Source organism: Chroicocephalus ridibundus, chromosome Z (genome assembly GCF_963924245.1).
Source record: "Chroicocephalus ridibundus chromosome Z, bChrRid1.1, whole genome shotgun sequence".
NCBI lineage: Eukaryota > Metazoa > Chordata > Aves > Charadriiformes > Laridae > Chroicocephalus > Chroicocephalus ridibundus.
Genome location: NC_086316.1, coordinates 41,612,410 through 41,900,767, shown reverse-complemented (window position 1 = coordinate 41,900,767; position 288,358 = coordinate 41,612,410). Strand labels below are relative to the sequence as shown.

Here is a 288,358-nt window from a genome sequence, read left to right as displayed (position 1 = left end):
CTATTCCTTTACATCTCCGGGAAAACAGAGGTATCAGGTTAACTAATTTCAACAGAGAGTAAGTCAAATGATTTACCTTTCCTTTAGGACTCTTCTGATTAGCAGGATACATGAAGATCCCACCATACATCAATGTACGGTGAACATCAGCTACCATGGAGCCCACATACCTGGCACCATAGGGGGAACTGCCATCCTGAAAAACATAAAGCATTATATCTACCAGGCTAGACAGCTGGTAGCATGGTATAATGTTATTTTATTATAAAACAGGAATCAAAGCTGCTTAAATCAATGACTGCTTGTGTACACTGTAAACGCATAAACCAGCCTGAAGCTTAGCCTTTTGTAAGATGTAGTGATCGTCTATGGGGTTCTAAAATAAGCACTTCAAAGGGCGGCATTCACAGTTCGGAAACCAGGGTGCCTGCGATTTGAGTGCACTATTTGGTATCAACCCCCAGCCTGTGAAAAAGCAAACACTGCAAACAGTGAGTGAAAGCTTCTTCATATTATCAGAACAAGGTACCCATTTGATTGCTGGTCCTTAGCTGGTTTCTAAGCAGGCTATGAGAAGGGATGTCACTTTTCACTACACATCCAGACGGTTCCCAGAGGACCCCGTTTTTTTCCTTCTAGCTTATTTGTCAAGTTGTGAAGTTGGTCATACCATTCATTTAGCAGCTTAGTTTGAGAGATAGCAATTTATTAATGAATGTAGTTTTCCTTGCTCTTAACTTAGAAGTTAATGTTGTTGAAGGAGAGGTCATTTTAGTGAGAGAAATCAGGGAAGTATTCGTGTCAACCTCAGGTTTCCTGGTCGTAAGCAAGGTGTCTTGCACAAATAGAAGTTATATACACCAAATGAGCTTCACCTGAGAAAAGCTACGTGGCACCATATTTTTATGAAGGGCAGATACACAATACGAATGTAAACTGAAGGAAATCTTTTTGAAAGCTACTACACCAAGAAGTCTGTTGGTCTTTTGATATTTCTCACTCTGTCCTCAATGAAGCAGAGGCGGAATTTTTGCGTGCCCAGAAAATTACTAAAGACTGGGACTTCATGTACATTTAATACACGTATATATTTGTGTATTGTAATGCTAGAAGTTTTAAAAGACCTCTGCATGTTCTTTCTGTTTGGATCACTTTTCTAATAAAAGATCTTAGTGCTTCCTACAAAGCTTGCCTTCTGCTGATACTAGGTCCAGAGAAGTAGACAGAGAATTTGTTCAGCAATGCCAGCTCCCAGACTGTCAGACATCAGAAGGTAGTCACCCTTCCCAGCAAAATCATGAGGTTAGCTGGGAGAAAAAAATCCACAAGCGGGAAGGAAAAAAACACAGATAGAGAAAAACATCATTCAATTTTGAAATCACTTTTTCAAACTCTTCTATGCAGCTATAACGTTTGAGTATTTACTCTCTTTTAAAATGGAAATAGATTCTTATGAAATTACACCATATAATGCACCACAATACTAGGAAGTTGAGTCCTAAGCCAGTACATATAAGACGTGGATATTTGAGATAGCTGGTAGTAAAAATGGGAGAGAGAATGGTTCTAGCCTAAGTAATAACCCTTGTTCAGCTGTACTAGTGCTCTTTCCATGATTCTTTCTTCTTATACACATTAGGAGAACAATTGAAAATTCAGAGGAAAACAAGATGGAGTATGAAAGACATGATGGATGAGACACAGCCTGGAGCTTCTATATTTAGGTTTTTTTAAACATGGCCCTATTACTTCCAGGCACACGTGAACAATACTTTGATAGCTTCTCTGTCTCACATCTGTTTACACTTGTGACTTTGCAACTGCAAAAATCTGAGGTCAGAAAAAACACCTTAAGAGGTGTTAAAGGGAGACCAAAAGAAGTTTTCAGTTTAAGAAAAGACAATTTTCAGGGAAAGATGTGATTTCATTCTGAAATCTCCTTTAAAAATACAGTCAAAGGAAGAGCTCTCTTTTATGGCTTCAGAAGGTGATGAAGCCAGTCTTACGAAAAGTTTGTTACACATTAAGAAAAGGCATAGCATATCGATCGTAAGCAGGCCCTGAATCAGACTTCTGAGGTCTGCTTCTACGACATTATCAAATAAGGAGTCCGCAACTCACATGTATAAAATTTACCAATCATGAGCTGCACAGCTGAGCCACCTGTGTACAAATCATCAGATACGTTTGGGATCTGCTGGATTTCCTGTTTGTGTGCAGGTCATTTACACAATTTATGCGTACATGTGTACAGCTGATGAGATGCCACTGACAATTTTAGTTGCTTCTTACCCTGATAGAAATTCACCTGCCAGAAACCCGGCGCTGAGAAAATCACAGAATAGAAATTCCTCCATTCTGGTACAGTTATCACTTGAACCATGGACTGAAATAAAATTTTCACTTCCCTTAGCATCCAGCTATCTGCTTGTGAGGAATAAATAGTCATTTTAGTTTCTAGAAATGTTACTTCTTGTTTCTCTAGTTTGTTCACTTATGCATTTTCTTACAGATGAGAAAGTTAATGGGTGTTGCATGCGTGTTGGCAAATACCCAGGCTTTCTTCTCAAACAAAATAACAGAGCACTAATGTTAGGGAAATTCATCCCCAGTTTTGAGTAATGCCACACTGTGTGTTTGCCCAGTGAGCACTTTGCACTGGTTCAGCTGATGCTAATGAAAGAGTTGGAGAACATTGTTGTTCCCTTGGTCAGTGTCCATGGCATTTGACTGAACTTGTGATTGCTCTTAATTTCACCGCTTCCGCTGTTTTCTTTGCTTAACCCAGAAGAACAAAACGACCAGATAGGTCCTGTGATTTTTTTCGTCAGAGTGTGATGGAAGTCACTTTTTCATTTCTTTATTCTACTGATTTCTGACAGCTATCTTCCTCCACAGCAGAACAAGACCATATTTTTCTTGCATAACTGTGATGTCAAGGAGAGTGGGGAGAAAATAGTCTTTTCTACAGACTATAGTAATAACACCCTGCATGCCTCCCTCCACATACAGTTATGGTTACAAAAGCACAGTGTTTTTATTAGCTTCTTTATGTCACTCAGGCACAGTGGGGCTGACTGGCAGAAGAATGGTTTTGCTGTTGATGATAAGGTTTTGATGGCATTGCTCCTTAACCAAGGAGTCTCCATTGCATGGCTCTCAATCACCAAGCTGTGATGAAACTCAGCTTCTCTTGTGGCTGTAGGAAGCGAAGATAAAAATGCACGGAACAGCAAAGTACAATGATGCCCACAGCATGTTTTTGAGTTCTACCATCACTGAACCAGTGTCAGCTAGAGGCCAGGGTTCTGCAAACATTATTGGAGGAAGAACCCACTCTGGGAAGGAGTTAGAGTGAAATTTGTGCAGAAACAGTTCCTAGCCCAGCAGTGACCATTATACAGTGCAGACTGGAGTAAACGTCTTGTGTTACAGGCAATGTTTCAAATAGCTGCTTGCTCTTCAAGCTGGTTAAGCAGCAGGAGATTTTGTGATGCTTAAAAAATTAGGTTTAGTCTGGATTCTCCTTTGAGAAGCGATGTGTCTAGACAAGTATTTCCCACTAAGATCCTCATGACAATGGTAGGGGATTTACGGTTGACCTGGAGAACAGCAGCACTTTTCCATTGCTTTTAATTCAGAATTGATGCCCTTGGTGAATGGCAAAGAAACCTTGAGGGCCAACATGGCTTTGTAGTCCAAACTGTCTGATCTGGGATGCTGCTGTTAGACAGTAAAGGAAAATCTCTCCTCTCCACAAAAACGGTTTATTTGTAATGTTTGATTGCCAATGACAGCAATACAGAACAGGGGACATGTTGTGGACAATGTTCCACTTTGCTTGCCTGTTTTATTTTTAACTTTTCATTTTTCAGTGGCGATGTTACAGAGTCATCTGTACACCATATTGACCAAGAACCACAGGAAGGAGCAAACAGAGGTAGGATCAAAGGAAAAAAAAGGGATAACAAAGTGACAAGTAGCTCAAATTAATACCTAGTCTCTTGGCTTCCAGTGGCAACAAGGCCACAGGGCGATTGTGGTCTGTCTGAGTAAGAAGGGGTCTCCCATGCCCCATGTGGCAGTTCCTCCTCAATTTATAGGCAGGGGGTCTCCAGCAGATACCCCCCACTGCCCTTCTGTGTGCTGAAGAGACCAAAGCTGTGCAATGCTCCACCTGGGCACTGCAGGGAAATTAGGAGCAGCACCAATGTGGCTGTAGCTGGTAAGGCTTACAGTGGATGCCAGGAAGCAGGTTTCATACTATGGAAGAGTGGCAACACCTTCTCTCTCTTTTCCTTCTACAATACAAATATAATACCCTTTTTAAATCAAGGAACTCAGTTATGCTGTTTCCAAAACTCAGGTTTACAACAAGCTTTTAGATGGGCCAGGCACTTCCTTGTGCTTTGTGGGCATAACATTGGTGCCTTGGCCCTTCTCACACAGACAATGCTACGTCTCAGTGCAGCAAAGCAATGTGCTCGCTCAGCACCCTTGAGGAGGCTTCCACTGCCCCAAATAACCCATGCATGGCTGTGCTGCTTGCTTTAGTGACAAAAACACCTTTTGCCAACTTCTGCTGCTTTAGTGCAAGAACACTTTCAATAGATTTTCCTCAAATGAAGCACAGATTTGAGATAACATAGTGTTTGCAAATGAGGTTTTTCCTGTATGTCCTAACTGAAGGATTTAGTGAATCATATGACAGAGCTGTCCTCTCTGAGCCCGTGGTGAAGTATCCCTGTCTGGTCTGTCTACTGAGTTTGAAATCTCCTCAGTCTTTTCATAGTTGCCTGGGGTTGATTATTTGTTTAAGAGTTTTTCTTTAAAAAACACTTTGGTGTTTTTCAGAAGCACAAATTAACAAATCCAGTGCTAGTACTTTATACTGAATACACAGCTCAGCATAACATGAGCAGAATGAGAAGCACAGATCTCCTCTTTTCCAGCTAGATTAGGTTTCAGGAAGTATGAAAGTAGTGTCATGGGTTTCTGCTTCTCTCACAGCTGGACTGAAAGCAGACTTTGAAGTTTCAAAATAACCTTAAATATTCAAATGAATATATTTACAACGCTGTGATGTGGCACCCTCTGCAACGACAATCAGGGTAATATGGAAAAGAGGTTTTGATAAGAGGTCAGCGTTGCAGATATATCCAATGTAGTAACTTCAGATTTTCAGTTCAGAAGGCCTCTCTCACAGAACTATGGTTTAAAGGCTTACTTGTTACATTTCCCTTGTACAGCACCCTGAAGTGTTCAGCTGGATACATTGATTTTTACATGAGCCTTGTACAAGTATTGTCAACAACTAATAACTTAAAAAAGAATCCTATGGCTTTTTTTTGTTAACAGGAGGAACACTCAAAACAGTTTTCTGGCCAAATTCTGTCCTGAGCCATTACACGTCACCGTATTTCATTATGACATTCTGGTCATAGCTACACTGTCTAGAGAGTGTCCAGCTTTCCACACAGAGAGCTTGTGTTGTGTCCTCCTAGCACTGACTAGAGGTCATACAGAGCTGTATGTCCCCACAAGGAAGTTAATCAAACATAGGATAGTCTCAGCTTTTTCTCTCTAAGGAATACAGTATAATCCTCTTAAGAACAGAATATAGTGAAATTGTGCCTCACACCTTTTTTTTTTTTTTTTTTCCCAACCTGTGGCTTGGTTGGTGTTCCATATGATGCAGGTAGACAGTGCAAGAGTGATACTGCATCTCTCAGATGTAAGCATGTGCAGGAAGGAGAAGGTGATGCCACCCAGATCCCTGCAAGCACCTTCTGGGCAGTACGTGGAATCTAGCCCCAAATGCTCAGCTGCACATATGACTGAGCTGCATATTCAGATAAGCTAGAAAACAAGGGTACCCCTCCCATTTTGCCATCACAGTTTCAGAGCTTTGTCAAAAAAACCTTGTTGTTCATGTACAGCACATTTTCCTCCACACAGTGACAAGCAGGCTACGAATTTGCTTTCTGAACTCTAAGTTACAAAATATGTCAGGCCACCAGAAACCAACACATCAGATACATAACCAAAATGGGCCTGATGGCACGAAAGAGTTACATGGGGCTAAACTCAGCAAGGCCTTCAAACCCTTTCCCATCAGCCAGGACTTCACAGAAAGCAGTGCTTGCCGTGCTTGCCAGTGCACACAGTACATTGGGTACAGTGCTGATATTTTCTTACCTCAGGGAATTTCTTCTTTTGTAAATATTCTGTCATTGCAGGTTCAAAATACTTCGCATAACCTTCATTGAGACTGTATACCTTCCCTTTCTTCTTGATTTTAACATCTCTGTCCACCAAAATAAATTCACCGAGACCCTACAGAGGAACAGGGTAGACAGCTGTCAGCAAGCAGCAGAACTTTTTGTTGACTTTCTGTAACAGTTGTTACACTAGAGATGGCAGAAATGCTGGCACAGCTTGACCCTTTCAGCACCAGTCTTGTGTATAACTTCACAGTATTTCAAACAGAGCAGAAAGCACAGAATCTGCGTTAAGTGCATGAAAACTTGTCACATTGGTAGTATAAACAAAAAGCAACTTGACTGCAATAGTTAGCATATCAAATGAACACCAGTCAGCCCTAAAAGCAGACAGACCGTGAATCTCTGTCCACAAATCATAAGGTTACAAGTTAAGAAATTACACTGCCTTCTGATTTTTTAATTCTTCTTGCCTGTCTGGCCTAAATATCTTAAAGTGAACGTGGTCAGCTCTCCCCAGGTGTTGCTGTCTGCAGTTTGAGTCCACCTTTTCTTCCTCTGCCTTTAACCAGAGCAGTTCAGCTCCCAGTTCTTGCCACTTGCAATGAGCCTGTTTATAAATGTTAAAAGGAGTTTTGATAAAAATGCATCCTTTTATCAAAATTAACTCCTATGTTATTGCCCACATCTAATGCTGGTTTCTCAAATTAATTAACTTCTTCCTACATTCCTCCAGTAACACTTGTTGGGCTCCTGAGCTGGGCACCAAGGGGTGGCACACATCTGATTGATTGTATGTGTGTGGCTGTGCTTTTGCAAACTGTTGGGTGCACAGCTTAAAGGACTCAGCCTTAAAAATAAATTGCACCCAGGAAACCTTTGCATTAACTACATCAAGAAATGGTCCTTGCCCCAGGACTGAACGTGCTGAGGTTCTTCTACAGACAGAAAGAGCAAGAGCAAGAGAAAAGCAGTCCTTTAAGTGGAGGCAAAGACACTGTTCATAGTAAATTTTCTTAAGTGTTGCAAACCAGCAGTCTGGTTTGAATCAACACAATTTCAAATGCTTTTTAACTTAAACTCTCTTTCACTGAGTATTAGAAACAAACAGAGGTATTGCAACCAACATACTCATGTATTATTGAGTACTTGTAAACTGGAGGGGGGATGCTCCAGGATATGGGTGAAAAAAAATATTGCATAGATTGCCTAGATTACAGAGACAAAGAGTAAGAAAAATCAGTAAACCCAAGAATGGAAAGCTCTAAAAGATAGTGGCAAAGTGATTAACACCATGACTGTACCGGATCCAGCATGAAGCAGTCCACTCCTTGCCCTGTGGATAGGGCGACCAATGTAGCACTGCCGTACAAGGCATAGCCTGCAGCAACAATATTGCGTCCGGGCTGCAAAGCATCTTTTTCAGAGGGCTCATCATCTGTTTCCTGAGGAAAAATTACCATTGGACTGAAGGTTAAATTCTTACAAGAAACAATAAAAGCAACGCTTCAATGATAAAGTGGGGCAGATTTCCTTTTTGTGTCTATGCGGGCCTTTGAAACAACCAAAATAGAAGTTGTTCCCCCTAGTTCAGGACAAGTTTGGTACAAGTACGTGTGCACGCTGGGGCAGGACCTTGAGAGTTTGCTATTTTATACGTGTCATGCAATCAATATGATACTTGCAACAACGCTGATACCTCAGCATTACAGCCCAGTCTATTAATTCAAGATCGTCAGAAATCTGAGACAGAACAAAGGTACTAGTTTTCTGGAAATGTGAACATAAGCTATCATACTGACACCCCTCAGAAGGAATAACTGTGAGGTGAATGCAGTAATTGACATTACAGACAAATTGCTTCCAGTAATGCAGAATAAAAGGGTAGATGGTGCAACATGACGGAACTAAGATTGTGCATTGGTCTCTGCTGGTGGAGAGATGGGTAACAGGTGATAGAAATGTTGCTATAAAATAACAAAAGCATTTGTGTATGTAATATGTGTGTGTGTGCAGGTACGCATATGTAACTCTACATAGGACATTCACGTGGCACTTCAGGCTTTTAATCAATTTCTGACACTCGTATTTTGATTTAGTACTTTGGTTATCACTGAACCACAACATCCCAAGCAGACCTGGTGCAAATATTTCCATCCAGCTCTAGGTTGTGTGCCTCAGCCGCAGCTTACAAGAGTTTGACTGGTGGGGTGAGAAAGAACAGCCAAGAGTATTTGGGAGGGCTGGCTCCAGCCTTCACCTCCTGGAACTACAAAGCGGGTAGGGAATGCTTGATCTTACTGTTCCTTTAAAAGCTTGTCAATTGCATTGGATTTTCCATGGATGTTTTGATGGTGGTTTACACGGAATTAAAATGAGAAGCCCCTCAGATGTTTTCTTCAGGCCCTGGTTTAGCATTTTATTGATCCAAACTCAGACAATTTCTCAGTGATTGCATGGTCTGAGCCTGAGTAGCAGCTAAACAGAAATAGGAGGCCTAGCCTAAAATACCTGGTTAAAAAAATAAAAATCAGTGGACACTGTTTTGTGTAGGAATTAAAGTATTTGATGAATATTGAGCAAATTCTTTAAAAAATCAAGAATGTCTTTCACAGATATTTTCCAAAGGAAAACACCTCTCCTCCAAGAGAGAAATTCTCTGCTGCACCCCAGGGCAAGGAGCTCTCAGGGTGTCACGGTCTTAGCAAGGTGGAAGGCTAAGGGTAACCTGAGGATCCCGTTTGTTGTTGTATGCCAACATCTAGAGGAGAACTAGGTGTGGGACACTAAAACTACATCTTTCATGGCATATGAAGACAGTAATTCCACATCAAGGTGTTTTCATTTTCAGCTGAAAGATTTTGTTACTTTTGCTACTTTTACTTACAGAGGTTTTAGCTGTATTTTTCTCAAAAATAATAATAGTAATACTTAATTATTTTTTTTGCCAAGTTCTTCTGTGGGAAAAAATCCAGTTGCCAACAAGCTCTTCATGGGACCTGAAATATAGCTTATACAATATATCTGGTATGCAGTTCCTTGGAATTCCTCTATGTCAGGCTGCTTATTCAGAGATGTTATAATGCACATAATGAAGACTAGTTAAAACCCCTGCTTGTATATTCCAGAGCTTTGAATATTGACTATTAGTGGCTAATCTTTTGCTAAACAATCATCTTTTACAGAACCAACTATTATACCCTACATAGCATCTTCTCTTTCAAAAATATATGCCCATGGCACGTACATCTCAACATCAAAAGCAATGGTTGTGTATAGTAAACTAATTATTTGCAACATTAAATGCAGAATTAAATATACTTTTACACCACTAGTTGCAAACATATTATGATTCTCCTTGCTTTCTGTATACTTCCCTCATTAAATGAAAACTATTTTTTTATAAATATAGTAAAGATGTTTGTGTGGTAGGACATGGTGTATATACAGTCTAAGTAGCTGCTGGTTACATATGATATTGATTTAAAATATATTTTTCTGAGATGAGCTTTTCAGTCCTGTCTCTTAAATGCATTCTCTATGTACATATGGCTGAGAAACCACACGTGTTGACTATTCTGAAAAAGCAGAGGAACTCCTCCCTTGGGAGATGGACAGTTGGGCAGAATTCACTTGGTTTTCCATCCTTATTCACAACTGTGTTTCCAAGAGCCAGCTTCAAAAAAGGAAGGAAAAAAGCTCTGTCTCAAACATTCTGCAGAGCTTGTCAGAATGTAAAAAAGCTAGCGGATATTTCTCCGTTAAGACTGCAGGAGTTTTGTCCTGCCAAGTACCATGTACTGTGAAACAAACCAGGGAATTAAGCCAAATATTTTCACTTCTTTCTGGTGCACAGATGGATTTCCTATCTATTATATTTTGCCTACGAGATGGCGGTAGTGAAATCACTTTAGAGGTCTTTATGCAAAGCACTGAAGCAGACAGAGGGACTGCAGAGAAGCTCTGACAAGCGTTGACACAGTCACATCAGCTCATTGGTGCGAAGCAGATGAAACAAGGTCCGCAGAGTCTGGCTATAGGGGTACCCTTAGGTGATATCTGAGTTTGAAAATTTTTGCATGTATGATTTGCCAGCATCACATGAGGGAGTTCTCATCAGCACTGGGAGCAGCTCTGGAAGGACTTGGTTTTGAGGTCTCTGTATCATGTGTTTCATGAGTATCCTTCGCGTTTGCCCTGAATTCTTACTCCTTCCCTCTGAGGGACCACATGGAGGTGACAACATGGTCCTCATGACGGTGAAGGGAGGGGAAATAAAATACATCTGAGGAAATGGGCAACATTACAAATTAAAATCAGAATGAAACAAAGCAGCAGAGTTTCATAGCATGTGTGTGGAGCATGAACAGAGAGCTGCAGATTCAGTGCAGTGACATGAAAAATTGGGAAGAATCCAAGCAAAAAATACTTAGGGTCACCACATCCTGACACTCCACCAGCTGAGAGCCCCGCAGCAGCAGGGACTGTCAAGGTCCTATCCCTTGCTCTGGCTTCTGCTGATCCAGCAAGGCTTCTCCCTCAGACCCACTTTTCTGAGATTTCCAGTCTGTTTAAGAATACCACCCATGCTTCTGAAAGTAAAAGCCAGGTGTAAAAGTAATTAAACATACGATGGCATTTATTTCCCAGTGGTTTCCTCTAAGAAACTGATACAGTGCTCTGCTCTTCTGGTAGGAGGCAGTGGTACCACCATGGTGGTGGCTCTTGATTGGGAGCAGCCAGAGAACCATTTTCAGGTTTGAAATGTATTGGACAATTCTGGCCTTTGTAGATAAATGCTGATTATCTTTTTTTTTTTTTCCCTAAAATGAGGCAAATATTTCAGTTATGGAGGATGTGCCTTTGGAAATGAAGTTAAGGCACTTACATAGTAAGAAAATCAGTCATGCAATCATCTGAGAATTGGAAGGTACAAATTATCTTACAGGTGCTAAGCATCATCCTTTGAAATTACAATTGTTCTAGCTTTTCCAAAATTATGTTCATGAACCTAAATGGCTTAAAATGATGTTTTCTTTCTTAAGTGATCCTCCTTCACTGGGATAAACATCTCACTTTTATCCCTTTCACACTACCCTTCAGTAACTATCAATAAACCACTTGTTATTATTTCATTATTTCAAAGGGTTTGAAGTTAATTGTGTTGCTACAAAATTGTCTTGTCTGAGAGGAAGGCACATTAATTAACCTGTACTTTGGAATTAGCATTTTAGTGGCAAGAATTATGCAAGTGGAAGTCTGTAAATTCAGCATTGTTTCTAACTTTCCAGGGAAAATTGAGAAGTTGCTCTTGTAATTAACAAACGGTGCTTCATCCTAGCAGCAGGGTTTTCATTTGGATATGAAACATTTGTACAAAGCAATGTAATTTTCTTTTTATGTGCACTGAAGGATATCCACCCACATGAAAACCAGTAACTTTGAAACAGTATTTACAACGAATATGTTAATATATATTAGAACAACAACAACTATGGAAGGACCAGAAAATTAATTGAAAACTTGAGCTTTTGGGAACAGTGTGAGTTCTTTAGGAAATGTTTCAATCCTAAAGCAGAATCCTTGGGAAGACTGGGCAGTCCATAGTCTTTACACACCTTAACAGGTGAATTAAAGATGGTAGAGAAATCTAATCTGTATTTTAACCTGCTTCACTATATTAATCACACTGAGCACTTACTCTAATAGTTACGCAGAGTAACCTAACCCAACACTTCTAAAGAGAAAGGTGATGTTTAGTGTTTGTAAGATGGTGCTTACCACCTTTAAGAATAGTGGACCATGCAGTTGTTGCCTACTGTAAATGTCAGGAGGTGGTGTCGTCTTTTAGGCTTTCTTTAGAGAGATAAATGAAAAGATTGGGGACCCCTTTGCTTACCATAAGGGTGCATGCCATGGGTTGCATCCATACAGCTAAACTCTCTTCCCTGCAAAAAGCAAGGTGGTAGACGGCACTGGAGGTAGTCCCTGGGATGCTCTTTCCACAAGCCATAACCAGGTGTCATCTCAGTATTGTCTGGCCTGGACTGTGAAATTGTGATGGGGGTTTGCACTAACCATTAGCAGTGTGAACAGCCATATGCCAGCACTTGGCTTATGCCATGACCCTGTCGAGACTGTGCCGTAACTATATCTGGTTTACTAGTAGATGCGTATTATCAACAGTGAAGATTAGTGTATTGCCTACCAGAAATGTAAAAAACAAGGACTGGCCTGTTGAAAATTATGAGTTAAAAGATAAGAGTGGACTTAAAAAGCATATCTTCATATGTTTGAGGTTTAGCGTCTGACTCTGCAAAGACTTCTTCGCAGTCACAAGTACTGTAAAAGTTACTTCACGATAGTGATGGCTGAGGGTCTCCCATAGTCATATGACTGTGAGCTCAGGCTTTAGGAAAAACACCAACTGCTGGGAGATTAGCAGTGAAATCACAAGACTTGGCATGACTCTAACTATTAATGTTTGTTAATTGGCTGTGCAGTTCCCATTCTTTCCAGGCCCAAGGGAGCAGGCACGCTGGCATGGCCCCGCTGGCTGTAGGTGACTGCTTCCTTCAGCCTCAGGTGGCCTCCATCGTTAGCATGATTATAAACCCCCACCTGTAACAGGCACAGCAACTCACACTGGAAGGCCACCACACTGCTAACTGTGCCATGGTCCAGGCAGTGGCTGTCAGCCCTCCCCAGTCAGTATCCAGGAAGAAAAATACTCTGATTCATAGGCACCCCGACACCCCTCAGCTCTCCTGCAGTGAGTACAGGGTCACTTAAAGAGCTAGCTACCTGCCTGATGGTGAGGGGATTTTATTTAAGTGCCTGTGTGCCTGCAGGAGTGAAGTGGTGCCACTTAACAATTTCATCGTGCTGAGTGTCCCCTTCCTGGGAATTCAGGCAAAATTTTAGCATGCATGAATCTCAGGTGTTACCTGTTCTACACTTTCAGAGGCTCTGTTGATCCCAAAGACAATATAAGGACCTAGGAAAGAAACTAAGCAAATTGATGTACCCAAGACAATTTTCTTTCACCAAGTGAATTGTGCCATGTGTGCTTCTTTCATCATCTTACCTTTTTGTAGATAGCAAATATTGTTCCTATTGGTGCCAAGCAGTCTATATTGGATGAGCCATCAAGGGGGTCAAAGCACACCACATATTTACCCTGAAACACAAGTGGCAAGGGAAGCATTAAATGATACGTAGTCTTGCACTATTATTTCTTTTTACTTGACAAAACCTGTGTTTTTATGACTGCATTTAGCCGTCCAAGCAGCCAGACACAGCTTGCCAGAGAAGGCGACAGTGCTGACCCAGCTGGCCCTGCAGCACAACACCGGCTCCCTGCAGGGCCTGCCAGGGAAATGGGAGAGGGCGTGTTTCTGCTCAGACAGCACGAAATCTGATGATAGAAAGGAGCAGTCCTCTGCTGCCAAGCAGCGCAGGAAATTGCTTGAAAGCAAAAAGAGTGACTCATGCAGGAAGCAAGCATCTTCTTCGAGTAAATGTGCTTTGTTTGGTTACGTTTCATTCTGGACGAGGGGCTTTGCCTGTGATGTGAGGTTAGACGGTAAGAAGGCAGAAAGAAGGCATCTTGGGGAAAGGGCAGGTGACATCAGCCTGAGCAGCATCTCGCTGCAATAGGATCCCCTCCTGGGGGAAGCCTGATGAAGCCGTCAGGTGTTTCCTCTGGGCATGTAACGTAAAACCCAGTTCTGCCACTCTCTCATCTCATTTTATCTTGTCTAAATATTAAGGCAGTCCAAAACCATTACACTGGCGGTCGGGGAATGTAATAGTACACCTACACCTGGCATCTGGGGTGTATTAACAAGCTCCAAAATAATTATTCTCCCCCCCCGCCCCCCAAACTTTAATAATAATTTTACCCTCTACAGCTCCGTTAGCTGTTGAAACCGTGCCATCCACCACAGTTATTAATCAAAACAATGCAGTAATGCTGCAAATTTTCTGAATTCCCCCGGGAAGGGTTGGATTTGGGGCCAGGCCCAGGTTTCATACTTGAAACAAGAGTGCCACCTGCTGCTGCCTGAGCCGATAACCCCCTGAAGGCAGGAGCTGCACAGACCCGCTTGTCTTTCGGGGTGACGATGGCCTCCTTGTTCTCCTCTGTGACCAGGACGCAGGTGCTGTAGGAGGACTGGAGCATATTAATCACCAGGCTGTTGGATAATACATCCAGCTTCTTCACTTCGTCACCGGTCACGTTCACGGTGCCAGCTATGCCAAACCTACAGAAAAGTAAAAATATCAAGAAACCTGAGGGAGGCCAACGTTACAGGTTTTTAGGAAAAAAACAAGTCAGGGGAGCTTCTTCCTCTGATCCTACCACACCTCTAGCCTTTGGATTAAACTGCTAAGGTGCATTAGGAGATGGTTGCTGCTGCAAGAAATTAAAAGCGTGCATGAGAAAGAGAAAGGGCGATGGCATCATTCTGGGGCTTTACCTGCGTCCTTTTGCTTGGATGTTCTCCAGGCCAGGAGCAGAGCCCACAGACAGGTCAGTGGGCACCAGGCTTCCCTAGCAGCCCCATGAAGCAGCTGGCAGCAGCTTCGAGGAAGGCAGTTAGCATCTGCATTATTCTCTGCTGCTGGCTGCTTAGAGCTCCGTGATGGTCCTTTAACCCACATCCACTCAGTCCCCAGCCACCCCAAAATCAGAAATTTCAAAGACATCCCCAGGTAGTTCCCCATGCTGAACTGTATCTCAGGATCAAAGTCTGGTTTATTTGCTGATCCTCGGATGAGATAAGATGATGATTCCATTCCCTATCTTGATTTTAGCAATATAGTAATGATGTAGTATATAGTATTATATATATTTCTGAGATTTCCATTTGCAGAAGCACTGTTTAGACCTAATGTGTGTGGTCTGGGCATATTAGAAGTATAAGAAATGGTACAGGAAATAGATACAGCATTTTTATTGTTTATGGGAAAAAAAAAAGGAAGGGGAAAGGGGCAACTGATTAGTCCATAGGATGTTGGTCAGCAGCAGGCCTTAGTTAGGGGCAGGGTACTTTTGTCTTACCCAAAGCTCAAAGTTGCCTGAGCTTTTCAGAAGTATTGAGCATTCTGAACACTCTATTTTGGAGTGCCAGGTTTGAGATACTGGAAAGGACCAGGATTTTCAGAGCATTCTCCAGTTAGTGTGTTTTTAGGCACATTCCCAGCTCAAGTCTATTGCTTCAAAAAGTCCTGCTTTACTTTTTTGAATGGCAAATTTGTTAAAAGTTCGTGTTAAATTCTTTGACATTAAATAAGTCATTTCAAAGTAACCTATTCAGAAGGGCTAGAAAAATCCGAGCTCTCTGACTTCACAAATGCAGATGGATGCAAGCTAGTCACCATGGCTGAAAGTTTGGAATGTGAATTTCTGAAATTTCATGGTTAGTTGCAATAATTTGAATGGTGCAAGTTACTCATTTGTGGTTTTGGATACTTCAGATATTTCTGGTTCATCACCTGAAAATTTTGTTTATAGAAACACATTTGCTCCTTATCATAACGGATGTTTTCCTTCTAAAGGGAGGATTCATCCAGCACAGTAGCCATGTGTCCTGTAGGCTGGGTGGCTATTCCACTTCTAATCAATCAAATAGAGGTTCTCTCAACTTACTAAATGCTTCCGAGATTGCATATTGAAAGATAAAAATTAGATAAAAGCAATAAGCAACTGTTCCTCTAAGTCAGGGAGGCAAAACAGCTCAGCTTCACCCAGCAGGCCTAGAGACAAAGTACAGTTTAACATTTAGGGCACAGGAGCCTGACACTGCTTTTGAGTATGTCTCATGGTCCATGCCTGTAGAGTCAGGGTGATAGTACAGAGACATTGAATGCATGATTTGCAAAGATCATTGAGGACTTTGACCAAATAGTCAACCGAAATGCAAAAAAAACCAACAGAGAGTCATACATTTTGGTGTTTCCATGGGGAAAAAAAAGAGAACAAATTGCAAATGTTGTTTTTCTTAGTCTTTCTTAGAAAAATATATTTCCTGTCTTTTTTATGCATGTATGCATAGGCCTGTACAGAAATAAATTTTTCAAGACATAACAAAACCTGTATATTTAGAATATTTTAAATGCTTAATTTTATTAGGACATTCCAGCTCTCTGAACTGCTTCAGCTAGATCACCATCAAAAGAAGGACACCCCTGTCTATTTCACCTGGCTGGGTGAGGAACAGATTGGTTCATTCCAGGCTTTGCTAAGTCAATTCTTTATTCCATTTGCTAAACCACTAGAGGCCAAATCGTTGTTTGTTTTTCATATAGGGCCTTTTAAGACTGCCCACCTGTAACCCTGATACTATGTGAGGAAGGAAGGGGAAATGCACTCACGCGTGGCAGCATATGGCGTTTTTTGCAGGGCTGTTGCTTTAGAGCATTACTTATGCTGCAGTCAGGCAGAACATTGGCTTCCCGAGATAAACCAAGCCCTGATTTGCACAGCTCAGCACCCAACTTGGATGTTGGCAGAAAATATGACAGTGTGATATCCTGCATTAAAAATATCATGGTGTGATATTCTGCAAATTCACAGCAGATTTAAAAATATGTCAGTATCAACATGTACAAGGAATAAGGAGGTGAGCAGTGCCTTGAAGCTCTGACTTAAATTTTTAGAGTAAAGTATTACAGAACAGCAGGCAGTCTAAATGTCTACCTTGCACCCAATATTAAAATGCTCCTGAAAGAGAGATCTCCCACTTCCCACTCTTGATAATCCAGGCTCTGACCTCATGCCTACAGTCACTCAGCTTAAAAAAAGACATTTCCAACGTATTTATGAATCCCTGTCCTCTCCCCAGCCTTGCTGTGCAAGCAGCTGTCTCTCTACCTCCTCTTCCTCCCCATATCGCTAGGTAGGACTCACATGTGGGCAAGGCCTGCCTTTCTGACTGCAGAGGAAATGGCCTTTATGGCAGTCAGCATGGAGTTGAGCAGCTGTGTCAGCTCCCCTGTCGCTCCTTTAACGCGGCGTCCCTTCTCCATAACGAATCGTGTGAGCGTCAGCATATCCGTTTCGAAGGGGGTTTTGTCGGACATTTTTGCTGGGTACCAGAGTTCCAATCTTTTCGGCTGGACGAGACGCTTTCTTGCTGCGCGGATATCCTGGGTAGCTGTATTATTTTGAGGAGAAGCTGTTGGCTGCGTTGCTGGTCAGAGTTTATTAAGATGTTTCTGAGACCATGTGATTGAGTGCTCAGAATAACTGCACCCCAGGCTGGCTCCACGGCTCCTCTGGGATGCAGGAAAGGAGCCTGAGACGGGACTACAGCTGAGCAACCGCTGCTCAGCTGCCCTTCCCACACACTGAAATCAGTGATGTGCAGATCTAGTAACACGTTCTAATTGTGCGTTAGACTGCTTGTAATGCAAAACGCCAGCGGGATGCTTAGCTGGAAACTGCTTTCTGGTAGCTGCTGCTCAGCAACAAGCTCAGCAAAGCCAAGGCAAAGCACACAATGTGCAAGGCACCAGAAATGAAGGCACCATTGAGGGCATCGGTAACCACACGTGCCGTAGTGTCCCGCAGCAGAGCACCCACCGCGCTGTGACTCCGTACGGTGAAGTTCCCTTCATGCATTGCCTTCATCCCTGCTTGCTTACCCACTTTTGGCCTCCTCCACGGGGGAGGATTTGGAAGGTGTATGGTGCATCCCAGGGGAATCAACCAGAGATGCAGGGTGCATCTAGACATGCATTTATTAAGGATGTTTCACGTTGCTAGCTGGTATGCTGCAACCACGTTTTAATGACTTTGTTCCTAGTCTGGGCTGCTTGAATGTTATAGGGCTTGCATGAATGAGAAGTATTGGTGAGCTGTGGCTTGTTTGGTTACAAAGTAATTATTTCTTCAATAATATACAAATGAAGCTTATCTGATTTAAGCCCACCTGTGTCATAACTCATAAAATGAAATTTTACTTTGCCTTTGTTATTGTAGTGCACCATGTAAATACAGGTATGTCCAAGTTTGCAATTATACTGCCAGTAACTCCTTACAAGCAATACACTTGGATCACATGAAGCTAATGTGAAGGTAGACAGAAATGCCAGTGAACTACGTACATGCTACCTGGAACACTGGAATTACAGATATTAATTACAACACTACCTTCCCACTTGGATAACGCAACAATTCTATGTTGCAGCCTTCATTTTACTTATTAGCAGCACTCTTGTTTTTAAGCAGAAGATCTGGAAAGCCCACAAGCAAAACAAGAAAATCTGAAGTTAAAGAAGTTGCATTGAGTTTCATTGTTATCATCCATTTAACCCAAATTACTGCACTAAAACCATGTCAGGAAGACACAAACAAAATTAAGTAACAAAACATATACCTAGGTTCCTTTTTGTTAATAGGAACTGCAGCCGTACGCAAAGAGTTTGGATCTCCCTTTGCATTCCTTTTTTATTTGTTAGCATTTCTTTGGATTTTCCTAAAAGCATCTATTCACCTATGAATAACACATTACTTGGAGAGTTGTAAAGGGATTTGAACGCTAAGGTTTTCTACTTTGAAACCAGCCTCAAGCAAAGGTCTCAGAGGCTGACAGCGCTCAACACCACCTCAGTGCTGCTTGCATCCCGTGTGCAAGTCTCGTTCTAAGGAGGGGGAAGGACTGACAAGCAGAGCTCCTCACGTGGAGCAACAGGCAGGTTTTGCACTACATCTTCTAAGGCAATGGTAGAAGAAGAAAGTGATCTCAAAGATTTCTTTTTCTCTTTTCTACCACTGATCTACTTGAAAGTATAAGATACTATTCACATCATGGGACAGATATTCCAGAGCACTTTTTTGCCAGGTTAGGAGACTTTTCTTTCTTTGAACATACTTTGTACAAAACCAAAATATAATATATTTAGGGAGCTGTGGGATAGCACATGGTGCTATTAGTAAAAGAAGGGGATGAGTTTCACATTATACATGCAAACGGACCTGCTGTCCTAAAGTACAGTCATTACATTCTGCACATTATTTCGTCACCGTGGCAGATGTCAGCCTGACCAGTACTAAAATGCTTTTAATGCAAAATCTCTCTGCTGTGTAGCTAAAATACCATCGGGATACACAATCAATTTAGCAAATAAGAAATGGGGTGGGAGTTAGCCTGTGGCTTCTAACATCTGTCAAAACATCACGTGCAAGTCTTTACTGTTGATTCCAAGTGATCTTTTACACTGGTCAAAAAGGCAAAGTTCAGATCATCTTCTAACAGAAAGTTTGTTTTGGAGTTAGTGGTTCAAAGGCTGTTCTCAGAGCTATTAAGTCCATTATTTGCCTCTTTCTTTCTTTTCTTCTTTAACTGAAAAATCCCCAAATGCTTTTTACAGGTACTGGATACTTTTTAGTACATCTGAAGCACAATGCTTTGAGCTACTGCTCAAATAAGAACTTAACTTACACTAATATGTAAAGAACACAGACTCTACACGAAGCTTTCCGGAAATACTGCAGCCAACAGTGGAGCAAGAAGAGAAATAAAAGAATAAAACTTGGACAAAGGCACAAGACTGGGTTGCATGAAAACTTCACCCTGCTTTAATAAATACTGTGATCCCACTGAATGGAAAAAAACTGAATGATTAAGCTGAATAATATAAATATATAAATAATATATAAATAATTACCATTTAATGAGGGGCAGGGGAGTAGGGGGGAAAAATCAGATTGTTTCAAAAATGTGTGATGATTCTTTATAAGAATCATTCAGTAAGATGGGTTGGAACAGCATAGAAAGGATAAAAAAATAAACACCTGCATTTGACAGATCCGTGGGAGATTTGCTGTCTAATATAAAGATTAGACAAGAGCTCTCAGGGGTGAGTCACACTTCCACTGGCATATAGGCTAGCCCTGTGCCTTAAAGGTGACACCTCTTCTAACTGATTTGAAACATTAGTCGCTTGGATGGCACCGGTTGAAATTGGAGCCAGCGACCTTTCACCAAATGCCACAGTTCAGCCCATGAGCAGGGCAGGGGGTGGTTCTGCAAGGGGGGCTGACGGTGCACGCGGTGACAAACGACCCTCTTGCCCCGCATCGACACGCAGGGTGAGCTCTGGGAAGGGGGCTGGGGAAGGAGATTATTGAACCGTTCTCCCAGCTGGTGGCTGCATGGGGGTGCTGTTCAAATGTGGGCTTCCGTATTACAGACAGAAAGAAAAGCCCAGCTCACAATGTGAAAAATGCTAACTATAAAATGTCAGCCTACAGGCAAAACCAAAACAGTGGAAACCGAGCTAGCAGACATGGGCAGTATTGCCTTTCCATCTATAACCTTTACCTGCTGCCAGTATGGTGTCTTAAAAATAGATATATCCCCGCAACCCACGGATTCCTGAAGGGGTTGAGGGCAGAATAGAGCCGAGGAATTCCTGTAACTAGGCAAAAATGGCTGCTGTGGATGCTGCCTGTCAAGATGTGCCAACAGACTTGTGAGACACCGTAGTCCAAACTGATACATGGAAAGCCAGAAAAAAGCTGTAAGGGCTTCCAACTATCCTCTGCTTAGTCTATTAAATACAAAATTGTGTCCAGCTATGGTTCTGGGGACAGGTCAAATTAAAAACTTAGAGATCTAAAAAAGCTGTGTATGACAACAACAGCCAGGCACTTTCCTCTAGGAGCAGCATCCAGAACCTCAGAGAGGTTTAGCGTCCTTCTCAGCTTGCTGCCTGCTGTTGTTGATTTAGTGGGCTTGGAGCCTTTTGAAGTGCTATGGGGTATGTGCTAGTGCCTGTTAAGTAAGGGAATGCTCAGGAGAGGAATATGCAGCTCCTTCGGGAAGTGCAAGGTAGACATCTCCAGCCACTCCTAGGACCTTCACTCCTCGTCAAAACTGAGAGAGACTTGCTGTTTCTTTCGCAATCACAATGAAAAGACAAAACAGATGCAAGGACAGCTTTTTTTTTCCTTTTACAAAAGTGAGAGCATGGCCACAGCCCAGTGGTTGGCTGCTCATGTGAAGAGGCAGAGGACGCAGCATTGGCCCCAGCACAAGAAAGAGCAGCCTGTGAAGAAAAGCCCGGGCCACAGGAATCCCCCAGCACATGGCTGTCCCACTTGCTGACATGAAGTCCTCTCTCAGGTCATGGCACAGCACTCACAGATCAGGGTAGTAAACCCTCTCCTTCCAGGCTGGCCCCCAGACTGGCAACAAGGGCACCTCGCTTGGGTTTGAGCCTTCCTCCAGAGGGGAATTAATAAAAAATTAGACAGCATACCACATGGTTGCTTTCTGTGGGGTGCCCGATTTTGCAGATGCATATCAGGCAAAGTACGTAAGCCATAGTCTGCTTGTTTCCCAGAGCAGTTTGTCCTACAGAGGAGCCAGATCCTGTGCAGGGCCAGACTCAGACCCTCACAGCGTGAAAAGGTGTGAAAAACACAACCAGAATGAGAGCTCAGTATAGATTTCCAGGCCCATCCTAATCTTTTAAGAGCTCAGGTCCCTGCAAGCCCCATCTTCACTAGCTTCACTAAAGTCTCATCAGAAACAGCATTTTCAGCAGCAACTAGCCATTTGGCCCCTGCCAGAAACACCTTGTCCCCTATCAGTTTGGACAACAGATGGATATATACACCCATCTGACGGTTGCCAGTGTGCTTCCAAATGCTCCAAATGCAACCTGTGTCAGAACAAGGCCCCCTATGTTTTTTTGTCTGTGCCCTCACAGAGCATGCCTTCACAACATGGCCTCTAGGTTCCCCCCCGACTCTTTTCGTCTTGTTTTACAAGAAGAACCAAGCTCAGACAGGGTACCTGCACTGATGTATGCAAAATTCTCAGACAGGCAGTTTTATAGCTCACTGCACCCATAGACAGGGGCTCCCAGACCACAGCTTCAGTGAATGTTCACTGGCAGTCTACCCAACAGCAACATCCATGTGTCCCTTAGTTTGAGTTTGGTGAAGGCAAGTGGGCAGTGAGAAATGTCAAAGATTTGCAGATTTGGATCGAGTCAAAAAGCTTGTGAGCCACGGCCATAAACTGCACCCGGACAGGTGGAGAGCCCATCCAGCTCCCAAGCACTAATGTCCTGTTCCCAGCAGCATGCTCTGAATCAGCATTTTAAATGTCAGTGTGCTTTGTGGGGATCTTCACAACTTACTTCTGCTTGCACAGCAGAATCCTTTTCCGTGGTAATACACACTCCCAAAATAACACAAAGAACACCTGGGGAGCAGTTGCTAGCAACACATAGATTCATTTTGTCACCAAGCAAGCAGGTTAATTTCTGGCAAAAATAGCCAGCTCATCACAGCAGGATGGTATCAAGCCGTCTACACATGCTCATTATCCTGTTCAAAATCCACCTCCAAAATGTCATTTTCCATCCTTGTGTAACTGGATCTGATATGAGTGACAACTGGCAATATTAACAGTATGTGTCAGAATTAACATACACTAATGTACACATTTCACCAATGTTAATTCTCAGTTAGAATAATCCCAGACTGAAGTACAGTGAGTAACTTCTGGGGTCTAGAAACAACGTGTGAAAGTGTCCACATTAGCATTTATATTTCTTGCCAAAGAACTAGAGACTGGTCTAGGAAAGATCACTCACTGTAGGAGGCTGCTGAGTCTTCTTCCCAAGATTTTTAGAAGAGGACAGAGACAGATATTCGGGTGATAGTCTGTACCTTGTCTGATAAAGTTGAGTCTTCCCCTAGTTATTGAATTCAACACGGTATTTCCTTGTAGCACAGTGGCTTTTGTGTAATCACAAATGATAAATGAAAAAGCAAACATATTTTCCCTTTGATTTTACTTTTAATGCTTCCTTTAATGCACTCTTTTAATGCCTTTTGTTGCACAATGCAATTGCACAAGATTTGACTTTAAAAAAATCTTACGGAAATATGGCTTATTTGCTTTCTTGCGATAGAGGTCAGACAGTTCAATCTTGCAGTACTGAAGTGCGTTCTTTGGCTCAGCTGTAAGGCATTTATCCCCATCTGCACAGTGACTCGACTCCAGCAAGCTTTCTTTACTTGGCAGAATGCTTCTTGACTATCTCAAGGTACTCCTTCACATCATCAGGAGATCCCAAGACGACAGGCACTCTTTGGTGGATATCCTCAGGCACTATATCTAGTATTGCTTGATGCCCGGTTGTTGCTATTCCCCCAGCCTTCTCAATAACAAAAGCCATAGGATTGCATTCGTAGAGCAGTCTCAGCTAGAAGACAGAAATCAAACTGGCAAGGGTCAGCACAGGCAATGCTGAGAATCATGAAGTGTAAATATATTTGGCATTTGATTTTAAACCAATCAACACTCCAGGTACTTCATATTTTATATAAACTTGGACTCAAGAATGAAACTGTGTGTATTTTTCTTTTAAACAAAATACAGTGAATGCTGGATTTGCCCGATTGGAGTGCTTTCTCCATAGCTCATGTTTGCATTGGGCTCTTTACACAGAGATAAAGCTCATATGTAAGACACAGCCTTCAACAAGGCAGCAGACCACATAGGCCTGTGTGAAAAGAAAAGAAAACACTGACCCTGAGTGTGCCATTCGGTTTCTCTAATGAATAACTGCATCTTATCTGCAACCTGAAGCAATAATTTACGGACAATTACAAAACAGATGAAAGGTCTCTGCTGAATAAACAGTCCCCTTGTCATCCTGTAAGTGTGTAATCTTCCCTGACTGACCATTGTCCTGGCAGAGGCAGCCAGGCATAGTTCCTCCAGATCAGGCAGTGTTACCAAGTACAAGATGAAGATGGGTTTCTCTTTGGCAGAGCTTCTCGTAAGGGGGGCACTACATTTAGGCTTCTTATATACTAGCTTGTAACAGGAATCTCGAGGTAATGTGGGTTGTTCACTTTGCCTTGTAATGTTTCTTTTGGTAGGGGCCAGCATGGTTTGGGCTGAGATGTACAGAGAAGCCTGTTTGAACAGCACATCCCTTGGACATTCTGTATTCTGAACATGTTTGGGGACCAGTGCTGTTTAACATCTTTGTCGGTGACATGGGCAGTGGGATTGAGTGCACCCTCAGCAAGTTTGCTGACGACACCACGCTGTGTGGCACGATCGACACAGTGAAGGGAAGGGATGCCATCCAGAGGGACCTGGACAGGCTTGAGAGGTGGGCCTGTGCGAACCTCATGAAGTTCAACCAGGCCAAGTGCAAGGTCCTGCACATGGGTCATGGCAATCCCAGGCACAAATACAGACTGGGTGGAGAATGGCTTGAGAGCAGCCCTGAGGAGAAGGACTTGGGGGTTCTGCTGGGTGAGAAACTCAACATGAGCCGGCAATATGCGCTTGCAGCCCAGAAAGCCAACCATATCCTGGGCTGCATCAAAAGAAGCATGGCCAGCAGGTTGAGGGAGGTGATTCTGCCCCTCTACTCTGCTCTTGTCAGACCCCACCTGGAGTACTGCATCCAGCTCTGGAGTCAGCACAAGAAGGACATGGACCTGTTGGAACAGATCCAGCAGAGGGCCATGAATATGATCAGAGGGCTGGAGCACCTCTCCTATGAGGACAGGCTGAGACAGTTGGGGTTGTTCAGCCTGGAGAAGAGAAGGCTCCAAGGAGATCCAAGGCCTTCTAGTACCTAAGGGGGGCCTACAGGAGAGATGGGGAGGGGCTCTTTATCAAGGAGTGTAGCTACAGGACGAGGGGTAACAGTTTCAAACTGAAGGAGGGAAGATTTAGATTGGATATTAGGAAGAAATTATTTACGGTAAGGTTGGTGAGGCACTGGAACAGGTTGCCCAGAGAAGCTGTGGGTGCCCCATCCCTGGAAGTGTGCAAGGCCAGGCTGGATGGGGCTTTGAGCAGCCTGGTCTAGTGGGAGGTGTCCCTGCCCAGGGCAGGGGGGTACGAACTAGGTGATCTTTAAGGTCCCTTCCAACCCAAACCATTCTATGATTCTATAATACAGAGAAGTCAGTGCAGTTGAAACAGGTTACCAGCGTCCCTAAAATAGGTGTCTGACAACAGGCTGCTGTCACTCGTGACAGTGTGCAAGGCGTGACCATACCCACCCACCAGAGGTGCAAGCTGTAAAACACATGTTCTGCAATCGAAATACTGATCTGTGATACTGAAATATCTAGATAATGCAACATTTTCTACAATTGGGCTTGTTCAGGTTTACCTTTCCTTTGGGACTTTTGGAGTTAGCAGGATACAGAAAAATTCCTCCATATACCAGCGTGCGATGCACATCAGCCACCATAGATCCTATGTACCTCCCACCATAAGGCGAACTGCCATCCTACAGAAAGACATTTAAATAAATGCAACTTTTGAGCACACCGGGTTAATATTTTTTTTTCTTTTCCCTGTCTTAGTAGTCCTAACATCTCACTCCTCCATATTGTTTCATTGATAATATTCAAAGTAGTTTGGGAGAAAATTTCAGTTTCATCCTCATTTTCTAGGGAAATCCAAGGAAAAGAACTGACAGAAGACTTCAGGATAGGTAAGTGGTAGTGCCAATAACAAAAAATGCATCCCAGCTCTCCATCAGTGATCTAACCCTTGGAGAATACTGTATTTCCAGCAGCAAAAAGATCAAATGCTAGGAATTGATGTTGGGGTTTTTTCTTTTGTAGTAGCAAAAAGTATGAAGGAGCAAAACAAGTGATCTTTCTTACTTCTTCTACCCATTTTTGACAGCTTCTAAAACTTTTTGGTAAGAAAAAGTTAATATTTGACTACTGATATTACTTCCTTACTATACTCCAGAGAGTACATTTTAATATCTAAATAAACAATACCTTAAGTCTGGCAAGGTGCCGGAAGAAAACACCTCAAAGCAAGATCATGAAGTCAAGAAGGGATATGAACACCTAACAATAGTAGATGTTTACACTTTGTTGTCCATGTAATAACTCCAATGATGACAGGTGTAAGGCATGAGAACAGACATGATTTTTACGGGCACTCCTTAGAGCTTCAGGCCTCCTGACCCCAGGAAGCTGCACAACCACAAAGTGGACCGTGAAACTACAATAGCTTTTGAAGCGACAGGCCCCCTCAGGACCCAGCTTGTGTTAACCACTGAGCAATGACCCACTGCCGTCCCCGCTCAGCTCTCCACCTACTCAGACGCTGCAATGAGGAAGCAGCAATCTAACACATGTCCATCAAGTTTCTTCATCACCAGATGAGACCTCCTCTCTACTTGACTACCAAATGCCCAGTTTTGCCTCTAGTACCATTACTGAGGCCCCCTAGCCAAGAAGGAAGATTAAAAAAAAAAAAAATAGGAAAGGAAAAAAAATAAAAGAGGTGCAGTGCAGCACTGAAGGATGGTGAAATAACTGGTCACATCAACTGCTGTGGTAATTATCAGTCCTACATGAAGACATATTTTAAATAAACAGGAAAGGAAAACAAGCTCTAAACAGTGCATGAGACAATGACTGATCACAAAGTTGGAAATTATGATGTTGCTTGTCATCAGAAAGTTTCTCTGAAACGTGATCTTTTACCTCAGGGAATTTCTTCTTTTTGAGATACTCTGTGACTGCAGGATCGAAGTATTTAGCATAGCCTTCATTGAGACTGTAGATATTTCCCTTCTTTTTGATTTTCACATCCCTATCCACCAAAATGAATTCTCCAATTGCCTAACAATAAGAAATTAAAACAATTTGTTAACATTAATTGCTAATTTATTTACAAACTGAGGCAAAAACCAACCATACACACAATTTAGGAAAAATTTACTAGTGCTTTCTTTAATAACTTGGTACCTACAAAGAAGTGGTATTTGCAGTCTAGATGGAAAGTGTTTTGTTTATCCATAAAATACAGACAGAGCATGAATCCTGGTGCCATGCAAGCTTCTTCACACTACCATTCCCAGCTGTCTATCACTTTTCTATGCCAAAAAAGGCTGTTGCCTGTAAATTTATTTAGCTCTCCACTCTTTTGCCAGACTTACAATAAAGGCACAGCTCTGAGGAGTTTGGAAACTGAGAGTGACAGTTGAATCAATGCATAAACATCTTCAAATAACTGTAGATATTAATAAATTCCAGTTCATCTTAGCTTGGGCTGACTGGAAGCCTGGAGTCAAGAGAGCCAATCTCTGTAACCAAAGGCTGGTCTGTTTAGTTTTCACTAAAGTAAATTTCAAGGTTAGGGCTAAAAATAAACAACATGCATGCATCCTCGAAGCTAAATCTGCTGTCTGAATATAGACAAAAATACATGCAGCTACTTAAGCTGTCACTTAGCAGGGAGCACCAAATTATATTTCCTCATGCTTGACCACTGCAGGTTCTAAAAATTTAATACTGTCAGGTGGCAGAGCCTGATTACAGGTCACTAAGGCAAACTAATTTCTGCCAGGATCAATATGACTTTTATTTTAAAACTCATATAGTCAATGCATGCTAGAACGTCAAATGCACCCACACACACATCACTTACTCTTTTACACACCATGGTGGGATCTGAAAACACAGAAGGTGGTTAAATATTTCTGCTTCTCTGGTTTACTAATGTCCTAGCATTAAGGAAAAGACAAACAAGTCTTAAAGAGCATTCTGCATTGCAGAAAACAGCTCATTTTAAATATCACACCGTTTAGCAAAAGCTGTATATTTGCTTCACTGACGTGGCAGCTGTCTTCCTGTTGTTGAATCACACATAGCACTGCTGCAGCTGGCAGGCAAAACGCAAAAATCTCTTGACATTATTGCTGATGGGTTATTAAGTATACTTCATGTCTCCACGTTAGCTTGAAAATTGCTCCTTTGTTCGATTTTTTTGGAGACAAACAGTTCTTACAAACAGTACCTTGTTATCCCTAATAAAGAAACAAATAAACAGAAGACATTCTCACCGGATCCAGCATGAAACAGTTGACGCCTCCAGCAGAAGTGGCCAGTACCAGCATTGTGGCACTCCCATAGAGAGCATAACCAGCTGCCACAATATTACGCCCAGGTTGTAAAGCATCTTTCCCAGAAGGTTCGCCAGGGGACATCTAGGATAAGAAGGAGTATAGTCAATTTTACTTCATTTCTATAGTTTGTACATAACTGGACTCTTTGGGATAGGGACAGTCTTCTACTCCATATCCATGCATGAGGTGACACAAACGTTTCCATGATCCACAACTGAGATTCCTACTGGATGCACTAATACAAATTATACAGAGGAGACAAACACATTGATCTAGAATTACCTTGTATAAGCCTAGTTGGAATGCAGGAAGCAGGAAAGGATTAAAGAGATAATATAGAGCTGTGTACCTCCTTGTTAGGTGACGATGAACATAGCTCGGAGGAAAACTCCAGGGCACAGTTAAAAAGCAAGCAATGAAATATGACGCACAGAGTTCACAACTGATTGAGTACTTGGGATTTTTTGTTTTCTTTTGCTTCACACAAAAATGAAGTTGCTTTGAGATGTATGACAACATACAAAAGATGATTAAAATGGACAGTTGGGTGTGTTTTATCTGACTTACTTTTTCCCCCATCTTGTGACATGTAAATCCAGTATTTCAAGCTCCTTCAGACAAGGCTTCTGCCTTTCAGAGTGAATTAAGACACTTCAAATGCACATGCCATGTTTCAACTCTGGTTTGTGTTTGAAGCCTGTCCTCAGGCTAACAGGACTGTTTAGTACAGAGAACAAGAAAACCTGAAAGCACATTCCCCAAGTAGATGACAACCGTGTGGTATTTTGTCTCAACACAAATATTCGTGAAAACTTGAGACATGATTTGTTTGTAAGGGGTAACTCCTTTAGCTGGCTAATTAAGTATCAGCCAGCCTTCCATGTACATATAGGTGCCTCATCTTCTAAGAGACTAATGTAAATCCCTCACAAATGTCTGTGAAATAGCAGATTTAACTTAAAGCTGGTCCTGAAAGTTTCTTTCACAAACATGCTTAGTTAGGTTTTATTAAGTCCTCACATGCAATTTTATTTCATCAAAAGGTGCACAATAGTATTTTTCCCTGTCTTACATGAAAGCATTTTACCTTTCTATAGATGGCAAAGATGGTCCCAATGGAAACAAGACAGTCAATGTTCGATGAGCCATCTAGAGGGTCTATGCAGACTATGTATTTACCCTAGAAAATACAAAAGAGGGAACAACTAGGTTAATGACATTATTTGTCCACTCCCGCCAAATAAGAATGCTTTAGTAGGTAAATTTGCTCAGAGATTTTAAAAGCAATGTAAGATAAAAGGCTTTTATAGATTATGAAGGAACTGAATTCAATGTTAGAAATTTGTTGGCACAGATTTCATTCTTGATTACAACTGTGTGATTCACCACAGTAGTAGCTGGGAAATCTTTAAAGTAAATAATAGATGATGACATGGGAAATATGAAGTTTTCATACACAATTTTTAATATTAAAAAAAGACAACGCTTTTTAATTATTAGTTTAACTTCATTTATTTAATTAATGCTGATACATTTTGATAGATATCCTGTAACATCTACCATCTAGGCTACACTTTCTTGTCTCTAATAAAATGGTTTTCTGAGTTATAAGGAAAAAGGCAAATGAAGATGATCAGCCTTTTTCATGTACAGGTAAAATTAGAGACAATAAAAAGACCTTTCACACCTGATGTTCATAAGCTATACATTTCACTTTATCTGTGCTCTAAATGGACAGATGGTCAGAAATTACCTTAGCCAATCTGTGGTCTTATCCTGGATTTTGAGAGGTTTTCCTCCCCAAAAAAGAATGGTCCCCACCTATCGCTGTATTAAGGATTCCTGAAGGTACAGGAAATTGCCAGTACAGGAAAAACAGCTGAATTATCTGTACCTTTTAAATAGCTTGTTTTCCTCTTATTTTAGCCACAGTCATTTTAATAATCATGTGTACTAACAGTGGGTGTTTATTCGCTTTTCGTTTGATTTCACCCTGCATGCCAGAAACTTAAATTTAAGTCCTGCAATGCTCTACTCTGCAGGTAGGAATTCTGTGTAGAAATTCTGATAAAAACACCATATTAGCTCACATTGATTTTAGAAAAGCATTAACAGTGTGCCTTCCTCAGTGATCTTTGAGGAACTAAAACCATATTTGTTCAGATCTAAAGCAATCTTTGTTCACCCAATGCCTATAAAATCAACTGTGAAGATTTCTCAACAGGGAAAGAGAGAACTGCTTTGACAAAGCAAACATTATTATACTTTCTAAATTATGTTTTAGTTGTTTGCTTTCATTAAATTTTTACTCAGATTTTTACCTGATCACACCAAAATATTAGCTAGGAAAAAGGAACAATGAATAATAATTAAGTAATTTTTTGTTGTTGTTGCATTGTTGCTAAGTCTTTCACCGGCTTCAAGGAGAATTTGCATGAATTGAAGAACTCGAGATTTGACCCGCACAGAACAGCTCCTCAGTGTCCTTCTGACAAAGCTACTTTACAAAAGTGCTTGACTAACTCAGAGCATAGAACCAGAGATTTGATGGGACAAACAAGAAATAAGTTTCCTCCACAATTAGGAAATGGTGGGAAAAAAAGAAGGTGGGGAGGAACAACAGAGAAAAAACAAAACAAAACACAACATCAGTCTTGACAGCCAAAATACCAGAAAGGACAAATGTTGACTGGCAGTCTTTCCACCTGGCCCCCATCCCCCTTCTTTTGCCAGTATAGAAAAGTACATGTTTTCTGAAATTTGTAGCTCATTTTCAGTTTCTCAAATCTGAAGCAATACACCTGCAAAGGCTGATTTGAAATCAAGCAAGAAGAACCTTTACAGCTACTAACCTGCTTCTCCGTTTCCACTATCACAGCATCTTTGTTTTCTTCTGACACAATAACGCATGTACTGAAGGATGACTTGAGCATGTTAATCACCAGGTCATTGGAAAGGAGGTCCAACTTCTTTACTTGATCTCCTGTCACATTTGTAGACCCAGCAATTCCATAGCTAGAGCAATGGCAAGAGAGAGCATTTTGTGAGACTGGGGCACTACGTCTTCCAAAGTGCCATGTTCCTGGCAACTTCATGCTTGTAAAATGTCTTGTAAAACAAACGCTTTTCAATGATAACTCAGTTCTCTAAGCCTGTTTTTTATTTACTGACCAGTGGATTCTTGCTGAGATGTGCTGTGGTGGCAAATCTAGAAGACATGGAACGTGAGGAACGCAAAACAAGCAATCACCTTTCAATAGTCCATAAACTATAGGCAAACATAGCCAGAGCAGCTGTGAAAGCTGCGTTACAATAATTGTGTTATTTTATGAGCTCTTACCTTTAAGACCTAAATACTTCCCCTGAATCCTAGGCTCCAATATTAGAGCTGCATACCCTAAAACCTAAGACTTCATTAGAAAACTTACATTTAAAAAGTAACAATGAATATGACGACACTAGTTACGCTATAACTTCCTATGTAATTTGCTCCTGATGTACAAATTGCAGTAGAAACACTTTGCTCACAGATAAATCAATATTTTTATGGTTCAGTGTTTTCAGGTTTGATTTTAAGTAGTAAACATTTCCTTGGGAATAAAACTAAGAATTACAAATCGAAACATAAATAAAACCCTGCCATCTAATCAGAATCAAGTCATCTGGCATCCGGAAGTACCAGGAGACCTTGTGACAGGTGATTTCGAAAGCATGCAAAACAGAGAGGGGAAGTTTAGCTCTAGGAAGAGAAAAACAATAGCCAGCTCTGCACACTTTCAGAGGGCTCTTACGTACTTCAGCTACGATTCATTGATTAGGCTGAATACTGATATTTCAGGTTTTTGTAGTAACACTGAACCCACTACTTCGAATGTACTGCAATTCTTCAGTTTAATGCATGAGATTAAAAAAAAAGACCTGGCATAATTCTCTGTCTTTCTCTCTGATACAGAGGTTTGAACATTTTTCTGCAAGTGTGAAAGTGCTTTTAGGAAACAATATACTTTGAACACCATGCTTGAGAGCAGAGGCACAAGTCCTCATCCTCAGAGCAAAAACTGTTTGGCCAGCAGCTACAGCTCTCACACCTCGTCTCCTGGGAGGGGACTGCAGGGTGCCCTGCACAGAGCCTGCAGCTGGGAATGGGCTGTGGCTTATCCCGGTGTTCTGCACCCTGGCTGCTGAGCAGCACTGAGCATACAGCTGAGCCTGCGGATGATCCAAAGAAATGGGCCCTGGCAATCCCTACTTGTTCTCATTCCCTGATAGCCAAGCAAAATCCTACCACCGGTTATAAAATGCAGTCCCACAATGGGAGAGGTACTGCTCAAGGAGGCTCACAAATATGAAGTTGGCTAGCCAGCACCGGTGGAGAGTCAAATCCAGTGCAGGATCATAAGGCAAAACCATCAGCGCAGGTATGGAACCTGTGGGCAGCAGTCAACTGACGCATGGGTAGGACACATACGGAATGGGACCTTAAAGTGTTACAAATCAGGTCACAGGTGGGAAACCCTGTACTTTACTGAGAGACACAGGGGGCACATGAAAGGGCTAGCACATAGTGATTAAAAAAGTATCACAGACATACAAAGTCTGAAGTCAAAGCAATGAAAAATAATTCAAACCTACACAAAGTGGAGGATTTTTATTCTCTCTTGCCATTCCTTCTATTTTATTAACTTCAGTCACTAAATTTTTCAGCTCTCTGATACATTTTGTAATAAATATTACTCTGTATTGCCAGAGGCTTTTTACATATTATATATTCCACTACATGGTTTGTAGGGGCAAATTCATTTTCCCTCTACTACATTTTCCATTAAGTAATGTAGCAGCCCATGTCTAAAGCCCTGATCAGCACACAGTTTGGCTTATCAACAATATGTAAAATACTTAGAGGGATTAGTTACCTACAACCAGTTTCACTTATTTAATATTTCAAGAGCTCTAATTTCCTTCAGATGCATCTCCACAGAAACTCCCCTCTGACTGGCTGACTAGAGACACTACTGTTCCTAACCAGTGCTGTTTCTAAAAGCCTTAGACATTCAAAGCTTCATAGAGAAACTCAAGTTGGTATGATGCAATATGAAAAAAAAAGCCACTGAATTTGATTAAATGCCTCATCGCATAGAATGGTGCTTTGATATTAAACTCCTGACTACAAATGAGCCAAAATGCAGCCATATTTTAACATGCTTTGTCTTTCAGTCTGTTCTTCTTGGTCTTCTCGTTCAAAGCACCCAAACCCACCAAGGGTTTGCATGAAGGTCTATCAGCAGCAGACATCTGTCAAAGACGGCATGCTTTGCATTATCAAAAAGTCATAGGATCCACTTCACTTGAGAAACTCAAGAGTCCAAGACCTTAAAAGAGTTAGTTACAGTTCTGTGCAAGGGTATGGGTGGATGCAACACCACTCACACGCCTTTCGGGTGACACCCCCCATCCCCATCCCCAAGACCCTGGAGGCTGCAGCATCCCCTGGACCCGCGTGGACGCGTGAAGGTGCGGGATGCTCCCGGCGCTCATCCCGGGACTTACAGGTTGGCGATTCCCGCTTTACGGACGGCAGTGGAGATGGCTTTGATGGCCGTGCAGAGGGAGTTGAGGAGTTGCGTGAACTCCCCGGTGCCTTTCGCCCGCCTGCCTTCCTCCATCACGAAGCGGGTCATGGTGATGACATTGGTGTCGAAAGCGGAGCGGTCCGTCATGGTGGCAGCGCGGCGAGAGTGGAGCCGCCGCCGCCGTCGCCGCCGCCACTAGCCCCCGCGGGGCGTGGCCTGGGCGTGGCCGGGGGCGGGGGGAGGCGGTGAGAGCCCGCCCCGGGCTCTCGCCACCTCCCCCCGCCCCGCCAACCCCGCATCACTTTTGGTCGGGGATGGAGATGAGGATGAGGAGAGGGGAAAACCCTGCAAACATCCTTTTTTTCACCAAAGCGTCTGTCCCCTCCATTGCGGGGGTGGGGGGACGGGTGGGGGGACGGGCGACGACGGCACACCCAATGCGTGAGTCAACTTGTATGCGAATGGCACAGAAAGCGAACCGAGACACAGGTCCCGGTGGCTCTTAGTGTTGGCCACGCTCACATGTCAGCGCTCATGCTGCCAAAAGCACGCCCCCAAAATTCAGAAGGTCGCTCTGTTTCACCGCATGATTGTGAAACTCCGAGTCTGGCGCGTGGGTTATGGTGAACTGAGCACAGAACCCACATAGCAAGGTTAGTGTCTCCTGCTTCACGGGAGTGCTCTTATTCTGACCCAGCAGTACAGGAAAAACACACATTTAGTAACTGATTCTGTCAAGTATTAACTTCTGTTTAAAGAGATCATGCTAACCCCACACGCGCCATCACGCCTGACACCATAAAATGGCACAAAAGCTGCAGGGAAATGGCCACTTGCAACTGGACCCAACGAGATTTTTAAAACTAACTCTCCAAACCAATTCAATAGAAAGCTGTAGCTCAAGTCCCACTCCAAAAGCTAGAAATTAATGCAACTCATACAAATACTGCTGCAAAACACAGCTAGGAACCTAAACCCTCCTGAATCTCACTGCTTTTCAGTCCAGCCTTTCCAATTGCGCAGTAAAACAAAGCAGTATGCTTTGCTGCTAACGTTTCACCAGGCACTAGTAAGTGAAACCAAGTTTGTGCAACATCTGACTCTAGATACACCCTTTCACGCTTTGTAATTTGAAAAATACAAATGTTGATGTGGGTAATCCACTCATTACAGTGCAGATTTTTTGTATTACCTATCATTTTATGTGTGTATTATCTAAGGAGATCAATTAAGAAATTCTGGTTACTTTTCAGTAGAATACATCCATGAGTTGGATAAGCACAGTCTCAAATCCTAAAATTGAAACCACAGACTGAAATCATAGTAGGTGGTGTCAAATGCAGGGCAAAAATCTGTTAAAATATGCACTTCTTTGCATATATATGTTCTTTCTTCATGCAAAGTCCATTGCATATCTATGCATTACATACTTCAAAGGTATGTGTAAAGGCCTTCTCCTGCAAGAGCACACAACTTTGGCATAACTTAGCGATGCCCAGAATTACAGACAGTCCTGAAGATGTTAGATATAAGTAGCTGTAAAGCTGTTCCAAATGGGATATTTCAGGTTTTGGCAAGTGGTTACCAGCCCAGCATCATAAAAGTGTTCTTGGACTGGCAGGTGGATTTTTACAAATTTACAGAACATTGAAATTAGCTCTTTCTTTAAGGTTAAACAATGTTTTACAACAACTTATAGCACCTACTTCAGCCTGAATAGTTGAGAAGAACTAATAGCAAAGATCCCATAAAATTTTCAATGAGTGCACTTAAAATGGGTAGAAGTAAGTAGGCTAGAACAGCCTGGGAATACATGAGTTATGGTAAAAAACCCCAGAGCTGCTGATTTGGGAAAATTTACCTTGACTGTGAAGACCTTAACAAATACATCAGTAACCTGCAGGAAGAACCATACTTCAGTGTAAAATAGCCAAGATTGACACTGTCACAGGTTGCCCAGAGAAGCTGTTGATGCCCCATCCCTGGAGGTGTTCATGTCCAGGTTGGATGGGTCTTTGAGTAACCTGGTCTAGTGGGAGGTGTCCCTCACCATGGCAGGGGTCTTGGAACTAGGTGATCTTTAAGGTCCCTTCCAACCCAAACCGTTCTATGATCAGTTCAAAATGGTTGCAGCCTAAGGTTTTGATGTCCATGCCTAAGGAGAACTAAGCTCTTCCACTGTATTCACAGGGCAATGCATACCCTCCTCAAGTTCTAAGCTGAAACCTGTGCCCTTTTGGAGTTGGTGAGGTGAGTGGAACAAGAGTAAAACTCCTCCATTCCTAACGTGGAAGCCAGGTAGAAACAAGCAAGCTGTGAACTGAAATACCAATAATTTGAAAGGGTACTGGTTTCACACTGGTCTGTCCAGTTGTGCGTTTTCCACTGTGGGAAAGTAGTGTAATTGGTTTTAGGAGATACAGAATGTTCATAATCTTCTGCAGTCAAGGCAACTCAATATACTATAGATTAATCCATTTCTACATCCCTGGCCTTACAATATGTGCATACATTGATCGTTTCTGGGATTACACTCTAGTGTAGAAAGTTCACTTGACATTAAATAATTAATATCTAATGGTCAAGTGTAGACAAGTTGTGAGAACATAAAGCTTAGTGCCATAAATTGCCTGATACCCAACTTTTCAGGCAGAATCTGCTGCTTGCAGTGAATTTCCTGCTGGCACAACTGGCTATCTAGCCAATCTATCTAGCTAAGTTTGTCTGTACTAGTCAGAGACTGCAATATAGGTATATCCTGAGATTATTCTGATAAATTCTCAAACACGCATTTGTTAAGAGAAAAAGTCACTGGTTTAGCCAGCGTTGTACTATGGGCATAATTATTTTTCTTCTTTGTCAGTGTTTTCACGTGTCTTAGGACAATACAGAAAGATGTCAGAAGCATAATGAAAAAGGGGGTAACAACGTCAAAAGACTTTTGTAACACAGTCAAAAAAATTGAACCTCCTGAAACATATATGCAGCCTTACAACAACCATTCTGCGTGGTAACTATAAAATCAGTGTAAGATAAAAGCAGGTTCTACACATTGTGAACCTTTCCCTTTAGAAATCAGTAGTTAAACATTTATTGAAAACGAATTTGTGGCATTTGAGAAGAAAGGTCAGTGCTGGTTGATTAAACATTGCTGAAACAGCTTGCTTCTATATAGAAGAAAACACAGTCTTGTTTGCGAACAGATGACATCCAACTAGACACAGTTCACAGCTGTTTTAGAACCATAAGCATCTAAACCACGTAACTTCTATGAAACAAACTTTTCTCCCAGCACATAAAATCCCAAATGTGTAATTATTTTGGAAATAAGACACAGGCTGATGAGAAATCTCCGCGTATCTTATTATGGAGAATGCCTCTTGTAGGTTCAAATGACAGCCAAAAAGATGATGGGAGTGAAACGCCTCCACAAAGGCCATTTTTCCTGAAGTAAGAGTGCCCATGTTGGAAAGGCAGCTTTAGATCCCACTTTCACTGAGAAAAAAAATTTCTTTGCACAAAAGCTGCAGAATTTTTGTGCTGGCTGGGTGGACAGAGGGTAAGATCCAGCAAGTCACACTGAGATGATTTGCAAGGAGTGTCACTCCACCACTGCAGATTCTCTCTACTTTGCTATGCCGTGATATTTAGGGCTGGAGCAGTGTGAAGGGGGTGACTGGGGCTGGTCCTGGCTGCTGCAGGAGATGGATTCGGAGGAGCTGCAGTAGCATGTGCAGAGCTTCAGGCAGGGAGGAGTACCACATGGGCAATGACGAGGCTGATTTCTGGCTAGACAATCAGTCTTTTGTCTTCTTTGCTTCACAAAGTGCTTCATTTCACCTACATGAATTTCCCATGCTGGGACAGCATTCCAGAATATTTATTTATAACTGTGATAGAAAAGCACTTCACATCTCAGGACACAGGTGAAAGACACCAGAAGGCATAAACTTCAAAGGGATGTAATTATGAGCACAAAAAAATAATTTCTCAGTATAGTAGCTGTAAAATGAGATTCACTTGATATTATGCATCAAAATACTCTGACAATTTGTACGGATTTCCCTATGGTTAATAAGTAGAATTGAACCATAAGGTTGATACTAATTGAAATACAGTGTGAAGGGATTTTCCTGTACCGTGCTTGCCTGCTGCCCTCTTGTGGGAGTATGAGCATCGTCAGCATTTTGGTGTGAGGCTGGCTCCTGTGAGAGTACCGCTGCAGTTTTCTGCACGGTGAAAGAGCACTTAAAATGCAAATAGTAGATCCTGGAAAGGAAGGGCATGTGCCTCTGAAATACAAATACTGAACCGTAATTTTTAAATCTCTGTATTTGTTACTTATCTATATGATTCTACCTGGGAGGCAGAGGAAAGAATATGCTACCTGAATATTACATGTCGCTTCTCATCTTATAAAATGTGTAAACTAAAAGTCTTTTAAGTAAACATTCCAAGTCAGTGCCACAGAGTTTCAGCTGTGAAGGTGTAACTCAGGGATTTTTTCAGCTCTGGCAATTTTAACTTCATATGATTCAATTCAGAATTTCTAGATAATCTCAAATGTTTTTCAGCACAGTTAAAAGACTTTTCTTCCATAAAGGTACAGAAGAAAGAGTGGTTGGCTTTTCCGGCATTATTGGCAGTGTGAGGAAGGTCTGACCTGAAACACTTCTGTTAGTGAGATACATACTGTAGAGCATGATGCAGAAATGCAGCATAATATCCACAAAAGACTTCTTTTGTGTAAGTCTCTGAAAAAATACGGCCAAAAACAAGTCTGAGTGACTGTTTGTATAGTTATTCACTTTTGTTCTTTACTATATGTATTCTGTTCCATGCCAAAAGTATGGGCAATAAACCAATTTTAAATGACTGACAATTATTACATTTTTAAATTTAATTTTATCCATAGTTTGCATAGTTTGCCACAGCTTCTAAATTCTGAATAAGCACTAGCTAATCAATATAATTGCTTTGTGATGTAGGTAGGCAAATAAAGAAAATCAAAGAAAAACTTTATCCTGGACCACAAAGGAAATCTGTGCCAGAATGAAATGCCGGATGATTAAGTTGAGAATTTACACAGTTTGAGAGAGAGCGAAAGACAGTGGGAAAATGAAGCACGTAACTCAACAATACAAGAATTGCATTTCTGTTTATTTCCTTTTGCTCTACTAACTTGATATTTCTTTGGTGACACAACTGCAGACAGTACAGAAGAAAGCAGAGCAGGGACATGCCAAGCATATACTGGGTCAGTTGCGGATAACTAGCAAGGAAATTCAACCCATACAGCGAGGACACCACTGCAAGATGGTATGACTTTAAAAATGGGAGTGAGAGGTGGGCAGAAAGAAACCTATACTTTAGATTGCTAGAGAGTCCATTTGATTGTGATAGAATTAATGAGCAGTAGCTCAAAATCTTTTTCCATTAACAGGTTATTAGACAGCTATAAAATCCTGTTCTACAGTAAAATCCTGTGTTACAACTCCCCATCATTGCTGCAAGTAGGCTCACTTTATTGATGACAGTAGTAGCAAAAACATTTCCTTTGATAATAACAGTATGACACATGTATAACCATTTAGTGCTTTCTTTGTACAACCTCTAGCATGCGAGGGATCTAGTCTGCAACTGGACCTTGCAGGTGGTGGTGCCATACAGAAGAGGCACTGTCTTGCTTGATATGCACGCTAAGCAACTTTGTCTTGACCTTATTTGCTTTTGTTCTGATCAAACAATATATTGTAAAAGTAAATCCACCTGTGCATGAGTACACATGTAGGGTTATAAACAAAAGGATAGTTTTTAAGACTGCTTGAGAATTTAGTTTCATGACTCACACAAGTATGAATGGGTTGTGCAGGCTAAACCCTAGCTCTCGGTTTGCAAATGTGCTAGTACAGTTCTCAGTGCCCGTCCATCATACAACACAAGGCTGAGATCCGAAACACAATAAGTGTGTGAGAAACTGGTTTAGAAGGCAATGTCAGAATCAGGCTTTTGATCGCTGGGAAATTTATTTCAGTTTGCTCAACCTCCAGTATCCAGGTGTGCTGGTTCACAGTTGATTTCAGAACATAGGGAAGAGAGCCAAGAGGTGTATCTAGCCCAGGGTCCACCTCCTGCACTAGCAGCCAGAAGTGCTGTTTAGGAGAGCGTGTGAGCCTGGACATTCCTGCACTCCTTTCCCTTCCCACTCCCTCCATATGTAACTGAACTAGGGATGTGAGAAGGTGAACCCTGTCTGTTGCTTTAGTGTTCACTGTTCAGGTATTTTTCTGACAGGTAAACTAATAGGAAGCCATAATCCAAACCCTAGTGCAATGCAAGGCATGGCCCTGCCACCCTAGGAGCCTGGTAACAAAGGCAGGAGTTGCTGGTTGAACTAATTTCTGTGAGTTTGAGGAAAGTAGCATGATCACATGGAGAAGGCAAAAAGGATACCAAGGATCCAACTGGAGAAGCATTTTTTCACTGTGACTTGGAGGAAATTGTGACAGTGATTTTTATATGCTTGCTGGCTGAGAGAGATCTGAACAACAAGAAAATAAACTGTCCCACAGTCTCTTTCCTGTGCTTGAAGGAGACAGAATGTTACTGTGTGCTTTTTATAAGAAAACAGGATAGTAGTCAGTGCTTGAAGAAGAGGAAAAAACGCATGGATGCAGCTCAAGCTCAGCAGGAGCTGTAGGCCGCCACTTTTCTGAGTACATCAGAGGTGTCTTGACTGGCTCCCATGGCTCCCAGCGAGAGCCATAGAGAGAGCCAAGATCTAGCCTCCACATGAGGTACTGTCTCCAGCTGAGCTGGGAACTCAGCACTGGTGCTTAGCCAGGATCTCTTCCTTTCTACATAGGTGGTATCTTCCTGCTGTTAGTACCAGTGTTTCCCTGCTCCTTTTAAGCTCCAGACTTAGTGAGACATGTGAGTTACATGCCCTTATTCCCTGGGACAAGATGCTGATGATCAGGGGAGAGGCAGTGACCCACAAGACACACTGCCTCATGGTACAGCAGGTCCTTGGTGGCCATCATCACTGTCACAGGCTTATTTTCTAGATGAAAAGTGTTGGTATAAACATAACACCATGGCCTTGTAGGTATCACAGAAACACTTGGCTCCCCCCAGTTCTTCTACCCCTAGAAACAACTTACGAAAGTTAGCCAACTGTCCAAGCTAGCATCTGAACAATGGGGTGAAGCTTATCGAGTCCATAGCACTGGACTGAAATTTTGTGGTGGAAGAGGTTTCGAGACTGCTCAGTACTGCCCATGGGAGATTCAGCATTGACTGGAGAGAGCAAAAAGAGATGCCAGCCCATCACCTCGGAATATTGACATATCATAATTTTTCTAGTGTACACTAACTCCACCGGGGGTATTTGGCTGTTACATCATCCACATCAGCAAAACATATCACTTTTGATGACACATTTGCAATGGTTTCTCCAACCACTTTCTTAAAAGATGAAGTATGAATGACTAGAGGGAGAGACTAGGAAAGATCACAAGTGCTGTGGCACTGAAGGAAGCCTTCCACTAGGGCCACGTGCATGTGCGCACACACAGACACTTCCAGCAAGGCTGGTATGACTGGCAGCCTATTAATTTTTCTGGTTTGATGAGAACCAGACCTGTTGAGGCAGCAACATATGATGTTCACCCGACCAAAGAGCATCTGGAAGCTCATGAAAAGTATATTATATCACAAGAAAGGAAGTCTGATCTCTGATCTCAGTTGAGAGACAGAAGATGATGGAGCAGAAGGGGGCTTGGAAGGCCAAAGTCTGAGAAGGCGCTGCCAGACGATGGCAGCTGTCAGGTGGTCTGAGGGAAATCTGGAGAGGACTGTAGGTGGAAACAGCTAGCATGATGAACTACTTTCATGAACACTGAAAGAGAGAAAAGAAGTCCCTTCAGGGTAAAGACACCTTGACAGAGTGACATACAGGTAACAATATCAGTGTTCAGTATTGAGGCAGATGATTGCTGCCTTCATGCACCTGCCATGAAGAATATCCTTTTAATATGCGGGAAGAATTGAGACACTCAACACAGAACACTGTTTGGTCTGTTCATGCCCAAGATGATCACGATAGGGATGTAGTACAGCACCATGCCTACATATACAAACCAGCATAGAGATTTGGAACTGCTTTCATCATGGCAAGCTTACTTTAGTAATAACCTTTCATGTTAATCCCATCTGCTCTTCTTTACCGTGCAGAACACACGGCTGCTTAAGCCATTCTTGTAGACCTGACATTAACTCTTTCCCTGCAGAAAGTAATTATTTCTTGTCTTTATTTCATCCTGTTCAGCAGCTGGTTATCTCACACATATGAAGTGCCTGCAGCTAAGACTGTCCAAAGGTCTAGGGCACATCAAGATGCAGCAATTCGTAAACCATTGTTTATTCCTTTTTAGAATACCACTAGCTGAGAAAATTCACTGCAAACTGCTGTTTGGTGACCATTCCCTGGGCATGTTAGAGATGACACTGTTCTCTATTTTCACACAGGCTGAGACTAAAATCAGGGTGGGGAGAGAAAATGTCATGCTCACAGCTTTCAACAAGCGGGATAATGGTGCTGGTATGGATAATGATACCAGTGCAAGTGTGAACTCCTACTCTTGTGTGTCATTTGAGACTATGCTTCACTTACAGGCATTTTGCTAGTGACAGAAAGAGTAACAGCAATGACATTATTCAGTATGGTGGAAAAGATATATTCTCTATTTTTTTCTTTCTTTTGTAATACTGCTTGAGGTTTATCAACTATAAGGTGTAGTTTCCTTGACTGAAGCTTCTGTTGGAAGGGTACAAAATAATAAATGAAAATTAACTGTATTCTCAACAGAGAGTCTTTCTGCAGCATTGTTAGGAGAGCATAACAACAGATCAGTAGGGCTAAAAACTTGAAGCTCAAGTTCCTAATGCTTATGGAGACAAAGAAGGATATGGAAGTTCAAAACAATAAATGGCTCTGAAATGTCATTAATTTTAATGGCAGAGTTCTTTATTATTAATTAGGGCTAAGAATTTATTAGTGAAATTGCTCATAAATTCAGCTGATTCTCTGTTACGTGCCAATCTTCATGTGACGTGGTGCGCATGACCTCTGGAAAGAGGAAAGATCAATTTGCAGTGTACCTGCTGCAATAGGTATGTTACAGAGTGATGGTGGAGGAAAGCTTTGAGTTTTCAGTACAGGCCATAATGAAGAGAGAGATATATATTTTTTTTTTTTTGGTATGCAAAGCTGGCAAGGATGTACTGAAGCACAGTAGTCAAAGCTCTGTTTTGCCAGTAGGTGCTCGGTTTGTTTTCCCTGTCTTGTGTTATTTCAGTTGCGCCACTCGTTGCCCCTGACGATGATTGCAATCTGGTCTCTGTGAACCAGAAGCACCTCGGAAAACCTGGGGGAGGTGTCATGCATTTCACTAATGAAATGAGATAAATAGTGGGGAACAACTTAGAAAACTAAGCAAGAGAACAGCCATGATCTAGCAGAGCTGTTGTGCTTTAGAGAAAATACTTGTACACAATACTTAAAAGCAGGCTGGAGTAGGCTGAGGCAAAAGATTTGTTGAACAGATTTGGATCATATCTCCAATTAAGTCCCATGTTTGTACATATGAATGAGAACAGAAGACCTCTGTTTTTACGCTCTGGAAAGCCATTAGTACAGAATATGGTGAGCATGCTGAGTAAGACATGAGCAGATATCCAGCACTTATAGATAGCACTGTTCCTGTCTAAATGTAGTATCTTTTCACAAAGGTGAGATGGGACTTTCCAAGTGATGAATTAATCAACAGTGAGAGCTTTTACAGCAGTAAGTCCATGCATGAAAAAGCAGGGTTTACCAAGGGTCATGTTTTAAAGGGGTCAAGTGACTGAGGTATGTTCCAGTTTTCAAAGGACTGTGGGTTTTGCATATGTGTGTCTGCACCACCATAAAGAAATATATATGCATTGGCTTTAGGCTTGCTAGGTTAAATCCTGCAAGCAGCATGGAGCTCTGCATGAGCTAATTAACAGTGTTTTCCAGGCTCCTGGAGAAATAATCTCAATACCTCATTTCTTCCCGGGAGGAAACTGGTAAGGTACAAAGTTGTGAGTACCATCTTCCAAGTCAAGAAACTGAAAAGACACATATTAGAAAAAAGTTATTTGCCTGGTCTTTGCTGTTGCTTTCAGAGAGATGCAATACATCAGAGTTGCCTCACACATAGGATAGGCTATAAAGATAATCATACAGTGAAGCACTTTGATATCCTAGCACAGAATATGGTGTAGAATTGCAAGCTATTTATTTTCCTCTTCCTAAAATAAATTAGCAGTAATCAATCTTTTCCTTTTCTAGGTCTCAAATCCAATGCTATTTCAATCTGACTTTGTTCAGTAGTAGCACCAAGATCACCAGTATGGCTTGTTTGATGATAATTGATCCGTAAGTGGGAGCAGAGTTCTGAATGGAAGGGGAGATTTCCAATGCCAAGAGGTAAGCCTGGCTGTGTTGGAAAATAAGCTTTACAGTGGTGAGGCTGAGACAAAGTTATACAAACCACTGTCAGAAGTGCATAGTGGAGAATGAAACCACAACTCTTGACTCCTGAAATACGCTACTAAGGTCTTTATGAGTGTCTGTTAAAGCACGAGACAGGCTGACACCTGAAACAATAGCATGGCACTCAGTAAATGCCAACCATCCGAAATCACAGTACGTGGACTCAAAGAGCTTTCACTGCCTACCACCGTCTGCTTGTCTGGATGGCTGTGAGCGATACCACAGAAGGCCCAGAGAAGGAAAAAGCAAAAACAGAGCAAAAGTTTCCAACATCCTGTCTCTAAGGAAAAGCTACAAACACAGTGATCCGGGATGAAAAGGGGTTTTAATGTTGCAAACATTAAAGTGATATCTTTCCTGCTGCTTAAACCCTGCTTAGTTCAGGAAAACAGGATTTTCGTCATGAGAAAATCATCATAAAATGGTGTTGGAAAAAAAGAAATCTGGTGTTTAGTCATAGGCACTTCCTTTCAGAAAAAGCCGCTTGCTTCAACGTCAACGCTCCACTCGCAGGGGTCTGCTGTGCAGTACTAAGGCTCAGCCATCAGATGGCAATACTTATTTATGCCACGCTACGGCAAAACAGAGCCTGGCCGCTCTTCGGAGGCGCAGAGGCTGGTCTGGGTAGCCTCGTGTGTCTCTCCCTTCAACAGAGCTTGTGAAGCTTTTAGCACTCATGGTGACTAAGTAAACGGAGGGCAACAGAAAGGCTGTCTCTCTTCTATACCTATAGAGAAGAGATTGACACTGTGTTTCGAACATACTGTTAACATAAAATAATAATTTAAATCCTCGTGGAAGTTGAGCATTCGCTACCCTGAGCTCTTTGCTTCCATTTGCTGAATACTTCTTGTGGTCCCACAGCTGTGTCAGTCCTCCTGGTCTGGTTCCTTCCCGGCAGTTTCCAGTGGTGAGTGAAGCTGTTTTAGCAGTACAGGATTAGACCTTCTGCATTTCTGAATGATGATCTGAAAGGTCCCTTCCAACCTTGGCAATTCTATGATTCTATGATTTGAGATCCCTAAGTACTGCTGTCGGGATGGCTGTGATTATTATTTTTAGTACAGTTGTTGTTCATTATGAAGGGCATAATTTTGTAGCAATGGAAGTAATTATTGTCACTGTACAGACAGAGAACAAAACAGAGTCCTTGCCCTACGCAATCCGCAATCTGAGCATAAGAGAAAACAGACAAAACCAGGCATATGAGGATGTGCCTGGTTTTGCAGATGTGCTGCTGCAATGCTTGTATGGACAAAACTTCCACTGTCATTCAAAACTTCACTGTCAGTTATTCACCTTTTCCTCTTTGCATTCTGCAATCTACGTGTCATTCTGCAAATGACATTTTGCTACTGTGTGCTGAATATATCACCTTCAGAAGAAAAAAAGAAACAAAAAAATCTATGAGAATGTAAAAAAAAAAAGCAAAACACCAAAAAAAGCAACCTGTAAGAATAACATATATTGAGTTAGAAAAGATAATTTTTGATGCTCAAATTGGGTGAGGTTGCCAAGTAACACATCCCTAACTCTTACAGCTTACATAACGAAAAGACAGCAAACTGTCCTTGCACATTCAGTGCTTCCTTCCGTTTGTAAGGCCAGATCACAGGTCCAGCCATTTATTGACTGAATATCAAAAACAGTTAAATAGCCACCATGTGTATTTTGTGACATGAAATCCTTATGAGACAGCAGGAGTCAAAACATCCCGCCCTCCGCTTCCACTGTGTCTTAATTGCAAAGGATGAGCAAGCACTGCACAACAAGGCACAGCTGGAAGTTGATTTAGCCTATTTTTATAGGAAAGGAGATACTTGTTTTTATATGGTTGATAGGATTTCTCTTTCATGCCACAGATACAGGCCTAAGCAGAGGATTATACGTGTATTTTATTCATTATTGATATAATAGCTATATAGTGCTCAAAGTGAACTAGATGCTCAAGAGCAATGGTCCCCAAACTTTTTTTCATTGCGTACCCCTATGAGTAAAAAATGTTTGAGTATGCATTTCAACATATGTATATTTATTTATAAATTATATATATGTACTACTGTACTAATGTTATGTACACAATAAAAATATACATAAAATAGAAATTTTGAAAGGATGACACAAAGACAAAATAAACACTATTCTTAAATTTTATTTTATTTTTTAATGGTAAAAAAATACTTTCTTCCTGCACCCCAGTGGATTGTCTTGTGTATACCCTGAGGTGCAGGAAATCCAGTTTGGAGACCACTGTTCTACAGGCAAAAGCTCTGAGCTCTAATATCCATTGTCCCGTACCTGGTCAAAAGGATGCTTCTGTTCTGATTTACCCAGCATATGAGGTGTCTCTCCATTCCAAAGGACAGGAACCTGTGGCATCCTTTTAACCGACTTCACATATGTGGATGGCTGCAAGCAAAAGGTGTTCATAGCTGAGCAGGACTTAAAGAGCTATTGGAAGACTACCACCTAAGGATTAATAACCTCTTGGGATCTCACACAGCAAACAGTATAGGTTTTGAAGGTCAAAAAGATGTAGAGTGTGTGGCTGCTTGTTTATGAGGTATTTATATATTCCAACAGTTTTGTGGAAGTGTTTTTTAATGGCATTTTGGGGAATGCTTCAAACTGAAATTCAATGGGGAAGTGCTTTTAGAAACAAAAGAATGAAGTGAAACAAAATTAAAATAGTTATTCAGATTGGAAAAGAGAAAAGGGAAGGGATGAGGACAGGCAAACAGGAGAGGAGAGGATGAAAAGAGAAAAGGAAGAAAAATGTTATGCCAGCACTTTAGAACAGGAAGCAGTGCTGCTTTATGAAAGCAGATGTTCACAAAACGTGTGAAAATCTCATGGCAGAAATTTACAGTTAGTTTCTCCAATGCTAACACTGTCTTTTAAAATATTTTTTGCAACCCTGCATGAGAACCGTACTTTTCCTAATTTTTAAATAGCATTTTTACATAATACAATCTTCAGATCCAAAACTCAAAACCATTAATATTTAACCATAATTTATCTAATTATACTATATTATAGCCTTAGTAATACCAGGGTAATATCAAGGTATTACCAAGGTAATAATATAATATAATTGGAAGCAAAGATAAATTGCTGAGACATCTTACTGTTTGAATTCCTGAAAATCAGAAATGATGGATTAAGTTCATTTAAGAAGTCCCTGCTGCTCTTCCCATCTTTTGTCATGCAGAAAGAACTTCCCATACAAAATGTCTCCCTGGGGTCAAATTCTAATTGACCCACAAAAATCGTAGGCGGATTTTTTAGTCGGGGGTTTGAGCATTCAAGGTGAAAGACTAAGCGTTCCCAGCCCTACTTCAACCCAGTGTAATTCTCATGTTAACATTTACAAACTGACTCCTGCAAGCCCCACACCTAAAACTAGCTGTCAGGCACCTACTAGCATCTGCCATGGCACCGCAGGGGGAACCGTTTTGGCCCAGCCACACAAGCCTAGCTGAACAGTTAGAACTGGTATGAGACTCCCATTTCAGGTTTTAACAGTCGTAAAGCTTTTCAACTGCAAACCTAAGGCTACTCAAACAGCCCTTTGCTTCCTAGGAGTAACTCCAGTTCCTTCAGCATTTGTATGAAGCTTTTTAGATCCCAGTTCTGAAAGTAGCTTGAAGGCTGCAGTGAGTACCAAATCATAACCCAAATCTTAGCCCAGCCAATAGCTCCTGCATTGCCTAGATCATATCATAGTTGTTTGGCTCATTACCCAAATCTGACATTTATGCAGTGTTAAGTGATCTCTTTATACAGAGCATAAAGGATTGCCATCTGGGCCCTATTATCACCAGTCTTACTTTAGCCTTGGGACCTCCTTCCAGACCCAGCACTATTCATAGTTAATCATTCCCCTTGGGCCCCAAATTTAGATTAGAAGTTAAATTTAGCCAGCTCCTTCTGTACCCCAGTATCTGCTTCTGTCTCTGCCTAGTTTGTCAGCCTTCTTTATGACAAACCTTATTCTCAAACCTAATCTCAAGTTTAGTCATAGCCCAGTAATGACTTGAAGCCCTAGACTCACTAACCATGTGGACGGTCTTATCACAGAGTAATGTATGTCTCCATGTACACTCAGCCTTAAACTCAGCTTCTTGCAAGGTCAAATCTGAAACCAAATTATTAATCACAGTCTCAGGCATCCAATAGCTGCTCCAGGCAGAAATCCAAATTTAGTTACCCCTAAACCAGGATCAAGTGGTCCTTTGTTTATTAAGCTGTAATGGAGGTTTGTAGGTCACCTATTAGCCCAATTCCAAATCCCAGACTTTCCCTAGTGATCCCCCAAACTAATCTAAGCACTGCATCCCCTGCAAAGCTCAGAGCTAATCTTAGCTAACTGGACCATTCCTGTCCAATCCTAAATGAAGCCCACTTTCTAGCACTTTCTTGAAACTTGTGCTCCTGCCACAAGCGGTGCTGCCATGCCAGACTTGCAGTCTAGCCCAGCAGCCCCTAACACTGTCAGAAGTAATTACAGCCCTTTGGCCAATGATAGACATTGCGATACCCTAACCCCAACTGCAGTTCTAGCTTCACAGGCTGAGCACACCTGTTTCACAGCCTCTCCATCACAGGGGGAGGTAGCTTCAATGTTCATACATTGAGGTGTGGATCTGGGCTGTCGTTACACTCTTTGTGGCACAAGCCCTTAGGTCCGTTGACCAAACACGATGCTCCTCCCGAGCACTGCGCACACACTGCATGGGCCTGCGGTATGGCCTCAGCAGCTTTTCTCACTGCTTGAGTGGAACCAGAAGGGCTCTCACCCTTTTGCATGGCCCATGTATGTTTTTAAAACATGTGGCCACCTTATTCCAGATACTTTCTGAATTTGCAGCAGCTGTGCTGCAAAAAATCTGGACTATCAAAGGAATGAAAAAAAAGGTTATAAGAGTTGCAAAAAAAGTTTAAAAACATAATCTGAACATAAGGAGTCACTTCCCTGAAGTCTGCACAAAGCTGAAAAAAATGACAGTTTGAGGCTTGGAATAGGCTTAAAAAGGATTTTTAAATATTGGACTAACGAACCTGTGTTAGCTAAAGGAATGTAAACACCATTAGGGGATGCGTGTAAACTTGCTGTGGCAGTTCACAACGTCACTGGCCTTTGGCTCCACCTCACTTTGTCATCTTTCAAAGGCCTGAATTCAACTCCCTTGGCGGCCAGCAGCTCACATTAAACCCCAGGCTTTATGGAGGAAACAAGGCATAAACCTGAACAAAGAACCGTCCGCTACAGAAACTTCATAGGCAGGTCTTAATGCATTCATATAGTAGGTTAGTGGGAGTTTAGCAAAATTAAATTTAAGATCATATGGACTAACCCAGAGCAAAATTTTTGGTATGTGATTGGGTGAAGCACACTTGAAGCTAAAAAGAAAAACAGCATTAAGTGACAGATAAATTTCTTGACCTCCTGCATTCTTCTCAAGGGCAAAAGCTGCAAATGAGCTAGGGACTGCAGTGGCAGTGGAAAACTTCACTGAGTGCTTTCTTGGCAATTTGCCATTCTATGAATGTTTAATGATATATTTAAAGTTAAAAAAAACCTCTTCTCACGTTTAGCCCAATTTTTCTTTCACTAATTTAGCCTTTTCTTGTCTACAATCCAAAACAAGTAGTTTGTGAACTGGAAAAGGCCTGTGCTGTTCCACATCGCTTCTCACCAATAATCTCTTCCTTTTCAACTATTAATGCATTTAATTCACTTTTAAATATTAATATTAGTGCCAGAGAATGCAAGTTCAGTACACAAAGGCCTGCCTGAATAAGTACAAAAATTCTGAGTGGGTATGAGCTATGGTTATTTTGCTTCATATAATGAATTTTGCTGCAGGTATACCCTCTTGGTAGAGATTATATCCTCTACTGGAAGTTAAATCAGCTTGTCAGCAAATTTGGGTGTCCTGATTTTACATTAATTACACAAATATTTAGCAAGTGTATTCTTGCTTCCCACTGAACTCCTTTTGTTTGAATGCTTCTTCTAAAAGCTTTGCTATCTAAAATGGCTTGGGGAATGTATGGCGTTACGGGGCTCTTTTTAATGAAAAAGTAGATCAGGGAATCTAAAGGGAGAACTGAAACTCCAGTGTTTCAAATTCTAATGCCACCTTTGATGCCGGCCTCATGAAGGCAAACCAAAAACAGTCTTACAAAGTTGACTGGTGCTCCATGGACAAAACTGTGGCAGAAGAATGCAGGGTTTCTCCACACCACCATGCGCACTTCTTTAGCCCATGTTCTCTGAGCTACTGATCTTCAGACCCCAGTCACATCTGCCCTTTCGTTCTTGAAACCATGCTGGGAATGGTTCATAGAGGTAGACAGAATTTGAATAACAAAGTATTGACATGCTGGCACAGCATCACCACACGGAAAAGGGAAAGGGTTTGGTTGCCTGACGGGCTGAAGAAAAAAGAGTTCTGAAGAGAAGTGAAGCAAAAAAAAAGGATCTATGAATAGAAGAAAAATAACATGTTTCTCTGAAATAAGGACAGTGTCTGAAACCACAGCATACTTCAGTGGAATGTCAGGAATCTCGGTCTCACTGAATGTCAGACCACCTCTGTCCTAGAATGAACTTAAAAATCTGATTTTGGAAATTTGTTTTGGAAATGTAAATCTCTGTTTTCTAGATCTGATTTTTGACAGCAGGAAAACATGCACTGCAACTGTTGGGATGATTCCTACTAATTTTTTGAATGAGCTTCAGTGTATTGCCAGCAGAATAGCACTTGCATAACATATACTCTCTCCTCTTTCTTCTCTGCCAAGACAATCTGGTAGGCTACTGTCTTCTCCTTTGACACACTGTAATTTTTTATGGTCAGTGAAGAGCCTGCTGTTTAATTTGCCTCAGATGACAACTGTCTTAGAAACTGTCACTGCCATTCAGTTTTTACTCTGGGTTCTGTTTCAGATGTTTTTTGGTTTTTTACTTACATTGACAGCCCTGTAAGCTCAGTCTGTTGCCTAAGCTGGGTTCTTACTGGGTCTGCATCGCTACTAGTAAGGAAAACTCCACAGCTCAGACACCTCCGTAAACTAGGGAAACAAGATAGGATGCTTGGCCTTCCGCTTAGGTCTCAACCTGTTCTGAGAGTAAAAAGCTGGAAAGGTCATTTACCTAAAAAATTAAGCAGATGAGCTCTTATAGAAGAAAGGAGAGTAAAACCTTGGACAAATGAGTGGTTACTGGTTTCACATTTTCCTTTTTTTGGAACTTGTAATTCTGGTTTCAGTCTGTTAATTTCAGTCTGTGCCACAAAATGAAAGCAGAAGACTGCTGGAAACACTGCCTGCTCTGAAGAAACAGAGTAGAGTTACAGTCAAGACAGAAGTGCCTCACTGAGCAAGTGGAGTAAGGGCTATCTGGTGTCTACAATTAACACATGAATTAAGGTAAACAGTGGCACATTTTAAGTTCTACCACCCTGGTGGGAATTTCAGGATTTTTTATGTATGGACATGAAATAAAAAATAATAAGGTTTTATGTAAAGCCACAGGCTTTGAAATGAGGTATTATAATGTTTCATAAATGAGGGACTCATGGTTACCATGAACAGTAATGGTGTAAGAACCAGGATATTGGAATGAATTAGTGGCCAGGTACCCACAAATGTTATACTGTTTCTCTGTATTCAGTGAAAGTCAAACCAGTAAATTATCAGCAGAAAGCTTCACACTCTACAGTAACCGAAAGCCAAAGGCCGCTGCATGATTGACTGATAGGAATATCCCCTGAGCAGTCAGTTTCACATTTAATCTTTCATTGGAATCAAAAAAAATAATGGAAGTAATGCTTAGGCAAAACATGCTGATCTGCTATGGTACTACAATTTTTCTGTATTCTCACACAATTGTAACAGTCAAAAGGTCAGGCTACGAAATGCCAAGAACATCCCCATGGCTGATCTGTTAATCCTGGGAATGCATAACGAGGACTGCATGGGCAGTCATAAAACTTTAAAGAGCTACGGTAAATCTCTCTACAAATGTTGCCTTCATTTTTACAGTAAAGCCGTTAAGTGAAATAGAAACAGGTCACTCATCTCCAGTGAGTAACCCACTTGGGCCACAATAGTACACCTTATTTTAATCCCTCTCTCCCAATGCCTTTTGCCTTCCCAGTGGTATTTCTGAAAGAAAAAACCATGAGGGTTAAGAATTGATATTGTCAACAATTAACTTAGTTTTGTTCACATCAGCTTTGTCCATTGCAGGAGTAATTTAATTTTTTTCTTGTCAAAATGCTTATCTGCAGTTTTCTGGCACAGATGCTTAACATGCCAGTTTGACATTGTTCAGAGGCCTCTTGCTAAAACTCAGCTCTGTGTCTTCTGCAGTTGATCAAAACCAATACTTATGTGCTAAACAAGAAGGGTAGTTACTATATGGCATGAAACAGAGAAATGAAAACTAAGAGAAATAATTTAATTGTTTTCTCCCTGAATTATAACCAACAGAGATCCCATGTGCAAACTAAGAATTACAATTACAAGAATAGGCAAAGGATTGAGTGATGTCTGCCCGCTGCAAAAATGCTTTTAAGCTCCCCTTTCTTTTTGATTAAACTTTCCAGAGTGAAACTTCATGAATGAAATTCCACAAAATTGCTGTCTGCTTTTACTTTTTCTTTCCTATTAAAAAAATGCAGATGCATAAGAGAAGGTTTCTTCTTGGCCTTTCATTGACTTCTCAGGTTGCTCGGGAGTTCAATCACCCTCCACAACATTAGTATTATTTATTTATATATGTACATGACAGAAATGAGATAAAGTGGCTCCCTTTTCCTTAGCATTTACTACAGTCTGTGTCACTTGTTATGCAGTCAAATCCACAGGAACTGATTTTTGTACAGAAGTGTAATTCAAATTCTGTCAGCATGGCTGTGTGCTGATCTGAAAAAACAACCATTTCTGTACCAGATTGTGGGCCTTGGTGTGAATGAAAACCCAAGGTAAAGTAGTTCCCCAACATGCTGTCATTACACACATTCAGCGTGTGTAATGGCTCGCTACCAACAACAACGGCCACTCAGAGGGTTGCAGAAGAGGGAACGGCCTGTCGGAGTTCAGAGAAGACTTCATATACATCCCACCCTGGGTAGGCATCTACCATCCAACAGCAGGGAGAGGCTGACCCATACCTGCCTCCCTTTCACAGCATTGCTTCGCTCTGGAAAGGAGACACTGATGTGCAGACCCAGTGTGGGGATGTGACTGAGGTATCGCAAGAGTATTTGGAAAGGAAACTGTTTACTACCTGAGGAAACACGATAGTGTCACTCCATTTTGAAGCAGGCATTCAATTCCCCAGGCTTAGTGAAAAAATAGACTTCAGCTCATGAATCACAATAGAAATTTTACTGACTGAAGAACACGAACGTGAGAGCTGAGTGACTCCAAATAATTATCCTGTTCAGCCTCAGCTCGTTCTTTTGGATGGTCACTTAGTCCTCAGGAGACAAAGAGTACGGAGCATCCCTCTTCTCAGTCCAAGTCTAAAATGCACAGCTCTTTTGTCCAATGAGAGCAGAAAATTTGGCTAACGTTGCTGATATCTTCTTCCATCCCTAAGAGTAGCTTTCCAGTCAATAACTCCTGTCAGCCACTCTGTTCCTGTGCTGCTTGGAAAACATCAGCTCCATTCTTTACCTTCCTTCAAGTTCCTATTCCACTAAACCGAAGAGAAAGCTATGACAGGAAACACATCAGGAAAGCTCCTTTTACCTTTTCCAGTGACTTCTTCTTCTTTCCATACAGGAGAAAAGATCAGGCCTCCAAAAACATGCTTCCAAATTCAAAGTGTTGCCGAGTTCTAGAGGAGACAGATCCTTTCTCTGCTAGAGAAACATGGGGATGCTCATTAGGGAGATGTGAACTCAAACACAGAAGGAAATCCGTGAAATGCTGTAGGGGACCTGGTAAAACTCGGTTTCAAATTTTGTCTGCAGGCAGCAAGTTTTGAAATCTTTGGGTTTTTGTGAAGTCCTTTATTTAATTTGCAACCATTAATTAAAGAATTGTCCCACACACATCTGTGGTCCTTCTTTTATAAAAAAATCCAATGTACAGAGAAGATAAAGGGAAGGAGGAAATGAAGAGTTACCAAAGTGTCATTGTTTATGGATAGAGAACAGATTAAAAGGTGAATATATATTATGGGAATAAAGCACCAGCAAACACTTAAATTCTGAATTATTATGACAAGCATTTATTTTGTGGATATTTCTGTGTTATGGTGGACTTAGGGGATCCCATGCTGAACTAATGGTACAATGATAAGGTCTCAGGATGCAACGGTCATCATCTGCTAAGATAACGTAAGAGCAACAGAACAAATTCAGCACAGATGTAAGCAGACATTCAGAGCTGTAAATCTCAGTTTTCCAGAGCTGTGCCTTATTATATTAGGACTTAATTTTGATAGCAACCAAGTGATTATAACTCTTGGTGGAATAAATATGTAGAAACTTTGCAGAAGCTAAACCTGATTTTGAAGCTTTGCTCTCTTATCTTCTTATAGTACCTGCAGTACAATAATACTACTTTACTGCAAAATATATTTTATTTTAATGTATTTGTTTATATCTTTAGTCTTATAGCAATTAAAAATTAGTTCAATACTGGCATTCTAGTCACACAGCATTTGTGCATCTTCTGTCCCCTTGTAAAGTAAACATCTAGATATATCTGGAAAGGCAGTGTCTTTCCACTGTCTGAGTCTCTGTATGCACCTGCAATATAAACATTTAATAATAAATTAGAAGTTACAGAGTTGCCATGACAGCAACTGCCTGTTTGCAGCAACTAGCATGGGATCTGTAGCTATTCCTATGTACCCAGGACACAGTACTGCCTGTAGCTTTGTGCAGATTGTTATTCAAGTTAGCACTGAACAAAGTATTACAGGTTAAGGCAATTTGCTCTCTCAATGGTAGTCTTTTAGAGTATGCTTGTTAGCTCATGATTAGTTAGCATGACCTTTACTGCACAGTTCTAGTAGTTTAAGGCAATGTTGTAAGCCAGCTAGAGTTACTTTAAGGATTCGTAAGTTTTAAGATTTACTCGATTATATATACTATAAATATACATGTTATATATTTTAAAAAGCTATTAATTGCTTGTGTGTGTAATATAAACATGGTTCCTATAGATACGGGGTTAACTTCAAAATAGAGAAGGATGGGAAATTAATTTAGCAGAAATTATGATATAATAATGAGAGACACAGAGGCAATGCCAGTGAATTTATGATTAGTGAGTGAAAATTAAATCATGAGTGACATGCACAGTGGTCCTCAATAAATTAAATTATCAGCATTGCTTTGCTCCATTGCGTATTTTATCAAATAAAATCTTACCTTCTGTGCCTTTGCCTTTTTATTAGAATTTTCTTCCTAGACCCTGGGGCAGCTCAGTTTAATAAAATAAAAACTACTTGATTACTCTGCCAGCTTCAAGTCAAAATGCTAGTCTTTACTTTTATATCAGGGTAGATTTGCAAAGTGTTAACATTTGTTATGGTTAACTACAGAAGGAAAAAGTGCTATAAACTTTGAGGTCATGCAGCTGCACAAACCATTATACCAGTGTAAGCTTTTACGTGTGTGCTTTTGTGCTTAGTCCTGTATTTTATCCAGTGATTGTTTAACGTAAAACACAGAAACAACCTTGAATGGAGGAGAAGAGGGAACTAAGGGCTCCCTCTTACTAAGCAAATACCCAGCTTGTAAGCAGGCGAGCAGCTCAGGAGCTTTCAAGTAAGAGTGCAAGGGGCCCCTGGGATGTGAGCAGCACCTAAGCAAGAGTCTTCAGGTTCAATGTTTTGAATGTGCATACTGGAGCTCTGCTTGACTTCCCTTTTCAGCATGTTGACTCCGCATGATACTGTGCAAAGCTACTCAAGCTAGTGACACGTGACCTAATGTCTCTGCCTTTCTGTACAATCGCCAGTATATGGCAAGCTCAGCATCTCTAACGCTGTGCAGTGTATTGTGCTGTAAACACATAGTCTAAAATTTTTATTGAACTTAGCTTGCATTTCCTGAAAAGCGAAAATGCATCAACTTACCAAGTTTCATTTTCTCAAAGATTTAACATCCCCACAGATAATATATATGCAAAAATAGCCCTCTTCTTTCCCACTGAAGGTTGTTCACAAGTTGCTATTGATTATGGCTGCAAACCTGAACATATTCAACTGCATTTTTGGCTGTGATCTGGAAACATTGTCTGTGATGTCATTTCCCAGTGCCAAAGTTTAAAATCAACCCATCATTGCCACATAGTGAGCTAAGTCACCTCTTACCTTGAAAATCCTGATTCCAGCAGGATCCAATGGCAAAAACTGGCAGCAACAAATCACTACCCATAGAAGATGAGTCTGTCTTCCCAACAGCTCCTCATTCAAATTATCCCCACAAGCAGCAAGTTCTCTTATGAGCTCTGCCAGGTGAAACACCATGTCTGTTAAGCAGTGTGCCTATGAAAAATATGAAATTCTCAAGGATCATTATCACATGTATTCATATCATAAAAAACCTAAAAAAAACCCTCTTACACACAGCTGCATCTCCTGCATGCCATTCAAATATGACTACATCAATTTGCTTAAAGCAAGCGTAGGCGTTCCAGGGATTTCTCAAAGCATTGCACGTTCCCTACAAAATATGCTTGTGTAGCCTATTTCGTTGACTGAATCCTTAAAATGGAGCTTGTGGGAATGACAGCAAACTTCTCCCAAGCTAAAATTATATCACTGGGACTGCTAACCTATTCAAAAACCCAGGGGAACTGGGTCTTATCTGTCACCTACAAAGCCGATCCCCACCCTACATGACCAGTGAAGTCCAATGGGAAATATCTACTGTCCTTGAGAAGTGAGATAACCAGGTCCTCTATCAAAATGACAAATTGTCAAATATTGTTGAAAGAATATCACAGACTAAAAAAAGCCCGTGTGTCAAGCAGACTTACCGAATGACACCCACTTTCCAGTCTTCTTCCTTTTGGTAAGACTGCTGAAAGCTCAAACTCTTGCAATATCACCATAATCACGCATATCCCCCAGTCATGCTTTTCACACATGCATACACCAAAATAGTCTCAGGAATGTTACCAGGAAGCCCACAACTAAAGAACTTTTTTCTTATGATCCTTAGAAATAAACAGGTCTCTTTGGTGATACTTCTAGATATTTTTGCAACCATTATCGCATGGTACTGGTGGCAAACATATTTCACCTGGCGAGTAAATGAGATGACACACAGAATTCTTTCACTGTTAATGTGCAGGTTTCAGAGAGTCATTATGGTCACTTCTTTCCTGCCAAAATTTTCAGCTTCCACATTATCACCATCCTATACTTACATATGATTGACGGTCTCTTCTCAACTGTGAACACCAGAGAGGCTGTGAATTGCAAATTAGTTTTGGGACAGAGATCCAAGTGTTTTGTCTGCCTCATCAAATTTAGCCACAGAAACTTTGTATCAAAGAAGCACAAGGCTTGTAAACTAAGCAAAACGTGTGCCAGGCAGTGAGAATTCCAATTATACCTATTGTTCTCAAAGATAAAAAAAAACTCAAAACATGAAGAATCTGATAAATCATACAACAATTAATTAAATTTTATTAGCAAGGGTTGAACAACTTGAGTTATTGTTAACACTATTCTCAAAGCATGCTTATTAAGGATATTGTAATTTTCTTTCTTTCAAATATTCAGACACTTCATATTGTCAATGCAGATGGTGAATCAGGTTTAGAATTCAAACAGTTCCTCTTAACTAATGGTCTTCTTATAATTATAGTGTAATTCCAGAAAATCTCCCCAAACTTGCAACATCCGAAAGTTAAATGCTATATGTTTTACATATATTATATGCATGTTATAACATTATAAACAAATGTATTTGTTTTGTGTTTATTACTTCTTTGTAAATTATGAATACATCATAAGAGTCTAACTCATGAGAATAAAACCTATAATTCATTGATAAGTTGAGGAAAATCATCTTTTAACATTTGCAGCTGTTAGTAGTAAGAGTTAGAATCAGTTAGGTCATTTAAGACATGTAATGTGTATATTATGGAATTATGTGTTGAGCAGTATGTCCTCTTCTGGAAGTTGCAATGTACATTTTTTTTGGAAAAGGTATCATTTCACAACTCTTGTGAATTCATCGAATAGTATATAATCTGAACACATTTTAAAAAATTTGTTTTTCACATTATATTCTTCCACATTTCAAAACTTTTTGTTTTAAAATTCTTTGACCTGTGTCATGTAGAAAATTCAGGTTAAACTTTAATTAACCTTCCTTGCATTCAAGTCTATAATTTACTGGAGACATATTAAATTAGGGCAAAACTTACTCTTGAGTCGTATGAAAACAATGCTGAATTTTGGTCTTTAATCTAGGTGCTTTGGGGTTTTTTCCCTCCACACTGGTGCTGACGTGATGGACTGATTGCCCAGAACAGGCATCGGGTGTAATGGAGATGCCGTGCACACTCCATCAGCCTGCCCGAGACACACTCCTCCAAGTGCTAATGAAAGGATTTTCACAAACAGTTGATCCAAAATGCCACTTCGAGTTCAAAAAGGCAACAGCTTTATTTTGATGAAAAATATACATATATTTCCCTTATTAAAGCTGGCACAGTGTTTTTTATATGTCACTCATCACCCTAGTATCTCAACACCTCTAAAATATTTTGAAATATAAATTCTATCTCCACTACATCTACTCTTTTCCCTTCCAAAACATGGAGTAAGTAGCTTGACTGGTAAGAGTAAATAGCCTGACTGGTTCACAGCTCAGTTCCTAAGTGTGGGAAATGTGGTGAACATGCTGAAGAAAGCTGAGACAAAGAATTATGCTTGTTTTTTAAAACTAATTCTGAATGCAATCAACTTGATTTTGAAATAAAATTACCTTTTATGATATCCTCAGTCCAGTTCTGAGATCTTGGTCCCCAGATGCAGTAACTGGAGGGCAGTTAGGAATGGGGGAGACGACTTTGTCACACTTTTATGCCAAGTTACTTCAGGTTCAGTTTCAATCAGTGCCTACTCAGACAGGTGTGTATGTCACCTAAATACTGAGAGAGTGCTTACTGGCCTAAAAGACACAGAGGGTTATACATAAATCCTCCTGGCAGGTTCTCTCGCTTATGTCCTCACCATCCCTACAAAAGGTTTCTTGTGGATTTTGAATCTAGTAATGCAGGGAGATGAACCTCATGTGACTGCAGATGTGAGCCCTCCATCATATTTATTTTTGGTGTTGTCTGGAAAAATTGCACAGGCTGCAGCAAAAGATGTCAGTGTATTCCTGTGGCTTCTTGTGGATGTGACGGACACAGCTGGTGACGTGCAGGGGCGCAGCTGGCAGGAGGGTGAAGGCTGCCAGCAGAGCTGAAGGGCCAGCAGCCGCGTCTCAGGCACCCTCTGCGCCCAGGTAGCCCCAGGGGCTGACAGCTGGCAGCTGGCTCCGAAAACTGGACTTTGCAGGCTTTCCTCATCTTCTTGCTTAGAAAAGGGGAGATACACATGGCATGCTCAAGAGGTCTCCAGGTAATGAGTGAAACTCATTTTGATACTGAGCAACCCATATACTTCATGACTGCAATTGTGTTCCTTTCTGACATACATGGAGCTGGGGAAGTTACAGCATCACAGGCCATTCCCTGCAGCTGTTCTCCAGTTACATGTCAGAAGCTTTTCAGCCTCTCTGTCAGATTATAAAATATTCTCTAGACCCTCATTTGCTTATATTTAGTCCTATCCTGCAGCACTTCTTTGTGTTCCTGAACCTTTTCTTTCAGTTTGCTAGTGCCAAGCCACTTCATATTATTAACAGTCATAGGCCTGCAGGAAAATATTAAATTATGCATATGTTTACTTACGTTGTTTTTTCACATTACATTTGAAGATCACAGAGTGAATAGGAGTTTTTGGTGATGATTCACTCCATTCAGCTTCCCTTTTGTGTGCAAGCTGGAAGGGTTCACAATGAGCTGATCTCTCCACAGACCATAATGAAACCCACACTGTCAGGGGCAACAAATAATTTTCTTGTGTTGATTGGGAAAGGTTTCCTGAAAACAAGACTTTTCAGTCTCTTTATCCCATATGTGAATGGCTGTATTAGGATTTTATCAAGACAAACTGCTATTAAAGCATGAGGCCAAATTAAGACAACTAACCACTGGTGTTCACATGGAGCGGGTATTTTTTTGCACTGAATGATAAGAATCACTGCAGCTGAAATAACATACCAGATAAAAGAAATAATCCTTTTAGGAAAGTATAGGTTAGATTAGATCACAACACTCTTGATGTGAGAGTAAAGCCATAGAAGAACTACCATATTTAGCAATTATATCAATGATATTCTTACAGGTGATGAGCTGGTAGCAATAGCCACTGAATCCACATAAAATTTGATCCTAAGATCAGGTGCCCATTTTTTATCTTCATATTTGCTTCCAAAAGGTAACTTCAGGTGAGAGATATCTTTGGAAACCCAACAGTGGGAATGTTCTATGTGTCTAGCTGAGATAAAATACAGCACTTGAGGTTCATTTTTATCTTCCTTGTTATCTTTTGTCCTTACTCTGTACTATTTTAAAATGTGCAACTGAGGAAAGATTACCAGGCAGTGTATATTTTTTTTCCTACTTCTCCTGGAGCTTCAGGGACATCTGCACAGCCAATTTGCTTTACAGGCTTCCACATACAGTATACTTAACACATTGATTTTGAAGATTTCAGAAACTGCTTGCAGATGAGTCTCCATTTACATTAATCAAAATACTGACAAAGTAGAACACTGGCTCCAGCTGTTAGCTGCAGAAGCAACTAAAGTAGAAAAGACTTCCCTTGGAAGAGGATAAAGCTTAGCCACAACAAGGCCACCCCATCACTCTGAATCATGCAGGAAAAATCTCCGGTTTTAATATCAAGCAGCATACCAGGTGGTACTACTGTTAACTCATTTTCCTAAACAATGTGTGGCATTGGGAAAAAAACCCAGCAAGCCAAGAACTTGCTGGTAAGACCACCTATGAAAGTCATGAAAATAAATTAAAAAAAGACTGACGTATGCCAGCTTCCTAGGCTTTTAAATTCAGTTTCACACATACCTGCTTTTATACCACCTCCTCCACTGTGCTTCCTTACTCATGCTCACTTTTGTTTCCTTTTATAACATTTATAAACATTTATAGCATTTGTTACTTACATACCACTGCTAGAGTGGGGGTGCGTGGGAGATCCTTGCTGCCATCACACCGTTCATGCCGCCTCTCTGTTAAACCCTTTTCCCCTATCCTTTGTGCCTCTTGTTTCTTTAGGTGATAACTCTCTGGAATACAGGATGCTTCTTCCTCTGTGTTGGTACAGCTTTTAGCTCAACTTGGTTTTAGGCACTATTGTCACAAACATAATAATTAATAGTGCAAGGCAAGCCCTATGTTCAAAGGACTTTGAAAGGAGCCAACATCCATTTCAAACAATGCCCAAAATTGTGCACATCCTCAATCAAATACATCTTTGACTTAAATCGTCAAATATAATCTTCACCTAACAGCTTAATTTGCTGTGGCAACGAAGTGCCATACCCACTTGTAGTGCTGCTGCTTGTGGATCTAAAGAACAGCTCATTTTTTAACACAAGCTCATATTGTTCTTGAACAGCACCTCGTAGTATAATTGAAAAAGATAATCTATGCACTAGCTTTGATCTGCTTAGGCTCTGCAGGATGGATAAAATGCTAGTTATCAGATAATACTGGTTACTAGATAACTGGGATAGTAATTAGTCACTCCAGAATGCAATCTTCATGTCTTTTATTTCTTTGTGGTCATCAATCGAAACTTGATCTGTGATTACAGTTTGTGAATTGTAAGCAGTCTAGACTCAAGTTCTCAGACTGAATTTTGCCCTCTTCTCCATGTTTCAGGTATTCCTTCTGTAGAGCATTTGCTCCAAATAATTGCCACTGCTGTCATGTTTGGCACCGAAATAAGGTTTGGCACCAAAATGTGGTACTAGTGACAATTTTTTTAAAAAACTATTTAGTAGTTACATTCAGTATGTTTGACTTTTAGAACTTGTCTTAAGCCTGATTGTTAAAGGTTTAAAATATTAACACCACTGAAATATTGCCCAATTAAGCTGTTATTAAAACACCCCTTTATGTAATATTTAGATTTTTTGTGAAAGTTACAACAATATTTTTACACTAATCTTTTCTTTTTAATAACAAATAAACTTCACTACCAGAATCACAAGCAGGTACCTACTATGCTCATGTTTAAGGCCAAATAAAGCAAGCCTTAAATATTCATGTGCATCAGGCTATCCGCTGTTCACTTGACAACAGCAATTCAGAGTGGTTTATTGTAAATAGGAAGGATGATGATGATGTGTCATGCTGTATGCATTTGGACAGCAACAGGAAATGCTTTGTCAGAGAATAGCTCTTACTTCGGCAAGTAAATACGTTTGAGGTAAATATGGAGCAAGAGAGAGGTTGATTTACGCTCATGATGAGGTTCTGGTTTAGTTTTTTTAGGCTAGAACAATGCATTCTCCCGGTTACTGGAAAAGGCTGCCATGTATACAAGTAAAACAAGAACAGCCAACAACATTGACAATCGACTGATCTTTTAAAAAGCGCAGTTGATTTCAAGAACTTTGTACATCACTATGGCATCAGTAGGAATCTTGACCCATATTGTGCACAGAAAAGAAAAAAAACCACTAAGGCTGCTGTAAGGCAGCTTTTGCTTAAGCTACAGCATTCCTGTTCAGAAAAAAATGCATTGATTTTCCAGTATTTGTGAAGTAATGTGTATTTTCATGGTCATTCCCTCTTTTTTATGTATATCAGATCTTCTCAAACAGAACACTGGTTTCATCTGGATTGAGAGCACATACTTAAGCCTACCCGAAGTGGTACACTGATTTCAGACTCAGCCTTTCCTTGATTTCTGCAGATAGCCCTAGCCAGAAACTCCTTCCTACATACAGGTAGTGTGGCTGTGATCCTCAAAGAGAGGACCCTGTATGGGATCTGGCTGGGTCAGAAATATTTTCTAATATCTTCCTACCAGTACTAGCACATTCCAATCACTTTGGATAGATTGAGATTTCTAGCGGTTTTTGACATTTTAAAAACCATCTCAGTCAGACCTGCTCTGAGTAAGTTTGATTCACAACAGCAAGTAGGCATCCAAATGTCATATAGGCTCCCAAGTCCAATGTTTGGAAGCCTCCAAAACCTTAAAATTTCTACTCAATTGTGATTTGAACTTCCAGCTACTTAAATTTCTGCCAGTCAGTCTTTAAGACATCTATAGGTTTACACAGCAACAGATGCAGAGGTCCTCACCAGTGAACCACGCAAGCCAGGTCTGGAACCAGCACTTTACAGCTAACAGAGGTGGAGGCTAAGCTACGTCACCCTGGCACTGAAGCGATATAAGGCAGATAGATTGCTCTCAGGGTCCAAAATTCATTGCTGCACTGCCTTGTGCAGATATGCCTACCTTTTCTTCTAGGAGACATTCACAAAACTAAACCAAATCCTTTTCCTCAGAAGGATTCTCAAACTATGTTCCCAAATTCCATGCCTCGCATACCCTGTCAGTGGGGACAGGAGGTCTGCACAACAGATGATCTCTGTGTTTCTTTCCCTGTCATCCAAGCATACAGCATCTGCTTGGGGGGAGGCAGCTTTGTTTGCAGATTTCCCTGGTTAGCAAGGGAATGAATAATAATAATAATCCCATGCAGCAATACAGGTTAGGGGTTGGTGTGCTGGAAAGCAGCTCTGCAGAGAGGGACCTGCGAGTCCTGGTGGACAACAAGTTGTCCATGAACCAGCAATGTGCCTTTGTGGCTAAGAAGGCCAATGGTCTCCTGGAGTTCATTAAAAAGAGTGTGGCCAGCAGGTGGAGGGAGGTCATCCTCCCCCTCTACTCTGCCCTGGTGAGGCCGCATCTGGAGTGCTGTGTCCAGTTCTGGGCTCCCCAGTTCAAGAAGGACAGGGAAGTACTGGAAAGAGTCCAGTGGAAGGCTGCAAAGATGATCAAGGGACTGGAGCACCTCTCTTAGGAGGAAAGGCTCAGAGAGCTGGGTCTGTTTAGCCTGGAGAAGTGAAGACTGAGAGATGGCTGCTAAGAAGATGGGGTCAGACTCTTTTCAGTGGTGCCTGGTGAGAGGACAAAGGGCAACAGGCACAAGCCAGAACACAGGAAATTCCATCTCAACATGAGGAAAGACTTCTTTACTTTGAGGGTGGCAGAGCGCTGGAACAGGCTGCCCACAGAGGTGGTGGTCTCCTTCTCTGGAGATACTCAAAACCTGCCTGCGTTTCTGTCCAGCCTGCTCTAGGTGAACCTGCTTTGGCAGGGGGTTGGACTAGATGATCTCCGAAGGTCCCCTCCAACCCCTGCCGTTATTCTGTGGTTCTGTGAATCCTAATTTCCCACCTCGCTAGAAAATGCAATTGGGAGTTCTGGGGGAAGACTCTCACAATTTCTCCTCTTGGCGTTCTTCCTCTTTGCACAAATAATTAGACGTTCATGGGGCTAAAAAGAAGGTGGTGACTTTGCCCAGCTGTGGTTAAGTGCCAGGTTTGAATCCCTATTCCAATGAATGCTTAATTATTCTTCTGATGCCAGACACGCTGCGGGGGGTTTCCCATTCCCGCCCCGCTCGCTCCTCACGCGAGCTTCTATAAGGAGCCTGGGCACCTGCGGACGGGGAGTTTAGTAAACTGCGAGGCTCACAAAACCGAACTTCACCGAGATAAACCAGCTACTTCAAAGACCCCTCCGGTGGCGCCCGGGAGGGTTCCGTGGGCAGGGGGGGGCTGCGCCACCAGCTCGCCGCTGAACGGCTGAAGCACCGAACTGAATTTGCGACGCAAACATAAACGCTTTTATTTATACGCTGAGCTCAACATTGGGGATCTTTTCTAACGCGGGGCGGCTGAAGGCGGAGCCGGCGGGGCCTGGAGCGGGCGTGGCGTGGCGTGGCGGTGAGGGGGCGGTGCCGGCGGATGAGGTCATCACCGGGCGCCGCGGGCCGGGGCGGAGGGCGGCGGGGGCTCGGCCGGCAGGTAAAGCCCCCGCCGCGGCGGGGCTGGAACGGGAGGGGGCTGGTAGCGACTGCTTGTCCCGCCCGCCCCCTCCCTCCCTGTCACCCTGTGGCACCTCGGCGGCCGCTGTAAGCGCTCGCTGTAAGCGCTCCTTCCCCGCCGCTCCCGGCCCCGCGCCTCCGGCCTGGGGCGCCGAGGAGGCCTGAGAGGGAGCCGGGCGCCCCGCGGGGGGCCGGGCCGCGCTCTGCCGGGCCCGCGGGCTTCGCTCGCCCACCTCCGCCTCGGTGCCGGACGCTCCTGGGAGTTACGGAGTTACCGTCCCTGCCTTGCCTTGTCCAGGGAGCCGCGGCAGCTGGAGGGTGGCCAGCGGCGGGGCGGTCAGGATGCCGAACAGTAGGGGATGCGCAGCCAGGAGTCCCTGCTGGCTTTTCCCATGCCGCTTCTGCAGCTTGAATCGGTGCCATTCTCGTAGGACTCTAGTTCTAAGTAAAATTTCCTGAAAGAACTTGAAATGTAATTCTGTTCGAGCTTCTCAAAGCTGATTGACAAGGTTTTCTGCTTATTGGCAGCTTTTAACACTTGGAAGCATATAGGTGAAGCTCTTATCTCAATAAATGGAATTTTGTAGTTCATCTGAGGATTTCGGCTTAGTTGCATGTTAGGTCCATATTCAGGATAACGTGTAGTTTTGCAAAGGTCAAGTTGAGTAACTGAGTTGGCTTGCCAGTGTTAAGATTGGAAATAGATGACTGCTTTTCTGATTCTAGCCTTAGGGAAATAGTTCTTCCACATTGTAGGTGGTATTTATAAGTGACAGCTGCGTTGAGTTAAAAGCAGTCGTTCTATTTCAGCATGGATTTGATTTGGACACTTTCACGTATGAATATCTTCTTTACTTGCAAGCCCCATCTCCTGAAAATCAGATACACACGCCCCACTTCCTTGTGTGTATTGAGTGGAAATAAAATCCAAGATAATTTTCCTCCTCTTTGATGCTGTTCAGCATCTCCACAGACTCACTGAAGTTGAAGGGGGCCACTAAAGATCATCTAGTCCAATGCCCCAGCTTAAGCAGGCTGAGGTATAGCAGGTTGCCTAGGACCATGTCCGCCTTCAAATAATTTTCTAAAATAAAAAATTGAAAATCCATCCTTACACAAATGTGTTTTCTGTAACGTAGTAATTGCAGATTTGTGGTCAGGGCCTTGTAAAATGTTTAGCTGCATATATTTGGGCTGTGTTTAATGACTTAAGGTACTTGGTCACTACTCTAATACAAAAAACCACCAGTGAACTAAAGAGAGTTTATGGGAAATATCAGGATGCTCTTCCTAGCTTTTTTTACTGATAATAAGTTATGGTTCTGTCTCAATCTTTGTTTAATTATGTGTTTTTCTTTGGGAACGGTTATTTTGAGGGTGGAAGGGGACGTTGATTTTTTGGTGTTTCCCTTATTTCAGCTGAAAGAAGGAATTTTCTATCTTGATTTCCTGTCTTAACTATCAAGCCACTTTCAGTCATTTATCATCAGTCCTGGCTAACCAGGGATGTCCCTGGAGGGGACTCATTGGAGGTTAGCAAATGTGATGTCCACCTACACAAAGGGCCAGAAGAAGGATCCAGGGAACTACAGGCCTGTCAGTCTACCTCAGTGCCAGGGAAGGTCATGGAGCAGATTATCTTGAGTGCCATCACGCAGCATGTACAGGACAGCCCTGCCCAGTCAGCGTGGGTTTATGAAAGGCAGGTGCTGTGTGACTAACCTGATCTCCTTCTGTGATAAGATGACCCACTTAGTGGATGACGGAAGGGCTGTGGATATTGTCGACCTAGACTTTAGTAAAGTCTTTGACAGTGTTTCTCACAGCATTCTCCTGCAGAAACAGGTTGTCGATGGCTTGGACGGGAGCACTCTTTGCTGGTTAAAACACTGGCCGGATGGCCAGGCCTAAAGAGTTGTGGCAAATGGAGTTAAATCCAGTTGGTAGCCAGTCACAAGTGGTGTTCCCCAGGGCTTAGTGTTGGGGCCAGTTCTGTTTAATATCTTTGTCAATGATCTGACGAGGGGATCAAGTGCACACTCAGTAAGTTTGCAGACGACACCAAGTTGGGTGGGAGTGTTGATCTGCTTGAGGGTAGGATGGCTCTACAGAGGGATTTGGACAGGTTGGGTCAATGGGCCAAGGCCAGTGGTATGACATTCGATAAGGTGAAATGCTAGATTCAGCACTTGGGTCACAACAACTCCATGCAGCACTACAGGCTTGGGGAAGAGTGGCTGGAAAGCTGCCCAGAAAAAAAGGACCTGGGGGTGTTTGACAGCTGCCTGAGTATGAGCCAGGTGGCCAAAAAGGCCAACAGCATCCTGGCCTGGATCAGAAATAGTGTGGCTAGCAGGGCTAGAAAAGTGATCATCTCCCTGTACTTGGCACTGGTGAGGTCGCACCTCAAGTACTGTGTTCAGTTTTGGGTTCCTCACTACAAGAAAGACATTGAGGTGCTGGAGCATGTCCAGAGAAGGGGAATGAAACTGGTGAAGGGTCTAGAGCACAAGTCCTCTGAGGAGCATCTGAAGGAACTGGGATTATTTAGGTGGAGAAAAGGAGGTTGAGGGGAGACCTTACTGCTCTCTACAACTACCTGAAAGGAGGTTGTGGAGAGTTGGGGGTTGGTCTCTTCTCCCAAGTAACAAGTGATAGGATGAAAGGAGATGATAGCCTCAAGTTGCACCAGGGGAGGTTTAGGTTGGATATTAGGTAAAATTTATTCCCTGAAAGTGTTGTCAAGCATTGGAACAGGCTGCCTGGGGAAGTGGTTGAATCAACGTCCCTGTAGGCATGTAAAAGATATGCAGACGTGGTGGTCAGGGACACGGTTTAGTGGTAGACTTGGCAGTGTTAGGTTTACGGTTGGACTCGATGATCTTAAAGGTCTTTTCCAGCCTAGATGATTCTGTGATTCTAAGACTTGTAATTTCAACTCATGGGAAGCAGCTTCCACTGCTGCTAACTTGTAGCTGGTAAAGAAGGTCTTCTGTTATGCTCATTATTTCTCTAGTTTCGAGACTTAAAAGAGGCTTCTGGAAAGGCACCAATTGCTTTGTCAAGGGATACTACTAATTGAATTAACTTTCACATTAAAGCCTCATTATGATGTGTGCTGGTTTTCTTGTGACGCAGAGTGAGGTGTGCAAGCTCTTTTGTATGGATTGGTTTACAGTAGTTCAACAGTACCAAATGCTTCTTTTAGTTTATTTAAGCCTTCCTTTCATCTATAGAAGAACTCATTCTGTCCTTAAAAAGGCAGGAGGTGGCTTAGCTATTTGTGTTAAGTGTGTGGAATAAAAAGAAGTTTGTAATTACTGAAAATTATGTATGCATATTACTTGATATTTAAAGAGTAAAATTACTGTTGATGCTGATGTTCAAAACTGACTTCTTGGTAAGATCTTTGTGTCTTACATTGTGTGAAAATTTTCTAAAACTGGATCTGGAAGAAGCTTCCTTGAAAGCAGTTTAAATGGAATTAATTGAATTAATTATAAACCTCTTATAATTATTAAAGAGAGTGTTTATCCAGAAGACTTTTTTTTTTCATTTTGTATTTTTTTTTAAATGCTAAGTGGAGAGCATTGTAGATTATAGTTTTAACACCTGCATGTTGAAAGCAATTGAGTTAGCTTTTATGTATGGCCGAAGCAAATCATGCTTAACTGGAGTTGAGGAGGAACCAAACACGGCTTTATTTTGCACTGTCTTTTACACGGGGATAAAAAGCTTGCATTGTTTAAATGTGTAGCATATTGGCCAGTGGCATGTAGGGAAAGTCTGTGGTGCTGAAATACTTCTATACCTTTTGAAGAATATAGTGGGTACATGATATAACCAAGTTTCTGTCTGTGCTTTAGAGATCCTTGCTTGCAGCCCAGAATATTAGCTTACAAGACGAGTTCGGCTACACATGCCAGGCTGTGGGCTGGCGTGACTGTGCATGGAGATACCCATCACTGTTGACTGCAGCACTGGCAGCTGGGAGAAATGTCTTCAAACAGAGCTATCATAAATTGGTAGGGTTTTTCTGACCATCCTTAGTTTTCTAGGAAACTCAATTTGTGTAAATTTCTATCTAATTGCTTTAATTGGCTAGTGTTCCAGGGAATGAGTTTGTGTACTGTCTGAAAAACAGAAAAGCTAAGATACAAATGGCCTCCATCTTGGGGATTAATGCCTGCTACTCGTATGCATTTGTGTGTGCGTAAGTTTGTGCAACTCTGATTTTGCACAATAAAAAATATTAGTATGTTTTTATAAGGTATTAACCATTTAATGTATTTGATGTTTTGGGACAGCTTTAAGTTGGGAATTTTCCAGGGCTTGGCAGACATCAAATACAGAGTTGTAACCGCCTGGTTTGGTTGGAGATCAGTTCTCTTGATCTTCTCTCATACATCCCTCTCATTTATTTTTGTTTTCTGAGATTGTAGAAATGGATGAAAAGAAACAGCTACAGTTGTGCTCTGAAATAAGAGGTATCTTGTGTATGCTTATAGAAGAACACATTCAGCATAGTCTTGCATTTTGTGATGAAGACATATCTTAGATGACTGCATTTTGTACCTACATTTCACTTACATTAACAGTGTAAGACAGTCTGTCACTAGCTGATCTAGCAGGAGAGCAATCAAATGATGTGCTTGGAAAGAGAGTAGATGATTCAGTGCATTCTGGATAGTACATTTCTGGCCTGTGCCACTGTATTAGGGAGTCATTGCTAATGACAATCTATCTTCTACATTTTTTAAGTTGTTTTGTTTTTTTTTTTTTTTTAAGTTTGTAAGCCTCTCATTTGCTTTCACCTAGTAGCGCCTGTGCTGGACCTCTCAGCAAGTTCAGATAGTTTTCTGATTTTCTTGTGTGGATTATTAGTGTTAGAGTGGAATTAGACTGGAATAGTTAGTTGTTAGCAGTGGAAAATAACAGCTTCCTGGACTAATGGAACATCAGTATCAAGTATCATAATTGATCATTCTAGTTTTTAATAGGCTATTTAGAGGTTTAACTAGCCTACTTTGTATAACAGTTATTCTCACTTTTCTTGGTTTACTGTTTGGAAGGGGTATATTCCTAGAGTAGTTCAGATGCATGGTTGTTTTTTTTTTTCTTCGTCACTTTCCCCTGTAGCGTGGAATTATGTTTGCAAGTTCTTCCCCTTTCCTGTCTCTTTATTTCATTTTCCTTTTAACTGTAACAACCAAAACTGTGCATTACTGTGTATTTCTTGCCACAAAGAAACCTTTTTTTTCTTTTCTGTGCATATTTTTTGGAAGTTTATTCTCTTACCTTGTCTGTTTTGCAACCATGTTTTATTTTGCCTGGTGGAGGCTCTTTTCTCAGGATTGCTTTCAGAGGCATATGATTCTAATTTAGGCTGATGCTTTCTTTATTAAGTGGAAAAGCAATGTTATACAAATATCATTCCATGAAGGATCACTTCTCCCCTACTTCCCATTCTTTGTGCCTTTTATGCAACTATATGGTGCACAAATGATGAATAGCTACTCTATTCATGTTGGCCACCATCTGCTATTATTGTTTATTCTTTTGCAAACATCTGTCTTCTAAAATATTAAAACATATAACCACACAATTAGCTTGCCCTGTGTTTTTATGAAGTACATTTCATAAGGAAGGTGCATGGAGTGTGAGGTCTATTTTTAAAATGTACTAGTAATCTGTTACATCTTTGTGTGCAGAACAAGTATGATGTGAAACAGCGTTTGTAAAACGATCATCAAGAGTTTGTGGTGGCATTACAGTTCCTAAGTTGTTTTGATGCTTAGAATCCAGCTAGAGAACCTGCTTTTCTAAAGGTGAAATGCACTGCTTTAAAATAAATGAAAACCGGATGCTCATATTATGAACTGAATATAGCAAAAAATGTTACAGAAGACAGTGTTGCATAAGAGAAGTATCTCAAAAAAAGATGTAAGGAATAATGGCTCTAGTATATTCTCTATGATGACGGTACCTTGATATGTGCATAAGGTAGTGAGGACCTTGCCATATCAAAGCCAAGGAATACTGATGCAGAACAGCATATTTAGAAAGCAGTAGTAAAAGGTGTGCTATTTGCATATACAAAGCTTGTATGGGTACAGACAACTTCCAAGGTATACAGCAAGGATATTGCTTCAGCAGTCAAGGTGGTATGTTTCTTGTATTATATGAACACCATGATTACAATTTATTCTTAACCTGTTAAGGAAGAATGAAGGAAACGCAGAATTAATAGAAGTTCAGTTATAAGAGTGTATTAGATAGCTGGACCACAAAATAAACCTGTGTGCTTTGACATTTGTATGGCAGAATGCATAGCAATGGCTTTTGATTGTCTGGAAAACACTTTAGAGGTATCTAAACGACTTAAGTAACAACTAAACATACATTAATTGCATCAGTGTTCAAAAAATACATGAGTATATTGGCAAGACTTTCAATTTTTATATAGTTAGCATAGGGAGTTCTTTTTGTTTAAAGCAACAGCACCATATGTTGAATGACAAATACTAGTCTGAATTAGTTCCATGATCATACACTGGGGGTCAAGTTTGTTACACTTCATGTGAATCTGTATTCAGTTAGTTAGAAAAAAAGTAGGGAAGAATGCTCTGTTTGTATACCTAGGCTTGACTTGCAAATTTGAAAATGTTGCAGCTCCTGCTGATTTTGCTTAGGATTTTGATAAACTGTATGTTAGTGCTTGCAGTAGAAAACATGTTGGTGGGATAACTGTGTTATGATTTTGTACATTTTTTGGAAGACTTGATTGAAGAAAATTGCAGAATTTGCATTTAATCAAATGCATTTGGAATCACGTGGTAAATTAAATAATTATTTACAGCCTGTTCTGTTACACTCCCCAAATTATCACAAACTTAATAAAAGACATCACAGGTCAAATGAAGAGAAGAGCATGGGGTTTACAAGCATGTTTGATTGTCGCACAGCTACACTTTATCACTTTTTAAAAAATTTTTTTCTTCTCACCTGTCTCTTGTACCTATCATTACAACTTTTTGCTTTTGTTAGTGCACACATTCTTTCTCTCTGTCTCATCTTGCTGATAGAGTCATCTTGGGCCAATGAGGGATAGTCTATGTATAGATGCTACACTTCAAACAAAATACTGGCATGTTTTTTACAATATTGTTGAAATAGCAGTACTGATTGAAAGCAAAGTTCCAGAAGCCTAGCATTTAAATAACTGCAATATATATACGTGTATATCTTTTTGTCCTGTTCAGTTACAGGTTTTCACAATGGTCCTTTTAAGAAATTAAAAAAAAATAAATTACCTTTTACTTCTCCTACTACATTCTGCCGTAATTTTTATCCTGCTCTTGTGTTGAAGTGTATACATCCTTTATCAAGTTTTGCTTGTCTTTTTTTTTCACTTGGATTGATTTCTGGTTTCTGTTAATGTGATTCCTATGTCATCTGTTTCATTGCTGCAGAGGTGCCTTGATCTTTTACTTTTTTTCTTGATACTAAAAAGGCTGTTTAAGTGACCAAATAAACAGCTCATTCCTCTCTTTTCTTCTTGGATAAACCTGAAACATTCTCCCAGGGTGGTAGAGATCCAATATTTGATAAGCCAAGCACAGCCCGAAGGAGGAATAGTTACCCATCTTGTCTGGAATGCAGCTATTTATCCATGTATTTTAATGTCATAAAATCAGCAGTCCTGTTGAAGACAACGCATCCGTTCATTTCATGTCAAGTTAGTTCTTACATAACATGGCTTTGGGCACAAATGAAACATCTGAATCATCTTTCTAGCTCTTAGTCAGATGACTATCATATATATGCCCTAAAATATTTCTACTAGTTTGTTCTAAATTGAGTTTGCTCTATTGCAGATGCTGTGTGCTTTTCAAAAAATACATGATTTTTACCATTAAATTTCTTGTTAATAAAGCAGATGTAAATAAAATAGGATTAAAAAGCACAACTGTTTTGCAGCTCTATTCATATTTGTTTTTTTAAAAAAATCTGGAAGATACGTTGTGTCAGCACTGATTATATTAATCTTTGGTAAATTTTGGTCTGATGTGAGTCTGAGGTTGTAAGAAGAATAGTTTAAAGGCAGTGTGTGTTGTTTGTATTTTCTAATCACTTATAACAGCATTTTAAAGAGAGAATGTTACTGCATATGTACCCAGTTTATGTAACACCTGGTGGTGTAACATTACCCACACACAAGAGGGCACACTAAGTCCTCTGGAATATAATTATGGAAAACCTTTTCAGTTAGGGTAAATTAATATCTGTAAAGAAAATAATAAAAGCACAGCTTGAATGTGGGGCTATGTGTAACTTTTAACAAACACTTTGTATGAATATTCTATGTATGTGCCATAAAACTTAACTAATCTTATCTTGAAGTCCTTTTGGTTTAGTTCAGTGAATATTGTGAAGTTCTGTGACTAAAGATTAGCATTGTTGTTTAAGGTGCCTTACAGAAAAGAAAAGTAGAAAGTAACCTAACACTCGTCATCATTTTTTTCTTACCATAGTGTGTTATAGTCAAAAGATTATAAATACCATTGTTCCCATAGTCAAGTGAAGTTCCAGGATTCAAATACAAACATATAATGATCTGAAAAACTCTTAAAAATTATTGTTAACTTTTGGTAAAGTTCTTTCCACATTGCAGGTTTTATTTTGTATTCTCTCTCTGAAACAAGCACAGTGCTTCTCTGCTTCCATCCCTAAAATTAATGTATGGAATGAATTTTTTGTAAGATACATTAGAGTCAATAGAAGATTTTTTTTGTCCTTGCATTTGTCCTAATTTACTAGTGAAGTAACAACTGATTTAAGTTTTAAGGACCATTTTCCCCGCAGTCTTTTCTGTAGTAGTGTTAGCTTTGTAATTCTGTTTCAGAGCTTTTTAGGGTCATTGGAGGTAGGAAATAATTAGACTTCACTATGCATTTGGGCTTCTGTTAATCTCTTCTCCCATCCCTCCCTTCCTAAGAAGACATTTAATGGCCCGATCTCCATTAAAAGCACTAGGTATTATCTCTGTAGGTCTGTATACCTTCTGAAAATTTGTCATATAGTTTGCAGCAGATGTCTTAAGATGTCTACAAAAAGGTTCTAAAGGAATTTTTCTTTTAAAAAACAATGCAGACAAAATTGTTTAGGCATCTAACCAATATTGTTTAGGCATCTTCATTATTACAAACAATTAACATTTTTAAGTAGCCACTCTGACTACTGTGTGGAAGATCACCCAAATACCATAGCAATGAAATACATATTAAAGCTAAATTCTATGTGGAAAATAAACCAGCAACTTTAGAAACAGTGATGTAGTCTGGCTACTTCTAAACATATGATCTTGCATATTTCTGGTTAAGTTGACCCTGGAGCAGAAGAGTAATATTTTGTTTGTTCTCCTGTTATTTCAGCTATGTTCTACACTTCTATTGAAAATGTAAAGAACACTGTTTCCTGGGAGTATATTTTGGTATACTCATTCTTAAAATTACGTATTTCTGTTCTTCTTATTTATTTGCTCCTTACCTTTTAATTTAGTGTTTCAGTTCAACAACAACACAAAAGCAGCTCTGCAGAATATAAAAATGACTACTTTTTGTATTTTTAAAAAAGTTAGGTCTATGTAATACGGTATAATGTAGACTGTAATTGTATTTGCAAGACAGCATAATATCTTTTTCCTTGTCTTTTCTCTGTGTCCCTGTAAGAAGAGTGTGGCTGCATCTTCTGTGCGCACCCCGTTAGGTGTTAGGGAAGGTATGCCTCCATAACTGCCTCATCGTGAGGCTGACCAGACCCAGTGCCATCAGCCTCTTCTCCTACATCTGTGTGCTTCAGCCCTCTAGCCACGTTAGTGGCTCTCTGCTAGGCCTGTTCTGGCAATGAAATTGCAATTTATCAATAGACTTCTTTTAAACTTAGTTTCTTTCCAGAGGATTAAGTTGAGTGAATTGTTAGGCAATCAGCTTATGAATATTTAGTGGGAAAAAACATCGAGTAGAGGCATGTCAAAAGTTAAAGTCGTTAAAATAATCTGATTGCTTTCTCTTACTGAGAGAAACTGAGAAACTTACTAAGACTAACTGAGCTCTTAGATAATGAAGAATTAATATGTTTCGCTTTGCTTTTGCAAGGACTGTTGTGTCCTGTATCAGCTTTCTTTAATTTGCCTGTGAATTTAATTTTTAGTTTTCTTTACTTTGTTTGTAGTTTAAAACCGCACCAAACAAAACTCTCAAGACCATCTTCAGCATTCACCAGTCATTTAATTTTTAACTCTGAGAGCATTTTAAATCTATTTCAACACACTTAAATGTAGTTGAGTCTGTCCTGGGTTTTGCTCAACTTTTGTTAAATTTTTTTTTTAATTTTTTGTTAATTTTTTTTGTTAAATTTGGGTATGGCCTCAGGCTGGGTTTAAGTCTATCCCAATCTGAACTAGCTCCCAAAGGGCAACTGTGTTCTGTCTTCCCCAGCTGCATGTTCCTGCCTCTTCCCTTGAGTTGTCCTCTGCGCTTGTGTAGCATTATAGGAAGCAAAGTTGTGCAGAAACTTGATGAAGAAAGATACATTTTCTGTTGTGGCAGACTTTTGACTTTTGTGTGAATACACACCTTCCTGTGTTTTATGCTTGCATTGGTCAGGTGATTGGATGGGGCCAATCTGGAGAGGTTACAAGCACTTTGGAGTTCAGGACCTAAGTTATTTTTAAAAATGAGTTGGAATCATTAAGTTGAAATTCAGTATCAGAAAGCACCAAGTGTTACAGAAAGAGAAATTCAGTGTTGAAATAAAAAAATTGGGAAAAGCTCGGAGAATTGTTTTGTGATTATAGTGATACTGCTCTGTTTTAATAGAGCAAACACTGAGATTTAAAGGCTGAGGTTACAAAGAAACACCACTTCTAGCTTTAGCAATACAAGTATTTATTGTCTTTTTTGCTGGGGCTCTGCTGCCCCTGTGGATTTGTTGACCAAGCCATGTAAATGGTCTTAATTTATTATGGGCAGAATGAACTATTTTGACTCAGAGCACAATTTAGACTTTATTTTAATAATCTGCCTATTCCAAACTAGTGTGTTTAGTGATTGGAGAGATGGAAGAGTGACCTCCAAGTAGGGGTGGGGGTTAGAAGGGGTGAGAAGCAAATGAGTGCATCCACAGTATAACTAGGTCCTCTTTATCCAAAACTTTAGGAAACTTGACATTAGTAAAGCTTAGAGGGGAAAAATGTTTACGGGAAAGAATATTTAATTAAATATTATGAAAAAAATGGAGTGAAACTGAACAATTCCCTCTGCAGAGGCATTTAAAAGCAATAGAGGAGTGTTTCACATACTTCTGTCTCATCTCAAGGGAAAGGACTAGATTATTCCACTGATGACTATTCCAGATGATATAATTAATCTATCAGATATGTGAGGTATGTATGCAGTGGTGGAGGCATAAAAAACCAGAGCAAACAAACAAACAAAAAATATATACTTTGAGAATATTTTTAATATATCTTGAGTTTGGATGACATGGTTTAAGAAAGGCCAAATGTGGTAGAAACAACACAGCTGGGTGATGAAAATACATTTTGATGTGAATGAAAGGTAACCTGCCAAAATTATAGTTCACACGTGTAGGGCACATTTTAAATGGCTCTCTGTGTGTATACGAAAATTATTGCTTTTAATGAGTATTGGGTGTGTGTTTAGAGCAGTGCAGATATTCAGAGTCAGGTTACGAACATTCTGAATATTTTAAATGAAGCAAACTAGACAAGTTAACTTGGGCAAATGAGCAAGAGGAGTGGGCAAGAGCTGATGGTCCCACGCCTTATCAATACTGTGGAACCCCAGAGAGTGATGTAGCAGGAGTGTTCTACTAATACCTAGCGTTATTTTGTATAGCTAAATGTTTCTGTATAAAGAGTCTTTATACTCTGTATAAAAAGAGCCTTTAGACTCTATTTTTCTTTAAAAATAGATACAAAAGAACATTTTTTAATATCTCGTTTTTTGCCCATGAAGTAGAGAGTTACTTTTGACCACTGACTTATATTATAGAAATAGGTATGTCTCAGTTACTGGAATTGAAACGGTACACTTATGACCAAAAGTAGTTTTAAGCTAACCTCTAAAATCGAATGTTTTGAAATAGTTTTATGTTGGTTTATAGTATATTGCTGTTATTCCTTAATCTGTAGAGTAGTACAAAACTGCCTAAAAGAAACATTGCTGCTGTACATGACAATGAAACACTAGAGAACAGGCAAAGGAAGTAATATATCATTTATCATTTATGTTCTGTTAACAGTGGATTTTTGGCATATTATTTAGTGAGCAGTAACTCTTTGGAGGCTCCAGACGCAGACCAGATAGTATAAGACATTTAAAAAAAAAACAGGCTTTTTGTTTGTGTACATTTTTTTCCTCCTCTGAATTCAGTGTATGTGTGTTTACAGTTGGATATTGAAATACCAAATGGTGAATGTGTTAGCAAATATGTTTGGTTCAGTGAGAAGCAGGTATACTGTGAAGTATCAGACCTTCAGTTATCATGCAGACAGAAATTCACACTGAGGATGTGTATCCCAAGACTGACAAATAAGTTCATGGTCATACATTTCCTTGGACTTTTTCAGTGTTCTTTTTCATATAATTTTCCATCTATTGTTGCAGATTATACCATCTGAAGTCCTTATATTGAGAAACTCCACAGCTGATTAGCGGAGTTTGCTGAACCTTCATGATGTAACTCCTATTTTAAAAAAAGCTAAAATGTGTGAAATTATTACAAAATTAACATTTAAATTAAAAGCATGCATGATTACCCTGTCTTAAAACTGTAGTGCATAAATTCAGTGTCTTTCCCGCTTAGGAGAGCTTTCAATAGGACTATGTCAAATTACTTGAGACACCACCTCAATTTATGGGATGCAGCTTCCAGTGTGAGGCTTTAGTGGAGAAGTAAAATTATCATTCATAACAGAATCATGCTTGGCACAGAAAACAGAACTTTTTTGGTAATTCAATGTAAATATGAAATTATCAAAGTACTGTACAAAAATACAAAGTTATCCTAACAAATGAGTTGCCAACACCATCAGAATTAGAGAAGATATCAGCTTCTTTGTTGCACAGTGCTAATGTTCTGTAGGGTCCTTAAAAATATTTAATGAAGAAATTCTTCAGAGATTCAGAAGCCGAGGCACCTGCAAACAGCCATTTTAAATTCATTTACTAGTGCTTGGAGATAGAGAGGCTACCTAAAATTTTTGAAAGCTGAGATATCTGAAGTTAAGGTGATTTGAGTGAGGATTAAACAGGCCGTGTTACAGCTGAATTAAAATTCACTGTCAGAGTGTATGCAGTAATAGTTTTTAGTTGTCTGCAAGTGTGTTCTTCTTGTCTGTTGCTCTATTTGTAACCATGATCAGATGTGTCATCTCCACTAACAGAAGTGTTGATCTGAAACTTTCAACTGTGGAAAATGAATGTCTACTCTGCGTGGTTTTTATTCTCGTTGGCCTTTGTGTTTGATTGTCTCTCGACTTGCAAGGACTTAGTGTTTTGGTTTCAATATTTTGAAGGGGATTTGTATTTACAGAATTTAGTTTTTTGATGATGCTTCAACTAATTTTTTTTTTTTAAATTTGGATGGAGTTTACTTGCATGGCACTATTTCACTTTTTAATCTGCCCTGTTAATTAATGACAGTCCTCTAAATATGAAATACATGTAGTTTTGTAGGCATTGAACTGCAGCTTTACTGTTTATTTTAAGGTGTTCAGAGGTGCTTCTTATCATGGTAGCTGAGAATTTAATGTAAGTTAGTGTAATTATCTTAATACTTTTGAGATAAGAAATTGATCACATCTTCCAAATGGAAAAGAAAAAACAGGGATATAAACACTTATTAGTAGTACAGCACACGTATTTATTGTTAGTATAGTATTCATGTTTTATAAAATGTATCAGCATTATACCTGGTTTTCAAATGAGAAAATCTAACTCTTTGTGTAAAACAGGGATTCTTAAATGCCAGTTCAGTGTTGGTGGTTTTTCCCCGCCAAGTCACTTTATTTGTTTTCTTTACCACCAGTACTTAGCTCACCTGTCAGAAGTAATAAGGTTTTGGTAGTTGGAAAAAAGTCCAGATAAAATAAAGTTCAGTTCACAGTGTTACACACAGTCATCGTGGAGGCATTGCTCATGTTGCAGCATTTATAACCTCTGGTTGCTCTACTGATATTCCCAGTTAAATGTCAAGACAGGGATGTGATTGTAGTGGCTATATGCTGTTTATAGACATTGCTTATTCACCAAGCTGAGGTTTGCTAAATCTTTCCTCAGCCCTTCTTCCAGGTCTTCCTGAATGCTTTAGTTGCACTTCAGTACTGTTTTCCAGACTTGCTTAAATTAAGTAGAAAGCAATCACTATGATATTAAGGCCCAATATGCATTTCAGGATACCTCTGTTGTTTTCCTTTAAGTCAATCTCGCAAAACACAAATCAACATTGCACATATATCTGCAAAGATAAGTAATCTTTGCAAAGCAGCACTGAAATCATGAGGGCTCTGCAGAAGCTCACGAATCTGTTTTTGGATCCTAATACAAGGTTGAATTCTGAAAGTACAGAGATGTACACATCAGTTAAGGCAGTGCAAGATGCAAAGTGTTTTCTTGCAAATATGTGAAGATTGAAAGCACTCAAAATGGTAAACTGTTATGATAAATAAGAAGATGGTTAAATTAAGAAAAAAATGTTTGGGAGAGCTCTCAAACAGAGAATAGAGAAGTATCTACTGGAAGTAGTTCAAAAGATGCAGTAAGTGTCTCTTGCAGGCAATCTTTACATTATTCTGAATTTACCAGGCTATTCGAAACTGAAAGAGGGGCTTCTGAAGTGAACTTGGTGCCCTGGTACATTTGCAAAAGTGCAGGAGGATTGATATAAAAGTGAAAGATTTTTCTCAGCTTGTTTTCAAAGACATCCCTGCAAGAGCCGTTTCCGACTTATAGAAAGCCATCAAAGAAGGGAGATATTTGTTATGTTTTGTATGCTTTGTGTGAAGCTAGTTCAGTGAACAGTATAGATAATTTCTTGGCCTGAGTCTTTCACTTACTGATGCTAGCTTAATAGCATGCCCTGGATTCTTTCAAAAGGAATAGGTGGTCTTAGGGGAGTCTGGGTTCTCCTCTGTGATGACTTTGAGAACTCTGACTTTGAAAAACTGACTTTGACTTTGGACACTGAAGTCTATGATGAGGCAGTGATACTGTGAAACAATGTCACAAGGGAGTATCTGTTCACTTAAGATGCTTAAAACCGGAGTTGGCTACTTAACATGAAAGTGTCACTGAACTGGCAAGAAGAATGAACTGCATGTCTTAACAGCTGCTTCTTCCTCTGGTTTCTATTTCTAGTCTAGAAAGTAGACAAAAAGGACTTAAGTGAGCTAAAAGTGCATAACTTTACCTTAATGGTCGTAGCAAAACAATGCGTGGCAGTTAAACTTCTGTGATGAACTTCTGCCTGCTGTTGCAACAAATGGTGATGCATTTTAATATTTTCTTGCTTTTGTAGGCATTTGCATATTTTCCAGTGAGAAGACCTTTTGTTTTCTGTAAGATGATATTATCCCGAGTGTTAATGCATTTCCAGCTATTAAGATGTAATCATATACATTAAGTATTTAACTATATATTTGAAAAATCTTAATGAGCAATGTCAAAGGAATACTTGGAATGCATCCTTAGTAAATTGGCTCATTTTCTTGTAATTTACTAGAAGTGCTGATATGAGAGCAGTTGTAATGTAGAAAGTATATTAATCCCTGGAGATGCATTGTATATATTAAATTATTACTGTAAAACTTTAAGACATATGACGTGATTTAGGCTTACTCTTGTTAGTTGGAATCACAGTAGAAAAATGATCACTATCTTTTGAGGTAATGCATTTGAAATAAATATAGCAACCTTAAAAACAATCAGTGCAGTAATAAATTAAAATAGACATTGCATAACCATGTATCTTTTCTAAAGGATTATTGTGGGTGAAGAGAGTCAATAGGAGGCCTATAATAAAGTTTGTTTCTTTCCGTTTATAAAAGCTGTCTAGAAATATTTTCACGTGAGATCTTCTCTGAAAAATAAAGCCAGTGGTTCCTGACAGCAAATCCTGAAGCAACTATCTTGATGCCATTCTTTGGAGACACAATCACCCTTTGGTGTACTATTTTTAATACACACAACTGGACTTTAAGTAACTTTTAGGTTTAGTGCATTTCAGAAATGGTTGTGAAATTATCTAATTTCTTGTTTGTATTTTTTTTTTTATAGAATGCGAGAAGTGGAGGAACTGCAATTGGTTTTAATACTGTAATATTAATCAAAATTATTTTTGGCACTGGGAGGCTGAATATCCTTGCTCTGTATGGAGGCATTGTATGTAAGAAATGTCTAAGGCTTTGTAAAACTGTTGCCTGATAGACTGGAACATGGAGAGACAGCTAGACCCCATGAAGGATGACTTGCCTTTAATGGCCAACACTAGCCACATGCTTGTAAAGCACTACATATTGGACTTGGATGTGGATTTTAAAAGTAAAGTTATTGAAGGCATCATAGTTTTATTCTTTGAGACTGGGAGCCAGTACAGGAGAAGCAGCAGTACTGGCAAAGGCGGCTGCCAGTCAGAGTTTGATGAAACCTGTAAAATGAGGGCATCTGAACCCTGCCACGCTCCTGTGACAAATGTGAGTGCCTGCTCATCTAAAACGGAGTATAATGATTTTGCTGTCTGTGGTAAAGGTGAAGAAGATACTTCTGATAAAAATGGTAACCATAGCAACAAGGAACAGGCTTCTGGGATTCCTAGTTCAAAGAACTGCTATGATGTAGAGAATCATGGGAACAAGGATTTTCTGCTGGTATTGGACTGCTGTGATTTATCCGTGCTAAAGGTTGAGGAGGTAGATGTTGCTGCTGTGTCAGGCATTGAAAAATTCACAAGGTCTGCCAAGGTAACTGATGTTTCAAAGGATCTGGAAAATCTCAGGAATCAGATTGTACATGAACTGGTGACTTTACCTGCAGATCGCTGGAAGGAACAGCTACACTATTTTACTTGCTGCAGCCAGGCGCCTGGCTGTGGAGAGCTTCTGTTTACTGCTGGCACGTGGAGCTTGGAGATAAGGAAATCAGGAATTCAGACTCCAGCAGACTTTCCTCATGCAATAAGAATATGGTACAAAACCAAACCAGAGGGAAGATCCGTTACATGGACTATGGACCAGAGTGGCAGGTATGTAACTATTAGCTGAAAGCTTTGCACACATAGGTGAGAGAAGGTAGGATTGTGTAAAGCTGGGTAACTGTGTGAAGATAATGAACATTCTCTTTCACTGTTTTCATTTCATCCTTGGTTTGAATCCTGTTGTTGTCCTGCAGGAGAAGGGACAAACTCTCTGCTCAAGAAACCCCAATGGACTTGCAGACCTCAGACCTGCCTAAGTGATCGCGTTTGCTCATTCTGAGTGAGAGTAAATAATTGTTGTGTATTGGAGTAAGTGTGTGCAGGGAATAGGGAATTATCACTTAGTGGAAGAGAAGGTATGCATGACAGGTTATTTTCACTTTAAAACTTTGTGTACTTTTTCCCTCCTGGCGTACACATTTCAGTATACATAAAGTTCAGTATACATAATTTTTAATAGAATTACTTCGCAACTAGTCTTTTATCAATATTGTAATAAGTTTAGCGATGCAATTTCTTCCTGTTTAGTCTGTCATAATCAACTTTTAACATCTCCTTGATCTATTATGTAAAGTACATTGATGATACAAATGAACTGCAAACTGAAACTGCAAGAAGAATTGGCATTTTATCTAGCATTTGTGAAGGTACACAATGCTGTACAGAAACCTTCAAGATAAGCTCTTTATAGGAGGGAAGGTACAATCTACTCTGGACTTCTATAACTTCAACAACAAGTAACTGTTTTACTGTAATGTTCAAAGTTGGATTTTAATGGCTGTTAGTTCTTTATGATACCTAAAAAACAGGAACAAAGTTGGAAGATGAAGAAATTTGGTCTAATTGAATACTTGCTTTTCATTCCCAAACTAGAGATGGATAGTTACCTTTCATTTCAGTTAGGCTAAGAGAAGTTAACTGGCATCCATGTTAGGGAGGAAAATGAGGCCTTTTAATTGTACATCTGATAGTTAGGTAATTCTGCTGGTAAACCATCATCTGCATCAAGTCCAGGAATGTCTTAGTCATGTTCATTACCTCTTCCCTTTTCCCCTCCCTTCCTCTATCCCCAGGGAGTTATTTTTGGTATGAATTTAGGAAATTTAGCTCAATTTAGTATCTTTAGTTACGAAAATTCTGAATTTTGAGTGTCGGCAAAGGTAGGGCAATTGCCAGTGATCACACAATGTGTCCGTATCTACCTGCCCCTTACTAAAGTCTTTGAGACTAATGTTAGCAACACTCAGCTGCTATAGGACGCCTCCTCTGTGTGTTGTCTGTATGAGTATTTGAAGGTTTCTTTTAAGCATCTAAATCATTAACATCTTTTAGTTTTGACTCTTTTTCCCTTTCACTGCAAAGCATTATTCTTACTTTAGAGACATTTCATGGCAGTTTTACACAAACATGGAATTTTATGAATCAGTAATGAAGCAGGAAAAGATGGGTTGATGTGGGTCAGGCAGTCTGATGGCAGCAAATAGTCTCAATCTGGTTTATTTTCACTCTTTTGCAGGGTATTCCAGAAGCTAATGCCTGTCAGAAAGAAAATAAGTTTTCATATCACAGTCATTGGAATCTTTCTTGCTACACTTTTAAAATTAAATTCTGTATGTGATAAACCCATAAATATAGTGGTAAATCTCATTGTACAAAAAGCTGTCATATTTTTCCTTCCCTTTCTAAAAATAAAGCCCATTTATATAATGTATAGAGGAAGTACTATTCCATTATCTTCTCACAGGAGAGATCTTTAAATTGTTCCAAGTTATGTGTATGATGCTGTTTTAGGCAAATGTCAGATCCTTTCCCAGAGGAGTCTGTATTCTAACCCCAAAGCACAGAGAAGCGAGTAACAAAGTACAAGCATTGTGTGGCCATGTCCAGTATGTTTCCTCTTATTTAACACTAGTACAATATTTTGAAGTTTAACCTATGTGCTATTTTATAGAGACTTCTATTTTATTTGTCTTAAACAATGATGTATTATAATGCACAAAAGATCAGTTAAAACAAAGCTTTGTGGGATGAGTTTAGGCAAGTCGAGATATGCATATCCAAACCTGATGTTAGCACAGCAGGGCACGCTTCTGTTTTCAGTAGAGGAACTGAACACGTGGAATTTCAGCATTTCCGTGTTTCAGCTTTTGATACTAGAAAATACATTAATGATCAAGAAGGAAGGTTTTCTTTAGCCTCATAATATGTTTTTTGTAATGACATGCTTTTGGGGGCCTTTATGTGCAAGTATTAAAAAGGGGGCAAAATAGACGCATACATATATTTATACATGTATGTATAAATAAACACACTTTTTTGTCTTTCCAAAAGTTATACTTACGAGGACTATATCACTTCTTAAAATTGGCATGTAACTTTTAACCGTGATCAATAACAGAATTACTAAAATAGGAAAAAAAAAGTTGATTATAATGTTTGTCATATATTTATAATGAACAAAGAGCAGTCCTGTTTCAAAGTTTTTCAATTTTTTACTAGTACAATACAGCACTGGGGTTTCAAAATAGAAGGTAATGTTCCAATTTTAACAAAATTATACTTTTATTTGAAATAAATACTAATACTAATGATAAGTATTATATACTAATATAATACTAATATAGTATTACATACTAATGATAAGTATTATAAAATGATTTAAAATAAAAACTTATTTACACATGATAATAACCACTTTGTGGAGGGAATAATGGGTATAAAACATCTTTCATTACTGGGAAGGAGAAACTTTTTGCCAGCCCATCAAGGTGTTCAAGCAGTTTTGCCTAACTCTTAGGAGTATGTGGCAGTGTTAAGTCATCATGGCTACCAGTGTATTTCAAATTAAATACTTTCTCATGACAAATGTTAAGAATCCTTATTCATTAAAATATCCTGGGATTACATCACTTTATTGTTTAAGAAAAGGTTTAAATGCATTTGGGTTAAAATTAAAGGGGTAATTTTCCTATCAAACAGCCTCTCTAACGGGAGATTCCTCCCATCTTTTTTTCTGCCCTACTTATTGCCACTTCTATTGCTGTCATAAATTAGTTAATGGTTTTGTTGATATTAATGAGCAAGTGGAATGGAACTCATTTCCTCATTGTGGGATTAGGAATGAAAGAGTAACTTCGATATGAAAGACATCAATGAAGGACATTCCGTGACACTGAAACCTTTCAGTACTGGGTCCTAATCCTGTAAACTATGTGGGCATTATTTACCTTGGCATACATGAATAGGTATATGAATAGGTCAGGTACATGCATTTATTTTTTCAGGTTGAGCCGTAGATATCAGATACACAGAAAAGGAGAAATTCTGGGAAGTAAAGCGGACGGGTTGAATTACTCGGAGTGTAAGGTTTTCATGAGAATGCTATGGAAAAAGTATATTTTAGAAGCTATTACAGGATGATTGAACAGTTTTGGGGAAACACTCTAGAAAGAGTTAACCTTGTGCTAATTTTCCAAAGTGGAAAATACTGGAGAATGTGAAATGATCTCCTTAAAAAAATTATTATGATATCTTGATATTTATTTGACCAATTTAAATGTCTTACGTCTAAAAAAATATTTTGTACCTGTCTAGTTTGTTATCTTTATGATATCTTATTATTAGATTAAAATATCAATGTATTTTAAAGAATTCAGGAAATATTTTTGCTGTTATGAAAGCGATTAAGGTGAATACAGCATAAATGTACAGTTTGGTAGAAGTGCTAATGCTAGCATATATTCTGTAATTAAATGCTTCTTTTCAGATGTAGAGTTCAGCTGTATCACAGACATCACTGAACTGCATGGTTCCTCATTTGTTATAAATAATCTTGCATTTCTGTAATGTGCAGCTGAAGTACCTGAGGTAGATAGTGATTAGGAGAATATCCAAAGAGGTGGTACCTAATGTAGGAATAAAACAGACCTTGTTTTCCTGTTTAAATAATTTGATGCCACTGATTCTGCTGAAACAGCAAAGAACTAGTAGAACAGTTCTGACAAACCTATTGTGATCTGTTTTGTGGACTTGTGTCAGGAGTCTCTATTAGGCTGGATCTCACTGGCATGGAGACTGTCACACTTCCTCATTATTTTTTGTCTGCAGATAAAAAAGAGATATTTTACCTTTCTTGAAACTGGTTGTTTCAAGCCTGCCTCTCGTTAAGACGCATATGTTTTGAAATGCAAATCATGTTCCAAGAGAGTAGTTGCAATTGTTCAGATGCACTGGTTACAAAAGCTTCTAGTTTCAGTCACAACAGTGTTATTTACTAAAAATCAAGAAGTGGATTTTAATACATTTTAGTATATGCAATTTCCTTAGGTTTCATAACAGTTCACAAGAACTATGAAATTGTTTTGGTTTACCTAGAGACTGCTGGAGAAGCAAAATGTCACCATTTTACATGTGGAAGGATTGCTTTCCAAACATAAGCCTTCAAAGTTTTGATTTAGAATCGTTTAAGTCTATCATCTCTATGTCCTACAGACATAATGACCATCTAAAGGTTACAAAATTGTTCTTAGTGTCCTTAAGAGTGAAGAATTGCATTTAGCTATGGTGAGCTAGCAGTTTGCAGTGGATATTGCCTCGGTATTGGCTACAAGTCATTCCCTAATCATAGTTACATACCTGGGCATTTTAGGCCATGCTTAGAATATGTTTACAGTAGGCCTGCAAAAAAACCAGAGGGTAATTGTACTGATTCCCAGGCAGGATCACACAGCTTCTTCCTACTTAGTCATAGAATCATAGAATGTGTTGGGTTGGAAGGGACCTTTAAAGGTCATCTAGTCCAACCCCCCTGCAGTAAGCAGGGACATCTTTGACTAGATCAGGTTGCTCAGAGCCTCATCCAGCCTGGCCTTGAATGTCTCCAGGGATGGGGCCTCCACCACCTCTCTGGGCAACCTGTTCCACTACCTCACCACACTCAGTCTGCATCTAGTGTGAAGTCTATCTGATTACCCTCGAAGTTCAACATAATGCTTTGTGTTTGTATTTTCTGTCTCCAAAGTGTCTTAACAATACAGAGTCAACCACAGAGCTATTTGGTACTAATGAAAAGAGGGAAGGAGTGAGAGCTAAAAAGAAATAAGGAAGAAGCCTACCAAAAATACACTTGCTGAGACACTCTTGACCTCTCTAAACCTGGATGCTGGTTCCCTCCACCATTGGTATGATGACATAGGTGTGTGTACAGCTGGGTGATAAGGCATATTAGGGAGCTAATCTGAAAATAGTGGAGGGGAAGGGAATGCCTTATAGGAGTTGTTTTGAATACGCTACTGAGGTTAGTTTGGAAGATAGAGTTATCTGCTTCACTGGTAGTACAGGTTTGTGCCAATCTAACCCTGTATCTGTAGCCCTTATGGAGTCTGAGGCATACATTGAATTTTCATGATATATTTGATATTTTCAAAGCCATTTTTTTCCAGGGTAGAAATTGGAAAAATTAGTCAGATTTTCACCATTTCAAACTGCAAATTAGAAAATGTGTCATGAAAATAGATGTCTATTTTTCAGTGGCATGAGTTAGCATCATTCTGTGCTCTTGGATGCTGGAAATACAGGAACGGAATAAAGAGCTTGTTTTCCTTCATGGCAAGGCTTGGGAGAATAAGATGCTTCAGAATCCAGGCAAGTCATAGACTAAATCCTAAATTAGCATCAGCTGGGGGTAATTCTCTCCTTTTACTTTGCGTAATTTTGTCCCCAGTGCTGAATATTTATAATTGAGTAATTAATGAAGCAGTCTGAAGTTTGTTGGATTATTCACGTCTGACACAGTGATTTCTAAGGGAGAACAAATGTTATTAGGAATAGAATGGAGAAGTAAAATAAAGATAAACCAAAAAAGAGTAGGCAGACCTTGAGTAGAAAATCAGCTGATTTGGTATTTCTGGAAATGTGGATGGCAATGAACAAATATTTCTAAAAAATTTAAAATAGCTCCTTTGAATTAGTTGTCCTAACCAAAAAGGAAGACCATGAGAAACAATCTTTTTTTAGTGAACTTAATACTTTTTCAGATTTATAGGCCTGACAGGACAAATGATGCACAGATGCAGGTGGAGTACGTGGATGCCTACAGCACAGGAAAGATGAGGAAAGTGCTGGGCACCCACAGAGGCACTGCATGCCAGAGTATAAGGGGCAAGGCTGGTGGTACTTCTTGAGGAAGAAGGAGGACAAAAGGCAAGTTGCTTCACTAAAATGTGATGGTGAGAGGACCATACTAGATCAGAAGAATGAAGAGTCAAAGCAGCACTTGTGTGTTTATGAATTGGATGGACAGACAAGAAACCAAAGCAATGTTTGATTTCAGAATAAAGCTGAGAAAGTTCAGCTGTATCATAGTTCATATCCATAGGAAAACTGTCTTCTGTTTTTAAAGACAGAGGCTTACAAGGGCTTTGTTTTTTTTGTTCACTCTTGTGGGAGCACAGCAATTAGGAAATCTCCTGTTTTCTCTGCCAATAGTCAGTTATTTCTGATCTTTACTACCATTTGAACATGAACTACGGCTATGGAATTAAATTTTGTTTAAACATAATCAGGTTGTAGTTCCTGGTGTTACAGAAGTAGTATTAAGAGATGTACAGTGGCTGGAATACCTAAGGGATTGGTCAGATATGTGACTTTAAATTTAGGAAACTTTCTCATAACAACATCGAAGAAGCTGTGAAGTATATTGCATTTGCCAAAAATACAGGTCAAAGCAAGTGAAAAAATCCTTTATTGTTAGAGGCAAAGTGGGAGCACAATAAGTATTAAATTGATTTACTGTGGATGAAAAAGGTATACCCTGTCTTAACCTGATTATACTTGCTTCCTAGTGGTGGCTGTACCAAAAGACAAAACTTTTGAACAGGAGACTGTGCACGTACTATGCCTAGCAGAAGCAGGATTGATATACCTGTTGTGGACCATAAACTACTGGGCAAAAGTCCAAGAAATTTACAGTGAGGTATCAGTTTAGAAATGTAGCTATCCAGCTGTTGGAAAACCAGCATCGAAGTAGCAAAGATTTCTGGAAAAGTCAGTGGGATCACTTATCTCATAATTATATTTAGTACTTTTAAATTGAGGAATGCTTCGAAAAAGGCATGGGTAACTACACCATTGGCTGGTGTTTTATTCAACAGAAAAACACCAAAGAAGAATACCTGCTCTGTTGGAACCTGATGACAATCACTGGCGCCTTGCAGATATGTAAATCGATAAGGCAGTGTCATGGTTTAAGCCATGTCTAAGCACCATGCAGCCACTCGCTCACTCTCCCCATTTGGGATGGGAGAGAGAATCAGAAGGGTAAAAGTGAGAAAACTCATGGGTTGAGATAAAGACACTTTAATAGGTAGAGAAAAAGCCATGCGTTCCAGCAAAGTAAAATAAAGAATTCATTCACTGCTTCCCATTGGCAGGCAGGTGTTCAGCCACCCCCAGGAAAGCAGGGCTCCGTGACGAGTGGTGGTGATTTGGGAAGACAAACGCTATTACTCTGAACGTCTCCGCCCTTCCTTCTTCTTCCTCCAGCTTTATGTATGGAGCATGACATCACATGGTATGGGATGCCCCCTTGGTCAGTTGGGGTCAGCTGTCCAGCTGTGTCCCCTCCCAACTTTTTGTGCACCCCCAGCCTACTCGCTGGCGGGGTGATGTGAGGAGCAGAAAAGGCCCTGATGCTACGTAATTACTGCTCCACTGCTCAGCAGTAACTGAAAACATCCTTGTATTACCAGCACTGTTTTCAGTACTCATCCAAAACACAGCCCCATACTAGCTACTATGAAGAAAATTAACTCTATCCCAGGCAAAACCAGCACAGGCAGAACAAAAAAGATGGTGTGATTTAGGTGCCAGGAAATCCTGCCGCTTCATGGAAATGACACTGTAATTTAGAGTACGAAACAGCTGCAAACAGCAGTGGTTCTACAGGGAGTGGCCATGTAGTTGCAGGAGGTTGCCACCTTACATCCTTACATGGAGACAACCCTCAAAGAAATAGGGAATGTATTTTTTCAAATACAGGAAAGATACAGAGTTGCTGATCTGGGCATTTTCCTTGAGAAATCTTCAAACAGGCAGTAACCAAAGCAGGTTGACATGGCTGAGCTTAGGATGTGATTCAGGTGTTTGATGGCAGATATCTCAAAGAATATCTGCAGATTCCTGATCGGAGAACAGAGTTATCCACTGAACATTTATTGTTAGCTTTAAGGTAGTAGCTTAATTTGTAATTATAGTTGATATGCTTACATGGGAGAGGGAGATCTGCCAAGAGCTGGTTTGAACTGGTTTTGTTATGTTATGAAAATATATGGAATACTGATGAGTTTGGGTTGCATGAATGAATTTTTCCTCAGAATCCTTGGCTCTGGGAGATTACTGAACAGGCAGCCCAGAGTCTCCTCTTGGGGCAAAACCAAAGAATACCAAAACTAGTGGTATTGATTTCTACTTGATTTCTCCAGTAGCCTGGATTGTTGATCACTGGGAATTACTAGTCCTAAAGTTGGCCAGATGAGTGACCACAGGTGTGCTTTGTGGGTGGTTGTTTTTCCAGTGTAAGAGGTAATTAGACAAACAGTCTGAATTCTCTGATAATTTTACTTTTTCTGTATTCAGTTTCCATATCTCTTCCAACCTGTGGTGGCAAAAATTATGGCTGGCATAAACAACTGTGTAAGCCGACATAGGCAGGATGCAGAAACAACCAGAAAACCATGGATGAAATGCAAAGAGTAAATTTAATCTCAGTACCTTGTGAACCCGGGGTATCTCTGAAGCAACACCCAGGCAGAGGCAGGCAAGCAGGAACGCAGGCACTGCAGAGCTTGGTCCGTGCTAGAGAGAATCCTTGTTAGCAAGAGAGTCCTTGCTAGTGAGAGGGAGGGTCCGAACATGCGGTTCTCACCTGTATTTCAGGGATTCACACAGGCATAGATTTCCACTGTGCTTTGATCTTTTCTGAAGCAGGACGGGCATCTCAAACATGTTCAATAAGCTGCCTCTGGGTCCATCACAGGCCTGTGTTGTAAGTGCAGATGTTCTACTTATCAAGCACACAAGACTAAACATTGATATGTGTTTTTGACACCCCAGGTGCAAGTCATTTGAGCATGTTTACAGTCCTCACTGATCTTATGATACTTTCGCACAACAACATAGTACCTAACTAGATGATTTGAACCTTACAAGACCATTAAAACTGAAAGAAGAGGGATGGAAAGGATAGATAATAGGAAAAAGGAGAGGAACTGTGAAGTTTCTTGCTAGCAGTGGTCGGGATGAATCAGAAAAAAAGGCAAATTTGGATCAACTTACAAAAGCATTCTAAAACTAATTATTTGTCATTGCTATTCTTTGGTGTACCTTGGTTAGCTAATAATTTTTCTTTTTCTGGACCAGGTGAAAAATCTCATCCATATGAGGATAAGAATTATGTTTCTGGTCTTACCTGCTTGAATTGTGCTGCCTGACCCATAACAAAGAAAACTGTCAGCTGCAGTGGGTGTCCTAAAGTACACTGCACTATTACCAATACTGTAAAAAGAAATTACTCGTGTAAATGAAGTATAAAAAGTTAGCAAAGCAAAACATGATTTGCCAAGGGAAGAAAAAAAATAATCTGTGGAGGTATATTTTAGGGTGAGAAGAAAATAGATTAAAATTTCAAGTGAAAGAAGAAAATGATGAAGAAAAAGTCATGAGTTCACCTTGTAAATGCTCCTCTCTAAAGCAGAACAGGAGCCTGTTCAATGATAGCTGAAATCTCAGTTCATGGCATGCTGTTGGTCAAGCCTCCAGGTGATCTTGCTGTGAATGTATGAATAATTAAAAGCTGGTATAACTGTTGTTCTGATAGTTTCCTCTTGAAATTTAGAACTTGTGTGTTTCATTACTATTTTCTTAGCAGACTTTGACATATTTTAATACATTTTGGTTTGAAATAATGAAGTTAATGAGTATACCTGGACAAAAATGGTATTTAAACAGGTGAGGAGTAGAAAGGAGGCTTAGTTTTGAAGAAAAGATTATGTACTTGACCAGTCTTTCCCCACTTTTCTACCTCCCTTTCTACTTAGGCCTTAATTGTAGAGACTTGTGACCTGCCTGTGTATCTATTTGAGCATTAAAATGTTTTATGGAAAAAAGTTAGTTACGTATTATGTCTTATTTCTCATAATGAGAGGCTTCCTAGTCCAATGTGAAAGCTACTGGACTGGGAGGCCTGAAGCTAAGCCTATAGGCACACCACGAACACTAGAGCTATGCAGATCTGTTCACAATGGTTTGTTTTCCTCATCTGCAAAATGTTATTGAGATTATTTGTAAAAAACTTTATGATCTGCAGGTACAAAGTGCTCAGGTCTCAGCAATGAGTCTCAGTTTATCTCAGTAATGTCTGGTCCCTGTTATGTTTGTATTGTATTTGACAAGCATTGCAACATTCTGCTCAGTGTTCTTCTGCCAGCCCATTTTCTCAGTCATTGTGGCATTTCCCTCTAAAACTTCTTCAGGATGTGGAAATCCCCCGTACTGCTCTTAAAACTGGGCTGTACCAATGGCACCCAGCAAAACAGTCTTCACAAATGCATGGTAAATCATTGGTAAAATATGTATATCAGCAGTCGTTAACCCCGCCTTCCCTCTTATTCCTATAAACTCTTCCAGGATCTCTTCTTATAATCCTATGTATTTTGATAAAGTTTTCACAAATGAGGAACCATCTGTTCCTCCCCATCCCCACCCAGCTCACAGTCTAGTGTCCTAGTCTATTCACTCTGATACATGGCAGGAGGAGCCAAATTATTTTGTTTTTCTGTTTCTATACATTATCAATAAGCCTTCTTAAATTGCAGTTTCCCTTACTATTTTCCTGAAAGATCAGCTGGCCTGCATCAGTTAAAGCACAGTAACTTGCTTGTGCCATGGACAGCCCTGGATCCAGTAGCACAGATAGCACTTTTTACAAGAGGGCAAAAATAGCTTCAGAATATTTTTCATCTGTGACCATCTGTGTCTCCAAGTTCTTTCCCTCTGTGACGCTCAGACTTGGCTTTAGGGAAGGAATAATTTGAATGGAGGAGCTGTTTGTAGGGGAGTAAACAAGATGCTCAGATCTTAGTCACTGCAAAATAGGTTTTGCCCTAACAACTTTTCTTCTATTTTCCAAAGAGTTTTGATGATTTTTAAACTTAAGTGATGAAAGATACTGATCAGAATGTTTTTAGCCTCAAGCGTTCACAAAATAATGTGTTGTGCTCCCAGAATATTGCTTTTAAATATCACGGTTTTTTAAAAACTCAGTGCAGTTAAGTGATGCTTTAAAGATTTTCTTTCTTTGTCTGGAAAAACCTACTGACTGTGTTTGTTTTATATAATTTATATTTGAAAACTTAGATTTTTTTAAGATAAGGAATGGTATTATACAAGTACTAGGAATTAAGGAAAAAATGCAAAATGCAACAAAAGAAGTAAACCAAGAATTACTAAATCTGTGCACCAGCAATAGCAAGCTAGAAGGAGTTAATAAAAGGCCTTTTTACCTTCTCAGTTGTGGCTAAGCTGCTAATAAGAAATTGGCTGGCATGAAATATTGCAGCTGAAATTGGAAAGGGGCACTACATGAAGAGGCTGCCTGGGAGAGGGTTAGAGAAACTGCCAGAAGTGCAATGCTATAAGGAAGATTGCTGTGCGAAAAGCAAGAAGGAGGCTGAGCCTGATAGGGAAGACACGCTTTCTCCTCATTATATGCCCTGTGGTTGAGATACTGAAAGGAATGTGAGTTAGCGTCCATTACCTTACTGCAAGAAGAAATGTAAAAATGTCAAGACTTATTGGGGCTTGGGCTAAGGAAGGCTCAAGGCTAGATCTACTGCCTTTGAGTTTGGATGAGCCTCCAGTTGTACAGAGAAATGGGATTAATGATAATGAAAGCACTACTGTGATGACAGCAGGGAGGTGTCACAGGCATTGGTGAAGCCCTTCAATGTCATCTTCCAAAGATACTCAGAAGCCTTCCTTGTCTGGCCTTAGGGTCCTGCTGAGAGCTACTTTATGAGGCTGAAAGGCCCATGCAGAAGCAGGAGAGGAAAGACTGAAGTTACTCTTTTCTAATTTATGTAAAAATTATTCTGGTAATCTTGCTTGTCTTCATCCTGTCTTAAATGATTTAGATTGTATGTTGATTGGTTCATATCATACAGGTTTGAAACCTACATAGCTGACGTTAAAAAAGACACCTCAGTACAACAGTAAGTTTGATTTTTGACAGAAAACTTAATTCAGTCTTTCTTATTGTAATGCCACCTTCAATCTCTTTTCCTTCCATCTAGGCCATGTGTGTATACGATGGGATCGCCAATAAACAACAGAGCCCTTTTCCCATGCCAAGAACCACCTGTTGCCTTGTCAACATGGCAAGCCTCAGTCCGAACAGCTGCAGGCTTTGTTGTGTTAATGAGTGGTGAAAACTCAGCAGAACCAGTCCAGCTTCGAGAAGGTGAAATATATTTTCTATGGCAAATTATTTTCAATAATTTTATAGTGAGAAATACAACTTAGTAAATACATTATTTTAGAAAGACTGAAGTTCCTAGCCTTAAAAGCATTTACATGTCTATCTGTAATCTGTATGTCATTCTATGGAAAAGTTACCTGCTCAAAGCCTCGGGATAATTTAGTAAGAATTCAAGGCATCTGCATTTCGCTGTGTTACTGATACTTACTTCTTTCTGTGTTTTTATTCCTTTTACTTCTTCCAAACCTAGACTTCATGTGTCATAAATTGGCTTTGTTTTAATCATTCTGCAGTTGAATGTTTCATAAATGAATCCCCTTATCAGGCTCTTGACAACTTCGAGCCTTGGTAGATAATTAACTTTCAATTTTAGTTCTCCCATTCAAGTGCAGATCAGCAATGATTAGAAGTCATATATGTGTTATATCTGTTTCCTGAAATATACGGAATAGATGAAGAATATCAGGTGACTACCATGAAAAACTGGTCTTTGGTGGCTTTTTTTGCACTGGTAGATCGTATCTTGTGCAGCAGTAAGCAAGCAAGCATTTTTCTTCTGTGTTGGTTATACTTTATTCTTTAAACCTCTGTCTGCACAGACAAGGAAGTTTTTAAGGCAGTTCTACACATAATAATACAAAGTATGTCTTGCTCACATTAGTTTTGAGATAATCTGTCAAACAGGGTCAGTATTTTCTAGTGTAAGTAGTGCTGATGAAAGTAGCATATACGAAAAGGTTCAAATCGATGTTTCTGGGGAAAAAGTATCTTTCTTCTGTTACCCTTTAAAGAGGCAAGCTTATTCTTGAGGGAGAAAAAAGAATGAAAGTCTCCTTGATTTGAGAACCATCAGTTAATCCATTTGCATGGAATTGTCTGGTTATTTTTGGCCATATGTGAAGCCTGTTTCAAGCCTTGTCTCTGCTGTTGAAATGTGGAAAACTGCCACAATGAGCTGCTCAGCTCACTTGGACAGTAATACTTTCCCATCTTGGCATCAAGAAAGCAAGAGTGCGCTTGACTTCAGACTAGGAGAACAGCTCTGCCATCATTGTTAAATTAGTTTGATCCACACTTACATCTTGCTGATGAGTTGCTGTCTCCTGGTCCCTCAGTGGTGGCTGTGATCTGAAATACTAAGAATGATGCTTATGTGACTTTCTAGAAATACAAACTTCAGGAAAAATTCAGGTGCTATAAATTAGCATAGGTCAGTTAAAACTGATACTTTCTCAGACCAATTAGCTAGTTGAAAAGGCTGTATTGTGAAAGAATTGTTTCCTCATTAACATGTTTTTGTCACTCTAGTTTAAAAAAGCCATTAAAAATTTGTACTTGAATAAATAAAAAAAACTGGTTGTGAGGAAAAACATTTTAAAAATGCTGTTGATAGAGTGTTGAGAATGATATCAGGGTACCATATTGTTAATGGTAGCACTGGGGCTTAGTCACCCAAAGTCAGCCTTTTCACCCCGTGGAGAACAGAAGGGACTTTTGTTGAAATCCTTGTAGTTGTAGCAGTGGGTCTGTTTATGTTGGTAATTCATATGTCAGCTAAAAGCTTTGGGGTTTTGGGGTTTGGGTATTTTTTTTGGTTTGGTTTGTTTTTTTTTTTTAATTTTCCAAAGGCTAGCTCAGTCTATTTCCTTTCTGAAGAACTCTGTAAAAGCAAGAAATACTGTAAGAAGACTTTAATGGAAAGGCCAGTAGAGAGGAAATGACTCATCTTAGCTTCACTGTGCTAACGAAGTGCTGAGTGAAAACTGTGAAGCGAACTGGGAAGAACCAAATGTAGCATTAAAGCCCGCTGCTTTGGGAGCCATGTGACAGTGGCAAAGTTTTGTGCTGAACTTCACTGAGCTGAAGAGAAGTGGCAGGAGCACCTACTGCAGTCCTGTCCTTACAGTTTTCCTTCTGCCTCTCCCCAAGATGGAATTCCCAAGAGTGCAGAAGATTCTGCTTACAGATCTATGTGGCACACACAATTATTTATGCTAATTTATATATAACTATTTATGCTAATGATGCAAGGGTTGCTGGATTTCTTTAAAGGTAGTGGGCATTGTGCTCCAGTAGCTAGCTCTCAAAGACTCAAAAATGGATGAGACTCTCATTATCTTGGTGGTTCTATACAGTTCCAAATGACAAGTCAGATAGCTGTTTGGAATTCAAAAAGTTTACAAAACAGATATAGAGGAAAGAAGGGAAAGGAGCAATATTGAGCAATGACTTAAAACCCAAACAAACCCAAGGCTCAAGTGCTAATCTGAAGCCTTACATAAATTCTTAGTGAATTTAGGAATACAAATTCGTTAGTTTAATTAGTAGTACTTTTGAGAGTTAAAAAGTTCAAAAATTTTCTGTAGTTGTAAATAACCTGTCCCACATATATCTTCTTGTTAAACAATTATGCAGGTCATATGAAATCTATCTAACTTAAAATTTTGTCTGTATGTTTTATAAAACACACCTAAAAGCCTTTCAGGGTAACTTCAATTAAAGTAACTTTTCTTTGCCAAATTATTTACATACTATTGCTGTGCTGCCTATTTATAAAATCACACATAACTGGTAGAACACAAAAATATATTTTAAAAAATGCAGTTTCTTGGAAAGAATAAGCATTTTGGCAAGCAGTTGTGAATTAATTTATTCTGAATAGAATTACAAGTTTGCTTAATATTTTTTCCTTTAGAAGTCCTATTTGTAACAAGTGTGCAGGCAGACAATAAGAGAACAGCAAGTCAGGATGATACCTTCGTGCTTTTGAAGAGGGATCTGCATTCTGCATCACAGACCTACATCTCTAGATTCACGGATGCTGTGATCCAGTGCATAGCTAGACTAGGTGTACTCACATGTTACGGATTCCTTGTTTGCCACTTGTATTTGCAAGTTTTGGTAATTGTGTACTTTCTTCCACATGTGCCATTTTTGTATTCTGCCTCCTACAAAACTATGGCTCATCCTGTCATTTGAAATAAAACGAGGCCACATTTGTTTGAAAATACTGATATGTCACTTACTTAAGTACAATTCAAGTGTGACCTAAAAGTGCTTAAAAATACTGTGCATTCTTTATGGAGTACTTAGACAAAAAAAAATTATCAGAAAAATGCAATTGATAATGCCCTTTGGGAGAAAGCTTTACAGGGAGCACTAAACGTGCGTGTGTGTAATGTGAGCCATTTAACCATTGGATTTACATTTCAACACTTGTCAGTTTTACTTTCCTTCAGCATATTACTGTAACACATAGAAGGTGCAAATATATGTAGTCACAAACACCTTTATGTCTGTTTTGATTCACGTTCAAGTAGTAGATATTCAACAGTTAAGTGTGAAATCGACTGGCTGGCCTCTTGTGTGGTTATGGTTACTCTGTCGTTATGTATTCCTTGATCTTGTTTTGCCATCTCGGATATCAGCGAGAAGGTGCGTTCTGTTTTTGTGAGGCAATACAGTGCTAGAGAAGCCACCGCTGCTGCTCTGTAGCTAGCAGCAGCAACAGTTGCTTTTGTTTGTGCTCCTCTCGCTTTTCACAAGGCAGAACAAAAGAGTCCAGTACTTGTGTTGACTGATCTCCAGCATGTATCAGGAACTACAGCATGGGAGCTGACAGCTCATCACATGCTCCTCATCCCTCTGAGCCAGTGCCAAACTAATGCTCTGGCATGAATGTGAGGGTGCTCTGTGTGAAATTCTGGCTTTCAGATGAGATCAAAGATTCTACAAGTTACAAACGGCTTCGGAAAGCTGGAGGGTTCTTAATCCTGGTGCCCCAGCCAAATACTACTTTTGGCAAAACTACTTATTTAGCTGTAGTTTTATGTATTAGTGCTAGCTCTTACTTTGTATATCAAATGCTGTGTGGGGCTATCTCTCTTTTTCCCTAGAGGCAGCTGAGTTTCGTGGGTTTTATTAAATCATGGACATAAGCTGTATTTTGTCATGTTTATATTTGTGTTAGTGCAAACTATTTGAGGGAAAATTTCCTAATAAGTAAAAATACCCTTAAGGTTCTTGCATCTGACATTAAGAGATACTGACTCTCAGGTGTTTCTTCAGTTATAATGGACTCCACAGGATTCAAACAATTTTAATGGTTTAAAATATAGCTAAATGCATTAAAAATTCTAGGCAGTGATTACATCATTCATCATTATTATTCCAAGCAAAAGAAAAAAATGGCCTTTAAATTGTTCTTTTGCATAATTATAAATAGATTATAATTTCCTACCCTTGTTAAATATAGTCCTAAATTTTGCATGGGATGTTTTGCAGTTACACCTCATAGGACAGGTGATTGTTGTTGCATGGTTTGTGCAGTTATGACATGATAGATTTGCTTTGCAGAAGTGAAAAAAAATTTTTTTTTAATTATTTCCAAAATTACGTGTAGAGAAAATATTTCAAAAGTGTTATGATTGCCTAAAATAATTATGTGTAGGAATCAAGTTGCTTTTAAAACGACTGGTTGGAAGGAGAGTGTATAAGCATTACAAATAAAAGGACTGAGGTGCTCTTCTGCTATTTTTCCCATGGACTAACCACAGCCTAATCTCTCGTTCTTCCCAAGGTGTCCTTGCTTAGTCTGAAAATGTTTTTGTGGTCCCCAACACTGGTTTTGGTAAAGCAAGCCGTCTCCCCATTTCAGCTGCACAGTTCTCTCTTCCCCTAGAGGTGGTGCTGTCTCCAAGGTAGCCACTGGGAAGCAGAGAGCAGCCAGGGGAAGGGCAGAGAAGGGAGTAAAGAGGAGCTTGTGATCGCAGTCTGTGCCCTGGGATAAATCTGAGGTTAGAGATGAAGGAAAACAAAACAAAGTCCACTGACTTGAAAAACGTTAAAGAAAGGAAGTGCAGTTATGGGAGAAAAGGCCAGGCTGGGAGACAGTCTTACCAGTAGTGAGAGGAAAAGACACAAGAGTTAGACTGTGCTTGAAACAGTACTTCATCGTGCTAGCTGTAGAGAAATGTTGGCTACATGAACACCATTTCAGTCACCGATCAGTGAATGCACTATAGAGACAACCCACTTGTAAAGCCAGTGCATGCGGTTTCAGTTGTTCAAGACAGAACAACTGTAGGATAAAGATATAATTGCCCTACACAGTTTTAGAGTATGAATGCAGAGGGCATCTAAAAGCCCTGAAGGAAATGGATTGACCCCCAGTTAGGTATGTAAAGACAGTATAAATCTTGGATCATGTTCTGGAAGTATCCAGAGTTCACAGGGTCTCTATACTGCCTGCAAAATATAAGGGGCTTGGAAAAAAGACAAGGATCTCTGTTGCTTTTCTTTTCTTTGAGAAATACTAATTTAGATAAATCTGAATACAGACAACAAGAGAAACTAACTTTCCTTGTCTTTGGTACCGTCACCCTTATGCAAGGTTTGCTCCAGCTCTGAATAGCATATGCTCATTGCTAATTCATGTAAATTTCTGAATGCAGTACATGCTGTTCTCTCTGGACTGCTAAACGGATTCCCCATTGATTTTGCCATTCTGTTAAAATTATCCTGTTTTTTTCAAAAAACTCTTATGTTCTTGCTTGCCTGTCTTGCTGAACTTGTTTCTCGCTCTAACCCTGTCTGCTCCCTCTGCATAGCACAGACCGACACCCTCTCCTCTTAGGCAACGTCCTCACTGTTGTGCGAGCCTTCTCCTTTACACCTCCTGCCATCTGGAAGAGTTTTCTGTGACTGCCTTTTGACTTTCATGCTTGTTTCAGAACTCAGTTGAAATCTCATTACTGTTTTTCCATTACGATTCCTCAAATTGTCATTCTTCCTCTGATGTTACTTAACTCCTAAGGTTTTAAAATGAACGTAACTGCACAGATCATCTTGTAATGCTTCGTATATAACAGATGCAACACAAAGTGAAGTATTGTAGGCTACCTATGGGCCTTCTTTTCTACGCATTTAAGTCAATTGTAAAGCTGCTATTAACTTCAGTGTTTGCAGGCTTGGGCCTCTAGCACAGTTTATATCGATGAAACTCTCTACATCAGGAGTTTCAAAATAATAAGTTGTTGCTGTCCTAGGTGACTTCTTCTCTCAAGGTGGCACTTGCTTGCCTTGGCTCATTTGTAGCTTTGGTAAGTTAATGAAGAAAAAAGGGTTTTGGGGGGGAATTTGAGAAAACAGCTATCCTCTTTGTTCCTAATATGTTTGGAGCAAATAAGTTCCTTCTGCTCACATACTGAGAGGGGGTTAGGAAAATTAGAGAAGTAATGTATGTTCACTGGACAATACAGACAAAAGGGTTTTGGTGTTAGTGGTGGATGTTGCCAAAAGTGGAATGGAGTGAGGAAGCCTAAGTGGTTGCTAGTGCAAATAAGAGGTAGAGGCTTTATCTGCCTCTTACGAGACTTCACATACAGTATTGTTTTGTCATACTAAACAGTAGGTGGCAGATTTGTTGAGGCTAAACAAAAAGATTTTGCTTGTCCTTCCTTTGGACAGCTTGACCTTCTGTGGTCATTAAGGTAGGAAACCCAGAGATTCTTGCCTGCGGTTGTTTATTTCCTTTCCTCTATGTCTTGTGGCCTCCACTGGATGGGTTTTTTTCCATATTTTCCTTTTGACAGTGTTCCATAGCCTTGGTCTGAGTACTATTACAAAAGAACGTGTATTAATGTTCTCTTAAAATAACCGAAGTTTGTGTGTTTCCACAGTTGCCACAGCTACAGTTATTTGCACATGATTCAGCAGGTTATAATTCATGCTAGGCTCTTTCCATGAGTAGTTAACCTATTAGTATGGTGTAGTACCTGTACTTGTAACCATAAATGAGTACTTGAATGTGAGCCTTAAGCTATACCCTTAGGAAAACCTAGGCAACATTTAGATTCACGAAAAGTATGCTGCCCTAAAACATCCTCCCTTTTATTCATAGATACAGTCATCCTATATTGTACTCCTTGTCTTCCAGCACTGTGTTCCCATAACGATAAGACTTACCATCTTTTTACCTTCTAATAGACTCTCTAATCTTGTTTTAGCAGCTCCTGGATTATCATGACCAAATAATGACTGCAGTTATATGTCTCAGTGAAATTATTTTTCTTTCCTCGACAAAAACACCAAGATGTAAGGTGGGAGGTTTGGCTCAAAATCTCAAGTACATAAAAATGTCAAGTACTAAGTGTGTGCTGTGACTGAGGAGTCTGTACAAATGTTCTTTTTATTTACAGGTATCTTGACCTGGTACTACTACGTGACTATGCCAATGCCAGCAGCAACCTTCACTATTGCTGTGGGGTGCTGGCAGGAAGTTAAACAGCCGTCCGTCACAGCTTCTATCCAGACAAACACTGAGTTTTCCTTGCCACCTTCACAGGCTGATTTCAGGTTGGTGTTTAGAATATTGTTGAACCATGAGATATATGGGTAACATTTTCATTTACTCTGTGGAATGTGAAAATGAGTCATATTAGTACAAGAATCAAAATAGAACTTGTTTAATCTGAGCAGAAAAATCTTGAGAGGAAAAGAATTCCAAAGGCATTATTTCATGGGTAAGGGTGTGGTTCTTTTTATGTGAAAACAAGCTGCTTAGTGAGCAGTAGGGTTAATAAATCCCAGTGTCATCTGGATTTGCACCCTACATTCTGTGTCTCTTAATGCTCTGCCGAAGCAATACCAGGTCCTCCCTTGTTTCTACAATGCCTGGCTGTAAAATCTTTTGTGTTACTAGACTCGGTCCATTCGAGATATCTAATGACCCCTACTACAATATTGCCTGCTCACTTGCTTCTTTCTTCCAGTCCAGTTCCATCCCAGAGCTGGCCTGTGCAGTGGTTCACCTGGGGTGATGTGTCCCAGCTGGGTATGTGAAAGCCCTGTTGCAGGGATCCCGTAATACAAAGTTGGACCAATAATTCTTTTCAATAAAAAATACCCTGTTGTCTAGTATAGTGAGACTTTGGAACTTGAGGACCTAATAGGGATTTCTTATTGGAATTTAAAATTAAAGGATTCTGATGGCTTGCAGCCTGGCTAATATTGGTTTAAAAAAATTCTCCTAAATCTTGATAGTAGGAGTTTTTATATTTTACCTAAGATTGGTAAAACATGGACATGCCTACTCAAGATTTAAAATAGTTTATAGGTTTGATAAGCTTTTAGAAATTGTTTTGTGTTTATTTCTCTACTATTTATATGTTTATGACTGCCTCTACAGGTACACTATAGGTGTTCACTGTATATTCTTCTCTAATGTACACCATGTTCAGTAGTAGGAATTTTTATTGATTTGGTGCAAAAGATTAGTCTGACAGAGCATTGATAGAATAAATGAACGTTTCTGGGTTTTGTAAGATTTCTGAAAAGGGAAATAGTTTTGTAGCTTTTTGTAGCAAAAATTAGTGCAAGTTTTAATCAGTGTGATGGTCATTGTTTTGAGTCAATTAGTGTGATGGTCATTGGACGAGTTAATTGGCACAGGTAGTGTGATGTATCTGCAGCAGCTGAGTTAGTTACAGTGGAAGAAGCAGAACTAATGTGTTTTGCAAAAAAACCAAAAACAACTGACAAAAAAAAATTCTCTGCAAGGGTGGTGACTATTATGCATAGACAGAAGAGGAGAGCCTAAGTATACGAGGTTGTTTTGCAGTTAATTAGGACATAAAAATCTATGTCCTTAAAAATCTGCTCTTATATCCAGTAAATGTTTATTTGGAAGCTAACATAAGAGACACTTGTTACTTATTTTAGTCATTAAGACTGGGTAACCAAACCAATGTTATGCACAGCAGCAGACATTTCTAGAAAGGGTGTGAAATGGGTAGAAAAGCAAATGTTAAGGTAGCGTCGCAGATAAGGTAATGGAGATAAACTCTTGGGCAGCAGGAAAAGGAAGGATTTCTGAAATAAGTTGTTGAAATGTGTAATGTAATTTATGTGCAGATGTCAGTAAGTTTCACATAAGGAGACTATCAAAGAAAAAGCTAAATGGAGCTAGGGTTTTAAATAAGTTTCCTATCTCCTTGTGGTCATTAAGGACTTGGCGACTTTTACAAGAGATAGGGTGCTACCTTTCATGTTCTTGCCTAATCTCAACTCTGATAATTAAATACAAAGTGACATTGTTTTACAGCAGAAATATACTGGGTTAGACCATTCTTGGAAAAAAAAGGTGTAACGATGGATGTAGTTTCTTTGCGTATGTAATCAATAAGTAGCTTAGAGTCCGCTTCTTTCACAGAGTTATGTAAGGTGTTAGAAGTGTTGGCACTTGAGCAAACTGTAGTCCTTTTCTATGTGTTATCATTTTGGTTTTTTTTGTGTCAGCACTCACCTAGAGCATGATCTTCCAAATAAAAATGCTTTGGGCAATGCTGGGTGCAATAACAGTAAGTGCTTTGCCTGTCCAGGCATAGTAGAACCAGCTCCCCTAAGTTGAAATCTCAAACCAAGGAGAGGCTCTGTGCTGTACTGAAGTCGGGCTAGCAGGTGAAAACATGAAGCTGATTTCTGCTTCGATATGCATCTATTTGGGTAGATAAATTATTGTGAAGGTATATGACTCACTAGGAAGGATTTGATTTACCCCTCCTTTCTTCCAGCCACAGCTCTGAATATCCTGTAAAAGTGATGTAAGTTGAGCTTGATCCTAATGTGATATTTTCAAATGCCAAGCCTGAATTGATATCTCCTGTTGTTTTTTTACTTCAGAAAAAAAAAAATCAGTGAAAATTCCTGGAAAATTTCACAACAGAAAAAACCCAACAAAACAAATCCCTTGGAATGTCATTCTAATGGCACGTAATATGTTTGTGTTAATATGTATGAAACTTTATTTTCATAGCCAAGTTTGAAGAGGAATTTTCTGAATAAATATTTTTCTACTGTTATTTAGGTTTTTTAGGTACATTTTGAGCACTTGTTCTTTTGATGCATATCTATTATGAAAAGAAGGTTTGACTAGTCTCTTTATTTTAGTCATGAGTGACCATATCAGTTCTACTCAGACATGAGTGTTTTCACAGTGCTGCACATGTGAACAGTGTGAGAATACAAATGAGATGATTTTCTGCGAACCAATTCTGTTATTCTGATGTGTAGAGAATATCCTTGTTGTAGTATGCTCACTTGAGCACATTTTTGATATCACATTAAACTATTTTTCTTTTTTTTTTTTTTTTTTTTGTTATTGTCAGATGTAATGAAGAAGTCTGTGGTCATGTGGAGTACCCCTGCCGTTTCCAAAATCCTGCTGCCAGGTTGCAGGCAGTCATTCCTTACAGAGTCTTTGCTCCCTGGTGCCTTATGGAACGCTGCGAAGAACGTTTGCTTCAGCTCATTCCTCAGTGCCTCTCAGCTGCTTACACCACACTGGGTACCCACCCCTTTTCCAGGCTTGATGTTCTGATAGTTCCTTCCAACTTTTCCAGCCTGGGAATGGCTAGGTAAAGAAACTTCTTAGTATCTCATCTCCTGTATTTTGTTGGACTCCTTTTTATCAGCTAGTTAACAGTATCAAGTTGCTATCAATATAAAGTTGCGGTGCTGTTTTTCTTAAAGCAAACTTGAAACTCTAGTTCTGACTTCATGTGGGTAGGTTTGTTTGCGTCCTTTGTGCTATGAGCTTTAATTTTAGTTTTAACAGGGAAGGAAAATACAAGCGCATTAGACATGTGGGTCTAAATTTCCTCATTTGCCAAACTGAAGTTCTTTTACCGGTTCTATTGATTTAAATACTCGATGCAGCTATCATTTTGTCACATTTTCTTTTGGCGTTGATTTTACCATTATATCTCGGCAGAACAAGAGCATGTTAAAATCCAGATCTAGAGTTTATTCATAAGCCTTTTGTGATTTATCAATTTCTTCTCGAACACTGGACTTTGGAAGCTGAGTAAGGCCAACTCTAAGGATTATATTATCAAGTTTTCATGGAATTGTGGAGAACAAAAAGCTTACTTAAATATTTTTATTTTACAGTGTATTCCAGTCGTGCAATGACAATAGAATTTTAGTTCTATTGCTTGCAAGGCAATGCCTAGCAATTGAAATTCCCCATTTGCTTTTTATTTTTCTTAAAAATATATATTCTTTTAAGTTGGTAATGAGATAGCATTTGTGAATAGCAGAGAATAACGCAATATTTTTATTCACTGTTTGCCTATTGCTAGCAGTAGAGTGGATTCATTTAGGCAGATGGACAAAACATTCAAGGGCAGAATTAAAGGCAAAGCCCTGGTAGAAAGATGAGGACCAAAGGGAAAGGTGTATTCCCAGATTGTTGGGTTTGTATTTTGGAGCTCTTGGGGCATTTGTTGAGTAGGTTTGATATCTGAAGCAACTTCAAGAAATTGCACAAATTGCCAGTCCAGGTGCTTAGATGAACCCCAAGTTTATTTCTTTTTACAAACTCCATAATTAATCAAATAAGGAAACATTTTGTTTCATGGTACATGTTTTGTTTCTTATTTACATAAATTTTTCTCTACAGCTTTCCTCTTGAATCCTCCTTACGGATAAAAGTAGAAAACTATGCTGTCATGGAGTAATATTGTATAGTTTTTAGAATAAGTTTACATTCTTTTTTTTTCTGAAGATCTCTAAAATTTAAAACTTAAGCATTCAGTGGCATGGAGTAATATTGTATAGTTTTTAGAATAAGTTTACATTCTTTTTTTTTCTGAAGATCTCTAAAATTTAAAACTTAAGCATTCAGTGACCCTCCTCTGTCATGTAAGCCTCATTGCTTTGTAGATACCTTGTACTGGTTACTGAGTTTCCAGTGGTAGCTCTTCACTCAATAAACTCCTAAATGAAAGCATCAAGAAACTTACACAAATGCTGGTTGCTTTGGGCACCTGCCACAGGTTCTCTGTTCTCTGATGTTTTGTGTAGTGGTTTGATTTGGAGGTGAGTGTGATGTTGTATAGCATGTTCTTGAAGCTGTATGAAATTGGTGGAGCTGCTTAGCGATTTCCTCTGACTTCAAAGGCCTAATAGTAAAAGGTTGACACAGGTCCTTATGGATCATCACTGTAACTGAGGAAGAAACTGGCCATTTTACTTAGCTGTGTGATAAAAGCAGTGATCAGAGGAGCCATGAAGGGCACGACGCACACATAGTCCAAAATGAAAGAGACAGAGGAGAGAGATGTCTAGGCCAAAATGACAGCACGCAGTAGGAGAAATCTTCAAGATTCAGCCGTTGATATGCTACTGCTCTTTGGGAAGTTGTCAGAGCTCCCCCTGAATGTACCTTTCCCAGAATTTATAGGGAAAAGATGCCTGTGGGGTATTCTGCGGGGTTGCAAAACCATCTGTGGTTATCTGAGTCCAGATTGCGTGTTTAGAATATAGTACTTGTGCTTTCTTTGTGAAGGAGATGAGAAAAACCTATGCTTGTGTTTCCCTGTGCTTCTTCTAACCACCGTCAGTTCCAAGAGATCCATATCATTGAATATAAGTTTAGGATGAAAGAAAGGGCATGCATACTTCCTGATGCTTTCATTCAACAGTTCATCAAGCCAAGCACATTCAAATTTTTAAAATTTGAAATAAAGGAATAATTTAAGCAGTTTAAATGTCAAGCTGTATTTGGACAGTAAAGGAAATTATTAAGTGAGTCATAATAGCTCGTTTGTTCTTGTTTCATGTGATTTTTCAAATAGATGCTTCTATGTGTATAGCAAGCTACTTAAACGGTTAATTCCTGTGCATGCAATGATAATTACTTAAATGACTTCAGTTAAGAATAAGCTATGTGCAAAACTGTGTCCAAACCCACATTAAAAAAAAAATAAAGTTAGCTATTATCTTGGGTTAAAAAGGGTGCTGTACTATTTATTTTTTTATCTTCTAGTCTATCTGTAGCAGTATAAACATAACACAGCATGCCAGCACAAAGGGGCTGTTGTTTTGAGAATTCTAATTGTACTCCTGTCTGCCAGGGAAGGAAGCAGTCATAAATTTTAGTCATTATCTGAAGTATCGGGGCTTTACAGCATTTGGCACTTTTCTTTGTCTGTTCCTCATTAGCTGATACTTACTGTGTTTTTTATATCCCAAAGTACTTCCCTTTACTTAAGGGGGATGTTTCCCCTACATTTTAGACTAGTATGAAGTTGTGATAGCTCTTGCATAAAGTGACCTAATTAGGTTTTTTAAGCTGTCTATTACAGTAGCTGCTACTGTGGGTCAGCTGCATTTCTTTTGAAATGGGACAGATGCTTTATGAGAAAAACTCTAGTTTAAAGCGTATTCATTTTATTTGTGCTTTCTGTACATCTCATCCTGTGCTTTTTAGTTTGCTATGGATTCTGTACAGAAATGGGATCTTGTAAGTATGTAGTAATTGCAGTCATCCCCTGTTGCTTCCTGCAGATCTTTGAAGCCAGAGGATTTAATTTTGCACTCTCTCTTGGTTTAACACTATTTTAGTTCAAGTGATTCTATATAGCTTCTCCCAAATGTATGCCAGTAAAAGAAGAATGTGGCCTATACGTCTTTGTTGGTGATATGAAGTTAAATTGTACATAAATTAAATTAATAAAGCATTGTGGACCAAATTTAAGTAGCGTAAAAGCCAGAGATTCAATGCTTTTTGTAGAATTTTGAGAGTTTCATGAACACCTAACAGCACTTAGTTATCTGATTTTAAGTTATCTTACTAGCAGAAGGGAGTGAATTGGAGGAAAAAGAGTAGGGAAGTGTGTCAGACTGCAAAGACTGTAGAGCTCCTCATTAGACTGTTCAGGAAAGAGATCCCTGACCTCACACTACACTGAAAGGTGTGCATCATTCATGTACTCAGAGAGCTAAGAGGTTAAGAGCAGGAGATTAAAAGTAGCACCATGTTTTGATGCTGTTGATGATGACATGCTGCTCCCTGAGGTACTGTCAACCCCACTGGCATTTAAATAGCATTTATTTCACAGTTGCAAATGCTCTCATATGAGACAGTAGTTACTCATGTGAACAAAGCTGGCTGAAAGACTTCAAATAAAAAATAGGGTCTGTGTGTTCCCTGGTTGTTCGTGCTCTTCAAATCAGTTCATTCCCAGTCCAGTTTTGTTGATCACATTTGAAAACCGAGTGTTTCAAAATCTCTTCCAACTGACTCAATTTCCTTTCCTTTTGGCAAAACCCGAAGAGATTCTGAGTTCCTTGTTCTTTTTCATTCCCCAAAGAAAAACATTCTTTTGAATACAGACTCTAACTTTTTGTGCCACCTGAGCCTGTGCTAGAGACCTTGACATCTCTTGCAGTGTTTAATTGCATAAGTCCTCTTTTTTTTTCTTCCTTTTTTTTTTTTTTCCAATGGAAGTATTTTTTTCCTTGATAACCATGCAGAACCTTTCACAGTCACATCAATCTCTCATATTTCTGTGGCTTTAGAAACTGCTTGCCAACTTTCTACTTTTTAATAGCAAATGTGCGGATACGTATTTGACTCCCCTGAGGGTTGTAAGCCTTTGTTTGAATTGAGTTGAAGTGCTTTTCTCGAAACAATGGTCTTCAAGGTTTTTTGTTTCCAGCAGCATAGTTTAAATAACATAAGATTACTGCTTTTTCTGTTTGAATTAATGTACTTTAGATGGACTAGTTTTGTAATAAGTGCTAGCACAAGAAAAAATTCTTCGCCAAACACTGTGTGTCAACAACTTGACCAGTCACATCACATGTTGCTGGGAGCCAGAAGAGTATGATGAGAAAAGCGTCCCTTAGCGTATGTACCATGCTCTTAGTTTTTCCTTAGACACTTAGGACTAGTAACTGCTGAAACCAGAATAATGGGATAGATGGATTTATGGTCGTACCTACTTTGGCTGTTCTTACAGCAGATTTGCCTAGCAGAGCTAGCAAGTAAGAGGAACAAAAGAACTTCTGAGCCAGATAGTGACATTTTCAAAACAGGACCCCAACATAAGATTATTTGAATCCTATTTAGGCTCTAAAATTAGTGGCCTCATTTTCAAGTATGCTGGACACCCTTGAAACCCAAATGGTGTTTGATGACAGAAACATTGAGGATGCTTGGCATATCTGTAAATCAGGTCAACTTATATAGCTGGCTAAATATGGATTTAGCAACCCAGCTTTCAATTCCTATTTATAAAGGTCTTAGTCACTCTCCTCCTCTCATGTAAATGGTCTTTGTTGGTATTTTAAGAGGAAAGAATATCTCTTTCTTCAAAACATGGTATATCGACAGAAATCTTGAGTCTTTACAGGCCATGTCACTAAGGTTGTTAAATTTTTAAATCAAAAAGGGAGAAGGAAAAAAAAAATAAGAGAGAAGACGTAGGGGGGAGGCCCTATCAGCTTCTTTGATCTGTCCGTCTGTAGCCACCATTTATCCAATCTGTATGTCTGCAGTGTTACAACAACAACTGATATGTCTGTAGTAAAATCAGCCAGGACTATTGGAAAACATCCAAGTGTCAGATCTAAATGTCAGTCTTTAGTATTGTTCAGTCTTGCAGGACTGTAATTGACTGTTTGCTTCAGTTCTAGAAGCCTTTTGTGAGTATATACATTTGTATAAACTTTTTTGCACATTTTCAGTTGCATTGACAAAATACTTGCAAGTGTAATCCTTAAACGTGAACTGTCCTTAGTCTATTTTTACATATCACTAGTTGGTTATCCAGACAGAAATAACAATGTACAAAAATTAAAGTGAAAAATAAAAGTATGATATCTGGAGAAAGAAAAATGGATTATTTTTTTTTTAACTCAGTTTTTATTCATTATATAGGGGAGAATCTTAACTGGGGTGGTTTAGCCTGGAGAAAAGGAGGCTGAGGGGAGACCTTATCACTCTACAACTACCTGAAAGGAGGCTGTAGCGGGGTGGGGTCAGTCTCTTCTCCCAAGTAACAGGCAACAGCACAAGAGGAAACAGCCTCATGTTGCACCCGGGAAGATTTAGACTGGGTATTAGGAAAAATTTCTTCACTGAAAGGGTTATTGAGCATTGGAAAAGGCTGCCCAGGGAAGTGGTTGAGGCACCATCCCTGGAGGTTTTTAAAAGACAGGTAGACATAGTGCTTAGAGATATGGTTTAGTGATGGTTTTTGTCAGAGTTAGGTTGATGGTTGGACTAGATGATCTGAAAGGTCCCTTCCAACCTAGGCAGTTCTATGATTCTATGATTCTTTACTTAATATATTTCTTGGCAGGATCATGACTTGGTTAAACATAAGTGAAATTTGACTTAATAACACAAGTGACTTTAGTGTGATTTGAATTTAAAGGGAAAAAAAAAAGAAGCTATTGAGCTTACATTTCCTGGAAATATTTGCAAGTGGTGGTGCTTTGCTATACATCCAGTCTTTTTTTAAAATAGAATTTGAAGCTTGAAATCCATGGGAGAGTTCGCCTAGGAGGAAATCGTATCTGTCCTTCTTGTGCTTCTAAGATGATGAATCAAGAAAGATATTTGTCTAAAAATATCGTGAAATCCATTTGTCAATGCAAACAGAGTGCTAAAAGAGGATTGAGCATAAACAATCTTTTTAACCCTAGCCTCTATTTTTCTATCCTATGACCACCTATGCTGAGTTTTTTAAGAAAGTATGCAAATTACCAATTTTTTTTCCAGAGACAGTTTTTCCACTTGGCATTTTTTTTCATTTGGAATATTATGTATTTTGTAAATCCCACACAAATAAGTAAATATTGTTTATTTTAGTAATGTGGAAATTACCTGTGAAATCCATGTTGTCTATGGTACAAAAACCACCATAGAGACTTAAAAATACAGAGATTCACTTTGATTTACACAAGGTTCCTTTTGAATAGTAACTGTTCTGGTAGATATTTGGCATGCTTGCTTGTCTCACATGCTCTGTTGCAATGCTGCTGTGAATAACAATTCAGTATACCTATGCTCAGCAAGGGGACTCCAGAGATATGCCTTGAGGAATGGAGAGGGAAAAATCTGATACTAGTTGGAGAGATTTTTTGAAAGAGAGGAAAAAGTTGGGTATCTATTTAAAATATTGGTTTTGTTTTCAATACCAGAAAGCTGATCAGTCCTGGATGACAGAATACTCAAAATTCACGGTTGGCTATAGAGGCTAGAACCTACAGTCAGTTTTGAATTCAAAGAGATGTCGGATCTGTCTTCCAGCCATCTAAACATTTAGCTCATTATATTTTGCTTTATTCTTTCCTTCCTCAAATTTGCCACTGTCCTAGGAATTTGGATTCAGTTTTTAGTGCTATAGAATGTAATTAAATTTTAATGAAACTAATATTAGTCTACTGATGGGGTAGCTTTTTAGTGACTTTTACTTTTGCTGAAGCACTGCTTTACTATTTCAAGAAAATACAGCTATTCAGAATTCATCCCGGTTAGAGTCTTAGCTGTGATCACAGTAATTCAGAGTATGTGGCTGTACAAACACGTGTGTGAACTTCGTGGTATTTAGACATTGAGAATATTTTCTGACTCTTAGCTGGAGCCTAAAGTGTAATTTGCTGCCACTGCAGTCACAGTCCTTCATCCAGTTGTCATTTTGGGATCAAAACAGGATTTGGAGTACTTCAGGCACAATATATTTCCTCACTAATGTGCTGAGCTGCCTTGTTGGTCTATTAACTCTTAACAGATGTTCTTTTGAATGTAAACCTGCAAAGAGAATAAAACAAGTTCATTTCTTGATGGAAATCAAAATTTGTTTTTCATCATTTTATAAAATTGCTACAGAGAAATATTATTACTTTAAACAAATGTCAGAAATAAGACTGATTATTCCTAAGAGCATGTCTTTTTTCTCCTTCAGAATGATATTTAAAAGATTAATAAAGCAAAGAGATTTCTTACCTTCAGTACTACTATTTTTCTCTTTAGTTTCTTGAAAATAAGTACTTAGAAAATAGAGAGTTCTTTAATTCTAACTTGGCAAATAGGCTTTCGTGTGCTTTGAATGGCACTGAAAAATAAAATGACTGCTTCATTTTAAGAAACTTTTCAAGTTTTGTATGAGGTAGCTTCTTAAGCCGGATACTATTTTGTATCGTTTATTCTGGCGTCCTCACTGGTGTCAGTTATGTTCAACTGCTGCAACCCTGTGGAATGTAGAAGTTACCTGCTGCAGTTAATTTTTTTGTTATTATTGACTAGTCACCTAGTCCTACCACCTAACAGCCAAATTGTTTTGCAGCATGTCTTGTGACACCATAAAAATAAAAGGCAGTTGATGTCAACTGTCAACTACACATTTTCAATACGACGTGAGACTGTGATAGGGGAAGCCTTGTTTCTTTAATCTGTGGGATATCTACATATTTTAAATATGGTAGGTATTTTTTTTCCAGTGGCTGAAAAACATTTTTTCCCAGCCATCTGAAAACCATGTCCTTCTTTTTTTAAACTTGAATGTGCAGAAATGATAGGCACTAATACACTAAACTCAACATACACAAGTTGCCTTTGAATTTTTTTTTTCTTTCTTAGGCTTGAGTTTCACAGTCTGACAGGTTGATGAAATAGCATTTGAGGCTATGAAGAATAAGAATTGACTTTGGCTTTTTTCACCATCCTTCTTACAGTGCCATGGCAAGAGCTACTTTTATACTTAATCCCTAAAGGGAGATTATTCAAATGGCTTGTATAACCACCACAGTACAGATGACGTGTCCTTTTGCTTTAGTGTGATATCTCCACGTAACATCTGTGTAAGTGTGTATATTGTTTTCCTTCCAGTAGCAACAGCAGAAAAACACTTAGTAGTCTACTAAAACTGTGGAAGCAACAGCTGCAGGTTAAGGTGGACGGAAAAGGCTCCACAGTAATGTAAATTCCATGCTCTGAAACTAAATTTTGAATTGAAACCAAATTGCAGCGATACTGCCTGGTACAATCAGCAGTCTGTGCTTGAGCACTCATAGGTCCTCATCAGACACTCACCAGGACACAAACAGATCCATATATGATCTTACTGCCTATGTATTATATCAATCTGTCAGTCATGACTTCCTTGCTTTTCAGTTGTAAGACTGCTGCCTCTTCATGGACACAAAACTGTAGAAACTGAGTTTACAGTATTGCATCAGAGCTATCCTGCTGAGACTTCTTCGGTTATTTCGGTCATCCTTTCTGTATACTATCTGGCAGAAAGACTAATGTGAGGACCTTGCTAATCTAGAAAGCAGCTATCACCAAATCTTAGTAGGTAAACTGAGAAATGTACTATTTGCTCCATATTTTTGAACAATATGGTAAATATGGAAAAATATTAAAAAATGGCAAAATTGATAAAAAAATGGTAAAACTGTCTTGCTTGAGTATCATTGGAAATGGTAAAGATGATGATAAGTCTCTGAAACCCATTGTCCTGCCTTTGGGCCACTGTAGAGAACAGAGACCTGATCATCCAGCTTTGCATATGCAGACTACCCCTCTGTTTCAAAACAAAACCAATTCACTCTCCAAGCTCTGCCACTAACCCTCACTCTCATTCGCGTTCTGAAAAGTGTCCTTCCTTATAATAAACACGTGAAGTGAGCCTCTGCTATGGAATGTGTTAATAAACAAGCCAGATGTGTATTCTACAGTTTCAGGGGGGGTTATTCGGCATTTCTGGTAGTTTTCTATAGAGCTTTCTTAGTGCTTTCAGAAGACAAAGTACAATATTTACCTGTCTGAAGGTGCTTCGCTTCTTGGATAGTACCACAAGAAGGTAACATCTCAGTCACAGATTACTGACCAAAATTAAAGCAAAACCAGATGTTTTAGAACATGTGAATTTGCTTGTGCTTCAAATATGCAACTTTAAATAGTTACAATTTATAGTTTTAGGAGATGAATAAGGAAAATAATTTTAGGAGTTCAAAAACCACTTGCCTCTATTGCTGTATGTCACATGAATTGTTAAAAAGGCTCTTGAAGAGTGCAAATTGTATCTTGGTTTAGTGAAGAGGTGGGACCTGCACTGTGATTAGAAAAGCACTCAAACAAGATGTATCTTTATTTATTAAATAAACATTGTTAAAATTGGTTCTTGTACAAAAATTCACTTACTTCAAATGAGCTATGTTTTCTAGAATAAACTTCATAAGATGTCCTGTTACTTTAAACTGAGGCCTTAACTTGGAACATGAAGCGATTCCCTCTTTTATTTCTTCCCCCTCTCTTGGCTTTAGCTACAAAAAATACCATTTCTGCTTGTAGAAACTGGAGAGTTAATGGGGCTCTTCTGATGCTGCTGGAGAATAGTGACTGCATGTTATTAAATTCTAGGATTGGAATTATTGCAGAGCCTACTAGCATCATTATAGTTAAGGGTGCCTAAGCGTTTCCAGTATAAACTTGTATTTCAGTGCTTAATAACTGGCTGTAAAGACTTGTTCCCAGCTTAAAGCTGGCATAAAATGGTTAGGCTCAGGAACAGTGTGTGTGTGTGTATTGTACACACAAATATGACAGGCATATGATTACACATATTATAGTTGTTATATATTACACAGATTGTATATGTGTATGCCTAATCATATATATGCATGCCTGCCTTTCATATATGTGCATATATATATATGTTTAAGTAATACTAATTAGGGGTTTTGTTGTTGTATGAGTTGCATGGCATTTAGAATGTAAAAAGTATTCTTTTCCCTCAGAAGTGACGTATGTATAGAGAGATAGAACATGGAGAGGTGAAAATAGTAATTAATTGTCATTATTGAACACTATTTTTGAGGTTTTGAAACTAATTTTCAGAATGGATTCTCCTCTCTGTATCCTACTTTTATCTCTACCCCTCAGCTTTTCTTCTCCTACCAACAGAGTTGCATAAGATGATGGAAAAAGATTTTTTTGTTGCAGATCAGTAGTAAAATAGTCTTGTCTACTGTTTAATATTGTATTCACAATCAGCAGTATTACAGTGTTTCATTTCCGTTTCTGAGTCATATAAATAGTGAAGTGCTTATAAATGCAGAGATTTTGCACTGTATATGCTGTAAGTGATAAGAAAGAAGGTACTTCATCTCGTGGCCAACTGTTCTGAAGCTTAATTTGAAAAGGGCCAAAAGAAAGGGAGTGTTCAAAGCAGCCAGAGACTTCTGTCATGCAGTTATCTCCGATCTGACTCACCATATCAGGTATGTGAAGCTTACTTAGTTTCTATCTATCATAATCCCTAGTAGTCTGCGATTTACCAGCCCCACCTGGGAAGAACCTGCATCAGATAATAGATTTTAGATTTTAAATGCAGACTGCAAGACCAATGATGCTCAAAGAAAACAGAGGTGCATACAAAGCATTAAATCCATACACGCTGCTTTACCTCTGGCACCAGTTGCCAGGTGCTAATGTCAGTCTTTTTCACTGCAGCCTTGGTTTCAAGTTTAAACAAAAAACCACTAAGACTGTGTAAACAAACTGATGGCTCTGTTTTCCTTTCCCTTTTCTTTTTCTTTTTTCTTTTTTATTTCTTTTTTTTTTGCTAAAGGGAGAGAAAAATGAAAGATAGTCTTAAAGACAGGGATTTGAGATAGGAAGGAACATGTCAGAAAAGTTGTAGATTGGAATAGAATGAAGATAATATAGAATTTTAGTAGGTGTTCCCAATGCTGATGGGCTACATCATGTTACTCTGTATGGAAGCTTTCATAGGAGACTGATTTAAGGATCCCTAACCCTTTTCTCATTTGAATACTTGCTGGTGACTACCTCAGAGAAGGCTAAGAGAATTCATGTTCCTACAAAACAGTGATGTTACTGAGAAGAAGCTCTATGAAATTCAGTCCTTGTGAGGAAAACCATCCTCACCTCCATCTTTTCCATCTGGCCACTGTGAATAGCGGTGGTGGTTGGTTTTTTTCCAGGTTAGGTGGTGCTAGTTTTTCTCATCTAACATTGATTTTTACTGGTTGGTTTGGTTGAAGATATATTTCTTAACTTCTTTTTTAGTTTTGTCTTCCACTGAGAAATCATTTTAGCTGCAGTAAAATCACTGTATGGGACATTTCATTACTGGCTATGTGTGAAGGTGTCTATCATGACTGTTTTTATCTTTCTGATGATGTAAACTGAGCTCAGAACGAACCAGCAGTACAGTCTTAGACAAGAAAAATGGCTTTAATTTCTTCCCTTCTGCCTCTCCCTATCCCTCAAAGAAATAAAAAACAAACAAACAAAATCCTCCTCCCCCTCTCCCCCTTCAGTGCTATAAATGTTCATGTGTAGCTCTGGAAAAAAAATTAATCCATGAGCCAAAGACCAGATATCTATTTTAGAAAGTGTCATTATTTGGCAATAATGTAAAAGTAATTAAAAAACCAGTTTGACAACTGTTTGTTGCTGATTTTGTGAATTCTGTTCCTTCCTTGTACCCATGACACGTGGGTCATGATTTAATCTGTTTTAAATGTGTGCTGATATTTTGGATTCAGTTTTCCTAGTAATGTGTCCAAGGAAGCAATTTGATTTTGCCCATACAATTACAGCTTCAGCAACCAGATAATACATGCAGCTGATGATTTCTCTTATTTCAAATATACTACAATGAATGTTACGATTCCCGTGATGCTGGTGTAAATCATAGAATCATAGAATAGTTTGGGCTGGGAGGGACCTTTAAAGGTCATCTAGTCCACCTTCCCCTGCAATGCGCAGGGACATCTTCAACTAGATCAGGTTGCTCAGAGCCATGTCTTAACTGACCTTGAATGTTTCCAGGGATGGTGCATCTACCACCTCTCTGGGCAACCTGTGCCAGTGTCTCACTCATTGTAAAAAATATCTTCCTTATATCTAGTCTAAATCTGCCCTCTTTTAGTTTAAAGCCGTTACTCGTCGTCCTAGTGCAACAGACCCTGCTGAAAAGTTCATCCCCATCTTTCCTGTAGGCCTTCTGAAAGAATGCTATCAGGTCTCCCCGAGCCTTCTCTTCTCCAGGCTGAATCACCCCATCTCAGCCTGTCCTCGTAGGAGAGGCACTCCATCCCTCTGATTATTTTTGTGGCCCTCCTCTGGAACTGCTCCAACAAGTCTATTTGATTAACTCCTTGAAAAACTGGGAGTTTGCTTTCCTAAAATTCAGGGTCCTAACTTTACTCTTTGCCTGACCCATATCCCTCAGGACTGCAAACTCCACCAGTGCACAACCACTGCAGCCCACGCTGCCTCCTATCTTGACGCCACAGATTAGCTCACTTGCATTGGTGATCATCACCATAATTTTGAGAAATTCCATGAAGTTCTGTGTAGATCTGTCCCATGTGCAAGAGATCATAATTTGTCTATGAAACTTAAAACTTTACAGCTAAATCCCCCAAAATATAGAGGTAGGTACTTTTGTAAATAGTTGGGCCTTTTAGCTGTTGATGAAGACGGGGTTGGACTAGATGACCTTTAAAGGTGCCTTCCAACCCAACACATTCTATGATTCTATGATTCTATTAAATGCTGTTCTTATTGCTTATGAGATACTGTGATACTGTTGAAAATAGGAGATCCTGTGCAAATCAAGGTTACTTACTTGAGAGTTTAGAGCTTGGTAGGCAAAAAGCAGATTATGATAGTGGCTTTCTCATCTAATTTAACTAAAACTTTTGGGACCCTGGGAGAGGGAGAAATTCTTTTATCTGTGCTGTGGACAGATTTTGTCTTTCTTGGACCACTAGTCAGTTGTGCACAAAGTCACTTTCTGTGAACACAGCAATTAAACTTATTTTCCTTGAGACCTTTTTGTCTATCAAATAAAAACAGGGAACGGAGGTGGAATTCTCTACTACATCTGTCAGTTAGAGGCATCCTTGGGCAGGGTGGGGGTGAAATGAAAGTCTTGAGACTGCCCGCCCATTTCTCCTGCGGCTAGTAATTTGTAGCACTGCTTCTTACACATGGGGAAAAAAAAGACAGGGAAAAAAAAAGAGATTATCCTTTCACTGCTTCTGCTTGTCTTGATTGCAGTGTGTGTTATGCTGAGTGTGTCTCATTGCTTTCTAGCTGAGCAGAGGGGAGACTTGGCACATGATGTCAATCCTAACAAGTGTAAACTGCCTCCAGTACTCACAGTAGCTATGTGCCTCTATACTGAGGTGCCTTCTGCCAGGCACTTCTGTGAATAAAGACTGTGCTCCGAGTGCACTTTATTTAATTATGTGACAGAGGCTGAATTGCAGACTTTCTCTTGTTTTTGGCTGCAGGGGTATAGAAACTGCCAGGAGGCAGTGTGGAAAAAGGCATAGGCATGGTTGTGAAATAGATAAACATGTTGTGAAGAACAGGTAGTGGATTAGCTAAGCAGTGATAACAGGAACAAAAATAAATAGAAATGAGTAATGACATAGGAACCTGTGAGGGGAAAAACTAGAAAACGTTGTAGCTGGTGAACATATTCCAAGCACAACCGGATCAGTAGATGTGTTTTGCAAAGTGAAAAATAGCAAATGTCTTTCTCGTCACTCAAATTGTGTATTTGATACCAGTGAAGGATAAACATTATCAATTTAGTAAGTTGTTGCAGTACCTCTTTGTGAATATTATTTCTGTCTGTTATTTTCATTTTGTGTAGTGACCAAAAGCCACAGTAAAGGAGTAGGTCTTCCAAAAGTACCTAATTAGGGCAGAGACCACATAGCCCTGTCAAACAATTCCTGTGGTGTGCTTTTCCTTTTGGTCTTACAAAGTGAAGACCACAGCAATACTTTTCTAAAACTTGCCAGACTTCAAACTTATGTTTTTTCATTGTGTAAGTGTATATTTTCTGTGTACTTCAAGGTGGGGGTAGTACCTTGTTGAAGGCTTCTTTTGGCCTTTATTTGGAACAGTTTACATGTTAGGATCACTCTTTAGGGATCTCAGAGTTCTTGATAGCATTCTGGAGTGACAGAAGTAAACGGTGGACAAGGGAGATGAGCATGTTCAGAGCCCATTGCAAGAATCCCAGTACTATGTTGATTGCTTTTATTATTTGTTGGAATCTCTTGTTATTGTTACTAGTAATAGTTTGTGTCCTGTTTTGCGGGTCCTTTTAAACAAATTGACCTAAAAGTTCTTTTAATTAAGAACAAAACAAAAAACCTGCCCAAAACTGTAAAAGAAAGCTTTCAAAGTCCTTATTTTTGAACTGATTTGATGTCTGTTCCCATTTCTGATAGAAGTGCTTGTTTGAATGGATTTCCTATGAACTGATGATAGAAGAGACCATTTTTCATATTGTTCCCTTCCCTTCTCCAAAGTAAAATTCAGAATAGAAGCTTCAATATGAGGAAATTCAAGTTTAACTTGATTGTGAAGCAAGTGGAAGGACCACAGAATGTTTACAAAATGAAAGAGATCTCCATGTAAGATTTATGTTTCTCCTAGTCTGAGAGTTGAACTCTTTCTGCTGGTTTTGGTGTTTTTCCAGAAGTGTGATTGTCAGGTAATTTAAAGTGAGCAACACACAGGGGCTTTTACGTCTTTTGAATACACAGATAGTGAATTATTTACTCTGGGGCAGAGATTCAAGATACTTTTTTTCCTTCCAGAAAGCTTGGGCAGAAGGACAAATTAAAAGAAAAAATAGCATAAACTCAAAATAATCCAGACAGAATATTTAGAACATAGACTATGAAGTTGTGAAGATTAGGTCTTTCTCTGCAATGAATCATTTTTCTTGTAACCATGTGTTTCTTCCACATTTCTCCACGAGCCTTCCCAAATATATACTTTGGCTTGTTTGAAGTACCAGTATTCGTATTGACACATTCTCTGGTAGGAAAAGAACCCAACTTATCACAGCCATCTTCTATAATTAAAGGAATCATGTATTGGTTATTAAGAATAATTCCTCTTCCATGGCCACCAGCAGAATTTGTAAGATCGTTTTTATGATCTTACTAATTTTTTCTCATTGAGTACTAAGGGGTTGGATATGGGTTAGATGAAGCCTTCACCACTATGCCCATGGTTTTACCGTAGAGCTAGTTCCTGTTCCCCAAAATACACAATTTCTCCAGTAAATTCTTAAATAAGCAAAATCTGGTGGCAAAAGCTGTGACTTTATATGAATCAGGAGGCAGGAATGCCTTTCTGGTCACAGTTGGGGTTTTATTTATGTTTGGTTTTTTAACTTTGAGACCTTCTGCAAGTACTTTATGATATGCTCATTGCTTCTGACCAAGGTAAGTTTATCTTCCTAGACCTCAGTTTAGCTTTCGGTCTTATTTACCCTTGTCCTCTTTGAAAACTTATCTCAAGGTGTCTTTTTTAATAGCATTTGTAATTGGGATTTTTTTCCCACTTCTTTCAGCTGCTGCAAGTCTTTTTTTTCCACTTTCATAACATTCATACCCTCTAACTCTATACTATTGTATAGTTAAGTCTCTTTTTGTAATTGTTGTAATTCAGTACTAGCTTTGATCATGACCGTTCAGTTAAGTCTTCCTCTGCTTAATGGCTTGGATCCTACACTTCCTGTATTTGCTATTCTTCTTATTTCTTTGCTGTCATAACATTCTGTCAGTTGGGAGACTTCATTCCTGAAGGACAGTTTTAGTAAATTCATAGTGTTCAGCAGTTTATTTCACCTAAGAGTAATCCTTTTCGCTTTGACAGTTTGTTAATCCATATCTCTCTCTGCTCAGTCCCTACATCTGCTAGCATGGATGTTCACAAGGGCTTAGGTCAAATTTCAGTTACTCTAGATGAGACGGAATAGCCAAAACTTTCTTTAGTGTCTCACGATCCATTGTTAGTTTTTGAAGCAAAACTCTGACATTCCCTTGCTATGTGAGGTCTAAGGTTTTTCCCTAACTTCATCATCAATAGTCTACAAGCTGGCCTAGGGGCCCTTTGCAATTCTGAATTTGGACTGTAATCTTTGGGAGGCTCCACAGTGCGTCAAAAAGCATCATTTTCATCTGACGCATATTCTGTGCTCTTAGAATAGTTAATTCAGTCTGCTTGACTAATGTTACAGTTCTGGCATTTAAATGCTGATTAGTTAAATTTGCTGCTGAATCCACTGCTGAGCTGTGATTACCATCTTCAATAAGCTGCTGCTGCTGTTTGGCTAAGAATGCAGAACTCATTTTTCAACACTGCCACCATCAGATGCTGTCAGCTTTGGACCCATTTTGCCAAGGAACATAATTTCCTCTTTCTTTCTGGCATCTTTCCCCTGTGTGTCACTTCCAGCTACTTTACACACTGCTGTAGTACCATATAATGTTTCTTTCTTTAAAATTAAATAGCCTCCTGCTTCTTTGGTTTGGGCAAGAATGTTTGGAGGTAAGCTTTCTGGTGGTTTACCATACCTTCCACAAGAAAGTTTTCTATTTTTAGAAGAAAAATTCTGGTTGTTTACAAGGTCTGATGGATGTCAGAACTGCTAAGAACAGCTCAGGCAGTGTTACATTTTCAGCAAAGTACACATTTTTGATAGATACTATAGGAAACACTGCGTCCAGCAGCTGTGGAAAGATCTTATGATCCTTCGCTGTTATTTTTGGAATGTTTGTGTTCAGGGGATTGGCTGGCCTTCTCTTTTGATTTTTTGCCTGTAATAAGCCAGGAAGGGATGTGGTTAGTAGTGCCTTGGACCTTTTGCTTGAAATGAACTCCATGGATGCTGACTTAAGTCATGGATGTTTTGCCAGGGAGGCCTGTAAACCTGAGAAATTTATTTGAGCTAAGTGAGTTCACATAATCGGTTTCTGTAAGTCAGTCCAGATATTAGGTAGTAAGTACATTATGTCCCTGTTTTGCATTGAAATCAGACTCAAAAGCTAAACGTAATAAACAAGTTTACCATGACACAGTGCTGAGCTAATTTATAGTTAAGAAATCAGCATGCTTAGAGATACAATTCAATAACTTTACAAATGCTTCTGGACATGTCTTTGTATTTCTGCTTGAAAGGAAAAGTCAAGCAATAAAAATTAGACAAAAAGCAGTCTTAAAAAGTCCACACTGTTACTGGTATTGACTGTGTTAGCAAGTAATATTGTGCCATTATAGTGGATGAATAGGTTGAAGTAGTCAGTATGGAGACCCCTACTTATAGAGTCCATACAGTTGGAGAGATGTACTTTGTACTTGATTTGGTCTGGTCTCTTGAGCTAAATACCCCTTCCTAAGCATTGAAGCTTTCAGAGGAATGTTTATTTTTTCACACCCTTACGTTCCTGTTGGGGTGAAATGGTACACAACTGGAACAGAGACTCCTCTGTACATTCCTCTAGAAATAATCTGCGTTGCCTGCACCAAAATCGCCTTGAGAGCTGAACCAGTTTGGAAATACAAGTGTGAACGATTGGAGGATTCACTTTAAAAATACACTGCACTAATGTGGGCATAAACAAAACTGGTAGGGGTGGCTGACATAGCAGAAGGCTATGCTGCCATACCGAGAGACCTGGACAGGCTGGAGACTTGGGCAGGGAGAAACCTTATGAAATTCAATAAGGGCAAGTGTAGGGTGCTGCACCTGGGGAGGAATAACCCCATGCACCAGCACAGGTTGGGGGCTGACCTGCTGGAGAGCAGCTCGGTGGAAAGAGACCTGGGAGTCCTGGTGGACAACAGGATGACCATGAGCCAGCAATGTGCCCTTGCGGCCAAGAAGGCCAATGGCATCCTGGGGTGCATCAAGAAGAGTGTGGCCAGCAGGTGGAGGGAGGTCATCCTCCCCCTCTACTCTGCCCTGGTGAGGCTGCACCTGGAGTACTGTGTCCAGTTCTGGGCTCCCCGGTTCAAGAGGGACAGGGAACTGCTGGAGAGGGGGCAGCAAAGGGCTACCAAGATGATTAGGGGACTGGAACACCTCTCTTATGACGAAAAGCTGAAGGATTTGGGTCTCTTCAGTCTGGAAAAAAGACGGCTGAGGGGGGACCTTATCAACACTTATAAATACTTAAAGGGTTGGTGTCAGGAGAATGTGGCCAGGCTCTTTTCAGGGGTGCCTGGGGACAGGACAAGAGGTAATGGGCACAAACTTGAACATAGCAAGTTCCACCTAAACATGAGGAGGAACTTCTTTACTTTGGGGGTGGCAGAGCACTGAAACAGGCTGCCCAGAGAGGTGGTGGAGTCTCCTGTCTCTGGAGACATTCCAAACCCGCCTGGACATGTTCCTGTGCAACCTGCTGTAGGTGACCCTGCTCTGGCAGGGGGGTTGGACTAGATGGTCTCCATTCTATGATTCTGTGATTACCATTATCTCCCTGCAGCAATAAACTCTCTGTCAAACTGCACTAAGTAGTTTGAGTACAAATGATGTGGAATGGTGTTTAAATTGTGCATAGTAACAGTGTACCCACGGGGAGTTCTTGTAGGTGGGAAGGGTCATTTTATCTAAAACAAAGCCTGAAACAAAGTAGGTTTTACTCACTGAATGCACCAGAATGTGCATCGTGTCCAAGAACTCTGTCCAACAGTCTGGCACCGTGACTCTTCTGTACACATATTAGGCTCTGGATCAGTTGCTGTGACATGAAGGACAGACATGTTTCAAGTCCTTATGTCTCCTGCGTTCTTCTTAGCTTGGCAACCATGTGCAGGTTTTCAATCTGCCTTTTTCGATATGCCTTTTTCTACCCTCTTAGAGCTAACAGTGATCAGTGTTTCTATTCTTTTCCCCTTTGTGAGTGGATCACTGCTCTTTGTCCCCAGGTCCCCAGATCTGGATATCTTTTTGAAGCTTAAGTGAGCTGAGGTCTTGATAACCCGCTAATCTGCGTGCCATTAACATAGGATGTTTTGAGTTCCTTGTTCTTGCCGTGTGTTCCTCTGGGTGCCACTACACTCACACATTCCCACTCATTCTCTGTTCATGCATACTATTGCAGTTCTCCACAATATCCTGCCAAAAATCAGACACTAATGAGGTTTTATCTTCTATGGCTTAATTTTTGCTTGCTCTCAGTGACATTTTTTCACTAAATTTATTTTAAACAGTAAACTCTCAGGACAGATTGCAGCGGTGGTGTTAAACTTGGACTAGGCTGTGACTGGAAACCAGGACATTTTTCAGCAGGGCATGTATGCCAGTATCAACCCTGTAAGCTACAGTAACATAAGGCATGTCTTCCAGACATGGAGAAGGTACAGAGCCATTCTGAATCCTGTGCCTTTGTCTCAGTAAGATAAACATGCTGACCAATAGAGTCCACAGACTTTCTGCCTGGAGAATATACCAGTAGGTCAAACAGGCCTACTCAGAAGCCTGTGCCTGTGTGGCCCAAGAAGCTCCAGGTGATCCAGAAAGGACCATAATGGGACTTGTGTCTAACCACTAGCACAACAACCTGGATGTGATGATCCAATAATACTTGCAAAGGCTCTTCAAATCAAGTCAGCATTGGTAACCACAAGAATGCTTGTTTACCTTCAACTAACTGGAATTCTTGGAGATGTCAGTGTGTAGATGTAACACCATAGGCAAAAGTTCGTTGAACTGGAAATTTAACAAAAACCTACATGTTGATATCATCCTCATGTCAAAGAAGCATGGAATGATTATCCTACGAAAGGCTTTAGCCGTGATAGTAGGAAGTAGCAGAATTAGATTTGTAAAACTCTGGAGCCGTGTCTGTTCCCTGAGAACAGCTTGTTATGTTAAAACTTTCTTTGAGTTCAGATCAGCAGGTTAGAATGAGATAGACACTTCATACGTATCTGGGTCATTGTTTGAGCCAAGTTACCTTGATCTGAGAAACTGGTAACTTAGATTTTTGCCCTAGTATCAGTTAGAGGATATAAATGCTGGGAAAATGAGCTCCAAGAAGCTGGTAAACCAGAGCTGCTGAATTTTCCTTGCTCAAGTCCAGCATGCACAAAGTAGCATCTTAGTTTCTTCTCAGCTCACCCTTTCCTTGTTATCTTTGTGCTTAGTAATAGTTGTCTACCAAATCAGTCACGGGTACTGTATCATAACCTTCATAAATTGATTTTTGGATGAGAGTAGCTGTTGCTGTGAGAATAGCTGATAGAAGCAGCTTAAAGATATGTGTGGCAGAGGAAGATTTTGGAAAGTTTGGAGTAGGACAGCTGTTCCTTTTTGTACCTGTTCTGCTTGTCACGTTATTCTTTAGCTCATCATTGCTTGCTGATGCTATATTTTCTGCTGGAAAGCATTTTCCATCAAGGCTGGCCTGGAGACGCCATCCATCGAAACAGGCAAACCCCGGGTTTCAGCTGTTCACATCTGTGCGACCTCCTGGCTGAACAGTGCAGTCCACCTGCATATCAAACATTCAGTATGTAGGAAATAGTGCAAAACAGGGAGCTTAGTGCATTTGCTTGAGCAAGAGAGTGTTTTGGGAATGTATCAAACCTTTGCTTTTCAGATTGGCTTTCCACAGAGTTTAGATAGAATTTCAAGGCTTTGAATATCTTAAAACCACCCTGTCGTATGGGCACAAAAAACGTAAAAGACCATGTAAGGCTTCACCATGGTGAAACAGGTAGTGATCTGCAACACAGAGGAAAACTAGAAGAAAACAGGTTTATCCAGGGGATTAACTGTCAGTGGAGTTGATCTAGTTTTGCCAAGTGAATTATTTCAGGCAGTAGGAAACAGGACATACTGTACCACCTTGTTAGGAGCAAGGGGAATGTCGTTGCCCATGCTCCTGTAGCATAAGTATTTAATACTGTATATATTCTCATATATGTATAAAAATTAATGCTGCATATATTCATAGATATATATAAAAAAACCCCAAACCCTATCACAACAAGAAACATCTTTGCTTCTGCTGTTCTCTGGAGGAAGGATCAAAGAAGGAACAATGTTCAGCAGATGTTAGTCACATGGCTTAATGCAGTGTGATTTATAAAACTGTGCAGAATACAAATTTGCTTCTAGTTACCTTGTTATTAGTAGACAAGCTCAACTGAAATCTACGCAAAGTAGTACGAAATTATGTAAGTATAAGAGAACAGAATTAGTCCTGCCCACACACATGGTTTATTTAGATTGTAAGGCTTGAAGAAGACTTTCCAAAAATTCATGTTGTTGTATGTTTATGTTAATTAAGACAATTCTGTTCAGTCCTGAGCTTTTGTTTATTCACAGTATGTATTTTCAGCAATTATTTACTTAAACATGTAAAGACTGTTAAAAGATTCTGAGATGACGAGTCCTATGGCAATCTATTTTTGGTTTAGGATTTATATTTCTTCATTAGTGTTGCTTTAAAGCTTAACAAAAGTAAAAGCTTTTATATTCTACAGTCTACACATGCAGTGTTTTCAGTTATCAAAACTATGAAAAAAGCGTGTTTTACCAATGCAAGTATTTGCACTGTATCTTAATTACTATTCTAGCAATAGTAAGTTGAAAATTATATGCATTTTATTAGTTTTTCTTTTCCAATAGTATTTTCATTCTGATAGCATTGTCTTTTTAGTGCTTCATTAATATTCACTTGGAAGTGCTGCAAAAGCTAATCAAAGCTACGACACATTGTTACAAATCTTACTGCTTGTGTAGCAGAGTACAAAATAGCCACCGATAATTTCATTGGTAACTCAGTAGAATAACATGAATAACTCTAGAAAGTTACTTTAATGGTAAATTTTTGGTTTTGTTAATAAGTTGATAAGCAACATAAGTTAATAAAACTAAATCAATAAAGAGTGTCCTGAGGTAACTCTGTATTATACTTCTGCTTTTATACATCGGTCACTGTATATGCAGAAAATTAGTAATGGGTATAAGCTAATGAATATGTTGCAAATTTGGTGTGAAACTGTGCTGTGCAAACTTGTGTAATACATTCTGGACACCTTGAAATTATTCTTTTAATGAAAAGTAGTTGTGTGTTCAGTTAAACTCTGGTGAGGTAGGTGGCAACATTTTGTAGAAAGGAGGATAGAAATGTACAGAGAACTTTTCCAGTGACTAATAGCAGTGATAACATTTCACTTAATGCAAAAGATAGATTTCACTTTTCTGAGGTATTTTTTCAGTTGTTTGACACTAGGGGCAGACTATGCGTGCAAATAAATACCTTATGCTTAAAAACATCTGGCATTTCAGGGCATAAGAACTTCTAATTAACATCTCCGTAATAAGACTGAAACGTGCTAAGTTTGTTATATTTACAGTCTAAATTGCTGATTAATCCAGTGTTCAAGGATGATAAAGGAGGAATTATTAATATTTTTCTCCATCTCGAAGTGAATTGGTTTTTACTTATGCCTATCTCTTTAGTCTTAAATATGATTCTTTGTGAAGGCAAAGAAGGGAGTTTGTTCTTATTTTGTGACAGCTGCATTTGTTTATGAGGTTTTACTTGTGAGCTGTTGTAATAATTTGAATTAAAAAGGACAGATGTTTGAACTGTTATATAAAACCATATTCTTAATAGTGTAGCTTACTGCCCAACAAGAATGCTGAATCTGTCAAAACAGAAATACCTTTCCAATAACCACCTTGAAACAGAAAAGAACAGAGCTGACAGTTCTGTGAGGTGATCCAGATGAAGATATCAAACTTCCACCATTACATTTTCTCTGTACTTACAATTAATGTCACATATAAATCACATTTTTGTGATAGCAGACCATTAAAAACTCTGCAAGCCAAAAGATAAGGAAAGTTCCACTTCTCTTTTTTTTTCTATGTGATTTACTGCAACTTAGAATGAATTTTAACATCGACTAATTTTTAGTGAAATGGATATTGTGCACACTAAAGATGACACAAAAATCTTACAGCTGCATTACAGTATCTCTGTATGGCATCTCTATGTCTATATATATGGCATCTCTAGAGTTCAGGACATTTTTATGGTGCACTGCCTCTGCTCTGTCTACTCTCATTTAGTCATCATTATCTCTACTCCCACAGGTTTTCTCAGAGTTGCCATAACTTCTCAGTCTCTTGAAAAAGTCAACATTCTCCACAGTTTTCATTCTTCACATAATGAGTAATGTATTTGGTAGTTTTTGAAATTATTACTACCAAAATGTCTGGCTGGGGCCTGACCTCTGTTCTGTTGCATGCCCTCAGCTTCCACTGGGAGCCGAATGTCTTTACTGTTTTACAGAAAGTGCTCAGCCCTCCTCAGATCACTGCCCTTGCTTTGTAGCCTAGCTGGGAAATCGCATAACCATAGCTGGCCTAAAAAACTTTGATTTGATATAATATATCCTGCTCTTTTGAAAAACATTTATAACTCTTACTTGTGCTAATGGGCATTGCATGCTCCCGAAGAAGGGGAAGGATTACCATTTGTCTGAGATTTACATAGTCTTTGTGATGTTATTTTTAAAGATTTCTGGATTGTACTCAGGCATAAGATATTCTTCACAGGGTTCCTACTGGTGTTAGTAGGAGGTATGCTTTCATATCTGGAGAGCATACTCATTTGTTTTTAACTACACAACATATGGATCAGTGCTTAGATACCCAGATTATAGGAGCCAGAGAAATACCTAAATAGACACGGTGGAATGGCTGAAAATATACACATAGTTTGAGATATTTTAATCTATTATAGTATGTCTGAAAATGCAAGGCATTCTTAAAATGTTGATCTTGGCACTGCAAAAAAAATGAAAGAGATTAATCTGTGATCATTCCCAATCAGTTTATAAATTTAACTTTCCTTTGGACAAAATATAAACTAAAACCAAACCTTGAATTAAACTAGTCTCAGTTGATGCATAGATGTGCTAGAAAGCTTGCCCTCTACCTTATATCTTTTGCATAGGCAGATGTAGTCAAGCATTAATTATCCAGATCTGAATGTAATATTGTGCTGTAATCTTGTTGTGAAGGTAATGATACAATATCACATTAAAAAAATGGCTGTATTACATTAAGGTTTTTTTAGCCTGCCAGTTTATTCCTTTTCATTCTGATTAGATTTTGCTTTTACCATTACAAATTGATAAAAGAATAAATCCTTCCTGTTTATAAACTGTTATCACACCGATCTTTTATTTTTCTGTTCTTGACTTGATTGAAAATGTGAGGTGTGTTATAAATCATAGCTAGCCACCTTATCGCATCATTTTAGCACTCTGTTTTCCACAGCTGTATGGTACTTTGCCCTGTGATTTTTTGAATAGTCAATTCTGTGCCTTTTTATGTTGGTTGAAAATGAGTTTATGTTTTGGAATATGCAGTGTGTATCTACTTGTGTGCATCTTTTTGCACGTACTATCAGTATAGTTACCACTAATACCATATGTACAGTGAAAAAGAGTACATTATGTGTGCAGTGTTTTTAAGTTGGGGCTAAAACAGTTGATCACTTTCTTCCTACAAAGGTATCAGTGCTTCTGGTAGCTGGGTATTTGGAATAAGGTAGAACTCTAAAGGAAAGATATTTTTCATTGGTATTTGGTTTGATATAATTTTTTAGGTATTTTTCTACATATGACCATTGTGGTGCAGATTACCTGCTTGTGTTAATAGGTATGAGGTTGTATTACTGACAACCTAGCTGAAGAAATCAGGTGGCTAAATTAAAATCTGATATGTTTGTCTACAGAGATTCTCATTTCTGAATGAGTTGACAAAAGTGCACGTGAGAAAATTTAGTTGTGTTCTTTGTGTTTGGTATCAGGTATAGGACCAAGATTTTTAATCTTCCATGCAAGTGCCTGTCATGAGACTAAACTAGCTATTTTTGCCAGTGGAATTGCTTCCTAACACCCCAGGCTTTTCACCTGAGTTGATTAAATGCTAGTCTGACAGTACAGGAGTTACTTAAGGTGGTTGCTCTGCATGACTACAGTATCTATGCTGCTGTCATCTGTAAATAACCTTAGGATCTCCTAGACACTATGGAAACTGTGGGTCTCAATAATTTTGCCACAACAACAATTAGCGGTCTTTGGACTCCTAAATGAGAGACTGGAAAGGAGGTTTTAACATCCGTGCTTTTATTACGGCAGTGTCTGCCTTCTTAGGGTTCAGGTCGGAGGCTGTACGGGTTTGAGATAGGTGAGTGCCACCTGTGAGTGACTGGCAAAATACATGTTCCACTTCAGGGTGTACTTGCATATGTGCATCTGAGCTTTTTCAGCTTTCTCTAGACAAAATAATTCTGTACCTTGTACACACCTAGTTTTTGTGCTCTGCACTGAATGCATGGAGGGCAATGCATGTCTTCCATTCTTTAGTATCTCTCAGTTTTGGTTTTTGCTTAGGTAAAGTATTCTGTGGCTTCTAGTCAGTAATTTTTTCTCTTCTAAGCTTCTGAAGTAAATTTTAAAAAATTACAAGTTTGTAAAAATTTGAAAATTACAAATAACTAGTCCTCCTTATTTTGTCCAGTACTTTTAAATAAACTGAGTTTGCAAAAACTGTAAATGTGAATAATACACAAATGCATTTGTGTTACTCAAAATCTAAGTGATTGTGCTCCTGGAAACAATTATTTTTGTTTGGTTTATGATTCTCTCTCACTCTTTCCACAGTAACGAGACAAACAGAAAGTTGTGTTATAAGCAGCGTTTTAAAACCCAACTCCCTTTTCCTGAGTGCGTAATTCATAAGAAGAATTGGCCAGTGTTCAGATAGTAAGTATTGTGCTAATATAGGCTGCTGTTGTGGTTCTGCAGTTATGCCTCAGAGAGACAAGGAACCTCAAGATAATTTCCTTTCCTTGGTCATGGATTTGCTGAGAGAGTTGCTACCTGTGAACTGAAATGAATCTGTTGCTATTTATGGCTAGGAGAAACTAATGTAGGAGATATGGATTTGCCACTGACAGGCTCATTAGAACATTCCAGTCGATAGGAGAGTGCACGTATTCTCTTTAACAAATAGGCTGGTTTTTTCTGGTTAAATTGTCAGTGGTCACAACTTCGTTAAAAATATCTGCTCTCTTATTTTGCGTACAAAATACAGAAAGGCACAGTGAAGCAGCTCTGGCAAAGGCCGGCACCTGATTATTTCCTACCACACGATGTTTAAATTGAATGTGACCTGGAGCATGCATTGGAAAAGAACTTGCAAATACACATGGTTTGGAGTTTTCTTTTCGTGGTACTAATTGCGGAGAGCAGTGTGCCGCTCCAGAAGCCTTTGATGAAGCTCTGTGCAGTAGTTGCACATATTCCTTTACGACATCCCAGAGAATGAGGTTGTGTGCTCATTATTTCTGGGGTCTGTTTTGTAATGTGCTTTGCAGAGATCTCTTCTGGCAATTCCTTTGTGTCATGTTCATGTGAGGCCAGTGAGGGAGTCTTTGAGATAGTCTGTGCTTCCGTGCCATCAGCGTGCCGAAGATACCCACCTTCCTCGTCGTCATGCCCAGATGGTGCAGGCTCTGCTTCCCCACTGTTTGTTTGATTCATGGGCTTACACAACGAGGAGTTGGATGAGTTTCAGCTAGAGGCAATGCTTATAGGAAAAAGGAAGAAAATAGTAGTGCTTCATCTCATTCCACTGTTGAGAAAGAATGTTTGCCTTCTTTCAAGAAGTCTCATCTTCTACTAATTTATTAGATTCTGCTAATTTTATGGAATCACTGTTGGATACAGCTTTTTTTGTACCAAATAATTACCAAATAACTAATTTGTGGTAAGAATTATTTGTCAATGAACAGATCTTCTTTATTTAGCTGTATTTAGACTCTCCTGTTTTAGTTCAGGATGTGCATACTCTTCTTATGCGGGTATTGGAGGCCTGCTGTCTGCCAGTCAATTGTTATTTTTTTTTTAAACTTCAATTATAAACTTACCCTGAGTTTGTGTTTTGAAATGTTTTACATGTGTGAATTTTAGAATAAAATTGTAGTCTGAGATACATGTATGTCTCTCTCCCATTGAAATAATGAGTCATATACATACATCTGAAAATTTGAACTTGGCTTTTAGCATTTTCTCAACTAGATATAAAGTATAAACATAACTTGCTTTCATTTCTCTGTATGAGTATCCCTAAAAGGGCTCAGAACAGTCAATGCAGAGGAACAATGTGATTCTTGCAAGTATTCACCTTCTATGTTGCATTTCTTGCTTTTTTCTTTTTCAGCTATCTTGGAAGTTACCTTTTTGTGATTTGTATACAGGATATGCTTTATGACTGTGAGGGACCAAAAGCTGATGAACTGTTTTGTGTCTGATCAGAACCTTGCCCCTGCACAATAAGATAAGCATCACACCTCTGGTGCAGCCAGTCCCTGTATGTCTAGGGAGCACCAGGCTGTTAGCAGCTTTGCTTATGTCTCCTGCGTTTACAGGATGTTCATACTGCTGTTTCTGCTTTGGTAACATGACCAGCCTAAATTTCATTCTAACTATGTCAAATTGTCAAACAAGCTACAGCACTGCAGTGGCCAGGCAAATGAGAGGCTGGACAGTAACATATTTATGATCTAAATTCTTCCAGTTTTTCAATTCTAAGGCTGCTGCCATTTTTCCATTTTACCAGTCCAATGTATGTGGTCAAGACTTGTCTGCAGAAGTCTACGTTAACTGAAGAACTATTTCTTTACATATCTATTGGTTTTTTTGTTTTGCTTTGTTTTTCTAATTGAAGGAAAATCCTTCTGAACAAATAAACAAAGCTGATAAAGTTTGGGAGTTGGTATGCTGGTTGATTCTTGACATTGAGTAGTGGGCGACTTTGATTGGGTGGTAGCTTAATTCAACTTCCCTGCACATCACCACCTGATCTGTACGTAGGAAGCAAGATATGTGCCTTTGGAAAGTTTCAGCTTAAAAACAGCACAGTATGGAACTCCTTGAAGAAAGGTGTATTCTGCATATTCTGAATAAGTCAACACTGTAGACTGGGGATTTTCCTTTACGGGGCTATTTTATGCCTAAGTCCAGCTTTCTCATGCATATATGACTCAGTGATGCTGGCGTCATATATAGAAGATGTATGTGGGGGAGCGTTATAGCCATCCAGGGACATTGACCAGGAACTAGTTCTTGACCCAATGCTGTGTCAGCTCCTGTATGTTTAGTTTTGAAGTAGAATGACACCTGAGCTTCCTGAGAGGATTTTGACTGGCAAATGAGAGTTGATTGGAGAGGAAACTTGTCCTCTTTCTGAGGTCTGGTTTAAGGCTCCATGAGGAAATCTAAGATTCTGATAACGTCTCCTAAGAGCTTTGTGTTTGCAGTTGTGAACACAAGCATAGACGCCTCCAGAGCTTACCAATGTCTTGGATTAGTTGCTGCTTATTAATATAGCAAAATTAAACTGCAATGACAATGTTACTAAGAGCTTGAAAGAAGCAGCTAGTAGTTAAGGATCTTACTGAGGGTAAAGAGGTTGTTGATGGTCATGATTATTACTTCTGGCTCCCATCTGATGCTTGTAACATAGCTGAAGGAGGAATTACAGGGGATATGTAAGATGTTTCGAGACCTTCTTCTGGAAAAGATACCATGTAGTCTGTTATTAACTTCAGATAGATAGACGTTTCAGCCTTTTTGTCATAAAGTTGGGATTAAAAAGGAAAAAGGTTTTAACCCTGCTTGCAGATGCTGAGCTTTCTAGCAGATTCAGTTTGAATATACATGTGAAATGTAGTTGGAAAGTCCTGTGCTGCCCCTTACCACGGTTGTTACACACTGACAACTTTTTATTTTTGTTTTTATGTAGCAGTTTTTACTGCTTTAAAACAAAAGGCAGAAAAGTGTTGGTAAAGCACCAAAATGCCATGGCGCAAAAGCATTCCCTTTCCCCTCACTCTGACACTCATGGAAATTGCTTAGTATTTACTCATTAGGCTTGAAAGCACTTTGAGAACATAAAGACACCCATGCTGACACGATAATTCTTACGAAGTGTCAGTGAGATGATTCATTTCTGTTAATATGATAGTTTCAATAGCCTGTTTCATCTTGCTACCTTTAGTTTTGTTATCGTAAGCCATGGGAAAACATGTTGTTACTGTTATTGTCACTACTTTGAGCGTATTCCTATGTCTGTTGATCACAAAGGGAATGATAGCAAGGGTCTGCTCCTTTATAAGTAACTCATTGGATGTTTTTCAACCTTTCTATTGTAAACTTGTCCTTTATTTATTATCTGCCTAGGAACCACTCTTTTGAGCACATAATTTTTAGACTTTTGACATCTGAATGGGATGCATACATACAATTCTTAATGGTGGATGATTTTAATCTTCACAGTGACAATAAATCTGACAAATCCCTCAAGCAGTGGCGTGGATGTCTTGATGTTTTTATCCCTTTCTACTTATTGCTGAGATTGCTTGATTTAAAAATGTAGTGCCGGTGTCTATTGTTATTACTAATGCACAAATGTCAAAGCAGATATTCCGACAAACCTTACTTTCAACTAATCATTATCATCTGCTTATTCTAGGCTTTAATGAATGTCAGTTAGGTTTCTTCATCAGTAGATTATTTCTCTTTCGTGAGGTATAGGAAACTCTTCTAATTTTCATTGTTTTCATACTTGACTTGTAAGTACAAGTAGAGAAGACCAGCTAGAACTGACTTGATATACTGCTCTATCATGACACGAATGTCCACGTGCTTGTTTTAAAAATGTTCAATACCCAAGAACCATTCATTAAATAACAGTGAAAAATGTGTTGAAAGGAGAGGGGACATTATAGGACAAGTTGGGGGAAATCTGGGCAGTAGTGATACTAATGCCTTGGTTTATCCCTGTTGTGAAACTTTTGCAGTGAATGCACTGATAAAGCTAACAAAATGAGGGATGGTTGTTATAATTCTTTTATACCAAACATCTGACAAAATTGTTTGCTAGCTTTTGGGCTATCTCTGCCACTGCCAGATTTTTAATGTTTTTATGTTGCATACAGAGCAGATTCCTCTGATGTGTTGGCCATCTACAAATTATTATGCATCCTTGTGTTTTTTCACTGATGTGTGAGGGAAAAAATGAAAAACAGACTTCTGTATCCTGAGAACAACCGTGTAGCCCTTGTGTCTGTTCCACTATATTTAAAGTAAGAATGATAATTCTTCTTTTCAAAAGTGGATTAACAGGCATAGTTCATTTAAAGATTTTTTGGAAACATTCCTCATAGGAAAGAAAAGTCTTTGAAACATACAAGCAGATTTTCATACTCACATGTGTGAGTAAAGTAACTATTTATTTAGAACTTTTAAAATATATTAAACTGTATCAGTTGCCCTCTCAAAACAATTTCATCTGAAGTCGTCTTCCATCTGTTCCATCCAAATAATTACAACATTGTTTAATTTTTAGAAGAAAAATATTAATTAAAAACCCTCACACTTTCCAAAGGGTGTCCATACTACCGTCAAAACATAAACCTTTAATGGGGTTAAAAAGAGATTTTGCTGCCATGTTTTACATTTCCTTGATTGAATTTCTGACAACGACTTCTTCTGATCATGCTTACTAAGGAAAAATTGGGGATTTTTTGAGAAAAGCTGAACTGTGGAACTACAGAATTTTTCAGAGTACCGTCAAAATATAGTTTGTCCAATAGAAGTTAGCACCTATATTATTTTTTGACTGGAAATTTGAAACATTATTTTTCTTTTTTTCCAAGGGCTGATATGTGGTACCTTGTAGTCTGAGTGTTGTCATGTGAATTTTCTCTGCACACATTCATGCTTCCCACCAGGTTGTTGCTGTTGGAGATTTGCTTTGGGGTTAGTAGGGATCTCGTGATACAGACTAAGAGTTAAAGTGTTGAAATTGGTGGAGGAACGCGTGTAAGAATGTTTTGTTTTTAGGAAGATCAGAAGGGCAAGTACACAGCTGAGAATGCTTCCAGGGAGGAGAGAAGAGTGCTGTGTGTTTCCTTTTTCTGTGAGGGAATTGGATGTATGATGGATTTGGGGGAAATGAATTGAGATGTGTGGGTTTGAGAATATGAAAAATTTGCTTGGAGTTTGTGGTTTGTGAATAAAACACCACCTCTGTTTTCTGGGATGGGTTTTGCATTTCCTTTGTCTGGTAGCATGAAGGAAATAGATGGTTTCATTCCTTTCCATTTAAAGGCCAAGTCGGTTTTCTTGCCAGGTGGCAGGCATCTGGTTTGTGGTGACTGCCTGCTCTTTCCACAGTACTGCATAAATTATGTCTCTGCTTAACAAAGGAGGTTAGTTACTATGTGCTTTGATATTAGAAGCCTATAATAATATTGACTTCCAAGTCTAGTTTGAAATGTTGAAACCAAACAGTGAAGTCATATTAATTTGATAATCTGTCTCCTTCATGGTATAATGCTGCACTGATGTTTATAAACGTTCATTTCCCTTTCATTCTAGCATAATTTTAGAATTTCAAGCATCTTTATGATGACTTAGAAAATTGTTATCTTCTGCTTAAATTGTTTGAAGGTGAAACTTAAGGTAGCATTTTGAACTGTAAAGAGCCAGTACAGTGAATTTGCTGGAATATTCCTTCTCATTTGTTGTACACAGAGCTATTTTGTCAAATAAATGCCAGGGAGTTCACTGTCAGGAATACATTTTTCATATGATCACCAGCTTGGTAGTGATAGATGCTGAGTTAAAGCTATGCAGTAATTCTGAATAGCCTTGTTAGTCTTCTTGAAGATGACTCGTAGACCACCAAAAGAAAGGTGCATATGGCTTGGTCACCGAGCAAATTTTTCAGAGGCTGAAATTAGACCTTAGCGTCATGAAGTGAGGAAGGAGACCTGCTCGTCAGTGATTGAAATGATTTTCCTACTATCTTGTATATCTTACACGTATGTCTTATATTTCAAAGGTTCCTGTCTCCACACACAAAATTTTTTGCACTTCTCAGTGCTAGCTGAAGCACTGTTGTATTGTACTTACAGTGCAGTGCTACAGACAAAAAAGTAGTGTCTCAGAGACAAGATTCTTAGTTTGGAGAGAATACAGTTATTTCTAAGTAACTGTAGAACATGATTATGAGCTGTTTGGGGAAATTTTTGTCTTCCCCGCTGCCTTCAGCAGCATAATAAGGTAAAATCATGAGGTCCAGTGCTGCTTTTCTGATTTTGATTTTGTGTGATGTGTGATTTATAATGCTAAACATTACATATTAATATTAAATGGTATATATGTAAAAGCAGTATGTGCAAGTTATGTCTTGGAACACACAGATTTACAGATGCCATGCTGGGAACATCCTTGTAAGTTCAAAGCATTCGCTCATTATGGTTAGTATAAACCAGTCTCTACTTACTGCTGTTTACTTTTTTCTTACAATATCTGAGAAACAGGCATCTGATTTCGAACAGATCCTGGTGTTATTGTGCTGTCTGGTAGTGAAAGATTAGGAATGTTATTTGTCTCTTGAAGCTTAATTTCTGGTTTTGCTTGGCCAGTTGACTACTGTTAATAGAGCAGTGCATATGTATAAATGCAAATTCTTTAGGTTCCCAGAAAAAAATAATATACTGTGGTCACAGAGCATTTTCGGTGCTTTCTATGAAGAAACAGCTACATCCCATTTGCATATGTTAGTATAACTGTAATATTTGTGGTGAATTCTCTTTTAACGAAATTTAAACCTGTTGAAGGTATAGCTATAGAGTGATAGCTATTGGCAGGGCTAAGGGTACGTATTGCTGTCACAGAAGAGCTTTTCTCACCAGAACTTGGAGCTGAGCCCAGCAGAAACACAGTGGCATTCACTGTGCCATCTCTTCTAGTGTCAGGCCATGGAGAGGGTAACAGCTTCTTGTTTCTACCTGTGTCTTTGGTAACAGGTGGTGAGGACAGTATGGCAGACATAGAAGTTTGGTTCCAGAATATGACCTCAGTATGGAATTTGTCTTTTAAAGTGTTTCCTACTCTAAAACCAGCGTGAAACTGCTATCCTAAAGTTTAAGTTGCAGGCAAGCAAGTACATGCAGTACGTCAGAGACACACTGTCGCATAGTTGAAGCAAGTCTCAGTGAGTGTTCTCCCATTTGACATTAAATTCTGCTAAAACTAAAAATGCAATTACACTGTGGAGATTAACTAGATTTACAGCAGGGTGACTGGATTTGTCTGTAAAATTTAACTATTTGGAAACTTCAGTCTGTGCTTTCTGAAAAATTATGCAATTTACACAACTTTTTGCTCATTGGGTTCATAAATCTAAATTGATATGAATGCCAAATACCATTTGAGGTTTAAAAAAACCCATAATTTGATCAATCCTGATGATACAGAATACATAGAAGGAAATTTTAACCATTTGATGAGACACAGATGCAACTGAGTCTGCAAGGAGGTATCCAACAGGAATGACCTGTTATCGAACTGGCTGGTTTTTTTTAAAAACTAAACTGTTTTTTAACTGGAAACCTGATTCTGTTTGGTCTTCGTAGAAATTTTGGAATATGTTTACTTCCTGTGAGTGGTCAATATGCACATGCAAATACGAATGTGTTGTCTCACAAAAAGAGACAAGTTTTAGTGTATTGGCAGAACTGTTGTTAGGAGAGTACGTGGAGTGCAATCATATTTTTCTACTTTTTAAAATTTAAACTCCTTGGTGATTTAAAAAACAAAACAAAACCATGTCAAAAGGGGTATCTTTTGATCCATTGTAGTTTATTTAGTGTGGTCTCGCAAGGCAGGAAACCACCTCACTCTCTTCTTTTGGATTTGCAAAAATACTTACTAATATAATCTGTATTAGCCTTAGCATTTTGCCAAATACAGAATTTGGCATTCTCAATTTAACAACTTCAAGCGTTCCTTTCTGTTTTCAAGGTTTATTTGATGAATTCACATACAAGGTATCAGGCCAATGTTGGAAATCTCCAGAAGAAATGTTGGATGCAATAGATGTTTCTAGAATATAATGATGTTTGCTTCTTTTTAGCATCTTTAACAAGAATAGGTAAATGTATTCGGTGGCAGCGTGCCAGACAACAGGAAAAATACTCATTTAGTCATTATGGTGGACTGAAGCAAATTTGGAGATGTATGAAAAGGTAAACTAATAGAAGATACAACGTAACGAAAGTTCAGGAGTAGCTGATACTTAATATTATAGGATATTAACACAGTTCTTAGTTATGCTAGCTGTTTCCAGCTTAACTGTCCCTTGCTATGTGATTCAAGAATAATAGCTGGATGTATTTGTGTGATGAATCAAGCAATTCATATGTACACTAGCTGCTTCCAGTTAAACTGTCCCTTTGCTATATGATTCAACAATAATAGCTGGATGTCCTGTGTAATGGATAAAGTAATTCTCAGGCACACTGAAGCTCTTCTATCACTGGATATGATGTAATTTAATCTTATTTTTCCACCAGCACAATAAATGTGACTCTGTTTGAAAGAGAATCTGTGTTTGTGTGTAAGATTTTACTTGGAAATAATCTTCCAAAAAGGAGGAAAATGAATGCATTGCAAAGAGTTTGATGTTCCCAAATGATTTTGTTTACAGTTTTGTTGAACTATTAAGCATTTATTGTAAGGAGAGTAGATTGTTCTAGCTTTAGTCATTATAATGCTGTTCTGTTTTAATATTGCAGGATCTGTGGGCTGCCATAAAGTTGTTACAAATTGGAGGGCTGATACAACATGAAATGAGGCACCTCTCCTGAATGTTGCTTTTGTTCTCTATTTAACAAATTAGTATGTTGACATTTGTCACTGATGGATTTCATTATTTGCTGAAAGGATTTTAGGGGGCTTGACAGCATGAATGGTTTGTCCTACAGACTTTTGAGAATTGATAAAGGCATCTTTGTTCTTTGTGCAAAAGCACAACAGATATCTTATTGACGGACGCATGCGAAAAAGAAAGCTTGTATAGCTGCTGCGCAGAATAAACTAAGAAAATAATTTTGAAGCCATTACGTATTCTTCTATGTTGTTCTCTCTTTTTTTGCTAACAATGTGTACGTTGTTAATCAATGTAACAAGAAGCATTGGATCCTCATTCAGTAAAATGAAAGCATGCATTTTCTATCAGTTTATGTGCTGTTTAAAGGTGGCAAAAATAAGAAAAACAGGTAATGGATGATAGTAGGACGAGTTAGTTAAATTTCTATTGCCTGAACCATTTTTAAGACAGGTGTGCAGAGTGTTGTAGCATTTGTATACACAGAGGATAAAGGCATAGTAGAAATAATACATTTTAGTAGCGATGTTGAAAATCAAAATAGACTTGACAGTGTTGGATTTGCACCCATTCTTTGAAGTGAAATGAAAGGCTTCAGAAAATGGATTTCTAGGTACCAGTTCGTAAAAGCGAGAATTGTGGGTGATACTGTGAATGGGCAAAATTTACATCACTTGCAAATTGGATAATTATCTTAACGTCATTGTTTGCTCCCACATTTGTAGTTGGCACAGAAGCAGGATTGTATTTGATATGAGCTGAAAATTTAAAAGAACTGGATCTGTGCCTCTTATGATATGAGAAGTTCTGTTCATTTTAGAAAAAAAAATCTGAGCTTTACCTTTTTATTTATTTATTTCTTATAAATATCAGGGATTTGTAACGCTCTCTCCTCCAGCAATATTTGGGATTTCCTGAATGAATCAGGGATATATCTGGAGTTTTCTCGGTCTGCAGGTGAAGTATTTGTGATAGGAATCCTTAAAAAACATAAGCATTCCTTAAGTTAGGGGTTTTTTTGTGATGTTACTCTAACTGTAGAGATTTAATAAGAACCGCTTTTGCCTTCAAGCAGATTTCATTTCCATGCTGCTTTTAGAACAGGGACTCCACGAGCTTTACATTGTGAAAAGAATCCTGAAAAATGTAAAGAATAAGCAATCTCATTTCCTTTTTTTTTTGTTGGTTGGTTTGGCTTTGTTGTTGTTGCTTGTTGTTTTGTTCCGGTAAATGTGGATAAAAGCTTTCTTCTATATATGAAATGAAGAAGAAAATGACCCATACTTTATTTTATTTTCTCTTGTCCATGTCACATTTTGAGACTACTAATGTATAGGCCCTTAACTTGAGTGAATTTTCCCTGAATATGGAGAAGCAGATACATTTTGCTCCTTCTGTCTGATTGTTTATCGTAGTTGATTATTTGCACTTTGGCTTTCAGCTGTGTTAATATCTGCCAGAAACTTCATGATCTAGTAAAAGGAAATTCAGGTCTTCTAGTAGTAACAATGATGAAAAGCTACAAGGAATGAAATCCATCCATGGTCAAATAATATCATCCATCAGTGACAAATGTCATCATTTAGACTGGAACTGAGGAATGTTGTTAGAGACTGTTTATCATATTAATCATTTTAGCAAGAATAAAAAGAGCAGTTTGAAAAGGCTTTGGAACAAGTGCTATGTGCATTTCTAGTATAAAGCAATAGATTATTTTCTTTTAGTTTTCCCTTTCCCTTTGGTATGTGAGAAAGAAACATTAAAAAAACTTACTATTACCAAAACCATTTTTATTTATAAAATAAGAGGTGAGCGTACCTGTATCTGGATCTGTTTCCATTACCCTTTTCTGGTTAAAATAATATGATCAATTAAAATAATTCATTACAATGATCAATGTCTGGCCATTGCTATTTTCTATTCACATTTTTTTTATTTTAGCAAGTGATAAAGGTTATTTTTGTGGTCCCAATCTTATAAATCAGTTTTAAATGAGAGAGGATAAATACAAATGCATGGTTCTAATGTAGACTTTACAAACTATTATTTGTTATTAACCATTTTCAAATGGTGAATAACATAACTTTTTTTCTCTTCTTCATTTGGACATTTTCTAATATTTGGCAGCATTCAGAGAAATGTGGTAAAATTTTCATAGGAAATTTGGAATTTCGCAAATCCAGAATGTAAACCAAATATTGAATTTATATTTGTATTTGAAGTTCTTACTGAAATTAGTGGGAACATGGTATTTCCTATGGCTCGTTACACATGAACAAAATTTTCCCTTCAGTCTCTGAAGCTCTTTTGTGATGCTGCCTATGTCAGCAAGAGTAGAGATGTTTTATTGGTAGCGTGATCTTTGCATCAGCTGTCTTACTTCAAACCAAAAAAGATAGTTATCTGAAAAATTCCATATTGTGAAATGCTATTCACAGAACAATCTGAACAAGAAAAGTTTTTACTTTCTTGATCTCAATTTCATTGCTCTTTCACTGCAGTACTCTAGATTGACTTCCAATCTATCTGTTTTTTAAGAAAAAAAATAAATAAGCTAATTGAGTTGTGTAGCTTCTAAGACTTGTTTGGAAACATCTGCCATGAAATGATGCAATTTTGTACTATGGATACTTAGTAAGGGATATGGAAATTGTTCTCACTGATTCACAAATTATTTTTAATGTCAGCAACGTCAGTACTTTTTGAGGAGGAATTACATGTGAAGTGCGAAGGTTAAAAATTGAGCTCCATAAAATACAGAGAGGGATTTTTTTAGGCATGAAACAGGTGCTTGCATTTATTGAAGCCACTTTACTAGCATTTACTTCTAAATCAGTTAAATATGAAAAATTCATTGTGTGATATACAGTATGAAATGCTTTCGTCCTCAGGATGTTTCTCTGAGAGCTGACTGGAAGATTCTTGAGTATTGTAGTCATGTGTTACTAGGAGGCATTGTGTAATTGATTTTTATAAGAGAATTCCATTACTTTGTGGGTTTTTGGGTGTGAGGTTTCAAACAAATCTAGATGAAAAATCTCAATGGGAGCTAAGGTTTTGAATCTGTAATTCCTTCTTTTTGCCCTGTAATTTTCTATGTTTGGGTTTGGGTTTTTTTTTCTTTTTCTGTACAACAGCAGACAATTTGGTGCCTGCCACAAATCCTGGGAGTATAGAAGTTCCTAAATGAATAGATATTATTGAGCTTACATAGATATTAGGAAACAATCTGTAGAGCTCCAAAAAACATTCATGCCCTGCAAGTTCCTCTTTGTGATACAGAATGTGTAAGATGAAAAGAAGCAAGGTAGAGCTGCTGTTTGTCATCCTGGGGGCATCAGAGGTCAACTGATGAATAACTCCTCAGCTCCACAGATGTTACTTGCATTGACTGCTCATTGATATTGTCATCTCTGGTTCCTGATGAGCTTATTACAAAGTTGGGTTAGCTCACTTGCATCCCAGACATCAGACTGAAGTCTGCATGTAAAATACAATGTCCTTTCTTTCCTACTTGGTTTACATCCCAAGTCAGAACGTTTGAAGCAGGTGGGATTTTATTACCACGATATGACTGCATCAGGATATCAGCCACAGGTAAGTTGCTTCATGATTTTTTGTAAAACCCTGATCTATGTTATCTTTTTCTTTCACTGTATAATTTCTTCAGTTTTATGACAAGTATTGGTTTTGCTGTTGAACGTTACTAAAGAGAGTTTCTTCTGAGAGGGTTTCACCCTTATACACATCCTGATTAACCTGGTTTGGTACAGCAAAATAAGCCAGACCGAAGTGATTGCTGGCCAGTTCATGGAGCAGCTGCTGCTCAGGTGTTCAGAGTATTAACTAGGTGCTTGACTGCAATTTGAAGTTTCGATATTGAGTTGCTGTATTCAGAGTTGGCTGATACCATCCTCCTTCCAACACACAGGGGTTGGTCTTCTTTCCCTGTTGCCTACCCTGCTGTATTATTGCGTGATTTATGGAGTAAAAGGTTAGTCATCTGCTCTAGAATGACTTTCAGATGTAACTTCCAGTTACTTGACGGTTTCCCACTATGATGGCAGGATGGGAAAAATTCTTTACCAAGTTTCCATTTTTTCTGGAACAATGCTTAGAGTATTCTAACTACCAGATCCATCCCTCTACAACTGCATCTGCATGTATATTTGAGTTTCTAGTACACTATGAACCTAGGAGATTAAAAAGGTAGTTTTTCTCTGTAGTTCTCTGAGTACTGGACTGTAACATATACCAGAATGCTGGAGATTATAGAGGTAAATAATTGAATGTTGCCTGTTCTTGTGTCTGCATTCCAATGGCACAAGTGTCCTCAAAGATAAATCAAGCTAACATGCAAAGTCTGATGTAGGTAACGCAGACAATATACTAACACTGTTCTTTGTATCACTGGAATGATCACAGGTTGAAGGCAACTGATGAGAGATTGCACAAACTTTATGGAAATAGAAGTCATTTAATTGTCTAACTTTCTCAAATTTCACTAATCTCGAAATTTATATCTTAAGTTTAATGTGTTCCTATGAAAATATTTTTAGGGAGATTTTTCCTGCTCCCTTCTACAAGTTTAAGAAGGGATTTTCTAGAAGTACAGTAACTGTCTAACCCACTTACTACCTGAGTACCTTTTTCTAGATAGGAAAAGAGAAGCAATATGTGGAGTACTATCAAAAAATGAAAAGTATTTTTTAATTATATAGCTTCCATCTGTAATAGTGATTTTGGGTGTTAGTTTTGACTCCAGAAGTATAGTTTTCCGGCTGATATGGTCTTGGCTCTATTATTTCAATAAGTACATAAGAAAATGTATCTGCAAATCCCTGTGTGTTAAGAGGGAAAGACTTCTACTTCAAAAGGAATGGAACAAATCTGTTAGAAATGAGCTTCATGTTCCTAGCTTGAATGTGTACTGAAGTTCTCGCACATACATTTGGCTGGAGTTTGTGCTATGTGTCTTGTCTGATTATGTGTGAGCAGCCAAAGATAGCACACTGATGCAGCCTGTGTGCAAAGCAGCACCTGCATCTAAGTCTGAGGAAAAAGTTTTGCGAAATTGCTTTCAGAGATTTGGCCTTTCAACAGGTCAGATTGCTGTTCCGAGTTCTAGGACTCATTGGAAACCTTTAATTTGTTAAAGAGACCATTTATTAAGAACATCTGCGTGGGTAGATTTGGATGACTGGCCCATCAGGACCCTTTGGCCTTTCACACCAAAAATTTATTTCCCTTTGGGGCTCGGTTTTTCCTTCATATTCGTTCATACCATAGTTACAGCGTTGAGATTTCCCTTAACTGCAGTTTAACTGGGAGAGGGAACTTGCTCCTTCTTTCAGTGAAATGATACAAAGATCTAAGTTATGAGGGTGTGATTATGGTCAGAACAATAACCTTTTGCTTTAAAAGTGTAACCAAGTGTATGCTTGTTGAAAACAAGTCATTAACTTCTTTTTCTGTAAGAGCCATTGGGAACTTGTCCAGCTTCCTGGGAAGGACTGGTGGGGTTTTATTTTTTTGTTAGCTGGGAGAGGTTTCCCGTCTTCCTTACCACATCCAGCTAGCCTGTCCTGGCCTGCTTTAGAAACTTGGGCCAGACTTGAAAAGACATCAGCTAGAGGCATTTATAAGCTGCACATATCTCGTCAGATCTTGGTGTAATTGCTGAGGTGAATCACCTTTGTCTGTTCCTTGTGTATGAATGGATTTCTTTCCTTTTCAATTCCAATAAAAGCAATGGACATCAAGCCTTACAATTTGTTCCTAGTAAGTCAAGTGGATGGTGGGAGGGCTGAATTCCTATTCTGGTAAAAAAAGAAGAAAAGGTTTTGGCTATTGCAAATTAATCATCATTCTGGTTATCTTGTTTTTCACATAGACACTTTCTTGAATTATTGAGTGTTTTAGGAACAACAATGATAGTAACAATGTGCAATTAGTAACATCACATATCCTAGATGATGTAAAAAAAATGTAGATTTGGTTGGTATCAGTAGGGGCGTAGCAGAGTTTCTGGAATTCAAACACGTGCTGGAAATAGAGAATCTGTATTTTAAACTAATACTTAGAATCAAACTTCTGCCCAAACCAATAGTTGCTGGACATATTACAGAAAAATGTTCAGTCTTTAATAAAATTACTCTTAAGATAAATGGGAACTTTGCACTGTTCTGTAGTGATATCTGTTGCTCTATGAGGCTCTGAATTGGAGCTATAGCTGCTTGTTAAGGGTAAACAAAATAAAAGGAATCATTTAAGGTGTTCTGAGGAAAGGAAGTTGCTGGCTGTACTCAGATTCTAAAATTAAATTCTGCTGTAGCACATAGTCTTATTTTTGACCTTGTAGGAAGTTGTATTTCTTATTCTTTGGCCAAAACTTAACTCATACACATTTTCCTAAGTGAAGTGATTTGTAATCCTTCTATAAAGGAGCAGATTATCCAAATGTGGCATTTCTATTATTTAAGTGATTGGAAAAAGGAGGAAATAAAATCTTTAATTTTATGTGTATTTACCTACAGTAGACTTAAAATGCAAACCATTCTGTTAGCCTGTTTATAAGGCATAAAGTTACTTTTGTTTTGCTTAACCAAATGGCTGAAATGCTGCCAGCAGTATGTCTGGAATGTTATTTACTTGGTCCGTTTCTGCAGTTTTTCTTTGTAGCACTGTACACATGCCACAGTTAGGGGTCATTTACTTACAACTGACCAAAGTAATACCCCTTGAAGCTGCAGTTATTCTTCTCATCAGGGGCTTTATAATAAAAGGTTCATCATGTTCTGCAGCTTCTGTGCTTGCACTTTTCCCCCCATCTCTCCCTCCCATCACTTCTCTTAATCAGAATTGCTTTTGCCAAAGATTTGGAGAGCTGCTGTTTTTTCTTGCTATATTCTATGTGACTTGATTCCTCTATTAGTGCTTTAATTTCTTATATTGTTTCTTACAATGCCAACTGATTGAAATGTATTAACTTGCTTTGCTGGATAACTATTACTTTTTTATAAGGAGATGGTTATTGAGTATGTTTTTCTGTTTAAATGTGTATCTCATTTTATGGTCTCAGTTCCAGACATTCAACTGGTTGCGAGAAAACTGTGGGTGTTTTAACATTTCCAACGGAAGGGTAGGGCGGGTGGGGAAGCTCTTTGGAATGCTGACGAATAATATTTGACTCCTGGAAATGTCTTAAGGCCATGCGCTCCTGTCCCATGCCTGAAAGGCCAGACTTAGTTTTAAAGACCTGTGTTCTTGAAGGTATTACCATTGTGCTTTATTTCCTTCCTAACTGGCTGGAGTTGAGAAAACAGTTGAAATGCATATTATGGATGCTGAGGGTTAGCGCAGGAGTACTCCGCAGACGGTGGTCTTGGGTTGTGCCCTTGCTACTCCCATCTGTGGCATGATACCCTGTTAATCCCATGTTAGTCAGAGGGCTTAATCCTGCTACTTTCCTAGATTTACTTAATTTCAAAAATTAACTTTTGAGACATTAACGTCTGTGATGTCTATAAGCATAGCAGAAATTGCCTTACAGCAGGACCTGAGTTGGGAACTGCAGTAGCTTGCAATTCAGCGTGTTTTCAATAGCAGACCAATAATTTATAGCAGTTTTTTCCTCCAATTCCTTCTTACAGTACTTGAGTCCAAAGCAGAGTAGACACAGATTGGGTTGTTCTCCCCTGTTGTGAAAAGCAGTTATTTAGTGAATATCAAGTCTCCTTCCCACTTCTGTGCTTATGGTTGTTCTCTTTCCTCTGCATTTGCAGAAATGATCAACTCTTATCATGAAATGGTATCTTTTTAGCTTGTTTTAAGTTTTAACAAGCACACGTGCTTTACTATACATGGGTCTTGTTGCTTTTGGATAGTGATTTGTTTTCTTTATGCAATGTTTCTGCTTTATTTATTTCCAGCTTTGATCATTTAATGGATAAATACTTGCTGCCTATATTCACACCTGCTCATCTTTTATTATTCTGGCTTATATATAAATGCTTCTATTGAAATAAATCAGTCTTGTAATTTGAAAAATATAAAACCTTCGTTTAAGTTACTTCTTACGTGTAATAGCTGCTTGATGGTTGAATACAAAACAACTGCTTGGCACAATTTTAGTTTGATTCTCTTCCAACCAACAATAAAGTACCACCTAATTCTTAAAAATGGCTGAGCTATAAACTACCAGTCATGACCTAGCATGTATATAGTAATAAGAGTCTGACAAGGTTAATAAAGCCTATATATTATTGTGGCCATGCAGTGCATGTTATAACAGGTCAATAACGTATTTTGTCACTCACTCCTATTGTGCAGCCCACACATCATCTTCCTGTCACAGAGTGTACTACCAGGAGGGAGCCATCTCTGTGGAACACGTCTGTGCCATGAAATTGCTCATGCTTGGTTTGGACTGGCCATTGGTGCTCGTGATTGGACTGAAGAGTGGTTAAGTGAAGGTTTTGCCACATTTTTAGAAGATATATTTTGGGCTAGGGCACAACAGGTAAGGTGATGATACATCACTTCTCAATTGTATTATGTGGAAATCAAAATTATATACCCTGCTGTGAATTAGATATAAATTAAAGCTCCTGTCTTATGAAGATAAGCCTTTTAAAATAATATTGTAATTTGCATGCTAATTTGACTTAAAAAAAAATAAAAAATCCTTCCCAATACACAATGAACGCTAATTTTTACAGAGGTAGAGGTCAGTGCAAATGAGAATAGAAACATCTGTTTGTCAACGATGACCTTCCCACAAATGTACTACTCAGTTATTAAAATTCAGCTATCAAACAGTTGCTCTGCATTATTTCCACTTGTATTGTGTTCCTGAAACTGCAACAGTCACCAGAGTCTTACTGAATATAGTGATATTCCTGGTACCTAACGAAAATGGTCTGGTTTTGTCCAGTGGATAGCCAAGAAACGTGCCTCAAAACAAAATCGAAGCTGATGAAATAGGGCACCAGCTCTTCCACTTTTTTTTCTCTTATACAGCCCAGCAGAGTTATCCTCATGTCAGAGGCTTAGAAATCACTGTCTGCCTTAACGTGAGAAGCTCATAAATTGCATGTCAGCTAGTAAAGTGGTTTTCCAATCCAATTCTTACTGTTGTTGTACCTATGCTACTTCAAGCATTTTGTGTGATAGTGGTTTCTTGCTGTGCTTGTATCAGGGCCTGATTCTGCCCCTTAAGTCTGCAGAGCTCCATCTGTGGAAGAGCAGGTGGGACTGGGAACTGACACTGTAACACTCTTCTGAGCCTCTATTTTATTAATTATCAGGCATATTTATAGCACTGAAAAAACCCAGAATTCCTTGTCACTTACCTTCTGATCCTAAAACTCATTTCTGCCCTTACATTGAGCATCACTCCTTTGCTGTGAGCTGATCACATTAATTCTACACTTCCGTGAGTCCCTTGAAAGCATTTTCATTGTAGTAGACACCTTTCCGTGTAGCTGAATGGAGAGGAGTAGGCAACAATTAACAAAGCCGTTGTTAATTAATAAGGTCAGAAAATTGCTTCCCCCTCCCACCCCTGCCCCGCTTTTTAGAATTATTGAATAGTTTTGGTGTTGTGCGATCCTACAGTTGTAGGATTATGAGTATATTCCGAAGTGCCTGGCAATAATTTCAGTTGTGACTGAAATATTGGTGTAATGCAGCATAATAATGGCTGCTTCTGCTTTCTCCCATCTCTTATATTTTCCCATAATAGAGAAGCATGTATTAGTTGTTATTTGTAAGCTGACAACTGGGCATTTATTTCATCAGCATGCATCTCTGTTAATGTTATGTAAATGGGGGAAAATACAACAGGGAGCTTTCCCGAGTGCGGCAGAAGTAATAGGAAAGAGGAGTGAAGTCAGGATACAAAGCAGCTCTTTGCTTTCAAGTTGGGAGGAGTAAAGATGCAACCAAAACTGATATGCCAGGTATCTGTTCACTTATTGCCAGTCATGAAAGGGAAAACAGCATGCCCATCTCTCTCCTCAGGCAGAAATATTTAACTGAGTATTGATTTGGTGCGCACAGGGAGGCTTCTGTTTTCGTTAGTGCTGCTATTAACTCTCATAGCAGCAACTGTTATTCTTTGGTTTGGGTTTGCTTTTTTAAATCATGGATATGGGTACTGTTTTCTGCATCTTCTGGACATTAAAGGGAAACAAAACAAGTTTCTCTTTCTGATTTTTTTTTCTGAAAATACTATTGTCTATTAGGAAACAGTAATCGGTGATCTGTGTTTTTTGTATGCTGAGCAGCTGTCGCATGATGAAGTAAAAGGGCAGCAGGAACTGAAAGCTTTACTTCGCTGGCGCCGACTCAGAGATGAGGTGCAGAACTCTGAAGAAGAGCTGCAAGTTTTAAGGTAACAAGATGACAGCATAGTCTTTGCTTTTGCATGTTGTCTCGCTTCTGTTTTCCACCATTTTCTCCCTTCAAAGAATATGCATCCAAATCATCTGATTAAATCCACTGCATTTCCTTATTTCCTTCTGAAGAAAAAAGAAAAGTCAAATTAAATTGACTAGGTTATTCATCTTCTGTATAATGCAATTGTTTTTCTCTTTGTTATAGAAAGCTTTCAAAAACCATGGGATCTAGTTTGATATAAAATGTCTCTAAGCAGTTTACTAGAGCCTCTATTCAGGGGGAAAAAAAAGGCCATTTCCTGAACAAAGTTCACTGTTTGAAGCCAGAACAGATTTATTTTCTGTGGCTGAAGACAAGCACATACAGGAGCATGGTGTCCAACTGCCAAGCTGCATGAAGCTATAAAAAACAAAGGAAAATGCATAACGAACTATATAAATCCAATTTCTCTTTAGAAATTACTAATAATGCTATGTAAACAAGATTTTGTACTTTAGGTACTAGATGCTGAGCTCAAGGCTCATAGATAAAGACAATAGACCAAAAAAAGATTCGTGTTTTTCTAATGATTAATAATCTGGGCTGTTCTGATTGGTGTCTTGGGAATTTCCCATTGTCTTTTATCTTGAGTGGCTGCCTAACATCTCCACTGCTTGTCTCCCCACAGTCTTTGACCAAGAAAAACAAGTTTACTAATCCTAGCTCAAATTAGCCCTATACTGACCAAATCATGGAAGTACAGGGACAGATTCCAAGAGATTATGGAGACCATTCTCCTACCCTGAAATACAGGCAGTATACACAGACATGTTCAGCAGGTTTTTACTAACATGTTCTTAGAAACCTCCAATAAAAAAGTTTCCACGGTACCTAGCTAAGTTGGTTTAGCGTTAACAGTTAAAAATTGCTTCCTAATGCATGTTCAAATACTGTTTATTTCAAACAATGTAGATTTCTTCTTTTCTTTCACCAAGTGGAAGTGAAGGACAAAATTATCTCCATCTTCTATATAATCAACTTTTAAATGTTTTTGGAAAACTGTTGCCATTTCGTTCATTTCGAGGTCTTCCCTTCTTTTTGTGCTTTCCCAGTAGGACCTAAAAGCCTTTTATATTTGGGCACTACATGCTGTTCACCAACATAGAAGCTCCTCTCTATGGCCTCATGTCAAATGTGTCAGCAACTGCACAACCGTAGTGTTTCATTGATCTGTTTTACTTCATGTTTATTGATGAATTGTGTATCCTTCGTGTAAGCAGAACCAGTGAAGTTACACATTGGCAAGTGTGTAGTTTGATGATAGGCGTAAATACAGAAGCAAGCCTTGTCACTAGCTGTTATACAGCTGCTACCAACACAACTACTCATTGACAGACACTGGAGATTTGTTTGTTTGTTTTAAAATAAATTATTTTTAGGAACTTTAGTTCTTGTGATATGAGGCTTATCTGGATGGATGTTCTCCATTTTCAACATTATGGAGTCAAATTTGTCATCTTTTGCATTAATTATGTAGTTGTTACTTTTAATAAAATGTGTATGTGGTGTAGATTTTTAAAATCATTTTTCTAAGGGCCAAAATATCCATTGTAGTTCGAAACTCAGGAAGGATTGATTTATCTTGAAATGGAAACTGAAGCTTTCTATTGATTTCCACAGTTATTAGACATAAGTCTCTGTAATAAGCATGCTGCTCAGCTTTTGCATAGTGGTATTCTCAGTGCTAATACAAAATGACAAATTGTTTCTTGTTTGAAAATGTGCCTCTAATTTAAGGATTTTCCACTGGTTTCAGTCAGATACAAATGTTCTCTACTGGTTTTGTGACATGGACTTGAATAGGTTCTCTCTTTGCGTGTTTACTGGTTTTTTTCTTTTCTTCTTCTTTCTGAAAGTATGTCCATGTGCTTTCCGGAGTTGGTATATGAGAGAAAAATTCAGTCATGGCATTACACTGGATTTTCAGTCTGTACTGAAGATTGTGCTGGTTCAGGCATGTGTTACTATACAAGGATATTAAAAAATGATAACTGTTGCATCTTGACAATTATGTCAGGAAGAAAAAAATCAGACAACCCACTCCTCCTAAGCATAAACTTATTTTTCAATTAATTTTTTGTTCCGTGCTGTACAATCCTGTGATTTTCTGTGTTTTCTCCTGACAGCAGGAAAACCCTGCCCAAAACTTGTCAGCTGATCCTATTAACTTTTTGATCCAGCAAATGAACGCCTGTTCAGATGAGCTGAAAGCCACCCAGCAAACTGATCATCAGCATGATGTTTCTTCTTATTATGGATATTTGATATTATGTTATAGTAGCAGCTCATAAGCTACCTGTGAAAAAAGAGGTCAGGTATGAAACAAGTAGGTAACTGTATTTTTAGCAAGCAGCAGCTCTGAAAGGCAGCACCAGCAAATCTTAGTACTGAAGAAGGAATTTGTGGCACTGTAGTGGTCATACAGGGTAAGACTTCAGACAGAATCCTGTGTATTTTCTCAGAGTTTGCAGCAAACCTGCAAGCATAAAAGCACCTGTGGAATATGTCCTGGCACTCATTCTGCTGGAAAGCGTTAACACCAGCACTCTCATCCAGTCTCTCATGTTATGAAAGCAAAGAAGACTAGAGAAGTCTATTTAATTCTGTGGAATAAATCTGGTGTTGAGATTATTTCATGTCCTGGCCCTTATGAGCGAGCTCTAGCTTGCGATTCTTCTTTAAGACAAACCAGTGTTGATATCTAACTCTAAATTTGTCTCCGAGTTCCACTTGAGTCAAGTCCTTTTCCCTCCTGAAGCAACGCTTTCTGACTGCTCTGAAGGTGTTTAAAGAGTTTTATTCTATCACGCTGATAGGAAATGTGCCTTTCATATGGTGTCTCATGCTCTGCTTAGGTTTTCATGATTACCTAGTGCAGATTAAACCTATCCTGGTTTCATCTGGGAAAGAGTTAATTTTCTTTCTAGTGATTGCTGTGAAAGGAATGTCAATAATGCCTATTGGTTTTAGTTGTTGCTAAGTGATGTGTACAGTATCCAAAGACTTTTTTTAGCTTCCCATGGAAGAATAGACAGAACGATGGAATGGTCAGTGAAATATTCCATGCCACAGACATCACGCTCAGTATATGAAGGGGGGGTGGGAATCCGCAGTCACTGCTCGTGATGGTACCAATTCACCGTGCAGTGAGAGTGATCCATGTCATTATTATTGTTATTATTACTGTTATTTTTCCTTTTCTGTTATTGTTTCTATTAAACTGTCTTTATCTCAACACACAAGCTTTTTCTCCCTTTCCCCTCCTTCTTTTTTTGTTGTTTTCCTCTTCCCCTCCGCACCTGTTCTTGGAGGGGAAAAAATGTGGGATGATCAAGCAGCTGCATGGTTCCAGTTGCTGGCTGGGGTTAAACTACAACACCATCAGAGAATTTAATTACCGATGACTTCCTGGTGAATTGTACTTTTGCTTTGTTCAATGTACTTCTCTGCCCGGCAAATAAAAAGCATCATCTTTTGCTTCCTTCAGAATTTGCCAGTATCTAAAATATGCCAGGTAGCAGTGTGAGTACCTTGAATCAGCTAGCCTTTAGCATTACGCCTAGCTTCATCCATTAGGTTAGATGCCAGGTTTTGTAGGTCAGTGTAATAAACTTTCAGTCTCTACCTTCAATGTGTTGTAAATATATTAAGCATTGCTTTAAAAGAGCGTGCTGAGAACAGCAGAGAACAGGGCAACTTTCTGAATATTGACACACTTTTGCTGACATTATTAGGGGCAGAAGGAAAGTCTTCAGTACCATCATCCAGATGGGATACTGCTTTCTAGTCACCTCCTAGGATCTACACGGGCACAAAGCTGGAGGAGGAAGCAAAGAAGTATGGGACGTATTTCAGTTTAGCGTGGACCCTGTAGCCTGCGCTCAAACTCCATTTTTCAGAGTGTATAAACTGGGCTATTTATTAAGAGAGAAATGAAGCAGTTTTGGCTTTTTATATACTCAGAGAACAATGAAAAGTTGCTTACAGAACGCCATCGGGCCTCCTTCTGGGAGACTGATCCAGAATGGAAATAGGTGGACCTCTGCTCTCCTATGGTGGGTCTGCAATGATTACATTGTCTTGAAGAACTGGAGTTACCATAGGATGAGAAATCAGTTATTGATCTCCTCCTTTCAATGCTGAAGGAAGATGTTCCTTGAAACAAAATATGAACTATAGCATGGTAAAGGACTGTGTTCGGAGCATTGTAAAATTGAATCTGCATTTTGTTTTTCTATTTTATTTCAAAAGATTTTACTGTGTGAAGTGGAGTTCGTGTGCACAAGTCCTGAACATAGTGCCTAAAGGGTGAAAAAAACAGCACTCTGAACAAACCTCTAATGATTACACAGATATAAAAAAAAAGGAAAAATGTTTTCCTCAAAGCAGGCATAGATATGAACAAAATTTGATTACAAGGATTAGCTCGTGAGAAGCGTATGAGTGATGTGATTTGAAGAATCCTGCACTGCTTTGGCCTGTGTTGCCCCTATTCTATAGAAGTGAGGAGAAAGATGTTTGGTTTCCAAGACCGCCCATTTCAAAATCCACACTTAGAATTGGAGAAGGTGTTTTCAGTCACAGGGTTAGGCTCCTAGACAGGCGTCTGTTTTCAGACCACTGTTATCTGGGATGTTTTCTGGGTGGAAGAAAAAAAGCTAGAGGGCTCTTCAGTACTATGCCTGGGAAAGTCCTGCTTACAAATGAAGAAAAAATGTTTGCATAGCTTCTCTTTAGTTTCACTCTGTGCTCATAAGTGCCTAGAAGTCCTCCACACTTTACTACTGTAGATTTGTGGCATACCAGGTGCTGTATTACATTTTAAAATCAGGCAGTGAAGTAGGTTTATTCTTGACATTATCATCTGCAAACCCCAAACCTCTGTGTGTGTGAAAAGTGTTCTCTTTTAAACCTTCAACTACTTTTCTACGAACCCCGAAGAGCAAAATGAAAAATAGAACATTATTTCTTCTGCAGTGTACTGCATGCAGATGAAAGAGGTTATTCTTGCAAGTATAGTCATGTAAGCTGTTAAGCCAATGTTCAGGTATAAGAAGTCTCTAGTTGAACATAATGACTGCAATATACTTGCCTTTGCCTTTGCCTTTGCCTTTGCCTTTGCCTTTGCCTTTGCCTTTGCCTTTGCCTTTGCCTTTGCCTTTGCCTTTGCCTTTGCCTTTGCCTTTGCCTTTGCCTTTGCCTTTGCCTTTGCCTTTGCCTTTGCCTTTGCCTTTGCCTTTGCCTTTGCCTTTGCCTTTGCCTTTGCTTTCGCGTTCCCCTTCCCCTTCTTTCCCTTTGTCCCGTCTTCTCTTTCTTTTTCTTTCCCTTTCCCTTCCCTTTCCCTGCTCTTTCCCTACCTTTCCTTTACCCTTTTCTCCCCTCCCCTCCCCTCCCCTTAAAATGACTTTTGGGGTTTGTTTCCCTTTGTTCATAATGTGTCTGCACTGTAGAATGGCATGCAAAGTGAAAAGAGTACACCAGCTTAGTGATGGGTTTCATTTGTACCCCAGCTGTCTGGTCAGCTATGTACAAAATTGCATTAAAAGTATGAAATTAATTTGTGTGTCTGGCTAAGCCAAGTTATTTACTTAGGATAAAGAAAAAGACTGAACAAGTCACAGGTGTCTGAAGTTACTGTGCCTTTCATGATGCTTTCAACTATGAGAATGTGTAATGTATGAGTTATTTTGCTTTCCAAGACAATCGTGTTTTACCATTTTAGGCCCAAAAAGGAAAGCACGGGAGAACTGACTGAGTCTGGAGCATCCGTTGTCAAATATGGTCTTAGAGCAGAAAAAACCTTCATGCAAGTTCACTATTTGAAGGTGAGTGTTGTCAGCTGACTTTTATTGAAATTGCTTTACTAATATGATAAAAACTTCTTTCTTCTAGACATCAGCAAATTCATAGCATCCTATTTGTTTCTGGCTTAATTTGTTGCAGGGTTATTTCCTTTTGCGGTCTCTGGCAAGGATCATAGGAGAGGCTTCGTACCTTACATCTTTACGAAAATTTGTCCATAAGTTCCATGGGCAGCTTGTTGTTTCTCAGGTACTGTACTTGAGGTTGTTCCGCACTTTCTGAAAAAAACAAATGACCTAAACGTCCAGTTTGACCGTCTAAATCTCCAATTCTGGTTGTGATGAAAAGAGAGAGGCAATTGTAACTTGGCAATATTGTTGAAATTTCTACTTGCTAGAGGGCAGAACATTTTTTTCAGGGTGATACATAAATCAAACACCCTGGTAGTATCTGATAATGTAAACAATGGGTGATTTATTTTTTCTTAAACTGGATGCTTTGAAAGGTAAGTGTTCATAGGTGCTGATGTTCTCAAAGATAGAGTCATTTACTGTAGTGGAATTGTCCCCTGGAGTCTTAGGTCATGGGTTTTGGTTGTGATCAGTCAGTCTTTCCCTGATACCTCTCTCTTTATTGACAGAGAGGAAACACAGAGTAGGAATCTAACTGAAAACTTCTATAAATTGTAACAGTGCGTACACATTGTATTTCTAACTTTATTTCCTTCTTCTCTGCATGCTGCATCATTCAACGCTTATAATTTCAGTCTTTCTTATGAGGATGGTCACTTTCTCATCATCAGAGTAATATCTACATCACTCTGTGACACAGTATTACAGTCTCGTCACAGCCGCTGTATAGGTTTCGTCATCATGGTCCATACTCCCATGCTTTCTAAAGCATTTTGTTACTGAAGTATTAATCTACCAGGGATGTTTAAGATCTGCTGCTTCTTTCTTTCAGTAGACTTTCTCTGAGAGTGATACCATGCAGTGGCAGCCCACTCTGAAGAGCACTTTTTCTTATAGAACACGATTTCTTCCTGAATTGGTGAAGGCTTGGTTGTAAAAAATAATGTCGAATTAGGAATTGGAATCTGCCCTCCGTAAGTCCAACTGCATATATTAATCACTTGAACTACAGACTTAGCTTGTTCTCTTCCTGGCATAAATGGTGTATAATTGTTCCATGCAAAGCGGAACAGCTCCAAAAGGAAAGACTGAGCATGTCATTCCACAGTATATTGTACCATCTGTTATGTAAAGAACCAAACTGGGGTTATAAATAGAAATTCACCTCCGCATATATCTTTATGGAAAAGTTCTGTAACCACTGACTGTAGCATTAAAAGGGGTACTGTCTTGTCCTCCAGTGTTTTCTTTTGAGAAGGGAATCATAAAATAATAGAATAGTTACGGTTGGAAGTTACCTTAAAAGGTCATCTAGTCCACCCTCCCCTGCAACAGGCAGGGACATCTTCAACTAGATCAGGTTGCTCAGAGCCCCGTCTAACCTGACCTTGAATATTTCCCGGGATGGGGCATCTGCCACCTCTCTGGGCAACCTGTGCCAGTGTTTCATCACCCTCATTGTAAGAAATTTCTTCCTTATATTTAGTCTTTTAATTTATATGTAACCAGTTGCTGGCTCATGTCCAGCTTTCCGTCTACCAGTACCCCCAAGTCCTTCTTGGCACGGCTGCTCTCAATCCCGTCATCCCCCAGCCTATATTGATAGTGGGGGTTGCCCTGATACAGGTGCAGGACCCTGCACTTGGCTTTATTGAATCTCATGAGGTTCACACATGCCCACTTCTTGAGCTTGTCCAGGTCCCTCTGGATGGCATCCCATCCCTCAGGTGTGTCAACCACACCCCTCAGCTTGGTGTCATTGGCAAAGTCGCTGAGGGTGCACATGATCCCAGTATGTCATTGATGAAGATATTGAACAGTACTGGTCCTAGTACAGACCCCTGACAGACACCCTTGTCACCAATGTCCATCTGGATGTTGAGCCATTGACCACTACCCTCTGGATGCAACCATTCAACCAATTCCTCATCCACTGAACAGTCCACCCTGTTCCATATCTCTCCAATTTAGAGAGAAAGATGTTGTGGGGGACCATGTCAAAGGCCTTGCAGAAATCCAGACATCAGTAGCTGTTCCCATGTCCACTGATGTAGTCACTCCATCCTATCACTTCATCATAGAAGTCCACGTGGTTGGTCAGGCAGGACTTGCCCTTGGTGAAGCCATGCTGGTTGACTTGAATCTTACATGTGCTTTAACATAGCTTCTAGGAGGATTTGTTCCATCATCTTCCCAGGAAAAGAGGTGAGGCTGTGTAGTTCCCAGGGTCCTCCTTTCTATGTTTTTTAAAAATGGGTGCAATTATTTCCCTTTTTCCAGTCACCAGGGGCTTCACCTGTCTGCTATGACTTCTCAAATATCATGGAGGGTGGCTTGGTAACTAGATTAGCCAATTCCAATTCCCTCAGTCTCTGGGATGCATCTTTTCAGGTCCCATTGTCTTCTGTATGTTCACATTCCTCAGGTGATCGCAAACCTGATCTTCTTTTACAGTTGGAGGGACTTTGCTCCCCTGGTCCCTGACTAACTGTCCATCCACTCGAGAGGCATGGGAAGAGAGTTTGTCACTGAAGACCAAGGCAAAAAAGTTCATAGAATCATAGAATTGCTGAGGTTGGAAGGGACCTTTAAGATCATCGAGTCCAACCTTTAACCTACCCTGACAAAAGCCACTTCTAAACCATGTCCCTAAGTGCCCCATCTGCCCTTTTTTTAAACACCTCCAGGGATGGTGAATCCACTACCTCCCTGGGCAGCCTATTCCAATGTTTAATAACCCTTTCAGTGAAACAATGTTTCCTAATATCCAATCTAAACCTCCCCTGACGTAACTTGAACCCGTTTCCTCTTGTCCTATCACTTGTCATCAGGGAGAAGAGGTCAGCCCCCATCTCTCTACAACCTCCTTTCAGGTAGTTGCAGAGGGTGATAAGGTCTCCCCTCAGCCTCCTCTTCTCCAAGCTAAACAACCCCAGCTCCCTCAGTCGTTCTTCATAAGGTTTGTCCTCCAGACCCCTCACCAGCTTTGTAGCCCTTCTCTGGACACGCTCCAACACCTCAATGTCCCTCCTGTAGCGAGGGGCCCAAAACTGAACGCAGTACTCGAGGTGGGGCCTCACCAGTGCCAAGTACAGGGGGATGATCACTTCCCTAGTCCGGCTCACCACACTATTCCTGATACAGGCTAGGATGCTGTTGGCCTTCTTGGCCACCTGGGCACACTGCTGGCTCATATCCAGCCGCCTGTCAACCAACACCCCCAGGTCCTTTTCTGCCAGGCTGCTTTCGAGCCACTCTGCCCCAAGCCTGTAGCGCTGCATGGGGTTGTTGTGTCCCAAGTGCAGGACCCGGCATTTGGCCTTGTTGAACCTCATACCATTGGTCTCAGCCCATCAGTCCAGCCTGTCCAGATCCCTCTGGAGAGCCAACCTACCCTCAGGCAGATCAACACACCCGCCCAGCTTAGTGTCATCTGCGAACTTACTGAGGGTGCATTCGATCCCTTCATCCAGATCATTGATAAAGATATTAAAGAGAACCGGCCCCAGCACCGAGCCCTGGGGGACACCACTTGTGACTGGACACCAACTGGATTTAACTCCATTTACCACCACTCTCTGGGCACGGCCATCCAGCCAGTTTTTTACCCAGCGAAGAGTACACCTGTCCAGGCCATGAGCAGCCAGTTTCTCCAGGAGAATGCTGTGGGAAACAGTGTCAAAAGCTTTGCAAAAATCCAAGTAGATAACATCCACAGCTTTTCCCTCATCCACTAAGTGGGTCACCTTATCATAGAAGGATATTAGGTTTGATAGGCATGACCTGCCCTTCACAAACCCATGCTGACTGGGCCTGATCACCCTGTTCTCCTGCATGTGCCGTGTAATGGCACTGAGGAGGATCTGTTCCATGACCTTCCCAGGCACCGAGGTCAGACTGACTGGCCTGTAGTTCCCCGGATCCTCCTTCCGGCCCTTCTTGTGGGTGGGTGTCACATTTGCCAGCCTCCAGTCAGCTGGGACCTCCCCGGTTGTCCAGGACTGCTCATAAATGATGCAAAGTGGCCTGGCAAGCACTTTCCCAAGTTGTTGAGTACCTCGGCCTTCTCCTTGTCTGTTGTTACCAGTTTGCCAGTCTTTCTTATTGGGGGAGTATGCTTTCTTTGACCTTCCTTTTCTCAGGGACATACCTATAGAGGCCCTTATTATTCTTTGCATCCCTTGCCAACTTCAGCTGCAGCTGCACCTTGGCCTTCCTGACCCCATTCCTACACAACCAGGCATCATCCCTATACTCTTCCCAGCATACCTGTCCCTGCTTCCAGTGCCTGTGCATCCCATTATTTAAAAACCCCAAATTGTAGCAGTGACACCTGTTTCTTCCAGTGTTGCTGCCCGCAAGTGTGAGAGGGAAAAATAACCTGTGTTCCAGATCCCCTTACCAACCGTCCCAAAGCCCTGAAGTATCTTTTGATCCCCCTTGGACTATGCGTTGTGGCTTCATTGCCACCCACATGGAGGAGCAGCAATGGGTGATAATCCGAGGGCTGTACCAGGCTAGGAAGTTTTCTAGTGATGTCCTTAACCTCAGCCCCAGGTAGGTTACAGACTTCCCTAAGAGGAGGATCTGGCCAGCATATTGGACACTTTGTTCCCCTCAGAAGGGTGTCGTCTACAACTATAACCCATCTTTTCTTCCTTGTGGAGGTGGTCGTTATACAGGGGATAGGCCTTGCTGACCTTGGCAGCACCTGTGGTGAAGATAGACTGTCACCTACATCATCATCCATTGATGGGCCTTCCACACCCAGAGGCTTGTACCTGTTGTACAGAGGCACTTGGGAAGGTGGGGTGGGCAAGGAGGGGGCTCACCTGCTGCCCTAAGTGTGGACTTGCCTCCATTCACTCCTCTCCTTTAAGCTACTGCCTTCAACCTCTCAGGGGGAGGATACAGGATCTCCCCCTTGCTCTTGGGTTTTTCCTAGTGGTTGTTTCCATTTCTGTCTCAGGGAGGGCAGAATATGGTTCCACTGGTATCTCTTTCTTGGACTGCCTGCTGCTGGAATGACATAGCTCTCTGAACCCAAAGTTCTAGGGAATCCTGTCATTGGTGATGAATCCTGCTTGAGACATGGCACTACAGCTTGCTGCTTTGGTAATGCTGTGAAAACAACCATTCATGGGGGTGTCTGTGAACCAGGTCACTGAACTCATCCTGGAACAAAAGGCACAACATGACAAATACTTGGCATCACTAGAAGAGCAGTGTGATGTGAGCGAGGGGCAGGGGAAGAGAGACGAGGGGTGTGAGTGAATTTCTGAAACCAGTTTTTTTGCTGAAGTCTGTCTTTTCTGGAGTTATGGTTGAAATCTTTGAGGGCGTTCAGGATGCTGATAAATGTCTCCTTGCAACCCAGAGTAAGCCCCTGATTTTGAGGGAATGGGATCCGACACTTTCCTGTTTCTTGCAGCCACAGTGATTCTTTGCTCGTGTGTGTGCTGTTTTGAATCTCTCTTACGGTGGGAGCTGTATGCCCATGTATCTTACAAATAGCTCACAGACCTGTGGATTCTTTCATATGTGAAGTCACCCAGGAGACAGGCATAGTAGCTCTACTGCAGCAGCTCTGCCCTGTGGAGGAACGTTTCGGGTGTTAAAGGAGTTAAGGTTTCCACTGCTGCAGCTGTTTCCTGTACCATGTTACTGAGACCCTGAACAGTTATGTTTGACATAGTGTGGAAAATGCCAGTGACTATATAAGCCTTGTCTACATTATGGTGTTCAAAATCATAAATATGACGCTTCACTATTACACAGCTGGAAACTTTTACAAAATAACAGAAATCATGAAACTGCTACAAACAAAAAACAGCCCAGTGTTGTAATCTAGTGGTAAGAAAGGTGCTCACATTTTGGTGAGAAAAAGCTAGGTGGTTGCTCCTGGTTGATGTGAGATGAGTTGTGTCAGTAGACTGTTTAAATGCTGCAAAATATCTTAGTGCATCGTAATATTAGTCATGATAGCTAGATTGCATTGCAATTGAACTACCCATCTGCTAGAGACTTTCCCCTTTGTCCAGTACTCTGCTATGAAATGTCAATCTGTAGCTTATCTAACTCCAGTCTCATAAGGTGGAACACTATGTGTTGTTTCTGCACCCAGAAACAACCATTTTGGTTATTAGAAAAAAAATTGTTTAGTGTTTTTAATTATTCAAGCAAGAGTAAGTGGTGCTTTTATTTCAGGTTTCTTGGGCTACTTTTTATTTGAATATGTGCATATGTCCATAGCTATGTGCTTAATGTACGTTGGAAAAAGATACTTTTCTTCATTTGAAGACACTTGATTTGGTAGAGAAAGAGCTGTGTACTATATAATGTATTTTGTGTGCTTTGTGTGCTTTTACCTTCTTTCACAGCAGCCTAAATCCAGCTCCCATTCAAGTTGCTGGGAGGAGAATTTTAACACCATTTTGTTGTTTGGACACGATGTTAAAAACGCAAAGGGAATAGGGCTACATCCATTTGTAAATGCATTTACTTTCTTTGTAAGAAATCTTAAAGATTGTATTTATGTTGGTGTCTCGTATAGGTGGATAAGCAATCATAGCAGGAATTACAAATGCGGAGGCAATGAAGTCAAGTTAGTACAAAGTTTATTATTCAAGTTCCTCCTTCAACAAATGTGCTGTCAGTGTTTAAATGAATAAAAGATTTAAAATAAATAGAGGTGCAAATGGTAAGTTTAAATATCATGGTGTTGTACTTTCACCTTGTCCAAAATAATTGTAAAAGTTCCCAGGTCTAGGGATTGTGGGGATGAGGGAAAGTAAAACCGGTGAAAATAATTGCCCATGTTCTCAATACTAGACTTGTTTTCAGTGGTGTTTGTAGTATTTTCCCTAGATGGGAGCCGCAGGTGCAAGGAAATGACTTCAGATGTGAAACATTAATCAGTTTGCCTTTTTCCTTCATTTTGATTGCGTGCTCAGTACATTTTTAATAGTAGTTTTTGTTTATTTTAGTTGAGTTAGCAACAGACGAGGAAAGCAAGTCTGGAATCTTCGAGAAGGATTTAAAAAAAATCTTCCATTTTTCTTTCTGTGAGAGAATTCACTTACTAACTACTTTGAATGTACTTTTTACAGAATGAATGGAGCGTTACTGACTATAAATAAATAGAAAGGAGTACAAACTGCTGATATTCCTAACACAGTTAAAGCTGTTGTTCAGTTTGATATTGAAATAAGAACACCTTGGGAATTTAATTGTTTGCAGACTTTAATTTTCATGTAACTCTGTCTGCTATAATAATAACCCAAGGTCTGTGGTGTTCATCCATCTGATAGAGTTGTAATTTGCTATAGTAAAATGACAGTCGAGGAGGCAGCACTTAAAAAAAATCATAATTTATGCTATTCTTTAAAGTTTTAAAGGCAGATGTATGGATCCCAGCCCACCATGTAGGTACCTATGTCAACATGTTCCTGCACACCGATTTGCATGTGCACATACCATTATCATCATTTTATAAAATCGGTATCTGCACACAGAAATTGCCATTCAACTATTTATTAGCTTGTAGAACTCTTGTAACCAGAACTGGAAGTCTAAGCATGCAGAGTGCTTGTATTTTGATGTTTCAACCTCTAGAATCTTTTTGTTAGGTAAAAGTTTAACTAAAAATTTGTCTCTGCAGTTTGGCCCCAGCTGTTCCATGCCTACTGACCTTTAAGCTTGAGAGAACAACTGTTGACATCAGTGGGGCATGGTGTGGATTCTGGCGCTGTCACGTCCGCAGCAGCCTTTAAGACAGGGGTTTTGCTTTCTACAGTTTCATGTGCTTGGATAACAGAAATAGACGGGTCCATTTTACAGTTTGTTTCCTGTTCCAATACTTGCATGAATGAACATATTCCTACTTCTTTTTTAGCTCTCCACCATGCAGCCTTCATCCACTTTCCTTATACGTATGCATTGTGAGACAACTTTAAATTACTACAGGATCACAGTCCTTTTATTATTTTTTTTTTCCAAAGACCTTTTCCCCTTCATGTAGAATAGGTGTTGCTCTCAGATGAAGCAGCTGCTTGGTATTTTGTTCTCTGTTGATTGTTTGTAGGCCCTTTATTTACCATGTGGTATGCTTTTCTTTCTGTTCAACTTTTTAAGTGTAAGGCAATAAAAACGACTTCTTTACTAGGTTGGACGTTTTAACCTGAGACTAACTGTGTTTAAAATGCTTATGTATGTGACAATTGATTAATGTATGGGCCTGTTAGTTACATTACACATTTTGACAACCCATTTTGTTCATGTATAAAAATCTGACTAGCTTTAGGCTGTATCTCTATTTCAGTACAATTATCTTGAAAGAAGGAATGTATGAAATATTGTGTGTGAAGTATAAGTAAGCTTAGGTTCGTAGAAGTCATTAACGTAGTATAAGGCAAGGGTTTTTTTCGTGAGAAGACTTTTTGTTTCTTTTTTCTGATTTCTTAAAACTTTTTTCATAATTATATAAGATAAACTGTGTATTTTAAAGGACAGAGAGATCAGAATGAAGTAGAGCTAGAAGTGGAACTGGAGAAGAAAGCAGAGAGTAGTTAAGCTAAGAGAAGCACAGATGTTTTACAATCATGTATAATACAGATGAGTGATTAAAAAGTCAGTTAACGTGTCACACATTTTAATGGCTGACAGTATAGTTGTATAAAAAAACCCAACTATCTTTTGGTATCATTTATCTCAAGTATAAAGATCTTAAAAGAAGCAGTAAGTTTTACACATACAATTGTCTTCTAGCAGGGAAGTGACCCATATATCTGAAAATGTCTTGGCCCTTTCTGATAGTGTACACAAACCCTTCCCATAGCTGCTGAACTTGCTAAATCTTGAGCCTCAGTCTTCAGCTGTGGAATATCTTTTTGCATTTCCCCTTCTGTTACAGTAGTCTCTCACTCCTCTGCTGACCTTAAGTTTCTGTTCATGCTTACCTTCCATTTAGCATCTTTCAAACTTAAAATTGCATGATGGCTTGTTATGTGATATCGTTTGATAGGAAAAAAGATAAATTCTTTAATTCTGACCAGAGCAAACTGACAAGGGAGCACTCCCAAAGCATCTGGATTTATTAATGCTGAATCACACACAGATCCAGCTTTTGTGTGATTTAGTGAGATGTATTTTAAATAATCAGTCAAATGCATCTTACATGATTTTCTGCTGAATAGTCTTAAAAAGAAGTCCAAAGAACGATTGAGGGCTCTATGTAGAACCATTGATACATAACAGATATAGTTCCTCATCTTTTTCTTAGGTATGTATGTGTGTTATTAAGTGTTTATACATATAAAACAGAAGAAATCTGTGTTTAATTCAAATTTTTAGGCAGTGGAATATTTGGTATTTTTAGGGGACAGTGAGAATTTGTGTAACTTCTGAAGAAAGTAAAACATTGCAAGTGAGTTTGAGACAATATAGGCTCTGGTGTCAAAGCATTAAGAGAAGATGTGTTAAGAGAAGATGTGTTCACTTCCCTGCCTGGGGTCTACTTTGAACCTTCCTGGCAATAAGGTAAGGAGGAATGCCAGCGCTTTGTTCAGTGAATTAAGTGACAGTCAACATACTTTCTCCAACTTGGTCCCTGAATGGACTTAACTGCTCTGAGGTGTTTTGACATGTAGAAAGATGTTTTCTGTGAAAGACTTGGGGCTCTGACAGAAACCCTTTTGCTAATATGGCTGGGGTGATTTAAGACTTTTTTCCCTTAGCTATTCACACTGTACCTAATAGGACAAATTCAGTCTTGTTAGTATGGACAGTTTACCAAGATTGGTGTGTGTGAAAGCACTAGACTGTGAATTTGGACGGTTCAGGCTTCTGCTGCTGTGCTACACAGGCACAATAACCCCAGTTATCCCCAGAAATGCCGGCGAAGGGACATCTGGGGGACTGGTATCACCTTAAATAGCCACAAGGAGATTTACCAGAAATCCTCGTCACATCCTCATATGGGCTTGTTTGCCACAATAGTTGGTCATTTTTCTTTAGGGGATTGCTAGTGATCTGAATGCAGTTCATTGGCACGGGATAAATGGGCAACCATTTCTACTTTTGACTGGAGCTAGTCAGTGGCTCCATTGCCTGGGGCTTAAACTGTTAAGCTGTCTGGCTTATGATTGCTGCCTGATAATAGAACATATAGTTAGCAAGTCTTGCTTACTCGTGGTAGGATGTTAGCATCTTTGGAGGGGCATTCTGGGCTTGTTACCAAAAGAATTTCAGCATGTTGCTGATTTTGTTAAATAAAAGCCTGGAAGGTGACTGCAGAGGGAATTACAAATAAACAGGATCCCAGGAAGGGTGCTCATTATTTATTTTTCCACCCAAAAGGGACAAAGTTTACCATTTAGCTATGTCATTTATAAACTGCATAATTGATAGGGATAGTTCAACTTTGAGTGTGTAAGTTCCATAAGGAATTGGATGTAAGTGCATTTGGAGATTATTTGTTGCCAACTGAATGTCCTTTTAGATGTATCACTTTTAGTCACAAAATCTCCACTGCTCTTAACTGAAAGTATATAGAGTATTTGAAATATCTAGATTTGGGTTTTTCATAAAGAGGATATAATTTGTCTTAATATTCCGTGTTCTTTATTTAATATCAACATGTCTGATCAGAGAGAGGTATCTGTCTTCTGCCCCAAAGCAGTTCAACAGTAGAAACATGCTGGTTATTTCTCAAGACAAAATTGGAGTAATAATAGAGCATCTTTAGTCATGAAATAAAAGGTCTTCTAAACCTATATCTGTCTAGATATTGCTTCAAGTAGCCTTCATTGCTAGGGTTCTCAAAATTACTTCTCTCTACCTACTTCTCAGTCATTGGATCCTCACTCTTTGCCTTTGACTCAGACACGTTACATGCATTAACAGCGCAAAGAAAAATTCTCCTTGGTGTCCCTTCACAGTCTGTATCCAGATTCGATCTGCTCGACAGCAGCCCAGAGTTACAGTTGTGATTAAAATTGTTGGCTTCAGTCTGGACTATGGTGAGAGCAGACAAGAGTCTTCAGGGAATTTAATTATGAGGGTCTAGCAAATCCTTAGCGAACGTGTGTGAACTCATTTTTCAAAGGCTTTTTCAGTTTGGCCAAATGTCAATAAAATACCACAAACTGAGGAATAACAGTTTCTTTATATAGGGAAAAGTTGTTTTCTAGCCTCTGGGTTTCCAGCCAGGGAAGAGCAACAGGAGTGTGTAGGGAAGTGAGATTATTTAATCATATTAATATAAGCCAGTTTGTTAATAAGCCAGCACTGTGGTGGCATGTGATCTAACTCTTATTTTCTTTCTGGTTTCATTGAATTACTTACAGCAAAGACAAAAATCAAACTCTAATTTGTTTTATGATCTGACTCAGCATTTATTTATGATTACCCTAGTCATCCACAAGCCTTTGCTTCAAAGTGTGAGGTCACTAGAACGTCTTAAAGAAATGGCATCAAAGCTTAAAAACTGCCACCTTATCCTCTGACTTTTCTCTTGGACACTTCCAAACCATTTCATCTGGGGAGGAAGGAAAAAATAGCCTGAGGATAAAATTTCACTCCAGATGGTTAAAGTTTGGCAAAATTATAAGCAACTGAAAAGTCAGACTGATAATGGGATGTGTCATGCAGACTTGATAATAGGCAAATGTTAAAAGACATGCAAATATGAGGTAAGTGGTAATTTGTTTTTCTACTCTGTTTTGGAGCATCAGAATAGAACCAGTTAAAATAAGCTAGAATGAATAATAAGATAGAATAATAGAATAAGATAGAACAGTTTAATCCTGATTTTAAGAAAATGTGTAGAATGATGCTTACTGCCTTATTCTTAATAGATATTTGGAAAAAAGAAGACAGCTTTAATCACAAAGGAGGTGTTTAATTTTATAGTCCAGTATACATAAGATAAAACCACTTCTAATACCAGAGGTACTGCTTTGGTTTGCCATCCCAGTGGAGGTAGGGGACGGGGTGCCACACGGTAGCAAAGACACAAGGGATACTGATGGGCTAGAAATCATGGAAGCACCTGGAAATGGTCAGGTAGAAATTAGGGCTTCTCCCCACAAAAAGTTGACGTGATCAATAGCAGCACTGAAGTGCATCTACACCAATTCATGCAGCGTGGGCAAAAAGCAGGAAGAGCTGTAAGCCATTGTGCATCAGGAAAACTATGATATAGTTGCCATTACAGAAACCTGGTGGGATGATGTGCACAACTGTAGTACTGCATTGGATGGCTATAAACTCTTCAGAAGGGACAGGCCAGGAAGGAGAGGAGGTGAAGTGGCCCTCCATGTGTATGTTAAGGGAGTGTTTTGATGATAGCGTTCAGTGATTATGGGTAAGAATCAGGGGAAAGGCCAATAAGGCAGATATCACGCTGGGAGTCTGTTATGGACTGACCAACCAGGATCAAGAGGCAGACAAAACATTCTGTAAGCAGCTGGGAGAAGTCTCACAATCACAATCTCACAATCACAATCACTTGTTCTCCTGGGGGACTTTAACTTATCAGATGTCTGCTCTGCAATACAGCAGAGAGGAAACTGTCTAGGAGGTTCCTGGAGTGTGTGTAAGATAATGTCCTGGCACCGCTGGTGAGTGTGCCAACTAGGGAAGGCCCCCTGCTAGACCTGTTGTTTGCAAACAGAGAAGGACTTGTGGGTGATATGAAGGTTGGAGACCGTCTTGGGCATAGTGATCATGAAATGATCAGAGTTTTCAATTTTTGGAGAAGTAAGGAGGCGAGTTAGTAAAACTGCCACCTTGGACTTCCAGAGGGCAGACTTTGATCTATTCAGGACCCTGGTTTACAGTGTCACTTGGAAGGTAATCCTGAAGGGCAAAGAAGTCCAGGAATGCTGGACATTCTTCAAGAAGGAAATCTTTAAGGCGCAGGAGCTGGCTGTCCCCATGTGCTGTAAGACAAGCTGGTGGGGAAGAAGACTGGCCTGGCTAAACCAAGACCTGTGGCTGGAACTCAGGAAGAAAAGGAAAGTTTATGGCCTATGGAAGAAGGGGCAGGCCAGTCAGGAAAACTACAAAGATTTTGTGAGGCTATGCAGTGATAAAATTAGAAGGGCCAAAGCTCAACTAGAACTTAATCTGGGTACTGCCATAAAAGACAATAAAAAATGTTTCTATAAATAAATTAACAACAAAACAAGGACTAAGGAGAATCTCCATCCTTTATTGGATGTGAGGGAAACATAATGACCAAGGATGAAGAAAAGGCTGAGATACTTAATGCCTTCTTTGCCTCAGTCTTTAACAGTAAGACCAGTTGTTCTCTGGGTACCCAGCCCCCTGAGCTGGACGACAGGGATGGTAGCAGAATGAATCCCCCATGATCCAAAAGGAAATGGCAAGCAAGATACTACACCACTTACATGCACACAAGTCTATGGAGCCAGATGGGATTCACCCAAGGGTACTGAGGGAGCTGGCGGAAGTGCTCACTAAGCCGTTTTCCATCATTTGTCAGCAGTCCTGGCTAACTGGGGAGATCTTAGTTGACTGGAGGTTAGCAAATGTGACCCCCATCTACCACAGGGGCCGGAAGGAGGATCCAGGGAACTACAGGCCTGTCAGGCTGACCTCCATGCCAGGGAAGGTTATGGAGGAGATCATCTTGAGTGTCATCAGGTGGTACATACAGGACAACCAGGTGATCGGGCCCAGTCAGCATGGGTTTATGAAAGGCAGGTCCCACTTGACTAACCTGATCTCCTCCTATGACAAGATGACCCGCTTAGTGGATGAGGGAAAAGCTGTGGATGTTGCCTACCTAGACTTAGGAAAGGTTTTGATGCCATTTCTGACAGCATTCTCCTGGAGAAACTGGCTGCTTATGGCTTGGATGGGTGTATGCTTCACTGAGTAAATAAATGGCTGAATGTCCGGGCCTAAAGAGTTGTGGTGAATGGAGTCAAGTCCAGTTGGCAGCCGGTACAAGTGGTGTTCTGCAGGGATCAGTATGGGGATCTGTTCTGTTTAATAGCTTTATCAGCGATCTGGACAAGGGGATCAAGTGCACCCTCAGTAAGTTTGCTAACACCAAGTTGGGTGACAGCATTGATCTGTTTGAGGGTAGGGTGGCTCTACAGGGGGGTCTGAACAGGTTGGATTGATGGGCTGAGGCCAATGGTTATGAGTTTCAATAAGGGGGAGTGCCGGATTCTGCACTTTGGTCACAATAACCCCATGCAAGCCTACAGGCTTGGGGAAGAGTGACTGGAAAGCTGCCTTGAGGAAAAGGACCTGATGTGCGCAGGTGGCCAAAAAGGCCAACAGCATCCTGGCCTGGATCAGAAATAGTGTGGCCAGCAGGACTAGGGAAGTGATTGTACCTTTGTACTGGGCACTGGTAAGGCCCCACCTTGAGTACTGTTTTCAGCTTTGGGCGCCTCACTACAAGAAAGACCCTGAGGTTCTGTAGCGTGCCCAGAGAAGGGCAACAAAGCCGGTGAGGAGTCTAGAGCACATGTCTTATCAAGAGTGGCTCAGGGAGCTGGGGCTGTTTAGCCTGGAGAAAAGGAGGCTGAGGGGAGACCTTACTGCTCTCTACAACTACCTGAAAGGAGGTTGTGGAGAGGTGGGTGTTGGTCTCTTCTCCCAAGTAACAACCTATAGGACGAGAGGAAACAGCCTCAAGTTGCACCAGGGGAGGTTTAGATTAGATGTTAGGAAATATTTCTTCACCAAAAGAGTTATCAAGCCTTGGAATAGGCTGCCCAGGGAAGTGGTGGAATCACCATCCCTGGAGGTATTTAGAAGACGTGTAGATGTACTGCTCAGGGACATGGTTTAGTGGTAACTTGGCAGTGCTAGGTTAACAGTTGGACTTGATGATCTTAAAGGTCTCTTCCAACCAAACCAATTTTATAATTCTGTGATTTTATGTATCTTCAAGTATACTCTAGGATTGATTATAAGAAGTTGATGCAATCCAATCAGGGAATCTACCTGCATTAATGCATACAGAGATGGTGAAAATACTGTCAAGGATGACCACTTCAGTATTTCTTTTCATATACTTTCGAAACAACTCTAATGATAATATTTTCATATTCTTTATTTCCATGTAAGCTTACTTTGTACCTCTAGCAAAGCTTCCACATGTGGAAGGAGACAGTAGTTCTCTGTTTACATACAGAATAATGGTACAGAACTGCAAGTAGTAGTATTAAATAAGGGGATTTCACAATTTATTGTCATGTCAGCAATACACTGTAGTTAGGACAGAACAACTCCTGGCAGAGTTAATGATGGCATTCTTGCCACAGCAACACTGAGCCCAATGCTGCGTAATTTACCTTTTGTCGTAAGCAAATTTTGCAGCCACTGCCAACATAGCCTGAATCTCACTTGTAATCTAAAGGAGGAAGGCTTAACCGTGTTACCAGTAGTTTCAATTGTACAATCACCCTTCCTTTCATTCCCTAGCAATGTCATAATCAGACAGAGAAACAGCATCTGCTGAATGTTGTGGCAGAGTCCCTAAAAAAAGTTTTTTGTCTTTTAGAAAACATTCTTCAAGACCCTAGAGAGCAAGTACTTGCAATCAGAAATCAGCCTGCACTCATATGTTGCAGTGAGAAACATCATTAGGCTATGAAACTTGTCTCCACAAAGATTAGTATGAATAAAGTGGATGTATTGCTTTATGAAATAGCATATAAATGAATAATTCATATTAATAAATCCTCTTCTTATGAGATTGTTTAGAGGAGTGCATTGTGTCAAAGTGATTGCCATTAAAATTAGGTCATGCACAGTGTGGGGTGCCAGAGAATCTTTGAGGAATGTCAGGTGTAACTTTCTAAAGAGGGCTTATCATACTGTTAAAAGTGAGGATGATAGTAATATTGTTCATTGACATTGCACCTTCTGTGTACATCCATGAAAGAAATTCTGGCTACCTTTTCTTTGACGAATTTACATCTTAGTTGGTGTGGTTGGCAGCAACATTGTATATTCTGTCATGGAATGAGGAGTAGGTGTGATCTTCCAATCAGGTATCTGCATTGAGGAAAAAAAAACCCTTATGTGGTTATATAATTAAAGACAGCATGATAACATAAGTTATAACCGTGGAGAGAGCGTAAACACCCTTAATTCTGGTGTTTTTTAGCCTTTGAGTATGTGAATCTGCAGCCTTTAGCAGTTTTAAATATAGTTTGTGTGTGTATTATAGATTAAATAAAAGTGGGAATGTGGGATTGTGTCAAAATAGTCAGCAGGCTTTTCAAGCCCATTTTTTAAAATATTGACACTTTTTGCTCAAGTGGGTTGGAAAACTGATGTATGTTTCCATGTATGATATACAACATAACGTATGTTGTATAAATAACTGAGCAGTATATCACCATAGTGGCTGTATAAACTTCTTTCTTATCACGCCATTATCTGCATTCTTTAAAAACCTATTGCCCACTAGCAATGCAGGCACAGAGTTATGTCTTCATAAACATACTAACTGTGGTGCTTTGTTCGTTTTCCAGGATTTTCTTTGCATGCTGTTGGAAGACACCCCTCAACAAAAACAGTAAGTGAAAACCAGGCTAGAAAAGTCAAAGAAGAAAGTACATATCAGATTTAAATGTCAGCTGTGCTAGCCAGAAGTAGTAGGATTTCATTTAGTATTTTTCTGCTTGTGTTTTTCAACTGTGCGTGTGTATCTTTCTCTGAAAATTCTCACACATATATATGCATAAAATATGAAACTTGCTGTGTTATTGCTATCCCATGCTCCCCCCAAGCAGTGCCTTTAACTTGCATGTTAGGGCAGCAGTGAGGTCCTGTGTTCACTATGGGATCTGAAGTGCCAGGCACAGCTGCCTGCTCCAATTAATCCATGATCCTCCTGCCAGCTGCGTTTGGCACGTGGCACCCTGGAGCAAGGAAGCCGTGGATCTGGGAAACCAGAGAAGATGGATTTTGTCAAGCGGTTGTCTGGTACTATCCCTTCCCTGTCACACAGTGTGTTAAACAGGGAAGGATGGAAAACCCTAATGGAAATCCAGCGTTAATTGCCTGACGTGTCCATCAAAATCCTCCTACATATGACTGTGACTGGCTGAAGATGATACAGCAAGTCTTTAGCAGAGCTTTGAATCCATCCCTGCTTATCCATTCATTTGTTCTGTGCTACTACAGACTGTGCTACAAATACAGACACTTTTGTAGTGGAGTTTTACCTATTGTAGTTTTTAAAAATAATGCATTCACTTCAAAAATGCCATTTTGGGGAGCAGGATTCCAAAAGTCTTCATAAATCTGGGTGCGCAGTTTGGAAAAAAAAGGAGAGAAGATATTAATAAAAATCAAATGTATTGAGTTTTTTAGTGAAACACTTCTATTCTTAGGGGGTGAGGGACAGAGAAGCTAGTTATCATTGAGATAATGTGTTTTGTGGCATCATGAGTTTAGTTTGGGCAGTGTTACATTTTCCAATGATGTACCGTGGGATGATATTTTGTTTATATCATTGGATATGGGTTTTCAGCCCAAAGACAATCAGGAATATGAAAGGGAATATATAGAAAAGTGGATTATTTAATTACATGATTTTACATTGATTTGTTAATAAAATCTTTTTTCCTTCCTTTTTTTACTTGTGTTTCTCTGAAGTCCAAACCCAGTGCAAAATTTTATTTGAATAAGCATCTGATTTTCCACGTAGAAACAAGCAAAATATTTAAACTTTCATTGAGACTAATGCAAAAGAAGTACATCTCCATTTGCATTGCATCACACTTCAGAATGTATGAACAGAGTTTCAGCTCTGTGGTAATTCATTTTACAATTACACATATAGCGTATCTGAATTTATCTACTGCCAAAATTACCTTGGGTGCAGTATCAACAGCAATGCCAAGAATAAGAGAACATCTGAATATACAGAATTCCTTTATTTCTTACCTGCTGTGAAGACGTTTTTTCATTCTTGAATGTATTCTGTTACTAGTACACACATACTAGTCTGAGGTAAAAGCAGAGGGAGGAAAGATAAAAATGAAATATTTTTAGAGATCATCTGCTGATGACTGCTTTTTTGCACAAAGTTTCAGTCGCAGAAATTAAATACATTTCAAGATTAGAGCAACAAAATTCTTTGTAGCACACAAAACCTCCCAGACTCATGCAGTTCTACCAAGTAAAATTACAATGTTTACACTAAATGCTTCTCAATTGAAAAATATTAAGCACTCTAATATATTGAAGTTTATAATGGAGACTGGACTTAAGAAAAGAAGAAGAAAATAGAAATTAGTAGTAGGGAATCAAGCCAAATCCTGCCCTCAGCTGCGACAACAGAGACAAACTAGTGTAGCTAGGAGTAGAATTTGGCTTATGGGAGACTTCTGTAATGAGAACAGAATTAACACTGGCAGAAAGAAATCGTACAACAGTGTGGAAATTTTCTGTAATTATTACCTTGGTGTAATGCAACATTGGTTTTCTGCTGTTGGATACAGCAGACTGTATCTAAAAAGATTCTCACTCTTCCAGTACTTAATTCCTTTAGTTGTTAGTTACAGCAGATTTTTTAGTTAATTCCCAGCAATGAGCAGTTCCAAGATACAGATGCAACTTCTTAAGTAGCAGTCATTCATTTTCGCTGCCTTCTGTACTCAGAGGAGGAGGATTATTCCTGGTTTACAGGGCTACTTCACTTCCTCCTCTGACTCAATTTTCATGGCATTTTAGCTGTAGGAATCCATTCTCCAAGGCAGGATCCTCCCATTTCTGGGCTGCAGCTGAATACTGACATCAGACAGGCCATCCATCCTTTAGAATTTCCTAACTTGCCCTTAAGGTGGGTTATTTCTGTGTGTGAAGGGCTAATGGCAAGAAGGACAAACAAATATTTATCATTATCCTTCTCTGTTTTCAAAGCCTTTTAAAATATAACATGCACTGGCTATAGCCTCGCATTATCTTGGCCTTTCTGTAGAAAATCTACAATACATCCCACCTGTAACTGAGGCAGCTTATTTCCTCATATATAATTTGAAATTTCACTACATTAAAAAAAAAAGCCAAACGAAAACCAAACAACAACAAAAACCCCTCTTATGTGCCTGTATATCACCGTGCACTGGATTTGATAAAACTCCCAGTGTCTCTGTTCTTCCCAAGGCATACACCCATCGTCTTTGCTGTAAATTGATCCCATCCACATCTGCCCAACACGTGAGCCATGCAAAGATTCAGTGGTTTTAAGGCCCTGTAACAGAGGGTGAGTTTCACCAGCCCGTGGTGCCTCAGCTGCTTGTGCTCTTTACAATTGCAGGTTTTTTTCAGCAGGTCAGTTCTGTTCTTTGGGGTCTCCTAGTGGTATTTTTTATTTAATTTCATTCAATAAAATAAATAAGTATACTAATAAAGCTATGGCTTTAATAATACACGATAGACAAAGGAAGGCTTGTGTTATAGCTCTCCTATTTGTACTGTTAATAACTCAGGCTTACTAACCACATTCCTTGGATGTCTTCATAAATTGTCAATTGAGTACTAAATAAATGTTAAAATAATGCTGTAATTTCTAACTACTCAGCTATACAAATATAGGTCTCTGTTTCATACTTGCTTCCTTTGTTACTCATATTGTCATGAATGTGGTGATTTTGATTGAGACAAACAGCTGGTAGGCACCCAACTCCCAAAGCAAATTGTTGGGAAAGATTTTTTCCCAGTGTTTTTGATTCCTCCATTTTTTTGGTGAGCCAAAATATATGTGCTGGACAAAAAACAAAGGAAATCTTATCTGCAGGAACCTATGGCAAGTTTACAGAATCACTAATCAGTTACTAGTCTTTGATTTGCTCTATGCCCCCATATTTAGCTGGAATGGCTTGCTTTGAAATTGGTTGGTGTGTATGAATGTATATCCAGATGAAGCAGTTATGCTTGTTGAAGTGTTTTCAGTTGGATATGGCAGACTTTTTATCTTCTTTTAGAAAAAAAAAAAAGTCACACATTTTCATGTGCACTGTTTATTTACTGCAACATCTTATTCTAAAAGTGGTTTCTCCTCCTTGTAGGAGTGCCTTCAGGCCTTATGCAATGAAAGCTTGATATATAGACATCTTTTATAATGCTAACTTCCCAGTTATTATTAATGATAGTATTTTACAGAGCTTGCTCTGAAGCATTGAATCTGGCGACGAACAGTATGTATACATATTAGGAGATCATTCCTAGGGTGATCAACTTATCGCCTAAACAAATAGACAAGGGATGAGATAATGGATATGCTAGCATTCTCATTTTGCAGTAGGGAACTGTAGTACAAAGCAATTGAAGGACCTGCCCAGCCTCCTAAGAGCTCTCTTACAGTGCTAATCAATTGAACTCGGATACCACAGTCCAATACAGTACCTTAACCAGAAGCGCATTCAGGAAATCACACACACACCAGATTTAAGTCCTTACAGATGTTTAACTGCAACATAAGCAGGTGGTTAAGAGCCCATTCTGAATATGGATGCTTTACTGAACTGCAACCTCTATAAATATCAGGCCCTGTGTCCTTTCTCTAGGACATTTATTTTGAAACAGCAATCTGTTTGTGATGTAGTTTTTGGGCTTGATCCGAAGCCCAGCAAGTTAGTGGAAACCTTTTCAAGGACTTTACAGTTCTTCAGAATCAACTCGCAACACATTCAGAGCAGAGCTTTGCAGTAGTCTGCATATTACTAATATATGTGTGAAAAAAAATAATGAACGCCTGTAAATGCTAAAACAAGTTGCTTTTTTTTGATGGCTTCCAACAAGAATGATCTAAGTTGGAGAAAAAAAAAAAAAGGTGTGTGAAAATACAAAGAAGACTGCAAGACTGCATATGGTCATATGACAGGTGTATAGCTGACAATGAGGGTGCTGCAGGCAGAGAAATAGCAGTGTTGTTGTCTGTGCCCTTGAGAAACATGTCAAAGTTTGAGGAGAGGCTGAGCAACTTACCAGTGGTATTTCTGCCCGGATTAGTGTGGTATCACAACAGTGCAATTCCCCTCAGTGCCATAAGCTTATTTCAAAGCCAGTGTTTTGAAATGAGACGTTGTTGGCTTTGAAAGAAATAGAGAGTATATCAAACAAAGGAACTACATAGCAAATGTAGTGTTATTATTTTGCATAAATGATTTTTTTTTTCATGAGGAAATCTCACACTTTAAATGAAGCATATTTACGGCGGGGGAGGAGGAGGGTGGGGAAGGGGAGGAAGGACAAACTGGCGTTGTGAGGCTGTGTTTCTTATCCCTAGGCAAGACAAATTAAATGCACAGTAAGGGTATTTTTCCCAAGCTGCTAGCTCTGCTTCAGCATTGGAACACTAAGCTGTATTGGTTTTGATTCATGCAATAACAAAAAATTGTTATTCTGATTATTCTGCTTGAGACAGAATAAATGGTATGATCCACCTGATCTACCTTTGGCTATATAAAATCTGAGTGTCCAGTTTTAAACTAGTCCTGTATGCCCTCTCTGTGGTAAGCAGACAGAAATAAGAAGTCAAGAAAAACCATCATCTTATCCTGAGGAAGGTGAATTGACTGACTGTTTGGAGATACTTCTCTTTTTCTCCATTCCCTGTGGAAGGGACTCAGCTAACTAACTTAGACTAGACACCAATTTTTACAGCACTGTAGTAAGGTAAAGGTAATTATAGCCTGAACGATCTGGCAATCAAATGCTCTAAATTTAATAAATTTGCACAAATAACAAGGTACCACTAAAAGCTGACCAAATCTGGATATTTAGTAATTCATTTGAACGTAGACCACCACCCCATTACAAGCATGGCGTATGTGTTCAGTTATATGTAGAAAATTGATTTCCAAAGTGATCAGACATGCAGAATGATAATTTCCTGAAAATTCAGAATCCTGGCCATGTAAAAGACTTCAGCATGACTGCTGCAATTATTTGAACCACATGATCAGTGGGAATTTTTTTTTTTGTCTGTGACAGTCTGTGATCTCCTAATGTTACAAGAGATATTTGACATTTCAGATATAGTGATTGGGAAGATTTATTGTCTCTATGGGAATTATTCTCCCTTCTGGGACGTTTTAAGTCACCTCAGCCAGGCCGATATGTCATCTCTTACTTGTAAAGACGCTGTTGAAGGAAAGTTTGGACCTAAATTGCTGGAACTATCAAAACAGATTACCAGCAGCAAGTAGACTGGTGCTGTTTCTACATTAAGCCTCCATGGCCTCCACCATAAGACTGATCAAAACCTGAAGAAATCTATTACTAGAAAATTAAAGCATGTATAAATGGCTTTATTGTCATTGTAATCTGAATGTTCTTTTTCTTTAATCTGTAGCTTCTTTCGATTTTCAGTATAATGATGAAGCCCCTGTATGCAAACATACCTTAGTAGCTGAATGACCTAGGGCAGCATTTGTGAGGCAAGACTTACGTTTAAGGCACTTGGTATCTCATTTTTGCCTTTGTTACGAAATTCCTGTGTATGTTGGACAAGTTTACTAAGACCAGATTGCTTATTTTTTGCATATACTGTTGAACAGTTACTGAATGAGAAGCCAGCTGACTCTCTGATCCGAGAGATAACTCTCTGATCATCTTTATCAGATTTTCCCACCCCTAATTCACATTGGCAGAGTTTTATTCTGTTAGGTAAACAGGCTCATTTTAATGGACCTCCTGTAGAATACTGCTCAGTGTGAGCAGGGATGGCAGATCTCCCGACACAATGGTGTAGAGTGGAGGTTGTAGCTGCTAGTTCTACCTCAAAGGAATGCCAACACATAGTCCAAGCTCTGCTTGGAGGCGGAAGGTAAATTTTTCATCTTGGATTCAACGAGGATAAGAATATGTAACTCGTGATATAAGCCATGTCTGGAAAAGTGTTGTTGTTACATGTATTAATATCAAATAATTTAAATCGTTGATCATTCTGAATAAAACTAGCCAAGTTAAAAAAGAGTAATAACTATGATCAGTAAAATTTTTACTCTATGAATGTGTTCCAGGGTCACACTAACATATTGCTTGACTGCTTTTGAGACTCCATAAGTTCTCTAAGCCTTAGCTTTTCCATTTGCATGTCAGGCATAACAGTGGTTGATTTCTCACCCATTGGCATAGTGAAAGTTAGTGTTTAAAGGTGCTTAAAAATCATTCAGTAAAAATGAGTGACGTATTCATTACAAATCCTTCTTAGTCACTGATACAGTCCATAAATAAACATCCTTTAGGGTCAGAATTTTGAACACATCTTTGTCAGGGATTGTGGAGGGAGGGGGAAAGGCTTCTTTTTCATGTAATTCAAATAAAAGTTGTATTGAGTTGCTTGCCTTCCCGCTTCAGAACTTAGAAATGGCTGTTCTTTTCGTGAATGCTTTGTTGGTTATGAGTCTACACTACACTCATGAAGGTAGCTGCAAGTATTAGAATGAGTCCTGCCAAGGCATTGCCATGGCAGGACCATGCACGTCCATCCTGCTTCTCAGAACATTCACATTCATTGAGGGCTTACTCAGGTTCCTTTTTGAGTACTGGCACACTGCATGGGCAGTGTGATTTATTTTTATTTTTTTTATATTGGCTTCCTTGCAAGTTGGGAAGTCTTCAACCAGAGCTGAAGTAAACGCAACAGAAGTTGCTTACAAAAGTAAAAGGGGAAATATAATTTCTGAACTTGTAATTAGTTATTTCAGCTTGATCATGACAAACTGTTTCCTTTCGTTAGGGATCCAGACTATTCTGTGACTTCACTGTGAATATTATCAGGATATAAAGAAAGTGCAGAAAAGATGAAACTGAAATATATTAGATACTTGGTAACTTCAGGGATTAGTATCCATCAGTGCTTTTTAAAACCTAAAAGTTTGAGGAATTTTGTATTTAATTTCATTGTCTTTGGTATTTTAGCTTTATGTTTAGGCTGCTTCTGTAATAAAATACTGGTTTTGAATGTCTCTGGCTAAATTTACTTGCCTGTATTTTTTTTTTCTGTAAAAGAAACAAAAATCTACTCAACAAAAAGTAGAGCACCTGTTCATACTTTACATGTTTCATAAATGCAGTTTACCATCTTACACTTTCTCTGTCAATCCTCATAAGCGCTGAATTTATCATTGAGCTTTAAGCACACAAAACCTGATCCGTTTTTAATTTGCTCATATCTGATGGTATTATTCATTAAAAAAGCCCAAGAATGTAGTACCAATACAGTACAACCAATTCTTGGAATTCAGAATTTTGCTCAGCTTCTGAAGGATTGATTGTCGTGTGGAAAATTTGGTATTTTTGTATGTGTCTTCTAATTCTTTTTTTTTTTTTTTTAAGATCTGGGTTAACCGTAGAAAGTATCTTCCAGAATTGGCTTGACACTTCAGGAATACCAAAGGTAAATACAAAACACCAGTTCCCAGTTCTTTGTGGAGTCTTGTATTTCTCATTACATTATATGTTATTTAAATAATTACCTGAACTTATAATAGGTATGGTTTTAAATAAACAGTTTTGACGATGTCTGCTTTCCACATCTTTATATGGGTTTAGCTTTTATCACTTGCAGGTTTTTGCTTCTACCATTGTCTCAACAAACGTGCCAAAGGGCAAATCTTACAAAACTTATCCTTTTGCTTGGTATTGTAGTCATATGGATATGCTTTACAGGATAGTGGTGGACTGTACTAAATGTAAGGAGCATTGTTCACAGTTGTCAGTATATTAATTACTTGAAAGCCGTACTGACTTTCTTCCATGCAGGTGCACTACCTGCATCATAAACAGCAGCCCAGGAACACCATAAAACTGATTTGTTCTCTCTCATACGGGTTTACAGGTGAGCGGACTAGGGTGTGCCTCAGGGAAAGTTTTTGTCAGCTCCTTTGCACCAAGTCATACAACCGCGCCAGCCAGTCAGACAGCGTGAGCAGTGTGAGGTACAGAGTATCCACTGCAGTTGACTACCTTTCTTGAGTAAAACAGCCACTGAGAGGCAGCTGCTTATCACCCTTGTTTTACTGACTGCACCATAGAGTCCTGGTAGCATAATAGTTGAAGTCACTCAATCCTGCAGCACCCACTCTTAGAGGGATAAAATGCATTTCTTAGTGGTTTAGTAGATACCTATGAGAAATAACTTGATTGATAATTAAACATTTTAAATTTACAAATACTAAGGCTTCACTGCGTTTGGAGAGGAAACTTCCTTACTGGAGAGACTGTCCTTTGTAATGGGATTGGGAAATATGCATCAGGCTGTCCATTCTGAAAATCAAGTCAGAACATGGTTCCTTTATATCTCTCCCATTTAAGCATTTTTATATTTTATAGTGGCTGTGGTTGTTTCTGTGGCATCTTTTATTTCTATGTTTTGGTGGGTTTTGTTCAGGAAATCCTTGTCATCCGTTAACTATAAAGAAAATTCACCACTTGTGGTGCATTTACAGCATTAGCTTACAAAGCGTTTGTCGTGGTTTTGGCCAGATTGGCCAATCAGAACGACAGATGCCCCCCTCCCCCACTCTCCTCAGAGAGGAGAGGAAGAGCTAAGGAGATCTACGAGTTTAGAAAAAGAACTAAACTGCTTTAATGAAAATAATAATAAATAAGGAAATAGTAAATAATAATAGAATAATAATTTTTTTAAAAAGTATACAATATATACAAAAAACGTATCCAGCTCCCAGACAGAGAAAGTCCAGACTGGAGTCAGCGACGGACAGGAGCTGAATTGCCAAACTAGAGTCAGGAATGCTCAGATCGGAACCAAAGGCAGACAAACAGACAGGGTCCTCCTCAGACGTCAGCCATTGAAGAAAGAGCAAGCCAAAGCAGCCTTGCCCCTTTGATCCCTCAGCTTTTATACTGAGCATGATGCAGATGGGATGGAATGCCCTGTTGGTCAGTTTTGGGTCACCTGTCCCGTCTGCTCCTCCCTGCAGGTGGGACGTCTCTACACTTCTCCGCTTCCGACCCTCCAACGGGGCAAAACAGCGAAGTTAGCTGGCCTTGGTTGTTATAGCAATAAGTCTAAGCAAGAGCCCCTGTGCATACCATTCCTTGGTATAATCAGGTCTTATCACTCTGAGTGAACAGTTTCTGAACAATGTGCTGTTAATTTCAGACTTCAGTCAGGTAGAAGAGGCCCGGCTAAAACGTAAAATTACAAATCAGAAAATTGGTTCTGTTTTACCTCAAACCAGGACAGTGTTTTAAAGAATTGTCTTTCATGGTTGTATCTAATTCTATAACCTGTATACAACTGGTACTCTTTGGTAACAACATGGTGACTTAAAAACAGAGTTGTTAGCCCACCCTTCAGTTCACTTTCTTCACAACAGTAGCTAGCTTAAGGGCACTGGAAAGGTACTTGTGCAGAAGATGGATGAGGGTAAATACTTTCCACTCCCAAACTGCTGAAGGAACGTTACTTACCATCTTCCTTCCAGTAGAGGAATTAGCATTTTGTGTTCTTTGCAGTCATATGTCGTGGCATCTGTCTAACTGAAGATCCTGTGCTCCTTTAGCTGTGCTTGGTTACATTTTGCCATCCCAAATCGTGTCTCCAACTCTGTTGAGGAAAGTATATATATACACCCCTTTATATTTGCAACTTATAGCCATAGAAACTTTAATATTTGTTGATTTCGGTTACCATTTCACTCTTGGAAAAGTCACTTGGTCTTTTCTAAATATTGGGCCAGTTTCCAGGCTCATGTATATACCAGCAGTAATCAAGAATAACTTAACTTAAGGGAGTCATACTGATAAATAAGAACAGAAGTTGGCCTGTTGCCATGAAAAAAATAATTCTGCATGCCTGGTTACATTTCCAAATTTTGTATCTTCTAAATCAATAAAGGTTAATATTACAAAAAAGGGTGTGTGGTAGTGCCCAGCCGATTCTTTTTAACACAGAAGCGTGCCACAGCGCAGTGGCTGTCTTCAGGCTTGCTGCACGGGAAGGTTTTCTTACACACAACACAATGAGGAACATAAGAGATGCAAAGGAAGCATTTCTGAAATACAAGCTTTCATGAGGGTTTTTTTCTGGGAACACATGGTGGTAGTGTTAAGTAAGGTGAAACATATTGTGTTGTTGAAAATACCTTTTATCAAATCAAGCAACCTTCAGCATGTACTTCAGTCTCAGAGGTGACTCACCAGGGGATTATAGCAACTTTTCATCATGTGCAAGTACTGACTTAACACCACTAACTTTAGTCAATGAGTTAAGCTGGCAAGGAGTAGAATCAGGAGAACAAAACTGCATTTGGAGCTGGAAAACACCTGTCGAATCACTTAAGTCCACTTCATCCCTGCTGCTGTTGATTTGTTCTCTTAAGTGCAGTTTCTATTGTCTTTCATATATTTCTATGTAGTGTTTACTTAAGAGTTTAAGACTAAAAGACCAAAATAATCTTGAGGAAGATTTTCTTAGTTCTGCACAGACTTGTCTTTGTCTTATATTGCCCAATTACTCTGAATTTCTTATTCTAAACCTTTTTAAAATATGCTTAAAATCTTTCCCCATTTTGAACTCTGTTGTACACTGTTTGACTGAGAGGTAGACCAATAAACATTAGGTAGTCTCTGCATCTCATAAACTCCTACATGTATTTTTTAAACTCATTCCAGTTTCACTATCTTTTCTTTTGCTTCTGAAACTGCATTTACTGGTAAACTTGCTATATCCTGAATGCTCCTTGGGTACCTATTTCACTTGGTTCCTTGTGTGATGAAAATGATCTTCTCCAGATTCATTCTTGAGGTAAAAAGGAAAAGGGGGAAAGAAAAAAGAAAAGAAAAAAAAGAGTAGTTGGTCTGCTCCTTCATGATTTTTAGTTTCCAACAAATCCTTCAGTGTAATCACAAGATCACATAGCTGCAGGCACTAGAATAAACACACCAAACATCCCCTCAAAATTATGAAAAAAATTGCAAGAGGCGATATCACTGCTGTGTCTTTCTCCTACTCCCTTTTGCTACTTTATTTTCTGTTTAAGCTTAATTCTTATTCACTGTTCTACTTTAAACAGTACTTCCTTATTAAAGTAGGTCCTGCCAATAGGTATTCTGGAGTATGTACAGCTTATAGTAGCGTGTATTGCAAGAATACTACTCCACGCTTTCTAATTCTGAATGAACATTGGAGTACAGCCTCCTGTTACAATGCTAAGAATTTTGCTATTTAAAAACAATTCATATTGCTTTTTGTGGTAAAACAGTAGTTTAAGCTACATCTACTGATGTTATTTGTAAATCATCTACATTTCTGGAAATACACAGTCAAAAGAAATCTTCCAGTGGTGAATATTAATTTATTCATAGTATTTCTGGTTTTGTTTGTATATGACTGGCTCTTGGATTGTCCTACTTGAGGAAGAAAGGGATTTGAAAGGAAAGTCATAGAAAAATTTGAACTGAAATATAATTTGTAAAGTGTTCTAAGTCAATGCAAGTAACGTACGTCTGTGGTTTCTTACATTTAGGAGGATGTTACAGCAGCAGCTCAAGTACTTAATATGATTTCTGACAGAGTGGTTTGTTGTTAAGAACGTTTCCAGCTTTTGCCCCAGTTACAAGCTTTATAGATTCCTGTGTCCTTTAACTAAGACAAAAATACAGATGAAGGGATAGCTCTACCAGAGAATGCATTGCAGGGTAGCAGTTATGGTCAATTACTAACAAACCAACAACATTCAAGTATTTTTTTTAAAAGAATGCTCTTACTAAATTTCTGAATTATCTTTAGCAGTTGTTCACCCAAGTTTTACAGAGGGTACTAGAATATTTTTGAACAGAAAAATCACTCTTATTGGATCAGAGGGCTTGGGTTTGCTAACAGTCAGTATTTCCTGTCATTGCTAGTCATGCCTTATCTTGCAGTTTTTCTGTCTGAATGTACATAATAGCTGCATATTGGTGGATAGCAACATTGAGACAATAAGCACATGAAATCTTTATTGTTTGTTGAGATACAGTAAATTTGTAGGTACTAGCAGTGAGAATGACCTGTTAAGTAGGAAAATCTCATTCAAGCTTGTGATTTGGGGAGAAAATTGTGAAGGGCCTATGAAGAGTTATAATTTTATTACTAATTTAATCAAGTTTAATGCTGACTCTGTTAGATTAATTTCAAAGTTGATGTTAAGTATTAGTCACAAGAATAACATGCAGCTGCTTTAATACTGAAGTTTGCTACTTTAACTTTTTTTTCATCTGAATGTGGAGACTTTTGTGTGTATTTTAACATCAATGCAGAGAATAAAACTGATTGGTAGTTGAATTCTAATTGAGTTGATAATTGAGAAATAATCTGAAGAAAGCGTAACTGCTACTTATTCTTGTATGTGGAAAGCATACTTTGAAGAATAGGCACTTCCCCTCAACAAAAATGGTATTGTTTTTCTATTATCAAGCTTGTAGATTGGAAGATGAAAAGATATTTCCAAAGTCTTTAGAACTTTAAATCATCGTACGTCAACAGTATCAATTGATTAATGGATTCACTAATGATAACAAGCACAATAAGAAAAAAATTTTTGGATACGAATCATTAGTGCTGTGATTTTTGTGAAATTATCAGTTGTACTGTCAAGATTGCATTCATTTTCTTAGAAGAGAAGATGGGATTTTGGAAAATATGAAAATGTAATCAAGAAAAGTGTATAGTACTGTAGTGTGCATAGATGTCAGATGAATGATGAAGAGAAACAAATCAAGACAGATTGCACAGACGGACTTTCTGTCTATGTTGTTAACTCTTTGAAAGATGTTTTTTTTAGATAAAGACTATCCATCTGAAAGTCTTTCTAGATAGACCAAACTATATGGAGAATTTGATTTTTTGTTTGGTGCAAATTATCAAATAACATGTTAGGTCTGATATTATTTAAATAGATACTGTGTTGATCTAAAGAAGGTTAATGTCGTAAAATGGCCTTGTAATTTAGCCATTCCTATAAATTATACTTAAGATACTGCTAAATGAGACTGAACAGTGTTTTTTTGAGGTTTGGGTGGTTGGGGTTTTTTTGTTGAATAGTTCAAAAAGTCAAGAATATCACTTTTATAAAATGATACATCATTAAATGTCAGTAGGGACGCAAATTTATTTCAGAGCTCTTCAAGTTCAGGCGTGGCTTAGAGTATTGTTATAGTTTTGGAGGGTTTGGGCTAAGTTTCATCTGCATTGCATGTGATTGCTGATTTTAGGAGAAAAACACAATCAAGATGTGAATAGCATTATTAAGAATTATTACTACAGTAACGATGAGATGGTGGAGTTCAAGATCCTTAGGGCAGCGAAGAGGGTGTACAGTAAGTTCCCTACCCTCGACTTCAGGAGAGCAGACTGGCCTCTTCAGGGATCTGCTTGGTAGAGTACTGTGGGATAAAGCCGTGGAGGGAAGAGGGGCCCAACAAAGAGGACACTGGGCAAAAACACCACGAGGCCTGCATGGATGAACAAGGAGCTCCTGGAGGAACTAAAACTCAAAAAGGAAGCCTACAGAGGCTGGAAGCAAGGACAGGTAGCCTGAGAGGAATACAGAGAAGTTGTCCAAGCAGCCAGGGATCAGGTTAGGAAAGCTAAAGCCCTGATAGAATTAAATCTGGCCAGGGATGTCAAGGGCAACAAGAAAAGGTTCTATAGGTATGTCAGTGATAAAAGGACGACTAGGGAAAACGTGGGCCCTTTCTGGAAGAAAACGGCAGTCCTGTTCACCTGGGATATGGAGAAGGCCGAGATATTCAATGACTTTTTGCCTCGGTCTTCACCAGCAAGGGCTCTAACCACACCACCCAAGTTGCAGAAGGCAAAGGCAAGGACTGGGAGAATGAGGAACCACCCACTGTAGGAGAAGATCAGGTTTGAGAACACCTAAGGAACCTGAAGGTGCGCAGTCCACGGGACCTGATGGGATTCATCCACAGGTCCTGAGGGAAATGGCAAATGAAGTTGCTAAGCCACTATCGGTCGTGTTTGAGAAGTCGTGGCAGTCCAGTGAAGTTCCCATTGACTGGAAAAGGGGAAACATAACCCCCATTTTTAAAAAGGGGAAAAAAGGAAGACCCAAGGAACTACAGGCCAGTCACAGAGGTCAGTCTCACCTCTGTGCCTGGCAAGATCATGAAGCAGATCCTCCTGGAAACTATGCTAAGGCACATGGAAAATGAGGTGATTGGTGACAGCCAACATGGATTCACTAAGGGCAAATTATGCCTGACAAATTTGGTAGCCTTCTATGATGATAGAGCATTGGTGGATAAAGGAAGAGCAACTGACGTCATCAACCTGGTCTTGTGCAAAGCGTTTGACACTGTTCTGCACAACATCCTGGTCTCTAAATTGGAGAGACAAAGATTTGGCTGACGATAACAAGCTGTGTGTTGCGGTCGACATGCTGGAGGGAAGGGTTACCATCTGGAGAGACCTTGACAGGCTTGAGAGGTGGTCCCATGCAAACCTCATGAAGTTTAACATGGCCAAGTGCAAGGTTCTGCACAAATACAGGAGAATGGATTGAGAGCAGCCTTGTGGAGAGGGACGCAGAGGTAGTGGTTGATGAAAAGCTCAACATGAGCCAGCAATGTGCGTTTACAGCCCAGAAGGCCAACCACATCCTGGGCTGCATCAAAAGAAGCATGGCCAGCAGGTCGAGGGAGGTGATTCTGCCCCTCTACTCTGCTCTGCTGAGACTCCACCTGGAGTACTGCATACAGCTCTGAAGCCCCCGGTTCATAAGAAAGGACCTGTTGGACCAAGTCCAGAGAAGGACCATGAAGATGATCAGAGGGCTGGAGCACCTCTCCTGTGAGGACAGGCTGAGAGAGTTGGGGTTGTTCAGCCTAGAGAAGAGAAGGCTCCGAGGAGACCTTATAGCAGCCTTCCAGTACCTAAAGGGGGTCTACAGGAGAGATGGGGAGGGACTGTTTATCAGAGAGTGTAGTGATATGACGAGGGGTAACAGTTTTAAACTGAAAGAGGGTAGATTTAGATTAGATATTAGGAAAAAATTCTTTACTGTGAGGGTGGTGAGACACTGGAACAAGCTGCCCACGGAAGTTGTAGATACCCCATCCCTGGAGGTGTTCAAGGCCAGGTCTGGTGGGGCTTTAGGCAACCTGGTCTAGTGGGAGGTGTCCCTGCCCATGGCAGAGGGGTGGGAACTAGATGACCTTTAAGGTCCCTTCCAACTCTAACCATTCTATGATTCTACTTTAGCCATTAATTGAATAACTTAGAAAAAAAAAATGCTTTTGAGATTCTCAGCTGGGACTGTGAGTCTGCATTAAGGCGGAGGAGGATACTTCACTGAATTTAGTTTAATGACCTGCTAAAACATTGGCTTGCCTCTCAAGGCAAAAGCCAGATTTTCCAACGTCTTTCTGTTTTTCTTCAGGCTACCTTTCAGTATTGTATGTGTCCAGCTCAGATGTACAGTAGTAGTAGTACAGTAAATCTGCACGAGTAACAGCTTGTTCAAGAAGCTGAAGTGCATTTGAAACAAATGTTCAATTTCTGAAATAGTTGTGGACTAGATTCCACCCGTTTGTTCATTAGAATCTCTTTTAAGTTTAATAGATCTGAAGCAGTTGTTCTGGTTCCCTTTTCCTATTAATTGCATTGCTGAACACAAAAGCTGTGTTATGTGCAGAATGACTGAGATCATCCCTACCAGAAAGGAGTTATGTTTGGTATCTAAAGAACAATAACAGTTTGCTGCCTGGCTGATCAATGCTGGATCAAGTTCACATTCCCAAGCTCCCACTCCCCCACCTACATGTGCTGGGGGTGGAAACAGAGCAAAGAGAGGGAGGACAGGTCCTCTTTTACACAGAAATGTTGAACTGTGGTTTGCCTGATAAGGACACAGCTGGGCTTGCATAGCAATAAACATTGATTTTAATCCATTGCTTACAAAAACATCCTAAGAAAAGCACAGAAGTTAGCAACCAATTACTTTTTAGCCTGCCCATTGTTTTCTTTACCCAATGTAAACAATCCATAGAGGTTTAAAATACTTCTTGTGCTACCTCGCAAGAAAACAGTTCTTCTATATTAATTAGGAAAGAGTAGCCTTCAAAATGTCTGAAATCTCTCCAGTTTGGAGTTCCTTATAAGTAGTTTTAGTGCCTTGAAGACAGGATACGAAATAATGAGAAGTCAAATGCTACTTTAGAAAAAAAATATTTGAGATCTTTATAGTGTGGGAGGATAAAGAGTTGAGCATGAAACTGAGGTAAAAATTTTATGTGACAGCAACAAGTTGCCACCTTCCCTCCCCAGTGGTCTAGAGTTTTAAAAGAAACACAGATTTTACTACCTGGAAAATTTCACTGTTTTCTAGGCTTTTAGAAAGACCTGATTGTGATTGGAAGGAATTAATATGTGGGGAAGATGTACTTCATGCATGTGTATAAACATGTACCGTGAATGTCCATGGAGCCCTCTGTAATGCTGACCCCAAAAACTGTGACCGGCTGATTCATGCAGTGGTCCAGTCAGAAACTCAAAGTGATCCTGGGGGTTCAGACCCTGCGGTTGCATTGCCAGCTGGCTAGAGTTAGGGATGGAAGGTCTTGCTTTTGAGCCCAATGCTTTTTTCACACATTCTTCAAAAAACACTGAGCTGATGAAGTACTTCTAGAGGGAAAATGGTAACAAAATTTGGGTAATGGTCTTCATTCCATCTCCATCAGTTCTCTGTCTTCCACAAAAGTTGATACACGTGGTGTCAAGATTTTTCCCAGTTTGCATTACCTTCAGTCATCCTCTTTTCATTTAGCAGTGCTTCATATCAGAATGAAGATGTAGATGATGATCACCTTCTGTTTAATCATGGAGGAAGTAAGTGATTCTTCTAAAACTCATTCCACGCTGGAAAGAAAGGCACGTTTTTTTCCAGGATGCTTTAACTATTCTGTCTACTCCCTTCCCAGTGAAATTTAAATGCCAAAATGAAGATGTCTGGAGAAAGACAGGTTTGAAAAGTCTATTGGCTGACAAAGCTATTAGTCAATACAAAAATGAGCAGTAAAGGTCATGGTTCAGCTTACGGTTATTATCCTTAGCATATGGGCCAACGGTATTTCATGGCCAGAGGGCTAATGGACTTTTGCCTTGAATATGCTTCTTTACTAGAGCTGTTGGAAGGATTTTTGATTGTTTCAAGGGATCAGTAAGACTCAGAGGTCAGTACCTCTGAAAGATGTATTTTATTTCTTCAAGAAATAAAGTTTGCCTCATTTTCTTTAAGTCTCTTTGTACTGGAAAAGTAAGAAAAAAAACACTCGGTGCAGGACTGTCCGGTATCCATGTTCAGGCACGTTTTTCTTTTGTTTTCTCTGTAATTGAAAAACCAACAACAACAACAAAAAAAAGCACAACAAAGGGCTTTCAAAGTCCTATGTAGTTTGGCTAGCCATCAACTATCCACTGCTTTCCAAAACCTTGGTGTTGGATCGAGCCAAGGTGAATTTTGTAGATGATTCTTTTATGTCAAAGAAACTTGGGCCTTTGTCTTTGTCCTCTGGGTTCAAAACGTCTGGATTCAAATTACTTTTAAATTGACAGAATGCAGGGCCAACCTGAAATCTGAGGTCTTATTTCCAAACATGATTGTATTAAAAAGTGTTATATCTTTTATATTCACTGAAAGGGTTGTCAAGTACTGGAACAGGCTGCCCAGGGCAGTGGTGGAGTCACCATCCCTGGAGGTATTTAAAAGATGTGTAGACATGGTGCTTAGGGACATGGTTTAGTGGTGGCCTTGGTGGTGTTAGGTTAATGGTTGGACTTAATGATCTGAAAAGTCTTTTCCAACCTAAATGATTCTATGATTCTGTGATCTTTTAAATATTATCTTGCTACTTGTAGAGGAAAGTGCTGTAATTGCAGTCTGGGCTGTGTTGAAAGTGTGCAGCACATGGGAATACTCCTGAAGCAGAAAAGCTAAATAGAAAAACAATAATCTACTTTTCCAGTTGCTCCAGAGAGGCACCTGTATAGTAGTGAGAGCACCTGGTGAAATCAGAAGAGAAAAAAATGAGCATTTTAGCATACTCTAAAAATATTATTATAATATAGATATATAATGCAATATGATACATATATAATTATATCTTACATAATATTATCTACTAATAAATAATAAGCATATTATTTAGAGATCCTGTGGTCATGTGGTCAGAGGTACTTTCTTTATCAGATTATGAATCTGATCTTGAACTAAATAGTGGGGGGGCACAGTGATTTGTCTTTACCTGGGAACTTTCTCCACAAGGCAGGGTTGCTAATGTGCATATGAAGGATGTATTTGCATTACCCCTTTGAAAAAATATTCCTGCCACAGTATTTGAAAGTAATGTTGCAGCGTACTGAAAGTACATCCTCAAAGTTATTGTTTCAACAGGCTTTTGTCTCTGGGAGGTAGAGATATTTTCAGGAAGGGCACATTTGACTTAAACATAATGTCTGTGTAGGGGTGTTACATTGAAGAATATCAGACACAGCATGCGGATCTGAAAAGATCGTGTTTACGCCACCACAGAGACTCTTGGAGGAATTAGAACATTTGGATTTATGGTATCAATACAAATGACCGTCTTTCCCAAAACACAGATAATGTCAGAACACCTTGATTTTCCACTTCAGTGAATAAAGCTGTCCACATGAAAACTGCACAAAATCAGTTGGAGGACTTGCTGTTCTTACTGGAGCGCATTCTGGGCTGGATTTCTTTTTCAGTAATTTTGATCTGCCACTGATATACTGTTTCTTGCAATGCGGATGCACCAGCCATCCTGCCATTTTCAGTTGCAGCCCACTGCCTCCTTAGTCTCTCTGCCAAGTTCTGATAACAGTCGTGGTTTAAAACCCTTGCAATTGGTGCCCGTGGGCAATACAGTCAAATGTTTCAATCCATTATTAATCATCTTGTGAACTACCTGGATAAAATACTTTTCTGTATTTTCATTTTCTGAACCTTTTTACAAAAGACTGGAAGCCAGGTCTCTTCAGCAGTTTTCAGGTCACACGGACTGTTCTGAGGGCACATTGTATTCTCAGTTTCCAAGCAAGTTAATTTTCCAGCTTGAACTAGTGTTCTTTTTTTCCTATAAATCTTCTGTGTGGTAGGAAAACAGTTATGTATCTTCCATTTCATCGTAGTTCCTTTAAACTACCCTTTACTGGTGTCACAGAGGTGGTGGTATCAGCCTTAAAAAGTATCATTCTAGTAACATAAAATGAAACTTGGGGGGGGAGTCCATTTTTTGTTTTAGGTGACACAAGAAGGCATAGAAGGGTACAAAATTGCTATTAGTAGACTGGTGAAGTTAGCTACATCCTCTAGGAGAAAACATGACGTGATGGTAAAATCTTTAGACTTTTCTGTGCGCTTTCTGGTGTCCACGTAGATCTGAATACATAAATGTGGGTTTGTGCACATGGTGTAAAATTCAGTAATTGAGAGGAAAATGAAATATGTAGAAATGATAGGCTGGAAAATGACTCGACTGCATTAGTAATCAATTTCCTCTGCTTTGCAGAAGCTCTTCTGAAATTCATTTACAGTGAATATTTCTATTCCTCCATTTTCACTTTTTTCTTTTTTCCTTCCAGTATCTCAGGACTGCTGACAAGCCAACAAAATGGCACTGTTTCAGTGTTCACCCTAGATAAAACAACCTTCTTAGTTTATCAATATTGAATGTTTTAGCATTAGAATAGCACAGACCAGGCTGAAGTTATAGACAACCCATGCAAAGGAAAAGTGCATGATTATAATTTTTCATTGAGTTATGAGATGTCATTAGTAGCCATCACAGCCTGAACAATTTAAAACCAGTTTCTGTTTCAGTTTAGAATGAAATGGTTGTCTGTTGCACAAATATCCTGTTGTTTTCTAGGCTGTGTACAATTCTGAAAGTTCATTCTAAGCTTAGGATTGGGTCTGACTTGAAGAATATCTTGTGTAATTCATTGACTAAGTTATTTACCAGGATATTGGGCCTGTCTGCGCCCAGTTGCGGTAGAAAGTGCTACCTCCTCCCCCCTGTGTCAAAATTCAGTTATATTTAATCCTGCTGCTGCAAGAATGAAGGATCCTAGCATGCTTTGACATGTATAAATGCTTGTTCTCAATCTGTTACATAGGACATCTCCATTATCAGTCTCTGAAAGAAAGTCTTCCCAAGAAGGACATGGAGGATGGACTAAACTCTTGATTTCTGTTGTGAGGGGATGTCATACAAGTATGACACTGAGTGTCACGTGGACAGCACTGTTGATGGAGGGTGATGCAGTAATTCTCTCTATAAGTTGGGTGTGCCATCACGCTTTTACGTAGCGTAAGCAAGCTTCTTCCTTTTTGAGTATGGAAGAATACAGTAAAAGATCAAATGTTCTTTAAAACTTCCTTTCTTCCCTCCCTCCCTCCCTTTCCCTCCTCCCCTCCTCTTTCTCTCTTCCCTCTCTCTCTCCCCCTCCCAGTTTTCCCAGCAAAATTTCCTAGTCTGGTCATGAGCTAAATCTTATTGAAGCATCAATAAGTAGGGTTAACGGTTGACTGCACAGCTGGTGTGCTGTGACCACAGCTTGTTAGGCCCAGCCTGTCTCTCTCGCTGCTTTCTTTCCTCTGTAGGCTGTCTGTATGGGCATGTTGGCTCTTCTCTTATGCTGCAGTGCAATCATCTTACAGTAGACAAGCATTCAAGTTATGAAATGCACAGCAGCCACCACCAGGGAACCCCAGGTGTTGGCTCCACAAGGTATATTACCATTATAAAAAGTCATAACAATTCTTGTTAATTTCCTTCACTGCTGCGCGACTACTAGCAGGAAAACAGGAGCTACCTCTGGGTTTTAACACACGGTGCATTTGTGTGTTCAGGGATTTTCATCCCAGATCAGCCTCAGGGTTTGCAGCTCTAAAAATCAACATCTCAGGTAACTTCTTTTCCCCTAGTTTTCTCCAAACATTTGACAGGAGAGGAAGTGTAATTCTTTAAATGATATGAAATTTCATTGTTTCTATGACCCAGTGTGACCCAGTGTTTCCCATAGCTTCTTCTGTGGGAATGCACAAACTTGTTAACTGATCCTAGGGAATATTGTTTAGGTAGTTGCATTAATTTGTTTTTGCCATTAACATGATTTTTTGTTTATATTCTTGTTTGCTCGCTTTGAACTATGCTTGGTTCTTCTTTCTTCATGCAAATGCACACAGTTCAGGAGTCAATTTATAGCAGCTTTCAGAATTACCATCTAGTAGAAAATGTGTTGTGGCTTTACAAAATAAAAATACATTGTTGATACAGGTTTTAAGTAGACCTGTTGTGAGTGTGAAATAAAAATCTATAGTAAGATTTTCTTACTGTGATATCTCTATTAAAAAGTTCTTCTTTGTGTAATGCTTCATAGTGAAGTTGCTTCTATTTAGAGCATTGAGTTTGATCTTGGCTTTGATCTAAACCTTTTGATCTTAAAAGAAGGATGTTGTGGCAGTAAAACAAAAAGGGTAGGAGAGAGGTTTTTTCTTTATTTAAGTGATAAAGTTAAAGGGATACTGTCAAGATTTAGTATGCACTAATTGGACCTACCTTTATTTACTTAAATCTGTTTGCAATGTCCACCTAATTCCATATATGGGAGGGTTTGCTCAAACACATGCTTTAATGAGCCTTGTTCTTTAACAAGAGCACAGAATTTCTTTTGAAGCTTTCAGGGAATTGTCACACATAGCACAGAGTAAAAATTATTTTTAAAATAGCATCATTTTAACTATACCAAGTGTGGTGCAGTCTGTCCTTTGTCGTCTTTCGTTTTAAATACCAAACAGAAAGCACTTAAAATCCTAACGTAAGAATTCCTAGTGTCCAGATCTTGCACGGCTGACATTAGTTTGAATATCCTCTTCAAAGGGCGCAGAAACATCTGTTGAAGTCCCATGACTAAATTTAATCACCTGCTTGCAGTCTCTTCTTGAATAAAGCATTTCACTGAGGCCTCGGTAAAGGGCTTGCTGTGCTGTCATACGAATAAAAAGCTGCTTTGGTTCTTGCTTTTTAGATGCATTTCAGACCCTCCGAGGTAATTTAATAGTTGGATTCTTTAGATGTCAATCAAGTACTGGGGGAAATCTTGAAGCACTTAATGGTGATGATACTTTCGAGCTAGAACCATTAGGTCATGTCTCTGTCTGTGAAGACCTGTGACAGCGCATCTTTACAGGAAGGTTAACAGGAAGGCGCCTTTCATCGTCAGGGACTTAACGGGAGACTGACTCTCCAAAAACGAGGGCGTAAAGCCGTGACGGGCGCGCGGGCAGATGCGCGGCAGCGCCGTCCCTTCGGAGAAGGGCTGGGAGGGAGCGCGGCTCGACGGGTCCCCGCGGCTCCGCTCCGCGCCCGCCCCTGCCGCTGCCCGGATCCGGCCCCCGGCGCCGCTCCCCGCCGTCGGTCCTTGCTCCGGAGCGTGCCGGGGGAGGCGCGGAAACCCCGTCGGGGCCGCCCCGGAGCCGGCCGGCCCTGACGTCTTGACGGCAGGCTCCTCCTCTCCGCGGGGCTGCGGGGGCCGGAGCGCGGGGGCGGGGGACCCCGCCGAGGTGTTTCATTTCCTACCCGGGGCTGCCGTGCGCCAGCACCGAGGCTGGGAGCGGCGCGACGGGACGGGACGGGACGGGATGGGACGGGCGCGGCTCCAGCTCACGCTCCGGCTGCGGGGGGCTGGCGGCGGACGGGCGGACGGACCGATCGACCGAGCGGGCGGGTGGGCGCCCCGCAGCACGACCCGACCCGACCCGAGGCCCCCGGGGGAGCGGAGCGTCGGGCAGCGGGGACACTACGCGGGCGCGCCCGCCTCATCCGTGCCCTTTCTTCCCCCGTGTAGCCTTTGCTGGAGGAGGGTGAGACTTGGAAGGAGTGTCAGCTCGTCCAGCAAGTGAGCGGCGAGGTGAGGAGAAAACCTTTGGTAGCTGTAACATTGCCCCCTCCCCGCTTCTTTCCCTGGCAAATCTGCTCCTTGAGCTCTCCACCTGACACCCGCGCCCCACCCCCGCCACGCTTTTTTGCTTTAAAAAAAAAATAATTGGTTTCGGATTAGGAATAAAAATACTTCTGGGGGGGAAACCCAACCCGAACCAAGTGTTATTACTTTATTAAATACTAACAACCCACCATCTAAATTTGGCGTTGGTAGTCTGGAACAACATTCAAGTGGGTGGCTGGAAATAAATTTCTTACTTGAAATAGAAGGTGTAAGGGATAAAGCGCAGAGATTTTCCCCAGGATTTTTGCACGCTGCAGTGATAACTTTCTATTTGGCAACCTGGTCGGGCATCAAACACGTTCTTTGTGCAAAAAAACCCTTAAACTGAAAGCTCTTAAGATGAAGAACACCACCTCAACTTTCACCATGCATAAGTAACTAACCAGGTTACTTAAGACTATGTCGTTCTAGATGAGACAACCGCTTTTCCCCTTTCCAGTGAAGCAACGGAAAAAATTGTCTTGAGTCTGTTTATAGCTTCTTACTAATGCTGAATAGCTGCACTCACATTGCATCTTCTTCCTAAAAAAGCACTATGGTTTTGAACTCCAGGTCACAAAATGGATTCAGACAAACCAGAGGATCAGAAAAAGCAGCAAAAAGAAAAGAAAGCAGGATGAAGTCGTTTTCCAAAAGGTAAGGGTTCATGATGTGCGTTTGTGTAACGGGACAAAGGGCAGCACATGAAAAATGCTTTACAGTGATGCCCTCTTAAGCTCTATAGGCATTCTTTAGCTTCTTCAACAAGGTGATAGTAAAAGTGTGTTACTGATAAAGTTTCATTGTCACTATGTAATTATGATGGAAAGAAATTTATAATAATCTTTTCAGATGTCTGTAATTTAGGAAACACAATTTTCCCTATATTTAACTGGAACATTCCAAGGAAGAAAGAGCAGAGTGCTTTCATCACAGAAATTAATAGCACTCGAGAGCTTTTGACAGGACCTGCACGACTATTTGCAAATTTTCAGATACTGCTAGTTGAGAAACAGTTTTCATGGTGGGTATTGGAATGGTAATAGATGAGATATGTACATTGAAACAAATGTTCTGGCGATGTGGTTGGCTTTTCATTCACAGGGTGAGTTTGAAAATTATCTATTTGCAATATAGATTTCAATTAATGAAAATGTTTGTGGATGGTTATTTTTAAAATTACTACAGAGGATTTTTAAAACGATACAACCTAGATTAAACTGTTTTTTAAACTGGTGATTTTTGATTTAGCTATTGTGAAACATTTGTTCTGTAATGTTGAGTTCAGCATTTAAATCACAATGCAGAGAGGTAAGTAATTAGCTGACACTTTTAGTGAATAGCTCTTTTCTGTCCTCTGAAGAAAAAATATGTGAATAAAGATGCATTTCCAAATGCATTACTAGAACCGTGGGTTTTTTGCTTTCTTTGGTTTTACAAGCAAATTTATAATTATTTTTAAAATCCTTGTTACCTTTAAAGGATTAAAATAGCAGGGTGTTGTTTTGCTGTTTCGGCAGTGCTTCCAGAATGCATGATGAATCATTGCTGTTTCTGTAGCCAAATTCTTGCTGATAGCATGGCTGCCAACTCCTGCGATGTGCTGCCTTAGTATGGGCATTGCACTATATGACAAATGTCTACAAAGTGCGTTGTTGTGTGTGGGTGATTTAGCAGCTCCATGGTGAGTTAAAAAAACCACTAAATAGCATCCTTTAATTCACTACGGTTTTATTTTGTAACTGGAATACGTCATTTAGGAAAGATGTTCTGTGGCGTTGTACTTGGAATGACATGATCTAAACAGAGATAGCGTAAACTGTTGCACCAGATAATTCCATTACTGTTTATATTGCTGTATGTGAATGTTTGCTTGTGTGTATGCCTAGCATTTGTATTTACAATCATTCGTGTTAAGATGGAGAAGAATTTTTTAAGTTAAAAAAATGTATCTTCGTGTGAATTTGTGAGCAAAATGCATTGATGGTGCAAATAACCCTACTACAGGCTACAGTCTGCATACCTTATGAAGTAATTTTTGAATGGTGCAAAGTAGGTCCCCTGCTACATCTTAACAGTAGGCTTAAAGGTACCTTATGCTGTTACAGCACTTCTCATCTCTTTTTTTAGGAGAATGCTTCCTCCGTGCAAAACCCCTTTGTACTGATAAAATTCCATTTTTGTTGGGGGGTTGTTCTCCTCCTACTGTTCCAAGGTTTGTGAGAGAGAACTTCAGCATGTAGGCTTGCCATGTTAGAAATCGAAAACCTAAGGTGTAAACCTGAGATATATTCACTGTTTGTTTAAATGGTAATTCCCGAATAAGGTCTGTGGGCAGAAATGTGAATTAAAATTGAAGGCAAGAATATGCGTTGTCTTCTAATATCCATAAGTATTAATAATTCTTGGAGATTCAGCGCAGATTCACAGCGCTGCGTTGGCAGGGTACTTAACCCCATGGGAAGTAAAAGGCATAACAGTAACCTTACGTTTGGTAGTGAAACCATTGACTAGGCACCAAGGGTGGAATCCTTCATGTTCCTCAGAAGTCTGGTCATTGCAATGGTGACTTTTCCAATACAGTTAGAGATGTGAGAAGAGAAAAAGGGTGAGGGACCTCTCTGGTGCTGGCAGAGCTTTATTGTATTGTTTGGTGTCAGAGTTGGTTACAACTAGGTTTCCAACATGGACGTACCAGTCAGTGTGGTGCCCAGTCAGTATGGATGGTGCTAACCTCTGTTCCATTGGAGTTCTTGATTTTTAGCTGTGTCTGTATTGGCTTGTAGCAGAAATGGCATCATACAGCAGTTTAAGTACTTCTTCGGGAGTAAACAAGACAACAAGAAAGAAAAAAGCACATAATGGAAAAGTAAGGCACCCATGAAGAAAGTAGCAGAGTAATAAGTAAACAGAGAAGTCAGAGAGCTGGTACCAGCTCATATCACAAGTGTAAAATAAGGATACAGACATATTTTACTACATCTAGAAAACTGAGCTTTGTGTTGATCTTGCTTATCCTTTCAAAACAAGCACTAACTTATTAAATGTAGCTTCTAAACTTTCATGTGCCTGTGCTGTCCGATTTTCCTCTATCATTTTTTTTCTTTGTGATAGGAAGTCGTATTTCTAATACAAGATGGATGACTTGCTATACTGAGACACCGCCAAATCAAAGCAACTGCTTCTGCATCCAAGTACAAAATCTAGGACAGAGAGATAACTCTGTATGGAATAAGTGAAACAGAATTGTGGAGGAAAGGTTGCTGACAACTGCCGGGGAATTGCTTCTTGAAAAAAGTTGCCTTCTAAACAGTTAAGTTTGTAGGAGCTGACTTTACATATGCATATATGTATTTAAAGAACATTTGAAGATGCCATGTGCTGGAGAACTCTGTAACTGGTAGCGTTAACTGCGCTCAAGGGGCATGTGAACCAGTGGGGGAGCTCGTGTAGAAAGGTGTGGTGCCGCTCTCCAGCGAGGACCCACACGTGATGGATTGCAGCCGTGTAACAAATTCCATGGGTGAGGAAGACTTTCTAGTCAGGTAACTAGAGGGTTCTTGTTCTTCTGCTCTTTTCTCTTTTTTTTCTTTTGAGTTTTTTTTTTTCCTTTCAAACCTTTTTGCTGCTGTCTCTGAAGTATTTTTTTCATAGCAGCTTTTATTACAATCTTTCCTTTCCTCCTCCATTTTCACACCTCTTTTCTTTCTCTGTTCTCCTTTGTCTCCTTTGGTCACCTTCAGTACTGTTCATTACTTTCTATTTACTTTCAGACACTTTTTATGTTTCATAAGCTATCTTTTGCTCACCTTGTTTTGTGTTTGTAGTGCTCTGTAGATACTCTTCTTATACACAAGTTTAAGCCCACTCACCCCTTTCATTTCTGCTTTTGTCATCCTTCCTATTCTCATATGTTCTTTACTCATTTAATCTTACGCTGTCTCTTCACCTTGTCATTTAGCTGGTCAGCACACCCAGCAATCAGTGTGTGCAGCAATACAGAGTGTTGTTTATGTGAGAAAATTAGAGAAGGCAGAACAGAGCTTGGAAAGAAACGATTGGTTAAAATTAGTGTTGTTTTATTATGAAGAGTGTGATAGAAATGCTAAGTGTTATTATTTTTGTTGTTATACTGGACTGTGCCTGCTTGGAAAGAGATTCATTATCCATGCCAGTGCTGAGTGTTAGGCAGAAGAAAACGATCTTTCATTCAGACTAGTGGAATTGTAAGCACGCGATCTGTATCCACTGTGGAATTTGAGGGGAAACATATCTTTTTATTAGGAGACTAATTCACTTTTACATGAAGTTTGGTGTTAAAACACAAAAGCTGCTTTGAAAGTATTCCAGTGGTAGAAAAAGTGTCATAGGATGAGGTAGCCAGGGAGCAGAGGAGTTAGGGAAAATGTCTGTGTGTGTGTGTAAATATATGTGTGTGCATATGTATGCACACACACACGTATACACACTAGGTAAGGAAGATGATTCGTGCAAATTATCAAAATTGCATTTGTCTATTTTAGTTTGATTCTATACGGAAACTTTGAGGAAGAATTCAGCTTTGCTAGAATAATTTCTGCTGCTTTCTCAGAAATACTGTTTTCACGTGTTTAAAGTTTGTCTGGTAGTTTACTAAAAATGGGATTGTCTTTGATTTTTTTCCTATTGGTTGTTGCTGTTGAACATTCTTCTCACTCCAGAGATTTACAATTGTCAGTATTTAAGCTCTGTTTATAACCTGAGCAACAATGATTTTGTTGAAATACCTGTTAAGTTTCTAATAAAAAAAATAAAAAACAAAACAGTTGTGATATGTATGACTAATGCTAAATGCTGTAACTCTTCTGTCCTTTAACAACGAAATCACCAGTGTAACTGAAACACAAGAAACAAATCTTGTAATTCAGTGAAATGAGTTGTGGTGTTATACTTCAAGGAGAAAATGTTTTGAAGTCCCAGCAAAAAATACGTAGGAAGAACAAAATACAGTGTGGTAAAAGAGAGCTTTTAACTAGGTAATTTATTACGGACTATGTGCTTCTACTAATTCAGGTAAAGGAATATTAACATATAAGGCATTAGAATTACTTTAAAACTTTAATTACCATGTAGTTTTTGTTTCTCAAAATGAATGTTTTTACTTGAATCCACCAAACTGAGAATGAAAGCAAAGATCAAATCTGAAATGCATCTCTTGAGCTTGTGCACTATTTACTGCTAACAGCTGAAAGAAACATGGTAAGAAGTCCTAAAGCGTTCTTCAGAATGTTCAGTGGAGTCGTTTGCTGTACCTTATCTTTCCAAATTCTGTTAATCTCACAGAACTTTCTAGGAAACCTGTAAATGTCTTTGCTGGCCTTCACTATTACAGATAACATTTAATTCCTTTGGCAGACAGGGTTTTGGATGGAAAATTTTATCCCTGCCTCATGTACAAGAGCTGAATTGCAGTAAATGTTAAGCTATCGGAGAAACAGAGCCTGTCATTTAAAAAACTTTTCCCCTGAATACATATGAACATAATTTTAGGCCATTAAAACTAAGTATTTTCAGCATTTAGGCTTCCATCCCTGTAAAAATATGTATTTATGGATTGTTTGGAAACTGTAATTGTACAGTTCCAAAAACCCTATTATTTTTTAGGATAGTGCTGCTTCAAAGTTCACTTAAGAAACATTTTATGGAACAAGAAAATACTATTGTCTATGAGTTAAAAAAAAAAATTTAAAAAATTGAGTGGAATTTTTGATTTAGCCATAATGATAACTTAAAATAGTCCAGTTCTAACCTCAGTATCAGCTGTATCTTATTTGCAGTAGTGTTGTGTCAGGATCTTTGCTTCCTTTTTAGTAGCACCCATCTTGTGTGAGGAAGGAAGTGTTGTTGCATAGCATATTTCACGTTGAGTCTCCCAGATTGATATTATGTTGTGAAAGGGTGAATGTTTCTATTAGGCCACGTTCAGGACACATTTTTAGATCAATGAAGGAACTTATCACTATGCATATGATGGTGCAGCCGTTGCCTTTCAGACTCTGAGATGACCATTTCTATATTGTGAGAACTCAGGCCAGCATGCCCATGTGTTGGAATAGTTTAAAGTTTACAAATAATTACATGACTATTAATTATAGCTGTCCAAGCCAGCAGCCATCCTGTGCAGTGAAAGACTAAGACTACTTTAATGTAAAAAACAAGGTTTGTGCAGGAAAGAAAAAGTCAGTTTTAGTGGAGTTTTTGATTTTTAGGAAGAATTGGCAATATGGCTGTCATGGAGCACTATTTGGCAATCAATGTCGTTGCAGGGATTTTAATGAAGCGATGTTTGTGCGTGTCATCATATTATACTAACAAGATGAATTATATTACTGGGATCTACTAATGCCACTAACTTTTCAGTCTGCTGTTGTTTCTAGTTATAAACCCCTATTTTTGATGGCTGAAATGTGCTCCTTTGTACCTTAGCTTAAAAATACCTTTTGTCTTTAATGAAATAGGAAATGGAAAATATGAGAACAGTTTTGTTCTTTCCAAAATAACAGAAAAACAAAAAGTATTTGATAATTTTTAATACTTCGTAGATGTCTTCGCCATCGGTGTTTATGCAGTGAATTCTGAGCGGCAATGTAGTGGGTTTTGGGAGCAGAAAGAAGGCTGTCCCTTTCACTTGAAACTGGAGCAACTTACTACGTTTGGAAAAAAGTGGTACGCTGCATTCAAACCCTTAATAAGTGGTTTTTTTCTACAGAATTTCCTGTGGAATTTTTATTCGTTTAGAATATACACTTGTACACAGCAGCTGAATAATCCACTTTATTTAAATGTCCCCAAGATCTTCCTGATGTGATTGACTTTAATGACTCTGAAGGATGTTTAATGGTCTGCTGGCTCAAAGGTGTGCTTTACTTCAGTCTTGCGTGTGTTTTATTTCAGTCTTAAATTTATTACACATTGTCAGAAATAGACTTAACAATCTTTTGATGACTAGTCTTAGCTCTTGTCATCGCCCTCTGTCTTTTCTCGATTTAGGTTATGCTCACATACTGTATAGTAAAAGCCCATGTATAGGAGTCTGTAAGTGTGGACATTGTTATTTAAAGAAATATATTAGCACAGAAGGTGAAGGCTAGGCCTTTTACAAAAGCAAATAAAAAGGTTTTGTTAGTTCCTAACCTGCTTTTTGATGACCATGGTACTAAAAGTAGTCATGAGTACAACTTATACTGTCATCCTCTCTTCTTCTTCCAGCCCCAAGAAGCTCTTCTAGAGTAGGAAGGTAGCTCACTGTTAAAAGCAAATACGTTCTTTGTTGTTTTAACTAAACAGACAGGATTGAATTCTTAAAGGTGTGTAAATTGTACTATACTCATTTGGTCTGAGCTGCATATATTTTCGTGCGTTTCTTTTGTTTTGGGCACAAATTGAGTGACTACTCACAATTGTCTGGTTCCTCTCATCAGACACTTAGCTTACAGATTTTGTGAAACCTATACCAGCATTTGAAACTAGCCTACATATTTCAAACGTTTGCATGGATATTTATGCTATATAAATATCAATATATATGTATGCTATATAAATATGAAAAATAATATTGATCTGATGAGGTACAAGACACAAGCTGTCTATTATCCGTCATTTTATTGGGATGGCAGTCTCACTATGAATGAGTGAACAGAAAATACCTTCCTTTTCCCTTTGTACCATTAAGCTAAGTTCTTACCCTACATAGAGCTCCACCCAGGCAGTCTCCATGTCTGAACAGCACTCTTGAAGCACAGGGTATTGATACTTAAATTTTCCATAGTTTTGATTCACACATGATTGCCAGTGACAATTTGCTTAATAAAGAAGGTACAAGAATTTTGTTGTCCTCCTGTGCTATAACTGCATTCTAGTTAAAAACAATTTTTCAAGAAAAACTTTTATTTTTATCCAGAAAAATTGATGATGGAAAAGAAGCTTAGGCAATTATGTTGTTCTGTATGTGCCTTTCTCCCTTTTCTGCCTTTAATTTAGGCATCCATTGGGTATTTTCAATTAAACTTGGTAGTACTCTAAATCTGCGATGTTCCTGTACGAGATGCCGAGGGGAAAGCCCACATAAAGGCAAGGCCAAAGCGTGAGCTCCATCATTGCTGGGAATCCTAACAGATGCATGAGGGGGAAGATGTTATGACTGTCGCAACCACAGGAAACATTTTTGTTGACACTTTGAGACAGTTTGGTCATGAGACACACGTTCCTAAGAAATTGGATTTCATTACTTTTGCTTCTCACAGAATTTAATGTTTTGGTTTTATGAACTATATCCTAAATACTTTTCAGGTTGCATGCTCCAAATGTGGTGAACACCCACATAATGTATTTGCCTTACACTTGGTTTCCTTCTTCACTCCTAACACAAATACCTGAGAAAAAAGGGGCTTAGGACTTAGCTTGGAAGACTGATGAGTATCTCACTTATGTTCTCTCACCCGTATTGCAAAAGGAAATGAAATAAATCTAGAGACTATTAAATGTTTCCATGCTCAAGATCCTGTTTATTTCAAAGAAAAGATGACCAGCTCAGTGCCAGTTCTGCAGTAACTATGGTTGTCTTGTTTTTGTTTAAATTTGACATATTTTTCTGGTTTTTGGCTGTACTTCTGACAAATTCAGTGAAGCTGCTCATATATTTAAATGCTTTGCTTACCAAGCCTTAGTCATTCATCCTCAAGATCTCTTTTCCAAGTGACCACTTTTCTGACTGAAGAAGAGACTTGACTTCTCCTAATGGGCCAGAGTGCTTTTTAGTGCGAGATATGGTGTGATTTTTATTTAAAAAGAAAAAAAAATATCTTACAGTGTAGATTAAACCATGGGGGGGGAATCTGGGGATAATATTTGAGGGAGAATAATTGTAGAATTAATTTGCCTTAGGCTCAGTTTCCTTCTATGTCCTGCAATTCCCCCACCCCCACCCCCGCTTCTTGTGGTTGTTAAAGTTAAAAGTAGGTTCCCTTCTGAGCATTACCAGTTTATAGTGTGAGAAACCCACAACATGGAATTCTAAGTTTATAACCCAACTTTACCTTCACTGAGGCTTGATAAATAATGGCCGGTTTTTTTGACACTAGGTGTTACCTTGAGTTAGCCTCTTAGGTATTCAAATGCTTATTAAGAAATAGAAGGAAGTAAAAAACTTTTAATTTTATCTTTTGTGGAGCACAAGCAACACAGACACTCATATTTAGGAGAAGTGATTGCTTGAAGAGACTAGGAAGCCAGGGAAAAGTGATTTCAGCTTTATCTGATTTTATAGATGCGGATATGTAAACAGAAGGTGCATTTTAAAGCTTTTTCCAGTCCAAGCAATTAATACTTTTTTTCTAATGCACCCTCTTATTTTTTAACATCTGTAATATTTTTCAAGGAATTAAACATTTGCTCTTCTTTGAAAAACTATCACGCTTGTTTATCAGCACAGGAGAGGAAACACAACAAAATGCTTTTCTGTGTTACGGGCATTGCTCCTAATTTCACAGAGCTCAAAATTGCAGGATGGAGTTGTATAAAAGTAGCTGAGAGATTCTGGACATCTCAGAACATACTACCTAGTGGTGTGAAGATACAGTTTTAATGCAGCCATGCCTTTACAAAGCGTCCTCTGCTAAACAATTGTGAAGTGCTTTTTTTTATGTAAGGAGCTTATTACCATTGCATGACATGCCTCAAAAACATGTAACGTCTCTCTTAAAAGTCTCGGTCCTTCAGAATTCAAATAAGAATGTTTATCTTGATTTTACAGGTGGTATAAACCAAGGCATGGAGATGCTGGGTAGCTTGTCCAAAGATATCTAAGAAAGTTGGGCAGGGCAAGAAAACGGACTGAAGTCTTCAAGTTTGATGTCCTAACACAAGCCTTCATCTGAGGGCTCTCTGTGTTATAAATACCAAAGAATTAAGCCATGCAATTTCCCATGGAGCAGTTAGTGCTCTGCGCCCCAAAGTGTGGACAGGTTGGTGATATTTTAGCCTGTAGCAGAGGTGGGAACAGAAGCTAGTGCTGTGACTTCCTTTCCCCAGGAATACTATGAAAGGCCAAGCGCATATAGCAGTGTAACTGATAAGATGACCTTGAGTGTGGGAGGATTCGTTTTATCAGTGTTTATAGTGCAATAGAACATACTTCTTAATAATGAATTAAGGTTATATTTAGTGGTTTCTGATTATAAATAAAGCTAAGAATTTAATGGACAACTATTTACCTTTTTGTCTTTGTCTATGAGTGTATGCAGCCCTGTAACTTTTTAACACAAAGGGAGGGTAGAATAATTAATAAAAGCTTGCTAAATCGTGTTTTTTCAGTGCAAATAGTTTTGATTGTAAAAATTTCAGGCATGGTATGATAGGGTATTGGGGGCACAATACTTAGTTTAGAAGCCAGAAATGTGCCCGTGTGTTGTGTCTGCCCAGCATAGAAAGAAGTATGATGGGCAAGTCTGTTCCTCTCCTATTAAGTTGGAAGTAGTGTAGAGCTTGAACCTATGATAAAGAACAATTGCATACATAATTCTTTACTATAGAGGTATAGTTATACTAATGATGTGTGTTGCTTTGCAACTATGTAAGGCAGAAATACAGAGTTAAGTATCTTGTGTGAATGTCCTGTGTAGCGACCTAGCCTTCTGGTATAAAGGGGCATGTAAGTAAATATTTAACAAGTTATATTTAATTAAAAGTATCTGGTCAGACTTATCAGATTCTCTTATGCTTTTTCAGGGTCACAGGGACTTTTTCGGAAAACGCACCATTTTGAACTTCCAGGGTGTATTTCATATCTTGCACTTGTTTTTAATCAGTTAAAGCCTGTGAATGTCCTGTATAGGAATTTGTTTGAAGTGTTTTTAAAAAGGGAGGTTGTGTAATACCAATGACCTAGATGGCGTGTAAACACTAAGTCTTTTCATTTGTTTTCTCTTGTACAGAGCATTGAGACAGGAAGCATTCTTAGAATTATTTTTAGATTTTTAAAAGTCAACCTTGATTTCCTCATGTAACAGTAATCCCTTGGCTAGGCCTGAAAGCAATATTGTTTACTCTTCTATGGTGCCATATGCTTGCAATTTTTTGCTTTATTTTGGGTGTCTGTGGTAGTTGTTTTTTTTAAGAAAGTACTCAGAAACTTCCATTTGTATTGGATTGCCGTGCTCGAACTGTTTGGGTATAGACAGAAGTGCTCCCTCATGTATCCATGATTGTCTCATTGTGCGTCTAAATCAAACACAGTAAGTGGTTTGATTTTTTGCAGTCTCGTGAGACTGGGCTCTAAAAGATACATCTAAAAGATCACTCTATTGCTTAATAATTCTGTTTTCTTTATGACATCACAGTTGTGTGACAGAAAGATGACTGAGCGATTAGGAGTCAGGAATTACGGTTTTCTTCTTAGCCTACATACTGCTTGTTTTCCATCTGAGCATTCAGCTGAGCAGTGAGCTATAGGTCCCGATGCATCTTTACACCTAGGTCTTGGGGCTGCTGTTGCTTTATTTGATGTGTCCCTCTTTTTAAACTGAACAGAAATTGAGTGCATCAGTGTGTTTCTGTAACCCTTACCATTGCTCCTTTTCCATTTACAGTGTTAAAATCTGTGAAGCTTCTACAGAGATGTTGTCTTAAACATGCACAGGCTGCAGAATTACTGAAACTTACTATCTTTTCTTCTACCGCAAAAGTGAGCTGTGCTATGTAGAGAGGGTAGGTGGTTTCAAGGTTCTGCATCTTTGTAATGTAAAAACATACTTAGCTAAGTGTTATGTTATTTGTCACGCCAAGCTAATATTTGTAAAACTTATGAGACTGGTAGATGTTCTGGCTGTTAAGAGTTCAGGGAGTTCCTGTTTGTTGTTGCTCGTGTCAGAGCAATGACTGATGGTTTCAAGTAAGGGAATTGAAATGTTAATTGTTCTTCATGCTAGACGTCAGCTTTTCAGTATCTTACCCATGTCTGTCTTGCAATACAACTTGATGTTTCCAAATCATGTGCTAGCCAGCGTTTGGCTATTTCTTTCATCAATAAAAAGGTAGTGTTTTTCAGGTTATCTCTTCCTGAGTCATTTTCATCTCAACGTTTTTATTACCCTCAAACCTCAGAACAAGCCAAATGATTATAATGTTGTAAAAATGTCTTTTCGTGACAGAATACAAATCCCTTGTGACTGAGCAAATCTGCTATGGAAAACAGTTACTTTTTGAAGACTATTATATGAGTTTTACTTGGTCATAACATCGTGAGTATCTGTTAAAGTATATGAAAACCAGATTATGGACACAGAAACATGAACACTGTATTACTCACCTACAGATTTAAAAAAACCCCAAAAGCTCAGTACTAATTACACAGAGGACAAACTGGAAAGTGAGAGAAGTTGGATCCATATACCATTACTTTAATTATTGTGATTCTATTTACAGTTTTTATAAATTTCTTAGTCACAACATGGGAAGTGACAAAGCCATGAAGCGTTAGCAACACAAATAACATCCTTGAGATTTCATAATACTAATTGCTGCTCGCGTGTTGGCAGAGGAGACCTAGGTAGGCATAGGAAAGGAATTGTAGAAGGAAAGTTGAAGCTCAAGGATTTTTTCTTTCTGGTCTGGGGAGGCTTCTCTTCTTCTGTGGTAATATTACAAATAGCTCCACAGTTGGCCTGTAAAACACTCCAAGACTGGACATAAAAGTAAAGTTGCTGTAAGTTACAGGTAGGGAGAATTTGGCTACTTAATTATTTTGCATTTGCTTTTAAAGTTAGGACATTGGGGATAGGAATGAAAAGATAAATGGAGGGAATGTCAAGTTAAAGATGGCCTTACAAGGATATCCTCATATTCTGGAAGCTAGCATATAGTGCAAGTGGGTTTTTTTTCCAGTTTATTGAATTTATTGACATCTTGGCTTAGTTAAGAGCGGACTGGGTGGGTGTTTCGCAATGCGGACTCTTTCCGAAGCACTGGCAAAGATTTAACAGTAAATCCAGCTGAGTTCCCCTGAGGGTTTGATCTGAAATTCTAACTTTCATATTAAATTAGGCATGGTTACAAGACAAGAATTATTTGAAGTTTTTATGAAGCATGTGACTGACAGAACAGGCAACTGGGATGCAAATTGTTTTCATGTATGTTTTCTTTGTTGGGTCAAAAATATATTCAGGATAAAAAGGTTCTTATTTAAGGGACTTGCTGAGACATAGATAAAGAGATAGTTTTTCAATCTTAAAAAAACCAACCTCCTGAAACTTATTTGCTCAAGTTTCCTTCGTTTGAGGATTCCCCCCCAGAAGAGGGCTTCCCCCTTTTTTCTAAACACCTGAAGCTTCATACAACTATCCCATGTATTTCAACCAGACAATCGTTTGGTGCGTGTTTGGGGTTTTTTTTGTTTTGTTTAGACTTAAGTTTTATTTTTGAAATTCACTGTGATGTGGCAGTGGCCAAATGGACTTCCCATTCATTTCCTTGGCCTGGTTTATATCTATATCATTGGCCAAGAAGGCCAATGGCATCCTGGGGTGCATCAAGAAGAGTGTGGCCAGCAGGTGGAGGGAGGTCATCCTCCCCCTCTACTCTGCCTTGGTGAGGCCGCACCTGGAGTCCTGTGTCCAGTTCTGGGCTCCCCGGTTCAAGAGGGACAGGGAACTGCTGGAAAGGGTGCAGCAGAGAGCTACAAAGATGATTAGGGGACTGGAACACCTCTCTTATGAGGAAAGGCTGAGGGATTTGGGTCTCTTCAGTCTGGAAAAAAGACAGCTGAGGGGGGACCTTACCAACACTTATAAATACTTAAAGGGTGGGTGTCAGGAGGATGGGGCCAGGCTCTTTTCAGTGGTGCCCGGGGACAGGACAAGAGGCAATGGGCACAAACTTGAACATAGGAAGTTCCACCTAAACATGAGGAGGAACTTCTTTACTTGGAGGGTGGCAGAGCCCTGGAACAGGCTGCCCAGAGAGGTGGTGGAGTCTCCAACTCTGGAGACATTCAAAACCCACCTGGACATGTTCCTGTGTAACCTGCTCTAGGTGACCCTGCTCTGGCAGGGGGGTTGGACTAGATGATCTCCAGAGGTCCCTTCCAACCCTATGATTCTATGATTCTATGATTCTATATTGCTGTGACTCTTTATGGCAGGGTGCTGCAGCTATTCCTGCCAACGTTTCAGGTTACATTATGAATGAGAATCATGAAATAAATGTTGTCCCATGCCACTTCAGGCAGAAGTTTCTATTAAACTTCGAAATGTCCCATCACCACACCACAATTGTTGTTTTTTTTCAACTCAAAAATTGTGCTATGCTTTGGAAATAACCGTATATTCAACAAGTTTAGATTGATGTGTGATTAGAGAAAACAATGTTAAAAATTCTGGCAGTCAGTCACCTGTCTATGCTTGTGTCTTCTCCACGGTTCCTGCTGGAAAAATTCCTTGCTGGTGTCAGGGTTAGCAATGTGGGTGCTTCGAGGGAAATGCAAGGTAGAGCGACACAATTGTTAAGTCAGTCTCCCCACAGTAGCAAATGCAGCCCTTTTATTTTAATTTCCTGTCTTGCATCATATCCTGTCTGCCTGCCTTTTCACATGGTTTCTTACCATGTTCCCTACCCCAATTTTCCTCATTACTTTGTAGGGAAGACTTGAGTTTCAGCAACCTCTTTATTTCCTCCCTTCGCAAAAACAGCTATCATGAGGGTGAAAATCCATTTCTAAACAGAGGATGTTTATAGATACACTGCTGTAACAAATACCAGTCCTTTACCTGATTTAAACCTCTACTAAACTCATTTTTTTTCTGGTTTGCCTATGAAAAGGGAGGGAGAAGATAAAAGGTTAATGTCTGCTTCTTTTGTTTTTAATTGAATCAATGGAAAGTGAATAGGTCTTTCTGTGTGGAGCAACTCTGTGCTATTACTGGCACACTTGTCCCTCTTTCTTTTCTTTTTGTACTGTTGTTCATCTGTTCTTGTGGAAGATACTATTGTCATATAATATAAACTGCAGAGAACCGTTTCTTCATGAATGTGCCTGTGTTGATTTTATGAAGGATTTTAGGCACGTTTGGATGCGCAGAAAACGCTAAAAGATAAAAACTGAAATTATGTTAAGAATGTGATTGTTTCATTTTTGCTCAAACACGAATGACACCTCACGAAGGTATCTTCACTTAATCTGCAATAAAAACAGGATCAAAATTTGGAAGTGGGGATCACATGTGGCCAAAGAAACAGTGCATACTTTGGCTCCATCCAGTAGCTCTCTCAGTCATTGTAGATGCTCCAGCAAGGTGCAGTCGTCTTCTGAGGACTAGTGCTTTTGAAGTAGGCTTTTCTGTTACAAAGTAGACTGTTCCAGAATAGAAGGGTTTTTTTTACCCAAATGGCAGTACAGCAACTCTTAAACGTTTACGCAGATTAAATGTTTTACAGTATATGCTGATAGTTTTGATAACTAGCCTGGGTTTCTGGGGAGAACAGTGGCTATGTAAAACCTTTTCGTGTCTTGATTTACGTTTGGATAAGATTGGCAATAGCTAAAAATTAGCTGTATCTTAAAGGTTGCTGAGTGTTTTGGGCGAGGTAAGCCCTTCCTTTTTAGTAGGAATGGATCCTAAAACAGCTAAGAAGAGAGTTGGTATTGCTTAAAATCCTTTTTTGATTGTTTTAGCAAAAGCCAAGGGTAGGGTAGATTTGAAGATACGTATCAACATGTGAAGCGCTGAGTTGATGCTAGTTCTCTCAGCCTTGTATCATTTGCAGACTTTAAAGGCATTCCCCCTGGAAAGAAAAAATATAAGGTTTTTCCGCTATTTACTCTGGGGTTTTTGTTTTAGTTATTTATTTCATTTTTTAAATGTGTAGGATACATTCTGGAAATCTGCAGTCCATGTAGGGGAGAGAAGATATGTTTGAACTGAGCAAGATGTAGGAACTAAATACATTGTGTATAAGCCAGTCAATGTGAATGCTCAGTCAAAAAGGTCTTTTAGAATTAAAACCATTTTTAGGTCAATTGACGTGATGGTTAGACGAGAGACAGCTGATGGCCTTTCAGCAGGGGCTGCTGAGCTTGACGTATGTGTAAGAGAGTATCCACTATGAAGTAGTGAACGAATATTTATGGTCACACCACAAGTAATTGGGAGAGGGCTGAAAGAGATGCCTTGTTACTACCTTAAAAGAGAAGGAAGAAATAGTTCAAGAAAAGCCTGTATGGGAGGGGAACCTGAGCTTCGGTGGGATCCACGCTGTAAGTTTTCAGGGAAGGAGTACCTGTCCTTGCTAAGAAAGGCTTTGTCCCAGATGGGAATATCCATGTACCCGGTGCGTGCTGAGGGTGCACAGCAATCCCAGATTTCACGGCCTCCTGGCTAGGTCACGATTAGGAAATTTCTGCATAAAATGTTTTGGGTTTTGTTTTCTTTCTAATGTCTTGGCTGCCATACAGAAGCTAAATACTACAATCTTCTTTGAGTATACTGCTTTAAGATTAGACAACAGGGAGACCCTTTTGAAGCCTTTATGAAAACCTCTGTCTTTGCTTCTCAGAACAGTCTGGAAAGCTCCTGAAATGGAGGAGAGGGGAGCTTGGCGGGGAAAAGGCACCTTAAAACTGACAGAGGGTAGTAGAATCTGTACACGTTGGGATCTCCGATAAAGTGTTTTTGGATTAACTAAATGCAGGATAAATTATAACAAAGAGCAAACTGGTTAAACTGGGAGTTCCCATTAACATCATAAAAGTATTAAAAATAGAATTCACAGCAAACAGGATGTCTGGTCGTAACTGTGCAGTTTCGGTTGCCTGGTATTTATGCAGTTGACCTTCTGTGCTGAGATCAGAGAGCAGTGAGGAGCCTCGTGACTGTGAATAAAACTCCTGTTTAATCTGATCACACACACCAACATGGCAGCTCCTGGAAGGAGTGGGCTAGCATTTAAGGGTAATGCAGAAGAATGAATTAGTACCTCCAGGGAACAGCACATACGCAGCTCCCACTCTGCGGGTGACACATCCTTTCTGAAAAGCTGCAATTGTGGCCAGTGGAACTACATATTTTCTTTTTAATAGTAGTGTTAAAATTCTTTTTTTTTTTTTTTTTTTCCCCTCTTCTCTGATATTATATTTGGAAGTAGACTGTCAGGAGTACAGAGACTTTACTCCAAGTTCCTGAACTTGTTGTATCAAATGAATTAACAAACCAATAGTTTTGGGAGATGGGCTGTGCTGCCCAGCCACAAGGACTTAGTGAGCACTCAGTGCATCCTGGGAAGCATTCCCCATTGACCATTTAAAGTAGAACTATTGAGAAAATTCTTTCTTCAACCCGATAGGCAAACAGGCATGCCTGCAGCTTGTAGTCTGGACCAGACAGCACCGACATTTTAGCACGGAGAACAGTTTGTGTTCACAGACCCTGCCTTTTGCGTGACGGCAGATGAGCGAGTCGGGCTGGCTCCCGAGGGCTGGAGCGCACGGGGCTGTTCTTACAGCCATATGATTTGTATTCATACTGTTGTGAAACACGGTCAGCTGTGCCAACAGCTCTTAGCTGAAATTAACCTTCTCTACTGTGTGCTTTTTCTGTTGTTCTGAAGACTTCCATCTCTGTCCATTGAAAAGCAGGCTGCCTTAAGTTTTAAGGAGAAAATCCATGAATTTAACAAAAGACGAAGTAAAAAGTATCTGAGATACTACTTTTAAGAGTTGATAGCAAATGCTGAAATTTGTTGAAAATAGTGGTAGCATGGTTGCATAAAAAGAAGGCTTAAGAATCAATATTAAAAGCCCTAAAAATAAGGCGTTCCTTTTTCAGTGCTTGGAAGAAACAGGCTGTTTCAAAGTCGGCCTATCTCAGTATATAAACCTTTTTTCTTAATGCTCAACTGACTTCTTAGTAATACATTTGGTATTATTTTAAGAACTCCTGAAATGGTATTTAGTGTCTCTGAATGTGTATGTAGTTCGTATGAATCAGTATTATAGAAATTTTTTCCCAGATAAGTGTACCTTGGTAAACAAATCAAATAATAATAGTATTCATAGAGGCTCAGAAATTTCCCCAGATCTGTGCTGTGGAACAGTTGCACGTCAGTAATAGACATGAGATGTCTTGGAGAATGAATGTGGTTGCCACAAATGGCAATTTTCTTCTGGAGAAGAAAAAAAAAGGTGGAGCAGGGGGAAGAAAGAATTTCTGTTAATTTGTATTGATCTGGGTTTCAATTTTGTGATGATTCACTGAGGTTAGTTTAAGCTGTACATACAGATCTCCACTTAGGCTCGCCTCCAAGTTCTTAGGTTTTGGTAGTGCCCTACTTTCTGATTTTTCTTCCTCTCCCTTTTAAAGGAGGATGTTGGCTTACAGCATCAGAAATTCTGTTGCATATCAACATATATATTAACGGCATACTTGAAATAAAAGTTATTTGAAATAGGTATTCCTGGCTTATTTCTCAGTGTCTTTTTGCCAAGCCATTTGTTTACTGAACCTTTGAAAAGAGAGATATAATTTTCAATTAACTGAAGGAATGTACAACATTCAAATACCACGCCCAGCCTGCTTAGGAGGACAATATTTTTTTTGTGCCTACATGCCCTTGAATAGTTAAGGGGCAGGTTTTGGGTTGATGTCAGTTTATAATGGAAAAATACAAGTCTGAAGCTATTGCTTGACAAGGGAAAATCTGTAGGTGAAAGCAAAACACTGGAAGAACATATGGTACAAGAAGTATAGTTTTCTTAAAGAAATGTAACCATATTAGTGGAATGGGATAGACAAAGAGCTCTAGTCAAGTTTTGATTTCATCTCAGACTGGAGGAAGCTTTAAGATCTTACTTGTCTTCTCAAAGAAGGCACAGTGTGTGTATGTGTGTGTTTATATGATTTTACTTTCCCCCCTTCTCCTCTGCCAAAAACGAAAAGAAATGCTGTGTTTTAAGAAATGTGACTGTCAATTTTTAATTGGTTTCATTATAACTTTGAGTTTAAAAGAGGTGTTTTTTAAAAGCAAGTTGATAGTACTGCTTTTTGACCTTGCTGGGAAAGCATGATTAATCCCTTTTAAGCCCTTGCTTGGTCTTCTCCAAGAACAATGTCTTTTCCTGTGCCATCTGTGTTTCAGCAAAGTAACTAGGCTTGAGTAAGACCACACACACATTTGGGTCTGTGACAGCAGAGGATGTGGATTTAATTCTGAAAAGGTGGGTTGGTCTAGAGCAAATGTACTCAACACCCACAGGAGGCTTCCTTCCTCCCCACCTGATGTCCTCGCCAGCTGTCCCTGCTCGCTGCCTGTGGAGGTTCTCATGGCTGGGTGTGGGCAGAGCTCCGCTTACAACCTGACTGCTCTTGCTCAAAAGGTATGCCGGAACGCAGCAAACTTCCCTCAAGAGTGTGGGGAGACATCCAGGATGATCCCACAGCTCACATGGATTGAAGGCTGGTCATCGAGTGCCAGGTCCTTAGGTGCACAAGGCTATGCATAGGGTGTGGGCAGGGTCTGCATTTCTCCCTGATGACTCTGAAGGCATCCAAGAGACAACCTGCTGTAACCTTCTCAGCTAGCCCCTTCTGCTGTGAAGTAGCCATAGTAGCTCTCCAGAGGACACTCCGCCAGTACCACACAAGCACGGAGTATGTTGCAGCTCCTCGCTGCAACTAGTGCTAAAAGGCTGGAGCTGGAAGCTTTTAAGTATTTTTTTTGAGTCCCCGTGTTACTAATTTATATGCTCTGAATGGATCAGGTCAATAAACTGAATGTCTTGAGGCAGGAAACTTTAAGACAAATACCAGAAAAAATGACAAGTGTGCTCTTTGCTAGGTTCTAGCCCTAAATTATCACTGCTTTCCCTTTCCCCTTCCCCCTTATCTCTTGTAAGTCATGACACTGGAGCTTTTTATATTTTGTGTGTGTATCCACAAGACAATGAAAATACACAAATACTGCGTTGTCAATCAGCAATACAGATTATTGAAGGTAGGTTTTCATAGAATAGATCATTAGCAGGCACTAATTTTAATACTGGGCCAATTTCTGGGCAACACAGTTCTTAGCGAGGTACTATTCATAGGCTTTCAGTCCTTAAGCAAGATCTTTGCAGGCATGTGATGCCTGTGTCCACCGTAGTCCCCATTGAGTATGTCCCATGGAAGGACTGACAGTTTTTCAAGTGGGGAGAAAGAAGGATTGAAGAGCTCAGATTTAGCTGACATTAGTGCAAGTTTTTACAAAAATGGTATGTGCACATTTACTGTTCTGGGAATGCAGCCACTGGATTAATATTTGCAGTTTTGGTATTATTTTTTGTGGGTTTAAGTTTGCTTTTGAGTTTGGAGTTTAAATACAGATACGCAATACAGGATGTCGAGCCGGGATTTTACAGCCCCTGGAGATGCTGGCTGTGTTCAGGCTATGCTTGGATTTTTCAGCCTTAAGATCCTTTGAGGCGTAGAACTGTGAATAGATGGTAGCTTGTGCCTCAGTTGACTTGAGAAGTCACCCTAGTGCCACGCAGGTTTTTCTCTCTTTTCTGCTGAAGTTCAGGCGCTGGCCTACCTCATGCTTCTCCAGCAGTGCTACCAGAGGTTAGATTGGAAAATTACCACTACATAGCTCGGAATGGCAACCACATGGCTCCACTACTACATAGCTCTGAACGGCAGCCACAAGCTCACTTAACACCGAGGGTTTTATCGAAATTACACAAATCATTCTTTCTTCCCCTTTGCCCTTTTCCTTAATTGTTTCCTACAGTGATATATTTGCTTCAAGGACATTCCCATCTGATTTCAGAGGAGAGGAAGAAAGCTGATCAGCTCCCAGGAAATTCCTTTGGTAACTGCAGGGGCTGAGCTTGTGATATTGTGGTATTAATAGTTGCTGTTCAGATTTTATGGATACTGTCTTTCACCTTGAAGATTATTTTAGTCTTGTTTCCTACCACATATGCTCACATAAAGCTAATGTCAGTGTATATGTGTTCATCCGTATGTTTTCTCTAGTAAACTGGCTTATTTAAATGAAGTATGACAGAAAGACAGATGTCAAAGACAATTAATACACCAGCCAGATAGAGGAGGGACAGTCAGTAAATAATGCCATTGAAAGAGAGCTTGAGATTTGTTAGACACGGGGAATGTCTCTGTAGAAAGCCCCTAGCAGTACCCGAATAAACTTCAGGTGAGTTTACAGTCAACCACAGGACACACATCCAGTTACTGCATGTAAAGCTGTATAAGGGGAAAATACAGTTTTATTTCTTGTGATGGTAGCAACTTGGTGCTCTGGTTTCACTGCGGAGTGGTTCATGAACAAGACTACTATTTTGCTTTTTCATACCCTGAAATAGGATAACATAATGTGATTAGGCAAAGCTGTGTATGATGGGACAAATGCAAAGGTAGGGATTCCATTCTGATGAGGTCCTTAGATTAATTTAGGATCTAGGGCTAACTGTTGAAATATCTTGCAAGGGGATTGAAGGGAATGCAAAATCTACCACTAATATATTTCCTAGTTTTTATTTGTGAATAAAACTTCAAGAAAAGTCAAATCAGGTGGTGTGGGGGGTGTTCTTTCAGCAGTCTGAAAAAGGATATTAGAGTCTGGGGGTTTGTCTTTTGTTTTCCCAAAAGTTAAGTGGTACTGCATGTGGATTCATTTAGACCACATCAGTGTTGAGCTCTGCCCAGGTTGTCCAGTCATTATAAAACCCATGACGCCTCCAAAGCTGGACTAAGACTCCTGAGACAATTTTGAAGCACGTTGCTTGGCCTCTCCCACAGAATGCATGTGAATAATATTATTAGCTAGACAGAAGTATTTTTCAGACTGTCTTACACACTAATTTAAAACACAGGTGGAAACTCCTCCCAGCTTGTTTAGGTACATTATTTTTCTCATAGTCTAGTAGTTCACAGTAGTTAATTAAATGTGCTGTGGGTGCCTCCATTAGTTAAGACAAAATATACTTCAGAAATGAAAAAAGAACCTATTTCTTTAACATGCATGAAAGTAACAGAAATAATTTAATTTTTAATTTATTCTTGAATCATCTGGTTTGCTGCTGTGTAGACAGAAATGCTGTGACGTGTAGCTTTTTTTTACTTAATTTCCCCTTTGGGGAAAGCCTGATCAGGCAGGATTTTTACTACATTAGTCTTATTAAATTTTACCAGTCCTCTGTTTCCCTGCTATGAACTTTGGCATATGATGGGAAAGAGGAAGAGACAGAGCCAAGCTAACATTCTTAGTGACTTTGGGTGAAACAACTGGCAGTCCATCATAGCAGGAACCTGGATGTCTTACATCATCTGTGTGGACGGAGCAAGTGTGCCAGTCTTTCTTGTTCCACCTGAAATGGCAGTGGCCTGTGAAGCAGGTTCTGTTTGATGTTGTGTACAACCTTAAAGGACAGAAAAACCTACATTCTCATGCTTGGTGGTTGCATTAACTCTGTTCTAGGATTTTTAGTGTTCTGAGTCACATCTTTCTCTGGCATCGTTTGGATGAGGAAGAAAATACTGTTTCTAAGTATTTTGTTCTAAGCTATGTTTGTGTATATGGGTGGTATGTCCTTACAAGCATCACAACTGTGAAAGTTTTACTCTCAGTTTCCAAGATGCCCATCTCTGGCTGTTACGGCCTGTTGCAGCTGTCAGGAAGAGTAAATGAGTGACTATTTAAGTCAGTTGCGATCCTTCCATTTCCCCTCCACGAGCCCCCTCAGCATTTTCCATGTTAGCAAGCTTTCAGAAATTATCAGAGTTTACAGACTATTCTTTCATGGGTATGCATCTACCTTCCAAGTTTCCTTACAGAACTCATAGAAAGAAGTGGCTTGATTAGCTTCCCCCAGTCCTCGCTGTGGTTTTCCATGGTATGAACCATTAAACTCATTAAGCTAATAGCAAAGAATGGAAAAGAACAAGATCAGAAGGAAGATGTTATGCCTGTTCTTATCCAAAACTTTCATTCTCTGAGGATCTGATAGGCACAGGGAACTTAACAAAGATTTGGGGGTTGCAGTCACCGTCTGTCCATCTGTTTGGTCCTCTGTTGGCCTTTTTCTTTTGTTCTCTTTCTTATTTTTTTGTCTCTCTGCTTCTCTTTCTCAGCTGGGTGGAAGAACTGTCCTAATATCTTTCTCCCTTGTAATATGCACGTAAGATGTGAAGAATGACTGCTTTAAATCAATCCTTACATTCATCGGAGAAGCACCCTGTAGTTATGTCATCCAGCAGATTCTGAATGCAGTATGTTTTATTGCTTTGCAGGCCAAGAGATCATGTAATGATGGTGATCTTTGCTGTTCCACCCAGTGTACAGCATCAACTGTTGTCCAGTTGATGAAGGCGAGTCCTTCAAAGACCAGGCTCAGCTTTCTAAAATGATGGGGGGACGGGGGCGGTGCGGGGAGGCAGAAAAAAAGAGGCTATAGGTGACTCCCTTTCTTGCAAGAGAGGGAATACAGTGCCTCTTCAGGAGTACAGAGAGAACCTTGGTAATGCTTGGTGCTGTTGAACAGAGTAGTTTTAGACAGTTGTTGCATGTAGTGGTATGATACATCGTGCATTGGAAGATTTCCAGCTTTGACTGTGTAGTTTGGCAATATTTCCTGTGTCAGAAAGAATGAAGTTTAATAGCCTCTGAAAGTAAAATACATAGGAAAAAATCAATCTTGAACCTAAATTTTAGAATAATCATATATATATATTCTCAACTCCTGTCGAATCTGATAAAGTGACTGTCCGAAGAATGGATCTCTGGAGTGGATTGTGAGAGAAGCCTGACCCGTCTAGCTGAGAGAACCATTGGGTAAATGCAAAGTATAGCAAATAACTTTCTATTTGGTGTCTGTAAAATGCTATGATCAGAAATTAGTTTGTGATTTTAAAAGTGAGACTGTGCCGGTGTGTTTGCTGTTAAGAAGCATATGCCTGTACTCACTCTGCTTTGCTGAGCAGTGCTGAAAATTTGTATTGATCAGATCTGATGAATTATTTTTTTTCTTCAAAGTAATGCACCTGATATGAAAAAATCTGTCTTTTATGAATTTCTTTTTGATTCCACAGTGAAACCATTTTACTCCTTAGGACAGGAGATGTTGATATAGTCCTTTCTTCTTTTCTGAAAAATTTCAGCAGGAAATAGTGGCCTTCCAGTACCTGAAGGGGGCCTATAAGAAAGCTGGGGAGGGGCTGTTTGCAAGGGCATGTAGTGATAGGATGAGGGGCAATGGCTTTAAACTTGAGCAGGGTAGGTTTAGATTAGACATTAGGAAGAAGTTCTTTAAAATGAGGGTGGTGAGACACTGGAACAGGTTGCCCAGAGCGGTGGTGGAGGCCCCATCCCTGGAGACATTCAAGGCCAGGCTGGATGAGGCTCTGAGCAACCCGATCTAGTCAAAGATGTCCCTGCTTACTGCAGGGGGGTTGGACTAGATGACCTTTAAAGGTCCCTTCCAACCCAACACATTCTATGATTCTATGGTTCTAAAAGTGAAATGTTACAGTGCCCATCAAGACTTTTCACAACACACAGCCTTTTGCAATGAGTCCAGTTCACTACATCTTAAGCATATCGGTTTTGGATTTATGCCAAATTTATAACCATTATTACAAATGTATACTGGGTAACATTGCTCAGCCTGACAGCAGTAGCAGTGGTGTCAATGCTTCCCTTTTGTTTTAAGGTAACCCGAAGTCTTTCACATACTGAGTATCTGTGCAGCATTCGTAATTCTCATGTTGGTAGGAGCTGAAGGCAAAGTAGAACCAAGCCTATAGAGTACCTCAATACAACATAAAATTTTCCACTCCGGAACAGTGGTTTCCTAAGAAGGAAGAGAAGGCAGAAAATACAGATGTCCACTGATTTATTAATAGACAGTGCTTTAAAAAGTGTCTGCTGTATCCATTTTCCAAGGAACACTGAATTCAGCACTGGAAGGGATTGGGGGGTTAGGTGGAAATAAAGTGCAGCCCCAAGTATTTTAATATAGAAAATGAAGAAGGAAGGAAGACAGGTCAGGAAGACAGGTAAATATTTAGATCTACTCAATGTTCACACCATCTCTTAATCTCAGGCGTGTAATATCTTGAAATAAAATGTGGTGCTTAGAAGTTGCGTGGTCTTGTCATTATCCCTTTATCCCTCCTGCAAAGAACAGTCATTGTTATTTTTAGTTCCTTTCACAATTCTTTGGCTTCCCTGGCAGCTTTTTTGGCATCTGTGCTAACTCATTATTTGCTTTGTGTGAAGATCCAGAATCTGACTAAAGAGTCTGTGCTGTGGTCTGAAGGTTAACTGATGCATTTAGACAACAATAACTCTTTATTTTACCCCGAAGCAGTACTTTAGTTGTATACCAAAACTTCACAGTCCATTTGCAAGATCTCAGTGTCTTTGATGTTCAGAAGAAAAAACTTATTTCAGACATCACTTCAACTATGATCAACAGCCAGCCATCTCTCTGGTAGCATTTGGCATGTGAGAAGCAGAACAGCGTAACTGCAACACATGTAAAATGTGTGTCAACAATGTCCACCCTTTAAGTTGGGACATAAATAAAACTCTACCTAATTCATACTGTAGGGGGGATTTAGAGAAGCAGTATGGTGCTACTGTGCTCGAGTATGGTCAGCATATGTTTTGAGTAGTAAAGCTTGGAGCAGAAACCTATGGGGGAAATGCCAAAACTTTTGCTAAATAAGTTGGTTTAGGACTTGTGATTTTTGACAGAACTTACTGGGTAGCGTGAATGGGAGGGTGGAATGACAATGAGTGGGAATACTCATTAAAAAGATACTTCGATCCAGTGTGCTGGTGGTCTTGAACAGGATGAGATGAGCACTCTTCTGTGGCCTCAGTGGATGCCTGGACTAAAGTGAAGCCGTGGTGTGCACAGTAGCAGTGTCCAGGAGAGCTACAGAACCTGACTGCACGATCTGGGGCAGTTCTCCTGAGATGTGCACGATGCAACCTCACCATCTCCCGGGCAGAAGATTTGGTAGAATCCGTTTCCCCTGTGCTTAGATGAGGGTCCGCGGCAGCAGCCCTGTATTAATCACGATTGTCCCTATGTGTTTTCTCCGTTGGTTTCAATACGGCAGGGGAAACCAGAAAGGAACACTACATCTGTTTGGAAGTGAAATTTTGGGAGAAGGGTTTTGTCTTCTTACCTAAAAATGTGGCAAGACAGCAATATTTTCTTGCTTCTTTTTTTTTTTTTTTTTTTTTTTTTAAAACACATCCGTTAAAGTACCTCTGATCGTGCATTTTGATCTTAATGTCAGAGCACTTTGGTCACTGAAGCACATGGGATCTGTGCTGAAGCAGTCAGTTCAGTCCTGATCAAAGGCTGTTCAACAGGTTATTTTAATTCACTCATTTTTGGTGTACTTTTCTGCCATGAAAAAATGTACCAGATCCTCTGTGAAATAGGAAGCCAGTGAGTGGTGATGCCATCCAGAAATGGATCTTAATTGTAGGTGGATTGATTGTGAGCTTTTTTCATGAGAGAATGTTGTGTGAAGGTGAAGGGAAAGAAATATAGTTTTACTACTGATCACTTTGGAAGTATGGCCCTAGGGTTGTTTTTAAGTGCCTAAGGTCTTTTGTATTTTAATTGTTCATGTGAGAATAAATGCTGCTTTTTCATGGCGTGTGTTCCTTTGCCCCATAGGCTGAACAGCGCAAGACTACCTGCTGTATTCTATGGCTGTTTCTTTCCCCTATGGAATATGCTGTGGTTTGGCTAGTGTGTATTATTTCAACCCTCTTTTTGCATAGGGAATGTCTGTAAAAGATGGTGTGGAAAGTGTGTTTTGAATACCAATGTATTCAGAATTAAGCACTGGAAAAAACTCATGTCCAGAGCTTGACTGCTAAGCAGTGTTTTGTAGTTCCAGCTCTGTTTCGATGTCAAAGCATGAAGACCTATTCCTGAGTTCTTTCTTTGTTCGTCTCCATGCTACTGACACAAAAAGAAGTTTTATGTCAATGACCCTAGTATCAGCAATGACTTTGGGAAACAACTTCCAATTTATTCCCTGCTTTAGAGGTATTCTTGCTCCAAATGTAGGAGCCCCCTCAGTTTGGTCTCTTTCCCCTCTGTCAAAAAAAAAAAAAAATTAATTCTTCTGTATCTTTCAGTGTCGTCTGGACTGATGGAATCCACCAGAGGTTTCCAGATCCATTGTACCATTAATGGAGGGATTTTTTTGTGCTGAAGCTGATAACACTGGAACCTGAGGATAGAAGCCTAAATCATTCTCTGTCCTCTTTAGCTGACACTGTAAAGTGTTTAATTGTGACTATTCCAGTGGCAGGTAAATAGAGCTTCTGTAAAATGGCTTTCTGCTTGAAAATAGTAGTTTGATTTTGATTTTGATGGGGCAGGCTGTGGCATCTGAAATTCTACCTCATGAATTTCACGAGCATGCACTTTGTACGTGAATCTTCTTCGTCTAATTTCAAAGTCTGAAATTGGTATAAACTTAGATTTTGATGATTTTTGTGGCCTAAGTATGCTACCTTATCTGAGTCATCATGTCTAAGCAGTGTTTTGCTGTAGAACTGAAAAATTGTCAGGAGGGGCCTTCTGCTTTGCTACCTAGTTGAATATGATAACTTTGAATATTGTCATTTTGTTTTGTTCTAGAAGTGAAGGGGAGGGGAATATGTTTGTCAGCTTTCAAAAATAATAGATTTCCGGTATGGGACGATGTGAATTCTTTACTTCTAAATAATTGAAAGTTCATCCGTGTTTTTCCTAAACTCTTGATCCTTTGCATACATAGTAAATCATGCATCAAAAACAAAATTCCTGCTGTGTTTTAGTTGCATTAGCAGAAACTCATTTTTACGTGAAACCAGCTGTTACAGGGCACGCAAACTCCACCATGTACTCTGACCATTTTCAGAAGGCAAGGAGCCAGCATTTATAGCAGATGTTGCTGTGGAGTTAGTCCTTGTGCCCACCCAGAACCTCAAGAGCTTGACGATCCTCTGGTTGTGTGATTATCACCAGAAGATGTAACTCTGTGTGTTTGTGTTGGCCTCATGATATGGAAAGTTATTCTATCAGGAGATGGCTGCAGCATCAAGTGAATGTTGTTCTTTTATATGTATTTAGACTGGTCAGTATGAAAATATAGGTTACCCCTGCATTATTTTGTGTCAAAGTGCCAGTTTCAATGGGCTGGACCCCTGATTTTTTATTGCTGATTCAAACAAATAGTGGTTGCTCTTAGCAACTGAATGATAAAACCGGATTTAGGAAGAATTACAAGGTTTCCATAGCTTCAAAGTTTTATTGGCAGACTGAGTAGCTCACAGTATTTCTTTTTCTTTCTCCCCACCATGTGATCATGAGGCTACAATCTATTCCTGGCCACTTTCAAGAGGTATGAAAAATTATGGTTCTAGTTTGTAACCAGGGTTTATTTAAGGAAAAGTAAAGGAGAGGCAAAATTCCTTTCTGGGGACTTGTGTAAAGTCTCTTTGTTTCTCCTCTTTTCTTTCAAGCTTCTCGCTAAGTCTTTTGAATGCCGTGGCAAGGTCAGGAGGCAAACCTGGAAATAGATCGAGTTGTGGAGAGGCGTTCCGGAGTATTTAAAAATACCTCGTTTCGCTCCTTATTTGCTGATATTTTTAAACTTTATTTTTTAAAGTCCTGCAATGTTATTATCAAATAAAATATAAAGGTTGCAGCCATTTCAAACTATGAGGTGTGGACATTCCTGAAGTAACGTTCTCCATCATTGTGAGTCCACTGTGCTGAGGAGTAAATTTCTATTTCAGAGGTCGAAACGAATATCATTGGTTTCAATATCATATGTATTTCATTAAAAGTAAGTAATACCACATAGAGTATTCTTAATGTGTTTCAAAATAAGGGGACACTACAGTTGTTTTCCTTTCCAGATTTCAGCTTGAAACTGTTAAGTATTTCAGGATTGGGCTTTTTTCACAGCCTAACACACATGAAGGAAATAACATTTCTGTGCTGTTGTTGACTACTGGTCATCATATTTGGATGTATCAATTAGTTTCTGAACATACAATCCCTTAAATAATTATTTTTGGTAAATGTGCGGTGTGTTTTGAGGGCATAATTGAATAACATAGCATTATTTGGCAAAAGGTATAAGTCCTTATAATTTGAATGATTTTACAAATGTAGCTTTTCTTTGGTTATCTTTACACAGAGATAATACAGAGTTATGTACAACCATGTTCAGCAGTGGCATGAACGGTCTGTAGAAAGGAATGGCCACTTCTAAAGAACTTGCTCTGATTTTGTGTGCTGCATAATCATAACTCACACAGTGCAGAAGTAACAGGAAGGGCAACTGAGCCTGAGCTAACAGAACAAGGGGCTTTGTTTCACATATTCTGGAAAAAATTTGTTGCTAAATTAATACCTACTTCTCTGGCTGCTGACTCATATGAGAATTGCAGTCATAGAACTAATTCAAAAAGAGATGCTATTGAGCCCATTTTCAGCAAGTTAATGTGGCCTTACCATGCTGACTGTGCTTCCCATTTCTGCTGAACAGCCTGCCACAAAAAAAGTAAGCTAGGACAGGGTAGTCAGTGAGCCATCCAGAAGACACAATAGCCCTTGGACCCCAGCCATCTAATGGGCAAGTATTAAATATAATTTTTATGGAAATAATTTTTCGTTTTTTTTCTTCCCAAATGAGCACTCTGAGATCCCAATCATCTAGAAATATACATGCTTCTTTTAACCATTAGGACAGCAATTGTTCCTTTCATAATGTATGCTTTTAATCACAGAATCATAGAATCTTTATGGTTGGCTAGGACCTTTGAGATCATCGAGTCCAACCATACACACACAAAAAACCCCCCTGCAATCTCTGCCACTAGAGCATGCCCTGAAGTGTCAAAAATCTACACGTTTCTTAAATACCTGTAGGGATGGTGACTCAACCACCTCCCTGGGCAGGCTGTTCCAGTGCCTGACCACTCTTTCAGTAAAGTAATTCTTCCTAATATCTAATCTAAACCTCCCCTGCCGAATCTTTAGCTTATAGTAGAGAGCTTGGAGTTACAAATCCAGTGCTAAGTAAGTTTCAACCTTATATGGTCCTTTGGGAGATAAGAGTGCCCGTGCTACCTATGCTTGAGTCTATCTATTTGCTGCCAACTTGTGTCTTAACAGCCTTAATGAATTCTTGTCACCTATTTGTGTGGCTGTCAGGCCAAGCCAGGGCAGGCTAGAGCAGCCACAGGCATTCATTTCTGCTGTGATCCCGTGGCACATGACTTTGGTTTTAAACTTTTAATTAGGACCGACACTTTGGCCAAAAGGTCAGTACCGTGCACCAGATCTGTGCCTCTTGGAGGGAGATCCCTCGTGGGCTGTGGGTGGAGAGGCAGGCTGCGCAGGTCTGCGCCAGCTCGCCTGCAAATAGCTCCTGGGAGCAGAAACCCTGCTGTTCACCAGAATATACAGTGCAAGGAAAAGGTCTTACGGTGTTTGCATCTCGCAGGAGGTTTCTGTGGCTCCTTGTCTTTGAAATAGAATGCTTTTACTGTGACATAAAAATGTTGGGATTATTGTGGCTTACTTTCCTGAGAAGGAAACTTCTGTTTCCTTCAGGTGTTACGGCGCCCGATGCAACTTCAGTGTTGAGGGAAAGCCGTGGCCATGGAAGCAGTAGTCTAAATTTATAGGCGCAGTGTGTAATGTCACCCCAGTGGGGCTGCCTTTATATAGCTCCTTTGATCTTGTCCCTGTTTTGGACTGGCCACAAATGTTGCATTTACAGTCATGGACACATGGCTGATCTGAAAGATGATGTGATTGTTATGGGAATAAACTCCACACTGAGATTACTGTTGAATGAATTCTGGATGTGTTGCTTGCAAATAAAGATATTTCTCTGAAAATACACTTGAAAGTGTAGAGGATATGATGTTTTTACCTCAGTAGCATAAATTTGGATAGCTGTTGTAGTTGGAGACGAGCAATTGCTGGGGTTGGGGATCACACTGGGAACTGCTGTAGCATGCCTCTGTAAAAGCAGTGTCCGGTTCTGTCTTCTTGAGCATGTTTTTGTGTTAATAAGATTATCTGCACCAAGACCAAAGTTCACTTTCCGTGATAAATAAAAAGAATGTACTGTTTCCAGGAAGGCACGGGTTAAAAAGGTACCTGAATATCTTGTTTACTATGTAATAAACAGAGGAAATAATTTCAGTTCATTTCACTTGCAGAAGTATTTTCCATGAATGAATATATTCTCTGAATTTTCAGACATTAGGTAATAGTATCTTTTCCTGTTTGTTTTGGGGGTCTTTAAGGTGTAATTTACAGGGATATGTCAGGTTTTACTGAAACTTTAATTTTTTATTTCTAGGAGTGCAGCCAGCTCCATCTTACAATATTTCCTGAACTGTGTGATTTTGTTTTAAAGAGAAAGCTGTGAAGAAAATGAGGCTGTGGGGGTTGCTTGCCATTCATAGATAGCAGCCTGTGAGTGTAAATGAAAAATTTGCAGGGAGAACCTTGTCACATCAGCTAGCAATAGCAAGCAATTGAGCTTCAGATGTTGATGGTGGTGATGGTACTTGGGCATTCCCCATGGCCATTCGCATCAAAGTGATGACTGGAAACATCTAGGTTTTTTAAGAAAGTGCCAACAATGCTAGCCACACTGTGAATTTTTGTATAAGGGCAAAGCATCATCTTGTATCATGCTAGCAGTCTGTCTGCTTGTGGGTTATCTCATGGTACATGCCCTCATGCATATAGCAGGAGTGGCATGGAGACAGGAACAGACTTGACCCTCTGAACTGAACTCTTCATCCAATTAGACATCCCTCAAACAGTGACTTTGGCTTTCTTATTTCGTTGTCTTAATTTGATTGTCAGTATTTAGCCTTCATTTTGAAAGAGACAGTGGAAGAAAAGTCCTAGAGTTAGGAAGCTTCACAGAGAGTCAGGTATGTTGATTTTCTATTTGACTTGATGGAGTCCTCCATGTAATTTTGGAATAGCTGAATGGAAGAATTGCCTTTATTCAAAAATTATTTTGCAGGTCTCTGAAAAACAATGGGAGACTTCAGTTGTGCTTCATAGGTGTTTTTTATACCTGTTTTGACATTTTTGATCATAGTTGTTGTCCTGCCCAAACGGTGTCTTCCATGCATAGGATGAATTACCAAACACAATTTTTAAAGTAAAAAGTAGTCCTGGACTGTCAGTTTACTGTATTATTATTATTTATTATTATTATCATCATCATCATCATCATCAACTACAGAACAAGAAAGCAGACAGTAGTGGGAAATCAGATCACATCAGACTTCTCAATGTTGAGGTGCATTAATGACAAAGTCTCATCAGTGTGGGGAATATGCCAGAGACTTTCTCGCAGCTGGTAATTTAGCACGCATGAGGATCTGAATTCTTCTGCTTTTCAGTCTCTAGGCAATCTATGCAAGTCTAAAAACTCAATGTAATGGGATAACAGTGTAATAGTATAAATCCCTTGTGTAATGGTAGCTAAAGCAAACAAATTTTCAGCATAACCTGACTTTGTAGCAAATGTGGCTGTTGAACTAGGAACTGTAGTTGTGAGCCACTGGATACTTCATCTTTCTGTAACAGTTTTCAGGAACAGCTAAATTAATTTAAGTTTCCTGAGTAGAAACAAAATCATGCTTAAATGAGATTAGCAGGAGCCTGCAATGAGAGTTCCTATTGCAAATGTCTATTGCGAATAGACATTTATCTTAAATTACTGTTTCAAAGAAGAGATTTTTTTTTTTTAAATTGTATTTAGCTCCTTTGAACAGTGCCATACTGAGATAGCTGCAGTCTGAAGGATTGTGTCCACAGAACAGATGCATCATGGACAGGAGCGGTGCCAGCTTCTGACACACTCCAGTACACTGATCCGTAAGGACCACCTACAGGGAGAGAGGGTGTAATTCAATTTCCACACTCATTCAATCCCCATGTCCATCAGGGTTGCCAGTTGTGAGGGCAGGTTTTGGATGGGTTTTCTCAGTAGAGGCTGAGCTGAGGTAACCAAACTCTTGTCATCTAGCTGCCTTTTTTTGTTTGTTTGTTTTGTTTTAAATGTTGCATTTCTTCAGAATGGAAGTTTATCTAGAAAAGAGTATTTAAGCTCCACTGTAAACATTTAAGCCTCTCTTTTCCATTTGGTAAATCATTTTTGCATACAGGACCATATGCCAAAAGTACACTCATCCTTTTACTAATTTGGAAGTACACAGAGACTGTGGACATATTTCCTGTAGCTCAGAAGCCAAGATTCCCACAATTGAGATGGGGCTTGTGAATGTTTAAATCTGATTTAGCTCCTAATTCCAATAAAGAATAGTACAAAAAATTGGAGAAAAAGATCCCATTCTGCCACTACTGTGCAAGCAAAAACATTGGAAGTATGGCTATATAAAGGTGTCAGGATTGGCTTCACAATGTGTGTGTAAATGTAAACCCCTAATTTTCTCATGTGATGAATTATTCTAACTATACATTATATTCAGGTTTTATAGCTGAGATGTAAATTGTAAGCCATCTATCCAGGGCCTTTCAAAGTTCCTGTTTTCACTGTTTGCTCATGCAAATCTGGCTGTTTCCAATTGCAAAAGCCAAGGCTTAGCATTTGTCTATTTGCCTACACAGCCACAAATTGTTTTTATAAAGTATTTAGAGACATCTAAAGTCAACTTACTAGAACAAGTTTTTGGACAGGACTCCAGTGACCAAAGCGTATGTCAGAAAATGCCTTGATAATACATACTTCTAATGCATTGGTTATGTGCTTTGTTGGTTTAGATTCTATAGTAGCTTCCTGCTTCTTTCTAAAAATCTTCTGTGTTATGAGTTGGAAAATACACCTGTACTGAATTTCATCATTTTATAAGCATGTAGGTTAGCATGATTTTATACTGCTTTGCACACATATATTATTTTGAAACCTTTTTTTTCCTACATTAAATTAATTTGACCCTTATCAGTGTATATGATATCCCTAAATCAGAATGATCACAGTGTGCAGATGTCCTCAGTGATAAAAGCCATGAACAAGGTGGTTAGGAGTATGTTACGTGTTGACTTCAACCTCTGTAGATTTGAGCAAGGCTGTTGCCTGCAGCACTGTTTTATGCTGTGCTCTTTAATGTTTACATGTTTCGGCTTTGCGCCGAAAGTTTAAAGCTAACCAAAGAATATAAAATGTCAAAATAAATTTAAATGATCACAGTGTGTGTGTGTGTTAAAATGATTACTCAGAAGGTGCTGTATGCCCCACCCTACAATCCTTACACAGATGAGTTTCACTGAAATCTGTGGGAATTCTGTCTCAACAAGTACTGCTGCAAAAATTTTATGTCTTAAATGCTTAACACATAAATCTCATGCAGAGCAGTTGCAACTCAGATTCTCTAGTTTCTACAAAGCGTGTGGTAGTCTCTTTTTGAGCGGTAGACAGACAGTAGCATAACAAAAAATAAAGTTACTATTAATGTCCACTACACAAACTGTTTGATTTTAATGTTGTCAGAAATAACTAGTATTGTGTCCTCTTTTTTTGTTATTGTGGTTTCTTTAATACTGTTGCTACAAGATGCATTCTTTGAGGTCCTCTTCAACAGTTTTAGCCTTGAGTTATTTCAGTCAGATCTGTTCTGTCAGCATCCATAAATTGTTGCAAGTTATCTATTCGAAGTATTATGTTTTCCGTGTTGTCTTCATTGTTCTTAAAGGTTTTGTATGAAATTTATATTTTTTCCCAGTAACGACAGATTATTATATGCACACCTGTCAGAAAAATAGTGCAAAACTGTAGCTCCACATCAGCACCTACTAATTCGCTTATTTGCAAGTTGTGATGAAGGCGCAAATGTGCAAAAAATGTACGTAATATTTATCTGAACACTAACTTCTCTCATTGCACCATTCAAGTTGTACTAAAATCTCTATTGAAAAATGTGCTGCAGATTAGTTTTTCCGTATATTTGCTGATTTGTATGATTGGGGAAAACTGATTTATAGTTATTCACAGTAGGACTTTTTTCACAGTAGCAGCATATCAGGAACATGCAACTAATTTTAAATACAGGGCCAAGCTCTCTTGTGCTAAACTAATGTGCTTGTGATATTTACCTAATATGTTTATTGAAGTGTCACATTATATAATTTAATTATGAAAATGTATGTGGTAAGTTAATATCGCTGGAAAATTAACATCAAATTTAATGTGGAAAAATACAGATCCTTGATTTGAGCCTGTTGTCTCTATGCTTGACTTTCCTTCTTGTATTTTTTCTTTTTACTTTTCATTGCCTAGTAATTCCACCTCAGTCAAGACTACTTCTATCGGCTTTTCATAATAAGCTACTTTAAGCACAGCTTTGGACAGTGTTTCAAATATGAGCTATTTGTGCAGTGCTGAAGATATTTTGTGTGAGAAATAGGTATATGTGGATTTTTCATAGTAATTGCACAAAATGCAACAGTTTTTACTTCTGATTGTAGCCATTTAATTACTTTTATATTTGCTTTGTATTAAAACTTAGAAATTAAAAGGTGGTAGAAAACGAGTAGCAGCAAAATACAGTTTGACAAATACGTTCTGTAGGTGCTAGGTAGCATCGAGTAGTGCGAGATTATTCTGCCTTGAATTATGTATTACTGAATTCAGTTTTTTCACGCACGAATAGCAAAAATGTATTTGTAGTGTTTCCTGATTTCCAGGGAAATCAGGAAATCTGTCTCCCTTACACGTTAACGCCACCACTGAAAGCCTTTAGACAGGGCTGAGGAGAGTTGCACTGGAGTACCTTAGAAATGGCTTTTGAAACAAAGTAGAAATGTTTTCTGCACCTGAAGTGCCAAGCAGCCGTATGTCCCACGTGTCCCTCGTACCGCGGGCATGCGGTGCCTCCTGCCTGCTCCAGGGGAAGGTGGCCTTCTGCAGCCACAAGTAGCCACTTCGTGGCTGCAGTTTATTTTGTAGTATTTCAGCTCAGACCTCGCCTTCATGCACTGTGTTCTGGCAAGTCTCTGTAGGGAAACGTGCCATCCTAATCAAGCAGCAAATACAGAAAATGTGGGAAAATGAGAAGCAGGAGAGAGTTTCAACTTTAGTAATATTTGAAATACTGGAAAAAATATGGGGGCTTTGAAAGGTGGTGAAAGGGTGGAATGTGTAAAGTCTCTGTGGGAAGAAAATGTCATCCTATCAATGGATTTTTTTTTTTTTGCGCGTTCTTGCCTTCTGTTGAATTTCGTAGTACAAGCATGCTTCTTTGTTCCCCTCTATTCCCTGTCACAGCCCTCTCTTTCGATTGAGCAAAGTATGTTCGTTTTCCTTTTTGTTTTCTAAACAACTGAACTGGAAATCTATTCAGCTTCAAAATGTTAGTTAAAAATATGTAAGGTCCCCCCCTTCTTTGTCACTCTGCCAGATTTTGTGGGTTTACAATCCAGTTTCCTGGACAGGGTTTTTAAAAATTATTATTGTTTTTTTTCTCTTTTCCCTGTTGCTGTGTGAGTAATGAAAAAAAAAAATCAACTGGAGAAACTGACATGTCCGTAGGAAACAGTAAGATGTCAAACATTAAGTAAACATTACAAAAATAGAGGAAAATCCAGTCACCAAGAACTGAAAAAAAAGCCAATGTATATATTGTAAGTAAAAAAAAGAGAAAGGAAGATGTAAGCATAATGGAGCTCACATTTTTCTCTTACAGATAACCTGCAACCCATTTTTAAAAAACAGACAACAATTTTTGATTTACTGCTCTAAACAGCAGCAGGTATAAGTGGACAGAGGGAGAGGCATTCAAGAAATAACTGGCTAAAAGCCAGGAGTGTGTTTTCCCACGATTTTGAGGTCTCAGCAGCCTGACTCGCCAGCTTCCATTCTGCCTCTCGCAATTTTACATATCCAAAATCTAGATCAAACTAATCCCTCTTGCTGTCTGCCCCTGCGATTTAGAGCCATGCTATGATACACGACACATATGTGTATCTCCACAGTACCACTGACCTACACAGTCTGCACTTACTGGAGGACTTGGAAACCTGAGCTTTAAAAAAAAAAAAGAATAAATAAAGGAAGGAGGTATTGTATACATTGAATGGCCCTGAATTTGGTTTCCTTATTGTGTGCAGCAAATGTTGTCATTCGCAGGGTTGCTAAGCATAAGTCAGTAATTTTCAGTATTCAGGGGAATAATCTCTGATTGCCTTGGCAATATAAATACAGCCATGTAAATACTGAAAAAGCCAGTCACCACAGTTTGGATTTTTATCTCTCCCCCCCGCACTCCCCTTCCCCCTTTACTTTTCAAGTCAGTTCAAACTGTATGGTCAAGGATCCGAAGGGGATTGAAAAAAGGGAAGACACATTTTCCAGAGAAAACGAGTCCTCAGCACTGTATGGAACTTGGGCAGATTTGTGAAAAAATTGTGTGCTGTTATATCACAACATATCGTTGTTGTCACTTTTCTGTTCTTTCCCTTGAGATACCTCTCAGAGAGGTACAGATCCTTATTTTTTTGCTGCATGCAGATACACTCAAAACTAATCAGCATTGTGAACACTTTGTTTCTGTTGGGACAAAATATTTTTTGACCACAAAGGTTAATATAGAAGGGCGATATGCAATGGAAAGGCTGCTTATCTACACTAGTTTTGTTAATGATACAGGCCAGCTGAAATACCATTTCTTTATTTGTTTATTCCGGCCAGGCACTCTGAGCTGAGATTGGCATTGGGAAATCATGCAGGCCAGCACCTGCAATTTACTGTAAGCATCCTAATTATATAGCATTCATAATTAAAAGAAACTACAGTTTCAATAGACCTACTTTTTCATTTTATTCCTTTTATTTACATTAAAATTGCATATGAAATAAGGTGCAATTACTCTGAAGATTAAGAAGTACGTGCTGCCCTTGGCAAACTTCAGTGCACCCACTTGGTATTTCAGCTATTAAAGGGAAAGGATATCTTTATTGCTAGTATTTCCTTGAAGTCAGTGCACTGGCACCTGAAATTAACAGAGTTCTTACATGAACGGACGCTGTTATGTTGCTACAGAAGGCAAGAGGATAACATTTCTTCTCTGTTTTTATCTTTTAGAAATTCATATATGTTCGGGGCAGATGAAAAAGGGTTTTACTTTTATGTTGTTATTGCCCCTGATTTGTAAGATTTGTCAAAACTAGTTTCAGTTGTTTAAATGCCAAAATTAAAATTTCTAATTAATGCGATTATTAAATGAGAGATAATGCTCCCAGAAGAGCATTGAATATAAAGGACTACAGTATGGAAAAGGAGGAGGGAAGGAAAGAGGTGGAATATGATCACCGAGAGCAATATGTAATTGCAAGGGTGGAGCATGTCCAAGACTGGTTTGTGATTGGTTTTAGATTAAGAAGAAGAGCCAGTGTATTTAGTCTGAAGAGAAGACGAATATTATAGAGCCACCACAGTAAAGGTGTAATCAGGTTAAAGGACTTTGTGCCCTCGCCAGCTGAGTGGAACTGACATTGCATTTTCAGTAAGTATACCCTTGTCTTTTGGCCTTTTCACAATAATACTACATTTCTTTTGTCATGTGCTTTACCAATTCTTGGAGGAATTCAACTGTTACTGGTTATGGTGCTTGTTTTGAATATCGGTGAAATTCCTTTTGTATCACCTTCTTGCTTCTATTGCCCATTTGCACTTCATAGTGGTTAAGAACTTAGATTTATCATTAATCACTTTTTTTAGAGATGTTTATGAAAGAAAATTGCTCTCTGTTGCAGAGTTCAATCATAACGTTAAAACAGTAATACTCGTCTGAGAGCGTTTTACCTGGCAGCACCAGACTGGGCATTTACAGCACAGCTGGTGTCTGTTCTGTGACTTTAGAGGTATTTGAAATAAAGGCAACTTCTTTAGGAATAGTTTACAGGGGAAAAAAAATATATCTAATACCCATGTAATCAACTTCCTATGTCTGTTCAGACATTTTTTCGAGGTTGAATTTTTTTAATTGTGAAATCTAAGACTGCTTAACATGTTTTCCCTTCTTTAAAGTGGATCTTTTGGCTTCTCTGGAATTTAGGCAAAAACAATTGGCAAAATGAAGGCAGATACACTGATTCATAGCTAGCTTTTGCTAGACTGTGGGCAGGAGTTCGTTCTCTTAACAATCTATGGTGAAATAACTACAAGATTGCCAGAAAAACAGACAAGAAACGGGAGATCTCAGTGTATAGTGTCTGCTTTGCGTGGGCCACTATAATGTACACACTGTAGTTGTGAGAGCCTTAATTTCCAGAAGTGCTGAGTGCTTTTGGTGCCCAGCTTTCTACGACTTGTGGGTATGTATACATCTGAAAGTCAGTGCTGCAGCAGCTTTCCAGGCTGAAGTCCCTGGTACACAGAAACTGCTTTAAAAACTGACATACGGTGGTAGCTAAAATGTTTGTGTTTAAGGGGTTAGTAAGAAGTGTTAAATTTCCAAGAATGCGTTGTTTATTTCAGTGTATTTTCAGACCAGACTGGCTAAAGTTGTACACAAATTAACGAGTTCATTGGATTCTGCAGATAAGCAGCAGCATGTAATAGAAATTGCTCCGAGTCTGCATAATATAGAATCCTCGTGTCTTGAGCTAGTTTGAAAAAAACAATAACCGTACTGTTGCTGCAAAATTCTACAGTGTGACTTTGCTATTCATTTATTAAACCCTGTAATGTCCTTTTAAAAGGGACTCTTGAGAGGGCCCTATGGTGTAAAATTGTGAGCACGTGTAGGCTGCTGTTCCTTTCAGTGGAGCTACTTGTGCACACAAAGTTAATTACACTTAAGTGCAGGGTTGTGCACATAAACTGTGGTTGTCTTGGCGTTTTGTTGGGGTAGCGGATGATGTGGCTGGGATTTTGAGAGACATATTCAAGGTATTGCTTTTAACGATAGGGAAAAGACCGCACAGCAAACGAAATCTTTACTGCCTAGTTTGAATGTAAATAAAAAAGTGCTATTGTTTTGCTATCTACAATGGAGCTATAAAGGGTTAATATTGCCAATCAAAAATATTTACGCCTTACAGTAGCTATAGCTATTAGCTGTTTGTTACCACACCTGTCCTAATTTCAAAGAATTGCAAATGTCATTGGACTCATCCTAGAGTAATCAATTGTTCAGTTTTCATTTCTAAAAAGTAGGAGTTTGGTGACAGACATTTGTCTTAAGTCAGTAAACTGACTTGGACATTTTAACTGGAATAATAATAGTGAAAGTAATCTCTTTGAAATCTCTTACAGGCTGAGAACTTTAATGCCAAGTTTCGTGCTGGAGGGAATTTTTATAGTTAAGTTATAAATCCCTGAGAATTGCAGTTTATAATGGAAACTTCAGGTCCATTTTAGCCACAGCAGCATACACGTATCTGAAATGAAACTTCTAAAGATTGATTTCACTAGATGGAAAGAGCTGATGGAGGGGGCACTTGCCTTTGCTTCTTAAGAGCAAGATCCATACTAAGTAGATATTTTGCTTGGACTTCAGGATGGGTTGCATTTCAGTGTTCAAAAGCATCCATTAGTTAACTTAAATTAGATTTAAATGATCACGTTACCAAGCAATTTCTTAAATTAGTAGTGGGCTTGCACTGTTTAAACTTTTCATGTAAATAACTTGGTTCTGTCACTGTGCACAGCACGGTAGGTTCTTGCTAAAGCTGACTTTCAGTCAACTATTTCCATTAGTAGATAAGATTTTGAATTACTGTTGAAGCACTGTACTTAACTTAGTGGTTATCCGGCCATTCATTTATAAATAATACTCTACTGCTCTACAGTCAGACCACTTGCTCCCTGGCATTATCTGCTTGATTTTTTTCACGTTTGTATGTAACTTCAGTGATTAAGCGCCAGTCTTGTTCTCCTTACGAGAGTAAATATTCCCTTGAAGTTGTGGGAGTTATAAGAAGTATGGAATAAGGCCATAGGACAGCAATTTTTCCACATATCATTCCCGGAGATCAGTATTTTTTCCTTGCTCCCTCCTTTCCTAAAGAGGGAGAAGTTAAAAGTAGCATGCAGCCTTAGAAATAAATAAGTAAGTAAATGCTGTTTTGTAGAGGATAGGCTGCCCTGCTATTGATTGCAGAGAGTTGCTTGATGCCTGCTTACCAGGGGGTCCTAGTGTGGTCCACAGTGGTTCCACCATGTCCATGTAAAAAGGTCTAAGTTAAGCAGGACATGAAACGCCTGGAGTGGAACCCAAAAGTGCACGGGTCAACAGTGGGATATGCGGCGCTCTCAGCTTTACACGTTAGATTCTTTTGCTAAAGGGAAAATAGGATGGAAATGAAGGACAGTAAATTCAATAATTTCTCTGCACGTTGACTGAAATAACATCTTGAGAGTGGGGCTTTTGGTTTAGGATTTATTTTTATTTTTCTGCAACAACTGCTCTACTCTTTGCTTCCTCAGTCATTTGTAAAGCACTGGAAATTTTCAAACATCCTTAAAAGTTAAGATTGTAATAAATTATTGATTTGTAGAAATCTCTGTTTGAAAACGGAGAACATAGAACCCTCTTCATTTCAGCAAGAAGACTTGTCTTTGTGCCTGCTTCTGGAAATGAAGTTACAAGTACCTGCATTTTATAGAGGCATTAAATGATTCCAGGTACCCTGGAATGTGACGTATAAAGCTAGTGGCGGTGGGGGTGGTGTGGTGGGGATGTGGATGTGAACTTAAGGTCTTTTAAGCAACTCATTGACTCTCCTCACAGATATGTATATAAATATAGATAGATATAGATATATAAAAAAACCAAAAACATACCACCAACAACAAACTTTTAAAAAAATTATGGGACTTGTTATTGAAAAGGAGGTGTTTGCAAAGAAGTAAAACCTTTGCAGTGAGTTATTATGTCAGCATATCTTTGTATGCTTATGTGCATGTACCAGCATTACAAATGAGCATAATAAATTACATTTATCCCTTTTTTATAAGGAAATTAATATATTTAAAGCCTCTAGTTTCACCCCAAATGTGAGAGTCAATTTACAAAGGAGTTTGTGCCTTAAATGTCATGTGTTTTGTTCATACCTCTTTATTAACTCCGTAGCTGCTTATTATGTTTAAAATATTTTTACTCTGTTTCTGTCACTTGCGTTGGCATAAAACCAGCACACATTTCTATAATCACAAGAAAGTACTAATTTTTGTCTTTTCAAGAGAGCTCTTTGGAGGCTATTGCTTTGATGTAACTCTATTAAATTGAATAGAGTTGCTCCCATACGAAGCTGTAGTTATGAGTCAAGGAACAAATGCATTATCTGGATCTAAAAGTAATTATCGTGTTTATCTGTGGAAGTACTGGTCAGTACACGTGACAAAATAACTCCTGCTCCCTTTTAATAACTCACATATCTTCCATGTCGTTACATAAAGTCTCATCTGAGAAATGTGAGCAGAATGTAGCACTTTTTCTCTTACCACTTTTTATCTGGTAATTGCTTCTGAAAACATGTATTTCAACTAACTTTTAGGGTTTGATTTGCTGTTTTGTTTGGGGTTTTTTGTTTGGTTTTTTGGGAGTTTTTTGGGTGTTTGTTTTGGGATTGTTTTTTTATTATTTTAAGAAATCCTGCTCCTACACATGCTAATAGTGTGCAAATCCTGTCCCAAGACACTCACTTTCTTGCACTCCTTTAAGCTAAAAATCCATAAGTCAAATTGCAGTTTGGAAAAGTTCATGTCCAGGAAGTTTTGGTTTGGATTTATTTTTATGGTTAGTTTTAATGCTCCTGTATAGGTTTCTGAAAGAGAAAATCTGCCAGCTAGATCCTTGCAAATAACTGTAGCGTATTTTTAAATAGCACTGGGCATAATAAGGTTGTCATGCAACACTCATCCACTTGTCTTCAGATCTTTTAAAGGCTTGATTTTTTTTTCACGATGGTAATTGTCTTCCACAACAGTTTTAAATAAAATCTTTTCCATATTTTTTAAATCAAGAATAAAAAGTAATGAGATACGTTTTGTTCTGTTCCATACCACACTCATCACCATAGAATCTGAGTAGCTTCCACAAGTGCATTAAGCAATGAACTAACATCTGTCATGTGTTGTTTATTGTCTCATCCTCTCCCCCTGGAGAGAGCTGTATGCAGTGGAGTGTTTTGTTTCAGAAAGGGTTTCTTCAGAGGGAGAAATTATTGCCTTTTTTTTTTTTTGCCTTTTTTCCTTTTTTTTTTTTTCCCCCTTAAGTACATACTGCTATGTATTTGTACTAAAGCGGGCAAAACTGAGAAACATTCCATGCATTTGGAGTGGAAGGAGGTGATGGCTGTGACCAGTCCTTAGGTCACAGTGCAAGTTTTAGATCAACCCATTAAAAAGTTCAGGCTCCCCTTCAAGAAGTCTGTGTGCTTTGAGCGGGGAATTGTAGAATAGAGGAAGAGCCCATCTGTCGTCTGTGACCTCCGGTCACCAGTCGCAGGTGGCCTTCTCAGCATCACTGGTGCAGGCTGCAGCGGCTGGGTTAGAGGGGATTCTGGTGAGAAGCAGTGTAGAAACTAGAGGAGCAATATGACGGGCATCTGGTAACCTGGGTTGCCAGCGTCGTGGTGCAGTGTTCAGTACCAGTTATCTTCTGAAGTGCCAAAGGCTTCATTTTGAGACGCTGAGGTAATTGGGCTGAGAAGTGACAGCGGCTGTGGAACTGGATCCCTTTCAGCAACGATGAAAGAGTTCTCCCAGACAACTGGAGATTTTTAGTCACAGCCGTTGTGAGATCTTAGTTAAAAAAAGAACCCAAGAGAAGCCAATGGTGGTGGGTTGGCGTGTCTGTGTCTTCGGTCAATGGAGACTGTTTCATGACTGCAAACTCTACATACTGCTCTTCTAAGTTCCCAGCATCACCAGCATAGTCTTTGGTTTAGATCTCAGCTGTTAAAGTTACATCTATTGTAAGGTGATCTGTGATTAAGGCTTGCTTTGAGGTACGTGTGCATTTCTGAAACTTGAATCCACTCAATCTGGTTGCTTGCATTCTTAACAAATTTAAAAAAAAAAAATACACAAACCAAACAACAAAAGCTCCCTAACAAAGGATCGAATGAATGTGGTATGTTGGAAAAACTGTTGTGAGTATGCACAGGCTGTGTCGATCACCCAATACGTTGGAGGCAGATTTCAGGTCAGAAGAAAATCTGGGGTCTGGAAATGCAGTTGATCTACAAGTGTTAAAAGGCAACTGACATAATTATATAATTATACATGAAATCTCTCATCACCTGTTGTTCTGAAAGCAGAAGGGTAGCAAAGAGAGTTGATTCTTGTGGATTCCAGCAGTAAAGGGTCAAGTGATGGAAGCGCAGTTTCCCATCTGTGCTTTAGTCCTTTCCTCCAGGAAGGCTTGAAACATTGTTAGTGCTTTATGATAAATCTTGGCTAGTCCTCCCTGGTGAGGTGGTGTCGTATCCTGCAGCCATGAACTAAGTGTAATTGACGTGATTTTCTTCAGCAGCAGCCAGGCTGATGAAAGGTTAGAGAAAAGAGAAAGTTCTTGGCTCTCTTCTTCAGGTTCTTTCTCTGAATGATGCCGGCTGTTTGGGGCTGATACAATACCTTTGTGATTGACTTATCAGAAAGGAACATGTTCTGGTGAACAAATCATGATCGCCCTAAGACCTGACCCAACCATAAGAGAATTGGGAAACTCTTAGTGAATTCCCATGATCCTTGAAGATCCCAATCCTAGATGAACTCTAGGCATTGACTGGGTCATGCCTTGGTAGGCATAGGTAGAACGAATTTCTGATCCAGAATTTTACATGTTTGTGACAATTTCTCAAGGAAAAAGACGGTACTTCTTCAAGCTAGCCCTTGCTCCATTCTGTTGCAGGGATTTTGGACTGAAGAGGTAGCTTAACTGCGCAGGATAGTTTCTAGAGATAGGATTTGGCACTTTCAGTGCGCGGTGATGAAGTTACTCGGCCAGTAACTTGTAACATAGCAAAGCTTAGAAAAAAATTGGCTCTCAGGTTTTTGTCCCTCTTTCTTCTTTTAGTACGTAGAGTCAGAAAAATAAAGGAAATCTGTCTGAGGGTGCTCTTACACGTAGTTGTGGATAGCATAAAGTGATAATGGCACTCCAGCTCTTCATTTCACAGTTGATAGACTGGCCACTGAAACAGTGGTTTTCAGGGTCTGCTGTAGTCTTCATCTTTCTTTTAATGTCTCAGAGGACACTCACTGGTCTTTGTTTTCAGAGGATCTAGATGACGGTCATTCAAGCTGAGGTGGTTTATACTGCCATTGATCTCAGCATTAGCACATAGCCTGGAGCAGCTGAGACCTGGAGTGTTTTGCGTGGACAAATAAGGAAGCAAATACTTCCACTTCAGCATCTGCAACAATGTGGGTATGAAATTTTTCCACCAATTGCTACCTAAGACTTGTTGGTCTTCTATATGACTCCTTTAATTTGTAGTAGTCTAAGAGTCTGGAAACTAAAACCAGAGTTCTCCATGGTTTTGGTTTTTTGTAGTTAGATGAACGGTTTGCTGAACCTGAAGTGCCTCTATTGGGTCTGCTCTTAGATGAGAAGGTGGTCTTAGTGCCAACTGCTTTCACTTGGTTGGAGACGACTAACCACAGGGCTGATGTTCCGATCACCTCTCCAGTGCTGGGGACTTCTGAGATCAAGTGAAGGGGTAACTGAAGATCTTGCTGTTGACAGCTTCAACTTTAGTTTGTGTTAGACCAATGCTCTCTTTTCCCAGTGTGTCTAAGTAATGATCCTGTGGAGTATGATTTCAGATGTGGAATCTGGCTTCTTGTCTCCACTTTTCTCTTGCCATGGCCATTTCATCTGAAACCAGGAGCAGCACATGCTGTAAGTACAGTAGTATGTGGCAGAGATGATAATCTCCATTGAATAGACAATGTGTAGCCTATTCTGCTTAAAAGGGAATTATTATGCTTGCGGGTAAAGTTCTGGTGAAACATTTCTTTGAGAAAACTAGAGTTGAGGGAAAGCACTGTATAACTTGACTGAACCTGTAGGGGAAGCCACCTGGTTTTCATTTTGCTGGCTCAGCAGTATGTTAGATCATAAAGGTTTAATCATTTTTGACATTGCAGTGCATTTATATTAGATTGCAGATGCTGAATTTCTTCATAAGTGGATCTTCTCTCCATTAAGTAAATTATGGGAAAATATTTTGTGCTATATCTTAAGAAAAAAAAATCAGTTTACGGACTGGTAACAATAGCTGGTGTTTTAAAAACATTACTGGTAATGCGTAACCCTAGTATCAGACACAGAATGTGAAATATCTTTAAGTTTCATTTATGCTGCAGATTCCCACATTGAAAGTCAGCTTACAATACTGATAAAATTAAATCCTTGCATTCTGATCTCACAGTATTGTAACATGTATACCCAGTTTCCCTGTCTGTTTTTGCTTTCATACTACCCTATAAATATTTTTTACTGTTAGGAAAAGCAAATTCTAAGTTCGATGCATAAGTGACAAATAGTTTGGTGCAAGTAATATGATGTGATTTGTACAATAATTTTTACAGTGTCAAAATCACATTTAAATGCAACAGGACAAAAAAAAAGCCTGTATGAATATGACAAAGTTTAAGAACGTGTTTAAGAAGTCCCAAGAGCCTTCCCCAATTGTGTGTCTATAACATTTAGGGAAGTACAGCATTGGTTATGCAAACATTACTTGACAAATCAATGTTAATTTAGGACACGTTTTGAGGAGGGCATCTCAAAGAAGCAGCCCCGTTTTGTAAAGTCATTGCCCATCAGCAGCAACTCCTCTTCCAAAAATGCTGCATACATTCCTCAGTTAGAAAAAGTTTCACAAATTTTGTTGCTTCATGGACACATTAGTGTTGCACATATTCAGTTTAAGTTATAATTAAAATCAAACACATGCACAAAACCTTTTTGAACCCTACGGAAGCCCACCTTAAATTGTAGCTGTGTCATAACATTTATTGCTTGCATACGAACAGTTGCACTCTGATTATTGCTATTTTTGTCCTTGCATTTGAAAAGTTGTGTTAAAAGTCAGTGGAGATCAGGTTGTTTTACTTGTGTGCATACTTAAGTTTGTGCAGTTGTTTGGGATTTGTGTCCTTCATCCAGCAGTGTTTTCATATGCATGGCCAGAATAAATCAAACCTGTATATTTGAGTAGGTAGTGGCCTTTAAATGATTTCAACATAGATTATCTGCTTCCAAATATAAGAAATATTTAATTTTGATGTTATAAACAGGAAAGTAACTGGGAACTAAATGCAAGTGCAGTTGTTTATTCAATAAATTGCTCTCACTGTCATTTTATATCCTACTGGTATGAAGCAAGCGATACCAGATGTAAATGTGCCACAAACGGTATATTGAAGTGTAGCACAAATCAAATGCTGATGAACTTGTTGTGATCATTACTTCTTGAAGTAAGACTTTTTAAAGCACAGTTTGTAGGAATTTCTTTTCCATGAGAAAAACACAGTACAATTCCTGGTGTTTTGTTTTTGGGGTTTTTTTGGGGTTTTTTTGTTTTGTTTTTTTTAAAAAGAAACAGATATTGAAAAATGAGTTGCCAAGCACAGACAGAACCATCTGAGCAGAGACTGAGAAAAACTGCACACAATGGGAAGACGTTTCGTAGGAGTGCAGTTCATAGGTAGATGAGAATGTGTTACAGAGAGAGATATTTATTTGCTTTTAAATATAGCAAGGTATACTTATCTTTGAGAAAAGTTTGAAGGGGAGCTGATTTTTCAGCAAGGGGGAAGTCATAAACAAACTGACCCAAATAAAGTTAAACAGAGCTGTCTGCTTCTCTAAGCGCTTCTAAAATTATGTCAGCCTCTAGCATAGATGGGTTTTATTTTGCGAACAAGTTCAAAGCATTTTTTGTCAGCTGCAGATTACATTCTTTTTGGCATATTAATCAAACTGCAGACTAGTTCTTTTAGAGTTAGACTCTCTTAAGTAGTGTATCGCACTATGCTAGTTACCAGCTGTTAGCGTGGACGTTTTTATTGAATTCATATGTTACTTGATATGAGTACATTTTAGCCCCTGAAGGGGAGGGGGAAAGAAAAAGCCCTGTTTTCATTTAAAAGAAGTCACTGTGCAGATGAAAACAGCATCTGAAGAATATTGTTTGAGGTAAACAATGACAAAGTCTGTCTAAAAATGTTGTTGAGTAAATAGTGTTTTCTTGAATTTTCAAGCTAGCAATTTTCTAGACAGTTTGAGGAAGGGGGGGATTTGTTTTACAAAGGTTTTTTGTTTAATTGCAGCCTGCAGAAAACAACCCTCAAGGCAAATTGTCTGTGTGGAGAGTTTATAACGTGAGATTCATTCAGGGATTTGTTTGATCGGTTCGGACTATAGGCACAGAGATGGCCTGGCCCTATAAATCCTGTCTCCTGGACTAGTAGCAGTGCTTTCTTATCTGCAATTAATGAGGAAATTCTGTCTCAAGGGAACCATTCACTATTGAATTCTGGGGTGGGGTTTTTCCCTTTCTTTCCTAAGAGAGGGGTGGGAAGGAATTTCGTTTGACTTTGGAAAAATCTTGTAAAAATGTAAATGAAAAGACATTTCATGTTTGGAGGAGGGGGGATAGGGGGGACGAGACTGCATTCTGCCAAAGAAATACAGGAGAAATATATTTTGCCTTGGAAACTTGAAACTTTTCTGTGTAATTTTCAAAGGTCAAATGGCTTTAATTCTGTTTTGGGCCTTGTTTGTGTTGTGTTTCAGCCAGCATTTTTCAGTGCACAGTAGTGACTTTTTTTTTCCTTTCCCCCCTGATTTTGCTCAGCGTAAACAGTTTCTTGCTGTGGTTACACAGACAAATATAGCAGAGAACCCTTTTCTGGGAGAAGAGTCTCCCCGTGCATTTCTTAACCATTTTTGGGAAGAATCGATCTATCTGTGCATGTGAGAGAGGGAGGCAGTAGCTGTAAACTGAAGTGACATCATATATATTACTCCCATTGATCCACTTTTAGACTAGAGCCAGGATAAAAGGAAATGGCATCAGGGAGGAAGTATGCTCGTTTAGGCACAGATCCCAGTGTGATAATGGAGTAATAATAGAAATCACGCCACTGTCAATCGGTTGCTGCATTAGTCTGAGGCACATTTCCCCTCCGAGGAGGCTTTCAATGACTTCATTCAAGTGCAGGCAGGAGCAAATGGGACATTCAGCATACCAGCTGTACTACTTCAGTGATTTGTGTCCTGGCTTAGGGGTGCAGTGCAAGCGCTGGTGCTGTGGATGCTCAAGTAGATATATCTGTGTCACATTTCATGGCTGTGAAAGGTCAGTAGTCGAATGTTTCAGTGGCATTTTTTCTAGGATAAAGGGTGAATCTGGCATTTATTGCATTTGTTAATGTAGGAATTGATAAATACGCTCCTTTGCGTGGGTGGTCTTCTGGGATGTGAGGCCAATGACCTCTGTAGCTGCCATACCAGATCTCTGACGATGCAAGATTTGTTTTCTTTGTGCTTTTTACAGGTTAGGAGTAGGATTCAGAAAGCTCATAGTTTTGTTCCAAGATTATTTGTAGGAACCCTTTCAAACCTACTAATGTCTTGACATATTCTTGTAACACAGTATAACGGCTTAAGTGTCCTATGTACTGATATGAATAAAATACAAAGTATGCTTTTTCTTAGTTCCCAGATATTTAGTATACATTGATTCAGCCCCAGTAAGCTGCTTTGGTAATAGTCTGAGTTGTATCTTGAATTTGGTGACATTTTCTTTAATTCTTTCATCTTGCCATTTCCAAATACAGCCCTAGTTTTAATACTGCCTATCATTAGCAGTTTCTTTTAGAGGTAAGAGCCTAATTATTCAAACTTTAAAACGATGACATCAGGTAACACAGGGGAAGCAGGGGACAAATGGCTGTTTAGTGGCAGGACAAAGTGAACTCTTTGAAAAGGCTGAAGAGTTGCAGGAGAGGGTAAACAGTCTTAAGGGCAAGATAAAGTATACAGTGCTGGGGTACAGCTTTACAGTTGAGATGGTGTTTAATTATATGGGGTGTGACAGAAAACCTCTGGTGTGCTTGATCACAACATATTAATTTATTCCCTCTTTGTAGTGTCAGTACTCACAACTGGGGGAGGGGGAACCCTGGGAAACGTCGTATGATTTCCATGCGGCAGGTGTAGGTTGGGACGGGAGCTATCTACTTTACAATATAAAGAGATGCTGTTGCAGCAGTCATTGCCATAATGAAACTGTTTCTTGATACTCGCCACATTTCCTGATTGAAGGGATCTACTTCAATAATGGCATATATTTGAGCATTTTGATGGAGCATGCTCCAATACAGTTCTGAGAGTGATTTTTATATATATATATATATATGTATATATGTCTACACATATACATATAGATACACACATATATACACATATATGTATATGTGTGTTCTGAGAGTGATTTTTATATATGTATATATATACATATATATACACACACATATATATGTGTGTATATATATGTAAATGATTTTTTAAAATTTTCTATCTTTTTTTAACAGGAAGCATGACATTTTGTGTTTCGGCTGTTAAGGTGGTTTTCTGAATGTTTTCAACATGGATATACACATTGACATAGTGACGTTTATCCTGCTGTATTTTGCTGTAGCTGCATTGTGTGTTTATTATACGTATGTAAGATGTTCAATATGCATTCACAGCATATGAGTTGTAAAGGAAAATGGCTTCACAATACTTGAAACGAAATTTACTTTTTGTTTTCTGCAGCATTTGTTTGGTTTTGGTAGCACTTAAAAGCAAGGGCTGCTTTGTATTAAGCATAAGGCCAACAAATGTCAAGTTGACGGTGTGTACCCCAAACAATTCTCATGGCGTGAAGGATGAGAAGTAACAGGTGGGTGGGACAAATAAGGATGGTGGTGGGGAAAACAAAAAATAACAGAGTCTGGGTTTTTTGACTGAAAATTCAAGTGTGTCAAATGTCAATTATGACGTTTATTTATAACTGTTAAAAAGCTGCTTTGGAGACAGCGTTATTCACATTGCTGTGCTTGGGGAAAAGAAGATTTCTGCACCCCTGAAGGAATTTTGTAGTAGTCTTTGCTGTGCAACTTCCGCCGAGATTTCTGCCTCTTTCTTAGGCCGGGTTTTTCTTGTAGGCAGAGTCTCTTTTATTAAAAGGAGAGGGTAAGAAATGAGAGAGAATGTTCCTCCTTTTATTTTGTGTTGGAGGTAGCGGGAGAACAAAACGTAGTAGCTGCGCCCACTAGTGCCACTTTGGTACCGGTCTGTCCGCATTTCTCCTGCTGGTGCCCCCACCCTCTGTGCCGCTGGTGGCGAGCTCCTGCCTAGGACTTTAATTAAACGGTGAGCTGGAAACTGGTATGTAAAGTGTCGTCTTGGGCAGCTGGAACATGGGAAAATAACAGAAGCCACGGTCTCAGATTTTTTTATTTTTTTTTTTTTATTCCGCAGTATCAAATCTAAACTGAAAAGAGTTGAACGTGTAATTCCAAAAACTCTTCACCCATCATGCAGCACTAAGCAGAGGTAGATTAAGGACGCGACTGTTGCTCTGCTGCTGTGCTTTTGTTGGCTGCAATGAGATTCTGTAATGTTGTCTTAAACAGTAGCTTTCTGTGGGTGAATCTGTATAGCAATTATACTGGAAATATATTATAAAATAGTAATTCTCAGCTGTTCTGTACCTATGTATTCAGGCAGCTGTTCTACAGTTTCTACAAATTAAGTATTTCTCTGCTGCCTTTGTAGGTAGCAGAGGACGCTTTCTAAATCAGAAGTTACCTTTCTGTGTGTGGCGTTCTGCAACATTTTGGATTTTATTAGTGTTCAGAATGAATTCACTTGCCAAGCAGAGCTACTTCCCAGGAGCCTTCCCTGTTTTATTTTTTAGAGTGTCTCACCATCCCCCAGGCAGCTGCTGTTGGACTGTGCAATAAACATTCAAGTTGGCATTTTAGTAGTTGTCCTGAAATTGAAATATTCAATATTTTTAAATGTCTGACTATTTTTAACAAGTCCATTTTGTTGGCAGGCTTCGGTACCACTTAGAGAAACGTTCCAGTAAGGGCCAGTAAGATGTGAGATTTTTTCAGTTTCCAAGAATACAACTTTAATAATAAAAAAATGGAAGGAAATCAAAATGCGGGGAAACCAAAGCATTAAAATCCTAGAGATCTCTTTTCCTCTTTATTCTGATTTAGGTACTGATTTAGGTACTGATTTAGGCTAAATTATGTCAGACTGAAAGGGAAGAAAATGTCGTGTTGCTTAGTCTGCTGTTAAGGGTGATATTTTACAGATTAAGATTTATCAGAAGATCCTTAATATCTTCATGGACTTGCTGTCAGAGATGAGGGGTCCAGGCTTGTTCGGTCCACATAAACAGCTGTGGCTGCGGAGTGTGTTGTTTCCTACAGCCGACTTAATTTTGTGCATGCTTAGCACATTGGCTCAGCAGAGGGAGACCTGGGCAGCAAGGTGGGAGGAGAGAATCACCAAATGTGATAAAAGCTGGAAGTAGTGTTAAAGTAACAGGATATCTTTTTTCATTAATCTGTCTGGAGAACATTAAAAGTAAAGCAGTGCTAGTTTCTTTTTGTGCGCAAAAGCTTAAATTCACATTCTTTCTCCTTTCTTCCTTCATCTTTTGGTGCCCCGCAATGTTGAATAGTGGGGAAAGCTTTGGGGCATATAACAAACTTCTGACTGATCACCCTGAACCCTCAGTTTCCAATAGATGTTTCCTGGCAGCTGGTGTAATTTCTCTCTGAACTCTGTTTGAATTATTTATTTGTTCATCCAATAAGCCTATTAAACAGAGCACTTAAGCACTTGCTACATCAGACTTCTTGTGCTTTTTCTTTTTTGGTTGCATGAGGTTCAACTTGAGTTAGTCAGGCTACTAACTACTAAGTATATGTACATATATAGGTAGATATATACTGTGTGTGCCACAAACGTAACATTCATGTGTCTTTACCGTGTAATGATGGGTGGCTTGTGACTCATTGCACTAGAATATGCCGCAAAGTGCGTTGTTACAACACTTGTGTCATTTTTTTGTATTGTGTTTCCTCGTTCACTGGAAGAATATCATGCAGTCTGCTCATATAACAGATAAAAAAGCCACTCTTAAAAATTGTACGTTCATATGTCTGTTTTTTTCCTGAAGTTATGCACTGTAAATTATTCTCTTTTTTTATTCTTTCCAAGCCCAAAGAAAGTGGAATTACTTAGCATATGTATTCCATAAAAATCTTAATAAGCTATGATTACGTTTCAATAAGATAAGCATGGTTTAGATCGCATCTAACTATAGTAATGAAAACCATGGAAATGAGTCTTAATCGGGCCCCAGCACAGAGTCTTTCAGAACACAGACACATAAACCCTGAGGTGTTCCAGAAACCAGCCAGAAGTTCTTCTTGTATTTCAAGCACATGCTGGAAGTACACAGGTTAACACAATCTTGTCCTCTTTGTTTTGTTTCCGTTTAATCGGTCAGTCAGTAGAGAACTTTATTCACACATGACATTTATTTTCCTCTTAGCTTCTCCCTGACCAGCTGGTCTTACTTCTGGAGACTCTCTTGGAGGAGAAGACATTGTGTCCTAGAATACTGCAGCGCTTAGAGAAAACATACCAGCTCCAGGAGCAAGATGCTGAGGTAATTCACTTTAAAAAAATCTCCCTAACATAGGCCATTGCGTTGTTGACCAAGAGTGATAGTGTTCCACTGGGATCCAGGCTCATTCAAGTTCTTTTTTCCATCTCTAAATCTGAAATTGGATGTGTTGTTGCATCTTCAGCTGCGTTTGCATACCATGATGGCAGGAGACAGTGCAGCATAGATGTCATTACTATTGATCATGTACCTTGGGCAGCACATTTGCTCAAGTGTTAAATTTCTCACTAGGTTATGGTGACTGTGAGCCCAGTTCATTTTAGTTGTGTGTATTGTCTCCAAATGCAATCGTGTCTGTTACGGTCTAAAATTACTCTTCCCCATGGCCAGCCCGTATTGTTCCCCTTTGAGTGCTCTGAAGTCTCAGCTGAGATTTAGAAAAGTTTGCTCTCAAGAGAGACTACAGTATGTTCTGGTTTTGAGCATGAGTTTAGGGGGGAATTGGTTCTTTGCAGTTTCTCCTAGTAAGTGCCAGGGATATTAACAGACCCTGAGGAAAACACTCTTTTATATGATATTGTAAACACGCCTTCCCCATCACAGGCACATACGAAGCTAGCATCCCTGCTCCAAAGAGCTTAATGTCTTTGGGGGGCAAACCAGCAAATCCTTATTGCCACACGCAGCACTAGCTATTTTGTAGAGTCCCATGGATTTCTCAGGCTGGGAGGGTTATGACAGTTAAGGCAGCAGAAAGCACCCTTGCAATAAGTCTTATCTTTGAGTACGTAGTATTCAAGAGGTGAGATAAGACGATGGCATCAGTCATGAAAATAAAGGATGTGTAGATTTATATATAAGCGAGGGGTAGTTATGAAGTAGCATGTGATCAAACTAATGTGCAGTGAGGGAGCACGGTAAACTTAACATGACATTTGACTCTTGTTTAATTAAAACCTACTGCGAAGGCTGTGGAAAGTCAGTGTACACGACTTACCCTGTTACAATTGGAACTTTATGGCAATAACTAAGATTGAAGGAGAGAGCAAAATTTCTTTTGTTACTCTTAATGCTGAAGTTGCTGGGTGGTTGCTTATAAGCGCTTGCAAATCCAAACATTAACGTAAAGATCGATAGAACAGAGGTCTAGCTTTTTCTCAGAAAAAAAGTGGACATTTCAACTGTTGTCACTTACTGCACCTTTCTACTTTTCTGTTGGTACAGGTTTCCAAATGCCAGATTTGTTTTTAATTAGTACTTGAAACAACATTTCTATTTATAGTTATTTGAATATATTTTAATCACATCTGAATACCAGTGAAATGTCAGGGGTTCTATAATGGGAAGAGGAATTAATAGGGAGATAGATCAAAGCAATAGCTGTGGTGTTGCTGCTTCGTGCCTGTGAATTGTAAGCACCAGGCCACAAGCTTTGTTTTCTCAGGTTTTTCCTTCTCTCCACTTTCACGCTTGCTTTCTTCCTTGTGGTGTCATATAGAAATACACAAGCAACCTGTCAGAATTTTCTCTTTTTTTTTTTTAAAAAGAACTCACAAAATTATGGCCTCAGTGAAAGGAGCATAATCTCAATTTTATTTTACAAGGTGAAACCAAGGGCTTAGCAGACGTGGAGAAGTACAACTAAGATAACGTTACCGTTAGCATTTTACCAGTCCTCAGACGCCAGACACCTGCAGTCCTTTAAAGGAAATGTTTGCTTACACTCCCTCACGCACCTGAGGGAAGGACTTTTTAATGCCCCTTTCTCCAGTATGTCCCCAGGGAGGTTTTCTTGTCGTGACCCAGGGACATAGACCCACAGTCCAAGCCTATAGCTAAGCTGTTCTTGTCTAGATTTGATTTGTGAGGACATTAATCACTTAGAGTGATCCTGTTGTGTTACTAGAGTTCAGATGTCCTCACTAAATGAACGTCAGAAATGGATCTTTAAAAATACAAGCATAAAAAATTGCAGGCAGGCCAGTAAGAAAAGAAAGCTGTGAATGGCAGAGGATTTTTGTAAATAACATTGTCACCTGTGTTCCATCCAGCAGGAGGAAGTTAAGAAATAAGAACTTGTTTTCTTATTTTTGACAAGTAGTGGTTTATGTTCACATTAATCTTCCAGTAGGGATCAGCAATGATATGGCTGGTAGTATATGAGAGTGGTACACAAAGTAAGTTTTTTTGTGTTTTAAACAAAGTTTGTTCTTAAAAATTGTACATAAAAAGTTGTCTGCACACTCAGGAGTTGGACAGCTTTCCCTGTATGTGTTGTAGGTATCTAAAACGTCTTCTACAGCATCAGAGGGAGTATAAATAATAGCATGTGTATGTGTTGCTGAGTACTCTTGTGAGGGCAAGAATGTTCCACACTTTGCAGTACTTAGGTGAAAAAGTGAAGGATTTGGATAATCTCACCTCATCAGATAAGTGTGTTGGGGGGAGCAAAGGGGACAGCTGGCTGGTGGATTTTACTGTTGGGATGAAATCAGCAGAGAACGACCCTGTTTTGTCTTTGCCCGTTTTAAAGGAGCTGAATGTTCTGTATGGACACTTCACTCCTGTAGCACGCTGACATTGAAGCACCACACCAAAGCTAGCCCTGGAAGAGTACTGGGGAAAAGTTGCCCAAGGTTGCTTGAGCCTGGTTGACTGGAAATGAGATACATGTGCATTGGGCTTGTTTTGTCTCGGACTTACTTTGCAGTTCACTCATCGAGAAGGCTGTGAAACACCACTCACCAACTCAAGTTTCACGAATGCTGCAAGAGGGCTTATTATTGGGGGTCATTTTGTCCTACACAAGTACAGCATGTGATGTCCTGGTTCATGTTTCTTAAAGCTTTTGTATCTGTATTTCTGAAGCATGTTTATTTCGACTTCAAGGTTCTGCGCACTTGTTGTTGTAAAACGGCACACAGCTGGCAGTGTCTGCACTTGCCCACAGCAACATGCAGGTCTGTCCTCAGTCCTCAGTCAGTGAAGGTTGCCAACAGCACTGTTTGGTAGTCCTGACCACTTGTTATGACATGCACATCCAGTCTTAGCAATGTAAGGACACACCTTACTTCAGAAAGGAGAGGAGGGTTTGCAGCAGGTTATCTGCCTTGTTTTGATTCCTTTGTAGCAGCCAGGAGAGGAGGGAGGTGTGAGTCAGCCTTTGCCTGGAATTTAACTGTTGACGTTTCTTCAAGGAGTGCTCAAGGTGTGTCCTTCCTGGGATCTCCTCAGCCGCTCAGTGTAGTTCCTGTCCTCTCTCAAATGAGGTCTCACGACAGATATGTAGCTCCAGAGGAGGGTGGGACGTCAGTGGTAGCCACTCCATTCTAAGACAGACACTGGTTTGAATATTCAGCTAAAAAAAAAATCAGAGGTGAGGTAACATATTTCTGATTCACAATGCATAACACATCTCTGACAGCAGCCTTTGAGCCGTGAGAGCCAGAAATGAGATACTGGTGGCATAATCCTGTTTCAAACTGGTCTACCCCCAGTATTGGGTGCTACCAGAGGCTTGCAGGGCATCTGCTTAATTTGTGACTCCCTCCTATTTTTTTTCCAGTCCACTTCTATAACAAATCATGATTTCATTTTCCATTTACTGTTCAAACCTTGGAACATCTGCAAAGGCACAAAACTACAAGGTTTTTTTTTCCAGATTTTAAATTCACTGGTGTAATTATTTGAATTGAGCATATCCAATATATCTTTAAATACTGTTTTGAGAGCAATGAAGGTTTCAAAGTTTAAAGCCATTTATCCAAGACCTCTCAGTGCCTTGAGCCCATTATGTCTCAGACCTTGTCAGACAAGAGGGAGGCAATGGTATGGAAAAATTATTGTGTCCTCGGTTTTCTCTTCCTGTTCACTATTTTCTTGCTGTGCTGCTTCCAACTACATAATAAGGTAGCTCATAGATAGGCTACATCTCCATCATGTACCACGTCCTGTGTCCAAGAGAAGCATTATAGAAGCTGGCGCAGTCTGAAGATGACAAAGTCCAGCTGGGAAGTTCAGCGGACTGAGGAGAACTGGGATATGTTATAAAGAGGCTACAGTTGCTATCAGACAGCACAGCAGGATAACAGATTTGAAGGAGGGTCTGGGTTTGGTTTTCTTTCGTTTCTTTCTGAGGTGGCCGGTTTTTGCAGATATTTAATTTATTCAGTATCTAGTGTCTGGCAGAACATGGACAGTTGGCCTACATGGAAAGTTTCTGGTTGCTAGTATTTTTTTTAAGTCTGCCTAACTTTGATGACACCTCATTTGATATGACTATGCAAGCTTATCTTGTTTGAGCATATGCTGTTGAGGACTGTCATTTAAAAAAATTGGAATCAGTGACTTACAAATATCTACAGACAACACTGGGAGCTCGGGATAACACTCAGTGAATCTGTTAACTAGAAGAGCCCTGTGATTATTTCCATTATTTCTGTTCTAACATCTTCATTTGGTCAGGGAGAGGCCTGTAGTGTGTGCATGTACACAGGATCACAGGACAGATGGGTAGCCTGCAGAATAGTAAAAAAAGGCTACAGGGAAAAGAGCACCAAGGCCATAGGAGGTGACGCTATTTCTGCAAGTGTGTTTTACTTGTTGCTGAATTATCTAAGACCTGGTGATAAAAAACAGAGAATGTGTATGAAGCAGAAAGATTTATGATGTATTTCCCCAGACTTTTCACCATAGAGTTAGCTTTTCTTTCTTTCCTACTGCAGGCATCACTTTTTTATAAAATATCTTGCCTGCACAGCATATGGAAAGTTGCTTTGTTAGTTTTCCTTGTCTCAGCAAGTTGGCTGAAATGCTCTTCACTTACATAATGCTTTCCCTGTATTCAGGATCATAATGTGGTGTATTTTGGGGAGAGAGGAGCGACTATAACTGTTTCTGCAGAAAATGTGAGTAAAATGAGTTAAGAGCATAACATCGTCAGTCATGTGGGTGGCACAAAGCCATTCTCACACAACTGCTTCATTGTGCATGAGGTCTGCCTATGAGACCAAGGCTATAAAGTGGTGGCATCTTATTTCACTGAGAGAAATCCAGTCATGCTAATACAAACCATATAAGGTGCTTGGCGTCCTAAAAGTGGTGAGAATTGTATTTAGGACAAAATAACTTTGATTCATTGATCTTTCCTATTTCCTAGTCCATGAAAAGCTGGCAGACGTGGAGGTACAAATGAATCACAATGCAATATCTGTCTTGCCACTTCCCATCTGATGGGGACTGCCTTGAGCTGAGCACATTCTCGCACTGCGTTATTCAGCTGTCCTGCTGGTTGTGGCCGGGCATTGTTGGAAGGCACCCTTATGGAACAGAGCTCTGTAGAGCGCTCTGTAAAGCTGGATGGGGAAAAGAGAACTGCTTGGGAAAGGTCAGTCCGCGCTCGCAGGCAGTCGAGGCACTTGGTGAGCTTTCCTTTCAGCGCAGCCACTGGGCTAGTCCTCCCTTGGGGCAGTGGCTCAGGAGCAGTCTCCAGCTTTTGAGTAAAATTACCAATGTGTTGCAAATACCTCCACGGGCTTGCCGGTCCTTCTTGACTGGACCGTGGAGCAACAGATAGGCACAATTCAGATAGTGGTGTTGCAATCCAGCACGATCCCTTTCCTTGACCTGTGTCGTTGTTGGTATGAACCACCAATTCAATAGATGAAAAGGTAACAGCTTGAGCTGATGGCATATTACAGGACGCTACTTTCTTCAGAAGATAAGTGAATACAATAATTTTTTTGTTTCTGCAAAAGTAAAAATAGTTTCCATACTTATTCCATATTGAAACATACAGTTTATTATTCAGTTTCAACTCAAGTCAGGAGGAGATGCCTTATTTTGTATGTGAGAACATGTTTTGCAGGACTTACAAAGCTGCTCTGGAAACTTATCAGGGCTGCAAAATAAATTTCACCTGCCTTTTCCTTTCTTAATGTTACATTCAGAGCGTTATTGTGGCACTAGATATAGGTAAGATTACACTGACTAATTTTCTATTTACAATTGAATTGCAATTAGCAATTCAGTATTTAGGAATTTAGAAAAAGCTCTGTAGAGCAGTCAGCCTGCATGCCAGATTTGTTTCTGGAATAAATCAGATTTGAGGTTTGTATACACAATCGTAACTAAGGCAGTATGTTCATTAAATGTAAAAGAAAGAAGAGAGAAGAAATACGCGTTTTTACAAAGTGAAATCTCTGTACTATTATCAGTGTGATGCTTTTCACACTTATCCTCACAGAAATATTTTTTTTTTTTTGCCTGCTCTTCTCCTGATACTTCCTCTGCCAAATACTATCAAAGAATATCTCGCTACCATAGAAATCGTTCCCATTTTCATGAGTTAAGGGGCTCATTTCAGAGTACAGTGGACCATCCCCAACACCTACAAAGGAAATGCGTTGACCGGAGCAGCAGCCACTTGTCCAAAGGTCCTCTGTGATCGTGATACATTTTGAGTTTTCACTCTGTTTCATGTTCTTACTTGTGCTGCATCTAAATGCAGTTTGCAGGCTCTTTGATCTTTGGTGCAGATGGTACTGGTATTACTATTGGTAAAGATAGTTTTGAACAAGCGTGCATTTGCAGGAGTTGGATTTTTTTCCCAATGAAAGAAACTTTGAAAAGGGTATCTTATAGGAATATGGCACTTGCTTCCCAGAGATGAGGCCCAAAATTCAGAGAGAGGCTAAGAAAATGGGAACAGGATGAGGGAAAAACGCCTCCAGTAACAGCGGTGGGAGTTGTCCCCTGGGTCTGGTTAGGATGAATTTGTAAGACTGACCAAGGGATAATTCAAGTAGCTTTTCGGGTTTGTTTTGTTGCTGCATGCAAAAGATGGGGGCTTTTCCAGCCACTTGAGAAGAACAGAAAATCCCTCCATCAGCGTTAGCTCTCTGAAGGGCATGATCAGAGCGCAAGATTTATGGAGCACTGGAAATAGCTTTGCACCAGTCAGCACTCCCGATCCCGCACCCTTCCAGGAGCCAACAGCAACACGTTTGTTCCAAGTGATCTCACTCGCTGCTGGGTGGCATTAACAGGAGTTTCCAAGCCCCTGACTGGTGCCATTGCCGGTGTGTTCACTTATCACCCCTTACTTTTCTAACTGGTTTGGGGACTTAATTTCCTCCTTATCTGGCAGCCCAACAACTTAGCGAGACTTGGAAAGTGGGGGAGCTGATGGTAAGTGGAAACCAAATATGGAATTGGGTTGGTTCGTATTTTTTTTACTGTTTATCCAAAGAATCCACGGAGGAAGGGATTGGAGATAATTCCTGCTTTTCTATGCCCTATTGTCTGGAAAGGAGAACGAAGTGGTAGAGTCCTCTTGGCTTTTGAAATCAATCCCAAAGGTGATCCGAACTGGGTGCAACAGCTTTAAATAAAATTTTATGCGGTATTTCTGTGTAGGGCGATACAAACCTAGCACTGTAATACGAACTACTTGGCCTCGTCATGAAATTTAAAAGGTTGCCCTGTTTGTTTGCATATATAATATAGCACTGACATAGCAGCCAGGGTATCAAGGAGAATGTAGTTTGAAAAATACAAACAAAGACTCCTAGCTATCACCAGTAGGGTTTTTTTGTTTCATTATGAAGCTGTGGGGATTTTTGTGCTTGTGTGCTGCATCCTATTTGTTTGTTGTGTTTGGTTGCGTTGTTTAATTCTGAACCCACCACCCCCACCTCACCCCCACCAAAAAAAAGCCCTGAAGATACTTTCTATTTCAAATAAACTGATTTTGAGGCTACATCCAAACATCTCATCTAGTACTTCTCATTCCTGTATAAAGGCTGACTGCAGAAGCAGGTTATGCCTGGATAGGACCACAGAGTTGGAAAAAATCTGCTATGCTGTAAGCCTGTGAGGTCTAAATAGTGCAAGAAACAGGACAATTCAACACTGCTAACTGTAGCTGGTTCTGACGTCATTACCTTCGCCGCACCGATCTGGTCCCACTGCTGAGTCACTGACTTAATAATGTGTGGGTAAAAGTCTGCAGTCCTCCTTTCAACTCTGTGCCATGTAAATACCTTTGGGGTTGCAGTGTCCTGGAGAGGAATTTTGTTGTGTTCCACGTGGGGTAAGCATCATCCTAAGCAGCAATGGTCACTGTGTTCTTGGGGGCAGGGAATAAAAGAGGAGAAGCTGACTCAAAAACCTGAAACACAGAGTAAAATCTAGGTGTTCTCATTCCAGGACTGAGCATGTTTCTTCCGAGTTTATAAAATCAAGATATATTTCACTTAGTTCTTGCTGGGGGTTGGGGAAAGTGGGATGTGTGAGAGTGATGTGAAAGGTCTTTGTCTTTAGAGTCAAAAGCTTGTGCTTAATTGTCACAAAAATTGGAAGGAAGTTTTTACACTATGCAAAATTGGAAGGATGTGAGCACAGGCTGTGTAGGCTGGCTGTGACCTAAGCTGTGGAAAAGCTAGGCAGCCACATTGTTCATTGCCTGGAATTTGAGTCATACTTTCATATGGAGCTCCAGATTCTGTCTATGACAGTAGTCTTGCCTGGAAATCACAAATGTTTGGACTGCAGTCACTGTGGGAGACCAAAGATAAAAGGAAGGCACTTTTTTTGCCTCTAGTTACAAGAGGGAGGAGATAGCGAGATGGAGAGAGGAGCATAAGCAAAGGGGATAGCTTACCGTTGCCTTGATAGTTGCAGCAGCCTTTCCTTTTGCTGAACAGGAGTTATAATTTAATAATAATTGGTAACAGACAGTTGGTGTGCTTGATCTCAAACTTTTCAGAGCTGGATTTCTGCTTCAGTTGTATGGCTGTTTATGTGCTTTTTTTCACACTACAATGTTTGGTTTTATAAGCACAGCATGCTTTTATGTGCATGTATAAATAGCTTGTGCTGAAATACGTACACAAACACTGTATGGTTAAAAACGCTAGACAGAGACAGCTGGGAGAGACAGTGGTGATGGGAAGTATTTGAATCACTTGCAACTTTGATATAAAAAAAAAAAAATTACGGTGATACCAGAGACATTCTAGCTGTTATGGTAGATAGGCTTTTCAGTAGGGTGTCAGAGTGAATGTGTTATGTGAGATGGAGAGGCATTTGTCGTGATGCATTTCAAATAAGATGTCAGTTGGGACGTATACATATGCCCTTGCTGGAGGTATGGGGCTCGTCCCAGAAGTTCTTCTTGGTGGAGGCTCCTGTGTGGGGTTGATTGTACCGGAGGTTGGGACCCCGTCTTCCTTCCCCTCCCTCTGAAGTTCAGGATCTCCCGGTCCCTGGCACCCTCTCCTTACTCTCCCTGAGGCCGTGTGCCTTCATGCCTGTAGCCATCCTCACCACAGCACCCAGCTGGCAGAAGGGATGAGCAGGACGGGCAGGAGCAAAGCCGTGGGAGCATCCCGCCAGCCCTCCAGCGAGGAGAGGGAAGGCGTGAGGTGCTGCAGGGTCGGGCACGGGTGCAGGTCTGGCACCGCCAGCAGCAGGGATGGGATACTGCCTGTTCTGATGCAGAGTCCCTCTGGGAACACCAGCACCTCTCCCAGTGCCGGGGCAGAAGGCAGCCCTGCTCCTGAGAGCCAGCAGCACCACCGCAAAGCGAAGCTTAGCCCACATCTCTGGTGACATTGTTAGAAAGGCAGCCAATGACGTCTTTTCTGCCATCTTCATCTTGCTGCAAGCTGTGAACAGCACTAGCGCTCCGGCGTGCTTAACAGGCAATAATGAAAAGGCAGGGGAAACAGGAAGCAGTTGGTTCCAGTATAAGTACTGTATTTATGTTTTTAATTAAGGCTTATTTTTAAAAACCTTTGTTTTTCAAATTAAGTGCGTTCACATGCTGTGTTAAACATTTCCCTACCTCACTTGCACTATGATATAGGAGGCGCTCCCCCCGGCACGGAGATGTCGGCAGCGCAAATGGGAACGGGGTGAGCAAAGCCTTTGGGCACAGCGGGCACATGATCTCCCAGCAGAGGCCACTGTCGTGGTGCTGGTGGCCCTCTTCTCATCTAACCATGCTGTGGGTCACTGGCCTATCATCACTTTCTTGGTCTCCCGTAAAAGAAGAACGAAAACTGGAGGCCAGATCCTGTTGCGTGTCCGTCTCCTGTTAGACGGGGTGAGGAGGGGTGGGCTGAGCAGCATTGGGATTACAGAATTAGGCATCCTAACCGAGTCACTTATTCACAGTGACAGCTTTGACACCAGAAGAGAGGCACCGCCTGTGCCACCTTTGAAGAAGGATTAGACATGGCTTCTTAGCCGCTTGCTTTTTCTGACTTCTTTTGGAAAATGTTCTACTACACGGATGTCATTGACCACAGATGGGGCCCACATGGGGAGAAGAGTGTCTGGTCGCTAATTGGGAGCTCTCTGTGAAACTGAGGTGGGGAAAAAGGGGCATTTGTCTTTTCCAAACAAGTTCTCACCGTGTGCTTCATTGCCAGGAATGAATCTTTTCCTGAAAAGCTGCCCTTCAGTCGCTATGCCTTTCTGATCACAGAGAGCAGCAGGGATGCCCCCTGCTCTGCTAGGACTTTCATAAGCAGCATGTTTGGCGATTTCTGGGCTTCTGTATGCTTATGCAGAAAAGAGCCTCCATGCTGGCTGTGGAGAAGCATATGGTTTATTTGGAGGTGGCAGCGGAGTCACGTGTTTACAGCCTATGGGAGCTGGAGAAGAGGGATCTGATTAGGTTGCTCTTAAGCAAGGCTGTGGTTCTACAGAAGCTTTTTAACAGTAAGTTTCAATTGCATTACGTAGAATTGGGGAGCGGAGAGGATGGGAAGGAAATACATGCCCATAAATCACATTTGTAAGGGTGCAAAGGTTCAGGCCTGCACCTGTTGGTAATTGAGGCTTCCACAGCTGTGGAGCATGCTGCCTGACCTGCTGGCAAACTTGTGCAGTTACAGGTTCGGATGCTGCCAGTTGTCCCACAGTCTGCTGTTGACCAAACAGCAGAATTTGTTTTTTAAAAGCTTGATTGGGCAACACCTCTCTTTTCTGTTCTGGAGGCAGCTGCTGCATGAGCTCTGCCCACAGCACTCTTGTCAGTGCCATGGCGTGGACAAAGGAGACGGGGCTTGCAAACCCTCCTTCGCTGTTGCCAGCGCCCCTCATCATGTGCCATTGCTTGATCTATGCAGAAATGCAAATCAGAAGGAGTAAAATGAATTAAGGAAGTAGGATAATGCTATACCAATATTACCAAAATCTGAAGTTTGGTATCCTGCTAATATTATATTTTGAGTTGCTTTTTAATGACCAGTTCATACTCCAGGTTTTAAAGTATTTAGACCTCTACATAGTTCTCCTCACAATGACAATTAGCTCCTGATAAAGTAATTTTGATTATCCAGGCCATTTCTACCTTAGGGTTTCCTGAATGACCATGCTACATTTTGCTGGATTGTGAGTGTGCTGGGACACTCACGCTGTGGGACACACAGAGGGAGAGCAGGTTGTCTGAGATGGCAGGAATCGCCTGTACAATCAGTGATGTCCAACACAGAACGTCGTGGGGCTCAGTGAACTCAATTGGCCCCAGGTCCAGCTAACCCTATCCCCAATGAACAGCAATTCTTCCCAGTACTCAAAATAAAATGCAGCACGAGTAAGGCTACCAAAAGCAATTTTTTTAAAATTTCAAGTGTTATCATAATTTTGACCATAGCTCTGTAAAAGTAATTGTCTAATACTGAGAAAGAGCATTGCACCGTAATAAACAGTGTTAATTGAACCTTGACACTATGAGGGTCTCAGGAAAAAAGTTTGCCATCAAAGATGCCTGCTGCTGTGACGCTGTATCTGGCCTATGGTGTCTTTGGCCGTGCAGTGTTGTCCAAGCAAGTGCTACGAGATGTGAGAGAGAAACTTAGGCTATGAAAAGTCCAGGAGTTTTTGGTCCAGAATACAAGCTCGTTTAAGCCGTTAGACAGCTTCTTTGCTCAGTCTCCTGAGAAATCCTTGGCATACACAGTAATCTCCATTACAGAATCCTTGTCAGAATGATGAATCCATTCTGCTCGCATCCAGTAGGTTTTGGCTAGTGAGTACATTTTTTCAGATTGCCAAACTGGTACTCTGACAGCACAGTTGTAACACACATGGCTGTTTCATTGCTGCTTCTGAGCTGCTTCAGCATCCCTGATCATCTTGCTTGAGTAAATGTTCATGGAATGAAATTTGCATGCTAAAGCATGTGTATCCTGTGGCATAGAATCATAGAATCATAGGGTTGGAAGGGACCTCTGGAGATCATCTAGTCCAACCCCCCTGCCAGAGCAGGGTCACCTAGAGCAGGTTGCACAGGAACGCGTCCAGGCGGGTTTGGAATGTCTCCAGAGACAGAGACTCCGCCACCTCCCTGGGCAGCCTGTGCCAGTGCTCTGCCACCCTCCAAGTAAAGAAGTTCCCCCTCATGTTTAGGTGGAACTTCCTATGCTCAAGTTTGTGCCCATTACGTCTTGTCCTGTTGCCGGGCACCACTGAAAAGATCTTGGCCCCATCCTCCTGACACCCACCCTTTAAGTATTTATAAGTGTTGATAAGGTCCCCCCTCAGTTGTCTTTTTTCCAGACTGAAGAGACCCAAATCCCTCAGCCTTTCCTCATAAGAGAGGTGTTCCAGTCCCCTAATCATCTTGGTAGCTCTCTGCTGCACCCTCTCCAGCAGTTCCCTGTCCCTCTTGAACCGGGGAGCCCAGAACTGGACACAGGACTCCAGGTGCGGCCTCACCAAGGCAGAGTAGAGGGGGAGGATGACCTCCCGCGACCTGCTGGCCACACTCTTCTTGATGCACCCCAGGATGCCATTGGCCTTTTTGGCCACAAGGGCACATTGCTGGCTCATGGTCATCCTGTTGTCCACCAGGACTCCCAGGTCTCTTTCCACCGAGCTGCTCTCCAGCAGGTCAGCCCCCAACCCGTACTGGTGCATGGGGTTATTCCTCCCCAGGTGCAGCACCCTACACTTGCCCTTATTGCCCAACTCTCCAGCCTGTCCAGGTCTCTCTGTATGGTGGCACAGCCTTCCGGTGTGTCAGCCACCCCCCTCAGCTTTGTGTCATCAGCTAACTTGCTGAGGGTGCACTCTATCCCCTCATCCAGGTCGTTGATGAATATTGAAGAGGACTGGACCCAGTACTGACCCCTGGGGAACACCACTTGTCACTGACCTCCAGCTAGACTCTGTGCCCCTAATCACTACCCTCTGAGCTCTCTCTTTCAACCAGTGTTCTATCCACCCCACTGTCCATTCATCAAGCCCACTCTTCCTAAGCTTCCCTGTGAGGATGCTGTGGGAGACCGTATCGAACGCCTTGCTTAAGTCAAGGTAGACCACATCTACTGCCCTACCCTCATCTATCCATCCGGTCATGCCATCACAGAAGGCTATCAGATTAGTCAGACATGATTTCCCCTTGGTGAATCCACGTTGAGTACTTCTGATAGCTTTCTTTCCCTCCACATGCCTTGAGATGATGCCCAGAACAAGCTGTTCCATCATCTTTCCAGGGATGGAGGTGAGGCTGACCAGCCTGTAGTTCCCCAGCTCTTCCTTCTTGCCCTTTTTGAAGACTGGAGTGACGTTGGCTTTCCTCCAGTCCTCAGGCACCTCGCCTGTTCTCCAGGACCTTTCAAAGATGATGGAGAGCGGTCCAGCAATGACTTCTGCCAGCTCCCTTAGCACTCTCGGGTGCATCCCATCGGGGCCCATGGACTTGTGAATATAAGCATGAAAAGTAGGAATGCCCACTTGAAATTCAGACTATATAGAATGAAAAATCACTGATGCAACCTGTCTGGGGTATTACAGAGTAATTATTTCAGGTAAGATAGATGGAAAAAATTAGATCATTAAATGCACTTTAAAATTGGCAATTCTTAAACTATAATCCTTCCATGTTAAGCAATTGTAAAACCTGTTTTTTAGTCCAAATATTGCCATGTAGCATGTGGCATTGTTCCTTAATGATACTGGAAAATGATCTAATATTTGAATCCAATTTATGTGTAGATAGGAAGAGACTAGAGATAAATGCTTTCAGATGGAACAGAATGGCATTCTGGTGCACTGGAGATACCAGCTTCCTTCTTGTTAATTAAAACTAATCTGTAGTAGCACGGCTTGGTTATTTGAAAAAGTTTTTTTGTATTTTCCTCTACAAATTAGACAGGAGTCTGGCCTCTGAGACTCTTTAATTACCATTTAAGATTCAAGTTGTTCTAATTTTTTTTCCAATAGCGTCTGAACCTGTGTTTTATAAAGATCTCCTACCTTTTAGAAAGGTTCCATTTTGTTGGACAATAGCTCTTACTGTATTTCAAATTACCCCATTTTCTAAGATCTCTAAGTATGTTGCTTTTGTTCAGTGATTTAGATTTGTTGTCTCATGGCGCCTTTTAAATTGGATCCAGCTATTAGCAAAATGTACTCATTTTCCCTGAAGCTAGTCTTCCATTCTGCAGACCAAAGGCTTAGTAAACCCCAGCTTTTTTCTCCCTTTAATAAAGGCATGGTTTAAATTACTTGCTTTCTAAATCTTATTTGTAGACCTCAGAAGTAAAATATTTATTTTTTGCTTGCATACATATGTCTGAGAACATCAGCAAGCTAGATGATTACAATATAATATATAAAGCTTTCTGTGAAGGTGTTTGTTTTAAGCTTGTCTGATCATTTGTCTGGGGCAGAGAAGAATAATACGGATTAGGCGAAGTGATTTATCACCTGGGTCAGAAAAAAAATTGGTTTTCGCTTTAAATTAAGACTTACTCAGAATACTTTAAAGATATTGTTTCTCAGGTATGTCAGTGGGAGCTTTTATTTTGAAAGTCCAGCCCCGTATTTGATGGGTTTAGTCAGTCAGCTTCAAGCACCGTTTCCCAAAAGGTCTCGGCCCAGGTTGCGAAAACAAAGGGACTGTCTTAGAGGTGGATTATTAGTATATTTTATACAAGTATTTATTGCAGTCAAATAATCTCATGCAACAGCTTATGTTCTCTGAAAACAGACTATAGACAGCATAATTTTGGTTTCTCATCATCTTTCATTGCACTGTCAAAATACAGGTAATGTTTGAGTTGCAACTAATATTATGCAATACTAAGTATTTTTCTTAAAATGAAATTAAAAGGTAATATGAGTCCGCTAGAATTGTGTGTAGAAGCTGCTGCTCCTAAATTTGGGACTCTCTGCTATCTGACAGGAGCATCCTTTCACGACATTTCGTCTAGATGCTAGCCAATAGTTAGGTCTTGATGTGGTTGATATTTATGAAAATGGAAGAGCTTGGTTCCAAATTTTGTACCCGAGATAGTGACTGTCTCAGTGTCTTCCTGCCACAGAACTGTGCCTCAGAAATACACTACTAATATGCGTAGTGTCTTGCAAAACTCACAGTAAGAGTCTTTGTTTAGCTTGAAAAGCTGGTAGTGGAGACGGCTGCACCAGCTGCAGGGCAGGAGGAGAGGACAATTTCCAGGCAATGAGGATCCATCCACGAGAAACCTGAGGTCCCAGCAGACCTCCATCGCTCCCCCAGCCACCTCTCCCCATCCTCAGGAGTACCAGCCGTCAGTCACGTGCTTGGAAGGACAGCTCTCAGCCCAGAATCAGAGGCTGAGAAAATAAATTGTGTTTCCAACTTTGGCACGTGGGTCCCTGCAGCTGCCAAGCCAGTAAGCGCATGTGTGGGTGGGTGGGCGGTTACAGGTGCTGCTTCAGGTCTGGACAAAGTCGTATGTGCTTTCTGCCAGCAGTAACAGGAAGGATTGCTGTAAATTACTTTTCAGGTTTAGTTTATATTGTTTATGGTGTAACCAGCCAAAACGACATATGGTGTGCATCTCTGGACCGTGCGGAAGAGCACAGAGAAATGTGCAGAGGGAAAACTCGGAGAGCACTAATGAATTCTTATTTTTTGCCACTGAGTATTTGCTCCTGGAGGAACAGAAAAGCCAAGAAGAGCATACACAGGATGCGGTATGGTTAGCTTAGTCCTACCACAAGCTACTTAAGTTTTCAAAATTTCCTTTCAAGACTGGTTTGTTAAAAGTGCCTGTGCGCATGACTCATTCATTAGGCTGTGAAGCTGTGGGGCCCGTTTTACTTTTCCTGCTCTAAGCATTGGACGAGACGCTGGGAACTGAAATTTATTTTTTTTCCATCCCTCTCTTATGTGAATACAATTCTCATGTTTGTGGTATCAGCCTAGGGCATGGATTATACTAGAAAAATTACTTCTTTATAGTGCGTGTATCTGAGAAATGGCTTAATTTGCGTTAGCTGCAGTTCGTGTGACGTGGCCATCTACACGCCGCACTTGCATGGGAAGCAGGCAGGTAGCCAATATATCTGCTCAGTCCAAGTGGTAGTGCAGATTTCGGCGCCAGCCTTGTGCTGGTCACCCCCTGCCCCTCCTGCGCGCAGAGCCAGCCTTGGCGTCCGTGCTCCACTTACCGGGCTCCCGAACAAGACACAGGGCAGACAGTGGGGCCAGCCACCCTCCTGTTTTCACAGGGGCTTCAGCAGCGCCTGGTTCTCCAGCAGTTTGCTCTGCCGTGAGAGCATTTGGGGCTTTTTTGGAAAACAGGCGGCAAGCATGTAACCTGACGATAACAGACGTGCTGCTCCTGCCCCGACTGGCAAGCGCCAGGCTTTCAGACCGGGAAATGTGCCAGGATTTGTAGTTGCCCTGGGAAAGAAAGGGGAAAAAAAGCAAAAGAGAGGGGGGAAAGTGTGTGCTGTCCCAGATCTCACTCAACACATAAATATATATATATATTATTAAACTATTTGAAAGGAGACTGACTGCCAAGAACAGGAACCCTATGGAGAAAGGAACAAATAAGGAAATGGGCACAGCTTAATTGTTCCATGTTTTCCAAAGTCGTCAGGATTCAGATGATGAGGCCATGATACGAATATAAGACACATACACAACATTGTGAGGAGCAAGTATGTGAGAAAGTAGGACCACCTGAACACCTCCACAGGGAGAACTTCTGTTCTGCTCTCCGTGCAGCTGTGATGGTTACAGCAGGAAAGGTGTGTTGGGGACGAGCTGGCTTGTAGGCTGTGCAAGCCAGGTCCCTGCTTCTTATTGAAAGTACTCAGAAATTTAGGCTCTAAAAGTCTTACGACTTCCTCTTTTAAGATCAATAAACATTTGAATAACTGCAGGGGAAAAAACAGCTTCACCAGAAGGTATGTAGAGAGCCCCATCCCATGGAATACTTCATAATTGGCTGTTGAAATATTCTCACTTGAAGGCACAGTTTGAGATCTTGAGCAGGCACAGAAGCTGAACTTGATTGCATCCCTCATGGCTAAGTGCTATAACTGCTGGACCATGACAGGTAGAGGAGCAGTGATCACAGGAGAGGACCACGGTCCCTTTCTCCTCCTTATGTTTCTCATACATGCCATGAGAATACATAAGGAATTTCTTTTATTTTTTTAAATATATGACACAAGATGCAGATAAAGCGTATCAGATGAAGATATACGACCTTTTAAGCGTGCTTATACTCTGCGGTTAACTCACCGTACAGATGAGAAAGGTGTGTGCTTAATTTTTGAGCCTGAAGGTTTGGTTCAGGCATGGAGTGGCTTGGTCCTATGAGAAACACTCTGCAACAAAGCTGGATTTCCTGGGAAGATTTACTGGTGAAATGTTCAGTGTCTCCAGGGAGAAGCAGCAGCTGGGTAGGGTTTTGAAGTTCTGCATTATGGATATGGGCATCTACAGCACAGTGAGTTGAATCTTGGAGAGCTATTTACTTCTGTAGATTTAGCTCTGGTTCCACTTGCAGGAATCTTACCAGCTGTTATTTTGCCAGCAAAAAGCTTTAAGAGACAGTTTTCTTTCCCTACCATGCATTGCACTGTAACTGTTCAGTGTCTTACACGCTGCAAGTGCAAACTCCACTCAGCCACAAAACCCCTCAGCATTTTATTTCATTTATAAGCCATGCTCAAATTCTTTCATATAAGAGGTCAGATGGAAAGAGATATCAAGTACCCAAAAAGGACTCTTCCAGGACCTGTGAGCATTTATCATGTGTTAATTATGTTAATGGCATTAACGTCTAATTACAGAAGTACGTGAAATTTTTTCCCGAGATGTAAAGTAGGCAAGGACTAGGATGACAAGGAAAGTATTTCCAGATACCTTATTTCGAAAAGCAACACTATACTTCAGTGTATTTTTTTTTCCCTCTCTTTCTGGCTTCCATTCTCAATGTTACCAGTAAATCCATCATTCTGAAAAAGGTTTGTGTTCACTTACTCGATATGAGCACAGTTTGGACTCAGTTTTGAAAAATGTTAGAACTGCTGACATTTTACTCTTGCTGTGAAAGGTGATTGTTATTAGGTGCCCTGTCTTTTGAAAGATGGTAAGAACAAAGGCTGAAGCAGAAGGATTGGGAGGGTGGGACGGGTTTATTACACTTGACTGTTTCCCTTTAGGATCAGTGCTGAGCCACTAGTGGAATATAAAATGTTAGGTTGATCACTGCCTACAACGGAGGAAGCCTTGCTGGAGAGTAAGATGATGCTTATACCACAAGCGTGGCTAAGAACAAAGTCAGAAATTTAAAGACAACAACAAAAAACCCCACGTGTAATTCATGTTCACACCATGTAAATTAGAATACTTTTCAATTGTGATTTGCTTGAAAATTTCCTTACTTTTCATTACAGTGTGTTAATAACTGGTTTTGTCAATGCACATTTGGTAGAACAGCCTGGGTTTTTAAGTGTAGATGGATTTTAAATGCTTTTCAATGTACTTAAAATCTATTACTGGCAAAGATATGGTGGCAAAACTGTGTTTCATTTAACTGAAAGCTCTCTGTTTCATGATTTTATATCTAACTCATATCCTTTTGGCATGGATTTGGCATTGCTACAGAATTATGTTTAAGCCTTTCTATCACTTGGAGTATACACTTACACAGGAGAAATTATCAATTATGTCTTGTGGCCCTTCCAGATGTTGGCAATGCTGATCTCCTTCCCCTCCCAACTTCTAACAGTATAAAAGAAATTACCTCTAGCCTAACTTAAGGGGAAAAAAAGTCAAGACTGGAAACAGCAGAGGTGAAGATGCTGCACGTCTGTGCCTGTATCTGGGTTAGTTTACTAACATGGAACCAGGAGTTTGTCTTTCGGTGTTCTGGGTTTCCCAAGCCCGGACTCACGCGCACAGAGCACTGCACCTCTGCCCAGCTTATCGACTGGTGTCGAGAGGCATTTGCCTGGCTCTGGGAAAAAAAACACCCAACCCACCTAAAAACCCAAACCCAACAACATTGACAAACCCAGACTGGTTAGAGATGTATTGTTTATCAACACGCACACAGATGGAATACAGTTTGGGTTTTTTTTTCTTTTTTTTTGTTTCCCCTAATATTTTTTCTCTTCCCAAAGGTTCGTCATCGGTGGTGTGAACTTGTTGTTAAACACAAGTACGTGCCTAGGTATGGAGATGTCGAGACATTTCTCAGAGAAGATCAGGTCAGTTACATTTAATTAGTGTCTTCAAAATAATCAACTTTTTGACACCTTAGTGTGAAACTAAAGAATGATTTTAATACATTTTGTTTCTGCAGTTTGTCAAAAGCTTATATGTGTATTCAGTTTTTGCCTCTTTCGCCCTTTAAACACTGTCGTTTAAGGAAGCCACCTAGGGGTATTCAACCCCACCTAAGCATGCTAAGTGGTGAAATAGGATGTATTCCCTCCTCTCCTTCCAGTTTATGCAAGCCAGAGGTAGCAATGACGCTAGGAAGATACTTCCCAGCATTGGTTCCTTTTGCAGGATGACAAAGACAAGTCTAGCAGTGAATGTTAATGCATATGAGCTAGGTGCAAAGCAGTCGTGTGGTGACTTCGGTTTTCAAGACGATGTCTGGAAGGAGAAGCATAAGCACAACGATACACCTCCAGAGAAAGCAGGCCTCTCCATGGTTAGGGAAATGATACCAGAAGATTTTGAAGGTCTTAAAAGGCTGGCCGTACATAATGTCTTTACTATGGCTTTTTATATAGGCAATTATAGCCCTTTTTCTTTCTGTTTCAGTTTTTTATGTATTTTTATTCACTATGAACTCTATAAAATCAAGATATTCACTGCCTAGGTTGACTGTTATATATTTAAGATGTATGTAAAAAATAGAAAGTGTTGCAAGATATGTCAAAATCTAGGCAAGTTACTAATGTCTTTACCTTTTATGTTGACAGTGAACAAAGCCATTTACAGCCAGTGAGGTTTTTGTGCTTTCAGGCAAAAACATTTTGTCACAATGGCACAATGAAGTTATTGCAGTCTCTTCTGCTCTTTCTTCCAGCTCTGAAGTATACCTCCTATTTATATCCCAGCTGATAAACAGGCCCCAGACTTCCTGGCAAGCTCTTTATTTAAAAAAAAAAAAAAAAGCTTAAAAGATCGTTATTTATGAAAATAAGGAGTTCACATATTGTGTGTATTTTAATCCTATGAAAGGATGGAGATAACCACCAGCAGAAGCCTAGGGGGGGCGGGAAAACCTTGAGTTCATAAAACCAAACATACTGAATTGCATTACATTTGGAACAGACACTATGCCAAATAACGACTAACGTTTTCTGCAGTGCAGGGAAATAATTTTTGCAACTTTTTTTTATGGAATCTTCAATATCTTTCATTTCTCCACATACTCCAGCAGTGCATATGGTTTATGGTACAACCAGCTTCAGGGGTGATTACAGCTGAAATCAGAGCAGTTGCATGTCCTTACTGATCATGAAAGACTTGGCTTTTTTTAAAGTCTGGGAAAAATGCAAATGTGACTATTTAAATCCTTTTCAGGACTACAAAAACCCAGTGTGTTTACTGCATGTTAATATTGAGGCTTGGGGGGAAATTATTAGCACTGGGTAGAGAAGGTAATTCGTATTTGTAGCAGAATTCCAACGTTTTCAAATTCTCTGTGAAAGTGGCTGTAGCCCAGCTGCAAGGCCGTGTGCATGCCTGATGGGGCTGCCAGACCCTGGCGCATCTGCAGACCCTGGAAATCCGAGTTCTTGGGTCTGTGGATGGAGGAGAGCACGCTTAGGGGGCTGTTGAGGAGTCTGGCAGGTTTCTGGCACTCTTTCCTTTAATTTCAGTCTTTGTTAAACTTTAAATTTACCTTCTTGTTGAAGGTAATTTTTTTAAGGCTTACCAACCAATGCTAGAAGTTGTGAGGAACAGTATTAAAAGTTGTGTTTTTTCAATGCTGTTCACATTTTTCCTCTCCTGCAACTGTCCAAACATTAAGCACAACTGTAAAAGTCAGTGTGCTAAGCTGCTAATATTTTGACACGTGTGCAATCCTATTTTGATAAGTGCAGCTTAACACTTACTGAATTCCTGTAATTACATGAAAAGATTGTATCATCAGAAAAAACTGGCAGTCCCCAATGTGTTTCCTATTAGCACCGTTAGCCAGTGTTTTTCTGTCTGCCGTCGAAGGGGCACAGATCTCACCCCCAGGTACCCTGTTATCTTTCTTGATAGCTTCTATGTCCAGAAGGAGTAGTTAGGAAAAGCCTACCTTCTTACCAAACCAGCACTTGCACATCTTCAGCTGTATCTCAGATCTGAAGAGTCTGAAGCACAGATCTGATCGCATTTGGTTGATGTCCAGTTACAGAATTGCCAAATGGAAATTTTAGCGTGTACTGTTTCCATTGATGTCCTCTTTAGGTGTCTCGGTGTGTGTGTAGACATCCCAATCGGAGAGAAAATGTGTATCCCGTTCACGGAAGGACAAGCGGTTTTCTTAAGGGGCATTTGGAAATATTTCAGGTAGTGGCTAAAAGAAAACAGATTTCAACTTGAAAAGTGACAAGAAGAATGGAGTGAGAAAGTATTTTCTTGTCACGACATAACATACACCTCTTGTATTTATATCCTGTTCTTACATACTCAATACAACATATAGACAACCATCCTCAGGCTAAAGAGATCCAGAGAAAACTACATTTCTGGGGGGAAGGGTAGGTGTTATAGAGTATATGGTATTTTCTGTGTTCTGGGTTGTCCGTTTTGTTTTATTTTTAATTAAATGAGTCCTAGGAGGACAACGGAATGAAAACCAACTAACTAGTCTTCTCTGGTGATAGGATGGATCTGTGTTCTGTTCCTCTTCCAGGCAATGGGTGTGTATCTCTATGGTGAATTAATGGTGAATGAAGATGTGAAGCAACAAGAACTTGCACATAAATGCTTTGCGGCAGCACAAGAACATATGGATGCATCCTCAGCCAAAGTGGTGGCAGAGATGTTATTCTAAAGAGGTGATTTTTCTTTTTAAATTAAACACCCTGATTTTGCACAGCTCACTAAATGTAGTAAACTTTGGCATACCATAGAGCGTGTGGCTGCTTAGCTCCAGAAGTAATTCTTGTTAAATATCTTGCCTTTTTTTTTCTTTTTTTTTAAGCCCAGATGCTGCAGCAGTGAGTTAGATATGTGTAGGCACTAGCTGGAGAGCATGGAGTTTGGCTTTGTTGTAAACTTTGTAATGGACTGTACGAGAGGCAACTGTAAGTCTGAATGGCCAGAGAAGGCCAGGCTCCACCTGCAGTTGTTTCCCATTCTGTATTCTTAACTCTGCTTACAGAACTCGCAATTGGGCAAGGAGCATTTCTGTTTAACCGCATGTTGACTTGATAGTCAGCATAGTCTTTGAAAAGAATCTGAGCCCACAGTGGAAGTACGAAGCTGTGCACTTGGAAGCAAATCTGAATCATGTGAGAACAAGCTGATAATTCATATCTTTTTGTGTTAAGTGTAGTGAGGCCTTTGAAGACTGATTACGAGGTAAGATGAGTAGTCTGAATGTGAAGAAGCTGCTTAGTACCATACATAATTTAGTTTGTTTCTGAACTTAATGGGGAGGAATCACCAAAGAAAAAGCAGAATTGCAAGAAATAATCACAAACTAAAGATTGCTGCAGGCTATAAACTGGTAATTTGCAAAGATATTCTCTGTTTCTCTACTTTTTGAGTAGCCGGAGGTAACCTTACAGTGTTTGTACTTGAATGTTTAACACATAGCCAATTAGGATTGGTATGATGGTCTCTACCAGTACAGCATACCTCAGATTTTTGCTTAATGATATAACACAGCTGCCAGACCAAATGCCTTGGTTGTTCATATAACTTTACAGTTGATTTGTGATATCAAAATTCAGGTGTCTAATTTAGCAAAATCATCATTTTCTAATTGGTATTGAGCAAATCTTATTTTCTCCTGTTCAAGCCTGTACATGTAGCAGTGCTTGATAGCGAGTTCCACTTGAATTTCCGGTGTTTATTTCTATGAAATACAGCAGATAGATAGATACATTGAAAGTAGGTTTGTTTATGAACAGCCATGTTGTTCTTCTGTACAGAGAAGAACTGTGCCTGCCAAGAAAACTTTTTGGGAAAAATGGATTAGACTGTAGAGTGCCAGGACGCCAGTTGTGGGGTAGGAGGTTTGCTCTATAAAACAGGTAGGGCTAAGAGACTTGCTTATGTGCTGCCAGCTATCAAGGACCCACAGGAATTTGAGTTCCATTCAACAATTTTTAATCTGGTAGAGAGATGCCTTCGAGTGTCTGAAGGTCACAAACATGGAGGTGCAGTTTGTTCTGGTACTACTGTACTTGGAACTGTCTTCCTATAGTGCATTCAATAATAAAATAAAAGTCAAAATTTCTACAAGCTTTTGGTGGTAAGTACCTAGCACAGGAAAATCACATGTGTTGTATGTGTTAGCATTAGTCTAGAATTGCCTGTTTGATCTCTCAGGCAGACTTGAAGTGCATGGTGAGCTGTAACACAAAATCTAAAGATACTGTTATGAGAACAACACTCTGTGTGACTGCACAGCTTTCTTTTAATGGTGTGGCTGTTTGGGTTCCTGGCATGATGATTTGTGATTTAAGATTAAAATCACATTGCCAGGGATTACCACACAGCCATGACCACAGCTGCTAATATGAAACTCACCATAACTATGCGATCCGTGCACAGCGTGGAATCCTCTCCATCCATTAAGCAAAACCAAAAAAAAAGAGGAAAGCAGCAGACGCGTCGCGGAAGAACCTCATCCGATAATTAGCTATACCGAGACGGAGACCTCTCTGGCGAGGTGCAGAGCTTAGCTGATTGGTGAACAGTGATTGTTTTCCTCTTTGTTCACAGTGGCTAAGTTCTGCACCTGAGGAGAAGGGGAGAGGAGACTTTGCTTAATGCCAGCCTGCGCGGGGCGGAGAGTGTTTGCTGGCTGAGATACCTTGCTGCTGAATGGGCAGACTTAACAATGAATGCATGTGTGTAAGATGCAGGATATCGAGAATAGAGGCAGAGGTGACTTGGGGAGAACTGAAGACTCCTGGGGGTTTTAGTTGAGAATAAACAGCGCTCCTTAAGTTCTCGGTCTGGTTGCCTGCGGTAATTTGGTTACCATGCTTTTCTAAAGGTCAGAGGAAATAAATGTTTGTGACTTTGGAATTGTCTATAAAGCTTTGTTTTGTAGTCTTCTCTTTAACGGATGCTGTCTCTGCAGTTGTAGCTTAGCACCGTGTGTCGTTTGCAGGAAATGGAGCTGCCACTTACGGCTGCTGCTGTTGTTCCAGGCTGTTGATGGACCCGTCCTCCGGTGCCTACTGAGCTGATATCAGTTCTGATTTTACACACTGGCTCAGTTCAGCAGGAACAGGAGTCGAGCCCTAGAGCAAAAAAAGATGTACCTTTTCTAAGAGCCTTTGACAAAGTTGTTACTGTTTTCTCTCAAAAAACGAATTAATACACATTACAATGTCCTGATGTTAAACACTAAATGGCCTAAGGTGGAAAAACTACCTCAGTACTGTTTAGAGAACCGTTGGCCTAAGATGAGAAGGTATGTGGATACGTAGCACATCACACAGTATTGCTCTGGTAACTGACCTACAGAGTTATTTTCAACGTAACCTGCTGATAACCAAGAGAACGTACTTGTGCTGTTGGATCTTCCCTGTTTTCTCCAGACCGTATTGTGGTAGCTCTAGAAATCTAAAGAGGTCATTGTAAACTCTGTAAGCACAGTTATGCTCTACTGGTAACCTGAAAAAATAACTCTATTTGGAAAGCTGGGGCAATCAAGAATGCACGGATAGTCCTTTATTGTGACAGAATAATAACTTTTACTGCTGTTTCCGTTGCAGGAAAGATCACAGAGAAACTCTTTTAATATATACCCCGATGGTACTAGGATTTCATTGACCCAAGACATCAAAGGAAGGATTATGTGACTGCTAAAACAATCAGCTGACAGAAACATTTACCTCTCAGTATTTATGTCTTCCAGAGGCTCGCTGTAACCAGGAATGCACACGCACAAAACAAACTACACACACACACACACACACACACACACACACACATGTTATTGTGGCTTTAGATAGTTCTTTAATAGAAGAAAATTGGGGTTTATCCTTGCTCTTTGGTGGTACAACCAATTTCAGTTTGCAGATGCCAAGGACTCTTGATTTGAATGATTTTATGCACGCCACTAATTTGGCCAACATTAATAATCTCTGAAATTCAATGAAACTGTATTCTGTACTTAAAATCTTGTTTGTAACTTCTATGCCAAAATAAAAAGCCAATATAAAATCAGTGGGAGCTGGGGAGGTTAACTGGAAGCTGAAATAACCTGTGAAGAGCGCCCAGCCGTCATCCTGGTCATGGGATGGGACTGAAGGAAAAACAAAGATCAGCATTTTCTGGCTTGTTTAGGTTAACTTTTACCAAAAATGTCAGACCTTCCATTTTCTGTCTTCCATACCCTGGTGCTACTCCTTTTGCACAGTGATATATCAAGCGTAGCTCATCTTTCCTAGGAACGTACTGCTCCACTGATCAGAAGACATCTTAATTGTTCCTTTCAGAGAGTAAGAATTTAAAACACAAAAATTTGTGAATGTATTTGCTTTGTATGCTATTGTTTTACATCAAATGTTGTTGTAAAAATAAATATTTTTTTTCAAGTATGTGTAGTCTTTCCATTGCACAGTGGTTCAATACTAATTTACAAACTTAGGAAAAAGAATGATCCTATTTCTGCTTTTGCAGTAGTTGAGAAACAGCTGAAAGTCATTAGTTAATGGATATTAAGAAGAAAAATTAAATGTGGTAATTATTTTTTTCTGAAGTTTTAGCGCTCAGAATCTAAAGAAAGAGCCTGCCTCAACAGGGACTTTTCTCTTAACTCACTATTCCCTGTTTACCTCACTACATTTTCTTACCTCCTCCTTTACAGGGACACAGTGTCCATACCTGAATTATGGAACACTCAGCAACTTCTTTGAAATGCAGCAAGAGTTAGGAAATTGTCCGAGAACACACTGAGGTACTGCAGTGACTTCCAATGTAGTTAACTCGCGGATGTAGTTACTAAGGGATCCTGTTCATAAAAGAGTTATACTCCATTTCACAGGTTTTTCTTCAAAGTGCGGCAAAGGAAGCCAGCTTGCATTTTGCCATTTTCATTGTGTAAGGGAAAGAACCCGAAGCTGGATAAGGCTCTTGCACAAGACACACAGAAATTAATATGTTGTAAGCCTGTTCGTAGCCAGTACTGTTAAAACTACATGGCAAGTAAGACATTCCACACATTTGCAAATGTTGCCAAAATTTTATTCTTTCAAAACAAACAATCTCCTTTTCGTACCTGTTTGTCATAGTACTGAGCACAGCAGTAGTTTACTTTGCTTGCTACAGCTGCTTCAGTCTCTCAGCAGTATTAACGTGAGCATGAACTTGGAACATTGACTTCCCTCACAATAACTTTGTGATCTATCATGCATTGTAGCAACTGCGAAAATGAACTGAAAATGAAACACCAACACCAAACAGCCTAAAAAATGGTGAAGAGGTGGCAGCCCTGGCCCTGTTCCTAGGCTTGTATGGCCTTTTGTATGGCTAATCCAAGCATTGCTAAATGGAGTGAGGCTCCAGATTAAGAAGGGACCTAAAGATGGCTTCAAATAGTTACTGTCACCATAAATCATCAGAAATACAAGAGAACAGGAGACTCCTGTATGTATTATACAGTAGCTTCAGTAACACAATATAAGTGTTACCATCAGTTTAAAATCCTTCTGGATCATGTAAAAAGCTCTGATAGTGAACCGTACAAAGTATCATTTAATTACTTAAGTTTTTAGTAGACCCTATTGAGACCTGATCAGAAAAAAAAACAAACCCAATGTTTAGCACTGTTTGTTTTACCCATATTAATTTCCATATTAATTTCCTGAGGGGAGGTAGTTGTAGATTCTAATTATAGGAAATAAAAGAAAACAACAAATAAATCCATTTCCAAACTTACTGTCACTAAAATCATTACTGGAAGTGATGTTTTATCGAAATATACCTCTATCCAGACTTGACTGTCAGCTCACTAAAATCCAGTGAAACTGCCCATTTGTTGTTTAACTTGGTTGTTTGTAAGTATAGTCAGGCATTTGAGGAATGTGGCAGAAATGTTACAACATTAAATCTCTGGTCAGAGGTGAAAACTAAGGCTTCTGGGCTAACAAACATTTACATATCAGTGTATGTGGCTATGACAAGCACAGGCATTCCCCTAGGTGTGTCCTTGCCCTGCTTCAGTTTCATTCTACTTCTGTTTCATAATCAGCCCCCTCTGAGTAAAATAAAGCATTTTGTTTGGTTTTCCCTCCCATCCCTAATTCAGTCCTTTCCAAACACAGTGGTAGTTTCACACTGGGTAGCATTACAAAGCCCGATGCAGAAGGTTGGTCTGTCTCCCGCTTCCTTCATGAGGCCAGCAGCTGGTTGGGATCTCGCCGATTCTTTCCTGGATGTATCTTTTAACTATAAAAAAGAATCTCAGATTAAGCTAAAACTGTATCTGTATAGTTAGGCAAGAATCACTATCTACTTTCCAGTGCCGCTTACGAGGTGACTTGTTCAGAGCAAAGGCGGACTGCAATGAGGAGGTGACTTAGGCAAGTCCCCGGCCCCCTCAGAGGAGGCGCATTCCTCGTCATGTGCTTTCTGCTACGGACACGCAGTAAAACATACCATTTTGCTGACAGCAGTTCCTCCACTTTGTTTTCTGTCTTCAGCTTTGCTGGGAGGTGTCTGCAGCTGCTGCTGGCTCTCTGCTTTCTCCTTTTGGAGGGAATGAACTGTACCCTATTGCCCGTTCCTCTCACATAAGAGGGGAGGAAAGAGGTCTAGCCGGGAAACAACAGGTCTAGCCAGAAATGTAGCCTGAGCAAGTGAGCACTTGAGGATGCAAGTAGGACTCAAAGCATAAGGAGCCTATATGGATTTCTGACACATAAAAAGCACTGTGAAAAAGGATATTACAAAAACAAAACAAAAAAGTTCTATAGGGCTAGGCCATGATAATGTATGGCAATAGAGTATTGCAGCCAGCCAGTTTATCTCCACAGCTGATAAAGTCTTGAGAACTGGTATTTCTATTACAGAAAATTTTAGCTGTTTTGTTAGAGTTTGCAGGCGTAGGCACCTCTGTGTACGTAAGTACGTCGGAGGAAACCATGGTACCTTTGTAAGAATGAACAAGCAGCTATGTTACTGTGTGCCATTATGTGCCAAAGGCTTTACTAGTTTTGGGTTGATACTTTCCAAACAGAAACTGGTCTGGAAACATCTGGAAGACGCCCACCATTCAGGACTGGGTCACCCCCAGCCCCTCGTAGCCGTGGGCAGGCGTCGGGGGGTCCTGCACGTGCGGCAGCGGTGGTGTGCCGAGGCAGTAAGTCGCATGTTGGCGGCATGTTCTGCTGCTTGGCACTGCTGTCTGGGCTTTTGTGCCTGAGGAGGGAGGAATTCCCACGCCTGCATGGGTCCGTCCTTCCATATGCATGATTTAAGAGCCAGGAGTGGTTGTATACAAATTATCTATGCATGTTCAAATTTTACATCTGCAACTTGATGGTATTTTCCTCTGAGCAAAGCACTCTTAATATAATAATGTACTTCTACAGTGAGACCGCCATTTGAGATAAACCCGTGTACTGAGCACAAAACCTTACTCTAATTTATTGCGAATCTTATTCCAGGACACTAATTCTTAATAATCTAAAAGTAAATGAATATATTTTCTGGTCTTTTAAAATTGTAAAATATCTATCTTTGCGCTACAATTCCCAGTATTCACGAGTCAGGTTTGATGTCCTCTATAACAGGCAAAGACTTTAACAGGCACAAAAGTGCATTTCTGTTCTTGGCCTCAGTCCTTGATGCCAGGACTAGTCCAAAAAAACCCCCTTAATTACAAGAAAGGACAACAAGGAAGCAACCAAAAAGAGGAGCCTGACTCATCTGGAATTTCACCACAAGTATACTCAGTGTAGGCAAATCTAAATACTGAAGTGTATACACTAACATGGATATGTTCCCTTGTTTCTGTTGGCACAGCATATTGTAAAAATTGTTTTAAAAACTTACCTTGCTGGCAGGCTGACATTTTGTGCCAGTAAGATATGCCAGTGCAGAAAGAAATTGAGACATATGCACAATGCGTGGGAGATAAACTGCATTTGTGCGTACTGCAACTAAAACTGAGTGCATATTTTCTGCAAAAAAATTAAGGGCCTGGTTCCTGCTCATTACAGCTTCCCAAAGAACAGACATTTGTTATAACTGCTATTTAAAGGCATGCAGAAATTGTGTAAAGATTTGCTTTTTTGTGATAATTTACACATCAGAAGACAGAACGTAGTTTTCAGCTGAGCATCGCTTTGTATCAGCACACTAGCCCAACAGCAGTCATGTCCACTGTACTATCATTGAAAAGCTTGGTTTTGCTTATTGCCCCCCTGTTGTAGAGATGACAACTCTGCTGTCCTCTTGCACGCCTCTGAGCAGCAGCTGGATATCACTGTACCCTCTGGCTAATGTGGCTCACTTCAGTCATCTCTGAAAACTGCCATTTCTCTGACTACTTACAGGCATCTCTTCTGGGCTTGCTGGGAGCAGTGTCTCAGCACCGGGGCTCACTGCTGAAACTCGCTCTGGGACATTTTATTCATGAGCTGATGGTGTATGTTTTGCCACTAGATCATCCTCTGCCATCTTGACTAGATGTTACTAGATCTAAATAAGATAGTTTGAGAAGCTGGTTTCTGTCACAGTAGCGTATTTCACTTCATCTTTAATCCTGGAAGGACACTGGTCATCATCTAGTACACAGAAAAAAAATTTAACCTCATGTTGTTTCATCACGGTGTTCTTCATTTGTTTTTGTATTTGGTGGTAAGAGCTATCTGCTTTACAACTGTGCCTCTTACAGTCAACTCTTGCGAACACAACAAAACTAAAAATTTCACCGTGTCAGCACCTGTCTTACTGCATTCTGCATCTATCTCTCGGTGTGCCTGAAACTCACCTGTTTAACTGCCAAGCATGACCAATTAGAATTTCATTCCAGCTTCCTCAGTTTTATGTCTGAAAAGTACTATTCCTTTTTCTTGTTCCCTAATGTGAAATGTAAGACCTTTCCTCCCTCATTCCACCTTTCACATGCCCCTTCCCCACAGCCATGGCATTATCATTCATTTTGAACTCTATCTTGTTCCCTTCAGTAATATGGCAATAATACTCTGCAATACTGCAGATTTTGTCATTGCCACTTTGTGCTGAAACTGCCCATCATGCCTAACACTCATTATCACCTCCTGTTCCACTTGACTACAAGGCTTTTTAAATAAGCTCCCAATTTTAGTTGAGGGGAAAATATTTTCCCTGTTCGCTTGAATATAAAAATAACCCCACAGCTACATGACATAAATGCTGAATTTTTTTATTTTTTGTTTTTAACATATGAAGAGTGAGAAGAATAATCACTCAAAAGGTTGTCCATTTTATGCAAGAACATCTACTCGCATGTTATGGTTTCTATACACACCTTCTCCACTCCTCCCTACCACTTGCCTCTCCTTTCTTCAGTCAAATCACAGGAATACATGGGTTTCCCGCTTGACAGCTGGGAGGAAAGAGCGGGAATTAGGAAGCAGTCACACTAAGGAAACAGTAAGACCGAAGTCTGTCGTACATCTTAAGCTAGCTGATTCTCTTTTACCAATATCAAGTAACGCCAGCATCTGCTGTAGGATAGATGTGATGCTGAGAAAAACAATTGCTCTACATCACAGAAGAAGGTCAATGCTATAAATTAGTGTATGGCTAACATTATATTTTGGCATGAAGACCATTGAGCACCAAACAAACCCACAGGTTTGTAACAGGCAAGAAACAAAATCACCAAAAATTATTCCCCTCTCCGCTTGAACCACAGCTAGTAAAGACTGGGGTTTCTGGTATGTTTTAGAGGTGGTGAGGACCCAGTACTCCCAGTGGAGTCAGGGAGGAGGAGCTCAACCTCTGAACATCTGAAAAATTAGCAATGTCTTTCAGATTCACAAAAGAAAACTGAATTGATAGGAAAATGATGAAAGTGACACCCCAACGGGATGTCACATGGCAGTCTTTTCATATTTTCTTTAAATACATGCAGATTGCCAGACTCCACAATACATTTTGAAGAACTGCGCCAAAGTAGAGTTACTGTTTATGTGGCATACCATTACCAGGCTGTTCAAATGCCCGATTTTTTAAACAGAGGGGAGACTGCAGGGATATAATACCAAACTTGCTTCTTCTTTCAATATTCTATGACAGCTAAGTTTGAACAGCTGACTTAGAGACTGCTGTGTGGTTGTGATGTGTGTGATGTATGTGAAGGATCTCAGTAGAAACAACAGATATTCAGCTCATATGTGATTTTATATTCAATGGTGTTTGCATAACTTTGGGTATTCCCAAAATAAAAACAAAAAACAAAATAAAAGAAAAGAAAAAAAAACCCAAAGTGAGTAGACCTACCATTTGTACAGAGAAGAAGTAAAAGAGGAAATACTGTCTTTAGGTCAGCTGCTGGAAAAGCAGAACACATCATGAGAACAAAATGAATTTTACTAAAAAGAAATTAATTTAGGGGTGTATGTTAACAGTAATCAACAGTATTAAAATTTGTGCTAGGGTAGTGCCTGGGAGCAGACCTGGCATTACACACATCATAGGGACGTACAGGGGCTGACACATATCTTCCCCTTCCCTCACAGGTACAGGCGTGACTTGCACCACTACCTAAATTAACCTAACAAAAACCAGTTGATTTTGGGTGCTTGACTTGCTTTCTGCTAGAAGCTCATTATGGATCATACCCACATTCATCTTGGATCCTGGGCAGGAATGGAGAGAGAGGGAAGAGAAAGAAAACGTAATGCTTCTGCCTAAAGAGTGACTGTGTCTGAGAGCTCGCTCTGCCATTACAGCAAGTGGAACTGTTGAAATCAAGATCAGAAAAGCTATAATGAAAAATAGTCAACAGCAATCATCTGTAGCCTCTAAATCCCAACAGAATTATTTTTCCAAAATGGATGTTATAACTTAATTGCAAGGTTTGGGCTTGACATTTGCTCAGCATCCTCTCATGGCCAAGGTCAAGCAGGCCAGAGCAAGCAAATACAGCAATTCAGTCTGGCCCTAAAAGCATGCTGTACAGCGTATTGCTCAGCACTCATCATCTGTGTTTTAGCAAAGAAGCAAACCCACAAGAAAGGAAAGCTGAAACATAATAGTGATTTTTGTGATGAATTTGAAGAAAAAAATTTAGTGGTCGATGGAGATAATGTTTGTATTTTTGTCGTGTCTCCAGAAAAGATAGTAATGATCCTGCCTACTAGAGACTCACAGATAATGTCTGAATTCACAGTCATTATCAGTCATATATCAGTCATTCTATCCTGAGAATTAATTTTGTAGCAAATTTCAAGGCTTCTCTCCTCTTCAGTGGAATTTGATACTGGCTTTTCCCTCTCTATTCACAGACATCTCAAGCTGATACGGAAGTGCAACATAATCATGAGATTAAAGCACTTATGCACTTACAGGTAGTCTCTACAGGGAATGAGAATACAGATGGGAAATTTGTATCTTCAGCTACCATTACAAGTTAGTTTGGAATAAAAAAGTGGAAGCCCTATCTTTAGACAACTTATATTTAGTAGAAGTTACAGCATCATTAGTCAAAACAAAGAAAAGCTGCTTTCTTATATGTGAAATATTAAGGGAACTTTTAACAGTAGCCTGCAAACAACATATTGCATGCAGCTGTTTTGGGAGCCTCAACATAAACCCACAAGCTAAGGAATAAAATCAAAACAGCAAGAAGTGAATAAACTCTATATACAGGCTGATTTGGCACATACGCATGGGAAATCTCAAGGACCGTGTACTTCAGAATGTGGATAACTAAGTGGAACTGTTCATTATGGTCAAGAATATGTAAAAATGTGTTCTTTTCAAGATGGCAACACGCATCTGCCAAAGTTCACGGGCCTAACAGACAATTTTATTCAAAATAATAGAAAAGAGAGGGTCATTGTTCCTGAGGGGCTGCTTTTCTATGAAATGAGTCTATCATCTGCCATAATCCAGAAGAGTTATGAAACATGCGTTTAAAGTAGAAAGATTTGTAAAGAGATGGGAAGTAGTTAAATGTACAGACCTATTAAAGACATAGCATTGCTGGATTTTTTTTCTGCAACTTGTTATTGTTCAGGTTAACTGTCTTATATGGAATTGTTATCTCTTAATCCTGTCAGTACTACAATTCAATTGACTATAAACATCACAGCTAAATTTCTGCAACTGTTTCAACATGCTGGATTTTTTCTTCCTGCTCACCCTCTCTCCATTCACACACATGCAAGAACATAAAATACAAACTAAGGCACAATCTGTGCCTTGCTACAACTCAGCTACAGCCAGCTGACATTCCAAGTTTTTGTTTCAGTGGCTGGTGGCAATCCAATGCCTATTGCTATGTGGATCCTGGACAGTAAGAGGACCCAGTCACTCTGAGTACACTTAAGCCATCAAAAGGGGCTTATGAGGTTTATTCCTTTCCAGCAGCCAGACAGCTGGTTAAAGGAAGATGGCCAATGCAAGCAAGGGAAACTCCTTTTTGGCATTCACTAGTGAGCAGACCACCTAACAGCAAATTCCCAGAATAAGCTGCTCTCTGCTAAGGCAATAAATGAGCTAAGGCTGCCATGAGCATATATTTTAAATCCAGGCAAGCATTTAAGATGAAATAGTATCACAAGTAAGATAAACTTGCCAGAGAGGTAGGCGGACTTAAACAGGTCCACATGTGAATACTGCTATGAATTAAGTGCTAGAGGGGCTGCCTCTAACATCAGCTAATTCAGGTTTAACTTCTGGTCTTGCCTAGGAAAACGTGTTGATTGCATAACAAAGCCATTGCAGACTATCTGGAAAGTATAAAAGCGTAGATTCAAAAACACGCTTGGTGCTCTGGTGGAGGACTCCTCCAATAACATTCCAAGTTTTAACTCTTCAAACTTGGGTCTAGTAGAAAGCTGCAGTTCAGTGTCAGAATTTCTGACCTTCCTACAGCCTTCCTATATCAGAAGAAAATCTGTATTTTAATTGGCATGACATTATTCACTCACACAGAACATCAGAATTTTATTCTGTCATTGGATAATACATCAAAGAAATAGAGTAAACATGATTTAGTAGTGTTTGGTTTAATAACTGAAAGTCACTTTTGCTAGCTGTTTCATCCTAAACTTGTGTAATGCTTCAGAATTTTTTTTCATTCTATCCCCCCAAAACCAAACCCAAGCCAAACATATACCACAATGGCACGAATTCTCACTTACCAAAACGAATATTAACTCACTTGCATCCTTAGTATGACTTTTATTTACACCTCTTTGCACTTACAATGCTGTGAGTATAGAAACCTGATCACAAATCCCAGAATACAGGTTAACATGTTACTGCTGGTCAGGTAAGTTGCAATGCCTTGGTAACATACCTGTTCCTACCATACCTCACAAAGTAAAATGTATGATGTTTTGTATATGAACTCTACTAAGATCATGATTGAATGAAAGACATGGAAGTGGCTTTTTTTTCTGAAGAAAATCCACAGAAACCACCAGCCCCATGCTGGAAAGCTTGCAAAATTCAAAAAGCTGTAACTTAGCAGTCTTAGACTGGAAAGAAGCATTACCAATAGACAAGTTAAATTTACTGTTTGTATTGAAAACAGCTCCTTGAAGCATAAAAATTTTAAAAAGCTCTCTATATTCAGTATAATATCCAGGATTAGGGTGTGTGCTGACATGGAGATTGGAGGGGAGGGAACAAGCTACTTGAAGCCTGATTTCAGGACTTGTTGTCTGCATAAAAATACAGCCCTCAAGGCTCCAAAGAACTTTTCCACAAAGTGATTACAGAGGAGAAGACACACATTACATGGATAATGCAGCAGGCATCATATGAGAAATCTTCCATTGCTCAGATCTACCAAATCACACTGTTGCCTTCCACTGGCAACCAACAAAAGTAGCTTCAATATGCCACAAAATCATAGTTTACATCAAAGTTAGATCATAATTCAAGCACCATGAAAGAGGAAGGAAAAAGAATTGCCAAAGATATATAACAACTACACTAAATAAAGCAAAAAGAATGCCAGTACAGATGTATCTTTTTAAAGTTACAAATAGCATCAGTTAGGATTCTTCCTTAAAGCCTCCTGAAACAAGCAAAACCCTCCTTGTAATATTTAAATCATGCAGTATTTCTTAAGAAGCCAAACACAGGAAAACAAGAATGTACCAATTCACTACTAATTTTGTTCTTTATGACTTTACTGCACATTTCTTTCATGCTTGAATTGAATTACCACTATTTAACAGGATATTGATTTTGTTTAAGAAAGAATTGTTATGCACTTTGTTAGTGGAAAAAAAAAGACTGCACTGTGAGAGGACAGTTACAAATCATCTTCAACAACTGTAATACACATATAAATATCATACTGGTATCATTGATCTAACATCTGCAAGAATCATATATTGCAAATCTTTGACAATATTTCTTTTAAGTAGTTAAAATTTTACAGAGTTGTAATATGTAAAATTTAAGGACAACCAAAGAATCTCACACCCAACAACCTGATTAGAAATTAAAGCAAACAACAACAAAAAATCATTATTTAGAGATAAATTTTAGAATATTTATCATTCTAGGTAGAGCACTCTACACATGTTCCGATGAGACAAATACCTCAGAGCTTCTGATCAACAAATAAATAATTTAGTTTAATCCCCTGCTTTTCAGGTCAAGGAATAGAAAACCGTGTTGTTTGATTTTGCTTTTTTAGATATGTACGGCTACCAACAGCTGAAAAACTGCAACATATTTCTTTCTGATTTTTCATTCAGAAGTACTTTTAATCCAAAAGAGGAAAAAGATCCCACCTTTCTTCACAGACATACATTACATGTTTACTATTTCTTCATATGCTGGAATCAAATATTACAAATGTTAACAAACTGACTGAGAGGACATGTAACTTCTGTAATTTGTTCTGATATGACTCACTGGGAATAAAATTGTAAGAAATCAGTCAACAGCATTACAGAATATCCTTCCACTTCTCACAGCTAAGGAACACTTAGTTACATTACTTTTCTTTTCCATTGCTCAAAAACAAATGCTACATTCAGAAAGCTGTGTTAATTTAAGACAAATCGCTCTGACTTTATATGCAAGAATAATATCCCAAGTAGCATCTTTGAACATAGCACAAGTGTTGACATTAAAGCTAGGTAATATATGAGAACAAATTACTGAAAAGAGTTAAGATCCCCTGTCATTACTATCCTCCATGGTTATTTTTCTAGTTAAGCTATAAACAGGTTCACAAAACTTCTTGGGACAAATACTATCCTAATGGTAAAACAGTAAGCCATTGCTCACTGTCCTCTTTGCATGAGACAAATAACCTAAATGAAGAAGCAAGCAAACTACCTTTGGACACAAAAAGGAAAGAGATTAGTTGCAACTATATGGTCTCTTTAGGAAATTTGGCCCTCAAACTGGAAAATTTCCTTATGCCTATGTTGTGCTTGCCCTGTTTTGTCTGCATGAAAAAAAGATTTCTTAAATGAATGAACAATAGCATCACTCATGGCACACTGAAAATGAGCTGTACTGCAAACAACGTTCTACCTGCAATGTATCTGTTGACAGAGACCAGCTACAGCTATTCATATAGTACTTTGCAGAGAACACTGTCCTGTGAAAGCTGCAGTACAGAAAAAAAGAAATAAATCAATTAGCAAATCTGAGAGGAGTTTTATTTTGGAAACATTTTCAAAAAGAACTAAGGAGTTCAGGAAACATTGTTCATTTCCTGAGAACACTGAGTGCATTCACCATGAATCACTAA

The 288,358-nt window shown here is 39.7% G+C and overlaps 3 protein-coding genes across 7 annotated transcripts in view; 1 reads left to right on the top strand and 2 right to left on the bottom strand.

The window, feature by feature from the left end:
- LOC134508861 (fructose-1,6-bisphosphatase isozyme 2) overlaps positions 1-17,507 on the bottom strand; it is a 21,525-nt gene extending 4,018 nt beyond the window's left edge. Inside the window, exons 1-6 of the mRNA XM_063320995.1 lie at positions 17,137-17,507; positions 14,326-14,488; positions 13,309-13,401; positions 7,526-7,666; positions 6,199-6,336; positions 77-196 (exon numbers count right to left, since the gene is read on the bottom strand). Coding sequence (XP_063177065.1) covers positions 77-196; positions 6,199-6,336; positions 7,526-7,666; positions 13,309-13,401; positions 14,326-14,488; positions 17,137-17,309 — 828 coding nt within the window. The 5' untranslated portion in view covers positions 17,310-17,507. The remainder of the gene's footprint in view (positions 1-76; positions 197-6,198; positions 6,337-7,525; positions 7,667-13,308; positions 13,402-14,325; positions 14,489-17,136) is intronic.
- Positions 17,508-22,454: 4,947 nt separating this feature from the next.
- On the bottom strand, positions 22,455-33,929 carry LOC134508862 (fructose-1,6-bisphosphatase 1). Its single transcript, XM_063320996.1, has 7 exons — positions 33,711-33,929; positions 31,016-31,178; positions 29,251-29,343; positions 28,101-28,244; positions 26,740-26,877; positions 25,398-25,517; positions 22,455-23,456 (listed from the first exon to the last, which is right to left on the bottom strand). The coding sequence occupies exons 1-7, from the start codon at positions 33,878-33,880 to the stop codon at positions 23,265-23,267; spliced, it is 1,020 nt and encodes a 339-aa protein (XP_063177066.1). The 5' UTR covers positions 33,881-33,929; the 3' UTR covers positions 22,455-23,264.
- Positions 33,930-65,439: 31,510 nt separating this feature from the next.
- Positions 65,440-277,010, top strand: AOPEP (aminopeptidase O (putative)). Of its 5 annotated transcripts, XM_063320188.1 has the most exons (17): positions 65,440-65,495; positions 81,877-82,840; positions 95,140-95,306; positions 102,524-102,680; positions 105,491-105,739; positions 149,087-149,276; positions 151,045-151,151; positions 156,918-157,020; positions 157,139-157,246; positions 173,655-173,698; positions 181,477-181,537; positions 197,039-197,101; positions 197,750-197,833; positions 250,884-251,000; positions 270,390-270,476; positions 273,137-273,281; positions 276,183-277,010. In XM_063320188.1, exons 2-16 carry the CDS (start codon positions 82,035-82,037, stop codon positions 273,275-273,277), a joined length of 2,484 nt encoding a protein of 827 aa, XP_063176258.1. In that variant the 5' UTR covers positions 65,440-65,495; positions 81,877-82,034; the 3' UTR covers positions 273,278-273,281; positions 276,183-277,010. The 5 variants fall into 5 exon arrangements, 4 of the variants coding, with proteins under 4 accessions (XP_063176258.1, XP_063176259.1, XP_063176260.1 ...); XR_010069065.1 differs by lacking the exons at positions 270,390-270,476; positions 273,137-273,281; positions 276,183-277,010 and adding an exon at positions 224,372-224,547 and having other exon boundaries at positions 250,884-251,002; XM_063320189.1 differs by lacking the exons at positions 250,884-251,000; positions 270,390-270,476; positions 273,137-273,281; positions 276,183-277,010 and adding an exon at positions 200,291-201,965.
- The last annotated feature ends 11,348 nt before the right edge of the window (positions 277,011-288,358 follow it).

What these genes read in the sequence shown, in the direction of transcription:
- AOPEP (XM_063320188.1), top strand. Translation starts at nt 82,035, where the DNA reads ATGGAGAGACAGCTAGACCCCATGAAGGATGACTTGCCTTTAATGGCC. An exon ending in TCCAGCCTGGGAATGGCTAG is followed by an intron (nt 105,740 to 149,086) that starts GTAAAGAAACTT and finishes CCTATTGTGCAG; the next exon opens with CCCACACATCATCTTCCTGT. An exon ending in ATGAAGTCGTTTTCCAAAAG is followed by an intron (nt 197,834 to 250,883) that starts GTAAGGGTTCAT and finishes TTTTCCTCTTAG; the next exon opens with CTTCTCCCTGACCAGCTGGT.
- LOC134508862 (XM_063320996.1), bottom strand. Translation starts at nt 33,880, where the DNA reads ATGACGGACCGCTCCGCTTTCGACACCAATGTCATCACCATGACCCGC. An exon ending in AAAAGAAGAAATTCCCTGAG is followed by an intron (nt 25,518 to 26,739) that starts GTAAAAGATCAC and finishes GTCTTTCTGTAG; the next exon opens with GATGGCAGTTCGCCTTATGG. An exon ending in CCAAAAGTCCCAAAGGAAAG is followed by an intron (nt 23,457 to 25,397) that starts GTAAACCTGAAC and finishes TCTGTCTTCTAG; the next exon opens with CTGAGACTGCTCTACGAATG.